This window comes from Delphinapterus leucas, chromosome 15 (genome assembly GCF_059928025.1).
Source record: "Delphinapterus leucas isolate spDelLeu-1000000601 "Yukka" chromosome 15, BTC_Dleu_Yukka2, whole genome shotgun sequence".
NCBI classification, from domain to species: Eukaryota; Metazoa; Chordata; class Mammalia; order Artiodactyla; family Monodontidae; genus Delphinapterus; species Delphinapterus leucas.
The window spans coordinates 63,261,923-63,528,218 of NC_143143.1; the positions used below are offsets into that span (position 1 = coordinate 63,261,923).

Sequence of the window (266,296 nt, forward strand, 5' to 3'; positions counted from 1 at the left end):
GGCACGTTTCCAGGTTACAGATGCTTCTGCAGCTGTGTGACCTTCATCCTGGTATTCTTGACCCCCAAAGCCTCCTCCCAGGCCCAGCCAGCCCCAAGCCAGGTAGGCTTTTGCTCAGGACCAGGTGCCCAAGGGTGGCCCAGAAAGAGCCAAGTCTGCCCCTGCCCCCCACCACGCACACACACCAAGAGGTGGCCCTGGGACATCCCCACCTCCAGGCTCCCAGCTTCTGCTCCTGTCCCCTGCCTCTTTATCACCTCCTCCTTCTGTCATCAGCTCACACTCCAGAGAGGAATGAAGGCCAGTTTATGTCTTAGAACCAGGCTTTAGGCCACCAACCATTCTTTAAAACCAGGGGAAAGAGCCCTGGGCTGGAATAATTATGAATAATTATTATTATAGTTTAAATAATTAAAATAAGGAGAGAACAACAATAATAGCTGACCTTGGAGGTTATCAGTGTGCTAAGCACACATTGTCTTATTTAATCATTTAATTCTCTCAAGAATGCTGTGAGGTAAGACTGATCTGTTTCTGCTTTGAAAAAGTGAAAACCAAGCTCAGAGAGCTAAGGGAACTTGCCGAAGGTCACATAGCTGCCAGGTGGTGAAGGCTAGAGGAAAGAGAACTGGTGACCTAAACCTTACCCTGCCTGATGCTTCCTTGGGAAAGTTAAACCCTCTCAGAGCCTCATTTTGCCCAAATGCAGAGGGGAAGAAAAGACAGAGAGGATAGAACAGGACCAAAGAAGCATGGAGCCACACAGTTTGGCAGTTTGGTGTAGAGGGAAGCAGTATGCTAAGGACTGTAAGTGGAATCTAATTAAGCCTAGAGGTAGCAACTCTTCTTCATCCCATTTCACAGATGAGGACTTAGAGGCATAGAGAGGTTAAATAAATGCCCAATGCCACATAACCACATAGCTAATGGACATAGACTTCCATCGGGATCTGTCAGACTCCAAAGCCCTCACTCTGTGACTGTTACACCAGAGGTCAGTCAGCAAGTCCCTGATCCCAAACTGAAGGCCTTGAACTGTGTGTGAGGTTTGGATTTCTTCTCTCTAGATCTGCACTCTCCAACACAGTAACTATTAGCTACATGTAGTTATGCATAATGAAATAAAATTAACAATTCAGTTCCTCTGTCGCATTAGCCACATTTCAAGTGCTCCATAGCCACATGTGGCTACTGTGCATATATAGACCATCCCATCGTCCCAGAGACTTCTATTGGCGAGCGCTGATCTAATTGTTGGGGAGGGAAGCCATCGAAGGGTAGAGCAGCAGGAATGTCACCAGGGCAGGTCTTTGTGCTGCCATCACTCAGGATTCAGGGAGGGAAAGAGGTGGGTACCCAGCAGGTTGAAGTGAACAGGTTATGGTGAAGAGGTTGAACCCAGACAGCAGTGGGGGCAGAGAGGTGGAGCCAGTAAGGGAGCAGGGAGGTATTCCAAGAGTTTGGCTTTCCTGGAATCCCCTCCCCACCACTTGCTGTGTGGCTTTAGGCAGTGTGTGCATGCCACTTCTCTGAGCCACAGTTCTTCAACTATAAAATGGAAATAATAAAAGTACCAGCTGGGAATTCCTTGGTGTCCCAGTGGTTAGGGCTCCGAGCTTCCACTGCAGGGGGCACGGGTTCGACCCCTGGTTGGGGAGCTAAGATCCCTGCAAGCTGTATGGCACAGCCAAGAAAAAAAAGTACCAGCTGCACAAGTGTGAGTTTTAAAGGGATAATGTGGGCACAGCAGAGCTTCTCCTGTCTGTGATAAGGGACCAGTTTACTGTTTCCAATCCATCCATCGACTGACATTAGGTAAAATACAATGAAAATGAATTATTCGAAAAATAAACACGTTTGGATGTCATAGCAATGTCGAATTGCCGTGTAATTTTCTAGACATTCTGGGACTTCCCTGGTAGCACAGTGGTTAAGAACCTGCCTCCCGGTCTTCCCTGGTGGCGCAGTGGTTGGGAGTCCGCCTGCCGATGCAGGGGACACGGGTTCGTGCCCCGGTCCAGGAAGATCCCACATGCCGCGGAGCGGCTGGGCCCGTGAGCCATGGCCGCTGAGCCTGCGTGTCCGGAGCCTGTGCCCTGCAATGGGAGAGGCCACAACAGTGAGAGGCCCGCGTACCGCAAGAAAAAAAAAAAAGTTTCTAGACATTCTTCATTTCTTACTTATTTTGCTGTAACTAACAGTTTAGGGACTAACACTACCCACGCTTTGAGTAACAGTGATTATAGGTCACTTGGTTTCATGCCTGGCGTGGTCAGTGGCAGCCACTGCTATTATTAATAATAATGTTGGATGGAGCAATGAATAATAAATGTGGGGGGTGCGGAGGAGAAGGAGTCTTGATACCGTATTGTGGTTAATACTCACAAGGGGGAGAGGCAGGGCCGAAGCCAGATACAGTCACTCCAGAGTCCTCTCATTCAATGCAGTAGGGAGAAGGCTACAGGCTACAGGATTGACTGGAGGTAGACCTGGAATTGGGGCCTGGCTCAGCCCAGGTGTACTTCTGGGCTTGTAATTTTTAACCAGCCTCTCTGCTGATGAAACTGGTGTTATGACTCAAAGGTGGAGAAATGGATCCTTTTGCAATAGATTGGCTTACCAATTGAATGGCTGGGTGAGGGGCAGATTCCAGATCCCAACCTCTCCACTTTCGTGCCACAGGACACTTGTACATGCTACGTGTCCCGCTCTCCTGGACATCCTTCCTCCCTTCACCTGGTTAACTCCCATTAATCACTAGGATTTTTGCCACTCCCCCTCCCCAGCTGCTTTTGCAGGAAAGTTTCCCAACCGATTAGAATTTCATGGCTTCAGAGTTCTATTAGTTAGAATTTCACGACCAGAGAATTCTATGGATTAGAATTTTATGGCACCAGAGAAGTACTGATTAGCATTCCATGGCCCCAGAATTCTATTACTTAGAATTTCATGACTTGAGAATGCCACTGATTCAAATTTCATGCTTGGTGTTCCACTAATGAATATTTCCCCCAGATACCAATACAGACTGCTCAGCCCTTTGCTCAAACTGTCACCTGCTCAGGGGGAGCCTTCCTTCACCTCCTTATTTCAAATTGTCTGTCCGCCACCTGCTCCTGTTTTGTTTTTCTCCATGGCAGTGATCACGGCTTAACAAATCAAATACATTACTTACTGCCCCCTGTAATAGAATGTAAGAAGATCCACGAGGGTGGGGATTTTTATCTGTCTGGTTCACTGTAGCATCCCCAGGGCCTAGAACAGTGCCTGACACACAGTAGATGCTCAATAATTATTTGTTGAATATTTATACGTGAATCAACTGCAGAATTAATAAATTGTTTCAATTATTACACCAAGTTATCATATAATAATTTTTAAAAGAGTGACTGCCCGTTTATCCATCTACCTCTTCCAGCATGTTGCCTCTCACTCAATGCTTCACCTCACAATGGAAAGAAGAGTGCTTCTCCTTTCTCTGTGTCTTTCTCCCTATGACAGAGGTCTCAACTGAGTCAAGATCCAGGGTCCTAGGAGAAGGAAAGGAATTGAAATGAAGGGGAGACAGGGATGAGCTTAAAAGGGGATATCTTAACATCTGGAATCTATCAATACTAATTTTCAGCCTCAGGTGTTACTGTCACCTCCTCCAGGAAGCTCCCCCTGAAGGCCAGATTAACTTGGCTCACCTGTCAAATGCTCTTCAACTTTCATGCACCCTGTCCACAGCACTCTGTACTATTTGTATTTAGAGACGAGCTGGGTGATTGACATCTGCAGATAAGGACCACATCTGCTTTGTACCTCATGCCAGGACAAGTGCCTGGCACACAGTAGGTGCTCCAGACTTACTTGTGAAATGAATGTATGAACACCATATCACACCCCTGCTGGCAGAAGTGTGGGTCAAGGGGGTGCCAGAGGGATAAAGACCCTCAGGAGACTGGAGTTCGGGTACCCAGCCTCCCTCTGGAGTCATGTCCAGGGTTAAGAGTAGGATAGGGGTGGGCAAATTTCTTGTATAAGTGGATAGATAGTAAAACATAGCTTGCCTGCTGTTGTAGCAGCCGTAAACAATGTGTTAACAATAAGCACGGATGTGTTTCCAAAAACCTTAGGGATGCTAGAATTTATAAACTTAATATGTCTCAGGTGTCACAGCAACAGTCTTACTTTGGCCTTTTCAACAGTTAAAAGGTGTAAACACTTCATAAACAGTACAAAACAGCAAGCGGTCAAGGGCTATAATGTGCAGAACTCCAAAATAAAGTTTTAAGTAGAAAGTAAGGGTGAGAGATGGAAGTGAAGAAGGGACGTCGTTTGGTTAAATCTGTGAGGTTTGGCAAGTCACTTAACCACTCTGAGCCTCCCGCTCCTCCTTTGGAAAAGGGCAATAATGAAAGTCCTTGGTTCCCAAGGCAGACTTGAGGATTAACTGAGATAATGCCTTCAACTCCAGCCAGGAGGGCTCAGCGTGAGCCAGTGGGTTGCTATTGTTAATAATAATCATTATTACTACCAAGGGGACTTTGGGAGGATCAAATGGAAGGACGTATGCTAATCCCACAGCATAAAGTCTGGCACCCAGGAGACCCCCATAGAAGCTCCTAACCTTCCCTGTCCTCCACCCCGCCTCCACCCACCCTAGGTCACTGGAGATAGACCTCCCCAGCATCCTCCACTGGCCTCCCAGGCTCTCCTGCTCCCCACAGGCCTCTTCTGAGACAGAAAATGTGCCCACTGGCAGCTGGTGGGGAGCGGGGAGGAGGGTTCTGACCAGGCCCCCTGCCCATTGTCTGAGCATGCCGGCCCGCCAGCCAGCTGATGTCCTGTGTCCCGACACCAGCTGGCCCACCCCACCCCCACCCAACACTCCCTCCTCCCAGGTCCCTCCTTGTCACTCATCCTCCCCACACCCCCACCCGCAGCCTAGAAAGAATCAGGATGTGACCAGAGAGTCTGAGCTTTTGTGCCCCAAATCGTAGGCTGATTTGCATTCCTTTAGCAATTTGCACACCCCATTCATTTGCAGAGGCTAGACGGCTGCAAGGCCAGCAGGGTTCTCGGGTTTATTTTGTTTGCGAGGGGTTTTGAAAGGTGACTTTGGGTGTTCCCTTTTAGCCTTCAGCACTTCCTCATTCTGGGACTTTGGCCACTCAGATCCTTCGTTTCCACATCTGTAAAATGGGTACAATAACATCTTTCCTACTGAGTGGTTTTGGGGAGTGAATAAGGGCACGCATGCTGTGTACCTGGCACACAGTATGTGCTCAACAGATGACAGCTTCTTATTACTTAAATAGGGTAGCATCCTCATGTCCTCCAGAGCCAACTGTTAAACCTGTGCTGTCCCATAAGGTAGCCACTAGTCGTGCGTGGCTATTTAAAATTAATTATAATTAAATTAAATGGGAACTTTAGTTCCTCAGTCTCACTAGCCACATGTTCTGGTGGCTGTTGTCCTGAGCAGCACAGATATCAAACATCCCCACTAGTGAAGGAAGTTGTATTAGACTGTGCTGATTCAAACCCTCTAATTCGCCTGAGCTTTTCTCCCTTTCCCGGGTAGGGTTCTCCCTTCTGCAGCCCTTCTCCCCTCCCCATCAAGGTAATGACCTTGGTGAATGGGTGTTCTTTTGTTCTCTGCACCTGGGCTAGAGGGTGGAGAACAGGTGTGGTGCTGTGCCCTGGAGCACCAAGAGGGTGGGCACAAATTGTCTGTGTGGTAAAGCAAACAGCTGCACCCAGCTCTGTCCCAGCCACCAGCAGGAGCGTTCATGGGCCCGGATGTGAATGAGGGAGGGGAGGCACAGGGAGTTTCTGTCCTCACCATCTCCCAGAGGCAGTTTAAGGTCACACAACACATCTGAGTCTCGGATGTGCAGTTTCCAGCACAGCTGACACCTGGGGAAGGTGCGACAGATGGGAGGCCCGGAGTGCGGGGGGAGGGGAAGATTAGCAAATTCTCAATGCCAAGGCTCAGCTGTATCAGAGACTGAATGGCATAAATAGGTCACTTTCAGACTATTTCAAACTAGGTGCATCCGCTGTGGTCCCATGTCACCCCTGGAGTTTAACTAACAACCATAGCAAGAAATGTATATCTCCATGTAACTGTCTATTGGCATCCCCAAATTAACATCCCTAAACCAGAACTCACTTTTGTCTCCAGGATGTGTCTGTTCATCCCACAGCTGTCTCCATCTTAGGGGATGGCTGCCCCATCCTTCCAGCTGTCCAACCCCCAAACCTTCAAATCAACCTTGACCCTTTTCTTTCCTGTGCCCTACAAAGGAGCTGTCAGCAAATCCTGTTGGCTCTACCTTCAAAATATACCTTGAATCCAACCCCTTCTCACCATCCCCACCGCTTGGCAGCACCCTGGTCTGAGCCACCGCTGTCTCCGTGTGGTGGCCTTCTACCTTTGCTTTCCCCAGTATACCCATCACCTCAGAGGCATGAAGATCAAATCATTTGTCTGTACAAAACTGTCTAGTGGCTCTGAAATTCACTCAAAACAAAGTCTAATTCCTTACTGTGGCCTACTGGGGGCCCATTTGTCTGGCCCTAGTCCGCTTGCCCAGCCGTATACTAATGTCTCTTCTGTGCCATGCACACTCCTCCCTCAGGGCCTTTGCTCCTGCTACCCTCCACCAGGAGCTTCTGGAAGCTCTCTTACCTTCTCAGGTCTCAGGAATATAAATGAATGTAAATACCCTATTTGAAGAACACTTTCTTTGTTACCTTCTATATAACAGCACTCACACTACCACACACCTCCCCCCGACCCCACCTTTGACTTCTTTTCTTCTTCTTAGAGTACCTATCATGGTAATTATTTATTTACTTGCTCACTGTCCAGCCATTGTCAGCATCCCCTCATAAGAATGGCAGCTTCATGGGGCAGGAATTTTGTCTGTCTTCTTCACTGCTGTATCCCCAGTGCTCAGGACAGTGCTTGGTGCATAGTAGGTGTTCAGTGAAGGAAAGAAGGGAGCAAAGGCTCTGTGCTAGGAACCATGCTAAGCACCTATAATATGGTTACCTCATCTAAGAGCCATAGCCCTTAAGGTGGATACCGTTAGCTCTGACTTTGCAGATGGGAAAATGAGGCTCAGAGGGAATGACTTGCCCCAAATCAGTAACAGTCTAAAAGTGTGTCTCTTGCACCACTCCCCAACCTACAATCAGAATTGACAGGGAGCTGTAAGAGATCAAGTTTGTTTGTTTGTTTTCCTGAACAATAGTTGAAGGAGGGACTTCCCTGGTGGTGCAATGGTTAAGAATCCGCCTGCCAATGCAGGGGACACAGGTTAGAGCCCTGGTCTGGAAAGATCCCACATGCCTCAGAGCAGCTAAGCCCAAGCGTCACAACTACTGAGCCTGCGCTCTAAAGCCCGTGAGCCACAATTACTGAAGCCTGCGAGCCTAGAGCCCATGCTCCGCAACAAGAGAAGCCACCACAATGAGAAGCCTGCACACCACAACGAAGAGTAGCCCCTGCTCGCCGCAATGAGAGAAAGCCCGTGTGCAGCAGCGAAGATCCAACACAACCAAAAAAAAGTTGAGGGGGTTTGCCTGGTGGTCTAGTGGTTAGGACTCCAGGCTTTCACTGCCATGGCCCAGGTTCAATCCCTGGTCGGGGAGCTGAGATCCTGCAAGCCATGCAGAGCGGCCAAAAAAATAAGAATAGTTGATTTACAATATTGTGTTAGTTTCAGGTGTACAGCAAAGTGATTTGGTTATACATATATATGTATATATCTATATCCTTTTTTCCAATTCTTTTCCATTGCATTTTATTACAAGATATTGAATATAGTTCCCAGTGCTATACAGTAAATCCTTTTTGTTTATCTATTTTATATGTGGTAGTGTGTATCTGTTAATCCCAAACTTCCAATTTATCTCTCCCTACCTCCCCCAACAGGATACTAAATTCTGAGTGCCCCAGGGGATTCCGGTGCCTAGGCAGGATGTCTGAGATCCTCTGCTCTGTGAGTGGGCAGCTTTCAATAGACAAACCTTTTACACATTCTCAGAGGAGGCTCTAAATCTCTAGATTTCTCTTCACTTTTAGTATGGCTAGTGGCCAATTGTTTAAAGGGGAAAAAAAAGCAAATCAGAGCCCTCTAGGGCATACTTGAAACATTTTATTTGCGTTCCCTTGCCTCAGGCTGGACATCCCTTCCCAGGGTCTCCAAGCAGCAGGCCAGCCCTCCCAACTCAGGTCACTCACCCCACCCCCAACCAGCTGAAAGAGTAGAGAAGCAGTGAGAGGGAGGGGGCCACATGATATAGGACTTTACAGGTCTGGTTGGAAGTTTGAATTTTATTTTAAGCACATCGATGAGTCTTGGAGATGTTTGTTTTAATTTTTTTTTTTTTGGCCACACTGCATGTGGCATGTGGGATCTTAGTTCCCTGACTAGACCAAGGATTGAACTCATGCCCCCTGCAGTGGAAGCGCAGAGTCTTAACCACTGGACCACCAGAGAAGTGTTTGTTTTTAATTTTTGTTTTTAATTTTTAATTGAGGAAGAACATATAGAGCACAAATAAATCATAAAGGTGAATTTTCTCAAGCTGAGCACACCCACGTGACTGTGAGCACCCAGATTGAGAATCAGAATATCACCACCCCCAGAAGCCCACCTGGAGTGCCAGCCCAGTCACTGCCCTTCCCCCACCCCATGGGTCACCACTCTCCTGACTTCTAACAGCATAGATAAGTTTTACTTATTCTTGGGATTTTATGTATAAATGGAATCACACAGTATATACTCTTTTGTGTCTGGCTTCTTTCACTCCACATTTTTTTTTTTTTTTTTTTGGCTGAGTTGGGTCTTCGTTGTGCTCAGGCTTCCTCTAGTTGCTGAGAGTGGGGACTACTCTTCATTGCGGTGCGCGGGCTCCTCATTGCAGAGCACGGGCTCTAGGCGTGTGGGTTTCAGTAGCTGTGGCACGTGGGCTCAGTAGTTGTGGCTTGTGGGCTCTAGAGCACAGGCTCAGTAGTTGTGGCACTCAGGCTTAGTCACTCTGTGGCATGTAGGATCTTCGCAGACCAAGGCTCGAACCCGTGTCTCCTGCATTGTCAGGTGGATTCTTAACCACTGCGCCACCAGGGAAGTCCCTTTCACTTAACATTAAGTGAGATTCATCTGTGTTGTCTTTATAGCAATATTTTATTCATTGTCCTTGCTATGTAGTATTCCATTGTGTGAACATATCACAACTTATCCTTCTGTTGACAGAAACTTGAGAACTTACTGGTTTGGGCTTTTGTAATAATGCTCCTATAAACAACTGTGTACATGGCTTTTCATGCGTGCACCATGCACGTTAGCATTCCTCTCCAGTATCTACCTAGGTGTGGGAGTGCTGGGTCATTGAACAGGCATACGCTTAGCTTTAGCAGGTACTATTTTCCTGAGTGGTTGTACCACTTAGACTTCCATCACTAGAATTCATGAGGGTTTTAGGTAGGCAGTGGCACAATCTGTACCCTAGTCCACCATCTATGCTATCAAATGTTTGTCGCACTACTAAGTGAGCAAGTAGACCAGCACATGCCGAAAAGGAGGACAGTTCTGTCTGGGCCTGGCTGAACTCTCCTGAGAGGCATTTTCTTATCACTCTCCTGGGGCCAAAGACCAGCCATAAACAAGAAAAGATCCCTGTCCCTAAAGAACTCACAGCCTGTATGGAGGGCTTAAAACTGTGCTCCAGGGGATCTTATGGGGGTCTGTATTCAGTACACAGACCTGTATTGTCTGGAGGGACCAGGGTACCTGGAGAAATGGAAGTAGAGAAACATGACAACAGTTAGACAGGACTTTGAGGCTTATTCATCTCTAGGCCTAAAGAAGTCCCAGGGATCAATTTGGCCAAAAGCCTGGAGGACAGAGTGTTGTCTGGAGAACACCAAGTGTGGCGACCTGAGATAAAAACAGGGGTTCTGGAATCACTGACTCCCAGGCTGTGTACAGGAACAAATCACTCAACCCTGTTGAACCTCAGTGTTCTCATCTGTTAAAAGGGATAATGTGATAGCATTCAACCTAGCAGGACTGTTAGCTATGCTTTTTAAAATAATATTTATTTATTTATTTGGTTGTACCGGGTCTTAGTTGCGGCAGGCAGGCTCCTTAGTTGCAGCATGTGGGCTCCTTAGTTGGGGCATGAGAGCTCTTAGTTGCGGCATGCATGTGGGATCTAGTTCCCTGAACTGGCATGGAACCAGGGCCCCCTGCGTTGGGAGCATGGAGTCTTATCCACTGCACCACCAGGGAAGTCCCTGGTAGTTATGCTTTGAGCTTTGCACTAGTACCTGGTACATAGGAAGCACTCAAGGCAGATCTTATAAAGTATTTCTGTGTGGCTGGAGGGGAAGGCATGGCAGGCAAGTTTAGAATGTGCACGGTCTTGAATACCATGATGAGTTTGAATAGTTTCTGTAAGGCAGTGAGGAACCAGTGAGGATATGAAGGATGTTAGAGAGTGGGCAGGGAAACTAAATAAGAGGTAACCTGTGGTCAGATCTTCTGACTCAAAGGACAGCTAGTGAAGGAAGAACTTAGAGGCAGGGAAACTAATTAGGAGAACGTAGCAATATGCACTGTGCATTTTTGCACTTATGACATATTTCATAATAAAATGTCTAAGAAGAGACCAAAATAAATAAAGAGGTGATGAGAACCTCACCTTGGACAGGGAAGTGAGTATGAGGAGGAAGGCGTGGACTCAGGGGTATTTACTAGTGAAGTCAATGGGACGGTGGTTTGTTGTGGGAGTTGAGAGCAGCAAGCCTCTGTCTCATTGCCTGCAGGGCATGAAGTGCACTGCTTTGGGGTGGCATTCACTTCTCCTGTTGGGCACTTCTGAGTCTCGTAAATTTACTTACCCATCAGGGAGGGATATTGGCCATTAGCAATCTACCGTATTTTCATCTACAAATTTGGAAATGTTGTAAAATAATTGTAATACCCATTGTTAGGAGATGAGCATGCTCAACCACTACTGGTGGAAAAAATGATTTGGTAAAACTGAAAATGTTGCTATTATTTGATCCAATAATTCCACTCTGAAAAACCTACTTTAAGAATCAGAGGGGCTTCCCTGGTGGCGCAGTGGTTGAGAGTCTGCCTGCCGATGCAGGGGACACGGGTTCGTGCCCCGGTCCGGGAAGATCCCACATGCCGTGGAGTGGCTGGGCCTGTGAGCCATGGCCACTGAGCCTGCACGTCCAGAGCCTGTGCTCCGCAACGGGAAAGGCCACAACAGTGAGAGGCGCGTACCGCAAATAAACAAACAAACAAACAAAAAAGAATCAGAAAAGAGGAAAGACTAATGCACAGTGGTGTTCAATAAGGCATAATTTGTAATAGAAAAAGTAAAAAGAAAGAAGCAGCCCTAATGACAATTCACATTAGATTCTACCAAAAGTATAATGACACCATTAAAGTGATGTTTATGAATAATTTTTAGTGACATGAAAAAATACTGATAGAAAACATAATAGTGAAAAAAGGCTGGATACAGAAATGTATTAACAGTATGGTCTCAATTATGTAAATATACCCATGAATAGAAAAAAGTTGAGAAGGATATGCAGTGAAATGGTGAGAACAATTTATTTCTCAGTGTTAAGAACTGAGTGGTGGGACTTCCCTGGTGGCACAGTGGTTAAGAATCCGCCTGCCAATGCAGAGGACACAGGTTTGAGCCCTGGTCTGGAAAGATCCCACATGCCGCTGAGCAACTAAGCCTGTGCGCTACAACTACTGAGCCTGCGCTCTAGAGCCCGTGAAGCCACAACTACTGGGCCTGTGTGCCACAACTACTGAAGCCCGCGTGCCTAGAGCCCGCGTTCCACAACAAGAGAAGCCACCGCAATGAGAAGCCCGTGCACCGAAACGAGGAGTAACCCCCGCTCACTATAACTAGAGAAAGCCCGTGCGCAGCCAAAAATATAAATAAATAAATAGTTTTTTTTTACATCTTTATTGGGGTATAATTGCTTTACAATGGTGTGTTAGTTTCTGCTTTATAACAAAGTGAATCAGTTATACATATACATATGTTCCCATATCTCTTCCCTCTTGCGTCTCCCTCCCTCCCACCCTCCCTATCCCACCCCTCCAGGCGGTCACAAAGCACCAAGCTGATCTCCCTGTGCTATGCAGCTGCTTCCCACTAGCTATCTACCTTACGTTTGGTAGTGTATATATGTCCATGCCTCTCTCTCGCTTTGTCACAGCTCACCCTTCCCCCTCCCCATATCCTCAAGTCCGTTCTCTAGTAGGTCTGTGTCTTTATTCCTGTCTTACCCCTAGGTTCTTCATGACATTTTTTTTTCTTAAATTCCATATATATGTGTTAGCATACAGTATTTGTCTTTCTCTTTCTGACTTACTTCACTCTGTATGACAGACTCTAGGTCTATCAATAAATAAATTTAAAGAAAAAAAAAAGGAACTGAGTGGTTTTCCTTTTCTTCCTGATCTTGTTATGTAGTATACAAATTCCTCACCATGAGTTTCCTCACAATCCTCTCAATCATAAACAGTAATGAATTTTAAATAATATAACTCGACTTGTTCATCTCTCCTTCTGGGAGCTCTTGGGCTCTTCAGCCTCCTATGGAGAAAAAGCCCTGCTTACTAGAAAAGTCCCAGCCATGCCAAATATTTCTCTGGTGCACAGACAGGCTTTCTAAAGTGCCATGACCATTTCAGGCTCCTGTTTACCCAACAAGGATCATATACCTTTAAATCGCTTCCCCTCACTGACTGTCATCTGGCCAGGCCTTGTGTTTATCCTACATTAGAGGAAGGGCATGGCCAGGGCAGATGGCAGGCAGCGAGCACTTCTCCCTGCCACCCATCTTCATCCTCCTTGTCACTAGTTAAAGAAAAACAACCCACTTGGTTTGGACAAGAAACAGCCAGGGCCCCCAGCAATTGCCTTAGGTCTACTGCGTCTATGAATCCTTTAGAAAGTTGTGATAAGAACACCAGAATTCAATTCAGCCACTTGAAACTAAGTTTCTGACTCAGGCAAACATTATGGTAAGTCTCTTAACGTCTCTGAGCCTCAGTTCTCTTGGCTGGAAAATGGAGCTGCTGCAAACTGAGCTCAAATTCAGTGCCTAAGGCACCTGGCCCTGTCTCCGCCTCTTAAATGTTAGTGTCCTTGACCCTGTAGGCCTTAGGTAACTGAAGGATGCTGATGCTTGGTGGCTCTGATCTTTTCCGAGAGGGCCTCTCTTCCCCACCTCAACACACATACACACTCCACCGTGAACTAAGCAAGAATGATAAAGAAATAGAAAAGGTGGTGAACTTGTGGAGACTGATTTACTATCTCTATATCTGAAAACCCAACAAACTTAAGAAATCTATATGTTTGAAGCCAGACCTGCCCAGGTCTTCAGTAAGAAAGTTTTGTTTTCAAAAACAGTAGAATGTAGTATATCTCAAACAATGGAATGCCTGGCAATAAAAAGGAAGGCAAACTACTAATAGATGCAACATAGATGAATCTTGAAATCATAATGCTGAGTGAAAGAAGCCAGGCAGGAGAGTACATACTGCATGAGTCCATTGACATGCAATTCTAGAAAATGTAAACTAATGCATGATGACAGAAAGCAGACCAACGGTTCCCTGGACCCAGGTGCAGATGGAAAGATGGATTGCAAAGGAACAGGAGGAATCATAGAGGGGTGATGTGGTTCATTGTACCTCTAGTACGACTCAGAAAGTTGATTTTTTTTTTTTTTTTTGGCTGTGCTGTGTGGCATGCGGGATCTTAGTTTCCCGACCAGGGTTTAAGCCTGTGCCTCCTGCGATGGAAGCACAGAGTCCTAACCACTGGATTGCCAGGGAATTCCCAGAAAGTTGATTTTTAAAAGAGCAATCATGAGCGCTGGAGAGTGCAGGATGGGGAGTGACTGCTATTAAGTATGGGGGGTTTTCTTTGGGATTATGAAAATGTTCTAAAGTCAGGTTCTGGTGATGGTTGCACAACTCTGTGAATATACTAAAACTACTGAACTGTACACTTCATTTCATTTATTTATTTTGAATATTTGAATTTTATTTAATTTATTATTTTATACAGCGGGTTCTTATTAGTTATCTATTTTATACATATTAGTGTATATATGTCAATCCCAATCGCCCAGTTCATCCCACACCCGCCCCCCCCCCCCCGCCACTTTCCCTCCTTGGTGTCCATACGTTTTGAACTGTACACTTTAAATGGGTGAATGTATGGTATATGAATCATACCTCAATAAAGTTGTTAAACAAAAAACAATTATAGAGCTATAGTGATAGAAGTCAGAATAGTGGTGACCTCTGGGTGGAGTATTAATTGAAAACGGACATTACAGAACCTTCTAGGGTGGTAGAAAATTGGCTTTATCTTGATATGAGTGGTAGTTACAGGGTGTTAAGCCTGAAACAAGTCATCAAGCTATATGCTTGAGATTTGTGCATTTTGCTATATATGTACCTTATGCTTCAATTTTTTCACTTAAATTCACTTTTAAAAATTACATAAAATAACTTTCATTTTTTTAAATGTGCAGTTCTGTGAGTTTTGACAAATGCATACAATCATGTAACTATCATGATAATGAAGATGTAAAACAGTTTCATCAACTCTAGAATTTCTCCCTGCTCTTTTAAATTCATCATTTACCCCACCATAAGATCTGGCAACCACTGATCTGTTTTCTGTTCCTGTAATTTGCATTAAAAAATATTCTATAAAGAAGATAAAAGAATATGTAGCCTTTTGGGTCTGGCTTCTTTGAAAATCATTTGCTTTGTTGTGCCTGTCAGAAATGTGTCCCCTTTTATTGCTGAATAATGTTTGTATGATGAATGTACCACAGTTTGTTTATCCATTCACTAGATGAGGGACATTTAGATTATTTCCAGTTTTTGGTAATTTTTTTTTTTTTGCAGTACGCGGGCCTCTCACCGCTGGGGCCCCTCCTGCCGCGGAGCACAGGCTCCGGAAGCGCAGGCTCAGCGGCCATGGCCCACGGGCCCAGCGGCTTTGCGGTATGTGGGATCCTCCTGGACCGGGGCATGAACCCGTGTCCCCTGCATATCGGCAGGCGGACTCTCAACCACTGAGTCACCAGGGAAGCCCCAGTTTTTGGTAATTTTGAATAAAGTTGCTATAAACAGCCATGTACAGGTTTTTGTGTGAACATAAGTTTTTTTTTTAATTAATAAAATTAGTTAATTTAGATGTTCATATATTAGGCTTTAAAGAAATCCCCCCCAGCCCCCCCCAAAGAAAAGGGGACTTCCCTGGCAGTCCAGTGGTTAAGACTCCATTCTTCCCCTGCAGGGGGCACGGGTTTGATCCCTGGTCAGGGAACTAAGATCCCGTAGGCCATGGCCTAATTAAGGAAGTACTTAAACATAAGGTTTTTTTTTGGCTGCGTTGAGTCTTCGTTGCTTCGCCCAGGCTTTCTCTAGTTGCAATGAGCCAGGGTTACTCTTCGTTGCAGTGCGCGGGCTTCTCATTGCGGTGGCTTCTCTTGTTGTGGAGCACAGGCTCTAGACGCGAGGGCTTCAGCAGTTGCGGCACGCAGGCTCAGTAGTTGTGGCGCACGGGCTTAGTTGCGGCATGTGGGATCTTCCCGGACCAGTGATCGAACCAGTGTCCCCTGAATTGGCAGGTGGATTCTCAACCACTGCGCCAGCAGGGAAGCCCCTGAGCATCTTTTAAAAATGTTTATTAGCTATTCAGATTTTCTGTGTATTGTCTATTCATTCTCTTTGTCCGTTTTTCTATTAAATTATCTTATTTTTCTTATTGGTTTTACAGAGTTCTTCATTTATTTTGAATACTGATTTTTTGTTAAATATGTTGCAACTATTTTATCCCACTCTTTTGCTTAGAAAAGACAAATAAAGTTGAAAAAAAAACTTTGGGGGCTTCCCTGGTGGCGCAGTAGTTGAGAGTCCGCCTGCCGATGCAGGGGACACGGGTTCGTGCCCAGGTCCGGGAAGATCCCACATGCTGCGGAGCGGCTAGGCCCGTGAGCCATGGCCGCTGAGCCTGCGCGTCCAGAGCCTGTGCTCCGCAACGGGAGAGGCCACAACAGTGAGAGGCCCGCGTACCGCAAAAACAAAAACAAAAACAAAAACAAAAAAAAACTTTGGGACTTCCCAAGTGGCGCAGTGGTTAAGAATCTGCCTGCCAATGCAGGGGACATGGGTTCAAGCTCTGGTTCCTGGTCCGGGAAGATCCCACATGCCGCGGAGCAACTAAGCCCCTGCGCCACAACTACTGAGCCTGTCCTCTAGAGTCCACAAACTACAACTACTGAGCTCGCATGCCACAACTATTGAAGCCCACGCACCTAGAGTCCATGCTCCGCAACAAGAGAAGCCACCGCAACTAGAAGCCCGCGCACCGCAATGAAGAGTAGCCCTCGCTCCATACAACTAGAGAAAGCCCCCGTGCAGCAACGAAAACCCAACGCAGCCAAAATTAATTAATTAATTAAAATATTAAAAAAACCCTACAGCTAGTGTCAATCTTATTAAAAAACCTTTATGGTATCTTTGTATATAGAAGAGTTTAGAAATTTTAAGTTCTTGTTTTAATTTTCATGCCTGTTTTTGAGACTTTGGGAGGCAGGATAGTTCAGAGTAGCTCAAAGTACTGGGTCTGAAGTCAGAAGTTCCTAGCTTCCAATCCCACCTCTGCTATTTGCTAACAGTAACCAGTGGGCAATGTGGTTGGTGGGAAAGCCCTTTCCGCATGTGTAGAAAAGGGAGAATAATATTTCTCACCCTCATTGTGAGGATTAACTGGATGGAGTGTATAAAATTAGCTCAATAATAATAATTACAGCTAACAGTTACTAATATTATGAGCATGACATTTTAGACATTTGGAAAACTGTAGGCCAGAAAGGGGAAGTGACTTGCCCGAAGACACGCGCAAAGGCGACCAGATCTTAACCTGGACGACTCCGGTAGAGCATTGTGCCCTGCCCGCTAGGCCCCGCCCCCTAGGACCTCTGGGCCCAGGCAGCTGCCCTGGCCACAGTTGGAATCCCTGTGTATGAAGAGTGGGCCGTGCACGTGATGGGTGCGCGTGACGCAGAGGAGCAGGACTGAGAAGCAGGATGCGCGGGGATAGGGGAGTAGGTTCGCGCGGAAGGGGCGGGGCAGGTCAGGGGGCGGGGTTTAGTGGGAACCGATCTTGGGGCCGGGCTTCCGCGTGCGTTTGTCTGGAGGGCGAGAGCGCGCGGCGGGGGCGTGCCCAGCGGGAGGGGCGGGGCCAACTGGGGGCGGGGCGGTGCGCGGCCTAACGGCGGCGGTGGTGACGGCGGCGGCAGCAGCGGCGGCGTTGGGGTCGGCGAGCTTGGCTGCTACAGGTTCCCGCAGCGGCGCCCGCGAGGGACCCGGGCCGCGGGTGGAGGAGGAGGTGCGGGGCGGCGGCGCTTGGCGATGGTGGGCGTCCCCGGAGCGGCCGCCTTCCAGCGTAAGCGGGGCGGGAAGGCGGGCGGCTGAGGGGGGCGTGTAAAGGCCTGCGGCTCCACAGGCGCGAGCTCCCGAGAGGCACCCGGCACGAGGCCAGGGTGGTAAACTGAGGCCCCAAGGAGGGCGGCGGATCCAAGGTCACGCGGTAGGCCGGGCCTTCCCGGGCTCCTGCGGCCGCCAGAGCTCTTCCTGCAGCGCTCGAGGGCTCGGAGCTCATGGCGTGCGCGAGTCTGTCGGGACCGCGGCCTCGGAGCCCCGGCCGGGCCGGTGTCCATCTAACTTGCCCGCGGACAAGAATTGTTTTGTTCTCCCTGTGTCGGGGCCACTAAGTCCGGCCCTGGAGAAATATTCCACACGCCCAATTTCGACGGATGTGTGGCGGATGGTGGAGGAGGCGAGGATGGCCTCTTTGAGGGGCCTGTTGAGTGCAGGCTCAGGGGTCTGACTGCCTTGGTTCACAGTCCGGCTCTTCTACTTACAGGCTGTGACCTTGGGTCTCCCCGAGCCTCAGTTACCTCTTCTGCAAAATGAGGGTGTGAAGAGCATCTCCAACCCCTCCCCACCCTGGTTCTGGGTTTTGTGAGGCCCGTTAGGAGGCTTGACACGGACTCTGGCACATACACAAGCGTGAAAACTGTCATTATTGTAGTCGCTGATAAACCTTGACCAGGGTGAACCTCACTCGAAAAAGCTCGAAATTGGGCTCTGGTTGTGTGTGTGTTCGAGATTTTAATTTTGTCTTAGATTAGTCCTGCTTTATGATCCAATTGTTTTTCTTACCCCCATTTCTCCTTTTCAGCATTTATCTACTGTTCGCCTAGAATTGTGAGATCCTTGGAGGGGGGGTGGGTCTCTTAATAATAACAATAAAATTTTAATTGTTTCTTGTTACAATAGTCATAATAACCAATATTTTTTGAGCAGCAGGCATTTTGCATTCTATTCATTTAATATTTATTAAATCATCTATTAAGTAAAAAGTACCATTTTGGCCCTGGGAATATAGCATCAAACTAGATAGACCAAACTCAAGCTTTGAGTTTAGTTGGGGGGAGGGGAGAGAGACCTTAAATGAGGAAACAGATAAAACCATTTTGCATGTTTTCTCTCATTTAACTCTGGTAATGTAATTAAGAGTTAAGTATTTGCGTATGCCCATTTTGCAGAGGATGAAACTGAGGAACAGGAGCTTCCACACATAAAGGGGAGGCTTTACACAGCCTCTCTTCTTTGTTTGATGGCCCTTAAATGTTGGATTGAAGAAATGCAAAGTAGGTGCACCCAGCTAATGCTTCTTCATGGTCAAGTTTGCAGTTGCTGTTTTTAATGGTTTGATCCATTCCTCTTGGAGCTTATAACTAAAGAGAGGCAGACAGAGGTGACCCTTAGGTCTGACAAAGGTACACTATCTGTATACTGAAAGGACCTTTTATCTGAAGTTAAATTTTTTATGCCCAAATCTCTTTTATGCAGTTTTCAGTTTAAAATAAACCCTAAAGTCCAATTTTTTGGTTCTGTTATGTAACTAAGGTTTATTTGTTTATTTATAGTGTTCCTAAGAGAATTCTTTATTATATTCCTAAGCAATGTACTTAGTATGCTTTTTCTTTTAATTTGGAAGTAATGGTAAGTTGCATTAAAATGTTGAGAGAATTTTTAAAAATGACGTTCTCATGATACAGTTAGATTCAACATTGACCATCTGCTAAGCACCAGGCCCTGTGCTGATGTAGGGCTTCCATAGATGAGTAAGAGCAGACTCTTGCCTCTAGAAGCTTACCTATAGTCTTGATTGGCTGATGTTTTTAACTGAAACTAGGTAGAGAGAATGCAGGAGCTCAGAGTCCCTTGGGGAGATAGTCTAGAGTAGGGCCTCAGATGTTTTTAGTGTTCTTTATATCAGTAAATATGGTTGAGTTTGCACACATATTTATGTGAATGTTTGTTTTAAATTACAGTGTAGACTGTATTATGTATATTTTATAACGTGCAAAAATAGACATTTTACAAAAGGATGAGCTAAAACAAATTTAAGTAGAAGTTACAGTATTGTCTTTCCACACCCAAGTGTGTGAATGGTAACAATGCCCCCTATGGTGGAGACCGTTGATCTTGTAGTCGGACCTTCCCCTCAACCCATGATGTCTGTTGAAATTCAGTTCTGGAGTTGTGCCTAGGTTGAAATCTTGGGGTCCAATCCTTACTAGCTTTGAGACCTTCAGCACTGCCTATCCTTTCTGTGCACTTTATTTTCCTCATCTGTAAAATCGAAATGATGAGAGTTCCTATCATCTCATTTGCAGTTTTATTGTGAAGACTGATAATATGTACATATTGGTATAATGTATATCTTAATATATGTAAAGTACTTACACTGGGCTTGACACACTAGTTTGGGTGCTGTTAGTGGCTGAGGATACAAAGACGACTTGGAATCTCACAATTTAGTAGGGGTCCTGCACAAGTACATGGGTAATGATAAAGTGCTTTAAGTTCTCAAAGGCTTTTGGGAATGTAGAGTAGGCACAACTAAATGTTCTTCAAGGGTCCAAGTAAGGTTCAGGTAAGGAGGTGACATTTGAACCAGGCCTAAGAAGGAGAAGGGATTTTTCCAGAAGGATGAGGCTTGAACCTTATTGGCTGAGGGTATAGAGTGGAAACTGGGAGGCTGTTGAGGGCTTGGTGGTAGTTCTCCAGATCTGGACCTGCAGGGAACCTGACTGAAGCTTGTATACCTTGTTAATAGATAAGTGATTTCGGGCTGGAGTTGTGCCTAGCGGTTGTGACGGCAAGGAAGCCTGTTCTAGAACTTTTCATTTTCAAAGCACAACAGCTCTTTCGTCTCTGGTGGCACTCATTCTGCCTTCTTAAGTTATCTAAGAATGTAAACCCCTAAATATAAGCTCCTTGAGGGTTATAATAGTATCTGCATTTTTGTGATTTTATTTTGTCTAGCAAGGTAAGTGCGACGTCCATAAATGTGGAGAAAGGTATGTAAATCCTTGAACCTACAAAGAATTCTGAACAGTTACAAGTGGAATGATAAGTGACCATACTCATTAATGAAAAGCTCACAAATATTTTACGGTGGATAAGCATCACTATTCAAAAGGGGTGAGAACTGTCATGTTCAGTAACTCTCTCTTTATCTGTCACTTACCCATTAGAATGAAAGAAGAGATGAGAAAGTGCACCAGAAAGACCTCTCTGAGGTTGAATTAGATGCCTTCTATTTGTTCCTCTAGGTCTACTCTCCGTCCTTTCCCACCCTGGGAAGCTGACTTAGACTACATCAACTAGTTTCCTTCCCACCTGAGGTTATGGAATTGAATTACCCTGCTCCCTTCCTATGGATGTTGTCTCTGACTAGCTGTGTCCCTTGATTGAAGATTGCTATTCTAAAGGTGGTTCTCTCTACATGCATGATTGCTCCTTCTAGGTTTGGAAAGTGTGTCTTTACTTTGTTCCTCAGGCTTAGAGGTACTGTCACGAGTCTCAGGGTACTTAACCGAGCCCAACTCATAGCAGATTTAAAGCAACAAACGCACTTGGAGAGGAGAGAGGCTACCCCAGGTAAGGATACTACCCCCAATGAGAGACAGGGTCTCATCCTTTCCTGTGGTCATTACCTGCTATGCCACATTGATGTATTCAGTCATTTTCCTCCCAAACTATTGGATATGAAAAAAAATGGAATAAGATTAAAAACACCCATAATCTGTGACCACACAATCAAGACTAGTTAAATTGCAGTTAGTAGCCTGTTTAAAAAGGCAGGGATGTACATGAGGTAGGTTGTTTGGCATAATGGAAAAAGCAGAATTTGGAGGCAGACTTTGAGTTTGAGGCCCCGTTCTACTGGGAAGTTATTCAACCTCTGAGACTCAGTTGTTTGTTTGTTTAATCTGTAAATGAGGATAGCTCCTGCCTAATAATAATAGTAATAATAACTAATATTGAATGTTTATTTTGGGACAGATACCATGCCAAGCTTATACTCACCTTTTGCCTTTTAATCCTTCGCTCTTTTAGTTAGATTATATATCCTTATTTTACAAATTTTATAGATTAGGAAATTGACTCAGATGTCATAGAGCTAATAAATGACCAAGCCCAGATTAAAATCTAGATCTTTTGTGACTGCAGAGCCAGAGTTCTTAACATTAAGGTAGCTGCTGAAAGCTTTTAGACAGGAAGAGTGGTTTATTTATTTATTTGTTTTTAATTATTAGGGTTTTCCTTTAAGGGACATTTATTAGTTTTTAGGATGGATTTTTATTTATTTATTTGGCTGCGTCAGGTCTTAGTTGCAGCACACAGGATCTTTCGTTGCTGCGTGCAGGCTTCTCTCTAGTTGTGGTGCACAGGCTCTAGAGTGCATGGGCTCAGTAGTTGCGGCGCGTGGGCTTAGTTGCCCCGCTGCATGTGGGATATTAGTTCCCTAACCAGGGATTGAACCCATGTCCCCTGCATTGGATGGCAGATTCTTAACCACTGGACTACCAAGGAAGTCCCAGGAAGGGTGGTTTAAATGATAGTATACTGAATGTAGCACTAGGATAAAGATGAATTAATTCACTAAGTTCATACTTCCTCCAGGGTAAGGAAAGCAGGAGGAAAGAGGTGGGGAAGTAAGATTTCTCACCTGCCAGTTTTAGCTTCAATCCTTAGGTTTTTTAAAATTAATTATTTTATTAATTAAAAAAAATTTTTTTTTTTGGCTGCGTTGGGTCTTCGTTGCTGTGCGCGCAGGCTTTCTCTAGTTGTGGCGAGTGGGGGCTACTCTTCGTTGTGGAGCACGGGCTCTAGGTGTGTGGGCTTCAGTAGTTGTGGCACGCAGGCTCTAGAGCGCAGGCTCAGTAGTTGCGGCACAGGGGCTTAGTTGCTCCGCGGCATGTGGGATCTTCCCAGACCAGGGCTCAAACCTGTGTCCCCTGCATTGGCAGGCGGATTCTTAACCACTGCGCTACCAGGGAAGCCCAATCCTTAGTTTTAGAGTATTGTTTTGAACCTCATTATAGAAAATGATCACTCAATTGTAAAGATTTACTTAAAATCGCTGTAAGTTTGAAGGCTGAGGGAGAATCTCTGCCCTAGTTATAGTTTCTGCTTGAGTAAGATTAGGGCCTACTAGCACTGTATTGACTGGCCCCATGTGCAATATGAGCTAGTACAGCCTGTCTCTGGGTTTTATTATGGCTGGTTAAGTAGCTTTTGCTTCTGTCTCTGGTTTCTCTCTCTGGCCCCTCAAAGGCCTTGAGGCTATCTGAAATTATAGGAGCTGGGGTATCATAAATTAAACTTGTAAAATGAGTCTAGCAGATATGTCAACTGAATCTGACTTTAAGTCCAGTTTAATTCTTTAAAAAAATGTTTTTGCTAGATTTTCTGCTGGGCACTTTTCATGTATGTTATCTCATGTAATTCTTAGAACATCCTTGAGAGGGAGTTAGTATCTCTGTTTTACAAACGAGGAAATAAGGCTCAGAGAAGTTAAATAAATTCCCCTAGGTCACACAGCTAACCAGCAGCAGATAACACTATTCCCACTTAGTTCAGTCCTGATATTGAATTCATTGAGATCTGAGTCCAAAACCCACTATTTTTTACTTTCTATCACGTGGCTCCTTGTTTTTACCAGGTAAGCTAGAGGTTTTTAGACATGTGTTCCCAAGGATACCAGTGCTCCCTGAATATACTTGATTTCCCATCATTTTTCTTCAACAACTTTCTTTCCCTAACATCTAAAATATTCTGTGGATGGATATGATTTAAAGATTGCAGTATTAGATCTTGGTCTTGTTTAGAGGTATCCTGAATTGGCCTTAGTGATGAATTAAAAACAAAAAACAAAAAGGCAGCAGAAACTCTCAGCATAGTTTACCAATTCATTCCATATGTTTCCTGATTTTAGCAGTGAAGCAGATGATGGCAGTGAACATCAAAAGCCCAAGAAATGTCCATGCTAATTTCACGTGGCCCTGTGAGGAGCTGTCAAATATGCATCATCAAATATAGTATATGGACTATGCAGTGAACCTTTACTTTGGAATGTGGCTCTTTAAAATATGATTCTACCCCTCTATTTTGTATTGCTGTAATTAAATGCAGAAATCAAAGTAAAATTCAGAGTAACTCAGAGCTAGGTAACCTTCTGTCTGAATTGATAGCTTTGGAGTTGGCTAGACCTTTTAATTAAATTAGCTGATGGCAACAAATATGTAATCTGACCTCTCGACCAACTCAAGTGAAATGTTAATACCAGGCATAGCACAGCTCCCTTGACACACTACTTTGACCTTTTCCTCTCCTACAGATGTTTCCCTTATTCCTTTGTTAACTTAGCCGTCTTCATGCAGAGGTCCTGCCTGCTTTTAATTTTTCAAAGCCACATGAGAACAGACATTGAAATAGCACAGATTTATTCATTTTTACCTTATATCCCTAGAGCTACACTAATCAAAATCACCATTTCCTCTAATTCACATATAGTTTTTAGCTAGTTTACTGTCTGCTTACCACTATCCAACCTCTCCCCCTCCCCAACCCCCCATAAAAGCTAAAATACTAGTGATTTTTTTCTTTTTTGGCTGCCTTGGGTCTTTGTTGCTGCGCGCAGGCTTTCTCTAGTTGCGGCGAGCGGGGGCTACTCTTGGTTGCAGTGTGCAGGCTTCTCACTGCAGTGGCTTCTCCTGTTGCGGAGCATGGGCTCTAGGCATGTGAGCTTCAGTAGTTGCAGCATGTGGGCTCAGTAGTTGTGGCTCACAGGCTCCAGAGTGCAAGGTCAGTTGTTGTGGCGCATGGGCTTAGTTGCTCCGCGGCATGTGGGATCTTCCCGGACCAGGGATCGAACCCGTGTCCCCTGCATTGGCAGGCGGATTCTTAACCACTGCGCCACCAGGGAAGTCCACTAGTGACATTTTTATCCACCAAAAATATGGCAGGATTTTTTTGTCCTTAATATTGAGAAAGTGTGACTCATTTTGTTTCCCTCTTGAGACGTGGAGTCAACTTCACAGCGAGGAGGCAGGCAGAAAGCAAGCTCTCTTTATGGCCGAGATTAAAGGTAGAGGTGGCTTAGGAGAGGCAAGTTCTGAGTGGTGAAGGAGAGGTAGGGGACGAGGTGATGATGGTCTTAGCTCCCCTGGCATTCATCCAATAGCTGCCTGGAGCTGCTAGGAACTCAGGAGCTATAGTTTTCATAAGCTCCTCCTTAATTTTCCCTTGATGGGTTGGTCTGCCTCAGTGGTTTAAACTATACTCTCATCTCTTCTTAAATATATTACACCATACTGTGTTAGAAAAACACAAACATATTCAAGGGTGGTGATCACATTTCAAAAACCACTTTTTTTTTTTTACTTCTTTTTTTTTTCAAACTTTGTATTTTGACATAATTTCAAACTTAGGAAAAAGTTGCAAGAATGTTATTAAAATTCCTGTATGCCATTCACCTTGATTCCCCAAATGTCAGCATTTTACTATATTTTCTATATTCTTTTTATACATGCATATTATTTTTTGGAACTGTATTTTAGAGTAAGTTACAAATGTGATACTTCTTTACCATAAATAAGGTAATGTATATTTCCAATAAACTAGGACATTCTCTTACGTAACCACAGCAATATACTTACCAAAATCAGGAAATACAGATTTGATACAATATTATTATCTAATATACGGACTTTATTCAAATTTTGCCATTTGTTCCAATAATGTTCTTTTTAAAAAAATTTATGTATTTATATTTTATTTTTGGCTGTGTTGGGTCTTCGTTGTGGCGAGCGGGGTCTACTCTTTGTTGCAGTGTGTGGGCTTCTCACTGCGGTGGCTTCTCTTGTTGTGGAGCACGGGCTCTAGGCGCACAGGCTTCAGTAGTTGTGGCATGCAGGCTCAGGAGTTATGGCTCACGAGCTTAGTTGCTCCGCGGCATGTGGGATCTTCCCGGACCAAGGCTCGAACCCGTGTCCGCTGCATTGGCAGGAGAATTCTTAACCTCTTAACCACTGCGTCGCCAGGGAAGTCCCTTCATCAAACTTTTATCCATTGGTGGTAGCATCTATTGATGATGTTTGCCTGAGTCAGTTATTACTCTGATAGTTGTGCTGTGATTTTCTGAGTTATTCTTTGCTTTTTAGTTAATATTCTACTGCAGAGCATTTTCTAACCCTTATTTGTATGTATTGGGTTGGCCAAAAATTGCCTTCGGTTTGTAAGTAAAAATAAAAGATACATTTTGCATTTTCACTAAGAACCTTATTTATTTATTTATTTTGCGGTACGCGGGCCTCTCACTGTTGTGGCCTCTCCTGTTGCGGAGCATAGGCTCCGGACGCGCAGGCTCAGCGGCCATGGCTCACGGGCCCAGCCGCTCCGCGGCATGTGGTATCTTCCCGGACCGGGGCACGAACCCGTGTCCCCTGCATCGGCAGGCGTACTCTCAACCACTGCGCCACCAGGGAAGCCCCCATTAAGAGAATTTTGTAAAGATCAAAAGAAATAGAAATCTGAAGGTGCAATGTCTGGTGAATGCAGCGGATGAATCAGAACTTCCGAGCCAAGCTGTAACAGTTTTTGCCTGGTCATCAAAGAAACATGCAGTCTTGCATTATCTCGATGGAAGATTATGTGTTTTCTGTTGACTCATTCTGGACGCTTGTTGTTGAGTTATGCTTTCAGTTTTTCTAATTGGGAGCAGTACTTGTTGGAATTAATCATTTGGTTTTTGGGAAGGAGCTCATAATGGAGAACTCCCTTCCAATCCCACTATATACACAACATCACCTTCTTTGGATGAAGACTGGCCTTTGGTGTGGTTGGTGGTGGTTCATTTTGCTTGCCCCACGGTCTCTTCCGTTCCACATTATTTTACTCTATCCACTTTTCATTGCCTGTCACAATTTTGTTTTAAAAACGGAACGTTTTCATTACGTTTCAGTAGAGAATCGCATGCAGAAATAAGGTCAAGGTTTTTTTCATTTAACTTATCTGGAACCCACACATCAAAGTGATGAACATAACCAAGCTGGTGGAAATGATTTTCAATGCTTGATATGGATATTTGGGTATGTCAGCTGTCTCCCGCGTCATATAACATTGATTGTTTTCAATTAATGTCTCGATTTGATCGCTATCAACTTCATCTGGCCTACCCGACCGTGGAGCATCCTCCAGCGAGAAATCTCCAGTACAAAACTTTGCAAACCACTTTTGACGCATTCGATCAGTCGCAAGCACCTTCGCCATACATTGCACAAATCATTTTTTGCATTTCGGTTGCATTTTTACCTTTCTTGAAACAATACAGCATAATATGCCAAAAATGTTGCTTTTTTCTTCCACCTTCAATATTAAAATGGCTACACAAAAATTCACCAACTTTGATAAGTTTTTTTAAAATACATACTGATATGACAGCTGTCACATACAATCTAACAAATTGTTTGGAATGAAGTTAAAGACAGCTAAGTGCTACTAGACCCATCTTACGGAAAAAACTGAATGAACCTTTTTGCCAACTCGATATGGATTCTTATTTTATGTACCAGGTTATAATCTGTTACCATCATTATTTATTGTGTTTTTCACATTGTCCCAGATTTGGCAGTGGGAACCCCTTCAAGCTAGCTTTTGACAAGTTCCCAACATTCTTGGACTACTTCCTTACTTTTTGGCGCAAAAAAGATATTCCAGGCTTATCTTCCTACCTGAGCATTGGAATCAGCCATTTCTCCAAGATATTTCTCTCCTAATTCCTGTTAGTGGAGAAAATTATTTAGAAATCGAGATGTGGTTGTATGTGCTCATTGCTATGGGATGTTATTGCTTCCAGATCCTTTTAATGGGCAGAGCTAAAAAATCTATGTATATATGTACACATACATATATATACATCCATATATCTAAATTTCTATTTTATCTACATGTAATAAAAACTGAAACTGAGCAAAGGGCTCCTATGTCCATGGTGCAGAAAGCCAAAATCTGACAGTGGTAGTTTGCAGCAAAGTAAGGATTTATTACAGGGCGCCAAGCAAGGGAGTCGGATCCAAACCCACCTGGTCTTTGAGCTCCCGTTGCGGAGCACAGGCTCTGGACACGCAGGCTCAGTGGCCATGGCTCATGGGCCCAGCTGCTCCGTGGCATGTGGGATCTTCCCGGACCGGGGCACGAACCCGTGTCCCCTGCATCGGCAGGCGGACTCTCAACCACTGCGCCACCAGCGAAGCCCTGTGACATTTCTTAATTGTAGTTTTGGGAGTCAGGACGTCTCTGGTTTACGATTCTCCAGCCAAAGTGATCCATGGCTCGGGGGTCTGTTAGCTCAACTTGTGCTGGAGGAACAACCTGAGTTTGTATGTTAATGATAATGTTTATAACAGCAGTTTTAGTTCGTTAATGCCTTTATCAACAATAGCAGTTTTACTCATCTGACTATGGTTGATTAGTGTTCAGTTAGCACAGGATTGAGGTCAGAGGGGGCAAGAAAGGGAATAAAGTTTTGGATAGATTAATCATAATCTTGATAAGGGTACTTGGTTTCAGAACTGTGTGTTCAGACTAATACCTCCAATACCACAAACTTCGTTTAGCCTTTATCCTTTCCATATTTTTAAGTCCCTTCACTTACCTGGGGATTGTAAGCCTGACTCACATAATCCACAATATATTTTACTTATTTGCCCAAACCTAGAATATAAATATAAATATGTAGCTCCAAGATTGCTAACCCATGTTACCATGAAGTTCAGTTTGTAAACCTCTTTGATTACAGGTTTTTTTGTTTGTTTTTAGTCTGAGGGTATATGGTCAATGTATTGTGTATAGAAGTTACTTTGGGGTAGCTCCTCAATGATTTAAGATGTAATTCAACCTACAGAAATTTGATGTATACTTTTTTTTTTAGGCCATGCGGTGCCTTGCGGTACTTTAGTTCCCTGACAAGGGATTGAACCTGGGCCATGGTAGTGAAAGCGCTGAGTCCTAACCACTGGACTGCCAGGGAATTGCCAATAAATCTCAGTATTTCTGTTCACCTTTTGGAAGCGCATTTGATTGACTCTCAGCCATGGAGTGTCTTCCTTACCCTGGGTGAATAGTTTTTAAATTTTATATGGTTGTAATAATTTGCAGCTGTTGGCTTGCTGGTTTTGGCACATAGTGAAAATTTTCCTTCTTTTTTTTTTCTTGTGAAAAAGGCAGAGTGATTTGCTACTGAGTGGTTTGCCTTTCAAACTCCAAAGAAGGAATTTGAGTGTTGCTTATTTCTCAGATATATTTGTAGGTGAGAACTATAGGTTTCCCTTTTGGGGGTTTTGGAACAGGGAGAACAGGAGGAATGAAGTAGGGGATGATGAATGAAAGTCAAATAATGGTGACTACCGGAGTGAGCACTGTCAAAATAATACTGATTCCTTAGAAAAGAGAAGTACCCCGTCTTTTGATGTTACCAATGAGCTTCTCCCAATACTGACTGAAAAAAAGAATGGTTTCTCTGAAAACATGGCATCCCTGTAAGACCTCCACAGAGAGTTTAACCTAGCAGTTGTTAGGTGGTTTAGATAAAATTTCTTAAGCAAATACTGAACCAAATTGAGCATAGATATTGTGATGACTAAGTATTCCTTTTTTTCCCCAGATGTGTAAATGGAGTAGTTTCTTTTTTTCTTTCTCTTTCCCAAAAGATCCCTCGTGCTCCTTTCCCCTCATTTAGCAGCCCCTGGTGACTAGTATACTGGTTTTTGTCCCTCTAGTGGTTTCTCTCTCTCTCTCTCTCTCTCTCTCTCTCTCTGTTCCATGTCATGTAAATGACACCATACAATATATGGCCTTTGTATCTGATATCTTTCACTTTCATTGTTTTGAGAATTGTCCATGTTGTATCTGTAGTAACCTTTTATTGCTGAGTAGCATTTCACTTTGTGGATGTACCATGATTTTTTTAAAAAATTAATTTTAATTTATTTTATTTTGGCTGCGTTGGGTCTTCGTTGCAGTGCACGGGCTTCTCATTGCAGTAGCTTCTCTTGTTGCGGAGCACAGGCTCTAGGCACGCGGGCTTCAGTAGTTGTGGCACATGGGCTCTAGAGCGCAGGCTCAGTAGTTGTGACGCATGGGCTTAGTTGCTCCACGGCATACGGGATCTTCCTGGACCAGGGCTCGCACCCATGTCCCCTGCATTGGCAGGTGGATTCCTAACCACTGCACCACCAGGGAAGCTCTTTACCATGATTTTTAAAAAATCTGTCTACCAGTTAGTGGACATTTGGGTTGTTTCCTTTCCTGTTTTGATGATTTTGAATGAAGCTCTAAATATTTATGCACAGGTCTTTTGTGGACATATGTCTTTATTTCTTTTGGGTAAAGAGGAGTGGGATTGCTGGGTTCTATGGTAATTTCATGTTTAAGTTTTTAAGAAACCCTCAGAGTGTTTTTCAGAGTGGCTGCACCGTACCATTTTGCATTTCTAAACAGTAATGTATGAGAGTTCCATTTGCTTGTTGGGTGTTTCATTTTGTTTTGTTTTAGAATTAGGTGTTAAGGAAACTGTGTATCTGGGTGAAATCAATTTTGGTTGTCTAGTTGCTACTTATGAAACGCATATTCTCTGTTTTATAACGTAGAGTCTCACACTGTTTGTCTTCTATTGGAGTCAGCATGTTCATTTTTTTAAAATTAATTAATTTATTTTTGGCTGCATTTGGTCTTCGTTGCTGCGGGTGGGCTTTCTCTAGTTGGCGTGAGCAGGGGCTACTCTTTGTTGCGGTGCGCGGACTTCTCATTGCAGTAGCTTCTCTTGTTGTGGAGCATGGGCTCTAGGTGCACGGGATCAGTAGTTGTGGCGCTTAGTTGTGGGCTTAGTTGCTCCGCAGCATGTGGGATCTTCCTGGACCAGGGCTCGAACCTGTGTCCCCTGCATTGGCAGCCAGATTCTTAACCACTGCACCACCAGGGAAGTCCTGGTCATTTCTTATTTATATATCATTAACAGAAGTAATATCAACCAACCATATTTCAGAACAATTTTCACACATTATCTAATTTTTACAGCAATCAAGTGAGGTAGGTAGTAGTATTCTCATCCTCTTATTTCATATAAGGTTCAGAAGTCAGGTGGTTTGCTCACTGTCACACAGCTAGAATGCAGGGGTGTGGGTTTTTGAGAGTTGGAGCTGTGAGGGGACGTTCTGTTTCTCTTTAGTTAGAAGTGTAGCAAGTGAAGACATGGGTACTTCCCAGTGTTTCCTTCTACCTTCAGCTCAGAAGCAGTGCAGCTTTGGACAATTCATATTTGGATTTTGAGTGTCTTATCATCTGTGAAATGGGGATAGCCATACCGTCTCTGTCTACCTGACAGGTAATCACCTGACAAGATGAGAATCAATTGAGGGACTGTAAAAGCATGTTCTGGACACTATTTGTTATTACATGAGTGATTTTGTAATGCATGAATATATTTTAGAAACTTAAACAATACAGATAAAGTAAAAATCCCCTTCCTAGTCTCAGTGAAGCTGTTCATTTAACAACTGTATTGTGATGCTGTTAGATGCAGGGATGGTGCTAACTGCTGTGGGGCTGCCAAGGTGGTTTAGATTCAGTCCCAGTCCTCAGATATCTTCCAGCTTGTCTTTCCTTCTTTGTCCTAACACTTTGTTGATTGCTCTTGTAATGAAAGCTTTGACAACTGGATTTTAATTAAGTTTGGACAGTGATTGTCCATCTTTTCCCCTTGTAATTGATGCTGTTGGGGAGAGTTGTACTGGGAAATAGTGAAGCAAAGATTCTGGTCCAATCGATGGAGGCAGTGAATTTCTTGGGAAGGAGATGGGATGCCAAACATGCCTCACAGCCACTGAGCACATAGCTGTAGCTGTGGACATCAACACTTGGCTTGCTGTGAGCTTTCTATAGGTCTCTAAATAGTACATGCTAATTTTGTGGCTGTTGGATACTGAGGAGTGATTTGGTAAATAAGGAGAGTTTCCATTAAAACCATAGTTTTTAAATAGTAATTTGAAATCCTAAAATCAGTTCCTGATTATTTTTACGTGAATGTTCCTTTTTTGGTGTATTGTTTTAGTTTACTTGCCATTTCCACTTGGGTCTCTTTGTTCTCTTTACTTTGGTAATTGAGTTCAATGAATCATTTTTTTGAGGGACCTAATATTTGTATTCTACTGGAAAGAAGACAAACAGCTAATTATACTAGAAGGTGGACTATTAATGAATTATCATTACAGTGACTAAAAAGTCATTGATTTTCTAAGATACTTTTGATTTCAAATACTCATTTACTTTTACAAATATTTATTGAGCCCTTAGTACTGGATTCTGGGGAATATAAAGAGAATTCTAAGGCACTGGAGAAATTTAAAAGTAGTTCAGTGGTGGAGGGAGGAGCAGATTGATGTTTTAGTACCGAATGGTAAGCAGTAATAATAGCATGATAAGAACCATCAAGGATAGGCATCTGACCTAATGCATGTGCATGTATGTATGGATGTATTTCAAAAAAGGCTTCATAAAGAAGATGATGCTTGTCTTGAACCAAGTCTGTTTTTTCTTTCCAACAACTTTATTTATTTATTTATGGCTGTGTTGGGTCTTCGTTTCTGTGCCAGGGCTTTCTCTCTAGTTGCGGCGAGTGGGGGCCACTCTTAATCGCGGTGCGCGGGCCTCTCACTGTCGCGGCCTCTCTTGTCGCGGAGCACAGACTCCAGACGCACAGGCTCAGTAGTTGTGGCTCACGAGCCCAGTTGCCCAGTTGAACAAAAGCTTGTTTCCAGTTTTTGGCTGTTAGGAATAATGCTTCAAAGAACATTCTTCTATGTCTTTGGGTATACATGTATGACTTTTTGTTGGGTATATACCTAGGAGTGTAATTGGAAGGTCATTGAGTGTGTATACTGCCAAAAGGTTTTCCAGAGATGTTGTACTATTTATACTTGTATCAGCAATCTGTGTGAATTTCATTTATTTTTACATCCTCACCAGTCTTAACATTTTGCTGAGTCCCTCTACTTTGTATAGGTATCAGAGATACAGTAGTGAACAAAAGGAAGTCTCCTCTCATAGAGTTTGAAATTTAATGTGATGAAAAATATATTTTATACACACATGTTTAATATATTCAAGTGGTGATAAAGTGTTAAGCAGGTATGTTGGACAGAGAGAGGAGGGTGGTAGGGAGTGCTGTTAGACGCAGTAGTTAAGAAAGACTTCTCTGATCAAGTGATATTTGAGCAAAGACCTGAAGAAAATAAGCTAGCCATGTGGATATCTGGGAGAGGAACAGTCCAGGCAAAGGGAATAGCAAGTGTCAGAGCCCTGAGGTGGGAGCATGCTTGATATATTCATAAAACAGCAAGGAGGCTAGTAAAACTGAAGACATTGTGAGTAAGGGCAATAATGGTAGAATCTCAGAAGGTAAACAGGGCCAGAGCATGTGGGATTTTAAGAGTCAAGGAAAGGATTTTGGATTTTCTAAATGATGTGGGAGACCATTGGAGGGTTTTGAGCAGAGGCAGTGACATTATCTCCTTTACCTTTTGTTTTGTTTTTTTATTTGGCTGTGCCAGGTCTTAGTTGTGGCACCTGGGATCTTTATTGTGGCATGCATGTGGGATCTAGTTCCCTGACCAGGGGTCGAACCCGGGCCCCCTGCATTGGGGGGAAGTCCCTATCTCCTTTACTTTTTAAAAAGGTCACTCTGCTCTTGGAGAAAACACTGGTGGGGCAAGGGTGGAAGCAGGAATGTGAATTCAGAAACTATTATAAATAAAAGTAAGAAAAAAAAGAAATTATTGGTGTGGGCCAAAGAGGGAGGTTGGTGGTTTGGATCAAATATTAATGGTGGAGGTAAGGAGGAATAGTTGGATTCAGGATGTTCTGAAGGTGCAGCAGATAGGATTTGCCCCAGTGGATTGGCTTTTGGCAGGGGGAAGGTTGTGTGTCAAGGATGACTCCAAGATTATTGACTTAAATTGCTAATTTACTGATTTGAGAAAGACTGGGGAGAGGGTAGAAGTCACCAGGTAGGTTTGGGTTGGGATGGAGAACCAAGAATTTGATATGGGACATTTTGTATATGAGATATCTATTAAATATCCAACTAGAGATGTTGAGTAGACAGTAGGATATATAAATAACATGGTGGGTGGGACATCCCTGGTGGTCTAATGGTTAAGAATCTGCCTTCCAATGCAGGGCACGCAGGTTCGATCCCTGGTTGGGGAACTAAGATCCCACATGCTGTGGGACTACTGAGCCTGCACGCCGCAACTACTGAGCCCGCACGCAGCAACTACTGAGCCTGCGTGCTGTGGAGCCTGCACGCCACAACTAGAGAGAAGGCCACATGCTGCAACTAAGACCCTGTGCAGCCAAATAAATTTAAATAAATAAATAAATAAAATAGTGGGTGAATTCCCTGGCAGTCCAGTGGTTAGAACTCTGTGCTTTCACTGCCAGGGCCCAGGTTCAATCCCTGGTTGGTGAACTAAGATCCTGCAAGTCTCATGGCATGGCCAAAAAAGTAAAAAATAAATAACTTGGTGAATGAAAATAGAGGTTGGACCTAACATGGCCTTTGGAGTGATGTAGAGGGAACATATAAATTCTCTATATCATATGAATACTTATAAGGCTCATTATTTGGAATTTAGATTATGCAGCCTTCTGTTTTTGTGAGAGCTATTTGATAAGGAAGTAAAATATTAGGAATTAAAAAAAATTTTTTTTTAAATTCATGTATTTACTTTTTGGCTGTGCTGGGTCTTCGCTACTGCTCGTGGGCTTTCTCTAGTTGCGGCGAGTGGGGGCTACTCTTCATTGCTGTGCGCGGGCTTCTCATTGCGGTGGCTTCTCTTGTTGCGGAGCACCGGCTCTAGACAGGTGGACTTCAGTAGTTGTGGTTCGCAGACTCTAGCACGCAGTCTCAGTAGTTGTGGCTCGCGGGCTCTAGAGTGCAGGCTCAGTAGTTGTGGCGCACGGGCTTAGTTGTTCTGTGCATGTGGGATCTTCCCGGACCAGGGCTCGAATCCGTGTCCCCTGCATTGGCAGGCGGATTCTTAACCACTGCGCCACCAGGGATGTCCCCAAATATTAGGAATTTATTGAGAAGTTTCTTGGCTACTTCTTTGAAGGATCTGTGACTGAAATTTAGTAGACTTTGTATAGATTTAATCTAGTCTACCATAGTTTCTATTGTCTGTTATTCTTGTGTAAAATGATCATTGCCATAGTGACCTTAGAAGCTCTATATGACTCTTAAGTACATTGTGAATTATCTGAAGAAAGAAAGCTTTAACCACAGTTGTTTCACATTATATTTTATAGCATATTTGTAATATGTACCTAATTTGAAAAATAATGGTTTACATGGGGATTTCACATAGATTATTTTATTCAGTGCTCACAATAGGCTATGAATTGTACTATTGCTATCTCCCATTTTACAGCTGAGGAAGCAGAGGCTGCATGGATAATGAATTGACACTCAGGGCATGTCTCTCTGGTTAGATAGTAGAAACAAGACCTGAACCCAAGTCCTAACTCCACAGAACCATACAGGCTAACTCTGTTAGCTACCATGTTCCATTTCTCTGCTATGCTGAATCTATGATAGTTTATTGTATAGTATTCTGCTTCAACACTATAATTTTTGAAAGATATTTTACAAAAGTAATATAAGACATTCTCATAAAAAATTTATAGCAAACTACAGTAAAAAGTAAAAATTCCGTTTCACCTCATCACTGAAAGTTTGTGTGTATTTCCAGACTTTTTGGAATACCTTTACAGACATCTGTAATACGCAAATGTATAATGTTTTTTATAAATGGAATCATAATATTTTGCAGAGGCTTTGTAATTTCCAGTCAGATGAGAAGTCCTCAAAACCATTCTGTCAGATCTTTGCTTTAAACAAGAGCAAAGACATTTATCTCTTCTGTTATTTTAAGTACCTTGGAACAGGTTTAATGAACGACTGCAACATTCAATATTGATTTGTTCAGTGTTAGTAGTGAGATGCCTTTAAAGGGATCACACATTTCTTTTCAGAGAACTTTCCAAATGCTCTTTAAAAAAGGCAGATATATGATCAGCTGCTTCATGAGGTTGCCAGGAATCATTCAAATCCTTTACCCGTTCTCAGAAAGTGCAAGGTTGTCCATTTTGGAGCAGTTGGCTTTTGCAGACGCACCTGTTACCTATAGTTGTAGGAGATAATGTCTCTCCATGTGTCTGATGGTAGAAAAAGGAATTAATGAAAAAAAGAAAAAAAGAAAAAGGAATTAATGAACCTGTAACTAGACAGAACTGTGCTGGAAGTGAAAATAGGTCCTTTCCGCTATTGATGACATAGAGAAGAAAAGCTTCAGGTGGATCAAACTCCAGGCCTAGGTCATAGAAGTCTTGCCAGTTTTCAGCTCATTAATGCCATAAGGTATTTTGGTGATTATTTCCACCAGTGTAAACTATTACATAGGACAGATTATGCATTTTGCTTTTATTTATTTATTGGTTTTTTAAAAAATTAAAGCATAGGTGATTTACAGTGTTGTGTTAGTTTCTTGTGTACAGTAAAGCGATTCAGTTATATATATATTCTTTTTCATATTCTCTTCCATTATAGTTTATTACAAGATATTGAATATAGTTCCCTGTGCTAACAGTAGGACCTTGCTTTTTATCTATTTTATGTATAGTAGTTTGTATCTGCCTATCCCAAACTCCTAATTTATCCTACTCCCACCCCCTTTCCCCTTTGGTAACCATAAGTTTGTCTTCTATGTCTGTGAGTCTGTTTCTGTTTTGTAAATAAGCTCATTTGTATCATATTTTAGATTCCGCATATAAGTGGTATCATATATTTGTCTTTCTCTGTCTGACTTACTTCACTTAGTGTGATAATCTCTAGGTCCATCCATGTTGCTGCAGCATTTTGCTTTTAATATCTAACTTTTAATGATGTACTCACTAAATTCCCACTTTGTTAATATTTGCATAAGACCTTCTCTGGGCCAGTCAGTAGACTAGGTAGACATATTGGGGAGATAATGAAGTAGGCTCTTCCTGGAGACAGGACAAACCAAACAGGAAATGAATTTGTATGTATCTCAGAATTCCAGAGTAATGAAGGTGAATTAATACCAAATAACTGGTAAACATAGGCTTATTAAGATAATGGTTAAGAAGGGAAAAATGACTATATGCCGTGTACACTTCGGTGTGCATCCAGAACATCTGGGAGGCTTGTTAAATGCAGCTTCTGGGACTTCACCTCCCAGAAACTTAAATTCTGGAGTTTGGGGTTGGGTCAGGAGTCTGCGTTTTCACCAAGCCTCCTAAGTAATTCTCTTTTAGGTGGTCTAAAGACTACTTTCAGAAACACTGCTTCCGAGTGTCTAAACCTGACAAAGATTGTCTAAATCTAAATGGAGAAAGTGTTACAGGGAGGAAAAATTATTTTGATATAGGACACTTTGTGGTAAAAGTGATAAATGATAATGTCTGAGAAAGTACTAGAAGAGAGATTAGTTATTAATTGACTAAGGTAGGGAGGAGGAGGGACTGATGTTTGACTTTACTTTTTGCTCAAGGAATACATCTTTACTTTGATTGCCTTTTATTTTCTATACCAGGTAATGCTATGTTGTCTTTGCGTAACCAAGCTCTCATATCTGTAGTTCGCTCTATTCCTGGGACATCCCTAATTTTCACTATTTCATACCATTTTGTCCATAAGTTATCAAAATATTCTAAAAAGTATAACTTGCAACATTCAGACAAACTCAGGACTGTGACATAAAATCATTTATCACCTCATGAGTGTTTTTATTTATTTGTTCAGGAAATAATCACTGTTTTTAGTTTACCAATATCAGTGAATCTTCCTTAATGGGGAGAAAATTCCTTTGGGGATTTAAGTAGAGGTTAAGTTAATTTAAGGTCCTGTGGGAAAAATAAAAAAAATCTCTAAATTGTAAAGTTTCTTAAGCATAAAACTAGGAAGAAATTCTCATTTTTCACATGCTCTTTATTTGGCATTATCCATCATTCAGTACATTTACTATTATTGACACTACCATTCTTAATATAAAGCACTGACTGCTGGGAGATGATGAATTCATTTTACTAGGATTATCTTCCTATAAATGTTCTTTCTTAAAAATTATAAATAAATAAATAAATTAAATTTTGGCTGTGTCAGGTCTTTGTTGCTGCACGCAGGCTTTCTCTAGTTGTGGTGACCAGGGGCTGCTCTTTGTTGCAGTGTGTGGGCTTGTCATTGCGGTGGCTTCTCTTGTTGCGGAGCACGGGCTCTAGGTGCGCAGGCTTCAGTAGTTGTGGCTCACGGGCTCAGTAGTGGTAGCGCGTGGGCTCTAGAGCTCAAGCTCAGTAGTTGTGGCGCATGGGCTTAATTGCTCTGCGGCAAGTGGGATCTTCCCGGACCAGGGCTCGAACCCACGTCCCCTGCATTGGCAGGCAGATTATCAACCACTGCACCACCAGGGAAGTCCCTAAATGTTCTAAATTAAGTAGTTTGGGAAGTGGTTATTGATAACCAAATTTGTAATCTAGGTTTGTCACACTTTTTTTTTTTTTTTAGAAGATGTTGGGGTAGGAGTTTATTAATTAATTTTTGCTGTGTTGGGTCTTAGTTTTGGTGTGAGGGCTTTCTCTAGTTGTGGCAAGCGGGGACCACTCTTCATCGCGGTGCTCGGGCCTCTCACTGTCGCGGCCTCTCCTGTTGCGGAGCACAGGCTCCAGATGCGCAGGCTCAGTAGTTGTGGCTCACGGGCCTAGTTGCTCCGCGGCACGTGGGATCCTCCCAGACCAGGGCTCGAACCCGTGTCCCCTGCATTAGCAGGCAGATTATCAACCACTGCGCCACCAGGGAAGCCCCTGTTACACTTTTTAACAGTTCTTTGGCATTATTATTGTAACTTCTTTAACACTGCTGTATTTGTGTTTTGGAGATGAAAGGCATATTTTAACATCCTATAGTTGAATGATAGTCTTATTTTGGGCAATTAGATGAAAATGCTGATCTGGGCTTGCCTGATCTGCAGCTAGAATTGTTCTAACCAGCTGCATGGAATAGATGTATAGAACCAGGTGTTTTACTTTAACTGCGGCTGTGCCATCTGTGGGAGCAGGTGGACAGATTCTGTGTCATCAGGGAAACACAGCTGGTGAGACTTAGGAGAAGAGCTAATTGATTGCTTTTCCTCAGCTACGGCTCTCTCCAGTCACGTACATTTAAGCACAGGTTTTACCTGTGCACAGGTGTTGCCTTTGGTCAGTACAACAGCAACAGCAAAAGTAAACAAAAGTGTACATTTGACTGCTTATATATTTTTTGGGTTGGCACTGAGAAAGATAATTTAAGGTCTTTAAAAATAAATTTATTTATTTATTTATTTATTTGGCTGCATTGGGTCTTCACTACTGCGCATGGGCCTTCTCTAGTTGCAGCAAGCGGGGGCTACTCTTCGTTGCGGTGTGTGGGCTTCTCACTGCGGTGGCTTCTCTTATTGCGGAAACACAGGCTCTAGGCACGCGGGCCTCAGTAGTTGTGGCATGCAGGCTTCAGTAGTTGTGGCTCGCGGGCTCTAGAGTGCAGGCTCAGCAGTTGTGGCGCTTGGGCTTAGTTGCTCCATGGCATGTGGGATCTTCTCAGACCAGGGCTGAAACCCGTGTCCCATGCATTGGCAGGCAGATTCTTAACCACTGCACCACCAGGGAAGCCCAACTTTATTATTTATTTATTTGTCTGCGTTGGGTCTGTTGCTGTGTGTGGGCTTTCTCTAGTTGTGGCGAGCTGGGGCTACTCTTCGTTGCAGTGCATGGACTTCTCATTGCAGTGGCTTCTCATTGCAGAGCAGGGGCTCTAGGTGCATGGTCTTCAGTAGTTGTGGCACACGGGCTCTAGAGCTCAGGCTCAGTGTTTGTGGCACACGGGCTTAGTTGCTCCGCGGTATGTGGGATCTTTCCGGACCAGGGCTTGAACCCGAGTCTCCTGCATTGGCAGGCAGATTCTCAACCACTGTGCCACTAGGGAAGCCCCTGTACAGGTATTTTTAATTTTTTTGATTCAGAGAATTATGTGTAATTCTGTGCCTGGCACATGGTTGGCATTTAATGAAAATTGGAATGTTTCCTAATAAACCTCAAGTAAGATCTTTTATTAAGAAAATCAAAACTGTCCTGCCATGAATTATGTGGGCTGAATTCTTGGTTGGGTAGGAAAGAAGGATGTGGAACCTAGGTAGGCTAGGTGACCTTTAGATGACTTTTTAAAAGTTCCTTCTTTTGTTCCCTTTTTCATACTGTGACTTTTGGATCCTTGAAAGCTTGCTGGAATTCAGAATCAGGATTTGAACAGGGAGGTGGGTTCCTCACTCTGTTGATTACGTAACCATCTACATGGGTACGGCTTTGGAATCTAAAGGGTTTTCAGACTGGGTTTTTGAGTGATTGATAACATTTCTCTCCCTTTGTTGTTGTTGTTTCTTCTGGAACTTGTTTAGATGGTTATGCTACAAACTTGCAAGTGTTCTCATTTTCAAATTAAAAAATTTTGTTGCAAATTCATTTTAAGTGGTTTTTTTTTTTTCTTATCCAAATGTTCCATTACACACTTAAAAAAATAAGGCTCTGTCTTAATAGGAGAGAAGTGTGCACTTAGAGGAGGGCTGACTTTATGCTTGCTTTGCTAGAAGTGAACTGGTTAAGTTACACCCAGGTGATAGTATGATAAGGCACAATTTTTTTTGTATTAATTTGAAAAGAAAGTCATAAGTATGGTTGCTGTGCGTAAGTCAGAAACTAATGTAGAAAATAATTTTTTTTTGTAAACAGATTTATAATAGATATAATTCAGAGATATAATTCACATACTATACTCTTTTAAAGTGTACAATTTAATGAATTTTAGTATACATACAGAGTTGTGCAACCAGTGCCACTGTATACCAGGACATTTTCATCATCCCCAGAAGAAACCCCATACCCATTAACAATCACTCTGCATTTTCCCCTTTCCCATCCCCTAATCTATTTTCTGTCACTGGATTTGCCTGTCTGGACATTTCATATAAAGTATTAGAAATATTCTTTGTTTGGCTTTCATTATAACTCTTTTCTGAATTACTTGTCAGTATTTAAAATTGGGAAAAATACAATATTTTGTGACTTTGTAATAAGCCTTTTGTGACTGACTTCTTTCACTTAGCACGATGTTTTTGAGGTTCATCCATGTTGTAGTATATATCAGCGCTTCATTCCTTTTTATGACTGAATAATATTCACTGTATGATACAGAGTCAGTCCTCATTATTCACAGATTTCTGTATGTGTGAAACTGCCTACTTGCTAAAATTTATGCATCCCCAAAACAATTCGAGGTGGTCTTTTGTGGACATGAGCAGAGTAGTGAAAATTTTGCGTTGCCCAGCACTCACATTCCCATCTGAAGTTGTACAAGGTAACTCTGCCTTCTTGCTTCAGCTGTCATACTGCAGACAGGTTCTTTTCATGGTCTGTATAGTGCCACATTTTCATATTTTTCTGCTTTCTGCTTTTTGTTCGTGATTTTACTGTTTAAAATGGCCCCCAGTGTAGCACTGAAGCGCTGTCTAGTGTTCCTAAGATAAGAAGACTGTGATGTGCCTTAAGGAGAATATATGTATGTTAAATAAGCTTTGTTCAGGCATGAATTAATATTGCTCTTGGCAATGAGTTCAGTGTTAATGAGTCAGCAGTATATATTGAATAAGATGTCTTTAAACTGAAACACGTAAAGCAAGGCTATATATTGATCCATTGATGGAAATATGACCAGAGGCTTGAAGGAACCTAACCCTGTATTTATTTCCCCTAGTAGCAATGGTTTAATATTTGCTCATTCAGTGATTGCAGCAGCTTTATGGAACACAACTACCGAGAATAACAAGTATCTGGTATGCCACATTTTTACTTAAATATTTATCAGTTGGTGGATATTTGGCATGTTTCAACTTTCTGGCTGTTAAGAGTAATGCTGCTATAAACATTGTGTATAAGTTTTTATATGGACATACATTTTCTGTTCTCTTGGGTATATACCTAGGAGTGAAATTGCTGGGTTATATGGTAATTATGTTTAACTTTTTGAGGAACTGCCAGATCACTTTGGAACAGTGGCTAATTATCTTACATGCCCATTAGCAGTAGATTTGGATTCCAGTTTCTCCACATCCTCCCCAATACTTGTTATTATCTTTTTTTTTTTTTTTTTATTATAGCCATCTAGTGGGTTGGAAGTGGTGTCACATTGTGGTTTGATTTGTATTTCCCTAATGGCTAATAATGTTGAACATCCTTTCATGTGTTTATTTATTTACTTATTTTTTAAACTTTATTTATTTATTTGGTTGCACTGGGTCTTAGTTGTGGCAGGCGGTCTCCTTAGTTGCATCACGCAGGCTAGTTGCAGCTCGAGGGCTTCTTAGTTGCAGCTCGCAACCTCTTAGTTGTGGCATGCGACCTCTTAGTTGCGGCATGCATGTGCGATCTAGTTCCCTGACCAGGGATCGAACCTGGGCTCCCTGCATTGTTGGGAGCACGGAGTCTTAACCACTGCATCACCAGGGAAGTCCCTCGTGTTTATTGTCCATTCATATATATTCTTTGGAGAATTTCTAGTCATTGCCCCAAGGATAACTTTATATATATATATGTATACATATATATTGGCTGTGCCACACAGCTTGCAGAATCTCAGTTCCCTGACCAGGGATTGAACCCAGGACATGGCAGTGACAGCGCCGAATCCTAACCACTAGGCCACCACGGAACTCCCAAAGATAGCTTTTAATGAAACCAAAACATCTATTTGATGAATAAATTTATTTTATGGCAAAGCTAAAAGTTCTAAATTGTCAACAAACCAAATTCAGAGTTATAAATTAGCTTCTTACAGGATATTGATAGATTATTGTGGATACTCCTGCCTTTTTTCTATAAGGTCAAATAAAAATTTCAAATTGAGTGTACTAAAGGAAGTATACATCTTAAAGCTATATTTCCATGTGAAGGAGGACTGTTCTCTGAATACAGTTTTGAGAAGAATTTAGCTCAGTCTGCTTCTTTGTGGTTGGAGGGCTTAGAAAGTTCTCCCATCTTACTCATCTAGCTTGCATTGCAATATTTAGGGTAAGAGTTGGGCCACAAAGCTGCATACTCAAGTGAGTGCAGGTGTGCATTTGAATGATGCACATCTCCACAATTGAATAAAGCAGATCTCCACACTTGTCATTATCTGAGTGTGTGATCATTCCAGTGTTTCCTAATTTTATAGGATCAATTGACAGTAAGCTGCTTTTTTGTTCAAGTCCTCAGCTATATTACAAGACTTGTGGGATCATGTTGAGCTAGCTTGTATGTATATTTGGTAAAGTTTGCTAAATCCAGGAGCCTTACTAAAATTGTTCTCTTTTATCGTCTAGGTACAATTATTATATATACCTCATGTAATTTGTACATGTTTTATTAGTGTGTGTTTTCTGGTCATTTCAATTTTATTCCTCTGAGTTTGGGATATTGTGATTTATCCAGATTTTAAAAACCAAACAAAATATATTTATATTTTTCATGAAAGGCAGAGAGCTAGGAGTTCTTCAGAAGACAAGTTTTTCATATCTTAAGAAGCTTGATACCTTTTGAGAGGTGTACGGCCTGTGCACTTAAGTAACTGAGACAGGTTAAGATGAAGACATATGAGGGGAATAAAAGAGATGATCAGTAGAGGTTGAATGTGGAAAATGTCATCTGAATCAGGCCTTGAAGGATAGCTTTCAAAGAGCAGATTATGAGTGGAATCCAGACTTTTTTGATTGGCTTGATTTGTTCGGCTGGCTGCTTTTCCCTCTGCTTTGAATCAAAGGCTCCCAGATGAGGACTTTATTGTCAACCTTTGACTGAAGTGTAAGTTATATTTGTGCCCCCAATTCTTGTGTGTAGAATTAGGACCTTATGACTTATAAGTAGCTTCTTAAGCAACTCTTACACCTTTTTGCCAGGTTTGTGTGTATAACTATGTTCAGTCTTCCTTAACATGTCCACTCTTGGGGAATTTGCCCAAGAACTAACTTAAGTCTGTTCCATCCAATACCAAGGTATATCCATACTTGGGCTCATGGTGCCACCAGTTGGCTGGTGGGCGGAAGTGTTTTAATCTTTTCTTTTTCCCACTGGAGTTTGCACTGCCCTCGGCCTAGTTATTTTCACATTATGACGTTTCTCTCACATTCATGTACTTTTTAGTAACCTTCCATTCCTCTTTCAACTCTAGTTTTATTACTGTAGGACATCTTCCCATTTCTCCTGTTTACTTTGTTCTCTTTGTGAGCTAAGAAAAAGTAAAAGAAGAAAACTAGGCATAAGATTACTCCCAGTATCTTTGTATCAAGAAAGAAATCATATTAAAAAAATTTTTTTAATGAAAATAGTCACATATGACCTAGGCCATAGTTCCTAGTATAGGGGAGAATGTTAGCAAAAGCTCAGAGGTGGGAAAGCGCAAGATATGTGTACAAAATGACAAATGCTCTAATTTAGGCCAAAATGTATCTCACATACTGCACATACTTTTATTGTATAACCTCCTGATCTTGTGTCTGGGGATTTTGAAAAATGCATTTTTGTTGGATTATTGCCCCACTAGGAAAAAATTTCAGTCTGTTGCAGTTCCACATTTGAACTGTTTTCATTCTGGATTCCTCATCTTTGGACCTTTCTAATAATTTCTGTGGTCACACTGGGTCTGTTCTGTTCCTGTGCTAAGTGAAAGCACACCATCACAAAACTGTGTAGGCATAAATGAGAGGCATATGCGAGTGGTGTACAAGGAACTCTAGGAGTCTTCATATGCCTGGGTGGGCAAGCTAAACTAATAGCTCCCAGCAGTTCTTCTGAATCAGACATCGTGGAGCCAAGAGTCTAGCATTTGGAATTCCACTGCCTGTGCAAAGTGTCTGTCTTTTATCCTCCAAACCACCATTTGTTAAATGGCTAATGACCCAGTGGACCTGTTGACAACAGAGGGGGGAAGCTGGCAAAGATCAAGTTTAAAGGGAAAAGGAAAGAAAAGTTCAAAGGTAGAAAAGTAAGAGCAAAAAGGGGGTTTGATCATATCTTCACCTACCCTTTATTATTATTTTTAACAATTTATTGTGCAGAATTTTGAACATACACAAAGTAGACAGAATAATATAGTAAACTTCCATTTATCTATCCCCTCAGCCCCAGTAAGCTGCAGTTAATTAAGGGAAACCAGAAAGAACTCTGGTGAGCCTTGGGTTTGGTCTCCAGGCCTCTTTAGGTCTTGTCACCTTTGGCCTTATGCCATCAGACTCCTCTTTCCCCTGTTTTAGCACCTGCTGTGTATAGAACGCTGCTGAGTAGGACAGTACTTCACCTCTAATAGCTTAAGAAACTAAGTGCTGCTGTTCAAGTATAGTTGAGGGCCGAAAAGTATAATTAATTCTATCAAGGGAGTGCAGTGGAGAGGACTTAGGAGGGTTTTATTGAGAAGGTGGCATTTGAATTTACTACAGAAGGGTGGGGCATGGAGGTGTGGACTGGAGCCCTGATCCAGATAGCAATGTAAGCAGTCTATTAGTTCTTTTCACTGGGCTATTTAGATCATGACATTTTTGTTACATTTCTAACATGAGATATATTTTAGGTGAGCTTTTCCTCCTTGCTTTAAGCAGTTTAGAAATATAAGTCAATTTCAGATATTTTTTGCTAAACTGTGTGTCTCCTTGAATGCTTATTAAGATGAATTATACAAGGTGTGTTAGATTCTTTTCAGAAATACCATTCAAAGCAAGCTGAGCCAAGTTTGATTATCTGGACAGGACCTATGAGAGGATGTGGGCTTTGTCTGGATCTCTTGTTTCAGTTGTATTTATCAGTGAAATAAGCCAGGAGAGCAGTCTGACTTTTGCATTTTGAAAAGCTAACAGGCCAAGGGGAATGCACCATAAATAGTGTGTTATAGATTAATGAGGTATTGAGGTAACCCAGCACCTTATTGTGCCTTATGCTTTGTCTTCTGTTGTTTCTCAAGGAATGATTCCTCTTTGTGTTTCAGATCCATGTTTCTCACTGCCTACAGATGATGTTTGGCTTGTTTCGCTGTCGTCTCATATCCAGCTTTTTCTAACTGCTTGGAATCATCTACTCACTCACTCCTGAACAAACAGTGCTTCTGCCTGACTCTTTCTTCTTAAACTTTTATCACTTTTTTCCTTACATATACCTTGTTTTGTTCTTTTACTTTTTAAGAAATTAAGGTATAATGGACACACAGTCAACTATACATATTTATTTTTATTTTTTATTTTTTTAAAGTTTTATTGCAATTTTTTTTACTCCTTTTTTTTATTCAAACAGAAAGTCACAAAAATTATAATCATCCTCATCAGTTCACTCAGTCCCACGTAATTAATTCTTTTTCATCTTGATCTTTTGTAAGCACTTTTATGAATTCCTCAGTTTTCCATTAGAGTTCTGAAAATGCTTATTCATTCAGTTCAGCAGTATAGTCAGTTACCAGAAACGTGTGCTTGTCAGAGTCTTTTCCATGAATTCCTTGAAGATGAAACCCTTCTATAGGAACATTTTTGCAAAAGCATCAGAGTACACCCAGAACTGTCTGTAAATGACAAAAGACTTAAAAATGACCACGGTAAAGATTTGATGAAAGTTCATAGTAATGCAATTGACAAGGAAATTTAGTTATTTCTGAGATATACATTTTAAAGTAATAACTAGAATTATGACTTATAACATTATACCAGAACATATAAGATTTATAGAAATTTCATGTAATGTCTGAAACATTTATATTAACATATTTCCATACAAATAACCCAAAGAAAGCTTAGTATTAGTTTTTTTTTTAATTTTAAAATTTTATTTTATTTTTTAATACAGCACGTTCTTATTAGTCATCAGTTTTACACACATCAGTGTATACATGTCAATCCCAATCGCCCAATTCATCACCCCCCCCCCCGCCCCCCACGGCTTTCCCTCCTTGGTGTCCATACGTTTATTCTCTACATCTGTGTCTCAACTTCTGCCCTGCAAACCAATTCATCTGTACCATTTTTCTAGGTTCCACATACATGCATTAATATACGAAATTTGTTTTTCTCTTTCTGACTTACTTCACTCTGTATGACAGTCTCCAGATCCATCCACGTCTCAACAAATGGCCCAATTTCGTTCCTTTTTATGGCTGAGTAAATATTCATTTATATATGTACCACAACTTCTTTATCCATTCATCTGTCGATGGGCATTTAGGTTGCTTCCATGACTTGGCTATTGTAAATAGTGCTGCAATGAACATTCGGGTGCATGTGTCTTTTTGAATTATGGTTTTCTCTGGGTATATGCCCAGTAGTGGGATTGCTGGGTCGAATGATAGTTCTATTTGTAGTTTTTTAAGGAACCTCCATACTGTTCTCCATAGTGGCTGTATCAATTTACCTTCCCACCAACAGTGCAAGAGGGTTCCCTTTTCTCCACACCCTCTCCAGCATTTGTTGTTTGTAGTTTGATTTGTTGTTTGATTTTCTGATGATGCCCATTCTAACTGGTGTGAGGTGATACCTCATTGTAGTTTTGATTTGCATTTCTCTGCTAATTAGTGATGTTGAGCAGCTTTTCATGTGCTTCTTGGCCATCTGTATGTCTTCCTTGGAGAAATGTCTATTTAGGTCTTCTGCCCATTTTTGGATCGGGTTTTTTGTTTTTTTAATATTGAGCTGCAGGAGCTGTTTATATATTTTGGAGATTAATCCTTTGTCCGTTGATTCATTTGCAAATATTTTCTCCCATTCTGAGGGTTGTCTTTTCGTCTTGTTTATGGTTTCCTTTGCTTTGCAAAAGCCGTGAAGTTTCATTAGGTCCCATTTGTTTATTTTTGTTTTCATTTCCATTACTCTAGGAGGTGGATCAAAAAAGATCTTGCTGTGGTTTATGTCAAAGAGTGTTCTTCCTATGTTTTCCTCTAAGACTTTTATAGTGTCTGGTCTTACATTTAGGTCTCTAATCCATTCTGAGTTTATTTTTGTGTATGGTGTTAGGGAGTGTTCTAATTTCATTCTTTTACATGTAGTTGTACAGTTTTCCCAGCACCACTTATTGAAGAGACTGTCTTTTCTCCACTGTATAGCCTTGCCTCCTTTGTCATAGATTAGTTGACCATAGGTGTGTGGGCTTATCTCTGGACTTTGTATCTTGTTCCGTTGATCTGTGTTTCTGCTTTTGTGCCAGTACCATATTGTCTTGATTACTGTAGCTTTATAGTATAGTCTGGAGTCAGGGAGTCTGATTCCTCCCTCTCCGTTTCTTTCCCTCAAGACTGCTTTGCCTATTTGGGGTCTTTTGTGTCTCCATACAAATTTTAAGATTTTTTGTTAGGGTCCATAAAAAATGCCATTGGTAAGATAGGGATTGCATTGAATCTGTAGATTGCATTGGGTAATATAGTCATTTTCACAATATTGATTCTTCGAATCCAAGAACACGATATATCTCTCCATCTGTTGGTATCATCTTTAATTTCTTTCATAAGCGTCTCATAGTTTTCTGCATACAGGTCTTTTATCTCCCTAGGTAGGTTTATTCCTAGGTATTTTATTCTTTTTGTTGCAATGGTAAATGGGAGTGTTTCCTTAATTTCTGTTTCAGATTTTTCATCATTAGTGTATAGGAATGCAAGAGATTTCTGTGCATTAATTTTGTATCCTGCAACTTTACCAAATTCATTGATTAGCTCTAGATGTTTTCTGGTGGCATTTTTAGGATTCTCTATGTATAGTATCGTGTCGTCTGCAAACAGTGACAGTTTTACTCCTTCTTTTCCAATTTGTATTCCTTTTGTTTCTTTTTCTTCTCTGATTGCCGAGGCTAGGACTTCCAAAACTATGTTGAATAATAGCGGTGAGAGTGGACATCCTTGTCTTGTTCCTGATCTTAGAGGAAATGCTTTCAGTTTTTCACCATTGAGAACGATGTTTGGTGTGGGTTTGTCATATAAGGCCTTTATTATGTTGAGGTAGATTCCCTCTCTGCCCACTTTCTGGAGAGTTTTTTTTTTGTGTGTGTGGTACGCGGGCCTCTCACTGCTGTGACCTCTCCCGTTGTGGAGCACAGGCTCCGGACGTGCAGGCTCAGTGGCCACGGCTCACGGGCCCAGCCGCTCCACGGCATGTGGGATCTTCCCGGACTGGGACACGAACCTGTGTCCCCTGCATCGGCAGGCATTCTCTCAACCACTGCGCCACCAGGGAAGCCCATGGAGAGTTTTTATCATAAATGGGTGTTGAATTTTGTCAAAAGCTTTTTCTGCATCTATTGAGATGATCATATGGTTTTTATTCTTCAGTTTGTTAATATGGTGTATCACATTGATTGATTTGCGTATATTGAAGAATCCTTGCATCCCTGGGATAATCCCACTTGATCATGGTATATGATCCTTTTAATGTGTTGCTGGATTCTGTTTGCTAGTATTTTGTTGAGGACTTTTGCATTTATATTCATCAGTGCTATTGGTCTGTAATTTTCTTTTTTCGTAGTATTATCTTTGTCTGGTTTTGGTATCAGGGTGATGGTGGCCTCATAGAATGAGTTTGGGAGTGTTCCTTCCATTGCAGTTTTTTGGAAGAGTTTGAGAAGGATGGGTGTTAGCTCTTCTCTAAATGTTTGATACAATGCACATGTGAAGCCATCTGGTCCTGGACTTTTGTTTGTTGGAAGATTTTTAATCAGTTTCAATTTCATTACTTGTGATTAGTCTGTTCATATTTTCTGTTTCTTCCAGGTTCAGTCTTGGAAGGTTATATCTTTCTAAGAATTTGTCCATTTTATTGGCATAGAGTTGCTTGTAGTAGTCTCTTAGGATGCTTTGTATTTCTGCGGTATCTGCTGTAACTGCTCCTTTTTCATTTCTAATTTTACTGATTTCAGTCCTCTCCCTCTTTTTCTTGATGAGTCAGGCTAATGGTTTATCAATTTTTTCTTCTCAAAGAACCAGCTTTTAGTTTTATTGATCTTTGCTATTGTTTTCTTTGTTTCTATTTCATTTATTTCTGCTCTGATCTTTATGATTTCTTTCCTTCTACTAACTTTGGGTTTTGTTTGTTCTTCTTCTAGTTCCTTTAGGTGTAAGGTTAGATTGTTTATTTGAGATTTTTCTTGTTTCTTGAGGTAGGCTTGTATAGCTATAAACTTCCCTCTTAGAACTGCTTTTGCTGCATCCCATAGGTTTTGGATCATCGTGTTTTCATTGTCATTTGTCTCTAGGTATTTTTTGATTTCCTCTTTGATTTCTTTAGTGATCTCTTGGGTATGTAGTAACGTTTTGTTTAGACTCCATGTGTTTGTGTTTTTCATGTTTTTTTACCTGTAATTCATTTCTAATCTCAGAGTGTTGTGGTCAGAAAAGATGCTGGATATGATTTCAATTTTCTTAAATTTACTGAGGCTTGATTTGTGACCCAAGATGTGATCTATCCTGGAGAATGTTCCGTGCACACTTGAGAAGAAAGTGTAATCTTCTGTTTTTGGATGGAATGTCCTATAAATATCAATTAAATCTACCTGGTCTGTTGTATCATTTACAGCTTCTGTTCTTTATTTTCATTTTGGATGATCTGTCCATTGGTGTAAGTGAGGTGTTAAAGTCCCCCACTATTATTGTGTTACTGTCGATTTCCTCTTTTATAGCTGTTAGCAGTTGCCTTATGTATTGAGGTGCTCCTATGTTGGGTGCATATGTATTTATATTTGCTATATCTTCTTCTTGGATTGATCCCTTGATAAATATGTAGTGTCCTTCCTTGTCTCTTGTAACATTCTTTATTTTAAAGTCTATTTTATCTGATATGAGTATTGCTACTCCAGCTTTCTTTTGATTTCCATTTGCATGGAATATCTTTTTCCATCCCCTCACTTTCAGTGTGTTTGTGTCCCTAGGTCTGAAGTGGGTCTCTTGTAGACAGCGTATATATGGGTCTTGTTTTTGTATCCTTTCAGGGAGCCTGTGTCTTTTGTTTGGAGCATTTAATCTATTCATGTTTAAGGTAATTATCGATATGTATGTTCCGATTACAGTTTTCTTAATTTTTTTGGGTTTGTTTTTGTAGGTTCTTTTCTTCTCTTGTGTTTCCCACTTAGAGAAGTTCCTTTAGCATTTGTTGTAGAGCTGGTTTGGTGGTGCTGAATCCTCTTAGCTTTTGCTTGTCTGTAGAGCTTTTGATTTCTCCATTGAATCTGAATGAGATTCTTGCTGGGTAGAGTACTCTTGGTTGTAGGTTCTTCCCTTTCATCACTTTAAGTATATCATGGCCCTCCCTTCTGGCTTGTAGAGTTTCTGCTGAGAAATCAACTGTTACCCTTATGGGAGTTTCCTTGTATGTTATTTGTTGTTTTTCCCTTGCTGCTTTCAGTAATTTTTCTTTGTCTTTAATTTTTGTCAATTTGATTACTTTGTGTCTTGGTGTGTTTCTCTTTGGGTTTATCCTGTGTGGTACTTACTTTCTGTGCTTCCTGGACTTGGGTGGCTATTTCCTTTCCCATGTTAGAGAAGTTTTGGACTATAATCTCTTCAAATATTTTCCCTGGTCCTTTCTCTCTCTCTTCTCCTTCTGGGACCCCTATAATGCGAATGTTGTTGAGTTTAATGTTGTCCCAGAGGTCTCTTAGGCTGTCTTCATTTCTTTTCATTCTGTTTTCTTTATTCTGTTCCACAGCAGTGAATTCCACCATTCTGTCTTCCAGGTCACTTATCCGTTCTTCTCCCTCAGTTATTCTGCTATTGATTCCTTCTAGTGTAGTTTTCATTTCAGTTATTGTATTGTTCATCTCTGTTTGTTTGTTCTTTAATTCTTCTAGGTCTTTGTTAAAAGTTTCTTGCATCCTCTTGATCTTTGCCTCCATTCTTTTTCGAGGTCCTGGATCATCTTCGCTATCATTCTTCTGAATTCTTTTTCTGGAACATTGCCTATCTCCACTTCATTTAGTTGTTTTTCTGGGGTGTTATCTTGTTCCTTCATCTGGTATATAGCCCTCTGCCTTTTCATCTTGTTTATCTTTCTGTGAATGTGGTTTTTGTTCCACAGGCTGCAGGATTGTAGTTCTTCTTGCTTCTGCTGTCTGCCGTCCTTATTGCAATTTTTTGACATTAAAAAATTTTATTTATGTGGTTGCACTGGGTCTTTTTTTTTTTTTAATAAATTTATTTTATTTATTTATTTTTGGCTGTGTTGGGTCTTCCTTGCTGCATGTGGGCCTTCTGTCGTTGCAGCAAGCGGGGCTACTCTTCGTTGCGGTGCACGTACTTCTCATCGCAGTGGCTTCTCTTTTTGCAGAACGTGGTCTCTAGGCGCGCAGACTCCAGTAGTTGTGGCTCGCGGACTTTAAAGTGCATGCTCAGTAGTTGTGGTGCCCGGGCTTAGTTGCTCTGCGGTGTGTGGGATCTTCCCGGACCAGAGCTGAAACCCTTGTCCCCTGCATTGGCAGGTGGATTCTTAAACACTGTGCCACTAGGGAAGACCCTGCACCGGGTCTTAGTTGCAGCAGGTGGGCTCTTTTGTTGTGGCATGCGAACTCTTAGTTGTGGCATGCATATGGGATCTAGTTCCTTGACCGGGGATCAAACCCTGGCGCCCTGCATTGGGAACGCAGTCTTAACCATTGCGCCACCAGGGAAGTCCCCCAACTATACATATTTAAAGTGTGCAGTTTGGTGAGTTTTGACATGGATATACCTGTGAAACCATCACCACAGTCAAGATAGTGAACATGTCAATCACTCCCGAAAGTTTTCTTGTGCCCCTTTAGTACCTCCCTCTCCAAGCAAATCTGCTTGTAGCAAATTTGCTTTTAGCAAATCTGCTTGTAGATTAGTTTGCATTTTCTGGGGTTTTAAATATATATTTATATTTTATATAAATGAAATCATACTGAGTATATACCCTCCCTCCCTCCCTTCCTTTCTTTCTTCGTTTGTCAGGCTTCTTTCATTCAGCATAACTATTTTAAGATATTGTTGTATGTATCAGTAGTTTATTCCTTTTTATTGTTGTAGTATTCCCTTGCATGGATATATCACATTTGTTTATTTATTCACCTCTTAATAGATGTTTGAGTTGTTTCCAGTTTTTTGCTATTATAAATAAGGCTACCTTTGTAAATATATAGGAGTGGCATGGCTGGATCAGATGATAGATGTATAACTATAAGAAATTGCCAAACTATTTTTCCAAAATATTTTCAAGTGTATTTGCCATCCACATTTCTTCTGTGGGGAAATGTCTGTTTAAATCTTTTACCCAGTTAAACAAATTGAGTTGTTTATTTTCTTATTATTGAGTTTTCAGAGTTCTTTATATTTCTGGGTGTAAGTCCTTTATCGGATGTATGGTTTGCAGATATTTTCTCCCAGTATATGGCTTGTCTTTTTATTCTATTAGTGGTGTTTTTTGAAGAGTAGAAGCTTAAGAATTTTTTTGAAGTACAATTTATTTTATTTCTTTGCTGGGCTGGGCTTTTATTGTCATATCTAAGAAATATTGGCCTAACCCAAGGTTGCAAAGATTTCCTTTTATGCTTTCTCCTAGCAGTTGTGTAGTTTTTGTTTTTACATTTAGGTCTATTATCCATTTTTAGGTCATTTGTCATGTGGTGTGAGGTATACATTCAAAGTTCAGTTTTTTTTGCAATGAATATGTAGTTGTTCCAGCAGCAGTTTATTAAAAGACTATTCTTTCTCCACTGGATTGCCCTTATATTTTTGTCAAAAATCAGTTGTCCATATTTGTGTGGGTCTATTTCTGGACTCAGTATTCTGTTGATATGCTTGTCTTTATGCCTCTTCCACATGATTTGATTTACCATAACTTAAAATCTGGTAGTGTTAGTCTTCCAACTGTACTTTTCTTTTTCAAGGTTGTTTTGGCTATTCTTGGTCCTTTGCATTTCCAGATAAATTTTAGGTTTTTTGTTTTTGGCTGCACTGTGCAGTATGTGGGATCCTAGTTCCCCAACCAGGGATTGAACCCACGTCCCCTGCATTGGAAGGTGGAGTCTTAACCACTGGACCACCAGGGAAGTCCCCTCCAAATAAATTTTAGAACCAGTGTGTCAGTTTCTACAAAAAAAAAGCAAGCTGGGATTTTGCTTGGGACTACATTGAATTATTTTGGGTGTTGGGGGAGAATTGACATCTTAACTATATTGAATCTTCCCATATGTGAACACAGTATATCTCTCTTTATTTAGGTCTTTCTTAGTTTTTCTTAGCAGTGTTTTGAAGTTTTGAAGTATAGGTCTTGTCAAATTTATCTCTTTTTTCACAATTTTTGAGAACATTGTAATTTTTTTTAAAATTTCAACTTTTGATTGCTTATTGCTACTGTGTAGAAATAATTGATTTTTATATATTTATCTTGCATCCTACAACTTTGCTAAATAAATTCACTTATCTTAATTGTAGATTTCATTGGATTGTCTATACCATCTGCAACTAAAGACAGTTTTACATCTTTCCAAGTATCACTTATTTTACTTCTTTACTTATTACCAACATTTTCTATGTTGTCACTATCTCAGAGTCTGTCCTATTCTCTCTTGTTATCTTTTTCATCCTAGCCATTATCATATATCTTTTTCTCTTTTTAAATCACTTGGACTTCCCTGGTGGCGCAGTGGTTAAGAATCTGCCTGCCAATGCAGGGGACACGGGTTCGAGCTTTGGTCCGGGAAGATCCCACATGCCGTGAAGCAACTCAGCTCATGTGCCACAAATACTGAGCCTGCGCTCTAGAGCCCACAGGCCACAACTACTGAGGCTGCATGCCACAACTACTGAAGCCTGTGCGCCTAGAGCCTGTGCTCCACAGCAAGAGAAGCCACTGCGCACCACAATGAAGAGTAGCCCCCGCTCGCCACAACTAGAGAAACCCCGCGCGCAGCAACAAACATCTAACGCAGCAAAAATAAAATATAAAATAAATAAATAATCTTAAAAAAAATCACTTAATGGCAAGTTGCCCTAATACCATACATTCTTCTCTCAACACCTATCTTGCTTGTGGCTGTGAAAACTTATCCTCAGAAAACACTGGTTTCATTCTGTTCAAGGCCATAGGTATCGCTTACATGAAGTCCTAACTTACTTATCCCTCCACACTGGGATCTTTCCCATACTGCTAATAATTGACATCTGTGTTCACCAGTCTGACTTATTCCATTCCATTTCCCACCTAAAATAATAGATGGGGGGAGTGAGCATCAGAGCTGAGACTGAGAGATTTGGTTTGAATCCCTGCATTGCCACTTAATATCCATGTAATCTTGTGCAGGGTCCTTATGTACTATGTGATTGTCTGTAGGAAGAGAATTAACACAAGGTCCTCACAGTGTGTTCGAGGATTAAAAGAGCATAGTAATCCTAGCTGTGTGCCTGGAACACAATGTGGGTAGTCAGTAAATATTTAGCCTGGCACTAATGTGAGCACTGAGTGAATGACTTCTTGCTTGCTTGTTCTCTTTCTGTACTGTTGTTGATGTTGTTTTCCCATCTTGGGGTACCCTCATTGCGTTTCAGGTCCTCTGAATCCTTCCTCATGTTTCAGGGTCAGTTAAGTCTGATTTAGTTATTCATTTCCCTCTGTTCTTTTTTTTTTTTTCTTATTTATTTATTTGGCTGCGCCAGGTCTTAGTTGCAGCACATGGGATCTTCGTTGTCACATGCAGGATCTTCATTGCGGCATACGGGATCTAGTTCCCTGACCAGGGATTGAACCCAGGCCCCCTGCATTGGGAGCGTGGAGTCTTTTTTACATCCCTGTTGAGTTGACTTCTTACTAAACTTAAGGACTGGCACTCTTTTGAGCAGCTTTGTATTCCTCAAAATGCCTTGCACAGATGTATCATAGGTGCTAAAATAATTAGTTGATTATATGGTTAATTTAAGAGCAGTGCAACAAAAATACTTTGTAAAGTTTGTTGATTTTTTGGGGGGGCGGTATGTGGTTAAAGTTTCAGGGGGAAATAAATTGAATTTTATATGATATAATGGAAATAGTAGAAATATTTTTATCTGATTAAAGGTAGCTTTAAAAGAAATAACTTTTTTCTTTTTTAATTTTGATCATCAAACAGGATCATTCATGCATCAGAATGGAAGTTTGGATAACTAAACCATTTTTCTCTTTGTGCCACTTCATAAACATTTAAAAAAATCACGTTGTTTCAGCTGAAGTAGACTGTTCCGTACTTCTTCAAGGATAACATATATGTGTATATAGATACAGGTTAAAAATGATAACTGATTAGTGTGCATGGAGAAACAGCCCCTATAACACATGCTATTTGAAAAACAGCTTAAGACTCTGCAGGTTCCATTAAGAAGTTCTGTGGTAAGATTATGCTTATCAGAAAAAGATTTCTTGGGCTATTGAACATTTTAATTTTAAAATAGATATCTTGGGCTATTGAACATTTTAATTTTAAAATAAGGGGCTTCAAAACCAGAAGATGATACAGGTTACTTTTGTCATGTTAAATATCCACAGTAGTCATTCTAAGCCGTTAGACCTTTCGGTAGTGTTTCGTGTGTTAATAAATAAAATCTTGATATGCAGAATACCTGTTGAAACACCTAACTGGTATAAGGCTGACCAGTAACTCCTGATCACCATTCACATTGTATCCTAGAGTTGTGCTCTAGGGGGTACTATTCACATAGAATATAATGTAAAAAGAAACCCCTAGAGTTGTGCAAATAGGAGGTATTAGCTTAATGCCTTTGGCTCTAATAAGTGAATAAAGCAATTTGAACACTGCTGTGAGCTAGAGCTTAAGATGCACTGTGGGACACTGGAAAGAGTAATTTGTTGGAAGCCAGGAGATCTGGGTTCTGGAACTGGTCATCGGTTGATACCTAGCCTTCCCCATGGCACCACAAAGAACTTTGATTAGGTAGCTCTTTAGTGGCAAATATTTTGGATTTAGGTGATGGGTTGAAGTCAGGAATGAGGTCCAGCACTGAGGATACTAAAGGTGGCAGAGACGTGGTTGTTGAGAGGTCAAGGGATTAGAAACAGTTTAGGGCAAAGTTAGGCTCATGATTTTGGTGTGGAATGTGAATGGAAATCCGAACACCTGCTCCATCTCCGTTGTCTGGAGACTGACTGGTCGTCATCATTCTTATATTATACTGCAGGTACATGAAAAGGACTTCACTGATAGCTGAGCAAGGAAAGAAGAGAAGCAGGGCTCAGTTACCTTAGGTCTAGGCCTTCCTAAGGCTGAAGATGAGTTCCTGCTCCTGCCCATTGCTCAAGCAGTGGCTTGACCGTGGTAGACAGTATGGCCTATACGTTCCAGTCTAGGTTTATGCCCAACCACTTTGATATATTCACTGCATGAAACCCCTTTTTTTCAGCTTGTCTTATTAGTTCTTTCCATTTCCCTCAGTTATAGGTGCATTTCTCCCTACTCATCTGAACTTAGAACCCATCTATATTCTCCATGAAGCATTTCTTGTTCTTTGTTTCGTGGGAAGAGACTTTTCTTGTCATTTTTGGTAATTTTTACATTATATCTCAGATTATTATATCTGGTGCTGTGTATATGTTTATTCCCTACTATATTGTCATATTGAAGGCAGGGACTTGGACTTAATTATCTTTGCATCTCTCAGTGCCATGATTTTCTCAAATTTAGTGTACAGAAGAATCATCTTGAGAACTTGTTAAAGTTTGGATTCCTGACCTCTTCCTTCCCATTCTGATTCATTGGATTTGGTATGGGCCAGGGAACATGCATATTAACAAGCTCCTTGGGAGAGGTTAGGCAGGTGGGCTAGGGGCCCATATGATTTACAGCATCTAGCCCAGTACATTGTCTTGCTCTTCACAGAGCATAGTATGATCAGTTGATTAAATCAGTGGTCAGTCAGAACCAGTACTCATTGGTATGTCTGCTAGAAGTGATCTTAAAACCTGTCAAGAACTAGATTTATTTTTTCCTGGCTACCTAATATTCTGTAGATTTTTGTGAGTTATATGAACTCTTTGTACCCTCAGTTTAAGCTGCCCTTTGACTTTATTTTTTAAACTTATGATTAGTCTCTCAATTATCCTATGTAAAAAACTAATTGTAGACATATATGCATTTGAGTTTTGTCTTTAATCCTATATGTTTTTTCTTTTTTCTTTTTTTTTTTTTTTTTGCGGTGCGCGGGCCTCTCACTGTTGTGGCCTCTCCCGTTGCGGAGCACAGGCTCCGGACGCGCAGGCTCAGTGGCCATGGCTCACGGGCCTAGCCACTCCACGGCATGTGGGATCTTCCCGGACCGGGGCACGAACCCGTGTCCCCTGCATTGGCAGGCGGACTCTCAACCACTGCACCACCAGGGAAGCCCTCCTATATGTCTTTAAAAAATAAACTATCTATGAGACTTCCCTGGTGGTCCAGTGGTTAAGACTCCGCGCTACCACTGCAGTGGGTGTGGGTTTGATCCCTGGTTGGGGAGCTAAGATCCCACATGCCGTGAGGTGTGGCCAACAGTAAATAAATAAATAAACTAACAATCTATAGCATGACTATCTTACAGAAAGCAATACTTTCAGTCTTTGTAGGAACTAACAGAAGAAGTTTTTCTTACTAATTCTTAATTTGCTCCATTAAATCATTAATTTCTATGGATACATTGTTGTATTAGATATTGGATGGGAAAACAAGTATATACTTAAGATAGTGTGGGTGCTTAAGGTAAACACATAAAATAGATAAGAGAACACTTAAGGCAGTATGTGATGTAGGACCAAATGAATAGTTTGTGTATAGTAAAAGTAAGTGATTACTGGAGTTCAGAGAAGAGGGAGAACCTGGGAAAGGACTAGAGAACCTAGGACGTCTCTAAGGAGAAGGTAACAGGGGCTGAACCTGAAGGTGTTTTGGAATTTGATCAGAGGAGTAGGGCACTCTTAGAGGGAAGAACATATGAAGATTCATTTTATAGATGAAAAAAATGGAGGCTTAGAAAGGGAAGTGAGTTTCAGATGAGGTACTGGTTCCTTGGACCATGGTCTTTCTCTTTGTTCAGCACTGGGAGGTTTTCACTGTTACCAAGTAAAAGACAGCTGGCATTAAGGTAACCAAATGTCAAAGCACTGATAATTCCCAGTTTTAATTGTGAGAATCTGAAACTTTAGAACCAAATTTTTTTTGTAAAAGAATTATGAATTTGACAGAGTTCATCTTCCATTAGTACATATCTAGTTTGATGCATTTTCAACAGTATATTTTCAGAAGTAAAAGAGAATTTGAAATAATGATTAAATATAATATTTTGCATTGTATATTCCTTGAAAACATATTTATTGTGATGAATACATGTCTGACTTTCCTAGGAGGTGAGGATATCCAGTAGTTAATTCTTTTTTTTTTTTCATTTTAACATCTTTATTGGAGTATAATTGCTTTACAATGGTATGTTAGTTTCAGCTTCACAACAAAATGAATCAGTTATATATATACATATGTTCCCATCTCTTCCCGCTTGCGTCTCCCTCCCTCCCACCCTCCCTATCCCACCCCTCCAGGCGGTCACAAAGCACTGAGCTGATCTCCCTGTGCTATGCGGCTGCTTCCCACTAGCTATCTACCTTACGTTTGGTAGTGTATATATGTCCATGCCTCTCTCTCACTTTGTCACAGTTTACCCTTCCCCCTCCCGATAGCCTCAAGTCCATTCTCTAGTAAGTCTGTGTCTTTATTGCTGTTTCACCCCTAGATTTTTCATGACATTTTTTTTCTTAAATTCCATGTATATGTGTTAGCATACGGTATTTGTCTTTCTCGTTCTGACTTACTTCACTCTGTATGACAGACTCTAGGTCTATCCACCTCATTACAAATAGCTCAATTTCATTTCTTTTTATGGCTGAGTAATATTCCATTGTATATATGTGCCACATCTTCTTTATCCATTCATCCGATGATGGACAGTTAGGTTGTTTCCATCTGTGGGCTATTGTAAATAGAGCTGCAATGAACATTTTGGTACATGACTCTTTTTGAATTACGGTTTTCTCAGGGTATATGCCCAGTAGTGGGATTGCTGGGTCATATGGTAGTTCTATTTGTAGTTTTTTAAGGAACCTCCATACTGTTCTCCATAGTGGCTGTATCAATTTACATTCCCACCAACAGTGTAAGAAGGTTCCCTTTTCTCCACACCCTCTCCAGCATTTATTGTTTCTAGATTTTTTGATGATGGCCATTCTGACTGGTGTGAGATGATATCTCATTGTAGTTTTGATTTGCATTTCTCTAATGATTAGTGATGTTGAGCATTCTTTCATGTGTTTGTTGGCAGTCTGTATATCTTCTTTGGAGAAATGTCTATTTAGGTCTTCTGCCCATTTTTGGATTGGGTTGTTTGTTTTTTTGTTATTGAGCTGCATGAGCTGCTTATAAATTTTGGAGATTAATCCTTTGTCAGTTGCTTCATTTGCAAATATTTTCTCCCATTCTGAGGGTTGTCTTTTGGTCTTGTTTATGCTTTCCTTTGCTGTGCAAAAGCTTTTAAGTTTCATTAGGTCCCATTTGTTTATTTTTGTTTTTATTTCCATTTCTCTAGGAGGTGGGTCAAAAAGGACCTTGCTGTGATTTATGTCATAGAGTGTCCTGCCTATGTTTTCCTCTAAGAGTTTGATAGTTTCTGGCCTTACATTTAGGTCTTTAATCCATTTTGAGCTTATTTTTGTGTATGGTGTTAGGGAGTGATCTAGTCTCATACTTTTACATGTAGCTGTCCAGTTTTCCCAGCACCACTTATTGAAGAGGCTGTCCTTTCTCCACTGTACATTCCTGCCTCCTTTATCAAAGATAAGGTGACCATATGTGCGTGGGTTTATCTCTGGGCTTTCTATCCTGTTCCATTGATCTATATTTCTGTTTTTGTGCCAGTACCATACTGTCTTGATTACTGTAGTTTTGTAGTATAGTCTGAAGTCAGGAAGCCTGATTCCTCCAGCTCCGTTTTTTGTTCTCAAGATTGCTTTGGCTATTCGGGGTCTTTTGTGTTTCCATACAAATTGTGAAATTTTTTGTTCTAGTTCTGTGAAAAATGCCAGTGGTAGTTTGATAGGGATTGCATTGAATCTGTAGATTGCTTTGGGTAGTAGAGTCATTTTCACAATGTTGATTCTTCCAATCCAAGAACATGGTATATCTCTCCATCTATTTGTATCATCTTTAATTTCTTTCATCAGTGTCGTATAATTTTCTGCATACAGGTCTTTTGTCTCCTTAGGTAGGTTTATTCCTAGATATTTTATTCTTTTTGTTGCAATGGTAAATGGGAGTGTTTTCTTGATTTCACTTTCACATTTTTCATCATTAGTGTATAGGAATGCCAGAGATTTCTGTGCATTAATTTTGTATCCTGCTACTTTACCAAATTCATTGATTAGCTCTAGTAGTTTTCTGGTAGCATCTTTAGGAGTCTCTATGTATAGTATCATGTCATCTGCAAAGAGTGACAGCTTTACTTCTTCTTTTCCGATTTGGATTCCTTTTATTTCCTTTTCTTCTCTGATTGCTGTGGCTAAAACTTCCAAAACTATGTTGAATAATAGTGGTGAGAGTGGGCAACCTTGTCTTGTTCCTGATCTTAGTGGAAATGCTTTCAGTTTTTCACCATTGAGGACGATGTTGGCTGTGGGCTTGCCATATATGGCCTTTATTATGTTGAGGAAAGTTCTCTCTATGCCTACTTTCTGCAGGGTTTTTATCATAAATGGGTGTTGAATTTTGTCAAAAGCTTTCTCTGCATCTATTGAGATGATCATATGGTTTTTATCCTTCAGTTTGTTAATATGGTGTATCACGTTGATTGATTTGCATATATTGAAGAATCCTTGCATTCCTGGAATAAACCCCACTTGATCATGGTGTATGATCCGTTTAACGTGCTGTTGGATTCTGTTTGCTAGTATTTTGTTGAGGATTTTTGCATCTATGTTCATCAGTGATATTGACCTGTAGTTTTCTTCCTTTGTGACATCCTTGTCTGGTTTTGGTATCAGGGTGATGCTGGCCTCGTAGAATGAGTTGGGGAGTGTTCCTCCCTCTGCTATATTTTGGAAGAGTTTGAGAAGGATAGGTGTTAGCTCTTCTCTAAATGTTTGATAGAATTCACCTGTGAAGCCATCTGGTCCTGGGTTTTTGCTTGTTGGAAGATTTTTAATCACAGTTTCAATTTCAGTGCTTGTGATTGGTCTGTTCATATTTTCTATTTCTTCCTGATTCAGTCTTGGCAGGTTGTGCCTTTCTAAGAATTTGTCCATTTCTTCCAGATTGTCCATTTTATTGGCATAGAGTTGCTTGTAGTAATCTCTCATGATCTTTTGTATTTCTGCAGTGTCAGTTGTTACTTCTCCTTTTCCATTTCTAATTCTATTGATTTCAGTCTTCTCCCTTTTTTTCTTGATGAGTTTGGCTAATGGTTTATCAATTTTGTTTATCCTTTCAAAGAACCAGCTTTTAGTTTCATTGATCTTTGCTATCGTTTCCTTCATTTCTTTTTCATTTATTTCTGATCTGATTTTTATGATTTCTTTCCTTCTGCTAACTTTGGGGTTTTTTTGTTCTTCTTTCTCTAATTGCTTTAGGTGCAAGGTTAGGTTGTTTATTCGAGATGTTTCCTGTTTCTTAAGGTAGGATTGTATTGCTATAAACTTCCCTCTTAGAACTGCTTTTGCTGCATCCCATAGATTTTGAGTCGTCGTGTCTCCACTGTCATTTGTTTTTAGGTATTTTTTTATTTCCTCTTTGATTTCTTCAGTGATCACTTCGTTATTAAGTAGTGTATTGTTTAGCCTCCATGTGTTTGTATTTTTTACAGATGTTTTCCTGTAATTGATATCTAGTCTCATAGCGTTGTGGTCAGAAAAGATACTTGATACAATTTCAATTTTCTTAAATTTACCAAGGCTTGATTTGTGACCTAAGATATGCTCTATCCTGGAGAATGTTCCATGAGCACTTGAGAAAAATGTGTATTCTGTTGTTTTTGGATGGAATGTCCTATAAATATCAATTAAGTCCATCTTGTTTAATGTATCATTTAAAGCTTGTGTTTCCTTATTTATTTTCATTTTGGATGATCTGTCCATTGGTGAAAGTGGGGTGTTAAAGTCCCCTACTATGAATGTGTTACTGTCGATTTCCCCTTTTATGGCTGTTAGTATTTGCCTTATGTATTGAGGTGCTCCTATGTTGGGTGCATAAATATCTACAATTGTTATATCTTCTTCTTGGATCGATCCCTTGATCATTATGTAGTGTCCTTCTTTGTCTCTTCTAATAGTCTTTATTTTAAAGTCTATTTTGTCTGATATGAGAATTGCTACTCCAGCTTTCTTTTGGTTTCCATTTGCATGAAATACCTTTTTCCATCCCCTTACTTTCAGTCTGTATGTGTCTCTAGGTCTGAAGTGGGTCTCTTGTAGACAGCAAATATATGCATCTTGTTTTTGTATCCATTCAGCCAATCTGTGTCTTTTGGTGGGAGCATTTAGACCATTTACATTTAAGGTAATTATCGATATGTATGTTCCCATTCCCATGTTTTGGGTTCGTTATTGTAGGTCTTTTCCTTCTTTTGTGTTTCTTGCCTAGAGAAGTTCCTTTAGCAGTTGTTGGAGAGCTGGTTTGGTGGTGCTGAAGTCTCTCAGCTTTTGCTTGTCTGTAAAGGTTTTAATTTCTCCATCAAATCTGAATGAGATCCTTGCTGGGTAGAGTAATCTTGGTTGCAGGTTTTTCTCCTTCAACACTTTCAATATGTCCTGCCACTCCCTTCTGGCTTGCAGAGTTTCTGCTGAAAGATCAGCTGTTAACCTTATGGGGATTCCCTTGTGTGTTATTTTTCCCTTGCTGCTTTTAATATGCTTTCTTTGTATTTAATTTTTGACAGTTTGATTAATATGTGTCTTGGCGTATTTCTCCTTGGATTTATCCTGTATGGGACTCTCTGTGCTTCCTGGACTTGATTAACTATTTCCTTTCCCATATTAGGGAAGTTTTCAACTATAATCTCTTCAAATATTTTCTCAGTCCCTTTCTTTTTCTCTTCTTCTTCTGGAACCCCTATAATTCGAATGTTGGTGCGTTTAATGTTGTCCCAGAGGTCTCTGAGACTGTCCTCAGTTCTTTTCATTCTTTTTTCTTTATTCTGCTCTGCATTAGTTATTTCCACTATTTTATCTTCCAGGTCACTTATCCGTTCTTCTGCCTCAGTTATTCTGCTATTGATCCCATCTAGAGTATTTTTCATTTCATTTATTGTATTGTTCATCATTGTTTGTTTCATCTTTAGTTCTTCTAGGTCCTTGTTAACTGTTTCTTGCATTTTGTCTATTTCCAAGATTTTGGATCATCTTTACTATCATTATTCTGAATTCTTTTTCAGGTAGACTGCCTATTTCCTCTTCATTTGTTAGGTCTGGTGGGTTTTTATCTTGCTCCTTCATCTGCTGTGTGTTTTTCTGTCTTTTCATTTTGCTTATCTTACTGTGTTTGGGGTCTCCTTTTTGCAGGCTGCAGGTTTGTAGTTTACGTTGTTTTTAGTGTCTGTCCCCAGTGGCTAAGGTTAGTTCAGTGGGTTGTGTAGGCTTGCTGGTGGAGGGTACTAGTGCCTGCGTTCTGGTGGATGAGGCTGGATCTTGTCTTTCTGGTGGGCAGGTCCACGTCTGGTGGTGTGTTTTGGGGTGTCTGTGGACTTATTATGATTTTAGGCAGCCTCTCTGCTAATGGATGGGGTTGTGTTCCTGTCTTGCTAGTTGTTTGGCATAGGATGTCCAGCACTGTAGCTTGCTGGTCGTTGAGTGAAGCTGGGTGCTGGCGTTGAGATGGAGATCTCTGGGAGATTTTCGCCGTTTGATATTATGTGCAGCTGGGAGGCCTCTTGTGGACCAGTGTCCTGAATGTGGCTCTCCCACCTCAGAGGCACAGCACTAACTCCTGGCTGCAGCACCAGGAGCCTTTCATCCACACGGCTCCTTAATTTGGTATGATTCGTTGTCTGTTCATGTATTCCACAGATGCAGGTACATCAAGTTGATTGTGGAGCTTTAATCCGTTGCTTCTGAGGCTGCTGGGAGAGATTTCCCTTTCTCTTCTTTGTTCTCACAGCTCCCAGGGGCTCAGCTTTGGATTTGGCCCCGCCTGTGCGTGTAGGTCGCGGGAGGGCGTCTGTTCTTTGCTCAGACAGGACGGGGTTAAAGGAGCCGCTGATTCGGAGGCTCTGGCTTACTCAGGCCGGGGGGGGGGGGTGGGGAGTGGGGGGTGGGGGGGGTGGGGGGTGGGGGGTAGGGAGGGTCACGGAGTGCGGGGCGGGCCTGCGGAGGCAGAGGCCGGCTTGACGTTGCCAGCCTGAGGCGCGCCGTGCGTTCTCCCGGGGGAGTTGTCCCTGGATCCCGGGACCCTGGCAGTGGCGGGCTGCACAGGCTCCCCGGAAGGGGGTGTGGATAGTGACCTGTGTTCGCACACAGGCTTCTTGGTGGCGGCAGCAGCGGCCTTAGCATCTCATGTCTGTCTCTGGGGTCTGCACTTTTAGCCGCGGCTCGCGCCCGTCTCTGGAGCTCCTTTAAGCAGGCACTCTTAATCCCCTCTCCTCGCGCACCAGGAAACAAAGAGGGAAGAAAAAGTCTCTTGCCTCTTCTGCAGGTCCAGACTTTTCCCCGGACTCCCTCCCGGCTAGCCGTGGCGCACTAACCCCCTTCAGGCTGTGTTCACGCCGCCAACCCCAGTCCTCTCCCTGCGCTCCGACAGAAGCCCAAGCCTCAGCTCCCAGCCCCGCCCGCCCCGGCAGGTGAGCAGACAAGCCTCTCGGGCTGGTGAGTGCTGGTCGGCCCTGATCCTCTGCGCTGGAATCTCGCCGCTTTGCCCTCCGCACCCCTGTTGCTGTGCTCTCCTCCGCGGCTTCGAATCTCCCCCACTCCGCCACCCGCAGTCTCCGCCCGCGAAGGGGCTTCCTAGTGTGTGGACACTTTTCCTCCTTCACAGCTCCCTCCCGCTGGTGCAGGACCCGTCCCTGTCCTTTTGTCTCTGTTTATTTTTTTCTTTTGCCCTAACCAGGTACGTGGGGGGTTTCTTGCCTTTTGGGAGGTCTGAGGTCTTCTGCCAGCGTTCAGTAGGTGCTCTGTAGGAGTTGTTCCACGTGTAGATGTATTTCTGGTGTATCTCTAGTTAATTCTTAGTTCTCATCTTACTAGAGGAATTAACCCAATTGATTACTCTTCTTGAAACACTGTTCATTTGGTTTCTGGAGTACCACCGCACTCTGTTGTTTTCCTCCTATCTCACTGGGAGGCTGTTTCTTCTCAGTTTCCTTTGGTGGCTCTTTCTTTTTTTTCCTGATCTCTTTGTGGGCTACCCAGTGCCCAGTGCTCAGACCTTGAATCTCTTGTCTTTATCTATGCTTACTCCCTTCATGAACTCATGGCTTTAAATACTATGCTGACAACTCCCAGATTTATATCTCCAGCCCAGATCCCTTCCCAGAACTCTTGATTGGTTTGTCCACTTGCCTACATGACATCTTCACTTGGATACCTAACAGATATCTCAAACTAAAAAATGTCTAAATCTGAAATTCTGATCTTCCTCCTAAAACCATGTCTTCCTTCAATCTTCCCTGGCCTTTAACCAAAAACTTTGGAGTTATTCCTGGCTTTTTGTGTGTGTGTATTAAAATACATTTAACATAAAATTTACCATCTTAACCAATTTTAAGTTCAGTGGTATTACATACATTCATATTGTTGTGCTGCCTTCACCACCATCCATCCACATAACTCTTTTCATCTTGTAAACCGAAACTCTATACCTTTTAAACAATAACCCCCAATTCTGTCTGCTCCCTAGCTCCTGGCAACCACAATTATACTTTCTGTCTCTGTGATTTTAACTACTCTAAGTTCCTCATATAAATGGAAGCATATAGTATTTGTCCTTTTGTGAGTGGCTTATTTCGTTTAGCATAATGTCCTTAAGATTCTTCCATGTAGCATATTGCATAATTTTCTTCCTTTTTAAGGCTGAATAGTATTCCATTGCATGTGTATACCACATTTTGTTTATCCATTCATCTGTCAGTGGACACTTGGGTTGCTTCCATGTTTTTTAGCTATTGTGAATAATGCTGCTATGAACATGGGATACACATATCTCTTCAAGACTCTGCTTTTAATTCTCTTGGGTATATAACCCCAAAGTAGAATTAATTGCTGGATCATATGGTAATTCTCTTTAATTTTTTGAGGAACCTTTACAGTTCTCCACAGTACCATTTTACATTCCCACCAATAGTGCACGAGAATTTTGTATATCCTCTTTGGAGAAACGTCAGTTCAAGTCCTTTGCCCTTTTTTGGATTGGGTGGTTTGTTTTGTTGTTGAGTGTTAGGAGTTCTATATATATATTCTGGATATTAATCCCGTATCACATATTTGCATTCTCCCATGCTGTGAGTTGCCTTTTTACTCTGTGGATAGTGTCTTATGATGTACAAAATCTTAAATTTTTATGAAGTCCAACTTGTCTATTTTTTCATATTGTTCCCTAGCCTTTCCTTTACCCAAAAATTTTCCTTGACTTTTTTTTTTAACATTGAATCAGTTAGGAGATAATGTTTACTTTACCTTGAGAATATATACAGAATCTAAATAACATCTTAACTTCACTCCTCCCATTCTGGTCCAGACCACCAGTACCTCTGACCTGGCTTATTGGAGTTACATGCTAGTTGTTTTCCCTGCTTCCATTCTTGCCCCTCCATCTGTTTTGAACATAGCAGCCAGAGTGATCCAATTTAGTCAGGTCTTGTAAATTCTCTGCTTAGAACCCTGTTAATGACTCCCATTTTACTCAAAATAAAACCAGAGATTTTAAAAAGGCTTTCAAGCTTTCTGTGATCTACACCCCTACCTTACTACTCCCCCTTGACCTCTGAACTCATATCCTACTACTTTCCCAGCTCCAGCCACACAGATCTTTTTGCAGTTCCTTTTGTTTTTTAAAAACTGGGTGTGAGGCCCAGCAGTCTTTTTTTATTTTTAAATTTATTTAAATCTATTTTTATTTTTTACAAAGTATTTATTTAGGGCTTCCCTGGTGGCGCAGTGGTTGAGAGTTCGCTTGCCGATGCAGGGGACACGGGTTCATGCCCCGGTCCGGGAAGATCCCACATGCCGCGGAGCAGCTGGGCCCGTGAGCCATGGCCGCTGAGCCTGCGCGCCCGGAGCCTGTGCTCCGCAACGGGAGAGGCCACAGCAGTGAGAGGCCCGCGTACCGCAAAAAAAAAAAAAAAAAAAAAAAAAAATTATTTGTTTATTTGGCTGCGCTGGGTCTTAGTTGAAGCACGTGGGATCTTTGTTGCAGCATGCTGGATCTTTAGTTGTGGCATGCAGAAACTTTAGTTGCAGCATGTGGGCTCTTAGTTGTGGCATGGGGGATCTAGTTCTCTGACCAGGGGTCGAACCTGGGCCCCCTGCATTGGGAGCACGGAGTCTAAAAAGCACTGGACCACAAGCAAAGTCCCTTGCAGTTCCTTTTGAATACTCTAATCCCCATCTTATGTCAGGACCTTTACCTAGACTGCTTTTTGTTCACCTATGGTTCATTTCTTCCCTTCTCAATGAGGCTAATCAGGCAACCCTATTTAAAACTGCATCCCCTTCCCCATTCACCATTGCCAGCTTATCACCTTCTAACATACTATATGTTTTACTTATTTTATTTATTGTCTGTTTTCTCTTCCTAGAATGTAAGTTCCAGAGGGAACAGGGATTTTTGTCTCTTGTTTATTGATGTGTTTCCATTGCCTAGAGCATTGTCAGGCACATGGTAGATGTTCAGTGAATATTTGTTGAATGAATGAATGAGTGAATGAATGAGTAAATGAATAGAATAGGAAGCAAAGTAGACATGTGGTCTCTGCTCTCATGCAGATTTCAGTTTATGGTTTGCTTTCTCCAAATGAAGTTATCCACAATTTCTATATTTTTTTTGTTCGGCTTAAATATTTGTAATTCAAAATCTTTGTGAAATTATAGGCATTTAAGCTTTGGGAAGCAGTGTTTGTTACAAAGAATGATATCTTGAGTTATGTTTTGAATGAAATGAAAACTATAAAGCAAAAAGCCACGTGCCAGAAAAGGTGATGACATGATTAATTTTCGAAAAATACTGTTAAGTCACTTTGGATCTTAATTCATTGCTGTGGAATACTTAATTACATAATGTTCCATTTCCTTGCAGTAAAAAACAAATTCTTTGGCTTATAAAGGGGACTCATAAACCAAATGATTTTTAGCTCTCGTTAGGGTTATTTCTTTATCTTTTTGTAATCTACCATTAAAAATCCTAAATTTCATTTAAACCCAAAATCCTATGGTAGAAATTAAATATGCAAGACTTTTGAACAAATATCTAGTGTTGAAGCAAACGTAAATAGTAGATATCAAATTCATGCCAACTGAGGAAATATGATTAGACTTAGTCAATAAATAAATCTGTTAACATAGTCTGCCGTGTGCCAATTTAAATAATGAAAGCATTACTGTAGGAGGATGTTTTGTTAAACGTCCTACAAAGGTCTGTGTCTTCTGTGTAAGCCTATCATGTGGTAGACACTTAATAATAATTGGGAAATAATAAGACCGAATTTTCTGTCTCTTAAATTGTTTATCTGAGGGAAGAGGTATTTACTCGTACATAAAACTTTAATGGGACAGCTAACATATTTTGTCCGTTAGTGACTTACACACTTTTTCTTTCCACACACTTTTTCTTTCCTTTGTGCTGAATGTTTGCTGTGGTTTCATAATACAACAAGCACTTCTATTTTGACGGTTTTTATACTTAAAAAATTATGAGAAATAGTGAAGGCTATAAAACCTGGCCTTAGCAGCCATACCCTAAAAACTAAAGGAAAAGGAATTTTCAGTTGATATGAATTTTGAATTTCTGTTTGTTTACTCTGAAAAACTACTTTAGCTCACCACTATCTGTTTCAGTGTATTTTCTTTGCAATTAAAAGTTTACCACAGGGCTTCCCTGGTGGCACAGTGGTTAAGAATCCGCCTGCCAATGCAGGGGACATGGGTTCGACCTCTGGTCCTGGAAGATTCCACATGCCGCGGAGCAACAAAGCCCATGCGCCACAACTACTGAGCCTGCGCTCTAGAGCCCGCGAGCCACAACTACTGAGCCCGAGTGCCACAACTACTGAAGCCCAGGCACCTAGAGCCTGTGCTCTGCAACAAGAGAAGCCACACGATGAGAAGCCCGTGCACCGCAAGGAAGAGTAGGCCCTGCTCGCCACAACTAGAGAAAATCCCACATGCAGCAACAAACACCCAACACAGCCCAAAATAAATAAATTAGTTAATGAAAAAAAAAGTTTACCACTTGTAATAGTAAAGGAAAATAAGGCTTACATTGTCTCTCTGTTTAGTTTCATTTCAGAGCCAGAATTTGTTAAAAGTGTGAAATCCCAGACCTTATTAAGTGAGTTTTCAGGGAGTGTGATAAAAGTCAAATTTTATATGAAAATGTGGAAGAATAAATGGCATGAACTGAAGAATGTGTAGGGTTTTCCAGCAGGATGTATGACTTATATATTTATCTCTATATTCTATAGTTACTTTATAAAAGTAGAAACTATTATTAACGGTAATATTTTGTGTCTCCAACTGAGGTGTTGATTGTGTGCTTGAAATACTGAATGATTCAATTTTTCTTATGTGTCATGTTTCCTCAGCTGTCAAAAGACAGGAAATATAAAAGACTACTTGGCAGAAATTTAATTTCAGTGTATGTAAAAATCTGTATGGTCACTCCCACATTTGAGTGAAGGAATTCCAACAAAACTAGTTGTAAAAAATTTCTTTGAAGTGAATATTTTCCCACTAACTTTTTTTAAAAATTAATTTATTTATTTTTGGCTGTGTTTGATCTTCGTTGCTGCAGGTGGGCTTTCTCTAGTCACGGCGAGTGAGGGCTACTCTTCATTGCGGTGTGCGAGCTTCTCATTGCGGTGGCTTCTCTGGTTGCGGAGCACAGGCTCTAGGTGCGTGTGCTTCAGTAGTTGTGGCTCACGGGCTTAGTTGCTCCACGGCATGTGGGATCTTCCTGGACCAGGGCTTGAACCCGTGTTCCCTGCATTGGCAGGCAGAGTCTTAACCACTGTGCCACCAGGGGAGTCCCCTCCCACTAACTTCTGATATAAAACCAGAAACACTTTCCTGAAGGGTAAAAAGAAGAAATAATCCCAATATATAAAGTGGGAAATTTGTAAGGAATGTAGCATCTCTGGATTATTCTGCTTGTTGTGTAAGTGCTAGACTTATTGTGAGTTTTTTTTTTTTTCTTTTTGCGGTACGCGGGCCTCTGACTGTCGTGGCCTCTCCCGTTGCGGAGCACAGGCTCTGGACGCGCAGGCTCAGAGGCCATGGCTCACCGGCCCAGCCACTCCGTGGCATGTGGGATCTTTCCGGACCGGGGCACGAACCCGTGTCCCCTGCATCGGCAGGCGGACTCTCAACCACTGCGCCACCAGGGACGCCCCGTGAGGTTTTTTTTTTGGCCCCGCTGCACTGCACGTGGGATCTTAGTTCCCCAACCAGGGATCGAACCCGTGCCGCACCCTGCAGTGGACGTGCAGAGCCCTAACCACTGCACCGCCAGGGAATCCCACCCCCACTCTCAGCCCTGTCGTGAGGTGTGTTTTTTTTGTTTCTTACCATTGTGAGTTTTAATCTTTACCTGTATGCTCGCTTATACCTTGAGAACTGGGAGTTTAGATCTCTTTAAATACTTGTATTGTCTTTGGACTTTAATTTCCTGTAGGTAATAATAGACAGGCTTCAGCAATAGGTATACTTATCTTAATAAAACTCATATTTTAGGCTTTTCAACCTTAAATTTGAATACATGAAGAATATATGGATGTATTCTTTTTAAGTCTTTCTAAACATGACATCAAAATCAGGCAAACTTCTTTAAGAGCATAATCTTCTCAAAATAATCAAGAGAAATTACCATTAAAAAAAAGAAACTTGTTTAGGGTAGAACTTCTGAATGGTGGAGTAAGGAGCTTGGCAAATCCCTTCCCTCCAAATTTTTGCAGTTAAAACTGGGCACAGGGACTTCCCTGGTGGCGCAGTGGTTAAGAATCCACCTGCCAATGCAGGCGGCATGGGTTCAAGCCCTGGTCTGGGAAGATCCCACATGCCATGGAGCAACTAAGCCCGTGTGCCACAATCACTGAGCCTGTGCTCTGGAGCCCACGTGCCACAATTACTGAGCCCGTGTGCCACAACTACTGAATCCCGAGCACCTAGAGCCCGTGCTCTGCAACAAAGAGAAGCCACCGCAATGAGAAGCCCGTGCACCGCAATGAAGAGTAGCCCCTACTCGCCACAACTGGAGAAGGTCCGCGTGCAGCAATGTAGACCCAACGCAGCCAAATAAGTAAATAAATAATTTTAAAAAAACTGGGCAGAATTGTTTAAAACAACTATTTTAAACTTGTACTTGTTCCCAGCAGCATTACTCAACCAAAAATTGGAAACAATCCAAATGTCCATCAGCTGGTAAATAAACAGAATGTGGTACATCCATCAATAGCATTAAAAAGGAATGAATATTGATACATGGATAAACCTCAGAAGCATTGTACTTGAGTTACAACAGTCAGATACAAAAGACCATATTATGATTTCCATTTATGTGAAATGTCCAGGAATGGTTAATTTATAGGGACAGGAGGAGCAGATTAGTGGTTGCCTGGGACTGTGGGTGTTAAATGGGATTTCCTGTAAAGGGACAGAAGGGATCTTTGGGGAACAATTGAAATGTTCTAAAATGGGATTGTGGTGATGGTTGTACAACTGTATAAATTTACTACAAATCATTGAATTGTATGTTTAAAGCAGGTGAATTTTATGGTATGTATACTATACCTCAATAAAACTCTTACTTTTAAATGTTGGCTTTTTCCCCCCATTCCAAAGGAGTGGCCCAAGTATAGCACATCTCTGCAGATGGCATTTACTTAGATGGTTGCTTTCAGCTTATTTAATTCAGGTGTTCTGAGAGCTTGGGGCCAGCAGGAGATAGAGCACTGGCTTTGTTAGTTAGGGTTCATATTACGATCTTAGGCACATCAAAGCCACCAACTTTGTTTTTAAATTTGTAAAATGGGATTCAATAAATATCTGACTTAAAACCTGACAAGAATTTGGACGTTCAGTTTTGTTATTCATGTAAGCCTGCTGAAAGATAGAGGTACAGACCTAGTAATTTGACAAGTGTAATGTTCCACCTTCTTGCAAATAGGTGTATACCCCTAGGATGAATGATACCTTATTTAGGACAGGGCAAGGATAGCAAAAATGGTCAAAATGTTTGGGAAAACCAGGTCTAAGCTAGTAATTTTTAATGGTTATTAACAAAGTAGTCTTGAAATTATAAAAAGTTCTTACCATTTCAAAACACAGTAGCTTTCCCATAAAAATTCTTGAAGAGAACATAATTTGATTTGACTACATCATATTTAATAGGAATTTAATCCAACTTTTCAGACCTTATCCTCCCTTTGGCCTATTTTAGTTAAATGAAGGGATTGGATTTTTTTTTTTTTTTGCTGCACCACACGGCTAACAGCATCTTAGTTCCCGGGATTGAACCGGGGCCCAAGGTGGTGAAAGCACCCAGTCCTAATTGCTGGACTGCCAGGGAACTCCCAAAAGGGTTGGATTACATTCTTTTTTTTTTTTTTTTTTTTGCTGTACACCGGCCTCTCACTGTTGTGGCCTCTCCTGTTGCAGAGCAGAGGCTGCGGACGCACAGGTTCAGTGGCCATGGCTCACGGGCCCAGCTGCTCCGCGGCATGTGGGATCTTCCCGGACCAGGGCACGAACCCGTGTCCCCTGCATCGGCAGGCGGACTCTCAACCACTGCGCCACCAGGGAAGCCCGGATTACCTTCTTTTTAAATTTAATACTCTGTGCTTCAATCCTGTTAAATTATTTTTGAAGCAAATAGGATATTTCAGTTCATCTAACAAATAAACATTATGTTGATCAAGACATACCCCTTGCCCTCAGAAAATAGTAATAGAGACTCAAGTCAACAAATCAGTGAAAATCTTAAGTACTAGTGTGGTATTAGGTACTGTCAAGCTACATAGACAGCACTACGAGGCATCCATTTTCAACTCTGCTTGCTGTGAGAATCATTTTTCCTAAAGGGAAAGCCCTTGAGATAAGTCTTCAAGGACGGATCCTTTTCTAGGTATGTATGAAGAGTTTATTTGAAGTGTTCTTAGTGAAGGGAATCGGTTGGTAGTCTGATTTGAGTAGAATACCTGGCTATCATCCCTCATGCCTTAAAATATAGGGTTATATGTTGGTTTATTCTAGCAAATGAAAATTCCTGCGTCATTTATTCTCTGTTCCTCTGATCCATGAACTTTAAAAAATCTGCTATCACAATTAAATTGAATTCTTGATTTTAAATGATGATACACAGCTGCTGCAGTCAGACTTGTGTAGCATGAGGGCTGATGACTCAAACGTCAAGTGAATTGTTTGTTTTGTTTTCAAGATCACTTGTGAATTTGAATGCTTCCCTGTTTTTTTTTTAAGTTGACACACAATTCTTCCAAGCTTTGTAATGGTAACTATGTAAAGCAAATAATCAGCAAATTATGAAGTCTTTAATAACTAGTAAAACAGGAATCTATCTATACGTAGTCACTGTAAACTGGAAAGTTAGACTATCTTGTTTCTGGAGAGCTTCCAAACCTCTCATTTTCAGGTGATTTAACTTAATGATGTTACTAGACTACATGGAAGATCAGTTTAAATAAGAAATAGAAATAAAAAGTCTAAATAAGAAACAAAGATATAAGGGACCTCATAACACCTAGTCCCATCCTCTGATTTGACAGATGGAGAGGGTTAATGATTTAGATAATATACTTAGTAGCTGAATTGGAACAGTTACTCCAGGCTTTTTCTATAGTACTGTAAGAGAAAATTAGTATCTTTTAAAATGTTTGCTGTAGATGACCTAAAAAGGAGGACACTTCATAATCTGATCAGCTGTATATTTCAAACTTTAAATATTTGTTGTCGGAACTTCCCTGGTGGTCCAGTGGTAAAGAATCTGCCTTCCAATGCAGGTTTTTTTTTTTTTAGATGATTTCATTTTTGTATGGTAGATGTTAAAGAGGTGATTTTTAAAAAGACTGGTGTTAAAATATTTTTTCATTCAAAATATAATCTTTAAGATTGTTATATTTTCTTATTATTTAAAAGTATATGTTTTTACTTTCCCCAATTTAACAGTACACTTGTACTTTTTTTGTTTTATAAATTTATTTTATTTATTTATTTTGGCTGCATTGGGTCTTTGTTGCTGTGCGTGGGCTTTCTCTAGTTGCAGCTAGCGGGGGCTACTCTTCGTTGAGGTGAGCAGGCTTCTCATTGCGGTTGCTTCTTTTGTTGCAGAGCCTGGGCTCTAGGGCACTGGGCTTCAGTAGTTGTGGCACACGGGCTCAGTAGTTGTGGCTTGCGGGCTCTTGAGTGCAGGCTCAGTAGTTGTGGCGCACGGGCTTAGTTGCTCCACGGCATGTGGTATCTTCCCGGACCAGGGCATGAACCCATGTCACCTGCATTGGCAGGCAGATTCTTAACCACTGCCACCAGGGAAACCCTGTACTTTTAATTTTACATTTCTGTTTAAGTAAAACATTATTCTTTATGTTAATTTAAAAATAAAAATATTTGGGGACTTCCCTGGCGGTCCAGTGGTTAAGAGTCCACCCTTCCACTGCAGGGGGCATGGGTCCGATCCCTGGTCGGGGAACTAAGATCCCACATGCCACGCAGCCAAAAAATAAAATAAAATGAAATGAAATAAAATAGTTTTGGTTTTTGGGTAAATTGTAGACTGAAATTTTATAATGTGTTAAATTTAAAAAGTATAACCTGATGCTTGAAATGAAATATAATATTGTTTTTGTTTTTATTTTTAAAATTAATTTATTTTTATTTTTGGCTGCATTGGGTCTTCGTTGCTGCGCATGGGCTTTCTCTAGTTGTGGTGAGCGGGGGCTACTCTTCATTGCGGTGCCCAGGCTTCTCATTGCGGTGGCTTCTCTTGTTGTGGAGCACGGGCTCTAGGTGCGTGGGCTCAGTAGTTGTGGCTTGCAGGCTCTAGAGTGCAGGCTCAGTAGTTGTGGCGCATGGGCTTAGTTGCTCCGCAGCATGTAGGGTCTTCCCAGACCAGGGCTTGAACCTGTGTCCCCTGAGTTGGCAGGTGGATTCTTAACCACTGTGCTACCAGGGAAGTCCCTGTTTTTGTTTTTAAATGAGAAGTTCAAGAAGATTCCAAATATGCAAGTAAAGACTATCCACGATGGGGAATTCCCTGGCTGTCCAGTGGTTAGGACACTGCGCTTTCACTGCTGATCCCTGGGCAGGGAACTAAAAATCCCAAACACCTCATGGCGTGGCCAAAAAAAAAGACTGTCCATGATGAAAAGCAAGTTGACTGTAAGCATCAATGCTTATTAATTTTGTTATTTTTTTGACATCATCATTTGAAGGTCTAGAGTCATCTTTATGTGCTGGATGAGAGATTTGATCTGATGAATCCAACTTAGAGGTCTGGATCTCAAGTATATTTGTAGAATCATTTATATGCTTCTCAACTTTATATTATATATTTACTTTGTATTTAGGTTTCTTATGCTTTGTCTTTTAGGAGTGGCCCATTGTAGGTATGAAATAAACATTATTACGTGACTAAAAATAACAATTTAAAATAACTTAATGTCGGGACTTCCCTGGTGGTCCAATGGTAAAGAATCCGCCTTACAATGCGGAGGATATGAGTTTGAACCCTGGTCAGGGAACTAAGATCCCACATACCAAGGGGAACTAAGCTTGAGCACCTCAACTAGAAAGCCCGCGTGCTGCAAACTACAGAGACCACACGCGCTCTGGAACCCGAGCACCACAACTGCAGAGCCCACGTGCCCTGGAGCCTGCACGCCACAACTAGAGAAGAGAGAAAATCCCACATGCCACAAGTAGAGAGAAGCCCGTGCGCCGCAACGAAAGTTCCCGCGTGCCGCAACTAAGACCCAATGCAGCCAAAAATAAAATTAAATAAATAAATTTTAAAAATCTTAAAAAAAAATAAATAAAATAACTTAATGTTCAGCACCACCATGGCAGTAGTTGTGATCATCAGAGTAAGAAACCGAAGGAGAAACTGTCATGAGCATCTTCACTAGAAGTCCACGGACTGCTATACATGTTCACCTAATACCCACAACAGAGTTTTCAAACTTTTTTGTTGTGAATAGGGACTTTTTTTCTTTTTGATAAGTGCTTATTGGGTATAATAGAAAACTTACAGTAAGTTGCAAGAATCATAAAAGGAACACTTGTTCACCAATTGTTTACATTTTGCCCCATTGTTTTATCATTGTGTGTGTATTATGTGCATATAATTTTTTTAAACCACTCTGAGAGTAAGTGGAAGAATGCCCCTTTTGCCCTTGAATACTTAAATGTATATTTCTGAAAAACATTCATTCTCTTACATAGCCACATTATCAAAATCAGGAAATTTAATATTGATGCAGTTTACAGACTATATTCAAATGTTATTGATTATCTCAGTAATGCCCTTTAAGCTCCTGTACCCCAATCCAATCCAGTCCAATCCAGGATCACACACTATACTTGTCATGTCTTGTTAATCTTTTCTTATTCTGAAACAGTTCCTCAAGGCTGCTGCCTCCCCCTCCCCACTTTTTTTTTAAACTTTCTCCCTTTTCTCACCTTCCCTCCCTCCCCCTCTCTTTCTTTCTCTCTTTCCATCTTTTCAGTCTTTCTTGACCTTGGCAGTTTTGAAGAGTACAGAATGTCCCTTAGTGGTCTGATGTTTCCTTATGATTAGATTTGGATTATGAATTTGGAGCTGGAATGCTCTAGGAGTAAATACTTCATTTAGGGAGGTGTATGTTGTCTGTTTGTCCTAATATTGGTGATTGATGTTAAATATTAACCTTGTTCATTTTGTTAAAGAGAGTGTCTGCCAGGTAGCTGTATAGTAGATTACTATTTCCTCTTTGTGATCAATAAGTAACTTGTAGGATATAACTTGAGACCATGTGTATATATCCTGTTTTTCATCAACTTTCTGTTCACTAGTCTACCATGGAGATTTTCTACTTCCATCATTCTTTCTGTATTTATAAGTTGGCATCTACTAGAAGGAATGGCTTTCTTCTTGATTGATCTTTTAAATTTAATTTTTATTTCACATATTATGCTTTTTTAAAAAAAATTATTTTATTTATTTATTTTTGGCTGCATTGGGTCTTCGTTGCTGTGCACAGGCTTTCTCTAGTTGCGATGAGCAGGCTTCTCATCGTGTGGCTTCTCTTGTTGCAGAGCACAGGCTCTAGGTGCCTGGGCTTCAGTAGTTGTGGCACTCGGGCCCAATAGTTGTGGCTCGCGGGCTCTAGAGCGCAGGCTCAGTAGTTGTGGCGCACGGGCTTAGTTGCTCCGCGGCATGTGGGATCTTCCCGGACCAGGGATCGAACCCGTGTCGCCTGCATTGGCAGGCGGATTCTTAACCATTGTGCCACCAGGGAAGTCCCCACATATTATGCTTTAATCCATTATTCCCATTTATTTTGATGCTCAAATTGTCTCACAGTTGACCATGGTAGCCCCTTCTAACTGCCATCAATATCTTTTTGACATGTCCCCATCATTTCTTTCTTTTTTTTTTTTTTCTTTTGCGGTACGCGGGCCTCTCACTGTTGTGGCCTCTCCCGTTGCAGAGCACAGGCTCCGGACGCGCAGGCTCAGCGGCCATGGCTCACGAGCCCAGCCGCTCCGCAGCATGTGGGATCCTCCTGGACCGGGGCATGAACCCGTGTCCCCTGCATCGGCAGGTGGACTGTCAACCACTGCGCCACCAGGGAAGACCTGTCCCCATCATTTCTGAGTAGGCTTTTATTTTCTTGTACAAGGTGTTGCCTGCATATCTTGTATTTTCCCTGCCCTATCCATTTCTCCAAGGAGCCCTGGTTTTAGTAGAAAATGTGGTTTAGAAATCAGGATCTGGATATAAGATGTGGTCATTGCTTCTAGACCCTCTCAGCAAACAGCCAGGAAGAATACGTATGAATTTGTTTGTGTGTGTATATCTATGTCTATATGTTTTTACTATAAAAATATATAATATAGTATAATAAAAGAAATATAATAACTATGGGTTCATTGATACCTCCAATTCTAATCTAACACCCAGGGGCATATTCTAATTTTCCTATATAGGAGGACATTAAAATAAAATAAAATTTAAAAATCAACCCCTTTATAAATTTTGTTGTAAAGCAACCAGCTGAGCATCTGTGTTCACTATTCCTGATAGATTGCACTGTCATCCTTTATTTTATTTATTTATTTATTTTTTTGCGGTACGCGGGCCTCTCACTGTTGTGGCCTCTCCCTTTGCGGAGCACAGGCTCCGGACGCGCAGGCTCAGCGGCCATGGCTCACGGGCCCAGCCGCTCCGCGGCATGTGGGATCTTCCCGGACCGGGACATGAACCCGTGTCCCCTGCATCGGCAGGCGGACTCTCAACCACTGCGCCACCAGGGAAGCCCAGTCATCCTTTATTTTTAAAAATTGATGGTGTATCAACTCATGATGTAGTCAGTGAGATAAATGAATATGTTGGTACCACATTAAACCTCGTGTCAGACTTTAATTTGTTTTGTCTGAGATACTTTAAAAAACTGTCCCAATCAATCTGCCAACTTCACCCATAATTTGGCACAGTGTTTAAAGAAATCGCTCTTTTTTTTTTTTTCACTTTGTATCATGGAAAACGTAAAACAGACCTAAAAAATGGACCCTGATGTACGTAAACACCATGCTACAATAATCACCAACTCAGCTTCTCTTGAAGGAAATCCTAGACAGCATATAAACTTAACAATAACAATTTCTATGTATCTCTTAACAGATAAGGACTTTTCTTAAAAATATAATTACAAATATTACACTTTAAAAAGTTTAAAATAATTTAATATAATTAAATATCTAGTGAGTCTTAAAGATTTCCCAGTTATTTCATAGGTTTTAAAAAATAAATTTATTTATTTATTTATTTATTTATGGCTGTGTTGGGTCTTTGGTGCTGTGCGCAGGCTTTCTCTAGTTGCAGCGAGTGGTGGCTACTCTTTGTTGCGGTGGGCGGGCTTCTCATTGTTGTGGCTTCTCTTGTTGCGGAGCACGGGCTCTAGGCACGCAGGCTTCAGTAGTTGTGGCATGTGGGCTCAGTAGTTGTGACTTGCGGGCTCTAGAGCTCAGGCTCAGTAGTTGTGGCACATGGGCTTAGTTGCTCTGCGGCATGTGGGATCTTCCCGGGCCAGGGCTCAAACCCATGTCCCTTGCATTGGCAGGCAGATTCTTAACCACTGTACCACCAGGGAAGCCCTCATAGGTTATTTTTTACAGTTGGTTTGTTCAAATCAAAATCCAAATAAAGTCCACATACGCATTTAAGTCTTTTATTTCTCTTTTAGTTTATAGGTTCTCCTCCAACTCCCTTCCTCTGTCTCACCTTTTTTCCTATAAATCTGGGTTGTTTGCACTATAGATTTCTTCTCATTCTGGACTTTGCTAATTGCACTCTCATGCTGTCATTAACATGTTCCTGTGTCCCCTCAATGTCCGATAAATCGGTTGTTAGATCTAGAGGCTTAATCGCATTCAGATTTACTTTTTTTGTCATGAATACTTTGCAGGTGGTGGTATACTTCCATTGGGAGGCACATTAATATCCATATATATCTCATCTCATACTGGTGGCAATTGATTCATTACGTAGATTAATTTTTTTTCATTAGGGATTTGCAAAATGAAGTACAAGCATACCTCATAGACAATTGCAGGTTTGGTTCCAGACCACTGCAATAAAGTGAATATCACAATAGAGCGAGTCACACAAATTTTTTGGTTTCTCACTGCATATAAATGTTAAATTTACACTATGCAGTAGTCTATTAAGTGTGCAGTAGCATTATGCCTAAAAAAATGTACATACCTTAATTTAGAAATAGCTTATTGCTAAAAAATTCTAATCATCACCTGACAGTGCAGGATTGCCACAGTCATTTAATTTGTAAAAAAGAAAAAAAAAGTATCTGCAAAGTGCAATAAAATGAGGTATGCTTGTATATATAAGTTTTTCATTTCAGTTGGATTATTTCAATAGGGATCAGTTTTCACCAAGCATTTGTTTACCTAGAGGTACAGCTCATAAGAAAGCAGGTAAAATGCTTAATACACTAATTTCAGAAAAACGAATTGGTTCCCTATGTTCTTTAAAAGGTGAACAGTTAGTTTTTTGTAAGTACCATTATGAAGTCATGAATTTAAACATTATGCCGTGTTTCAATCCATTGCAGTTATTATTTCTTACTGATGCTTAAATTATCCCATTGTAGTTAGTGCAGTCCTCTTCAAGTTGGCCCCTAAGTCCCTTGGACGCAACTCCAAAAGACTTAGATAGCTTAATTGATTTCTGATATGACAAGTTTTGTACATTTCCTGCCCTATACCTGGAATCAGCTGTTTTTCTAAAGAGCCCTGCTTCCTTTTAGTGGGAAAAAGTATTTAGGACCCATAGTCTGGGTACTAGAAGTGAAAGAACCATCTGTTTTTCCTTTTTAAAATAATAATAAAATTTTATTCTCTCCTGTAGTTCGTATAGGTCAGAATTCCGAAGTAGTTTAGCTGGATGTTATGTGAACAAGTTGATGCTGGCATTGCCAAGAGATTTCAGTTCTTCACCATATGGACATCTTGGGGCTGCTTAAGTCTTTATGGCATGGTAACTGGCTTCTCCCAGAGCCAGTGATCCAGGACAGCCAGTAGCATCTTTTGATTCATTTTTCTACTAGACAATAGAATATAGTGCTCTGGCTGTGAACCCAGAGTACCTGGTGCTGGCACTCACTAGCTATGTCCATTAAGTAACCAAGTTATATAACTCTTTGTGCCTTACTTTCCTTAGCTATAACACTGAGATAATGATGATACTTAAAGGCTGTATAATATAGGGTCTTTGTGAAGATTCAGACAATTAGAACAGTCTCTGACACTTAGCACGCATGGTAAGCACTAAGCCTGCAGCTCTTGCTACTATTAGCACTACCACTAGGATGAACTAAAGAACCGAAACCTAGTGAGTAAGTTGCCCTTGGCAAAAATAGTCTTTCTTCTTTTTTGCCAAAAATTGCCATGACAGAAAAATTGTTTACAGATTCCAGATATCCCAAGTATGATAGAAGATTAAGGCTTAGAGAATTATAGCCACACCTATTTGATTATGTGCATGGAGGATCTTTCATTCCTAATTTGTGTTCATAGAGATTTTAATGCAGATATGTATCAATATAATGTGACCAGGAAGCAGCAGCCAAACACTTCCCCTGCCCTTTAACTTTTTATTTTAAAATGTAGATTTTCAGGGAGTTGCAAAAAAAAAAAACAAAAAAACGTAAAGGCGGTCCAGTGGAATTTTCACCCAACTTACCTCAGTGGTAATATCTTGTATAACTATACTACAGTGTCAGTTTTCAATGATCAATTTTCATTTAGCAGAAATTGACTGAGCAGGTATTATCTGCTAAGTATTTGGAGGGATAAGTGATTAAACTCTGACCTTGAACAGTTTAGTCCTTCTCTCTGGGTTCTCATTGTTATAGTTCTAAGTATATATTTTGGCTCTTCATTGTTGAAACTTGAATTAGCAGCTCCTTTAATATTAAACATTATGTTATTTCTCACATTCATATTTGCCTTGTTTTAAAACAATTTTTTGCATTGTGTCTCCATCTTTCATTTATAATCTTTACAGCATCAGAACTGTGTTGCCTGCATTGTCTTAAATTTTAATCACGTGCCAGCTTTGCAGTGCTACCAAGTCTGGATCTGAGAGGCAGCTTGTGTGAATCATTTACATATATTTCTGTTAATACTCCCCAAATTAATTTGCAACTTTATATTTTTCATCCAGTTACATGTTCATTTTTAATAATTCATTTTAAGAAGGAATTTTTCATATGCAGGATTTTAAAACTGGCTCAAAGAGCAGAAGCTATTAAACAATAGCAGAGAATATGTAGGACTTTAAATAGTAATTGTTAAACATTTGAATGTTCCTAAAAATATGAGTCCGTGTGTCAGTGTGTGTCTCTACATGTTATTCCACTAGGGACTTGCACAGATAGGTTTTGCACAATATTCTTGCTGTTATTGTCAGCCATAAACAAATTACACGTATTTAACAAGTTAATGTCAGATTGGCCAGGAGCCACTAGGAGGTGTGTACTTAGTGACATCAGCTGGCAAAGAGCCCTGGTAACAGAGAGGGTTGGAAGGGTAGTGGAGGGAGAGGAAGCAGGAGGGAGGGAGAAAAGGAGAGAGACAGAGAGACTGACTGTATCTGGGGATTCTGGCAAGGTGAAGAGCTGGTCTGTTTGGCAGGACCTTCCCATCTGGGATCCATCTGTGTTTCCCTGGAATGGGACAGGCAGCTCTAGTCAGTGAGAAATCGCAGATGTGAGAGAGCTGACACATGTCCAGCTAATGAAAGAAGGAAGAAGGCTGGTCTCAGATTGGGCTTTGAAGATTAGGAGGAGAAAAAGAGGAGCTCTTATATATCTGTTTCAAATAAATTTGGTATATTTTAAGAATCTGGATTGTTATAATCTGGGCATTTGGGGTAAGTACATTTTAATTTAGTCTTGGGGGCTAAAGTGGGCAAGCCTCTGGCTTTCAAAGCTTATTTCAGATTATGATGATAAGAATGTTATTTTGATATTTGATGAGAGTTCAGTCTTTAGCTACTCATTGTTATTTTGATGCTTCATTTCATATTTCTGTATCATTTTTCATTTGCCACCTTTATATTTGAATGCCATGCTTTTTTGAATGGAAAATTTAATCAGATGTAACATATGAATTCTATGGCTAGGAAAGTAGTCCCCCAAATATTTCTTTAAGATCTTCTACAGTAAGTCTTTCTGTGATGTTTTGAGGGAAATTTTTTTCTCCTTTAGTATGCATAATACAAGTAGTGTTTAAAAAGATGGCTTATAAAATACTCTTTCTTGTCACATTTTATTTCAATGTATTCGGGCAAATTACAGCTAAAAGGTATTACACCTAAAAGATAATTTTAATGTATTTAGCTCTTTTTTTTTCTTTATTACATTTTACTGCTCACTCTTCTCTTCTGTTTACTTCCTACATGCAAAATAAATAACATCAACAAACCTGACCTGTGAGTTTGGAGTAGTTGTGTGATGCAGTAGATTCATGTGCACATAGCTACTGTGTTCTATAGTCCTTGTTAGTTTGTGATGCATAATTTAGACTTCTGCTATTTCTGTATGTTGCATTCATGTTTTCCAGACTTCCAAATCCAGACAGCTATGGGAAGAGCACGGGTTTGGGAATTATACATACTATACAGCCATTATTTGCTAGTTCTCTAATCTCAAGCAAGCTTACGTCATTATTGGCGAAGTTCGTCTGTCACATAGAAGGCATACAAGTTAGTTTCAGAACTATCTAGATGTTCATTATTTTGCTGTGATTGGCTCCTAAACCTGCATTTTTAACCTCAGACTCTTAGGCTAAGAATGGGTCTTATCTATATAGTTTTCAGGATACTTTCCTCTCATTGTACGTACCTCCTAGATCATTTATATCTGATATAAATGTTATATGCTCTCTTTATTAAGTCTCACCATGATTATAAATGATTTAGAAACAGTTCTAAGTATTGTAATGCAAATGAGCCTATCTTATTATAACAGAACAGAACTTTGTTTAAATTGTATTTTTTTCCTTTACAATTCAAATAGGAACTTTAAAAAGTACTTTTACTCCTTAAAATTCTTCAGTCTTCACTTATGTCAGTTGGGTAATTATTTTAAGAGGACAGTACAATACTATTAATTTTCTTCCTTCAGTTTTGCAGTCAGGTTTCTTGAGATGGGGGAGACTTTTTTTTTTTTTTTTGTGGTACGTGGACCCCTCACTGTTGTGGCCTCTCCCATTGCGGAGCACAGGCTCCGGACAGGCAGGCCCAGTGGCCATGGCTCACGGGCCTAGCCGCTCCGCGGCATGTGGGTTCTTCCCAGACCGGGGCATGAACCCATGTCCCCTGCATCGGCAGGCGGACTCTCAACCACTGTGCCACCAGGGAAGCCTGGGGGGAGACTTTTTAAATGAGTATTTTCTTATACCCAATTGACTAAATGATTTAGTAACAATTTCGAGTTTCTTTTTTGATAGGTGCAGTGTTCAGAACCTTTGGAGACTTGTCTGAATATTTGAGAGGATATAGGATTTATATTGAATTTACATGATACTCTTTCAATGAGCAAGCACTTTTCATTGTACTCTAGGAGACATGCTCCTAGGTTGAGTGGGGAGAAGAAGACTTAATGCTGAAGTGTCAGGTATACTGTGAAAGGATTTGCATACTGCTGCATGTCCTTACTAGGAATACTTTGCTAGAGTTTCAAGAAGCATAAGAAATGATAAATAATATGCATTTTAATATGTGGAGTTACCCTGACTGCAAATAAAGGTGGTTTATTAGAAGTCCTACTAGGACCACACAGTTCAGGAGAATAGTTGCTTATTACTAAGGCAATAATCAATATTTTTGACTTGAATACTGGAGATAATCGTAGTACTTTCTGAAGACCATTAAGCCTTCAAGAAGCTTTCCTACTGTGGGGACTTCCCTGGCGGTGCAGTGGTTAAGACTCTGTGCTTTCAGTGCAGGGGGCATGGGTTTGATCCCTGGTTTGGGAACTAAGATCCCAAATGCCAAGTGGCACGACCAAAAAAAAAAGCTTTCCTACTATGAAAAGAGGAAACCTCCTAAATTGGCTCCCAGGCATGACCCAACCATGGGTTTTTCATAGCAAGGGGCCATGTTGGATTGAAGGTATATAATACAGTAATGTCAGGAGGCTAGAGATGAAGATAATGACATTTAAATTGCATCTTTGGAACATAAAGAAAGAGTGCTTGTAAGCCCCCAGTGATAACCTATTGAAAATGTTAGGATTGAAAAGGATCTTAAGGATAATCTAGTCAATTGCATTGTTTTATAGATAAGCAAAGTTGAGGGAAGGGTAGTAGAGTGGTAAAAAGCCTGCCTGGCCCAGAGTTTATTAACCTTAGTTGGTAGCTGAGCTTGGACTGGAATTGTATCCTGAGTTTCCAGGATGTTGATTTTACAATTTTTCATTGCCCGTTATGTGTGATAAGATGGTAAGGGATAAAAAGTCTTCTACAGGAGGTAAAATGTACACGAATGCATGAATTGGATAAGTCCTGGGAATTATTGCCACTCAAGAGAACCTTTAAGAAGAGAAGACTTTAGGACAGGAAGGATTTAGACACCTTGTTTTTTGGAAGAAGCACAGTGGGTAGATGGAAAAGTTCACTTTCCATTAGATCCCAGTCCCTTAAATCAGACTTTGTCAGATGCATAGCTACATGGTGTTAATTTCTACTATGTTTTCAATTATGCCTAGCTGTTGTTGCTGCCTTTTCAAATCCAAGAGTAATTGTTTGCTTCTGAGAGAATTATTTAGATACATGATACTCCCCTACTCCTTTTTTAAACTTATGATTTATACCAGGAACTCTAATTTAAAAGGTTTCTACTAAGATGGCCTGTGTGGGTTGTTTAATTTTCCCTCCAAGTTCAAGTCAATAAATACAGGAATTAGTGGTGGCTGTGTCTTGCAGAAAAACAACCCACTATAACTGGTTTTTATATTCTCACTGGTTGATGGGGTTTCCGAACAGTGTTTAACTTTTAAGACCTGTGTGGCGTCATATTTATGCTGGGAAACGTAAAATGCATATGGATTTACTTTTCTAAAGCATGCCAAAACCTGCAAAAGCAACTCTTTGTGCTTTGTTTAAAGCAAAAGCTAGTAGAAATCCTGTTGTCATTCAATACTGAGCAGCTTGTTAGGGATGCCTGGCAAGGTGGACTGCAGTTCTGCATAGAATATGTATATGTGTGTGTGTGTGTGTGTGTGTGTGTATATATATATATATCTGCAGTTGCTTCTCATGGCTGGAGTTCTGAAGTAAATAGAATATGTATTTTCATGTGGTTATGGTAGTTAGGACAGGTGGAGGAAAGGCAGTGAAAAGATTATGTGTAGGCTTTGGCATTAGGCTGTGTAATCATGAGCTAATTTAACCTTCACTACTAATCCCCAATTTTCTCACCTGTAAAATGGGAGTAAAAATAGCAGTTATTGTGGGTTCTAAGAATTAAGTTAGAAAGTAACAAGCATGATACTCGCTGCATAAATACTCAGTAAGATTTATCTTTCCATGTGATTTTTTCAGTCCCCCTAACATCAAAGTCACAGTAACTAAAGATTTAGTTAAAATGTGACTCTTGCATTTTCAATAAGCCCCTCTTCAAACTGACAGGGAACCAACCCTGCTTCCTTAACTAATTCTTAGTCATGGGAGAAGGGTGCGTGTAGAGAATGCAGCAGCCTTAAAAACTCAAACCTGTTGCTGTGTGGCAAGCTGTTAATGTTTAGGGACCTTGTGTTACTTACCCTGCTGGAAGAGCTGGGGGATGGGCTGCTTTGAAGGGTGACAGATGTGCCCTCTGCTGCCGGCCGTCGCGTGCCGGCTCTGTCCCTCTGCTCCCAGCACCAGGTGCAGCCATTGTTCTGGCTGGTCTCTCTTCATCTGGCCTCGTCTGTTACTCTGCTCTTTCTAGCTCATTGTTTCTGTAGGAAATTAGCATTAAAAACCCATCTGAAACCTCCATGTCCCTCAACTGCAGGTGACTGTTACTGGCCCCAGCTGCCACCCTTGCGCTTGATTACTTCCATATGGGTCTGTGCAAAGAAGTAGTAGCCATTTATTGATTTCCACCACAGCCCCCACCTCTGTTACTCAAAGTGTGATACCCTGAAATCTATTAGACCCCCAGTTGGTACTGCAACTGTGATGAACGTTTTACAAGCAAAACTAATTATACCCTCTTTCTCCGCCTTTACCACCTCCTACCTAAATATTAAGTGTAAAAAACCAGAGTGTCATAAGTGGAATAGTAAATTTTTTAAATGTCTAGAGATACATCTCTTTTTGAGTAGTAAAGCTTTTAGACTTTGGATGGGCTTTTATGGAAAATTTTAGTCATTGCTTTAAATATTTCCTACCACACCCATAACATTCAAGCAAACCATGGCCCAGTAGGCCCCTAGGGTGGGGGTGGGGGGGACACAAACGTTCTGGTCATCTGCTGTTTGGTTTATTAAATTTAATCAGGGCAGGCAGTATGTTAGTAAAGGGGCCTAGTTTTAAGTGATTATATGTTTTGTGGGAAAACTGCATGCATTTAGAATTAGTTAAGTCCTCTGGTTTTGCATTATTTTGTTGTTTGCCCCTCTGTGTTTGCACAAATGGTTGTTCCAGTTTATGTACTCCAGTAAATACCACAGTGGGGGAGGTTGGTGTCCTAGACTTTTCTTCCTTCATCAGTAAACAAATTAAGTGTTCTATTTTGGTTATTGGACTAAATCAAGATTAAATCTCAAACAGGTTACCAGATATAAAACACTAAATCAAAATTGTTACCTTGACAAAGTCACTACCCCTATCAGTAAACAGAATCTGGTTCTGGTAGCCTTTACAAGTAAATAGCTCAGAAAAATCAAGGGGGAGGTAATTGACTAAGATACTTTGACTGTTGAGTATCTAGCTGTGCCAACCCAGTCTTAAAGTAAAATCTTGAATTCACAATATTTCAAATTAAGTTATTTAATAATTCTGATATATAAAGTAGCAATTTCAGTATTTCAGATTTAGCTTTGTGGTGCTTATGTCATAAATATTTCCAGAACGTAAGGCCATTTCTGTTGGAGAAATGTCCTTTTGCCTTTCTTCCTTTTCCTTTCTCTTTTGGAATTTGGAGTTTGAAAAGTTCCTAGAGCCCCTGGCAGCCAGCATTTTACCTGACAGCTCCTTTGGAGGCAAGCCTCCAGGTAAAGCTGTGTGATTACATTTAGAACGGTTTAGGATTTGTCATTTTTGAAGAGTTTGTCCCTCATTTAAGCAGTGGAGAAATGGAAGATTAGAGACTGCAGGAAAGGAGAGTTGAGATTTGAAACTAAGTCTTCTGACTGCAAATTGTGGTGCTAGTACAAGTTAGGACTGATTGTAAGCATGATACTGCTGCAGATATTATTGTCTTGAAGTGCGTGCATGTATTCTTAGTTTTTCTTCTTGGCATTCATGAAGAACAGGGTTTTCCTTCAGTGGCCTGTCTGAAGAGAAATATGATTCTTCTTTTACTCTATCATAGGAAAAGGAATTTGCAATCTAGTGTGAGACAAATTTTCTCTTCATCCCTTTTAATGATATAAGTTGTGCTATGCCATTCCCAACACCAGTACCATGATAAAGCTGACAATAGCTTTGTTTTTGAATGAGAGCTGTGATTTCAAAAGCAGTGTTCTTTGGTTGCCCCAAGTAGAGAAGCATCATGGCAAATGGCCATGTGTGCTTTTATTGCCCAAATCACATTTATGGTAGAGATCCTTTACAGGGCTCGGATTGGGGAGAGGCAACTGAGATACCTAGGTGAAAAATTTGAGGCACTCGCTCCCAGGGTTGGCCCTGCACTTAAATTTTGGGAACTGGCACCTCACTTTCTTTACTCCTGTCCTGGCCCTGCTCTTCAGTAATGTCTAAAGTAGGAAGAGGATGGCAGACTTGGTGCAATTGATCTGTTTATTTTGGAAACTGAATAGAATTAAAGTGTTTCCCTGTCTTTCCAGCCAAGGGAACAATCTCTAAAACTTAATTTTTTGAAAGTATGTCTAGGGGCTTCCGTGGTGGCACAGTGGTTGAGAATCCTCCTGCCAATGCCGGGGACATGGGTTCGATCCCTGGTCTGGGAAGATCCCACATGCTGCGGAGCAACTAAGCCCATGCGCCACAACTACTGAGCCTGCACTCCAGAGCCCGTGAGCCACAACTCCTGAAGCCCCAGCACCTAGAGCCCGTGCTCTGCAACAAGAGAAGCCACTGAAATGAGAAGCCCGCACATCACAACAGTAGCCCCACTCACCACAACTAGAGAAAGCCCTCGCACAGCAACGAAGACCCAACGCAGTCAAAAATTTAAAAAAAGTATGTCTGGAAGAGGGGCAGGAGAAGCTGTGATTTGTCTTGGGAATTTTGGTTTGGGGAGTCAGTTTTAATTACTTTAGTACACATTTCTGAAGGTCCTTTTAATGTACCATTTTGTTTCTTTTTAATGTACCATTTTATTCTGTTTTCTTACATTTTGCAAAGACAATGTATATACTTAATTGGATAAATGAAAATAGTGGGCGAGTGTGAGGATAGACGTTAGAGGATATTCCACACTCCATATTTTCTGCTCTTTTGAGGGTGATTGCTTAATATCCTTTAACTGCATTCTGCAATCTCATCTTCCTGTGGCTTTACTCATATCTATCTATATGCTGTTGACTCCCAAATTTATATCTTTAAATCATATTTGTCTTTTGAACTCCAGAATCATCTCATCTCACTGCCTAATGAACATTTCCACATATGTTAAACTTGTTGATTCTGTTGCTCAAGTATGCTCTAGCTATCGTAATTTTCCAATTTTATTACTTTTTAGGAAAGATGTATTAAAACTTTCCACTATGATTGTGTGTTTCCCATTTCTCTTTGTAATTCTGTCAGATTTTGTCTTTGAACCTGTGTTGTTGGGTACATACTTTGTCCAGGATTATTATATTTTCCTAATGAACCATCCTTTATCATTTAGATAAGGACTTTTTGGTCCTCAATAGTGCTTTTTGAATTAAAGCCTATTTTCTCTATTATGAATATTGCTAACTCATTTGCCTTTTTCATCATTTTTTCTTAACCATTCAGTATTTTTATGGTTTTTAAAATTCTTTTTTCAATATTTAAATATTTATTTATTTGGCTGCGCTGGGTCTTGATTGCAGCACGCAGGATCTTCGTTGTGGCGTGTGGGATCTTAAGTTGCAGCCTTGTGGGATCATTTTAGTTGCGGCATGCAGGATCTAGGTCCCTGACCAGGGGTCGAACCTGGGCCCCCTGCGCTGTTAGCATGGAGTCTTAACCACTGGACCACCAGGGAAGTCCCAGTATTGTTATGGTTTTAACATGAGTCTAGTGAATATCAAATATGCAGATTTTTGTTCGAATTCAATCTAAAAATATTCTTTTACTTGGTAACTTTGGTCTGTTTATATTCAATTTGGACTTATTAGTATAATTTTAGGGTTTTTTATTTTCCTTTTAGTTCTGTTCTTTCCTCTTTTCCTTGCAGACTGAAAAATGTGTTCTGTACTTTTGTTTGGATGTTACATTTCCATTATTTTGATGGTTATTCTTAAAATTTTAATATGTATACTTAAAGTCTAAAACATAATTCACAAACCCTTTTCTTTTCTTCTTTTTAAACAGAGATCTTAGAACACTTCAAATTCAAGAACTTCTCTTCTTAGTATACTACAACTGTCTAGGATTTTATTTCCACTCTGTGTTTTATACTCACCCCTAATCAAAAGAAAATTACTGTCATTATTCTTATAGCTAATATTAATTTAGGTTTGCCAACATATTTATCAAATTATCTGCTCATATTTCATCATTATTATAATTTTTCCTTCTAGGTTAATTTTCCTTCCTGCCAAAGTACCTCTGTTAATATTTTTCTTTCACCTTTACTTGAATGATGGTTAACTGAGTTTTAAATGGTAAAGGCTAATAGTTATTTTCCATCAGCACTTGGGAATGGTGATTTCTGTTTTTCTGGAGATGTGAAGTCTGCTTCCAGTTAAGTTGGTTTCTGTTCCTTTGTTGGTTCTATTTTTTTTCTCTGTTTGCTTTTAAGATTTTCTTCTTGGGCTTTGGTATTCTGCAGTTATACTATGGTGAGGTAAGTTGTGGATTTATTTGGTGCTCAGGACTTAGTGTACTCCTTTAATCTGAGGATACAGGTCTTCAGTTCTGGAAAGTTCTTGTCTATGATCTCTTTGAATAGTGTCTCCTTTCACCACTCTCATTTGCTCTTTTATCTCTTTCTAGATTTGTCCTAGATATGTGTAGGACCCTCCTACGCTATTTTGCATGTTTCCTATCCTTTCTTTTCTGTTTGTTTGTGTTTTTTTAATTTTTGGCTGCGTTGGGTCTTTGTTGTTGTGCCTGGGCTTTCTCTGTTTGCGGTGAGCGGGGGCTACTCTTTGTTGTGGTGTGTGGGCTTCTCATTGCAGTGGTTTGCGGAGCACGGGTTCTAGGCGCGTGGGCTTCAGTAGTTGTGGCATGCGAGCTCTAGAGTGCAGGCTCAGTAGTTGTGGCGCACGGGCTTAGTTGCTCCTTGGCATGTGGGATCTTCCCGGGCCAGGGATTGAGCCTGTGTCCCCTGCATTGGCAGGCGGATTCTTAACCACTGCGTCACCAAGGAAGCCCCTCTTTTCTGTTTTTTACTTTATGTCTTTGTACTGCATTCTAGGTGATTTCCTTAGCTCTATCTCCTAGTACTCCTTTTTTTTTTTTTTTTTTGAGCCACACCACGTGGCATGCAGAACTTCCCTGACCGGGGATTGAACCCGTGCCCCTGCAGTGGAAGCGTGGAGTCTTAACTACTGGGAAGTCCATCCTTCATTTTAAAATTCTGTCTGATATGCTCTTCAAAATATGCACTGGGCATTTCCCTTCTAGAAATTTTATTTAATTCTTTTACAGATATGCTTTTAAAAAGAACCTGGGTACTATTCTCTCATCATTTTCTTTTATCTCCTTAACCACCTTTTAAATATTAGATTAATTGAGGTATAATTTATGTACAGTAAAATTCACCCTTTTCGTTGTACAGTTTTACGAATTCTGACAAACACAGTCATGTAGCCACCACCACAGTCAAGGTATAGAACATTTTCATTACCCCTCTAAAGTTCCCTTGTGCTCCTTTATAGTCAATCCACCTTACCCTACCCGCCTCATCCCAGCCCCTGGCAAACAGTTAACTGTTTTCTCTCCCTATAGTTTTGCCTTTTCCATAGTGTCATATAAATGGAATCATACAGTATGTAGCCTTTCTGTCTGACTTCTTTCACTTAGCATAATACATTTGAGATTCATCCATGTTGTTGCATGTGTCAATAGTTTGTTTTTATGGCTCGGTAGTATTCCATTATGTAATAAAGTGACTAACCTCTCCAGTTCGTCTTGGTCCTAGAAGACCCCTCAGTTTTGCTATTCTGTATAAGTTTTAGAATAAGGTCTATAGTTTATATAGTGGTATTGTGTTAATGTTAATTATTTTGGCAATTGTACTGTGGTTATAGAAGTGAATATCCTAGCTCTTAGCAATTACACACTGAAATATTTAAGGGAAAGGGGATATGGTGTCTTTAGCTTACTCTCAAGTGGTTTAGACAAAAAAGTAGGTGGGTAGGTAGGTTGAGTGAGTGGTTGGGTAGGTAGATAGATAATGATAAAAATTAGTGAATCTGGGTGGTGGGTATCAAGGGAGTTCTTTATACTATTCTTGCAAGTTGTGATTATATTTTAAGAAATGTTGTTAAGTTGGGATAAAAGAAATGGAGTACTGGGCAATTGATAACAAACCAAAAAAAAGAGGGTATGATAGCGAATGGTCAGTTTAGGGCTGTCTGAAGAAGTAAACTGAGCCATTGTCTGAATTACAGTAAACAAGTAGCCTACTAGATATCACATGGAAGAATATTTCAGACAGAGAAGAGCCTTGCAAAGAAGGTCTTATGGTGGGAATACTCTTGATATGTTCAAAGAATATAAAAATGGCAGGCATGGTTATTGATGTAGTAGATGATGAGAAGAGGATAAAGAGGAAGTTAAAGAGTAGGAGACAGCTCCTGTAGAGCTTTGTAAGCCAGGGTGAGGAATTTGGATTTCATTCTTAAGAGTGAAAGCGTTATCGATGGGGTCATAATGTGATCTGATTTATATTTTATTTATTTATTTGTTTGTTTGTTTATGGCTGCGTTGGGTCTTCGTTGCTGCGCACGGGCTTTCTCTAGTTGCGGCGAGTGGGGGCTACTCTTCGTTGCAGTGTGCAGGCTCCTACTTGTGGTGTCTTCTCTTGTTGCGGAGCACAGGCTCTAAGCACGTGGGCTTCAGTAATTATGGCACGTGGGCTCAGAAGTTGTGGCTCTAGAGCACAGGCTCAGTAGTTGTGGCACAAGGGCTTAGTTGCTCTGCGGCATGTGAGATCTTCCCAGACCAGGGCTTGAACCCGTGTCCCCTGCATTGGCAGGTGGATTCTTAACCGCTGAGCCACCAGGGAAGCCCTGATTTATATTTTATAATGATCACTATTCCTATAGTCAAGAGAAGGAGTTATATGGGGGGTGACTGAAAGCAACAAAACCAGAAGTAAAAAATAAGTTTGGATTATGTTCATGGCATCAGCGATAGAGAGGAGATGATTTTGTTATGATTTGGAGGTAGGTTGAGTTTTCCAAATTTGTTGATGGATTGTATGTTGCAGGAGGAAAAGGAGTACTTTCAAATTGTCACATTTGTCCTCACTGTTATTCATCCATTCACTTAAATATTTATTAAGTGCCCATTGTGTGCCCAAGCTCTCTTTCAGGCATTGAAGTTACATCTTTGAATAAAACAAAGACCCTTCCCTCAGGGAGATTAAATTCTACTGGGAGAAACAGATAGTAAAGATGTTTAATAAGTAATATATATGTAGTCTAAAATATATGTGTTTAATATATTTAAAATGTTTGATATATATGTTACAAAAATGAGAAGTGCTGAGGAAAAAGGGAAAGACTTTAAGAAGATCCAGGTTAAGTTGAGGCAGGTATATAAAAGGATAGTTAAGGAGGGTCCTTACTGAAAAGGTGATGATTTTGAGAATGCAAGAAGGTAATGAATATAAAAGGTTCAGCACTTTTATGTCACACATTGTGCCTCTCACCTTTTGAGTACTTATTATGAAGACTGAGGATGATAGTTCTTTACAGGGTATAGTCTTGACTCTACCTGTGATATTGTGTTCATTTTTTTGAGTATAACCAAGGAATCACCAAATGAGAGGCTGAAGTATTTGGAGTAAGGCTTTCAGAACTATGGGTCTTGGTGCATGTGGAACATTCATAAATAGTAGGAGAGTAATTTAATAACAAAAATACACTCCTCTCTAAAAACAATTTGCAAGGTCCTTTTGCTTTGACATTCATCTGCATCCAAATGGGACTTGAGGTGGCATACAATGAAAGACGTTAAAAAGAAGGAGGATCAAGAGCCAAGGAATTTGGAGAAGGATCCTAAGTGGAACCAAGTTAGTTGTTGCCACTTAGTCCTGCACTAAACTTTTAGCTAAAAAAAAAAGGAAAACCCCTGGGTTTTTACCTTGTTCTCATCACCTGATTAGAGAACCCATACATAGGAGGAGAGCCTTTTATCCTGGCATAGTGAATCAGGAAAGGTGTGCCATGAAGAGATGATACTCAGATCAGTTCTTCATGCATGAATAAAAGTTAGCCTGGAAAAAGTGAAAAGAGTCCCAGTAAACTATGAGGTCAAAAGTGGAGTATAATAAGACTGGAGAGGTAGTCAATGTCTAGATTATACAACATACCCTATGCTGTAGAAAATAGGATTAAGGTTCTTAAAAAAATTTTTTTTTTTTAAAGCAGGAAAGTGTGACTTGTTTGGCATTTTTGATGATGGAGGCTTCTGGGCAAAAGGTGAATTTCAAGAGGGCAGTCTTAGAGTCAAGAAGACCATTTTGATATTTACTGTAGTCTAGGCAAGAGATGGTGAAGGTCTGAATATTGCTTGTTGTAGGTGGAGTAGAGAGGGCCAGAGGATTTGAACTTGGCAGGGAGTGGGAGGATGATGTAAAGTAATGATTGGTTTTCATGTTAACATTTAAAAAAAAATAAATTTATTTATTTATGGCTGAGTTGGGTCTTCATTGCTGCACACGGGCTTTCTCTAGTTGCGGTGACCAGGGGCTACTCTTCGTTGCGGTGTGTGGGCTTCTCATTGTGGTGGCTCCTCTTGTTGTGGAGCATGGGCTCTAGGTGCGCGAGCTTCAGTGGTTGTGGCTCGTGGGCTCTAGAGCGCAGGCTCAGTAGTTGTGGCACACGGGCTTAGTTGCTCCGTGGCATGTGGGATCTTCCCAGACCAGGGATCCAACTCGTGTCCCCTGCATTGACAGACAGATTCTTAACCACTGCGCCACCAGGGAAGTCCCCTAATGATTGGTTTTAAAATACAAATGAAAAGACTGAGCTGATCAGTTGTTTTTAATGTTGCCTATAAAGGGTTTTGTGCTTTCAAAGGGAGGTTTAAAAGGGTGAATAAGCTTGGGTACCGTATGTATTTTGTTAGATATTTAGGGGTGGTAAAATAATTTCTAAAATATTTCTAGCAACTTTATTTTCATTTTTATCTGCAGGATGAAAAAGTAAATTCTAGGGTTCTTTTTGATTAAATTAGCACACCATATGGTGTTTACACAGACTGACTGCTATCCGAGGTGGCTGTGTTATTTTTCTCTTTCAGGATATAATCCTTTACCTGATGCCAATGTGCTGAAACATTTATTTTCTAGTGAACAGTATGTGAAGCAATTATTCTAGTCATTGTATTTTTTCTTGATGCCTCAATTGATGTTACCATTTGTGAAGTGTTTAACCCTACTGGTCTATTAGTTTAATATTTTTAAAAGTGAAATCTTTTATACAGGTTTATATAGTGCTTTCTAACCTTTTCACATCATAGCACACAGAGAAATTGATAAATTCTGATTGGCCATCCCAGGCTGAGTAAATCAGTATCTCATTACACTCATAATCATTCATACCTCTCCAGTGTTTCTTGTCACCACACAGCTTGGGAAGTTCTGCCTTAGTAGAAAAGGTATAGGAACCTTTCTGTACTGCCTTTTTGTTTTGCTGCTGTGTGTGGTTTATGAGATCTCAGTTCCCCAACCAGGGTTTGAACCCGGGCCATGGCAGTAAAAGCCCAGAATCCTAACCACTAGGCCACCAGGGAACTCCCCTATATTGCATTTTAGTAAACGGAAATTAGCAAAGAGTTACAGTCTATAGTGTGTATCAGATGTGCTAGGTAGGTGCTGTGGCTATCACAATGAAGAGCTCAAGGGATGGGCTAGTGGAGAGAGACAGGCACAGAAAAAAAATTACGGGTGGTATGGTATGACAAATGACATCTTACAAGGGACGGTGTTTATAAGGGGCCATGAGAGTGCAGATACAAGAGAGTTTAATTCTGTCAAGGTGCAGTTGAGGAGTATCTGTGAGGGCTAATGAAGAGGTGAGGTTTGAGTTGGACCTTAAAGTAGGAGTTTCCAAAGTACCTGAGACAGGGAATGCAGAGCAGTTTAGGGAGAGGGGGCAGCCTGTTTTATAGGTTTTATGCCTGTTTAATTTCTATCAGAGATCTCTCTCCTCTTAATGTATAAGTAGATATTGGAACTTAGAAGTTTGCTCTAATGGCAGGCATGGTTATCTGCCCTGCCAAAATGCCCATCTATTTTCCATTTACGTTGGTTGGATTCAGCCCCACTATAATACAGACTTATATTTGCGTTGTCCTTTTAATTTTCAAAGCTTTTTATCCCTATAATGGCCCCCCAGGGGTAGGAAATAAAAAATAAGTGGTAGTATTTTTATTTTTATGGAGGAGAAAACTGAGATATCATCATCATATCAGCATTTTTGTTTTCCAGGTGTGGTCATTAAGAAGCAAGAATGTAGACTCTTTTTTTTTTTTTTTTTGCGGTATGCGGGCCTCTCACTGTTGTGGCCTCTCCCGTTGCGGAGCACAGGCTTCGGACGCGCAGGCTCAGCGGCCATGGCTCATGGGCCCAGCCACTCCGCGGCATGTGGGATCTTCCCAGACCAGGGCACGAACCCGTGTCCCCTGCATCGGCAGGCGGACTCTTAACCACTGTGCCACCAGGGAAGCCCAAGAATGTAGACTCTTGAAGAGAAATTCAGATTCCTCTATGATGCCTGTCAGTTCCCAGATATGGTCTTTTTTCTTTGCTTAATTACAGAGGGTACTGTCTAAGAGGAAGAACCTCTCTCAGTCCTCTGGGCACAGCCATAGTGCTGACTGCTAAGGCACTGGCCAGGAGGGAGCCAGCAAGGCAGACAGCATGGTTGCTGATCACAGAGCTAACAGCCCGACATCTGCAAGCTGCAGCTGTAGCCTTCTGCCACAGCATATTCATATACCTGTTTACACTTGGTGAAGAATCACCGAGTTTGGAGGAAAAATGTGACTTAAACCATTCCAAACTTATAGTTTGGCAATGAATTGCATATGAAATGCATATGATAGACACAATGTAAATATCTTTATTATACAAAGAACTGCTACAAATTAATAATTGGGGGAGGAAAGCAATAGAATGATGGACAAATATATGACAAAACAATTCAGAAAAATGAAAATCCCAAAGAGATGTATGTATAAAGATGATTTTTGCAGTGGCTAAAAGCTGGAAGCACCTTGAATCATTGGGGAACGGCCTGCTATTAAACATATAACTACTTAAAAAAAAATAAAACAATGAGTTAAAGCTAGGTGTTTTGAACTGGAAGAATGTTCACATTATACTATTAAATGACAAAAGCAATTAGAATAATGTGCTTTGGGTGATTTCAATTTTGTTTATAAGATCTCAACTCTATAAACTCAAAGATTTATGTATTATATATATATGTGTATGTGTGTGTGTGTTTGTTTATATTAGTGCAGAAGATTGCAAATTAGGCTGGTATCAGGAATTACTTGTCACTGTGGTAGGAGAAGAAGGAGGTCAGTGATTAGAAGGAGAAAGCAACATGAGAATAATTTTACTGCATGCATATTTTGTTTCACTTACTACAATGATCTTTTATTTCTAAATATACATATATTAAAGAAAAATGAAGTGAATGCCCTTATTTTAGAAGAGTTTGATTAGTGAATTGCAGATAAACTGAGTACACAATTAAGATAAATTGGAGGACTTTTTTCAGGAAAATATGCAGCTATAAAAAATGAATTATCTACACAGATGAACTAGTGAAAGCAAAGTGGAAAACCAGGGGCTTCCCTGGTGGCGCAGTGGTTGAGAGTCCGCCTGCCGATGCAGGGGACACGGGTTCGTGCCCTGGTCTGGGAAGATCCCACATGCCGCGGAGCGGCTGGGCCCGTGAGCCATGGCCACTGGGCCTGCGCGTCTGGAGCCTGTGCTCCACAGCAGGAGAGGCCCCAACAGTGAGAGGCCCATGTACTGCAAAATTAAAAAGAAATTAAAAAAAAAAAGTGGAAAACCAAACTTATAGTTTGGATATATAAGAATATATAAAACTTATAAGAATATTGCTCTAGGACTTATATTCTGTATTGGGTGGAAGCTGTCCATGAGATTCCATAGTTGGTAGTTGTCCCAGTTCATTTATTGCCATGTTTATTCCATCTTCCCTGTACCAAATTTAGTTTAATGCCAAAATAAGATTGAGCTGTCTTAACAGATGAATTGAGTAGGTGCTGATTGCGTCACTGAAATGTTTGCCAAAGAGATTTTATTTTCTAGTTGGTTTTGATCTGTTCTGTCCTTCATCCTCTCTTGGAAAACACAGTAGAATACCTGGTTATGTTTTTAGGGTGTCATTGTGAAAACAGTCATTTCAATGAGCAGTGATGGCTGTTGACCCTTTATATTTGTGCCTATACAATGTAGTTGTCCATTTTTCTAGAGGCACCTGAATTTTTGGAAAATAGTGAAGGAAAGAACTTATTGGATTGTTAACTTTGAGGAGCTGTATTGGGAGGAAAAAGATGATCTTGCTGTGGAGCCAACAGTTTCAAAATCATGAAAAGTCCATTCTTTTGACAGAGTGAGCCTGCTTCATCAGAAGTCTCTTGATTGTCAGTTGAGAACATAAGTGGGTGCCTACATAATAGCTTTTACTTTTCAGTCTTCTAACTTCCCCAGGATCCACTTCTGCTATAGATTCTCTACAATTACCTTCATATATTTGTGAAGAAAGCAAGAACTGTAGAAGAAAATGAAGTCTTTGTGCTATCATCAATGTTCATTTCTTTTATCTTATTAAATTCTTTGTCGCAGTGTGCAAACCTCATTGAGTCTTTTAATAATTCATTCTTTCAGCATCATTCAATTTAGATTTTTTTTTGCTATAGTTATGGGCTCTGGAGTCCAGCAGAGCTGTCACTTATTCTTTTTTGTGGTGGGCGGGGGGCGGGGGACCTCGCCACGTGGCTTACAGGACCTTAGTTCCCTGCCCAAGGATTGAACCCAGGCCATGACAGTGAAAGCCCAGAATCCTAACCACTAGGCTACCAGGGAACTCCTGAGTGGTTACTTCTTAACTATATGGCATTGGGCATAATGTAACTTCCTTACAGCCTTAGTTTCTGGTTGAGAAAAGTGGTAATCATGATGGTATTTCCTATCGTTTTGGTGTTGTGTAAATAAAATATTTATAGAGGTGTTTAGTACCATTCTTTGCACATGTTATCATTTACAAATGAATAAATGAAAAGAGAGGGTAATGGGAGATATTTGTTATTGTAGTTGCTTCCTGACTTGTATTATCCTTCCCGGCAAGAAAGTCTTGCTGAACTCAAATATTGGGGAAATTGTAAACCTGATTCCTTACCAGTATGGATTTAGAAAAGTGTTTAGTGTTCATGGGCATCTGAAGAAAGGCTTTTAAGTTGGTTTTCCTTTGTTATCAATTGGTCACTTTTTAGTCATTGCTAAAGTAGATGGCTGCATGATACAAATAACTTGAAAATTTCACAAGTTAATATAAGAATAATACAAGCAGTTGCAGAAACAGCAACATAAGACCAAAAGTAAATGGCCTCTCCCCCGCCCCACTTTTTTACTTTATAGCTGACTATTTAGGTGTTTGTACATCTAATTCAAATTTTTCCACATCTCTAAAATTTTGTTATGTTTTCAAGGCAATTTATGTGATTGAATTTACTTAGAGTATTAGTTTCCTTGGAGGTATTAGTTCTTTAAAAATAGATCCCAGGGGCTTCCCTGGTGGCGCAGTGGTTGGGAGTCTGCCTGCCGATGCAGGGGACATTGGTTCGTGCTCTGGTCTGGGAGGATCCCATATGCCGTGGAGCGGCTGGGCCCGTGAGCCATGGCCGCTGGGCCTGCGTGTCCGGAGCCTGTGCTCCGCGACGGGAGAGGCCACAGCGGTGAGGGGCCTGCATACTGCCAAAAAAAAAAAAAAAAGAAAGAAAATAGATCACAGGGACTTCCCTGGTGGTCCAGTGGTAAAGAATCCACCTTCCAATGCAGGGGATGTGGGTTTGACCCCTCATCGGGGAACTAAGATCCCACATGCCGTGGGACAGCTAAGCCCACACTCCACAACTACTGAGCTCACATGTGTCAGCTAGAGAGCCTGCGTGCCACAAACTACAGAGCCCACACGCCCTGGAGCACATGTGCAGCAACGAAGAGCCTGAGCGCCACAGCGGAAGATCCTGCATGCCCCAACAAAGATCCCACGTGCTGCAACTGAGACCAGACGCAGCCAAAGAAATAAAGAGAAGTAAATAAAATTTTAAATAAATAAATAAGAATAGGTCCCAGAAAAGTGGTAAAGAATTGAGAAGTCAGGTCTAAGAATAGAGAACTGGGGCCTAAGTTGAATATGGAAACAAGATAAACAACTCTTATTTTTACTTATTTGTTTGTTTTTGGCTGCATTGGGTCTTCGTTGCTGTGTATGTGTTTTTCTCTAGTTGCAGCGAGTGGGGGCTGCTCCTCATTGCGTTGCACGTGCTTCTCACTGCAGTGGCTTCTCTTGTTGCGGAGCATGGGCTCTAAGTGCACGAGTTTCAGTAGTTGTGGCATGCAGGCTCTGTAGTTGTGGCTCACGGGCTCTAGAGCGCAGACTCAGTAGTTGTGGCGCTCAGGCTTAGTTGCTCTGCGGCATGTGAGATCTTCCTGGACCAGGGCTTGAACCCGTGTCCCCTGCATTGGCAGGCGGATTCTTAACCACTGCGCCACCAGGGAAGCCCAAACAACTCTTATTTATCTGTAAAAAGAACCATAATCAGTGGGATTTTATTAAATGGACTTCTGTGCACCCATTTGCACTTCCTTCCCTTCGAGCTTTCAGCACTCTCTCCATATTGCAAGGTTGTCGAGTTGCTGTTCTCTGTAGCATCCCAAAAGGCTGGCACAGCAACTCTCTGCTTGTATTGCCTACAGCTGTCATCCAGAGGGGCCAAACACATGGCACTGTAGTGTATTTACAGATGTCATTCGCTCTGTTTGGATGACTTGAAGCTTAAAGAAGGGTATTTGCTCTTGAATAGGAGAAAAATTGTTACTTTGGCATAAGGCCCACCTTGGCACCATTCCCACATCTGTTATTGATTAGAATTGAATGCTGGTCAGTCAGAATGCAAGAGTGCTGGTCTGATTATCAAGCTCACTCTTCAGGGTGAAATACTGCAGGAAATCTCAAGGATGGCATAAACTGACTGAGCAGAAGATCTGAAAGACGACCCTTTTATAGCTGTTGTACAGAGACTTGTTGTACAGAGATACCGTGGGTGATTTCCACATGCCAAGAGGATATCATAACATCTGCATGCAGAAACTGTCCTTAGAGGGGGCAGTGGAATAGGGAGTGGAATCCTTTCTTGCTGATTCTTTTAAAAAATATAATTAATGTAAAATAAAACGTGCAGATACTGTGTTCAGTCCATTGAAATTTTTTTTAATTAATTAATTTATTTTTGGCTGCGTTGGGTCTTCTTTGCTGCATGTGGGCTTTCTCTAGTTGCAGCGAGTGGGGACTACTCTTCTTTGCGGTGCACGGGTTTCTCACTGCGGTGGTTTCTCTTGTTGTGGAGCATGGGCTCTAGGCTTGCATGGTCAGTAGCTATGGTTCATGGGCTCTAGAGCGCAGGCTCAGTAGTTGTGGCGCACGGGCTTAGTTGCTTCGCGGCATTTGAGATCTTCCTGGAACAGGGATCGAACCCATGTCCCCTGCATTGGCAGGTGGATCCTTAACTGGGCCACCAGGGAAGTCCCTTTTTTAAAAAAATTTATTTATTTTATTTATTATTTTTGGCTGCGTTGGGTTTTCATTGCTGCATGCGCACTTTCTCTAGTTGTGGTGAGCGGAGGCTACTCTTCATCGCGGTGCGCGGGCTTCTCATTGCAGTGGCTTCTCTTGTTGCAGAGCACGAGCTCTAGATGCATGGGCTTCAGTAGTTGCAGCACTCAGGCTCAGTAGTTTTGGCTCACGGGCTTAGTTGCTCCGCGGCATGTGGGATCTTCCCTGACCAGGGCTCGAACCCATGTCCCCTGCATCAGCAGGCGGATTCTTAATGACTGTGCCACCAGGGAAGCCCCTCCATTGAGTTTTTAATAGTTGTCTACTCTTGTGTAAACGTAGTCTTAAAGTTTACAACATTTTAATTTACCGGAAAATTACTACTTATCTCCTGTAACCAATATCTCATTTCTCCTTCTGTATTACCATTTCATGTAAATGGAGTCATAACAGTGTGTATTCTTCTGTGTTTGGTTTTTCTGGTTTTGAGTTTCATACATGTATCAATAATTGCATGAGTCAATGGATCATTCGTTTTTAATGTTGCAGTATTCCATTGTTTGGATGTACCTCAGTTTATACAGTCACCTGTTGATGGACATTTGGGTTGTTTCCAGTTTTTGGCTGCTATAAACATTCATGTAATTTTTGTGAATATATGTTTTAATTCCTCTTGGGAGGAATTAAAAATTCCACCCTCTTGGGGTGGAATTTTTCAGTCATTGAGTAGATTTATGTTTAACTTCATAGGAAACTGCTAAATAGTTCTCCAGTAGTCCAAAGTAGTTGTACCATTTACACTCCTACCAGCAATTTATGAGTTTCGTATGCTCCATATCCTTAACATTTAACCTTTTTTATTTTAATGATTTTAGTGAGTTTGTGTTGGTAGCTCACTGTGATTTTTTAAAAAATTATTTATTTATTTTTGGCTGTGTTTGGTCTTCGTTGCTGTCCGTGGGCTTTCTCTAGTTGCGGCAAGTAGGGGCTGTTTCATTGCAGTGTCCAGGCTTCTCATTGCGGTGGCTTCTCTTGTTGCAGAGCACCGGCTCTAGGCGTGCAGGTTTCAGCAGTTGTGGTACATGGGCTCAGTAGTTGTGGCTCATGGGCTCTAGAGTGCAGGCTTAGTAGTTGTGGCTCACGGTCTTAGTTGCTCTGCGGCATGTGGGATCTTCCTGGACCAGGGCTCGGACCTGTGTCCCCTGCATTGGCAGGCGGATTCTTAACAACTGCGCCCCCAGGGAAGGCCACTCATTGTGATTTTAATGTGCCTTTCCTTGATTAATGATATTGGGCACATGTTTGTATTGGACATTGCAGTGTCTCCCTTTGTGAAGATATGTTAATCTATTCCTTTTGCACAATATGTGTTCAAATCTCATTGTCAAAAGGTAGGTTATTTGTGTTTTTATTGTTGATTTGTCGGTATTCTGCATTCATTCTAGATGTGAGTCCCTTGTTAGATACATAAGCGTTGAATAATTTTTCTTATGTGTGGCCCGTCTATTATCTTAATGGTGTCTTTTGATGAACAGAAAACCTTGATTTCATAAAGTCTAATTTATCAATTTAAAATTTTTTTCTACTTTTTTTGTGACCTGCCCAAGGATTCTTTGCTTACCATAAAAATATGAAGTTATTCTCCCATTCATTTTCTAGGAACTTTGTGATCCTGGGTGTTAGTCTATGATCTGTTTTGAGCTCATGGTTTTTGGTGGACTGACATAGGATTGAGATTGGTTTTTTTCTACTCAGGTATCAAGTTCCAGTGATATTTCTTAAAACGGTTTTTCTTTCCCCACTGAATTGATTTGGCACCTTTACTAATGACCACTTGCCTTTGAGTAGTTTGTCCTTTAACCTCGTTCTTTTTTGAGGTGTTTTTGACTATTCTGTATCCTTAACATATCATGTAAATAACTTTTTAGTGACTGTCCCTTTTGTCTTTTTTAATGCAGAGATATTCTTGAATTTCTAAAACTTTTACAAAATTGAGAATATACTTTTTATGTAGTTGCAACAAAAAGTTGCAGAGTAATGAATGCTATTGCACAGTATAATCTCTTCTGTGTTTAAAATATAAAGACATGGAACAAATTATTTTAAAATAGAAGAGTGCTTTGGGTTATCTCCCATTAACAAGCAAAGCTAACATTTACTTTGTTTTTATTTGAATTTAGTTATTATTTTTAATTTTTTTAACATCTTTATTGGAGTATAATTGCTTTACAATGGTGTGTTAGTTTCTGCTTTATAACAAAGTGAATCAGCTATACATATACATATGTTCCCATCTCTCTTCCCTCTCCTTATCCCACCCCTCTAGATGGTCACAAAGCACTGAGCTGATCTCCCTGTGCTATCGGTGGCTTCCCACTAGCTATCTATCTTACATTTGGTAGTTTTATTTGGATTTAAATCAGAGTTGAAAAGTTCTGGTTCTAATTTCCCATCCAGATTGTTTTTTAACTTAATAGTCGCATTATTAGGAAAATTCGATCATTCTGTATAACCCACTAAGAAATGCCTAAGAGTTGACTTAAACAAATTTTAAAAAATTAAATAAGAAGCAAGTGTGTACTGGACTTGGCACTGGGAATATAGCAGTTATTGAGACAGTCACGGGCCCCAACTTTCAAGGGGCTTACTGTACAAGAGGCAGAGGCTGGCCTCTTCTGAAAAAGTAAACAAATTATGCATTTGGGGCCTTGTGATGTGAACACAACAGAAGTTTTGTTGATGTTCTTTATTATGCAGCAGCTGATAGAAGCATCAAAAATACCACCCAAGGAGTGATATTTTTTGCCATTTGTGTGGAACTTATCTCCAGCGTACACATAACATTGCAGTTTTGGGGGTTTATTTATTCATTAATAAAGTTATTTATTTTATTTTTGGCTGCGTTGGGTCTTCATTGCTGCACGTGGGCTTTTCTCTGGTTGCGGTGAGCGGGGGCTACTCTTTGTTGTGGTGTGCAGGCTTCTCGTTGCGGCGGCCCCTCTTGTTGGGAGCGTGGGCTCTAGGTGCGTGGGCTTCAGTAGTTGTGGCACACGGGCTCAGTAGTTGTGGCTCGTGGGCTCTAGAGTACAGGCTCAGTAGTTGTGGCGCAGGGCTTAGTTGCTCTGCAGCATGTGGGATCTTCCCGGACCAGGAACCGGGGCTTGAACCCATGTCCCTTGCATTGACAGGTGGATTCTTAACCACTGCGCCACCAGGGAAGCCCTGGTTTTATTTTTTAATGAAAATATGTCCTGAAGCCAAGGTATACAGCATGAACATTGGAATGAGTGGGTATCTTGTCTATGGTTTTCTTTGTCCATTATGTAGTTTCTTAGTATTATTCACCTTCTAAATTCTTTTTTACAAAGACTTGTTTTATACTAACTATGATTGGTATTGTATCTCAGGTTCTTTGTTTTTTTAATTTTGGTTTTTGTTTTGTTTTAATCCAGAGGAACCAGAGGTGTTAGCCTATGTTTTAAAACTCACATTTGGTAGTGGTACAAACAGCTGTCACACTGAGTAATTGTCAAGTCACTGTGAGGGTTTCTTTTGCTTACTAATCTGTAGGTATAAATCTGGGTTTTAACCACATGTGATTGGTAAAAATTAGTTCTTGGGAGAGTTTATGCTGTGTGGGCCATCTGTTCCCTGTTCTCAAACACAGAAGGAAAAGTTAGCCTTTAAATTTTCAAGCCATTGAACTAAGATGTATGTTAGGCAGGTAGGCTGAATGAAGTCTCTAGAGGAGACACTTATAATTTGTGATCTGTGTGGACATCCCTGGATTTGGTTGCAGAAGCATTAGTGTATGTGGATATACTCTTCATCTGGTGGACAGGAGTCTTCATTTTTAGCTGATTGTTAATGGTAACTGTGAGCCAAAACAGGATCTTAAGCTGATAGTACAATATGATTTGATTGTTTTTATAAGATTCAGCTAAATCTTCAGTTTTGTGTGTGTCCCCATGGCGTCTCTACTTGAGGTTCCCTCCTTTAACTCTTATCACCCAGCTACACCATGGACTCCTTGAGGGTTAGAATTGCAGCTTTATTTTTTTTTTAATATCTTTATTGGAGTGTAATTGCTTTACAATGTTGTGTTAGTTTCTGCTGTATAACAAAGTGAATCAGCTATATGTGTACATATATCCCCGTAACCCCTCCCTCTTGAACCTCCCTCCCATCCTCCCTATCGCACCCCTCTAGGTCGTCACAAAGCACCGAGCTGATCTCCCTATGCTATGCAGCACCTTCCCAGTAGCTATCCATTTTACATTTGGTAGTGTATATATGTCAGTGCTGCTCTCTCACTTCGTCCCAGCTTACCCTTCCCCCTCCCGGTGTCCTCAAGTCCATTCTCCACATCTGTGTCTTTATTCCTGCCCCACCACTAGACAGCTTTATTTTTGTATTCTAAGCACTTAGTCCAGTGCTTGGGTCATGCTAGCCTTTTAGCGATGATTGGTAAGATGAATCATCATGGTAACTGCTTGCTTTACGAATGGCAGCACTATCTTTTACTAAAAACAACTTCGGTTTTTTCCACATTTTCTTCCAGTTTTTGCCTACAATTGTGTATACCTTTTAAAAACTTTAATTTATTTATTTTTGGCTGTGTTGGGGCTGTGTTGGGTCTTTGTTGCTGGGCATGAGCTTTCTCTAGTTGCGGCGAGCAGGGGCTACTCTTTATTGAGGTGCTCAGCCTTCTCATTGCAGTGGCTTCTGTTGTTGAGGAGCATGGGCTCTAGACGCACGGGCTTCAGTAGTTGTGGCACGTGGGCTTCAGTAGTTGTGGCTCATGGGCTTAGTTGCTCTGTGGCATGTGGGATCTTCCCGGACCAGGGCTCGAACCCGTGCCCCCTGCATTGACAGGCGGATTCTTAACCACTGCGCCACCAGGGAAGCCCCTGTGTATGCTTTTTGTTTGTTTGTTTGTTTGCGGTACGCGGGCCTCTCACTGTTGTGGCCTCTCCCGTTGCAGAGGCTCCGGATGCGCAGGCTCAGCGGCCATGGCTCACGGGCCTAGCCGCTCCGCAGCATGTGGGATATTCCTGGACCGGGGCACGAACCCGTGTCCCCTGCATCGGCAGGCGGACTCTCAACCACTGCGCTACCAGGGAAGCCCTGGGTATACTTTTTATATATTACTTCCATGAATATATATCCTGCTTTTTTCCTTTACCTTATATCAAGGCCTTTTCTGTGTGTTATTTTCAGTAGAGAAGTATACTCAGAATGTGTATTGTTTTCATCACATATCAATAGTTCCATTAAACTGTGTTGCCATTTACCAGTCTTTTATACAAGAACACTATTGTACTAATTTGAGAAATCAGTTGTTTCAGTTTAGTTACTACGGTAAAGTTGTTGTAGCCACATGGTATTGGGCTTTTCCCAGGGTTGGAGTCCCACAGTCTTGTCTGGGTCTCTTCCCAAGTCCCACAGTCTTGTCTGGGTCTCATTTTCTTTGGACAGACTGCCTATATGGCTTTTCTAGTTTAAGTTCTTCAGCTAATTTTGTAAACCTTATTTGGGGAGAGGTAACTATTTTTATGAACCAATATTTTGAATATAATGTTTGGTTTTAGGAGGTTTTAGGGTGTTTCTTCTTTCTTTTTGAGTTGAGTATGATGTCTTCGTATTTTATGTTTAGTAAATCATAGTAAATTTTTAAAAATCACCTTGTTTCTTTTTTTTTTTTTCGGCTGTGCTGGGTCTTCATTGTGGCGCACAGGTTCTTCTTTGTTGCGGCGTGCAGGCTTCTCTAGTTGTGGCATGCTTCTCCAGAGCTTGCGGGCTCAGATCCCCGTGGCATGTGGGATCTTAGTTCCCTGACCAGGGATCGAACCCGCATCCCCTTCATTGGACCCTGGACCACCGTGGAAGTCCCACCTTGTTTCTAAAAAGGATAAAATTATATACAGTTGAGAATGAATTATTTGTTGAATTTAAATAATAAGTCATAGAGTGATGTTGGTTGGATATATTTAAGCCCTAAGTTACCTTGTTTGGATTTAGGTGGTGACCAAGTCTCTATCAGCAATGCATTTTGAAACCATTTCATCAGATGTATTCTTTCTGCAGGGAGTTCTGCTGTAGCATGCATTCATTTCCACCCCCAGAGGACAACTGTCTCAAAATGCTGTAAACACTTTCCTGTACCCCCTCTTATCCCAACTGTACCATGCATTTAGTTATGGACTCGCTCTCTATTTTCTCTTCTTGATTGTATACTCTAGTCTTTGTCATTGTTTTTTTTTGGTGGGGGAGGTCGGCATCACTGGGGTTTAAGTGTTGTTTTTGCATTAGAAGATTTCTCCTCAGCCCATTAGGTAAACTGTAGCCAGCTTCTTCAGCTGGCTTCTTGGTAGGAGTAGTAGCGTTAGTAACAATAGTGGATGATATTGATGATGGTGATGTTGGTATGTTTTGTAAAATGGTTTGTAGTTTAGCACAGGATTATTAACTTCATTTCCTGATGACAGAACAGGTTGGAAAGAGGGGCAGACTTAATTGCCTATTTTACATAGACAGTGAACCACTGTTTTATGTGTGTTTATTTGTTTAAGCATTTACTGTATACCAAAAAATGATATCCTGTAAACTCACAATGCGGTTTTGACAGGTTAACTGACATGCTTTTGGTCATACAACCAAATTACTGGAATTATAACCTAGGGCAGTCAGTCTAAATTAAGAACTATTTTTTTTTTCTGTAGCCGCAACCCTCGGCATGCAGAATCTTAGTTCCCTGACCAAGGATCGAATCCCCGCCCCCTGCAGTGGAAACATGGAGTCTTAACCACTGGATCGCCAGGGAAGTCCCTAAGAACATATTTTTACCCATCTATGCTGCTCAGGTGTAGAAGGACTGGGATCCAGGGCTTCTGACTTTCCAATCTTGGTTTTTCTGTCATGCTTTCTATTTCAAATAATCTGCCCCATTGTTCCCTGACCCTGTTTGTCAAAATTTTGGTTTCAAAAATGAGGTCACTGTAACTAGATCATACTGCTTGTGTGTAAAGGAAGACTTAACATGTTAGGAATGCTTGGCAGCCCAGTGGGTGTCTTATAATTCTTCTGTAGAAAAGAAGATCTAGTGAGAGAGCAAATGAAAATATTTTATAAGCAATGTTCCAAAAGAATTCAAGGAAATTGGCATTTACCTGCTAGCTCCACCATATCTTCTGTTTCATTTTTATGTTCCTTTACATACTGTGACCATGTGTATCAATTTTTTAATAAATAATTGTAATCATACTGCATATATAATTTTTGTAGGAGGCTCTCCCCCCCAACAGTTTTGTATTGTATGCGTTTCCCAAGTGTTGAATGATCTTCATAATTATCATTTTTAATGCCTTCACAGTTCACATTGACATGCAGTTCCACCATTTAATTAACCATTCCTCTGTGGCATAAATTTCTTTTTCCCTTGAGTTATTTTCTTAAGAACAAATTCCCAGGAGTGAGGTCACACAGTCAAACGGTATAACGTTTTTCTGGCAGAGAAATCATTTTTTAACCCCACTAACTGAATGTTGGTACTTTGAAATATGTTTATTTCTGTACTTTTTCTTCCCGGTACATTAATAATCAGATACTGGAACTAATGGAAGGTAACAAGCATATAGATAGTCCAGATAGCCTTACAGTTTGAACTGGAAATGCATCAATATTTTCTCCCAAAATTCACTATCCCATTTTATTATGCTTTTGTCAGAGTGATGGGGGACTGGCTGAGGAAATGTGGAGAAATTGATATTAAAACCTTGGCTGTGGCAAATTGAAAGTTAACTTTAGAAGAAAAGCTTAACAGTAGAAGAAAAGCATGATTACTCTTCATGGTTAATTATTGAAATATAGATTTAATTCTTTTGTCCTTCTTTGCATATCAGTCTCTATTGGATTATTTGCTCCACTTCCCTAAAAAGGTAGCTACTAATTAATGGGATGGCACTTTACATTGTACAAAAGGACTGCCAGTATATGCTCATGTAATCCTATCAATATTGCAATTAATTATTATTATTTTTATCCCTTATTTTAAAGATGAGTAAACTGAGGTTCCTAATGATGTTGGTTCTTTGTCAAGTAATGGAACCTACCCATCATATCTTTCTCTGAAGGTTTTAAGAAGAGACTGGATTCATGAAAGTCATTCATATCTTATAGCAGATTTTTACATTGGGCATGAATTCAAAATAGATAAAATCTTAAGATCCTTCGTGGTCAAGAGTTTCTAAAATCAAAAGTACTTTGACATAGGGACTCACATAGAGAGGGAAAAATAGAAAAGCAGCTCTGAATCAGGAAAGAGTCCCCACAGAGGTATGTATTTTGACTCTTAATTTTTCTTTTCCTTAGAAGGTTCATAATTAGGACACAGAAATTCAGGATTATCTTAGTTTGGAAGCTATGTACTTGATTGCTTGCTTCCTAAAAGTATATAGTAGAGTCTCCTAGAATTGTCTGTACCTAAATCTAAACTTCACTACTAAACTGTAATTAATACTCCTTGCCTTTGTTGATTGAAATTAGTTTTAATTACATTCTCTTAAGTGGACCTGTATAGAAAACATCTTACATGTTTCCAAGACCAAAAGTTGAATTATTTTACATGTATTTCATTTTAACTTGTCATGTCTTGGCTGTTTTGGCATTTAAAGCCATTAATCTTAAGTCAACATTTCTGTCCCAAGGCAAATGAGAGGCAGATGCTCACATCTGGACTATTTGTTCCAAACATTGTTTCATTCACATAGTTTAAATTACATTAGAAATTTTGATAGTGATGAAGTTAGGAATTTAGAGTGAATGATTCAGTCTTGCCATTGAAAGGGAAGATTGAAACTTATAATTCAGTGTAGACATATAGACACAACTCTTTTTGTTGTTGTTGGTATTTTAATGTAAAATATGCATTTTTGGTCTGTGTTTTAGCTTTGCCTATGTTAATTAAAATGATGAAGTTATAGAAGAGAAAATGAACATTTTGAAGTATTGTCAGTAATTTCAATTGAAATTTAGTTGTGAATAAACAAATATACATATATTTTTAAAAATTACCATTGCCATTCAGTTCATATTTCTTTCTTGCTCCTTTATTTCTGGCCTCTTTGAAGGACTTATAGTGCATTATCTTTTTCTTTATTCCTTGGTTTATTATAAAGAATAAAACTGTATTTAAGAGTAATACAGTACACCCTAATCAAGCAAGTGATTCCATAATGCAGGTATGGTTCAACATTAAGGCACTTAAAGGAGGGAAAAAAAAACCCATTTCTATAAATAGGTCCCTTCCCCTCATAAAAAAGTGTTTGATTAAACTGAAGGCCTATTTCTAATAAAAACAAATAAGAGGGCTTCCCTGGTGATGCAGTGGTTGAGAGTCCGCCTGCTGATGCAGGGGACACGGGTTCGTGCCCCGGTCTGGGAAGATCCCACATGCCGCGGAGCGGCTGGGCCCGTGAGCCATGGCCACTGAGCCTGCGCGTCCGGAGCCTGTGCTCCGCAACGGGAGAGGCCACAACAGTGAGAGGCCCGCGTACCGCGGAAAAAAAAAACACAAAAAAACAAATAAGAAGCAAGTTTGTGGTTGATAAAAACTTCAAGAGTGTAAATACTAAATGTATGGCTTTAATTAGAGCTGAAACCTTAAAGATAGCGAAGAAGAACAGAGGACAGTTTGGGGCTGTGAGAGATGCACAAATGAATGAATCTAATATAGAGTCAGGGTTGGAAGTCGAATGACCAGGCACAAAGAGCACAAGGAGGCTGAAGAAACACCTCATTTAGTCTTTATCTGTTGTGGGGCTATTAGTCTGATACCATTTCTGCCAAATGCATCATAATGAAGCATCTTGTTTACATATGCATCTTATTACAGTTTTCAAAGATGTAAGCCCGGAAAATGATCACTTACATGAATTCTCTTTATTTTGAACTTACCTTCTGAAAGGGAACAATAAACCAAAACTATCCTACCATTGTTTTTGTTTTTTTTTTTTTTGTGGCTGCACCACTGCATGGCGTGTGAGATCCTAGTCCCCACACCAGGGATCAAACCAGGGAATTCCCAACACTGTCCTACCCTTAATTGGTCAGCCGAAACACTGTGAGGTCATTGTTGTCCAGATTTCTCTTGAAATAAATTTGTCTCTGTGGCATGGGGTTTATGCTAGATTTTTCTTTTTGTTTTTAGTTACTTCTGAGATATACATTTTAAAGTAATAACTAGAATTATGACTTATAACATTATACCAGAACATATAAGATTTTTAGAAATTTCATGTAATGTCTGAAACATTTGTATTAACATATTTCAATACAAATAACCCAAAGAAAGTTAATCAATAGTTGTTTTTGTTTGTTTGTTTTTTTATACTGCAGGTTCTTATTAGTCATCAGTTTTATACACATCAGTGTATACATGTCAATCCTAGTCACCCAATTCAGCACACCACCATCCCCACCCCACCACGGTTATCCCCGCTTGGTGCCCATATGTTTGTTCTCTACATCTGTGTCTCAACTTCTGCCCTGCAAACCAGTTCATCTGTACCATTTTTCTAGGTTCCACATACATGCGTTAATATACGATATTTGTTTTTCTCTTTCTGACTTACTTCACTCTGTATGAGTCTCTAGATCCATCCACATCTCAACAAATGACTCAATTTCGTTCCTTTTTATGGCTGAGGAATATACCATTGTATACATGTACCACAACTTTATCCATTCATCTGTCGATGGGCATTTTAGGTTGCTTCCATGACCTGGCTATTGTAAATAGTGCTGCAGTGAACATTGGGGTGCATGTGTCTTTTTGAATTATGGTTTTCTCTGGGTATATGCCCAGTAGTGGGATTGCTGGGTCATATGGTAATTCTATTTTTACTTTTTTTAGGAACCTCCATACTGTTCTCCATAGTGGCTGTATCAATTTACATTCCCACCAACAGTGCAAGAGGGTTCCCTTTTCTCCACACCCTCTCCAGCATTTGTTGTTTGTAGATTTTCTGATGATGCCCATTCTAACTGGTGTGAGGTGATACCTCACTGTAGTTTTGATTTGCATTTCTCTACTAATTAGTGATGTTGAGCAGCTTTTCATGTGCTTCTTGGCCATCTGTATGTTTTCTTTGGAGAAATGGCTATTTAGGTCTTCTGCCCATTATTGGATCGGGTTGTTTGTTTCTTTAATATTGAGCTGCATGAGCTGTTTATATATTTTGGAGATTAATCCTTTGTTGATTCGTTTGCAAATATTTTCTCCCATTCTGCGGGTTGTCGTTTCATCTTGTTTATGGTTTCCTTTGCTGTGCAAAAGCTTTGAAGTTTCATTAGGTCCCATTTGTTTATTTTTGTTTTCATTTCCATTACTCTAGGAGGTGGATCAAAAGGATCTTGCTGTGATTTATGTCAAAGAGTGTTCTTCCTATGTTTTCCTCTAAGAGTTTTATAGTGTCCGGTCTTACATTTAGGTCTCTAATCCATTTTGAGTTTATTTTTGTGTATGGTGTTAGGGAGTGTTCTAATTCCATTCTTTTACATGTAGCTGTCCAGTTTTCCCAGCACCACTTATTGAAGAGACTATCTTTTCTCCATTGTATATCCTTACCTCCTTTGTCATAGATTAGTTGACCAAAGATGCGTGGATTTACCTCTGGGCTTTTATCTTGTTCCATTGATGTGTTTCTGTTTTTGTGCCAGTACCATATTGTCTTCATTACTGTAGCTTTGTACTATAGTCTGAAGTCAGGGAGTCTGACTCCTCCAGCTCCGTTTTTTTCCCTCAAGACTGCTTTGGCTATTTGGGGTCTTTTATATCTCCATACAAATTTTAAGATGATTTGTTCTAGTTCCATAAAAAAATGCCATTGGTAATTTGATAGGGATTGCATTGAATCTGTAGATTGCTTTGAGTAGTATAGTCATTTTCACAATATTGATTCTTCCAATCCAAGAGCATGACATATCTCTCCATGTGTTGATATCATCTTTAATTTCTTTCATAAGTGTCTTATAGTTTTCTGCATACAGGTCTTTTCTCTCCCTAGGTAGGTTAATTCCTAGGTATTTTATTCTTTTTGTTGCAATGGTAAATGGGAGTGTTTCCATAATTTCTCTTTCAGATTTTTCATCATTAGTGTATAGGAATGCAAGAGATTTCTGTGCATTAATTTTGTATCCTGCAACTTCACCAAATTCATTGATTAGCTCTAGTAGTTTTCTGGTGGCATCTTTAGGATTCTCTATGTATAGTATCATGTCATCTGCAAAGAGTGACAGTTTTACTTCTTCTTTTCCAATTTGTATTCCTTTTATTTCTTTTCCTTCTCTGATCGCTGTGGCTACAACTTGCAAAACTATTTTGAATAATAGTGGTGAGAGTGGACATTGTTGTCTTGTTCCTGATCTTAGAGGAAATGCTTTCAGTTTTTCACAATTGAGAATGATGTTTGCTGTGGGTTTCCTGTATATGGCCTTTATTATGTTGAGGTAGGTTCCCTCTATGCCCACTTTCTGGAGAATTTTTATCTTAAATGGGTGTTGAATTTTGTCAAAAGCTTCTTCTGCATCTATTGAGATGATCATATGGTTTTTATTCTTCAGTTTGTTAATATGGTATATCACATTGATTGATTTGTGTATATTGAAGAATCCTGGCATCCCTGGGATAAATTCCACTTGATCGTGGTGTATGATCCTTTTAATGTGTTGTTGGATTCTGTTTGCTAGTATTTTGTTGAGGATATTTGCATCTATATTCATCAGTGATATTGGTCTGTAATTTTCATTTTTTTGTAGTATCTTTGTCTGGTTTTAGTATCAGGGTGATGGTGGCCTCATACAATGAGTTTGGGAGTGTTCCTTCCTCTGCAAGTTTGAGGAAGAGTTTGAGAAGGATGAGTGTTAGCTCTTCTCTAAATGTTTGATACAATTCACCTGTGAAGCCATCTGGTCCTGGACTTTTGTTTGTTGGAAGATTTTTAATCACAGTTTCAATTTCATTACTTGTGATTGGTCTGTTCATATTTTGTTTCTTCCTGGTTCAGTCTTTTTTTAATTTTTATTTATTTTTATTTATTTATGGCTGTGTTGGGTCTTCGTTTCTGTGCGAGGGCGTTCTCTAGTTGCGGCAAGCGGGGGCCACTCCTCATCGTGGTGCGCAGGCCTCCCACTATCGCGGCCTCTCGTTGCGGAGCACAGGCTCCAGATGCGCAGGCTCCGTAATTGTGGCTCACAGGCCTAGTTGCTCCGTGGCACGTGGGATCCTCCCAGACCAGGGCTTGAACCCGTGTCCCCTGCATTCGCAGCCTGACTCTTAACCACTGTGCCGCCAGGGAAGCCCCCCTGGTTCAGTCTTGAAAGGTTATACCTTTCTAAGAATTTGTCCATTTCTTCCAGGTTGTCCATTTTATTGGCATAGAGTTGCTTGTAGTAGTCTCTTAGGATGCTTTGTATTTCTGCAGTGTCTGTTGTAACTGCTCCTTTTTCATTTCTAATTTTATTGATTTCAGTCCTCTCCCTTTTTCTTGATGAGTCAGGCTAATGGTTTATCAATTTTGTTTTTCTTCTCAAAGAAACAGCTTTTAGTTTTATTGATCTTTGCTATTGTTTTCTTTGTTTCTATTTCATTTATTTTCTGCTCTGATCTTTATGATTTCTTTCCTTCTGCTAACTTTGGGTTTTGTTTGTTCTCTCTCTAGTTCCTTTAGGTGTAAGGTTAGATTGTTTATTTGAGATTTTTCTTGTTTCTTGAGGTAGGCTTGTGTAGCTGTAAACTTCCCTCTTAGAACTACTTTTGCTGCATCCCATAGGTTTTGGATCGTCGTGTTTTCATTGTCATTTGTCTCTAGGTATTTTTTGATTTCCTCTTTGATTTATTCAGTGATCTCTTGGGTATTTAGTAACGTATCATTTAGCCTCCGTTTGTTTGTGTTTTTTACGTTTTTTCTCTTTAATTCATTTCTAATCTCATAGCATTGTGGTCAGAAAAGATGCTGGATATGATTTCAATTTTCTTAAATTTACTGAGTCTATATTTGTGACCCAAGATGTGATCTATCCTGGAGAATGTTCCGTGCACACTTGAGAAGAAAGTGTAATCTGCTGTTTTTGGATGGAATGTCCTGTAAATATCAATTAAATCTATCTGTTCTATTGTGTTATTTAAAGCTTCTGTTTCCTTACTTATTTTCATTTTGGATGATCTGTCCATTGGTGTAAGTGAGGTGTTAAAGTCCCCCACTATTATTGTGTTACTGTGAATTTCCTCTTTTATAGCTGTTAGCAGTTGCCTTATGTATTGAGGTGCTCTTATGTTGGTGCATATATATTTATAATTGTTATATCTTCTTCTTGGATTGGTCCCTTGATCATTATGTGGTGGCCTTCCTTGTCTCTTGTAACATTGTTTATTTTAATGTGTGTTTTATTAATATGAATATTGCTACTCCAGCTTTCTTTTGATTTCCATTTGCATGGAATGCCTTTTTCCATCCCTTCACTCTCAGTCTGTATGTGTCCCTAGGTCTCAGGTGGGTCTCTTGTAGAGAGCATATGTATGGGTCTTGTTTTTTATCCATTCAACAAGCCTGTGTCTTTTGGTTGGAGCATTTAATTTATTCACGTTTGAGGTAATTGTCAATATGTATGTTCCTGTGACCATTTTCTTAATTGTTTTGGGTTTTTTTTGTAGGTCCTTTTCTTCTCTTGTTTTTCCCACTTAGAGAAGTTCCTTTACCATTTGTTGTGGAGCTGGTTTGGTGGTGCTGAGTTCTCTTAGCTTATGCTTGTCTGTAAAGCTTTTGATTTATCCATCGAATCTGAATGAGATCCTTGCCGGTAGAGTACTCTTCGTTGTAGGTTCTTCCCTTTCATCACTTTAAGTATATCATGCCACTCCCTTCTGGCTTGCAGAGTTTCTGCTGAGAAATCAGCTGTTACCCTTATGGGAGTTTCCTTGTATGTTATTTGTTGTTTTTCCCTTGCTGCTTTCAGTAATTTTTCTTTGTCTTTAATTTTTGTCAATTTGATTACTGTGTTTCTTGGTGTGTTTCTCCTTGGGTTTATCCTGTATGGTACTCTCTGCGCTTCCTGGACTCGGGTGGCTATTTCCTTTCCCATGTTAGGGAAGTTTTGGACTATAATCTCTTCAGATATTTTCTCTGGTCCTTTCTCTCTCTCTTCTCCTTCTGGGACCCCTATAATGCGAATGTTGTTGCATTTAATGTTGTCCCAGAGGTCTCTTAGGCTGTCTTCATTTCTTTTCATTCTGTTTTCTTTATTCTGTTCCACAGCAGTGAATTCCACCATTCTGTCTTCCAGGTCACTTATCCGTTCTTCTGCCTCAGTTATTCTGCTATTGATTCCTTCTAGTGTAGTTTTCATTTCAATTATTGTATTATTCATCTCTGTTTGTTTGTTCTTTATTTCTTCTAGGTCTTTGTTAAACATTTCTTGCATTTTCTCGATCTTTGCCTTCATTCTTTTTCCGAGGTCCTGGATCATCTTCACTATCATTCTTCTGAATTCTTTTTCTGGAACATTGCCTATCTCCACTTCATTTAGTTGTTTTTCTGGGGTGTTATCTTGTTCCTTCATCTGGTATATAGCCCTCTGCCTTTTCATCTTGTTTATCTTTCTGTGAATGTGGTTTTTGTTCCACAGGCTGCAGGATTGTAGTTCTTCTTGCTTCTGCTGTCTGCCCTCTGATGGATGAGGCTGTCTAAGAGGCTTGTGCAAGTTTCCTGATGGGAGAGAATGGTGGTGGGTAGAGCTGGGTGTTGCTCTGGTGGGCAGAGCTCAGTAAAACTTTAATCCACTTGGCTGTTGATGGGTGGGGCTGGGTTCCTTCCCTGTTGGTTGTTTGGTTCGAGGCAACCCAACACTGGAGCCTACCTGGGCTCTTTGGTGGGGCAAATGACAGACTCTGGGAGGGCTCACGCCAAGGAGTACTTCCCAGGACTTTTGCTGCCATTGTCCTTGTCCCCATGGTGAAACAGAGCCACACCCTGCCTCTGCAGGAGACCCTTCAACACTAGCAGGTAGGTCTGGTTCAGTCTCCCCCAGGGTCACTGCTCCTTCCCCTGGGTCCCGATGTGCACACTACTTTGTGTGTGCCCTCCAAGAGTGGAGTCTCTGTTTCCCCCAGTCCTGTCAAAGTCCTGCAATCAAATCCCACTAGCCTGCAAAGTCTGATTCTCTAGGAATTCCTCCTCCCGTTGCCGGACCCCCAGGTTGGGAAGCCTGACGTGGGGCTCAGAACCTTCACTCCAGTGGGTGGACTTCTGTGGTATAAGTGTTCTCCAGTCTGTGAGTCACCCACCCAGCAGTTATGAGATTTGGTTTTAATGTGATTGCGCCCCCCCTACCATCTCATTGTGGCTTCTCCTTTGTCTTTGGATGTGGGGTGTCTTCTTTGGTGAGTGCCAGTGCCTCCCTGTCGATGATTGTCCAGCAGCTAGTTGTGATTCTGGTGTTCTCGCGAGAGGGAGTGAGCACATGTCCTTCTACTCCGCCATCTTGGTTCCTCCTCGATTTTTCTGTTTTTATTTCATTTGCTTGTCAACAGCAACCCTAGCGGCTGGACAGTATTGACTGCAGTTTATAAACAAGGAAACAAACTTTTCAGGAGGAAGTATTACTATTATTAAAGAGTTAGAAAAGTAGCAGAGCCTCAGTTTGAATACAGGTCTGTCTGAAGCCAGACACCATGTTTTTTCTATTACTGTGTCATATTTCTACATCAGAGCTGTCCAAATGAAATATAATGCAAGCCACCTAGGCTTATAATAGGGGGCATGTATGTAAAATTTTCTTGTGGCTTTATTAAAAAAAAAGAAACATGAAATTACTTTTAATGATATATTAAGTTAATATACTATGTCTAAAAGATCATTTTAACATACAGTCATTATAAAAACTCTTGAGATATTTTACATTTGCTTTTAATTTTTAATTTATTTATTTTTGCCACACCACATGGCTTGTGGGATCTTAGTCCCCCAACCAGGGATTGAACACAGGCCCTCGGCGGTGAAAGCATGGAGTCTAACCACTGGACCGCCAGGGAATTCCCTACAATCGCTTTTTTAGTACTAAATCTTCCAAAGCATTGTTTTACTTACAGCCCATCTTAGTCTAGATCAGCCACATTTCTAGCGCTCATTAGCTACATGTGGCTAATGGCCACCACATTGGTCAGTACAGCTGTATATTATGAAATCCTATGCAAAAATCTACACTTAGAAAACATGTGAATTTGTGCTAAGTTGTATAATGTTTAGAAGGAATCGTTGCCTTACACATGGATTCACCAGTGGCTTTCTCTAATAATTAAAATTTAGTGCATATTTTGACATGACTCAGGAGCACATCTGCTCATAAACTCAAAAATGTCTGTAATCCTATTGTCTTGCCCACAGACAGCTTCCAGAAAGTAGTTAAAAGAAATCATCAAACTCTCAGCTAGTTTTTTTTTGTTATTGTTTTAAAGTCCTTGTTTCCTCAGAAAGAGGGTTTAATGAGTGAACTGTTAGAAACCAGATTGAATCAAACACATAGAGCTCCATTCTTTCTTGGCTTCTCTGTGTGCAGCAGGAGTATAAGGTTTAGTGGGTTTGCACAAGCACTAGTCTTTTTATTAGTCACGATGAGATAGTTTTCTTCAAATATTTAGCAGTGGTAAGACTCCAGAAGACAGAACTATTACCAGTTAGTGACCATTGCCAAGAACTACTTCTTAGTTATCCAGCAATGGCAGGTGCTATACTTGCTGATGTAGGAATATGATAGTGATAGAAAAAACAAGGTCTCTGGATTCATACAGATCAGGATTCAAACTGAGGCTCTGCTACTTTTCTAGCTCTTTGATAGAATAGTTCCTCTCGAAAAGTCTGTTTCCTTGTTTATAAAGCGCTCAAAGTTCCCTCACACAAGCTTGGTGTCAGCCAGTCAGGGAGGTTGTCCAGGGGCTTCTCATCTTGGAAGAGAGCTTGATCTTTGATCCCTGGTACTCCTAGGTCTGCAGTTTTTGTGGTTGTCTACCCCAAGGCAGAAACTGATGTCTTTAGACAGGGGGAACATGAATCAATTTTTCAAAAATTAAGAGACATGGAACCAAGTGGAGCCCTCGCATTGGAAAGTGCTTTTTAAAGTTTGTAGAATAAATATGTACAGCAAAGAAAAATATTTGTACATCCAAGTTAACTGATCATGGTAATGTGATTTAGAAAAAAACTTTTAAAGTTACAGTTAACTTGGTGGTTACCTAACTATTTGAAAGATGGGACTGGGCACATATGTCTTTGCCTTGGACACGTATTATTACTTAATAAAATATAATTAAAGTAGCAAAAGTTGACAGCTTTTAAAATTTAATATTTTTCATTCTGAAAGAGTAACAGCTGTGTATATTTTGGGGAGGATGAATCTGGAGAAACATAGCATCTTTGGGATGGAAAGGCCTATGGAGAAGAGAGTTATATGAATGAAAGATTTGTTGTCTGCATTAGTCTGTGATATTTCCCAGCAAATTAAAAACATAGACATTCAGCTTCTTTATAGTTAACACAATTAATGTTTTCATGACTTAATATAACATTACACTGTCTTCACTATGTGTGATGTTACACTAATAGTACTTGTATTTTTGAGGAGTGATTTTTTTTTTTTTAAGTGATACTGATGGGTTATATAGCTCTATCTTCATACTTGCTTTGTCTCCCTCGTGTCAAGTAAACTGGTATGAATTTTCAAGATTAATAGGACAGTCTCTGGCCTAGAATTAGAGTAAGCATAACTTGCTTATACTTGTGCTAGTAACACAACAAAACTAAATAGCATAATTACCTTTTATGTCCCCCACCCTTCATCAACTAACAGTTATTATGAAACCACTCCTCTTGCTTGGTACTGCCCTAGGCATGGTGACAGATGATGAAAACAGGACCAACAGATGGGAACAAAAGCATTGGGGAAGATTTTAATGTATCTAGAGAAGGAGGAAGGAGTTTCAGGAAATGGAGACAGAATGACCATGACTTACAGGAGAACCTCCTAATTGGGATAGGGATATAGAACTGTTCATGAGAATGAATGCTGGTGAGTATCAGAGTTTAGTGACTGAGAACCATGAAGGCCAATCTGAGGAACAAAATACAACGGAGAATGGGGATTCTTAATGAAATGGGTACCTGGTAGGAAAGTGGAGAATAGGTTGAATCCCAGAGAGAGTCCAGTTAGAGAAATGAGAGACTAATCTAAGGCAGTGGCTCTTGATGGTAGAGAGAGGGTTGAAGATGGGTATGAAGAGGTAGAAGTCACAAGGTTGTGGCTGACTCGCTGGAAATGGGGAGGTGTGAGAGGACAAGATAATTCAAGTCCAGCCAAGCTTGGGGGCTGTGTCACTTTTGATTATTGTGATTTGGTGTTGCCTACTCTAGTTACTGGAGATATGGTAAAGAAATAGAAAAGGCCTTTATTTCCCCAAAGATGGAATCAATCAAGCAGACTAAATACTTGCTTGATTGGTGCAATGGTAATAAGTGCAATGAAGAAAATAATGGTCATGGGATGATCTGGTAGGGAGAGTAAATAGTAACTTAGGGAAGCTCCCTCTTAGGACATCTGTGCTGACATCTGAATGATAAGGAGTAAGCCATTCAACAACTTGGGGGAAACCATTCTAGGCCAAAGGAATAGCCTGAGTTAAGGCACTGAAGTGGAAGTTCTCAGGACACTTGAGAAGTAGAAAGAAGGTCACCTTAGCTAATGCATAGCAAGGGCAGGACAGGAGGACATGAAATTGGACAAACAGGCATGGGGTTGCTCAGCAGTTCTCAAATTCTTTGGTTTCAGGATCTCTTTCCACTCTAAAAATTGTTAAGGATCCCCAAAGAACATTTTTTTTTTTATGGAAGATACACACTCCCATCAGAAATTAGAATAGATTTTTAAAATATTCCCTTAAAATAATCCCATTACATGTTAATATAAACAAGATTTTTATGAAAAATATCTTTCAAAGCAATAGAAGAGTGGCTCTGTTCAATAGTTTTGCAAGCTTCTTTAATGACCGGCTTAATGGAAGATAACTGGATTCTCATGTCTGCTTCTGCGTCAGGTCTCTTATAGTATCGTTGATCAAGTAGTTACTGGAAAAAGCCACTGTGTACTCATAAAGGAGTAAGAATAAAAAAGGCAGATAACCTGTGATGATGATGATAATGACGATAATGGTGATAATGGCTTTGACCCTCTAGAACCTCCAAGGGTTTCCAGAACATGCTTTGAGAACTTCTGGGTAGATCATTGCGTTTAAGCCAAGGTAGAGTTTGTATTTTATTGTAAGAACAGTGGGAAGCCATTAGAAGAGTTTAAATAGATCTGTGACAAGATCTAAAAAAATCAGCACTTTGCTGTTACATGGAGAATGGATTGGAAGGGACAAAAGCAGAAGGAAAAAGAATAGTTAGGAGGCAGTTGCAGTAGTAGAGGTGAGAGATGACGTGGCTTGAGCTAAAGTAGAACAGTGGAGATGGGATGAGTAATATATTGTGATATATTTTAGAGTTGACCGGTCAGGATTTACTGGTATATTGTTCTAGAACATTCTGTGTCCCAGAGAAATTGTAGCACAGATGCATCAGCAGGTGGAACCAGAGACACCTGGGTTTGAATCTTGGAAAAGCCATTAATTAGCTGCGTGAGAAATTCATTATTTCTTCCTGTCTCCAGAAAAAAACATGTAAGAAGAATTTTATGTGACTGAGAAGACTGGAGTTGGCTTGTTCTCTGACAGTCTCAGTTCTCCGAGTTACCTGACTTTGGCTGCATGTGTTTGGGCAGGGCAGTAATTGACACACAATGTTAAGAGGTTGAGATTTAGATTGTAGTAGGGGTAACATTCACCTCAAGGCAAGATGCTAATCAAATGTAATTTTTTTTTTTTTTTTGCGATACGTGGGCCTCTCACTGTTGTGGCCTCTCCCGTTGCGGAGCACAGGCTCCGGACGCGCAGGCTCAGTGGCCATAGCTCACGGGCCCACCCGCTCGGCGGCATGTGGGATCTTCCCGGACCAGGGCACAACCCGTGTCCCCTGCATTGACAGGCAGACTCTCAACCACTGCGCCACCAGGGAAGCCCTAATCAAATGTAATTTTAAGTCATTCTGTTCATGTGAGAAATATTAACTTGGTGGAGACTTGAAACAGATGGTGTGCAGTTAGAATAGATAACTATATTATTCCAAATAAACATTTGTTGGAGCTGGGAAGCAACAATCCATTTTTCACTTTTCCCTATTTACATTATCAAGTCAGCTGTGTTGCTGCTGCTTTTAACTTGCATTAAGGTTATCAACACAGTTTTGAAGTTGGCAGGCAATTACAACATATCTTTAAATATTAAAATCATTAGCATTGGAAGAGACCCTTTACTTACTTTCAACATATAGTGGTATAATGATTGTTAATACATTCCTGATAGATAGATTTCTAATAATATCTGATACTTGAATAGTGTAACAGCACTTTCTTAGCTGTTACTTTATTGGCCGTTCAACACCTCCCTTCCTCCCATGTTACAGATGAGGAAAACAGGACTCTGGAGTGACTTGTGCAAGGTCCTAAAGCTGATAAATTGGCAGAACAATCAAGATTCAAAGTCAAATCATCTAGTTTCATGCCCACTTCTTTCTTCTACAATAGTCTGCCTTCGACTCTTCAAGGACTTAAATCTCCAGCTGGTTTGGAATTTGGTCCATTTGTCAGACTGCCCTTTTCTTCTTATCTTTTGCTGCAAACTAGCCTTTTCATCTTTACTATATATTCTGTTTCAACTAAGAGATAGTCTTAAATTGGGAGAGGAAGCAAGATTATATATTAACTGTTTTATCTGTCCTAAAGCCTTTAGCCATTGTGCTTGACTTGTCCCATTTAAGTTCTGGAGCGAGAGTTGTGTGCAGTCTCTTAAATGCTTTTGTATCCTTTGCCACAAATAATATATTTGTTCTAACCTTCTTTGTAATTATATTCTTGCTTGTTGATGCTTTGACAAAGCCAAAGTTTTAAAATATTTGGTTTTGCAATATATTTTCTTTTTTTAAATTTATTTTGTTATTGAAGTATAGTTGAATTACAGTGTTGTGGTAATTACTGCTGTACAGCAAAGTGACTCAGTTATACATATATATATACATTCTTTTTCTTATTCTTTTCCATTATGGTTTATCACAGGATATTGACTGTAGTTTCCTGTGCTATACAATAGGACCTTATTGTTTATCCATTCAATACAAGTTTGCATCTGCTAATCTCAAATTCCCAATCCAACCCTCTTCCAACCCCTTCCCCCTTGGCACCACCAGTCTTATTCTCTATGTCCCTGATTCTGTTTCTGTTTCATAGATAGGTTCATTTGTGTCATATTTCAGATTCCACATGTAAGTGATATCATATGGTATTTGTCTTTCTCTTTCTGACTTTCTTCACTTAGCATGATAATCTCTAGTTGCATCCATGTTGCAGCAAATGGCGTTATTTGGTTCTTTTTTATGGCCGAGTAGTATTCCATTGTATATATGTACCACATCTTCTTTATCCATTCATTTGTCAGTGGACATTTAGGTTGTTTCCATGTCTTGGCTATTGTGAATAGTGCTGCTATGGGCATAGGGGTGCATGTATCTTTTTGAATTATAGTTTTGTCTGGATATATGCCCAGGAGTGGGATTGCTGGGTTATTTGGTAATTCTATTTTTAGTTTTCTGAGGAACCTCCATACTGTTCTCCACAGTGACTGCACCAACTTACATTCCCACCAACAGTGTGCAAGGGTCCCCTTTTCTCCACACCCTCTCCAGCATTTGTTATTTGTAGACTTCTTAATGATGGCCATTCTGACTGGTGTGAGGTGATACCTCATCGTAGTTTTGATTTGCATTTCTCTAATAATTAGCAATGTTGAGCATCTTTTCATGTGCCTATTGGCCATCTGTATTTCTTCTTTGGAGAATGTCTCTTTAGGTCTTCTGCCCATTTTTCTGTTGGGTTTGTTTTTTGTTGTCAAGTTGTATGAGCTGTTTGTATATTTTGGAAATTAATCCCTTGTCGGTCACATTGTTTGCAAATATTTTTCCCATTCTGTAGGTTGTCTTTTTGTTTTGTTTATGGTTTCTTTTGCTGTGGAAAAGCTTGTAAGTTTGATAAGGTTCCACTTGTTTATTGAGAGGTATTTTCTTAATCATAGGTCTAATCTCTATAACAACCGAAACAGCTAGAATGTATTCCTATATGAATAATTGTATTTAATTTTGAAATTCACAGTGCCTACAGTTCGGAAGATTATACTCTTTACTTGGATTCTGGTTGTTTCCAATTTCCCTGGCTGCTCATTTTCTTTCTTTTTTTCTTTCTTTTCTTCTCTTTTAAAAAATTATTTATTTATTTATTTTTAGCTGTGTTGGGTCTTTGTTGCTGCACGCAGGCTTTGTCTAGTTGCGGCGAGCGGGACTATTCTTCGTTGCGGTGCACGGGCTTCTCATTGCAGTGGCTTCTCTTGTTGTGGAGCATGGGCTCTAGGTGCGTGGGCTTCAGTAGTTGTGGCTCTCAGGCTCAGTAGTTGTGGCTCATGGGCTCTAGAGTGCATGCTCAGTAGTTGTGGGGCACGGGCTTAGTTGCTCCGTGGCATGTGGGATCTTCCCGGTCCAGGGCTTGAACCTGTGTCCCCTGCATTGGCAGGCAGATTCTTAACCACTGCACCACCAGGGAAGTCCCTCCTTTCATTTTTATTGAAATATAGTCAACATACAGCTCTGTATAAGTTTAAGGTATAACGCATAATGTAATGACTTGACATAGTGCTGCTGGTTTTCAGTCTCCTCTTTTAGTTTCTTTTTATCTTGTGTGATCCCCCAAATTAGAGTACTTAAAGATCACTCCTTGAACCTCTACTCTATACTCACTTACTCTAATATATCCAGTTTCAGGCTTTAAATAGCATCTATGTATCATCAATTGACAACTTTCCTACCACAGACCTCATTTCAGACTTTTATATCCAGCTGCCTATGCAGCATCCCCATTTGAATATCTACTAGGCATTTCAAACTTAGTCCTGATCTCAAACTATACCCGCCACCCCCCATCTTTCTTTCACATTTTCCCCCATCTCAGTAAATAGCAACGCCATCCTTCCAGTTGCTCAGGCTAAAAACCTCAGAATTATTCCTTGAGCTCTATCCTCAGCAGTAGAATACCTTGTAGATATTCAACTATTTTCAAATGAATGAATGAGAGAATACTAAAATTCGGTTCAGGAAAAGCTGCTCAGCCTCCTTAACCTAAGTATTTTTTTTCATCCCTTCCCACCTTCACTATTATAGGACTGCATTATGTCCCCTAAAAATGTATATGTTGAAGTCCTACCCCTCAGTACTTCAGAATGTGAATGAATTTGGAGGTAGAGTCTTGAAGGAGGTAATCAAGTTCAAATGAGGTCATTAGGGTTGGCCCTAATCCAATATGACTGATGTTCTTATACAAAGAGAATTCGGACACAGATATCTTCAGAGGGGAAGACCATGTGAAGACACAGGGAGAAGAAAGCTACTTACAATTCAACAAGAAAGGCTCCAGAAGAAACCAACCCTGACAACACCTCAGACTTCTAGCTTCCAAAATTGTGAGAAAATAAATCTCTGTTATTTAAGCCACCTAGTCTATGATACTTCGTTAGGACAGCCAAACTAGTATACCAAAAAGAACAGTTCCATAAAAATCAGCTATACTCTTTTTCATATTCCAATGTAGGAAAATAACACCTTTTATTGCCATGTTCTTTTTTCTTTCCTCCTTTGTTGTCTTACTCATATTTTCCCTGTGAATGGTATTGTCCTAAAAAGGCTTTGATAGATAGAAGGTGGACATGGGTAACTGAGCCTGGCTCTCCAGAACTGGGAGCTGAAAACATCAGCAGAGAAATGCAAAGCAGAATATTCTGTGAAAACAGTATGGACAAATTGCAGAATGTGGGAAATAGTGAGAGTGAGGAGCTTGTAAACATGTTACAAATCTTTGACTTTATGACTAATCCGAAGAAACTGATTAGTAGCTTGAAGAAGAGGATCTGAATAAACTATCAAAGTATGAACAAATATTTAGTGTATAAATAGTCACTATCCTTTTTTTTTAAAGAAATATGTATTGAGTTCAGTTGTTCAGTTGTTTTTTTTAAAGAAATATGTATTGAGTTCAGTTCAGAAATATGTATTGAGTTCAGTTGTTCTTTCTTCATTTAAATATTTATTTATTTATTTGGCTGCCTCAGGTCTTAGTAGTGACATGCTGGCTCTTCATTGCGGCGCGCAGGCTTCTCTCTAGTTGTGGCACGCAGGCGTCTCTCTAGTTGTGGCATGTGGGCGCGGGCTCAGTAGTTGCGGCATGTGGGCTAAGTTGCCCTGTGGAGTGTGGGATCATAGTTCCCCGACCAGGGATTGAACCCGTGTCCCCTGCATTGGAAGGCAGATTCTTAACCAGTGGACCACCAGGGAAGTCCCGTCACTGTCCTTTTTTAAATTTATTTTTTATTGAAGTATAGTTGAGATACAGTGTGTTAGTTTCTGGTGTACAGAAAAGTGATTCAGTTATACATATATTTTTTTTCATATTCTTTTCCATTATGGTTTATTACAGGATACTGAATATAGTTCCCTGTGTTGTACAGTAGGACCTTGTTGTTTATCCGTTCTCTATATAATAGTTTGCACCTGCTAATCCCAAACTCCCAATCCATCCCTCCCCCTCATCCCTTCCCCCTTGGCAACCACAAGTCTGTTCTTTATGTCTGTGAGTCTGTTGCTGTTTTGTAAATAAGTTCATTTGTGTCATATTTTAGATTCCACATATAAGTGCTATCATATGATATTTGTCTAATCAATCAACAAGTCCTATTTATTGTAACTCTAATTATTTTTGAAATTTATCCCTATTTTTCCATTCCTATTGCTACTCTTATCCCAGGCCACAATCATCTCCCACTATAATAACCTGTAAGTAGTCTCTTCCTGCATTATGATCTCACCACTTTCCCCATCGCAGCTAGTGATCTTTATTTTCTTAGGAAATATTTCAAGTTTACAAAGTAAGAAAAAAGCACAATATAACACACTCATGTACCCACCCTTAGCTTTGTCAAATTTTAATGTTTTGTCTTATAATTTGCTTCAGATCTCTTAACGAAGTGAAATGTTAGAACTACAATTTGTGACTCTGCCTGATTCCATTCCTTTCCTTCCCTTTGCATTAGTCAGTATCCTGAATTTGATGTTTATTATTCCCTTGCTTTTGAAAAATATTTTACTACATGTATGTATGTAAATGTATCGTATGTAAATCAATCCCTTATCATATATAAATTTTAAAATGGTTTTTATGGAAGTATCATACTATCCATATTTTTCCGGCAGCATACTCTTTTTACCAAATATTTTTACATTGTTTTGAGATTTATCTTTTCGATACATAGAGCTCTGGTTCTCTTATTTTAACAGTATTGACTGTTTCATTTCTGAATTAGCCACAGTTGTCTATTCTCTATTGCTGGACATTTAACATGTTTCTCTTATATGTAAATTTTAGTAATTGCTCATCAGGTTACACCAAAAGTCTTGCTGGCATGTAATAAGAATTGCATTGAATTTATACATTAAAACGAAGAGAAAATATTAGTGATAGTAAGTCTTCCCATCCATAAGCACAATAGATCTTTCCAACTATTTGTCTCCTTTTATGTCTTTCTGTCTACTTATGTTCTTTATAAAGGTTTTATATATCTTGTGTTAGGTTTTTTCCTAGGTGGTTTATACTTTTTGTTGTATATTCGTATCTTTTTGAAATTACTGTTTATTTGCTGGTGTATAGGAATGTAATTAATTTTTAAAATATTGGACTTTTATCTAGCAACCCTGCTGAACCTGCATGTTAATTCTAATATTGGGTGGTAGAGTCTCTTGGTTCCATATAGAAAGTCATCTTGTGTGTACAAAAGGATAATTTTATTTCTTTCTTTCCAATCCTTGCACCCATTACGGTTGGTTAACTGTCCTGCTGCTATGGCTTGACTCTTGAGTAAATATTGAATAGAAGCATAGATACTAGACATCTTTATCTTTTGGAGTTGAAAGGCATTGCTTACAATATTTCACCAATAGGTATATGGGTTTTTAGAGGAGACCCTGTATCAAGTTAAGGAATTGATCTTCTATTTCTAGTTTTATTCATGCTCATGAGTGGAATTGGGTTTTAGTGAATGCTTTTCTGTAATTATAGAGGTGATTTTAAGGTAGGTTTTGGGGGGGGAGGATTTTTAAAAATTAATTTTTATTGGAGTATAGTTGATTTACAATATTATGTTAGTTTCTGCTGTACAGCAAAGTAAATCTGTTACACATATATATCCACTCTTTTTTAGCTTCTTTTCCCATACAGGTAATTACAGAGTATTAAGTAGAGTCCCCTGTGCTATACAGTAGGTTCTTATTAGTTATCTGTTTTATATATAGTAGTGTGTATACATCAATCCCAGTCTCCCAATTTATCCCTCCCCCCACCCCATAACCTTACGTTTGTTTTCTACATGTGTGACTGTATTTCTGTTTTATAAATAAGATCATTTGTACCATTTTTTTAGATTCCACATATAAACAATATCATATGATATTTGTCTTTCTTTGTCTGGCTTACTTCACTTAGTATGACAATCTCCAGATCCATCCATGTTGCTGTAAATGGCATTATTTCATTCTTTTCAAGGTGTTTTTAAAAAATCTGTTAATGTGGTGAATAATTGGATTTTCTAATAGTATATTATCCTTACATTCTTAAATAAACTCAGCTTGATTGTGGCTTTTTTAAAAAAAATACATTGATGGATTTGGTTTGCTAATTTTCTCAGCTTTATTGTGATATAATTTATATATAATAAAATTCACGCATGTAATATATACAGTTTAAGTTTTAGCTATTGTATGTAGTTGTGTTAGCACCATTATAATCAAGATATGGAATATTTCCATCACCATAAAAGGATTTATCATGCCCCCTAATGTGCCCCTTTGTAGTCAGTTTCTCCCCATCAGTACCAGGGACTGATCTGCTTTTTGTCACTAATTTTGTCTTGTCTAAAGTTTCTTGTAAATAGGATAATACAGTATGTAGTTTTGTTGTGTGCCTGGCATCTTTCACTTAGCCTAATGCTTCTGGTATTCACCCATGTTGTTGGATGGTAGTGTGTTCTTTTTTTTTTTTTAAGATTTATTTATTTTGGCGGTGCTGGATCTTAGTTGCAGCATGTGGGATCTTTTAGTTGCAGCATGCAGGCTTCTTAGTTGTGGCATGCGAACTCTTAATTGCGGCATGCATGTGGGATCTAGTTCTGATCCGGGATAGATCCCGGGCCCCCTGCATTGGGAGCGCAGATTCTTACCCACTGGACCACCAGGGAAGTCCTGGTATTGTGTTCCTTTTTGTTGATGTGTTACAATTTGTGTTTCTTTGATGACTAGCATGTTGAGCATCTTTTTAGGTCCTTATCAGTCATTTGTATATCTTTTGGGAATTGTCCCTTTAAATCTTTCTGTGCATTCTTAAAATTGGGTTGTTTGTTATTATCAAGTTGTTAGAGTTACTTATATATTCTGGGTTATCTCTGTGTATGGTGTCAGATGGCACCGGTAGAAGATACAGAAAAGAGATGACTAAGGAGGAGATAAGCATAATCATGAAGCCAGTGATCCTTCACAGGTATGCTGGTCATCTTTGAGGTTCTCCTTTTAGGTCTGTCTGATTTTTGGAAGAACATCAGGTAACTAGCCTCCTATTTGCAACTCCTTAGCTCTGACTTCATGTTGTTAGTGTTCTGTCTTTAAATAATTTTTTTCTGTTTTAAAGTAATTTCCATATGTTATTTTCTTTCAAGGTCAATAAGTAGAAGTCTCTTTATAACCAGTCTTAAGAAAACAAAAACATTATTCAGATGAACCACTTCAGTGGATGTGGGTTAAAAAAAAAAGTTTTATAGGCATAGAAAAAAAAGTAAACTAAGAATTAGATGGTTGAATTTTTGCAATTTTTTAATCAACCATAGCAGAGGTTGATTAACTATGGCCCACTGCCAGTTTTTGCATATAAAGTTTTATTGGAACACAGCCCAGTTCTTTGTGAATTGTCTACTGTACCACCACAGCAGAGTGAAATAGTTGTGACAGAGACCATATGGCCCAAAATGCCAAAAATATTTACTATCTTGCCCTTTGCAGAAAAAGTTTGCTGATCCCTGAGCTGTAGGAATGTATTAAATTAATTTTCCAGTGTAGCGGCCTGAACCAAGATGGTGGAGTAGAAGCACGTGCTCTCACTCCCTCTCGCGAGAACACCAGAATCACAACTAGCTGCTGGACAGTCATCAACAGGAAGACACTGGCACTCACCAAAAAAGATACCCCACATCCAAAGACAAAGGAGAAGCCACAATGAGATGGTAGGAGGGGCGCAATCACAGTAAAATCAAATCCCATAACTGCTGGGTGGGTGACTCACAGACTGGAGAACACTTATACCACAGAAGTCCACCCACTGGAGTGAAGGTTCTGAGCCCCACATCAGGCTTCCCAATCTGGGGGTCTGGCAACGGGAGGAGGAATTCCTAGAGAATCAGACTTTGCAGGCTAGTGGGATTTGATTGCAGGACTTTGACAGGACTGGGGGAAACAGAGACTCCACTCTTGGAGGGCACACACAAAGTAGTGTGCACATCGGGACCCAGGGGAAGGAGCTGTGACCCCGGGGGAGACTGAATCAGACCTACCTGCTAGTGTTAGAGGGTCTCCTGCAGAGGCGGGGGGTGGCTGTGGCTCACGGTGGGGACAAGGACACTGGCAGCAGAAGTTCTGGGAAGTACTCCTTGGTGTGAGCCCTCCCAGAGTCTGCCATTAACCTCACCAAAGAGCCCAGGTAGGGCTTCCATGGTGGCGCAGTGGTTGAGGGTCTGCCTGCCAATGCAGGGGACACGGGTTTGAGCCCTGGTCTGGGAAGATCCCACATGCCATGGAGCAGGTGGGCCTGTGGACCACAACTACTGAGCCTACGCGTCTGCAGCCTGTGCTCCACAACAAGAGAGTCCGCGATAGTGAGAGGCCTGCGCACCACGATGAAGAGTGGGACCCGCTTGCCTCAAGTAGAGAAAGCCCTCACACAGAAACAAAGACACAACACAGCCAAAAATTAAATAAATAAATAAACAATAAAATTAAAAAAAAAAAAAGAGCCCAGGTAGGCTCCAGTGTTGAGTTGCCTCAGGCCAAACAACCAACAGGAAGGTAACCCAACCCCATCCATCAGCAGTCAAGAGGATTAAACTTTTACTGAGCTCTGCCCACCAGAGCAACACCCAACTCTACCCACCACCATTCCCTCCCATCAGGAAACTTGTACAAGCCTCTTAGATAGCCTCATCCATCAGAGGGCAGACAGCAGAAGCAAGAAGAACTACAATCCTACAACCTGTGGAACAAAAACCACATTCACAGAAAGATAGACAAGATGAAAAGGCAGAGGGCTATGTACCAGATGAAGGAACAAGATAACACCCCAGAAAAACAACTAAATGAAGTGGAGATAGGCAACGTTCCAGAAAAAGAATTCAGAAGAATGATAGTGAAGATGATCCAGGACCTTGGAAAAACAATGAAGGCAAAGATCGAGAAGATGCAAGAAATGTTTAACAAAGTCCTAGAAGAAATAAAGAACAAACAAACAGAGATGAACAATACAATAACTAAAATGAAAACTACACTAGAAGGAATCAATAGCAGAATAACTGGGGCAGAAGAACAGATAAGTGACCTGGAAGACAGAATGGTGGAATTCACTGCTGTGGAACAGAATAAAGAAAACAGAATGAAAAGAAATGAAGACAGCCTAAGAGACCTCTGGGACAACATTAAATGCAACAACATTCGCATTATAGGGGCCCCAGAAGGAGAAGAGAGAGAGAAAGGACCAGAGAAAATATTTGAAGAGATTATAGTCCAAAACTTCCCTAATATGGGAAAGGAAATAGCTACCCAAGTCCAGGAAGCGCAGAGAGTACCATACAGGATAAACCCAAGGAGAAACACGCCGAGACACATAGTAATCAAATTGACAAAAATTAAAGACAAAGAAAAATTACTGAAAAACGACAAGGGAAAAATGACAAATAACAAATACAAGGGAACTCCCATAAGGGTAACAGCTGATTTCTCAGCAGAAACTCTACAAGCCAGAAGGGAGTGGCATGATATACTTAAAGTGATGAAAGGGAAGAACCTACAACGAAGAGTACTCTACCGGCAAGGATCTCATTCAGATTCGATGGATAAATCAAAAGCTTTACAGACAAGCATAAGCTAAGAGAATTCAGCACCACCAAACCAACTCTACAACAAATGCTAAAGGAACTTCTCTAAGTGGGAAACACAAGAGAAGAAAAGAACCTACAAAAACAAACCCAAAAAAATTAAGAAAACTGTAATCGGAACATACATATCGATAATTACCTTAAACGTGAATAGATTAAATGCTCCAAATAAAAGACACAGGCTTGCTGAATGGACACAAAAACAAGACCCATATATACGCTGTCTACAAGAGACCCACTTCAGACCTAGGGACACTTACAGACTGAAAGTGAGGGGATGGAAAAAGATATTCCATGCAAATGGAAATCAAAAGAAAGCTGGAGTAGCAATACTCATATCAGATAAAATAGACTTTAAAATAAAGAATGTTACAAGGGACAAGGAAGGCCACTACATAATGATCAAGGGACCAATCCAAGAAGAAGATACAACAATTATAAATATATATGCACCCACATAGGAGCACCTCAATACATAAGGCAACTGCTAACAGCTATAAAAGAGGAAATCGACAGTAACACAATAATAGTGGGGGACTTTAACACCTCACTTACACCAATGGACAGATCATCCAAAATGAAAATAAATAAGAAAACAGAAGCTTTAAATGACACAAAAGACCAGATAGATTTAATTGATATTTATAGGACATTCCATCCAAAAACAGCAGATTACACTTTCTTCTCAAGTGCGCATGGAACGTTCTCCAGGATACATCACATATTGGGTCACAAATCAAGCCTCAGTAAATTTAAGAAAATTGAAATCATATCCAGCATCTTTTCTGACCACAATGCTATGAGATTAGAAATGAATTACAAGTAAAAAAATGTAAAAAACACAAACACACAGGGGCTAAACAATCCGTTCTAAATACCCAAGAGATCACTGAATAAATCAAAGAGGAAATCAAAAAATACCTAGAGACAAATGACAATGAAAACACGATGATCCAAAACCTATGGGATGCAGCAAAAGCAGTTCTAAGAGGGAAGTTTATAGCTATACAAGCCTACCTCAAGAAACAAGAAAAATCTCAAATAAACAATCTAACCTTACACCTAAAGGAACTAGAGAGAGAAGAACAAACAAAACCCAAAGTTAGTAGAAGGAAAGAAATCATAAAGATCAGAGCAGAAATAAATGAAATAGAAACAAAGAAAACAATAGCAAAGATCAATAAAACTAAAATCTGGTTCTTTCAGAAGATAAATTGATAAACCGTTAGCCTGACTCATCAAGAAAAAGGGGGAGAGGACTCTAATCAATAAAATTAGAAATGAAAAAGGAGCAGTTACAACAGACACCACAGGAATATAAAGCATCCTAAGAGACTACTACAAGCAACTCTATGCCAATAAAATGGACAACCTGGAAGAAATGGACAAATTCTTAGAAAGGTATAACCTTCCAAGACTGAACCAGGAAGAAAGAAAATATGAACAGACCAATCACAAGTCGTGAAATTGAAACTGTGATTAAAAATCTTCCAAGAAACAAAAGTCCAGGACCAGATGGCTTCGCATGTGCATTGTATCAAACATTTAGAGAAGAGCTAACACCCATCCTTCTCAAACTCCTCCAAAAAATTGCAGAGGAAGGAACACTCCCAAACTCATTGAGGCCACCATCACCCTGATACCAAAATCAGACAAAGATACTACAAAAAAAGAAAATTACAGACCAATATCACTGATAAATATAGATGCAAAAATTCTCAACAAAATACTAGCAAACAGAATCCAACAACACATTAAAAGGATCATACACCACGATCAAGTGGGATTTATCCCAGGGATGCCAGGATTCTTCAATATATGCAAATCAATCAATGTGATACACCATATTAACAAATTGAAGAATAAAAACCATATGATCATCTCAATAGATGCAGAAAATTCTTTTGACAAAATTCAACACCCATTTATGATAAAAATTCTCCAGAAAGTGGGCATAGAGGGAACCTACCTCAACATCATAAAGGCCATATACAGGAAACCCACAGCAAACATCATTCTCAATTGTGAAAAACTGAAAGCATTTCCTCTAAGATCAGGATCAAGACAACAATGTCCACTCTCACCACTATTATTCAACATAGTATTGGAAGTACTAGCCACGGCAATCAGAGAAGGAAAAAAAATAAAAGGAATACAAATTGGAAAAGAAGGAGTAAAACTGTCACTGTTTGCAGATGACATGATACTATACATAGAGAATCCTAAAGATGCCACCAGAAAACTACTAGAGCTAATCAATGAGTTTGGTGAAGTTGCAGGATAGAAAATTAATTCACAGAAATCTCTTGCATTCCTATACACTAATGATGAAAAATCTGAAAGAGAAATTAAGGAAACACTCCCATTTACTACTGCAACAAAAAGAATAAAATACCTAGGAATAAACCTACCTAGGGAGAGAGAAGACCTGTATGCAGAAAACTATAAGACACTGATGAAAGAAATTAAAGATGATACCAACAGATGGAGAGATATACCATGTTCTTGGATTAGAAGTATCAATACTGTGAAAATGACTATACTACATAAAGCAATCTACAGATTCAGTGTAATCCCTATCAAACTACCAATGGCTTTTTTTATGGGACTAGAACAAAAAATCTTAAAATTTGTATGGAGACACAAAAGTCCCTGAATAGCCAAAGCACTCTTGAGGGAAAAAAACGGAGGTGGTGGAATCAGACTCCCTGGCTTCAGACTGTACTACAGTGATACAGTAGTCAAGACAATATGGTACTGGCACAGAAACATAGATCAGTGGAACAAGATAGAAAGCCCAGAGATAAACCCACACACCTATGGTCAACTGATCTATAATAAAGGAGGTAAGGATATACAATGGAGAAAAGATAGTCTCTTCAATAAGTGGTGCTGGGATAACTGGACAGCTACCTGTAAAAGAGTGAAATTAGAACACTCCCTAACACCATACCCAAAAATAAACTCAAAATGGATTAGAGACCTAAATGTAAGACCAGACACTATAAAAGTCTTAGAGGAAAACGTAGGAAGAACACTCTTTGACATAAATCACAGGAAGATCTTTTTTGATCCACCTCCTAGAGTAATGGAAATAAAAACAAAATTAAACAAATGGGACCTAATGAAACTTCAAAGCTTTTGCACAGCAAAGGAAACCATAAACAAGATGAAACGACAACCCGCAGAATGGGAGAAAATATTTGCAAACGAATGAATGGACAAAGGATTAATCTCCAAAATATATAAATAGCTCTTGCGGCTCAGTATTAAAAAAACAAAGAACCCAATCCAAAAATGGGCAGAAGACCTCAGCCTCAATAGGCATTTCTCCAAAGAAGACATACAGATGGCCAAGAAGCACATGAAAAGCTGCTCAACATCACTAATTAGTAGAGAAATGCAAATCAAAACTACAGTGAGGTATCACCTCACACCAGTTAGAATGGGCATCATCAGAATATCTACAAACAACAAATGCTGGAGAGGGTGTGGAGAAAAGGGAACCCTCTTTTACTGTTGGTGGGAATGTAAATTGATACAGCCACTATGGAGAACAGTATGGAGGTTCCTGAAAAAACTAAAAATAGAATTACCATATGATCCAGCAATCCCAGCACTGGGCATATACCCAGAGAAAACCATAATTCAAAAAGACACATGCACCCGAATGTTCATTGCAGCACTATCTACAATAGCCAGGTCATGGAAACAACCTAAATGCCCATCGACAGATGAATGGATAAAGAAGTCGTGGTACATGTATACAATGGAATATTACTCAGCCATAAAAAGGAACGAAATTGGGCCATTTGTTGAAACGTGGATGGATCTGGAGACTGTCATACAGAGTGAAGTAAGTCAGAAAGAGAAAAACAAATATCGTATATTATCGCATATATGTGGAACCTAGAAAAATGGTACAGATGAACTGGTTTGCAGGACAGAAATTGAGACACAGATGTAGAGAATAAACGTATGGGCACCAAAGGGAGAATGCTACGGCGGGGAGAATGCTACGGCGGGGTGATGGTGGTGGTGTGATCAACTGGGCGACTGGGATTGACATGTACACACTGGTGTGTATAAAATTGCTGACTAATAAGAACCTGCTGTATATAAAAAAATTCCAATGTATTTATCAATGTGGAATGGAAAAATTTGTTTTTTCAATCCCTATTGTAATATATGGTAAAACATTATTTTTGTTTTAGTTGGGCTATGTCTTCAAGGTCCCTTGTGAAATATTTTCTGTTGGTATCTTTTCTTGAGTCCTTATGCCTCAGTTTTTGTTGAATAATAAATTATCTGCCATTGTAAACAATTATTCCTGGCCATCTCCGCATATGAAGCCTGGATGTTGTTAGAAAGTTGGATGCATTGTCAGGTTTGTGGCAGAGCTACAAGGATGGGAAATGCTCATCCTTAAGTATGTCCTATGTCCATAATTAGTTTAACCAGCCTTGTAAGCCTATAAGTGCAACAGTAATTTTGATGTGCTTTCCACTATCTTTAACAGATTAAAATAGTCATTTTTGGAAATGCTTCTTATATGACAGTTACACATTTAGAACATTTACCTATTCTTGGCAGTGGTTAAAGAGAAATTGTGGTCAAGAAAATCTTTTTCCTGATTTTTCCCTTGGTTCTGATCCCAACTTTAGGGGCACCATTCAAACTATACCCTTCATGCTTTTTGTCCTTATGTGCTGCCTGGAAAGCCCATGTAGCCTTCCCAGTAAACCACTTAATGGTCTGTAGAGACATCCCTGGCCTTCATGAGTAAGTCATGCTTCTACTTCTTTATTTTCTTAGTATTTTGTACACATTTAAATGTATCTGTCTTTCCTGTAACTCAGGGCCCTGTCTTCTTTATCTCTTTGCCAAAGTCTGGCACAGGTCAGTCAGTAGCATGGCATCTAGAGCACCTCAAAATTCAGCTACAAATGATTGGAAACAATCCAGTTCCTCAGTAGAGAATTGTTTAAATAAACTGTGGTACATCCCCACAATGGACTATCATGCATTTTTTTATTAGTTTTTATTGGAGTATAGTTGATTTACAATGTTGTGTTAGTTTCTGCTGTACGGCAAAGTGAATCAGTTATACATATATCTACTCTTTTTTAGATTCTGTTCCCATATAGGTCATTACAGAGTACTGAGTAGAGTTCCCTGTGCTATACAGTAAGTTCTTATTAGTTCTCTATTTTATATATCGTACTGTGTATATGTCAATCCCAGTTTCCCAATTTATCCCTTACCTCCATCATGCATTTGTTAAAAAGAAAAAAAAGGTTGTGGAATTAAGAATTTCAGGACATACTGTAAAATTATAAAACAAAAGAAACAAAAAAACCAAGGAGTAGTATAGTTTGTGTGTGGTATGGATCAGTTGCCTATTGGTCTATTGCTATAAGAAACCATGCTAGAACTTAGTGGCCTAAAACAATAATTTTGGGGGTTTTTTGGGTTATGAATCTATGAGTCGGGAAGTTCTCCTGCTCTTACTTTTGCTCATTGATTCATATGTCTGCAAGCAGTTAACTACAGATCAGACTCATTAGGTTAGGATCTTACATGTTTGGGGATCAGCTGGCCTTAGCTGGTATAACTCATCTCTGCTCCATGTGGTCTCATCCTCCAGCAGACTAGTCTGGATTTGCTTTCATGGCAGGGTTAGCATTCCGAGACAGGTGTAGAACCAGCACTGTTACACTTCCATCACATTATATGGGCCAGAGCAAGTCAGGGGGCCTGGCCAGATTCAGGGGAATAAGGGAATAGATCCCATTTCCTGAGGCATTGCAAAAGGCACGGTGCCATTCTTAGGGATGCTTAGTTTAATGTAATTATGCTGTCTTTGTATAGATGGGGGTGGGATAAGAATTTATTTTTGCATTTGCTCATTTGTACAGAGAAAGAATGGATGGATACACAAGAAACAGATTAAAATGGTTACATATGAGGTGGGGTATGTAGGTATAGAAGCAGGGAGTATTTCTTTTTATCTCATATATTGATTTTTGAACCATATAAATGTATACTTATAATACATACAAAAAAGAGAGTTATCTACTTAGTTAGCCTCTGCCCCCCAAAATAGTTCTCTTTAAACCATCACGATTATTTCTTAGTTAGGAATATGATTTGTTTTAAAGAAATGGTAATGGCTTTCTTGGACACCCTGTTTGGAATGATCAGTATTTCTGTACTGTGCATCTGAAAGGTCTATGCTCAGCTTATTTTCCTCAGAGATGATAATCAGGAGCACTTGACCATATCTTCTTCTACCCAGAGTTTAGCATAGATAAACATCTCAATGGCCAAATAAAATGATTCCTTCTAGTAGATTGTTCATCTGATTCAAGTAAACATGTAAGAGTGTCTACTGCGTTGTACCAGCCATTATTACGTATATTACATACATTTCCCTTCCCAATAACCCTGTGTTGTAAATATTACCCTCAGAGACAGATGAAGAAAACCATAGTCACACAAGTAAGTGATAGAGCATCCTTCACATCAAGCTTACCTTCTTTCACCTAAACATCCTTCGCACTTGCAGCCCTGGGAGTTCCCCTTCTTTACAGTTGTTTGTGGGTAGCCCTTCCCCTGACATAATTGCATTTTTCTTCTCTCATTTTTATACTTCTTCTATTTATTGTTCCTTTGTCAACCTCAAAGTAATTTTTAAAAAACTGTAGTGGAAAAGCAGTTCATAATGATTTGTAAATGCCCTAATTTGTGGGCAATTTATCATACAAGGTTCTTCTCAAGTAGCACTTACCTAGGATGTTTATGTTTGTGTTTACTATTACTTTCTCTTAAAGCTACAGAATAATTCTTCTCTTTTGCTTCATGTTTGATTCTTCAGATTCCTGTGTGGGAAGAAAAATCACACTGCCCTCACACAGAAAACTGTTTATTATTTTGTTCTCTCTTTCATCAGTTTTCTATTTTTATGACATCCATAGCATCTTGCACCATGAAGGGATAAAATAATTATCCAGACATATTTTTCCATGTTTGTCCCTCTTCTTTAGCTTACGTTGTTTGGCTTTACATTATTAGGTGTTGAATCATGTGGTCAGTCATATTTCCGTATATATCCAAATATTTAAAATAACCAAAGCACAGTTATAGAGTGACTAAATTATCAGTTACTTTGAACCTTAGAATCTATGTTTAGGATCAAGTTGAACCTTTCTGATAAAACTAAGGGTTAATTTTCTAGGACTGAATACTTTGTCTCTTTGATTGAAGCAGTGGTGTTTATGGGCTGAAGTCACACTTAAGAAAAAAAAATTTCTTCTCTTTGAACTTTAAGTTTCTCTGGAATTGAAAAGAGCTCAAAATTTCATTGGTTCTTTCAAGGGATCCAGGTAGATGTTTTATAAAACCTAAGTTTTATAAAAATTCAGAAATGAAGTCACTTTAAACGTGATGGCATAAAGGAATGTATTGGCCACCAAGCAGAGGGTTAAAATGCCTGCTTTGGAGTGTACTCCTTATTTACCATCTGAGCAACTGCTGGATTTGTCAGTTTATAAACCAGGATAGAGCTCTCACATCATGAAGTGCATTCTTGCCACCCAGCTTCCAACAAAAATATCATCTTACATTGTATTTGGTACTTTTGCAACTGTTGATTCTTGGATCATTCCATACAGTATCTCTGAGGTCACATGGATTGTTGATAGTATACACATTTTCTTTGGGGAACAAATGTTAATGTTAACTTGCACATAGTCATAAGGCTAGTTAAGTGATAAAATCGGGACTTGACCCTAGTCTTCATGTTTTCTAATCATCATTATTCTTTATTGAGCACCTTCTTTATAACTATCACTAGCCTAGGCATTATCTCTAATACTTACATCAAAATGAGGCCTGGAAAGGTGAAGCGATTAGATAAAATTCATACCGATTTTATCATTCAGTGATAAAATTGTCATTAGAATGACGATTCACACCAAACCTCTCAGTCTCTGTACCCATACTTTTCCTACTAGACAACGGTTGTTGCTTTAAACGTGAGGAATGATACTAGTGTTGAAGGTTTGTGAGTAGTGACGTGAATAAGAGATAGGTAGTTTTAACCTAATATAAACCGTACTCTGGAGTCTGGGTTTTCCCCAGTTTCTGAGCTTTCAGTTGGTATATAATTCAGTGTTCTGCAGTTGGGCTGCTCTTGACTTTTTCATTCTGCCAAGTGCTGACTGCTAAAGCACATCTCACTGATAAGCCCTCCTCGGGCCTTTGGCATCCTTGCTGTAAAGGCAGGTGGTCTGAAGAAGGGCTCCCCCTAGGTTGTTGCACACTATACACAACACATAACAGGGCGAGACAACTGTTAGTTCCTTCCTTCTTTTCTCCCCCCACCCTCCAGAAAGCTGGGCCCCAGATGGAAGAGCTGGAAACGTGTCAACTGTTCTCTGAAGGGCATTGAGAAAACACTGTCAAGAAGAAAAAGGCAAACGCAATAGCTAATTAGTTCACTAATCAGACAGGATGACCGTTCATTTTACAAAGAAAATGTCCTGGACAGAGATGGGAAGGGCTGGCAGAGGGTGCTCACATGGCTCTCAAAGACCTACACACTTTTGTCAGGGGATTTGTAACTTGGGGGCATTGCTACCCTGATTGACTTTATATATTCATTATATCTCTTCCCAAAATGTGACCACTGCAAACTAAGGCATAAAAATAATATTTGGGGATGTTTTCCTCTTGAGAAAGTGCCCTTGAATGTGCCAAGATGCGCCTTGTTGCCAGTGTCATGAATCCTTTTATATGTATTGTGTTTATAACTATGATCTCAGTGACGGAAAACTTTGATTTAACATTTTCATTTGAACCTTTGGTCTCCATTTCTTGTACTTTACATTGAATTCAGCAGTTATTGGAGAATAAACACAGGGTACTTAAAGGAAAAGTTTGGAATTACTGAGAGGAACATAGCTCAATTTAAAGGTGATTTTGGTAGCCATGGCCCTATTATTAACGAAGTAGGTAACAAGTTCCCTTTAATGGGAAAAGATAAGTTTTTGAAGATATTAGAACATTACTCTTCATTATCAAGTCTTCTTCATATTAGCTCAGACCTAATTCTAACATCAAGTTTAATCTACCTAATCTGACTTTCTGGGATTTGTTGCCATCGAGTGTTATCAAACAGCTGCTTATTATGAATTGTCCTCATAGATGAAGTAGCCTGTGCTTAGCTTAGGGTCAGCTCTACTTTTCTTTTTTTTGGACAATATACATCGTAAATCACATGCCTGGTATCAGAGATGTTGACTCCACTTCATTTTTCTTACTTAGAATAGTTGATATGTATAAACATGTATTTCATCATTCATAGTAATTTATATACAACTGACTGATTCTATTTCCATGGCATGCAGTCGATGCTTACTTGTCTGGACAGTCCCACATTAGCTTTTTTTTACCACTACTACTTCAGTTAATTTGTAAGAAGTCAAGAAAGAATGCCGTTGAGATAAGCTGAATTTATAACCTGGTTTCTTCCTTTCTCAGCCACTATCCTCACTGTTAACTCTAATGTCACATCATCCCTTGACCTTGCTGCCTTGTCTTAGATTCCTAGGATTGCTGTAAAAGTACTATATACTGGGTGGCTTAAAACAACACTATTCTCTCACAGTTCAAGAGGTCAGAAATCCAAAATCAAGGTATCAGCAGGGTTGATTCCTTCTTGGCCTCAGAGGAAGAATCTATTCTATACCTGTCTCCTAGCTTCAGGTGTTTGCTGATAATCCTTGGCATTCCTTGGCTTGTAGATGGCAACATTCCAATCTCTGCCTCCATTGTCACATGCGTTCTCTCTGTGGGACTATGTCTGTCTTCACGTAGTAGACTTCCCTCTGTGTGTGTGTCTGTCTTTTCTCCTCTTCTTATAAGGACATCATTCATACTGGATTTAGGAACTACCCAGATAATCCAGGGTGATCTCCTCCCCTCAAGATCCTTAACTTAATTATATCTGCAAGGACATTTTTTCCAAATAAGGAAACATTCACAGTTCAAGGAATTAAGAGGTAGACATATTTGGGGGGGCCATCATTCAGCCTATTGTACTAAGAAAGCATCTTCTTCACTTCTCAGTCCTCTAGGTAAATATGTTGGTATTTCAGATTGTTGTGACTATTTTTCTTTTATAGAAATTTCTGATTTCCATTCCTTTTATTCTCTACAGTTGGTGCTGACAAAAGGGTGCCAGCAATGCCTGGATCGCCTGTGGAAGTGAAGATACAGTCAAGATCCTCACCTCCCACTATGCCACCCCTCCCACCAATAAATCCCGGAGGACCTAGGCCAGTGTCATTCACTCCTACAGCATGTGAGACCTCTTAATTACTTGGGTTTGTGGTTCACAGTGACATTTGGATCTAAATGAATGTCATTAAGCCTTCTATATATACTACTCAACATTTTTAAAATGGCTATTAACACACACACATGTGTCTTGGTTGTTTCTTTTCTAAGTTGCTTTTTCCCTCTGAGAATAGTACATAGCTGATTTAGGTATTTGGAAATCTAGTAGTCTAAATATTTTGTTTTCATACTTTTTGGCTTGTAAGTATCTATTTTAATTTCTTTGGCTCTAAAATAATGAATTTAAATTATTATATTGATTAATAGGATTCAAAGTAAGTTTCATAAGATGAATGAACTATACTCCAGGACTGTCATGGTAAGGCTTTTTACAAAAAAAATTGATTATTTTATTAGTTTACTAGGGCTGCTGTAACAAAATACCAAAGACTAGGTGGCTTAAACAACAGGAATTAATTTTTTCACAGTTCTGGAGGTTAGAAGTCCAAGATCAAGATGTCAGCAGGTTTGGTTTCTTTGGAAGCCTCTTTCCTTGTCTTGCAGATAGCTGCCTTCTTGCTCTGTCCTCTCATAGCCTTTCCTTGTGCATGTGCATCCTTGGTGCTTCCTCCTCTTCTTATAAGTACAACAGTCATATTGGATTAGGACTTAGGCAGATGACCTCATTTAACCCTTAAGGGCCCTATCTCCAAATATAGTCACATTCTGAGGTATGGGGGGTCACAACTTCAACACAGGAGTTTGGGAGGGGGATACAATTTAGTCCATAACGAATATATTAGACAATAAATAAAAGTTGTTCAGCCTTGCTAGTCACCAAGGAAATGCAAACTAAAACCCAGTGTAGTACTACATACACCCACAAGAATGTTCAGAACAAAAAAGAATATCAAGTTTTGGAGTATGTGTGGAGCAACTTGAACAATCGTACATTGTTTATGAGAAAAATTTTTGGTAGTATCTACTAAAGCTGAATTTCCCCAAACCCTGTGACTCTGCAAATTTAGTCCTAAAACCTCAATTTAAAAAAGAAGGTTTAATTATTTATTGCCCCAAAACATTTGAAATTGAGTAACTGGCAGCTGTAACAATTTGAGCCAAAGTTTATGAAATGAAGTTTGATACCCTTTTTTCTTAAATTGTATTTTTTATCTCAAAGTTAAACAGCCTTAGATAAAGATACTATCTTGAAGTGAAACAGATTTAAACCCAGGCCGTCATTCAGATTTCAAGATACAGACAGTCGGGGTGTGTGTGTGTGTGTGTGTGTGTGTGTGTGTGTGTGTGTGTGTGTGTGTAGTCAACCCTTTTGACCCCCATATTTGACTATTTAGGGATGAATATGTTTTATTTCAGAAAATGTGATCATACACTTTCACTGAAGAAATTGTAAAACAGCCCCTGTAAGTGTCAGGGTGGCGAAAAGCATAGTAATGTATTATTTTTACAGGTTGCTTCAAAAGAGGGCAGCTCTCCAATGGCAATGGACCTTTCTGTGAACACAAAGAAATGGTACACCATTGCAGCTGACTTTCTGTATTGCTGAGGTTGAGTGTTGAGCCTTCCTTTCCAGTAGCTCTAGCATCCTTCACTGGGAGACACCCTCTTTTTCTCGGCCTGTTAACCTTTTATGCAGTGAGCCATACACATACAGCATACACAGTTCATAACAGCTTAGCTAATTATGATATACACAGATATGTGTTTAATCAAGAAGTAGACAGTCTTTCAAGGCAGTATAATACAGAAAGAAATAAGTATAATTTGGTAAGCAAAATAATGGAAGCATGTACATGGGCAGCACAGAGCAAAGTTATTAAATCTAGTAGGAGCAGTGGAGTCTGTCAAATAATGCTTCTTAATACAGGTGATATGTTTTTAGGCTTAGTTTTACTTTCTTAAATTTTCAAGCCTGGATATGATTAAATGAAAAATCTGTTGACACTTAGGCACTAGGTAATTTTATTTCATTCATCAGGGAAGAAGGAGCTTTGCCTCCAAGAACATAGCTCTAGAGTTGTGTTCCAAATTAAAACTACAAGAAATGACTGTTAAGAACAATGGGCAGGGACTTCCCTGGTGCTGTAGTGGTTAACAATCCACCTGCCAATGCAGGGGACACAGGTTCGATCCCTGGTCCTGGAAGATCCCACATGCCACGGAGCAACTAAGCCCATGCGCCACAGCTACTGAGCCCGTGCGCTTAGAGCCCGTGCCCTGCAACAAGAGAAGCCACCTCAGTGAGAAGCCTGCACACCACAACAAAGAGTAGCCCCAGCTTGCTGCAGCTAGAGAAAGCCCCACATGCAGCAACAAAGACCCAAGGCAGACAAAAATAAAAATAAATACATAAATTTATTAAAAAAAGAAAAAAGAACAGGCAGATAGGAAAACCGTAATTTATCACATGTATTATAATTTGAGCAGAAATATAGAATGGAAGTGTCCCATATGGTATCTAGAAAATGCTATACTGAATGACCAAGAATTTGGCACTGTCAAGGCAGAGAAAAACTGATTTTAATGGACATGAATATTCTGAGTGGTCAAAGAGATATATATCTCATTGCAGGAACAGGTCATTAAACCTATAGCCTAGAAAAAAACATTTCTCACATTAACACAACTCTCTACTTTCTGATTATCTTGTTTAAATGCTATATATATATTTTTTTAATATAAATTTATTTATTTAATTTATTTTTGGCCGCATTGGGGTTTTGTTGCTGCGTGTGGGCTTTCTCTAGTTGTGGCGGGCAGGGGCTACTCTTAATTGCAGTGCGTGGGCTTCTCATTGCAGTGGCTTCTCTTATTGTGGAGCATGGGCTCTAGGTGCACGGGCTTCAGTAGCTGTGGCCTGCAGGCTCAGTAGTTGTGGCTCGTGGGCTCTAGAGCACAGGCTCAGTAGTTGTGGTGTACAGGCTTAGTTGCTCTGTAGCATGTGGGATCTTCCCAGACCAGGGCTTAAACCCATGTCCCCCGCATTGGCAGGTGGATTCTTAACCACTGTGCCACCAGAGAAGCCTCCAGATGCTATATTTAAATTGACTGCTTAAATTCTTTGGGAACCTGAGGTTGGGAAGGAGGTGTCACATAAAAGATGGGCATGAGTGTCCAGTCATTGGAAATACATATTCTACCAGACTTTTCTCATGCAGCCTATTGCAAGAAGTCTTAAAAACTACCCATCCCTCCCCTTGGCACCTGTAGAATGTAGATGTCCCTTCTCTTTGCTCTTGTAGCACTCATACTCTTCTAACACTTTATGTTATTCTGTTACCATTTTTTACCTGGCAACCTGTCTCACTATAAAGCAACATTGCTGAGGGCTGAAAACATGTCTTGTGTACTCTTTTAACATGTGATTTACAAAATTCAAATGAATAAATGAAGGCAAATGCAAAAAAAGAAGAAATTAGCAGAGATCCTTATGTTTTGCACTTAAACCAAGTCTTTCTTTTAGTGAGCAACGGCATCAACCATTCTCCTCCCACCCTGAATGGTGCCCCATCACCACCACAGAGATTCAGCAATGGTCCTGCCTCTTCCACATCATCTGCGCTAACAAATCAACAGTTGCCAGCCACTTGTGGTGCCCGGCAGCTCAGCAAGTTGAAACGTTTCCTCACCACTCTGCAACAGTTTGGCAATGACATCTCACCTGAGATTGGGGAGAAGGTGCGGACTCTTGTTCTAGCACTGGTGGTAAGTACATCACTGTCGACAGCTGCTTGAGTATATGGCTCAGAACTGAAGCCAGCAGAGAGGTTGTACATACTTCTCCTCATTCCCTAACTTGTAGCAGTGTGGCAGATTCTACAGTCTAGATTAGTTTAACTTGTATAATAATGTTGAATCATGGATTTCAGTTGTGGATAATGTTTATCAAAGAAACAAAAGCAAAATCTATAAGGTTTACTGTATTGTTTCTTTTTTTTGTTTGTTTTTTTTTGTTTTTGCGGTACGCGGGCCTCTCACTGTTGTGGCCTCTCCCGTTGTGGAGCACAGGTTCCGGACGTGCAGGCTCAGCGGCCATGGCTCACGGACCCAGCCGCTCTGTGGCATGTGGGATCCTCCCGGACCAGGGCACGAACCCGTGTCCCCTGCATCGGCAGGTGGACTCTCAACCACTGCGCCACCAGGGAAGCCCTACCGTATTGTTTCTTATGGTATCAATTTAATTCCGATAAACAACTTTGAATTTCTCTTAAAAGTGAGTTTCAACAGGCCCACTGAGGTTCAACTAAGTTTTGTTCCTTAATATATTCAGTGCCTGGTGCATTGTTTCCAAACCAGAGAAAAAAGACAAATGGTTTAATTTTCAAGATAATAATTTGTGAAATTACAAGTTTTGTGGTCTAAATAAATAGTATCAAATGGATTACATTCTTCAGCTCCTCGTGCAAATACAATTTCTTTAGGATTTTCAAGGAACAAATTTTTTTTCCATACTGAGTGGCGAATCCATGATATAAGGTAGTGATCTTCTTACATTGACAGCTGGGAGAGGTTTGACTCTTAGTGTATATAAGGGACAAGCTTCCAGTTCTTAATGTTTGTAAATTGAATTCCTCAAGATTTACCTCAACTAAAAGCACACTGTGCTCCTGCATATTACCCTCTGTATGTGATAAAGATGAATCACAGTACTAAACTTTTACCAGGCAGTTCTCAAAGCGTAATTAGGGACCCCTAGGATTTCTTGAGACCCTTTTTGGAAGTCCAGGAGGTCAAAAACATTTTCATAATAATACTAAAATGTTACTTGCCTTTTGACTCTTATTCTCTCATGACTGTATTGTGGAATTTTCTAGAGGCTGCATGACATAGGATGTTGAAACAGGTTAAATGCAGAAGCAAATTAGGAGAATCCAGCTCTCTTTTATTAAGCTAGATAGCAGAGAGATTTGCAAAACTGTACAAACAGTGCCATTCTCCTTACTACAGTTTTTAACCATTTTTTAAAATTGAAGAATAGTTAATTTACAACGTTGTGTTAGTTTCAGGTGTACAGCAAAGTGATTCAGTTATATTCTTTTTCAGATTCTTTTCCATTATAGGTTATTACAAGGTATTGAATATGGTTCCCTGTGCTATACAGCAGGTCCTTGTTATATATCTATTTTATACATAGTAGTGTGTATCTGTTAATCCCAAATTCCTAATTTATTCCTTCCCCACTTTCCCTTTTGGTAAACATAGTTTGTTTTCTATGCCCGTGAGTCTATTTCTGTTTTGTAAACAAATTCATTTATATCATTTTTTTAGAGTCAACATTTAAGTGATAATTGGAATTCCCTGGCAGTCCAGTGGTTAGGACTCTGTGCTTTCACTGCTGTGGGCCATGGTTCAATCCCTGGTTGGGGAACTAAGATTCTGCAAGCTGCGCCACACAGCTAAAAAAAAAAAATTTCAGTGTTATTGTATGCTATTTGTCTTTCTCTGCCTGACTTACTTCACTTAGTATGATAATCTCTTTCTAGATCCATCCATGTTGTTGCAAATGGCATTATTTCATTCTTTTTTATGACTTAGTAATATTCCATTGTGTGTATATGCTGCATCTTCTTTATCCATTTATCTGTTGATGGACATTTAGGTTGTTTCCATGTCTTGGCTATTGTAAATACTGCTGCTGTGAACATAGGGGTGCATGTATCTTTTCAAAATATAGCTTTGTCCAGATATATGCTCAGGAGCATATGACAACTCTATTCCCACCAACAGTGGGAATGTAAAAGAAAAAGAAGGTTTCCTTTTTCTCCATACCCTCTCCAGCATTTATTATTTGGAGACTTCTTAATGATGGCCATTCTGACAAGCATGAGATGGCACCTCATTGTAATTTTGATTTGCATTTCTCTAGTAATTAGCAGTGTTGAGCATCTTTCCATGTGCCTGTTGGCCATCTGTATATCTTCTTTGGAGAAACGTCTATTTTGGTCTTCTGCCTATTTTTTTTTAATTGGGTTGTTTTTTTGATATTAAGCTATATGAGCTGTTTGTATATTTTGGAGATTAATCTCTTGTCAGTTGCATTGTTTGCAAGTATTTTCTCCCAGCCTGTAGATTGTCTTTTCATTTCGTATATGGATTCCTTTGCTGGGCAAAAGCTTTTAAGATTAATTAGATCCCATTTGTTTATTTATTTTTTTATTTCCTTACTCTAGGAGATGGATCCAAAAATATATTGCTGTGATTTATGTCAAAGAGTGCTCTGCCTATGTTTTCCTCTAGGAGTTTTACAGTATGTAGTCTTATATTTAGGTCTTTAATCCATTTTGGGTTTATTTTTCTATATGGTGTTAGAGAATGTTCTAGTTTCATTCTTTTACATGTAGTTGTCCAGTTTTCCCAGCACCACTTATTGAAGAGACTGTCTTTTCTGTGTTGTATATTCTTGCCTCCTTTGTTGTAAATTAATTGACCATAAGTGCATGGGTTTATTTCTGGGCTTTCTGTCCTTTTCCATTGATCTGTGTGTCTGTTTTTGTGCCAGTACCATACTTTTTTGATTACTGTAGCTTTGTGGTATAGTCAAGTTAGGGAGTGTGATTCCTCCAGCAGTGTTTTTTCTCAAGATTGTTTTGGCTATTTGGGATCTTTAGTGTTTCCACACAAATTAAAAATTTTTTTGTTCCAGTTCTGTGAAAAATGCCATTGGTGATTTGATAGGGATTGCATTGAATCTGTAGATTTCCTTGGGTAGTATGGTCATTTTAACAATATTCATTCTTCTAATCCAAAAACAAGGTATATCTTTGCATCAGTTTGTCATCTTCAGTTTCTATCATCTGTGTCTTGTAGTTTTGGGGTACAGGTATTTTCCCTCCTCAGGTACATTTATTCCTAGGTATTTTATTCTTTTTGATGTAGTGTTAAATGGGATTGTTCGCTTAATTTCTCTTTCTGATATTTTGTTGTTAGTGTATAGAAATGCAACAGATTTCTGTATATTAATTTTGTATCCTGCAACTTTATTGAATTCATTGATGAGCTCTAGTATTTTTCTGGTAGCATCCTTAGGATTTTCTGTATATAGCATCATGTCGTCTGCAAACAGTGACAGTTTTACTTTTACTTTTCCAGATTGGATTCCTTTTATTTTTTTTTCTTCTCTGATTGCTGTGGCTGGGACTTCCAAAACTATGTTGAATAAAAATGGCAAGAGTGGAAATCCTTTTCTTGTTCCTGATCTTAGAGGAAATGCTTTCAGCTTTTCACCCTTGAGTATGCTGTTAGGTGTCGGTTTGTCATATATGGTCTTTATTATGCTAAGTATGTTCTCTCTGTGCCCACTTTCTGAAGAGTTTTTATCATAAATGGGTGTTGAATTTTATCAGAAGCTTTTTCTGCATCTGTTGAGATGATCATATGGTTTTTATTCTTCAGTTTGTTAATGGGTGTATAACATTGATTAATTTGTGGTGACCATGGTGTATAATCCTTTTAATGTATTGTTGGATTCCGTTTGCTGGTATTTTGTTGAGGATTTTTGCATCTGTGTTCATCAGTGGTATTGGCCTGTAATTTTCTTTTTTTTTGTAATATCTTTATCAGGGTGATTGTGACCTCATAGAATGAGTTTGGAAGTGTTCCTCCCTCTGCCATTTTTTGGAATAGTTTCAGAAGGATAGGTATTAACGCTTCTTTAAATGTTTGGTATAATTCACCTGTGAAGCTATCTGGTCTTGGACTTTTGTTTGTTGGGAGTTTTTAAGTTGCTTATTTAATTTCTTTTTTTTTAAAATTTTATTTATTTTTGGCTGTGTTGGGTCTTTGTTGCTGCTTGCGGGCTTTCTCTAGTTGTGGCAAGCGGGGGCTACTCTTTGTTGTGGCGCACGGGCTTTTCATTGCGGTGGCTTCCCTTGTTGCGGAGCACGATCCCTAGAGCATGCGGGCTTCAGTAGTTGTGGCTCACAGGCTCTAGAGCACATACTCTGTGGTTGTGGCTCACTGGCTTAGTTGCTCTGCGGCATGTGGGATCTTCCCGGACCAGGGGTCGAGCCCATGTCCCCTGCACTGGCAGGCAGATTTTTAACCACTGTGCCACCGGGGAAACCCCAGGTTGCATATTTAATTTCATTACTGGTAATTGGCTGGTTCATATTTTCTGTTTCTTCCTGGTTCAGTCTTGGCAGGTTGTACATTTCTAAGAATTTGTCCATTTCTTCTAGGTTGTCCATTTTATTGGTATATAGCTGCTCCTAGTAGTCTCTTAAGATCCTTTGTGTTTCAGTGGTGTCAGTTGTAACTTCTCCTTTTCTGATTTTATTAATTTGGGCCCTCTCCCTTTTTTTTCTTGATGAGGCTGGCTAAAGGTTTATCAATTTTGTTTATCTTTTCAGAGAACCAGTTTTTAGTTTCATTGATGTTTTCTGTTTTGTTTTTCTTTTAGTCTCTACTTCATTTATTTCTGCTGTGATCTTTATGATTTCTTTCCTTCTACTAACTTTGGGTTTTGTTTGTTCTTCTCTAGTTGCTTTAGGTGTAAGTTTAGGTTGTTCATTTGAGATTTTTCATGTTTCCTGAGGTAAGCTAGTCAGAACTGCTTTTGCTGCGTCCCATGGGTTTTGGATTGTTGTGTTTTCATTTTCATTTGTCTCTAGGTATTTTTTGATTTCCTCTTTGATTTCTTCAGTGATCCATTGGTTGTTCAGTAGCATGTTGTTTAGCCTCCATGTGTTTGTGTTTTAAAAGATGCTTGATATGATTTCAGGTGTCTTAAATTTACCAAGTCTTGCTTTCTTGCCCATCATGTGATCTGTCCTGGAGAATGTTCCATTTACACGTGAAAAAAATTTGTATCCTGCTGCTTTCAGATGGAATGCCCTGTAAATATCAATTAAGTCCATCTGGTCTAATGTGTCATTTAAGACCTGTGTTTCCTTACTGATTTTCTGTCTGGATGATCTGTCCATTGATGTAAGTGGGGTATTAAAGTTCCCCACTATTATTATGTTACCATCAGTTTCTCCTTTTATGTCTGTTAACATTTGCCATATAAATTGAGGTGCTCCTATGTTGTGTGCATATGTATTTACAATTAATTGTTCTATCTTCTTCTTGGATTGATCCTTTGATAATCATGTTTGTTTGTTTGGGTTTTTTTGGCCACACTCCTTAGCTTGTGGGATCTTAGTTCCTTGACCAAGGATTGAACCCAGGCCCTCGGCAGTGAGAGCACAGAGTCCTAATTACTGGACCACTAGGGAATTCCCAGTCATAGCCTTTTTCTTTCTTTCTTTTTTTAAAAAATATTTATTTGTTTATTTTATTTATTTGGTTGCACTGGGTCTTAGTTGCAGCAGGCATGTTCCTTAGTTGCGGCTTGGTGGCTTCTTAGTTATGGCACGCAAACTCTTCATTGTGGCATGCATGTGGGATCTAGTTCCCTGACCAGGGATCGAACCCAGGCCTCCTGCATTGTGAGCGCGGAGTCTTCCGCTGCAACACCAAGGAAGTCCCCACATTCTTTATTTTAAAGTCTCTTTTGTCTGATATGAGTATTGCTACTCCAACTTTCTTTTGATTTCCATTTGCATGGAATACCTCTTCCCATCTCCTCACTTTCAGTATGTATTTGTCTCGAAATCTGAAGTGAGTCTCTTGTAGGCAGCATATATATGGGTCCTGTTTTTGTATCCATTCAGCAGTCTGTCTTTTGGTTGGAGCATTTAGTCCATTTATATTTAGAGTAATTATTGATATGCGTGTACCTATTGCCATTTTGTTAATTGTTTTGGATTTGTTTTTGTAGGTCTTTTTTTCACCTTCTTTTGTTCTCTTCTGTGATTTGATGACTATCTTTAGTGTTGTGTTTGCATTCCTGTTTCTTTTTTGTATGTATATTTATTATAGATTTTGTATAGCAGCCTGTATATATAGGTTTTTGTATAGCAGGTTTTTGTATAGCAGCATATATATATATATATATACATGCTTGTTTTAAGTTGCTGATCTCTTACTTTCAAATGGGTTTTAGATGCCCTGCATTTGTACTCTGCTCCCCTCATGATTATTGTTTTTGATATTATATTTTACATCTAATTGTTCTGTGTGTTTCTTTTGTTTTTAAAAACTTATTTATTTTATTTATTTATTTTTGGCTGCGTTGGGTCTTTGTTACTGCGCGTGGGCTTTCTCTAGTTGTGGTGAGCAGGGCTTACTCTTAGTTACAGTGCGCAGTCTCCTCATTGTGGTGGCTTCTCTTGTTGCAGAGCACAGGCTCTAGGCGTGCGGCTTCATTAGTTGTGGCACACAGGCTCCGTAGTTGTCGCTTGCAGGCTCTAGAGCGCAGGCTCAGTAGTTGTGGCGCGTGGGTTTAGTTGCTCTGCGGCATGTGGGATCTTCCGGACCAGGGCTTGAACCCATGTTCCGTGCATTGGCAGGCAGATTCTTAACTACTGTGCCACCAGGGAAGTCCGTTTTGTGTGTTTCTGTTTTTCTTTTTTTTTTTTTTTTGGTACACGTGCCTCTCACTGTTGTGGCCTCTCCCGCTGTGAAGCACAGGCTCCGGACGCACAGGCCCAGTGGCCATGGCTCACGGGCCCAGCCGCTCTGCGGCATGTGGGATCTTCCTGGACCGGGGCACGAACCCGTGTCCCCTGCATCGGCAGGTGGACTCTCAACCACTGCGCCACCAGGGAAGCCCCTTCTTTTGTCTTTTAACTACCTCCCCAGTAGCTTTGTATATGGATGATTCCCTACGTTTTTTGTATTTTTGCCTTTACCAGTAAGCTTTTCCATTTCATAATTTTCTTGTTTCTAATTGTGGCCTTTTCTTTTCTGCCTAGGGAAGTTCCCTTAGCATTTGTCATAAAGCTGGTTTAGGGTGCTGAATTCTTTTAGCTTTTGCTTGTCTGTTAAGCTTTTGATTTCTCCACCAAATCTGAATGAGAGCCTTGCTGGGTAGAGTATTCTTGGTTGTAGGTTTTTCTCTTTCATCACTTTAAGTGTATTGTGCCACTCCCTTCTGGTCTGCAGAGCTTCTGCTGAAAAAAATCAGCTGATAGCCTTATTAGGAGTTCCTTTGTGTGTTGTTGCTTTTCCCTTATTGCTTTTAATATTCTCTCTTTATCTTTAATTTTTGTCATTTCGATTACAGTGTGTTTTGGTGTGTTTCTCTGCAGGTTAGTCTTGTATGGCAGGGGTCCCCAACCCCTGGGCCATGGACCAGTAGCAGTCCGTGGCCTGTTAGGAGCTGGACCGCACAGCAGGATGTGAGTGGCAGGAGAGTGAGCTAAGCTTCATCTGCCACGCCCCATCGCTCGCATTAATGCCTGAACCATCCCATCCCCCACCCCGCCCCCTGTGGAAAAATTGTCTTCCATGAAACCAGTCCATGGTGCCAAAAAGGTTGGAGACTGCTGCTGTATGGGACTCTGTACCTCCTGGACTTGGGTGACTATTTCCTTTCCCAGGTTAGGGAAGTTTTCAGCTATTATCTCTTCACACATTTTCTCAGGCCCTTTCTCTCTTTTTCTACTCCTTCTGGGTCCCCTATAATGCAAACATTAGTGCGCTTGATGTTGTTCCAGAGGTCTCTTACACTGTCTTCATTTCTTTTCATTCTTTTTTCTTTTTGACGGCAGTGATTTCCACTACTCTGTGTTTCAGCTCACTGATCCATAATTCTGCCTCGTTTAGTCTACTGTTGATTCCTTCTAGTGTGTTTTTCATTTCCGTCATTATATTCTTCTGTTTGGTTGCTCTTTATATTTTCTAATTCTTTGTTAAAAACTGCTAGCTTATTGCTCTCTGCATACATTTTCCTCCCAAGTTCTGTGATCATCTTTATGATCATTACTCAGCTCTTTCTTGGGTAGATTGCCTATCTCCACATCACTGGTTCTTCTTCTGGGGTTTTATCTTGTTCCTTTGTCTGAAACATTCCTCTGTCACCTCATTTTTTTAATGTTTATTTATTTGTCTGCACCAGGTCTTAGTTGCAACACATGGGATCTTCAATGCCATGTGCGGGATCTTTTACTTGCAGCAAGCATGCAGGATCTTTTTTTTTTAGTTGCAGCATGCAGGGTCTTTAGTTGTGGCATGCAAACTCTCAGTTGCAGCATGTGGGATCTAATTCTGTGACCAGGGATCGAACCCTGGCCCCCTGCATCCAGAGCGCAGAGTCTTAGCCACTGGACCACCATGGAAGTCCCCGCCTCATTTTGTCTAAATTGCTATTTGTATTTTTATGTATGTGATAGGTTAGTTATGTTTCTCAGCTTTAGAGAAGTGGTCCTCTGTAGGAGATGTCCTATGTGTCCCAGCAATGCACTCCCCTCTCATCACCCAAGGGCCACAGGCCAGCTGGTCCCAGGGTAGTGTCTCGCCTGCGTTTGCAGAGTTGCAGCAAAAATCTGTATCCACCAGAAGTGCTTGAAGTTATTGCCTTTTTGAAGAAAAACATACTTCTGGCAGCAAATTGCATCTCTTGTGGAATCTTGCTTAACTTCAATACCACAGCCAACGCCATGCTGCACCAAATCTGTATACTACATTTTTGAGATAAGTACAGTTATTTTGAAATGAGTTAATAATAAATAGTTTAAATTCTCAGTTTTAATTTCAGACATAATGATTATCAATAGATGTAACCCATATTAATTAGAGGGATTATGAGACTAAAATGTTTATGAACTAAAATGTTTATGATTCAGTATTGTACAGAGGAAACCACTTTCATACAAGGCAAAATGCAATAAATGACTTTTTCCTCATTTGAGGTTCTATCCCTGTTGTTTTGTATAACTGTAGGTGGTTCATTGTCATTGCTGTATAATGTTTCATTGTAGGAATATACAGTTTATACTTTTTGATGGACATTTGAGTTGTTTATATTTTGAGGCAGCATCAGGGGTCCCCCAGTACCACCCCCATGTCTTGAGATTTGCTAGAATTGTCCGGACTTGGCATATAGTTGTGCTCACAGCTAAGTTTTTTTTTTTTTTGGGCTGCATCAGGTCTTAGTTGCAGCCCACAGGATCTTTGTTGAGGCATGCGGGATCTTTCGTTACAGCATGCAGGCTCTTCATTGTGGTGCACAGGCTTCTCTTTAGTTGTGTCATGCAGGTTTTCTCTTCTCTAGTTGTGGCGCGCAGCTTCCAGAGCACGTGAGCTCTGTAGTTTGTGGCACATGGGCTCTAGATGAGGCGCAAGAGCTCAGTAGTTGTGGCACGCGGGCTTAGTTATCCTGCAGCATGTGGGATCTTAGTTCCCTGATGAGAGATCAAACCTGCATCCCCTGTATTGCAAGGCAGATTCTTTACCACTGTACCACCAGGGAAGTCCCTAAGATTTAATACAGAGGCATAATAAAGGTACACAGCTGGGGCTTCCCTGGTGGCGCAGTGGTTGGGAGTCTGCCTGCCGATGCAGGGGACACGGGTTCGTGCCCCGATCCGGGAAGATCCCACATGCTGCGGAGCGGCTGGGCCCGTGAGCCATGGCCACTGAGCCTGCGCATCCGGAGCCTGTGCTCCGCAGTGGGAGAGGCCACAACAGTGAGAGGCCCGCGTACCGCAGGGAAAAAAAAAAAAAGATACACAACTGGATCAAAAAGGTGAGAAACACAGTTGGGATCCGGAGGAATCCATATATAGACTTCCTTTATCTCCTCTATGAACAGTCACACAGAGTTCACTCTTCCCCCAGCAGTGAAGATACAGCAACTTATGTGTGATGTTTCTGCCCAAGGAACCCCATTAAACCCTCAATGCCCAAGGTTTTTCCTGGGGTCTGGGCACATAGGCACTCTTGGTGTAGCACCTATGAAACTCCAGACACATAGAAGGAAAAGTGGTGTTTAGCATCAATCAGAGTTTGTAAAAACAGTACCCCCATCCATTAGGGAAACTTTTTGTTTGTTTGGGGTGGGAGTGGGGTCCCTTTATTGGTCAAATTTTAGAGTATTATGGAAAAGTGTTTCTGGCTCTAGACTAATAAAATTGGCCTTAAATGTCGAAATGAGTTTGAGCATAATTGGAAGCAAAGTAGCCATCAGAATGTTATGCCAATTCCAGCAGCAAATTGAGTCTGCTTAATTTCAAGAGTAGAAGAAAAAAATGACAGCTCATTTGCATGCGTGCATGCGCGCACGCACGCACGCGCGCACACACACACAAAGAAAGTGAATTTTTTTCTAGCTATGAAGGAATATGTAGATGTAGCCAATCATCTCTTTTAAATGGCTGTGCTTGGGTTAATGTTTCTTTTTTTTTTTTCCAAATTTTTGAAATTGTGTCATCATAAGGAGGTGGTAAAACACATATAGCACAAAATTTACCATCGTAACCCTTTTTAAGTGTACAATTCAGTGGTATTAAGTATATTCATTGTTGTGCAACTATCACCACCGTCTACCTTCAGAACACTTTTTATCTTTCAAAACTGTAACTCTGTGCCATTAAACAATAATTCCCCATTTCCTTCTTTCCCCAGCTTCTGTCAGCCACCATTCTACTTGACTACTCCAGGTACCTCCTATTAGTGAAATCACATAGTATTTGTCTTTTTGTAGCTAGCTCATTTCACTTAGTGTAATGTTGTCAAGGTTTATCCGTGTTGTAGCATGTGTTAGAGTTTTTTACCTTGCAAGCAGGCTTTCCTAAGGTTAGCAGTTGTAGACCAGCTATATTAACTCTTTTCTGTACAGGGGCCATTACAAATAATGAACATTTTTATTTATGGTACATGTGTGCAAGCACTGCACTGAACAATGGAATTGTGATTTCATAGGGTATACATGTATATAAATTTAGTATATAAGGTCAAATGGTTTTCCCAAGTTTTATACCAATTTATAACCTCACATACTGAGATTTTCATTCAGATCAGCGTCTTAGTCCTTTTAGGCTCTTAGAATAGAATACCATAGACTAGGTAGTTTATAAACAACCAATATTCATCTCTCATAGTTCTGAAGGTTGCTAAGTCCAAGATCAAGGTGTCAGCAGATTCGGTGTCTCATGAGAACCCACTTCCTGGTTCATAGATGGCCATCTTCTCACTGTTTCCTCACAGGGCGGAATGGGCAAGAGAGCTCCCTGGTGTCTTTTTTATAAGGGCACTAATGCCATTCACTAGGGCTGTGTCCTCATGACCTAGCCAACTCCAAAAGGCCTCACTTCCAAATATCAACACATTGGAAATGAGATTTCAACATAGGAATTTTGAGGGCTTACAAAAACATATAGTCTATAGCAATTGATATTGAAACTATAAATATATTTGGAGACAATACAAGGTGAGAAATGTTTGTTAAATTTGATATCCATTCATTGTTAAAAAACAAACAGCAAACCAATTATAGCAGGAACTTCCTTAATCTGATGACAGTTGTATGTATAAAACACACTTTAGCAAGCCTATGCTAAGTGGTGAAATTTCAAAAGCTTTCCCTCTGATATTAGGAACCAGATAGGATCTCTTTTCTCTTCACTGTAATCCTGAACATCATAGCCTAGCAAATAAGATATAAGGATTGGGGCTTCCCTGGTGGCGCAGTGGTTGAGAGTCTGCCTGCCGCTGCAGGGGACACGGGTTCGTGCCCCGGTCCGGGAAGAACCCACATGCTGCGGAGCGGCTAGGCCCGTGAGCCATGGCCGCTGGGCCTGTGCGTCCAGAGCCTGTGCTCCGCAACGGGAGAGGCCACAACAGTGAGATGCCCGCGTACCGCAAAAAAAAAAAAAAAAAAAAAAAAGATATAAGGATTGGAGGGACTTCCCTGGTGGTCCAGTGGATAAGACTCCATGCTTCCAATGCAGGGGGCCCAGGTTCAATCCCTCGTCAGGGAGCTAGATTCTGCGTGCATGCAGCAACTAAGAATTCACATTCTGCAACTAAGAGTCCACATGCTGCAACTAAGAACTCGCATGCCCAACTAAGAAGCCTGCGTGCTGCAACGAAGATCCCACGTGCCCCAGCTAAGACCCAGCACAGCCAAAATAAATAAATAATACATAAATAAATAAAATATTTTTTAAAATATATAAGGATTGGAGAAACATAAATAAAACTGCTATGGGCTTCCCTGGTGGCTCAGTGGTTGAGGGTCCGCCTGCTGATGCAGGGGACGCGGGTTCGTGCCCCAGTCCGGGAAGATCCCACGTGCCGTGGAGTGGCTGGGCCCGTGAGCCATGGCCACTGAGCCTGCGCGTCCGGAGCCTGTGCTCCGCAACGAGAGAGGCCACAAAGGTGAGAGGCCCGCGTACCACAAAAAAAACTGCCATTATTCATAGATACAATGATTGCCTTATTTGTATTGCATTTGAGCTTACCAATCCGTTATTTTTCCTTTCCTTTCCTTTCTTTTTCTTTTTTCTTTTCTTTCCTTTTTCCTTTTCCTTTTTCTTTTTTTCTACCATCTTGTTGAAAACGTTGTCTAATTTGGAGGAGAGTTAACACCTTTAGATTATTATATTTCTGTATCCGTGAAAGCCTTATTTGGTCTTTTTTGTTTTATAGATTTATTTTTATTTATTTATTTTGGCTGCTTTGGGTCTTCGTTGCTGTGCACGGGCTTTCTCTAGTCGTGGCTAGTGGGGGCTACTCTTCGTTTTGGTGCAAGGGCTTCTCATTGTGATGGCTTCTCTTGTTTGGAGCACAGGCAATAGGTGCTCAGGCTTCAGTAGTTGTGGCATGCGGGCTTTAGTAGTTGTGGCTCACGGACTCTAGAGTGCAGGCTCAGTAGTCTTGGTGCACGGGCTTAGTTGCTTCGCAGCATGTGGGATCTTCCTGGACCAGGGCTCGAACCCGTGTGCCCTGTGTTGGCAGGCGGATTCTTAACCACTGTGCCACCAGGGAAGCCCTTATTTGGTCTTGTATTTATGAAAGGAATCATTAAGATTTTGGCAGGCATATGTAAATGGAACAGTAATTCCATGTGGAGGAGACTTCGTTAGCAAAGTCAGAAATGGCCACACAGGTAGCAAGAGTTTAGTTCACCTGTGTGCATTTGGTATTTCTGGTGTGTAAGAGAAGAGGTAAGGTGCTGGTGGTCCGTAACTGTACCAGGAAGCAAGCGTGGCAGTTTCCACTGCAAGGTAAAGGTAAATGTTTTGTACTCTGGCTACTTATTTGGAGAATACACATTCTGGAAGGTAGTTTTATACCTTAAACTAGACAGTTCCTTTGACCTACCAGTATCTCTCCTTGACATTCATCTTAAGATAAGAAAATAATAAACAATGTGCACTAACATTATTTATAATGTCAAAAAAATTGAACCACTTAAATGTTCTATAAAAGCCTGAGTAAATGACAGTACCTCAGTTTAATGGAATATGATGTAGTCATATCAAGTCTGGTTCAGAGGTATAACAGAAAGGTATACTTCTTCCTATTCCTCCTGACAAATACAGCAAAAAAACAATGGACGTTATGTATAAAACAAAAGTAAGAAGACTCTGAAAGATGGAGAGAAGAAGGCAGATTGGCTAGTGACCTTGAGACTCAAGTACACAGCAGTGAGTTCCCTTGGCTTTGTGCTGTCATCATATATCCTGGACTGTGGTCTGGAGAAGCCAGTATTATGGAAATACTAATGAGCACAGACCAAAAGCAAACAAACCAAAACCCACAAAAAAAAAACCCACCTCCTTCTAGCCAAAGGACTAGGAAAGGAGCAACCAAACAAGATACAAAACTTTTGGACAAAAATCACTCTGGGGCAGTCAAACACCTCAGGAAAAAAACCACAATAATATACACCCTTCCCCCTCCCCTACAAGGCCTATTGGGGAGCCTGAGCTCCCACCCCTGCCCAGCAGTAGGGAACCCCTCTTTCCTTCTACAAAACAACAGAGGTTGAGTGGGGAGCCTGGGATTATACCCCACCTGAGAGCATCAAAGATTCTTCTCTTCCCAATGGCACACTATCCGAGGATGCCTCGAAAATAGAAGACGTAGATAAGATCTGGAGTCTTACAACATAGAACCCAAAACATCCGGGATACAGCAGAAAATCGCTTGTCATACCAAGAACTGACCATCTCAAGTGGAATGAGAAAAGGTAACCAACAAACATCAGTTAAGATGACCCAGATGTTTGAAATATGTGACGAGTTTTGAAGCAGCCATCATAAAAATGCTTCAGTGAGCAGTTATCAGCACAAATGAAGAAATACAAAGCCTCAGCAAGGAAATAGAAGATATAAAGAAGAACTAAATGGAAAGTTGAGAACTGACAAATATAATAATGAAATTAAAAACTTAGTGATGGGGACTTCCCTGGTGGCACAGTGGATAAGAATCTGCCTGAGAATGCAGGGGACACGGGCTCGAGCCCTGGTCCTGGAAGATCCCACATGCCACGGAGCAACGAAGCCTGTGAGCCACACCTACTGAGCCTGTGCTCTAGAGCCGGTGTGCCACAACCACTGAGCCCGCATGCCGCAACTGCTGAGCCTGTGTGCCTGAAGCCCATGCTCTGCAACAAGAGAAGCCACCGCAAGGAGAAGCCCGCGTGCCACAACAAAGAGTGACCCCCACTCACAATGACTAGAGAAAGCCTGCGCAGCAACAAAGACCCAATGCAGCCAAATAAATAAATAAAAATTTTTAAAAACAACTCAGTGATGGACTCAACAATAGACTGTAGAGAACAGAGGAAAGAATCAGTGAACTTGAAGCTGGAACAATAGAAAACTACCCAGTCTATTTATTGGGAAGTCCACTACCCAATCTAAATAACATACAGAAAATAAGTAAAAAAACATGAACAGAACCTCAGGGATTTAAAAGAGTATGACAAAAGATCTGAGTCACAGTAGGAGGAGAGAAAGAATGTGGGGCTGAAATAATGCCTGAGAAGTTCCCAAATTTAACAAAAGATCCAAGCCTACAGATTCAAAAAGGCTGAGCAGACCTCAAAGAAGACATCCCATCCCAGGAATTCCCTTGTTGTCTAGTGGTTAGGACTCCGAGTTCTCACTGCTGAGGGCCCAGGTTCAATTCCTGGTCAGGGAACTGGAACCCCACAAGCCCTGTGGTGTGGCCAAAAAAAAGACAACAACAAAAAGACATCCCATCCCATCCCCCCAAAATCTTGAAAGCAACAGAGAAAGCATCAGTAACCATGGATGCCAGAAGGAAGTGGCATATTTGTCAAGTGCTGGGAGAAAAGATTGTCAACCCAGAATCTTGTATCTATCAAAACATATCCTTCTTGAATGAAGGGTAGAAGGATCAAAATATTTTCACATGAAGTAAAGCTGAGAGAATTTTTCTTCAGCAGTCCTACACTAAAATAATGGCTAGGGAATTCCCTGGCGGTCCAGTGCCACGCTGTCACTGCCAAGGGCCCGGGTTCAATCCCCGGTTGGGAAACTAAGATCTCACAAGCCACAGGGCGTGGCCAGAAAAAAAAAAAAAAGCTAAAAGAGCTTCTTGGAACAGAAAGGAACGATAAAAGAAGGAATCTTAAAATATCAGGATAGGTGAAAGAAAAATGGAAAGAGTAAAAATATAGGTAAATACAATAGACTTTACTTCTCTTGGGTTGTCTAAATTATGTTTGATGGTTGAAGCAAAAATACAGGTAAATACAATGGACTTTACTTCTCTTGGGTTGTCTAAATTATGTTTGATGGTTGAAGCAAAAATTATAACCTTGTCTGTTATGGTTGTCAGTATATATAAAGGAAATATTTAAGACAATTATTATTATAAACCGGGGAGGATAAAGGTAGATAGGGTTTCTATACTTCTTGGTCTTGATTTCAGTGGTGATAACGTTAATGTACACATGCCATGAAATGGCATAGAACTATACACACATATTACCATGTTAGTTTCCTAGTTTTGATATTGCACTATAATTACATAAAATATAAACATTGGGGGAACCTTGGTGCAGGATACAGAGGAACCTATCTGCTATTTTTTGCAACTTCCTGTGATTATCATTATTTCAAAATCTTAAAAGAGCCACCACCCGGGCTGCTCCTGTAGCGATGGCTCCCTTTGTGACCTTGGTCCTGCTCGGGCTGCTCTCGCTGTCTGGCCTGAACGCTGTCCATCGTCCTCCGAAGGTTCAGGTTTACTCACGACACCCCGCAGAGAATGGAAAACCAAATTACCTGAACTGCTATGTGTCTGGGTTCCATCCACCCCAGATTGAGATTGATTTGCTGAAGAATGGGGAGAAGATGGAAGTGGAGCAATCAGACCTGTCTTTCAGCAAGGACTGGTCTTTCTACCTTCTGGTCCACACTGCGTTCACTCCCAACGGAGTGGATCAGTATAGCTGCTGCATGAAACACGTTACTCTCAGAGAGCCCAAGATAGTTAAGTGGGATCGAGACCACTAACCAGCATCATGGAGGTTTGAAGATGCCTCATTTGGATTGGACTAATTCCAAATTCTGTTGTCTTGCTTTTTATTTTTTAATTTTTTTTTTAAATTTATTTTGTTGAAGTGTAGTTGATTTATAATGTTGTGTTAACTTCTGCTGTGTAGCAAAGTGATTCAGTTATTCTTGTCTTGCTTTTTAGTGCTTATATGTTTTTATGCTTTATGCATATAAATCAGAAGTTGTATTGATGTTACCGCAAATATCATCTTCTTTATAATTCTACCTAGGGCACTACGTCTCCACGTTTGACCTGTCTTGACAGGTAGCTGTAGTGGGGGCTCTGGCAACCTAGAGGTGGGGAAGACAGAATTTCAGGTTTAACATCAGCATCTCGGTCAAATCTGAATTCTTCAGTCTCTTCTGCATACAAAACTGGATAATAAGATAGTATGCATGTTTAGAGTAAACCTCCAATTTGTAATTTTTCTTAGAATTTTGGAAAATTTTTGAAAGATAATTTTCAGAATTATGGAAATTTATTACAGTGGATAAAACATTTTGCCATATAAAATCCATATTTACCTCTTACATCTGTTAGAGAGAGACTTGGTTGTGCCTATTTTGTTTGTTTCACTAATTAAAACAATGGTAAAACATTGTGTTCAGCTTCTCAAAGGAACAACAGCTGACTTCTCAATGTCAGTGGGATCCAGAACATAGCAGAAAATAATCATGAATGTAGTAAAACAACTGCCTACCTAGAATTCCATACACAACAAAAATATCTTTTAAAAAAATTACAGCAAAGTAAACATCATTAGATAAAAAGTCAGATTTCAGTTCCTTTTAGATCCTTACTAAAGGAGATTCTAAATGATGCACTTCAGGCAGAGAGAAGGCCTAAAACGTGAGAAGAAAGGAAGAGCAAAGGAAATGTATCAGTTCTGTGTAAAAAGAAATCAACCTAAATAAGCACATAAACTGAATATTTAATATCTAACTAGTAGAGGGCACAGAAGCTTATGGAGTGCTAGTGATGTTTTATTTCTTGACATGGATGGTGGTTACAAGAGATTTTGCTTTGTAATTTTTTGTTAAATGTACATATATTCTGCACATTTTAAAGGAATGTTATATTTCACATTAAAAATCATAAAATTAAAAAAAATCTTAAAAGATAAAAAAATTTTAGTCTGGTGGCTTATCTATACCCATTGTCTTGTAAGATCTCTGTAAGTGTTGCCCTTAGGATCCAGTGGACTAGATTCCCCTCATACTTTGCATTCTTACATTCTGTCTTCCTCAGAAGCATCTTTCTCAAGGCTGCACTTTCACTTCTTCAGTTGGCCCTTCTGTGAAGCCTTCCTTGTCCCCCTAAGTCTGCATGCCAGTAGTGTCCTGCACACATGTACTGTGATCATACTGTGATGAATGGCTTACTTTTCAGTTTTCCCACTAGACTATGAGGAAACAACTGGGCTCTTATTTATTAAGTAACTGAATGAGAGGGAAGGATAACAGAACAATGGCCTATCTTCCCTCTCGGATAGAGGATTGCCTGGCATCTATAGTATATATAGCCTTGAGTCCGTTTCTCTAACTTAAGTTAATCTTTTCCCTCCTTTGTCCATCCATAAGAAAACTTAGTCATTTCCTTCAGTCTTTCCATAGATTTAATCTACTTGTGTTTACTGTTTGAGGCTTGATTGCATTATTTGTAGTAGGGAGTGAATAGCATTCTCTGACACTTAATTTTTATTCCCGATTGCCGGTAGAGTTGGTTGCATTGTATACCTGTCATTTACTTAAAATAAGCACTCAGCTAAGGTTTAAAAGAACATTTTTGGTATGAAATGGGGTAAACTGTACAAACATTTTCATTTAACATGGTTAAATTTGATACACTCTTCTTTCCCAAAGGGAAATATTTTAGTTTTTTCTCAATATTGTATGATACATTTGGAAAATCCAACATAATTTCACATCCAGAAATAACTACTGTTGTAATTGTCCTTCCAGATACTTAAAATACTATATAAATGTATGTGTGTTATTTTCAAAAATAGATTGTTGGAATATACTGCCATGTTTCTGGTTTTTTACTTAGTATATTATAGACACCTTTCTTCAATGCATACAAATCTGCCCCCTACCTTAAGCATTCTGATGTGTGATGGTATTACAATTTTTAGTACAGTTTTGTGTTGAGGACCTATATGTTTTCCATTTCTTCTTGTTAAGAAACAGTATTTTGCTGATGAATAATTTGTGTGGTACATGTTACATCTTTGAACACTTGATGATTTTATAAAAATAAATCCTAGAAGTCATCATTGTCCTTTCAGGCAAGCAAGAATTCAGATTGATGTTTTATTTTGTTTTGTTTTGAACTTATTATTTTGCTGGGTTTTAGGGAATTGAAGTAAAAATAAAAATATTTTGTGAACTTTGAAGAAAATATTTGTATTGGTACATTCCTCTTAGCAAAGGAGCTGAGAATCTTAGTTTAAAGAAAGACCTGAAAAAATACAGGGGAAGTGCTAATAACTTTCATGGGAATACTAAAATCTAACCAGTGGAAGTCTGCGCATTTGGAGGTGCTCTGATTTGCAAACAGACCACTGGAAGGTAGAAGGCATCTTTTTTTGTTGTTAACTTCCTTCCGATTTAGAGATTTAGGGAACTGATGGTTAGGAGGTAGGCAGAACCGATGAAGAAATGAACTTCTGAAGACGTGGGGCTCTGAGTCATTAAGTTGATATCCTGGACTGATTTGGGAACTGTTCAGCTGGAAACACTGTAAGCTTGGTTACCTGTACCTGAGGTGACTTGTGATGAACCCCTCAATACAAGGAACCTGAGTGCCTCTCTTCACGAGAGGAAGGCAATGCCCTATTCTGTCCAGGCTGCTGAGCATAGAAGGGAATTGGTTAGATATGGAGTAGTAGAAAAGAAAATCAAGGAGGCTGAATTTCTTTTATAAAGGAAACAATTTGGTTAACCTTTGAGAGGGATTTGAGTTCATAATAGTGCTCTTGGAGTTATTCTTTTCCTTATTATTTCAAAGGGTTCAGCACTATCAGATTTATGTTAGATCACTGTCCAGTTTTAGAAGTTGAACAGTGCTATTTATCTTTTCAGAACTCAACAGTAACAATTGAAGAATTCCATTGCAAGCTCCAAGAGGCTACAAACTTTCCTCTTCGTCCTTTTGTTATTCCATTCCTCAAGGTAATTTTTATGAGATAACTACTGGAATGTAATTTATCTTCAACATTTCCTCAAGATCTGTTACTGATCCCTGTTCTATGATCTACATCAGGGCAGCTTGCCACATTTTATATCTGTATTTTATTTGGGGCTGCTACAGAAGTGTGAGTGGTTTGCGAATAAGCTTTATGCTTGATGAGATGAGAGTTGCAAAAGCCTTGAGTCGTGGTCTGTATGCAGACACTGTTGGTGACACACAGAAGGAGCAGGTGGGGAGGCAGGGAACAGGAGTAGAGTGGGATGGAGGTGCGCATGGCATGGAGGTTGGGCTCTTAGCAAAGGAAGTAACTGGACACAGTCTTTTGGTTGTGGCCAGGGGGGGAAGAGTGTGTGTTACGGGAGGAGGCTCTCAAAACAGAGGCCTTTGTAAGTTAGGACTAACCCTTAGGACAGGAGCATGTGGGAAGGCAGTGTTTACTTCTCTCCTCCCCCCAGTTAGTCTAGTTCTAATTACATCCTCTGGAATTAATGTCCCCTGGAACATAACTTTTGGGGACACTGTTTAAAATTATTATGCGTACCTGATAGGTGAGCCTGTGTTAAATTTATATATAATATGCTCCTTTTAAAAAAAAACTTTTTATTTTGAAATAATTTCATGCTCACAAAAAAGTTTCAAGATGGTACAATAAAATTCAGATTCTCCAAATGTTGATATTTTATCACATCTGCATTATTATTCTCTTTTCTTTCCATTTATTTTTTCCTCAGAAATGTTTCAGGGTAAGCTGCAGACATGATACATCTAAATACTGATACTTTAGTATAATTATCAAATCAAGAAATTAACATTGATATTTATAACACTATTATCTATAGACCTTATTCATATTTCACCAGATGTCCCACAAATGTCCTTTTTAACAAAATGTCTTTTTTTTTGGTCCTGTATCTAATTCAGGATCACATGTTGGATTACATTGTCATATCTCTTCAGTCCATTTTAATCTGGAACAGCTTCTCAGTCTTTTATGATTTGGACAGTTTTGAAGAGTACAGAATAGTTATTTTATATCATATGTTTCAATTTGGATTTTTCTGATACTTCTTCATGATGAGAATGAGGTTATGCATTTTAGGCAGAAATAGCAGGTAGGTGGTATTACTGCATGCTATCAGGAGACATAGATGTTAATTTGTCTCATAAATTGGTGATGTGGACTTTGATCAGTTGGTAAAGGTGGTGTCCACCATGCTTTCCCACTGTAAAGTTACTATTTTTCCCATTAAACAATTTTTAAAAACAGGTAACATTATGACTCATACAGATTTTAAAAAGTGAACCTGTGTCGTAGATTTTATTTAATTCATTATTAATGAGGGAATCTGTAAGGTGTTATAACCTGTTCAGGGGAGAAGCCAAAGAACAGACATTATAGGTCAGGATTATTGATAAGAATATGCAAACAAAAGTAAAATTGGCTTCTTCCGCAGTGGGCAAGGGAAGTCTCTAGAACCTCTATGCATGTAATTTTATGCATGTTCATAGACAACAAGTTTTTTGCTTTGCAACCGGTTATGTGTAAGTTGCAGTCCTATAAAATAGGTCAAAGGCAATGAATGACTAGAGTCAGATAACAGTGTATTCTAGACCAGGCATAGTCTGGAAACTTATGACCGGTATCCAGCCCACCACATTGTTTTGCAAAGCCCTGGAGATTAACATTTGTAATCGATTTGGTAATATGGAGCACTAACTTTGAACCCTAAAAAAGCTAAAAATGTTATCCTCAATCCCTCCCTATCAAATGAATTCTATTCTTTTTATTAGTAGTAGACTATACAAAAAAAACTGAGCTCAATTTTTTTGTATTTTGACTTTTTAAAAAAATTTATTATTTATTTTTGGCTGCGTTGGATCTTTGTTGCCACTCGTGGGCTTTCTCTGGTTTCAGCGAGCGGGGGCTACTCTTCGTTGTGGTGCAGGGGCTTCTCTTTGCGGTGGCTTCTCTTGTTGCGGGGCACGGGCTCTAGGTGCGCGGGCTTCAATAGTTGTGGCATGCGGGCTCAGTAGTTGTAGTTTGTGGGCTCTAGAGTACAGGCTCAGTAGTTGTGGCGCACGGGCTTAGTTGCTCCGCGGCATGTGGGATCTTCCCAGCCCAGGTCTTGAACCCGTGACCCCTGTGTTGGCAGGTGGATTCTTAACCACTGTGCCACCAGGGAAGTCCCTGTATTTTGACTTTTGTCAGTACAGTATTTGTAGAAATTTGTTTTCTCTCTTTTATATGAGTACTCACATAATATCTTCAGTTTTGTCTTGACAAAATAAATATGCCCCTTTTACCTTCTTTTACTTTACCTTTATTTCCTAAGAAAATGTAATGCATCAAAAAGGTGGGTCATCTTAGCTGAAGTACTGATTCTGGTTTTTTAAAACTTTTAAAATTAGAGCGTTATAGACATGCAGGAAATGCATAGGTCTCAGTGCACAGCCTGTGTTGGGCTCTGTTCTGATGGCATTAACACCTTGGCCTCTCAGAGCAGTCTGTGGTGCCTTTTTCAGCCTTGAAACAGCTGTGTGTTCTATCTTGGTCTCTTTTCTGTGTATCGGAGCCAGTAGATAATTATTTCCCCCAAGACTCCAGAATCAGAGAGATTTGGGAAATTTGTGTTAATAGGAAATGATTAGCATATTTAAAAATTCATCAGAGGGCACATGTCACAAATGTAAAGATCTGACGTGATTTTTTTTTCAATTAAGTTTTTACAGTTGCTACAAGATTGAGGTTATAGAACAGACTTAAAAGTGTTTTATATCATCAAGTTCTCTATTCTTAACTCTTGTTATTTTGGAAAACAGCATGAGGTAGGTTGTTCTGGCAGCTTTTTGGCTAGCATTTGGGTTTTTGTCAATTTATTTCTGCTTTAAAACAGTCACTAATTGTGGTGCCTGCTAAATTAACTGTTGGTAAAGGGATAACTACTTGCATGTATTAAACTCTCCTTTTACTTTTCTCATCTGTTTCCCTTGGGATAAAGACTTATTATGGGCTCAGTCTGAGTTGTTTTCAAATTTGGGGGGAAATATAATAATTTTTTAAATAAAATAAATATGGGGAAAGTATATTTTAAATATGAAGGACTTAACAATTAAGTTTAAAGATGCACAGGGTTTTTTGTATGATTTGTCCTGTTAGAGGTTTAAGTTTGAGGAGAAAGAAAAATAATCAGTACATAAATAATTATCCTTTTACAAAATAAGGAAACATGCTCAATGGAGCACCACAATAAGAAATATTAGATTCTGCCCACGGGTTACCTGTGTATACTCAGATCCTAGACTAGTCTAAGGTTTGTTGCCTTCATTTCCATCACTCCTGTTACTTTTTTCAAAACCCCATGTTCCAGCTAAGCCAGAATAGTCACTGTTTCCGGAATTCCGTGGCAGCTGTAATAGAGAACAGGAAGGCAAGGTTGAGTAGTGCTATCAGAAATGGCTTAGATTCACAAGAGAGAAACCTGGACTTAAAATGATAAAGGAAAGACTGAATTCCTCCTACTCCCATGTAGGCATTACTAATTCGCTAACTGAAGTCTTCAAAAATGTTTAAGTTTTTAAATAATTATGTTCAACAAAGCTTTATTGAGCTTTGACTCAGTACTAGTCCTCAAAGGTAATAAAGCACAGTTTCTTCCTTAAGGGGATTTACATCTTGTGGGGACAAGAGACAAGTTAACAGTAATTCAAGTTCAGTAATGGATGTCACTTTATTCAGAGGGGGGCATATGAAAATTAGAATGACAAAGAGTGAAGGGCTTTTGTTTTGTGTCATCTTGTTTGTGAAAGCCTTTTGAGGTGCTGAGCCCTGTGTAAAGGGCCCAACACTGGGAAAAACTGCCTTCCAGCCCCTGCCTCTTCTTTTCAAGGCGAACCTGCCTCTGCTGCAGCGAGAACTGCTGCACTGTGCTCGGGCTGCCAAGCAGACACCATCCCAGTACCTGGCTCAGCATGAACACCTTCTGCTCAACACAAGTATTGCATCCCCTGCTGACTCTTCTGAGCTGCTCATGGAGGTGCATGGAAATGGAAAGAGGCCCAGTCCAGAGAGGTGAGCAGAGAAGAGCTTTGTCGTCCTTGCTTTTCTGGAACCACTCTGAGCTTTCCCTTTACTTGTGAAAGAAAAAGAACTTGCTTACTGCGGTGATATGTAGGGATGGACTCTTAGTTTTGCTTTGTCCCAACATCAGGCAGCAATATGCTTCTCAACTCTTTAGGTGACTCTGTATACCCCCGCTGATAAATTCTACTTTTGAGCATTCTGTGGGTCCACTGCTCCAGAACCATGAGAAATATAATCTGTTCAAGACATTTTTTTTCTGATACGTGAAGTCTTGTAAAAGTATAACAGTTAGTGAATCAGCTTTACTTTGAAGATTGAAATTATATTAATATAATTTATCCTCGAAATTTATGTATGAGTATACTGCTATTTTCTATGGTTTGTGAAGGAAGCAACATTTTAATAACAGTGGAAAATTTGTTACAATTGAAGCAAATGACTAAAAATCCTACCAATTCACAAACATATTAATTATGTGAGCCTTTTTTCTCCCGTGTAGAGAATTGTTTCTTTCCAGTACTGACTTCCACAGTAGCAAATTTGACCTTGAAACATTTCTAAATATAGTTGAACCCATAATCCTCCATAGTCCTATCACATAAGAAAATGCTGTCATCTTACTTTCTCCTTTGCTTCGTGAGGCTGAGATGTTTCTGCTTGGTTATGGATAGATTTGACCTCTCTTTTCATGCTGGGATAAATCAGTAATTTCCATTATCTGCCTGCCCCCTGAAGACATTTCGGTTCATGCCTCATCTCAAACCTTTTCTTATCATCTTCCTGTTTGTGAAAGTGCATAGCACAATACATAGCACAAAGTAGGTGCTCGGGCAATGTTTGCATGAACACTTGTTGACAGGCTCAGACATGTACTTCCCATTCTTCTACAGGCGGGAAGAGAGCAGTTTTGAAAGAGATACAGTTCCTCCTGAGCCTCCTGCCAAGAGAGTGTGTACCATTAGCCCTGCTCCCCGGCACAGTCCTGCCCTTACTGTGCCCCTCATGAATCCTGGGGGCCAGTTCCATCCTACTCCTCCACCTCTTCAGCACTATACCTTAGAAGATATGGCAACTTCCCACCTATATCGTGAACCCAACAAGATGCTAGAACATCGAGAAGTTCGTGATAGACACCACAGTCTTAGTAAGTGGCATAGCAGCATGGTAATGATTTAAATTCAAATTGAATCCATGGGTTTCTTTCCTACTCAGTGATAAAGCAAAATACTATCATCATTGCTTTTTTCCACTGATAAGTTAAAACAGTATTATACATAAAAAAGAATGTTAGAGTTATAGTATTCTTATTTGAAATTGATCTCAACTCATACCTTGTTGCTATTATCATTATATGATAGAAGTAGGCTAAACATATTTTTGGAAATAAACAATGAAGCATTTAAGAATAAAGGGATAATACTTATTCTGATATGGTTCAGAAGAAAAATAGAGAATGACAAAGCGAAAGAGGTAAAAATATTCACGTTTAGGAAATCTGGGTGAAGGTTGTGTGAGAATTCTTTATTCTTGCAACATTTCTGTAAGTCTGAGTTTATTTCAGAATAAAATGTTTTTAAAATTAAACGAGAGATGTAAAACATGTGGTCTTAAGAGGTGAAAGTGCAGAGACATTTAGGTCAGAGGTAAGGCATACCTAAATTTAAATCTTGGCTCTGCATTCTAACTAGCTGTGTGATCTTATGCAAGTTGCTTAGGCTCTCTGTGCCTCAGATTACACATATCTAAAACGGAGAAGGACTTCCCTGGTGGCACAGTGGTTGAGAATCCACCTGCCAATGCAGGGGACACGGGTTCGATCCCTGGGCCGGGAAGATCCCACATGCCGCGGAGCAACTAAGCCATGTGCCACAACTACTGAGCCTGCGCCTCAGAGCCCGTGAGCCACAACTACTGAGCCTGCATGCCACAGCTACTGAGCCCATGCACCGCAAGTACTGAAGCCTGTGCACCTAGAGCCCATGCTCCACAACAAGAGAAGGCACTGCGATGAGAAGTGTGTGTGCCACAACAAAGAGTAGCCTCTGCTCACCACAACTAGAGAAAGTCAGCACACAGAAATGAAGACCCAATGCAGCCGAAAAAACCCAAAAAATTTATAAAAAATAAATAAAATGGAGAGAACACCACCTCCTGTGCTGGGTAATTGTCACATTTGGACTGCCTGGCATATGCATCCTCAGCAACCATTAAATTTAACGAAAAACAAAAAGGCCCCTAGCAGACCTCGCCCGAGATCAGTTTTGAACAAAGCTCCTTGTCAAAACTCAAATAAGTTTACTGTAGAAGGTTCTTTGTAGTTTAACTGCTGAGATATGTCCAAGCAGAGAACCAAAGGGCTGCTAGTTTCCAGTATTGGCCCTGCATTTCCATTTTTGGGTTGCCCTGTGGAGTTGAAAGTTGCAAAACATTTGCCTGTCCCCCCTTCTGACTTAGACTCACTAGCATCTTTCAGAGGCTCGGACCACAGTAGGGCCCTGGCTTCATGCAGTAGTAGCTGAATGGTGTGGGCCACGACAGCAGTGGTGCTCTCAGCTGCCAGCGTTTACTGAGTCTTAAGTACTTAGATTGTGGTATATGTACATTATCTCTTTTAATCCTCACACATAGGATTCCATGGAGTTTATGCCTTTTTATACATGATGACAGAACTATGGCCAGAATCACATAGCTAGAAAGTGGCAGAGACAAGATTCTGACCCCAGTTTTCTGATGCCGAGAGCTTGGGTACATTCCCAGTATGCTATGATGGCTCCCTTAGCAGCTGTTCTGTATGGTTCTTATGTTAAAAATTCACCTTCCTATTGATTTCTTCTATATTCATACACATTTTTTGCCAGTTGAATTCGTTACCTTCTAAGAGAGAAGTATGCTAAAAACTAGCTAGAACTGCATTTTGGTCAGATTTTCCTTGTATTTCTAACAATTTTAGAAAAAGGTTTTTTCATCTTGAAGTGTTCTACTTGAAAGACGTTTAATCCTCTACCTTGAAGGTTTATTTTACAGTCAATCATTTGTTTTCCAGGCTGGTTATAGATTCCTTAATTCTCCCCAGTCCTCTTTTGAAAATGTATGTCCTAGTACAGTAGTTCCTACCAAATCATTTCCCACCCCCAACTTTTAAACAAATAAACTATAACACTCCCCCAATTTACTCTCCTAAAATGAAATTTATGGATACTATAGCCTACCTTAGTCCCATAATTTTAGGATCAATATTCTAAAGTATAATACATAAGAAAGTATTTTACAATATATTAGTGCTCAGGCATGACTACACAGGAAGATATGATGAAATAAGCAGATGGTTGCACAAATACAGAATCACTATGAATACAACAGCTATAAATTCAGACTGATAACAGGTGTGTTACATTGGCAGTTCAGATACTATGAGCAGTGTTGCCATGTGTGACAAGATTTTCAAAGTAGTGGATAATTCAGTATATCCTTGATTCACACAGTCATTGCATTCATGCAAATTTCAGTAATGTATATCAAAAAACATGCAAAAAATTATACTTTGGTTAATACTAAGTTGTTTCCAAGTGCTTGTACAGCACCAGCTCTGTTTGTGGTGGGTGGTTACGCACTTGCATTGTGCCACAACCTTGCCAACATTTAGTATGATTGACAATTTAATATTTTCCAATATATAGATGTGGAACCATCTTAGTGAAGATTTATTTACCCTGACTACGTATAAGTTTGAATGTCTTTTTATATGTTTATGGATCATCTGTACTTTTTTGTCTGGGGCATACCTATTTATTTATTTCTCTTCCCTGTTTTTCTTTTGGGCTATTTGTCTTTCATAATTGGTTTGTAGGAGTTTTTTAATACATTATGAGTAGTGATTTCTTGTTGGTTTTATGTCATTTTGTGGTTTTATATCATTGTGAGTCATTGGCCTTAATAGTGTGCTCATAGTTGGTATGAATGTATGTGTATTTACTTGGTAGAATTCTGTTTACTTTATTCTTCCCTCTATCTTCAAATTTAATCTAATTTCTAATAGGTCTAAATGGAGGCTATCAAGATGAGTTGGTAGACCACCGTTTGACAGAAAGGGAATGGGCGGATGAATGGAAACATCTTGATCATGTAAGAATCTTACAGTGTATAGTTTTCCTAACTACTTGTTACTTTTAATTCTTAATGTTACTGAGAGTAAGAGTGTATATGCTTGAAGTGAACTAACCAGAGCTACAATGTCTTTGCAATAAAAGCTGATTTATCTACTACTGCCGCAGCTAGAGAGCTAAGAGTAACTCCCAAATCTTTGTAGTGGGGTGATCACTTGAGGTCATAACCAAGTGAAGCCATGTAGTATAATGGTTAAAAACATAGGCTTATGAGTTTTAGGTCCCAGCTTTGCGACTTCTACCTCTGTGATGGGCAGGTTCTTTCACCATTTTTAGCCTTAACTTTTATATCTTAAAAAAAAAATAATGCTATATTATTTGAATTCTTGGGGGGTTGTAATGATATGCAAGGTGCTTATCACAAGGCCTGGTATAATAAATGGAGTGTTAAATAAATGGAGCTTCTCCAAATACAAATGAGAATTAGTATACTGGCACAGAATGTAGACTCTGCCCCATTGGAAAAGAGAGTTTTCCCTCTCACTAAAAAAGGAAGAGAAGATGTAATACCTGCTTGAAATATACATAGAGTAGCTTTTCCTTCCTGAGTGATGTTGTCTCTGAATGTAATTCTCTGATTGCATTCTTCTATAAATCTTCTGCTTTAGGCAGAGATATAATGTGTTTTCACCACACTCTTTAAAGAACCATATTGTGATGAAACTGGCTGCTTCAACCATGAAGAATCCAAAAAGTATTATTTTGAAATCTTAAAAATTGTGTGTATATATTTAAAGAGAAATAATAAGAAAGCTTTTCAAATATAAACTTGATATTGCTAAATCTGTAAGCTTCTTAAACCTTTATTCTTTATATTTTGTTTACCTGTCCTTGATTTTCAATGTTGATTGTATGAATGTCCTCACCCCATGACTCTGCCTGACTTCTTGCCTGGCTCAGGCCCTGAACTGCATTATGGAAATGGTAGAGAAAACAAGGCGCTCCATGGCAGTCCTGAGGCGCTGTCAGGAATCAGATCGTGAAGAACTCAACTACTGGAAAAGACGATACAATGAAAACACAGAGATGAGGAAAACAGGGAGTGAGTTGGTCTCCAGGCAGCACAGTCCCGGGAGTGCAGATTCTCTCAGCAATGGTAAGGGGAGAATCACTTCAGTTGACAAGGGAGGCTTTTTTTTTTTTTTTTTGCGGTACGCAGGCCTCTCACGTTGCGGAGCGCTCCGGACGCGCAGGCTCAGCGGCCCTGGCTCACGGGCCCAGCTGCTCCGCAGCATGTGGGATCTTCCCGGACCAGGGCACGAACCCGTGTCCCCTGCATCGGCAGGCAGACTCAACCACTGCGCCACCAGGGAAGCCCAAGGGAGGCTTTTTATATATCTTTTTTGTTGTTGTTATTTTTTATTTTTGAGACCTTTAATATTTTACTTTAAAAGGAAGATGGTACTATATTGTGGAATTAGAAAGACCTTGGTAATTATAAAAAATATGTCAAGGACTCAGTATTTAGCATGTTCAAGAAATACTGTCTTCCCCACATAGAATGAGAATGTTTGTCATTTTGTTCTGTTTTCAACTCTATATATAAGTGCTGAGTGATTATCAAAGAATGTTTGGATGTTAAATTCAGCCTGGCTGAATGTACTTGGGGCTCTCATGTACATCACATTCATTCCTCACAGTAGCCCTAAAAAGCTTCACCTCAGCTTCCATCCCCTTTTCCCCATTCCCTATCTAGAAGATTACCATTTATTAACCTCTGTCTGGACAAAAAAATGAAAAGTTTTACTGTACCAACCTGGATTGTGCCTTCCTGCCTTTTCCCACCCTGAAGCAGCAGAGATATGAACAATTGTTGAGCTCTCAATCCAGGATACATCCAGGACACCACAGCTATTCCCCCAAAAATGTTCCCTCACATTGACCTAGTAACTGAAAAGGCACCCTATCCAAAGGCATGGCTAAATGAGGGGCCATCTGTGATCAGATTCTTTCCCCACCCACCCACTTCAAGCTCCCAGTTTTCCCCAGGGAGAATGACTCCTCTTATGGCAAACCTAGCATGTTCCACAGAAGACAGCCATTAGTCTCAAAAAGACTACCAAAAAAATTGAGGCAAAGACATTGGTAACTAAGGGATTCCTCTCCCCCACCCTACCCACAGAGGTGACTCTTGAGCCAACCATAGATTTAGCAACATTGTGTGGAATATTCAGCACAGCAGGACATCAAATACTTACAGTACAATTCTTTTAAAAGGAATCTCAAGCTAATTCTCAGGTATCTCTCACCATCTGAACCTTCACAAATACTCCCTGTCACAGCTCACAGAAACTTACCCGAAGTTCACCACCCAAATCACAAACCTTGGCATCGAAGCTCTGCAAGTGAGAGGGTGTAGAGTGCAGAGTGAGCGTGGTCCTGAATCGTCTCTTCTCCAGCCAGGACTACAGGTCTTGCTGGTGTTGTTTAGAAACATTGCTTTGCATTGAGGGTTTAGCTAGGGTGACTATGGCTATCGTTCTGTCATAACTATTACCAGCACCTCTCTTACTCTCGAAAATGAGGACAATTGGGATGATAAATTACATTGTCACTACAGGTTTACCTCTTCATGGATCCTAGGGTTTCCTCCTCTCAGGTTTCTCAGGACACTGTCAATCTGTCTGACTTAAACAGTATCTTTCAGTATCTTTATTTATGCATATTATACATATTTAGTATTTTTATTTCGTTGTTTATTTCTTTTAGTACATTTGTTGCATGCATTGTAGAAGGAAATCATAATATCCTAAACAAGTGAGCTACTCAGTGTGGACCAAAACCACTCCAAAAACTACTTGTTTTTTTGTTTGTTTTTTCTTGCATTACGCGGGCCTCTCACTGTTGTGGCCTCTCCCGTTGCGGAGCACAGGCTCCGGACACGCAGGCTCAGCGGCCATGGCTCACGGGCCCAGCCGCTCCGCGGCATGTGGGATCTTCCCGGACCGGGGCATGAATCCGTGTCCCCTGCATCGGCAGGCGGACTCTCAACCACTGCACCACCAGGGAAGCCCTCCATTTATAGTTATTATAAAATAGTGGCTGTATTCCCTGTGTTGGATAATACATCCTTGTAGTTTATTTACTTTATACATAATAGTTTGTACTTTTTAATCCCCTACTCCTGTTTTGCCCCTCCCCGCCTTCCCTATCCCTACTGGTAATCATTAGTTTGTTCTTTATATCTGTGAGTCTGTTTCTTTTTGGTTATATTGACTAGTTTGTTTTATTTTTTAGATTCCACATATAAGTGATAACATACAGCATTTGCCTTTCTTTGTCTGACTTGTTTCACTAAGCACAGTACCATCCAGGTCCGTCCACATTGTTGCAAATGGCAAAATTTCATCCTTTTTTATGGTTGAGTAGTATTCCTGTGTGTGTATGTACCACATCTTTATCCATTTATATGTTGATGGACACTTAGTTTACTTCCATATCTTGGCTATTGTAAATACTGCTGCTGTGAACATTGGGGTGCATGTATCTTTTCAATTTAGAGTATTCGTTTTCTTCAGATATATACCCAGGTGTAGAATAGCTGGATCATATGGTAGTTCTGTTTTTAGTTTATTGAGGAACTGCCATACTGTTTCCTACAATGTCTGCACCAATTTACATTCCTTCCAACAGTGTACGAGGGCTTCCTTTTCTCCACACCCTCACCAATGTTTGTTATTTGTAGTCTTTTTGATGACAGCCATTCTGACAGGTTTGAGGTGATATTCTGGTTTTGGTTTGCATTTCTCTGATGATTAGCAATGTTGAGCATCTAAAAGTTAAGTGTACTGTTTATAATCTGATTTTATGCCTTGTCAGAACATTTTTTCCAGTAAATGAATGTATATGTTTGAATCTTTCTACATGGTGAATGAGAGATCTGATAAGTTTTTCACAACAGTAAAACATGTCAATTATAGACAGCTTCTGACCCTATGTTGTTTCTCTCTCTTCTGTAGATTCTCAGCGGGAATTCAACAGTAGGCCAGGAACAGGATATGTACCTGTGGAGTTTTGGAAAAAAACTGGTATGTCTGTCTGCTTATAGGTCACATGTACTCACTAATTTATATGAGTGTAGAGCACATATTTGGGGGAAAGGTGGTTTTGTCACAACTTCCTCTTCAAAGAGCTCTAGGCTCCTGCCTCTGCCCCTTCAGCTTGTCCCACCTTCTGGACTGCCTGTCATGTTACTTGCTGATTAAGAATTTGGAATGACTCCCTACAATCCATCCAAGTCCTTATCACCCCCTTCTACTGGGAGGTGTTAAGTAACCGACTCTTCCTTCCCTATTTATATGCCCTGTTTCTGGGTGTATAGCTTAATTCGTTTCTGCCTGTTCCTGTCACTGTGTTCTCACGCTCCCACATTTGATTTATTCTGCTCTTCCTTTCATCTTCACTGTCTCTAGCTGCATCACGACTGTTCTTGGTAGGTGTCATTTTCTTCAAGAATAAGGGAGGGTAGGAACTGCTTGTTAAGACAGGGGATTACACTAACCTCATATCCCTAATATTACCTTATCCAATACTAGCCTTCTTTTGCTTCTTGCCTCCCTTTCTCAGTGAAATTTTTGTAGTCCAATATACAGTTTTTGGTTTTCTTCCTAAGATAAAATTTATTTCTACAAAAAAGTTAATACCAGTTGATATCAAGACCATAATATAAACAGATGGACAAAAGATAGGAACACACACCTCATGAGAAAAACAAATTAACCATATTGCAAAATGTTTATTCTCACTGACAATCAGGAAAGTACAAGGTAATGCAACCCTGACCAATTATCCCCCAAAGTCTTTAACACCTAATTACTGACAGAATTTTAGAGGACCCTGTTAATGACACTAAATAATTCATCAGAGATTTATATATGAAATTATTAAGTGTTACCAACCATGAACACATGGAAATTTTGAAATCATTTCTCACTAGCATGCTTTTGAATCTTAAAAGGGAATGATCCAGGGACTTCCTTGGTGGTCCAGTGGTTAAGTTAAACTTCTACTGCAGCAGGGGCACGGGTTTGATCCTGGGTTGGGGAACTAAGATCCTGCATGCCACACGGCACGGCCAAAAAAATAAAAATAAATTAAAAAAATAATAATAAAAGGGAATGATCCAGATTTAGGCATGCAAATTGTTAAAAAGGCAGCAGTATGTAAAAAGACACTGTTATTAGTGTATTCTTGGAGCAAGGGAGAGGCAACCCAGGAAATGCCCACATATCCATGAATGGTTATATGAATTTTATAGTGTGGCACCACAACAGAATATTATCTTACCATTAAAAATAATTTGGAAAACTACATAGCGCCTCGGAAAAATCTCTGCAGTTGGAAATGGGGATGTGTATATTATACTACCAAGAAGTAGAATTGTGGGAAATGAAGTTAGTAATTGTAAAGGTAGAGTGAAAAATTACCATGCGCAAGATCTCTTTGATAACTAGTGATTTTCTACTTGAGAGGTAACCTTTGGTTAACTATGGTTAAGAGCCTAACTTTGGCGTGGGCCAGCTAAATTTGAGTGCTTGTTCTGTGACAGTGCCATCTGTGACCTTAGATGACCTTCAGCAAGGTAGATTTCCAAACTATGATTCTTACTGATTCATCTTTAAACTGAGGAGGTAAAATACACTTAGGAGCATTTTTATGTTGGCTCAATAAGAGACACTCAACATCTACCTGGTAAATTAAAAGAGGTCTATGAAAGGTAGCTGTGGTGGGCCACAGTGGACCTGCATGGACACCAAGAGTAAAGTAGTGGAGTCAGTGTCTGATCAGCTCAGCATCATCCTTGACCTTTAGGGTGAAAACTTGCTTTTCTTGGCTGGAGCGATATGATGGAAAGTTCTAGGATGGCAACACTGTGTCTAGACCTCTTTTGAGCCTAGGCCATGTGCAAGAGCCAAGCAATACGGGAGTTTCCTTAGGCTTCTGAGTTGTCCAGTTTTGTGGACTCAGAAGGGAGGTCATTCACACTGGGACTTAGGACTGAAGCTCAAATGCATAGCATATGTCATTTGGAGTGTACATCCTATGAAACCAAGCAGGGCAGTGGTGCTGGGAGGAACTGATCAGGAATCAAGTGGGGTGATGGCAATTGGACAGGGCTTTGGAGGCCCAGGGCACCTAGCAGGCCAGAACTGTATCTTCAGGCAACATTTCTCTACTGAGTTCAGTCTCACATACCTAACTGCCTCCTGGTCATTTGTACCTGGATGCACCTCAACCTTCTCACTTGCCTTCACATCAGCATTTTGCTTACTGTCTGTTTCATTGCGTAGCAGTTCCATTCTTCGCCTTTACCTCCACCTCCAGACCCTTAGATGTACCAGCTCATTCTATCTCATCCCCTTTTCTGTGCCACTTGCTTCTGCCTAAATTCAGAGTCTCTTTTTATCAGCCGGATTATTGCCCCAACCTCTCAGTTGGTATCTCTGTCTTCAGTCTTTTCTCCGTGCATAGAACCCTTTAGGGTTTCACATTTGCTTTAGAAGAAGGGCCAAATTCCTTAGCGGGGAATGCAAGACTTTCTAAAAGTTCATTTCCACCTACCATCTCAACCAAGACATGTTTTCCTGATCCTCCTCTGCCACTTACAGAGCTGTGACCACTTTTCCCCTTGGAACTGTTGTCTCTTATGCTGACATGTATCTTGGCACCTCAGCCGCCTTTATACTTGATCACAGTTGTGAGAATATAGATACATCTTAGTCACTGAGGTCTCCCCAGCCCCTAGCATGAATGGACAAGTGAGGATAAGAATAAAAGTGAATGCTATGTCATAAGTTCAACCCTGTGTATTTTTAGAAAAGTCGTCAGGTTTCACCTCTGTCCCTTCTTAGAAATGATGTGGAGTGGGAGGGGAAAGATTTCTCGGCCAGTTGATTTTACTGTCACTTTCTTCTAGAAGAAGCTGTGAATAAGGTGAAAATTCAGGCCATGTCAGAAGTACAGAAAGCCGTTGCTGAAGCAGAGCAAAAAGCCTTTGAAGTGATTGCTACCGAGAGAGCTCGGATGGAGCAGACAATAGCGGATGTCAAACGGCAGGCCGCAGAGGACGCCTTTCTCGTCATAAACGAGCAAGAAGAGTCGACGGAGGTCAGAGCACTATTGGGCTGCGGGCTGGGGCTGGGGCGGCTGGAGTGACCAAGCCCACTGCTTCCCTCTCAAGTGCTGGGTAGTAAGGGCCAGCAGTCCGCTCTTGAGCTAGATGATTATGATTTTTATTCAGTACCAGAGAGGTTTGTTTCTCAATTATTATATTCTTGTATATTGGCTCATTATATTGGTTTAAGTTTTGAAAACTCACCCTAAAGACAGTTTGCGGACTTGCGTGACCACGAGGACCACCACTGCCTGAGTGGGCCTGCTGTGTGCCAGGTACAGAGCGAAGTGTGTATGTGGTCTTTGTGGTCCTCACAGTGACCCTGTGAGGTGTGGGTGTTGTTGGAGTCCAGTTTTACAAATGAGGAGACTGGGGCTCAGGGAATTTGATGTAATCCCACATCGCTGAAGCCAGAGTAGAAAGGAGATGCAGGGTCCTGTAGCATCAGATCTGTTTACAGAAAGGATAGTCCTTTCATGGATTGAAGTGACAGATCGGGCAGGCCTGCCTGACTGCCTACGGCCCCAGGATGTGGTGATGCTTCTATACAGGACACTCTTGTACCATAATTAGGACAGCAAACTGAAAAGAAAAGGCATGTGACAAAAACATCATAACAGTCCTTTCGAATGTAATGAGCTTTTTCTGTAACTTTCATTTTAGTCACTTTTCAGCTTTAAGACAAACTTTAAGTCCTGAAACAAGCCTGTTTCTGTAAGTAGGTAGAGCCCATCTAGTCTTTGGGATATTCTCTTGAAGTTATAAAGAACTGAGATTTTTTTGTTGGTTTGTTTGTTTTGTTCTGTTTTGTTTTTTTTGTGGTACGTGGGCCTCTCACTGTTGTGGCCTCTCCTGTTGCGGAGCACAGGCTCCTGACGCGCAGGCTCAGCGGCCATGGCTCACGGGTGCAGCTGCTCCGCGGCATGTGGGATCTTCCTGGACCGGGGCACGAACCCGTGTCCCCTGCATTGGCAGGCGGACTCTCAACCACTGCGCCACCAGGGAAGCCCGGTTTGTTTTTTAAATGACAGAAATTTTATTTTCTCATCCTCTTTAAACGATCTTTTTCAGTATTACAGTGTTAAGCATGGCAATGTGAAGATGAAAATGCCTAAATATCATGTTGCCATTCACAGAGGATGTGGAAAAAGTCCTTATTGTAGCACTCGCAACTGAATTGTGAGAAAATATTTCCTTTAACTCTCCCCTTTTCCTTCTCCCCTCCTACTTTTTTCTGTTGTGTATTTAATTCCTTATCTATAGCCATCTATATCAATACCTATATTTGTCCATATTTATCTACTTTTATATCTATGTTTATCTTTAACTGTGTGTTTCTCCGAAGAAAGAATGTAACATTTTGGCTAAGAGTATGAGTTCTGGATCTGGATTGCATGGTTTGAATCCCAGCTCTCCATTTATAGCATTGTGCTTTAAAGGAGCTAGAATTTTAAGCAATGCACAAAGAGGCTTACAGGTGAGGCACACACCAGCATCCATCCCAGCAAACTTCCTTCCAAAACAGGGGCAGGATAGCAGGGCCTAAGCTCTGAGTAATTTTGTGTTGGACCAGGAGAGCTGATTTCCTTCCATTTCATTCAGAAAGTTCTACTTGACATCTAGAGGTATCCCTGGAGCTTTTCATCCATCCTGTGAGAGGTGGTTTGGTATAGCGGAAGGAGCCCAGGAGCCCTAAGTGCTAGTCCCAGTTCCCCTCACACTGGCAGCATACCCTTCAGGAGTCAGTCTCCTTCTCTGTATAGTGGGTGTGTAGCAGCCCCTGTCCTGCTGGTCTTACACTTTTTAGGAAGATATAATTAGATCGTGGTTGTGGAAGTGGTTTTGTTTTTTTTTTTAATCAATTTATTTATTTTATTTATTTATTTTTGGCTGTGTTGGGTCTTCATTGCTGTGTGCGCTTGCTCTAGTTGCGGCGAGCGGGGGCTACTCTTTGTTGCAGTGCATGGGCTTCCCATTGCGGTGGCTTCTCTCGTTGCGGAGCACGGGCTGTAGGCACGTAGGCTACAGTAGTTGCGGCACGCGGGCTCAGTAGTTGTGGCTCGTGGGCTCCAGAGCACAGGCTTAGTAGTTGTGGTGCACGGGCCTAGTTGCTCTGCGACATGTGGGATCTTCCTGGTCCAGGGATCGAACCTGTGTCCCCTGCACTGGCAGGCGGATTCTCAACCACTGCGCCACCAGGGAAGCCCCTGTGGAAGTGTTTTTAAACTGCAATGCGCTGTTTAGACAGAAGGGATTTTGTTATGTTGTTTATGACATAGGTGTGTAAGCTGTGGCAGCTCTTGCTCTTGCAGAACAGCTGCCTCCTTTGAGGCCAGACTGAAGCATCTCCCCTGGAATGCCTCAGGTAGAGGGATGAAGTGAGAGGTCCCCTTCTGTCCCCAGCCTGGATTTCCTGGCAAACATAATGGGCTAGCAGTTGACCATAAGATAGGAATCATTTCTCCTTTAGACCAGGTTTGAAATAAGGTCAGGGAGCTCTGGGATGGGTCCCAAGGATTTTGACGAGCCCCGGGTCATTCTGATACAGGTGTTCCCTGGGCCACTTTGAGTAATAACTGGCATAGACTGATGGCCCATGCTTGACAAAGGAAATTCTGGAATCCCATCTCTGACTTCCTTGGCCAGTAACTCAGAAGGTTCATAGCCTTACCCATTAATTACAAAGCCCTTTTTGGCCACATGCATTGCTCCAGCTTTGACAAATGCTGATTTGAAGGGTGACTACCACAATAAACCTTTTGTCATGTTTCTTGGCAAAAAGGCTTTTGGTGAAATCAGGGAAAAGCCACAGAGACAGGGAATGTAAAGTGTCCTTTTCACCCTGGCTTCTCTGACCCTAACCACATTGTTCCTGCATTTCTATGATCCCACCTCTGTGGGAGGCTGTTAATCTTGTTTTATTGCATCCCATCAATCATGTAATAAATATTTTAAATGTGACAGTGGCCAAGGTGAAAGCACCATTGGTTTAATACTGTGCCCCAGGTTGAGATGTTCTTGCAGGCTTGGACAGAGGGAGTAGAGGCCAGTGTTTCCACAGCAGCCCCATGAAGGCAGCTGAGTTCTTCCCACAAGCAATAATGTTCTACCAAAGCGTTGTTTGGAGTCAGCCTATCAGGCTCCAAAGTATGAAATTCTCTGGAATGCAGTTTGCTTGGGGATCTTTAATGATCCTCAGAATTACTTCTGTCCCGTCTTGGTCCTCCAGTGTTGGTGTTGGCAAGGTTGGGGCGGTCCTTAGAGTGTATTTCCTGAGAAGCCTGTTGTGTTAGAAGGGAATCTGCAGTCCTTTCTAAGGCTTTTTGAAACTAAACTTGTACATTGGGTATAATGGAGGCAGGCGGTCCGGGTTCCAGGCTTTGCATAACCACGTGATCATTTTATAACCTCAGACAAGTCCCTGCCTGCTGGCCCTCAGTGTCCCACCTGTACAATGCAAGAGGCGGGCAAGGTGGCCTCAGGTCCTTCTTGGCCCTTATCAGTTGTTTTGCACTTGCGCAAGTGTTCTGATTTCATTGGGAACAGTATCTGTCTTCTCTGAGTGTCAGGCCAGGCCTCGTGATTGGCTTCTGCCATTCTGGAGAACTTGCAGGGGAGAGGGCAGCTGGCTGACTGATCAAGTCCTTCCTGACACCTAAGAAGAAAGCCTTGTTTTCCTGATAGCTTCACCTGACCAATGCCATAAGGCTTTTCTCTTATAAGTGGGTCATGGAGACCTCAAGTGCAGAACACTCATGTGTCACTAGTGAAGTCCTCACAGGAGCCTACAGGGAGGAGAGTACGAAGGGGCAGGTGCTGGGAGCTTTCCTCTAGGAAAGTGCAAAGAATAGTAGGAAAACTCCCTGATGTAGACCTCAGGGCCTTAGGTTCTAAGGTATTGCAGGGGGCTCCTACAAACAAGCCAGAAATATTCCCATGATCCTCAGCCCACCTCTGATGAGATACATCACTGAAAGGAGAATGAGCACAGAGAGAGTAGCACAGCTTCCCACCCTCCTGGTCACTCACCCAGGTCCTCTGGCAGGTGACTTTTTTAAAGATCAGGTGTTGTCAGTGAACACAACAACAAAGGTCATTTCTCCATTGGGAAGGGCAAGGAAGAAAACTGTCTAAGCACCTGTGTGGTCTTGGAATAGATAGCTATGATGGGGGAACCCTGGGACAGAATTTGGTTTGGCTGTTGAGGATTAAAATGTGAGTCAAAACAATGAGTTGATGCCTTTAGCAGGACTTCCAGCTGCCCTACAATGTCTTCACATACCCCTCATCTCACTGTCCCATCAGCCCAGGATAGGTAGTTTTCCTGTTGTAGAGATGAAGGAAACGCAGATAACAGTAGAGGCAGGGCAAGCACAGGTGTGCGCGGCTCCAAAGTCCACTCTCTCCCCGTACAGCCCCACCTGCTGTTTTACAGTGCAGGTGACAAGTTATGACAAGCCTGCCCCCCAGGACCCTAGCAGCTAACGGATGCCTGTGTCTTGCAGAACTGCTGGAACTGTGGCCGCAAAGCCAGTGAGACCTGCAGCGGCTGCAATATCGCACGATACTGCGGCTCTTTCTGCCAGCATAAGGATTGGGAGCGCCACCACCGCCTCTGTGGCCAGAACCTGCATGGCCAGAGTCCCCACAGCCAGAGCCGGCCACTGCTTCCTGGAGGGAGGGGCTCCTCAGCCCGGTCCGCCGACTGCAGTGTGCCAAGTCCAGCCCTGGACAAGACCTCGGCAACCACCTCGCGCTCCTCAACACCTGCCTCTGTGACAGCCATTGACACCAGCGGGCTCTGAGCCCCAGACTCGCTTCCCCCGATGACCTCACAGCACGACAGACTCTGCACAGGAGGTTGGCTGCTTGAACCAGTGCAAGTAGCTGTCGGGGCATCATCAAGAGAAGTGGAGGCAGGAAGACTTCAAGCCCCGGCAAACACTGCTCCCCGGCCTCTCCACACACTTGCCCCAGTTTCCCGTCTGTGTCCTTGGGGGAAGTCATGTGCACACAGGCAGCTGGCTGGAGCTGCCTCCTCCGTGGCTTCCTGGTTTGTTCCTCTCCCAGCTGAAGCTGGGATGGCCGGCCACTTTTCTGTGTAGCCCGCCAGCTCCCCTCCCTGCCTCGTGAGGCAGCAGACTGTCGAATGAACCCTGCCAGGCTGGAGGCAGCTCACCCCATGTGCTGTCCCCTACTCCATCGTCCTCCCATGGCAGAGGCCTGGAGACTGATAGCAAGCCGGGAGGAGGCCTCTCTCCCAAAGGGAGTTCCCCTTGCCCCTAACAGCTCCTGGAGCCCACCCTCAGCAGGTGCCACTGATTGGTCCCGTGGGGACTTGGGCCGGCCAAAAGCAGCACTCAGGACTCCCTCCTCGACCCTGCTGTTCAGACTTAAGATTCTCAGAAACCACAGGAAAGAAGTCACCATTTCAGTCAAAGCACCCATAATAAAAAATAAAACTCCAGCAAGCGTCACAGATGATTCTGGACAGGATTTTCTAACCTGGCTGTGGCTGTTGTAGTTTGGGACCCATTTTTTTCCTCTTATTTGATTTTGCTTATGCAGAAAATAGTTTTCAGCGCATGGATTTGGTCTGAGGGAGAATGAGACTCAATTGTGGACGGTCTGTTCCCTCTGAGCATGCTTGCCGGACTAATATCACATTATTGAATGGATCATCTATTGGAAATGCAGAACCTTTTGTCACCACTTGGCTCTTTGCACAGCTGTCTTGTTCTGTGTCCTTTTATCTCAGACCACACATGTCCAGATCACTGCGTGGATCTTCTTCCCGTGGTCTCTATTTGGCACCTCTGAAGCCGTAGTTGACCCACAGGATGCGATGTGGTGTGGTTACGACTTGCCTCACCAGTCAAGGCCTGGTCACTTCTGAGCAACCCTTTTGGACCTGAAGGAATTCTTCAAACCTTGTCATTGTGTCCTATATCAATTTATTATTGGGCATACAATCTGTTTCCCTTCTCTTGTTTTGTTGGTACCTGCCCTCTTTGAGCTAAGAAAAGTTCTGTGAAATGTGACAACCATTTGAGAGAGCCCGACCAATTTTTCTTCCTGTCTTCAGGGAGTTTTCCAGCTGCTTACCTAGCTCTCCGAACATGACATCACCTATAGTCCCTTTAAAACGTTAGGAACTGCCACACACGTTCTTCCCTGTCATTCAAGTTTTATTGGGAGCCCAAGGACTCTGACCCTCCCCGACTCCACCTCCAAGCCTTCAGCGCCCTCTTGCGGCAAGGTCCCGCTGGCCCTGGAAAGCTCAGCTTTCGATGGCCAATTTCTGTGCATTGGCCAGAGTGAATTGAAAGCTCTCAGCATAGGTAACATTGTCCTTACATATAGGTGTATCTTACTTTAAGAACTTTAAGTCCCTAATTTACCTTACCCAAGGATTTTCTGTCTTAAAAGAAACTCAGAACAAGGCACCTTTAAAATACCTGGATTTCCGCTACATAAAGTAAGACATCCCCAGAGAAAGAATAACAGAATAGTTACTTTACTGTGGAACTCCTTAAGCTGTAGCAGTTGGGGTGTCCTGACTAACAGAGATGAAATCAGAACCCCAGACAGGAGTTGCCTACATTTCCCTGAGACATAGGATGTCCCCTGAGAGGAGGTCACTGAGCCTATAAACCTGTTGCAGCAAGAGGGTGTCTCGTGGTGCCCACTGGGTCTGTCCTCAGCTCCCTTTTTCATTGGCAAGTTGGATGAACACCTAGGCATGTTCTTTAAGTCTTCAGTGGCCAGAGGACTAGCCAGGGTAGCTCAGGTTTTTTCGGGTTGGAATAAAGAGCCAAAACCAACCGAATACTGTTCGTCGGGGCTCGATGTCAAGCTCCACAGGTAAGGGTTAGGGTTAGTGTGCAGGTAGGTCCTAGCTGACTTTTGTGGAGTGTGGTTCCAATGACAGCTTACTTTTCAGAATTTTTGTAATGCTATTCTAAACGGCTTTGCTCATGTGCTACCCAGAGGCCAAGCTGAAAACTTAGGCAGTGTTCCACACTACAGTTCAGATCTCAGGCCTTTTGCTGTATTAATTTTGGTCAGTTTCACACATAGGTTGCTAGGGCATCTGTCCAAGACTTCCTATTTAAATGTAAACAATCCCTTTCTCCACCTCCCGCTCTTCTGAAATTCTCCAGCTCTCTGGTTAGGAGGAGAAGGGACCCTGTCTTGGGATGGAGTGAGGGGACTGGAGGGCAGGGGTGAGTCCGGGTTCCCACTTGGTTTCCGTGTCTGCTGATAACCACTCCAGCTGCCAGGTTGAGGGTGCAGATTCAGGCTTCCCCCTTTCATTTAATTAGATTTAAAATACTAGACTGCTTAGAGGATCAACCTTTATAGTTTGAGGGGACAAAAAAAGACTTAGCGGTGGTACTGAAGGTATTGCCAGGGTAGTCATAGGCTCTTCAGTATTATCCTAGAAACCAAAAGCAGATGTGACACGTGATGGGACATCATTATCCTCTCCCCGGTGAGGAGAGGTTGCAGGAGCCAGAGAAGACCAGAAGTGGCCAACATGGGAGCTGTCTTTAAATGTTCTGAGGGAAGCTTGAGGGCTGGATCCTCAGAATTTCAATCATCCTTTGGGGCCACACTGCCTGCACCAGGCCTGACTCCATCCAGTGGTGAAAACAGACTCAGGTTAGTTCTACCTGCTCAGGAATAGGCAGCCCTCCTCCTGAGCTGTGAGCACTCCACTTGGGAGCATCCTTGCAGCCCCCGGGATGGGGCTCAAGCAGATCTGCTCAGACACAGTCATGCGACCCTGAGGTCACAGCAAGTGCATCTTCTCTTAGACAGTGCTGAGTCATGTATGTCTCTCAGTGGATCTAAGACTGGAAACAAGACCCATCTCCCCAGCATGGGTCCATGCCTGGCATCGGTTGCAGTGGGCCCTCTGCAGTGTGGATGACCTTTGTACATCTGGGCCAGTTGGTCCACCAGGAGCTCCTCACTTCTTGGTGTCAACATGAGCATCCTCAGCTTCTAGACAGAAAATCTACACTTTACTTTGTACAGCCTTGTCCCAAAGTCAAATTGATCCCCAGTGCTGTCACCTGCTTGCAAAGGGTAGACCTTGTTATGGGTAGTTCCAGAAGATATCTCAGCAAGTGGGCTTGAAATTTCAACAATACAATTGGAATTGTGTGGTCGTGAGTTCTTCAGGATGAAAGCATAAATAATGACCAGGTGGCTGTTTGTCTTGGAAATTGTAGATGGGATTATGGATTGAGTAAATCATTTAAAAAAGAACTCATCTTGGAGGCTCTCCTCAGCACTGGTTTCCAGGCTCCCAGGTCAATAGACCAAGCCAAGTTTCTTAGATTTTTTTTTTTTTTAAAGCTATTTACAGAGAACTAGGTGGTGGCAGGTTTGAACCAAATGTAAGAAAAGCTAGAGAGACCTGGACTGTTCCAGCGTGGGCCAGCCGGCCAGCTGTCAGGAAGGAGTCCTGCCTGGGGCGGAGTGGGGTGTTGTACAGGGTGAGCTGTTGAATAGGGCCCTTCCAACTCTGTAGTTATTGTGAAACCAAAATGTTGACTACCTGCCTCTTTGCCCACGTGCATTGACATGCTCAATTCCAAAGATGATGGTGCAGGCGACCTTTTCCATCATGAGCCAGGAGAAGGTTGAGGCCTGAGGGCGGACCTTGCATCCACCCTTTGCCTCCACAGCCCCAGAGATGGAGCTTCCCCTGCTACCCCATCTGGTTAGACCCACAGCTGCCCAGTGTGCACTCATTGATCCTTATACCAAATAGGACATGCGCAGCTGGCAGCTGGCAGGGACAGCGCCGTCCCGACATTGGAGTTGGCAAGAGAGAAGCAGCAATAAGCATTAGGCGAATGGCTGAAAGTGCCGTTTGGCTAAGAGGCTTTCGAAGTTCCTGACGAGGCTACAAAAGCTCCGTCCATAAAAGAAAGCCAATAATGTAAATAAATCAAAAACTAAGCTTCCAAGCGTGGTTTTTGAAGGGGGACGATGAATGTGATACCACCCACGGGATGCGGTAGATTTGGTTTTTCTGTGCTTTTGTCACTCTACTCTGATAGGAATTTTTGTTACTTAACTCTGTGCATAACTTATTTAATGTACTGTATAAATGAACCAAAACTGTTAAATATGTATTTACTTTGTTCTACTTAAAGTAGTCAATAAAAAGGCTATATTCCTTTTCTGACTCAAGCTGGAATGGGACTAGGAGGGAAGGTGGTGCATGTAGTTCTGTAAGACGTCCTGCCGGCAGGCTTCTGCATCCCCTCTGCCTTGTTCCTCGATCTTCAGAGATGGGGTGGGGCTCCACTGGTTATTGCTATGGCTTGAGAGCACCCAGCGGAATGAACGCAGGAGGTACTGCTAAGAAGGCGGTTCCAGCTTCTGGACCTCTGGGAAGCCAAGTGCCAACAACAGCTACAGATAACTCCCAACTCCTTGTTAGCTCTTCACCATTAAGTGATCTTTTAATGAGGAAAATACAACCACAGAAAGTTTGAAAAGTAGAGTAGTGGATCTGTAGGTACTTCTTTCTAATAACTCTTATGTTATTTGCTTAAACGTTTTTAACATACCTGGACTTGGGATATTCATTCATTTCCTTTTTATACTGAGGCTAAACCATAAGCTCACTGTCGCCTTCTCATTTATTTGCTTAATGGTTGTGTGATTTAATCAAGGCCATAATTTTCTGTTGTTTTGCTGTGCCATGCAGCTTGTGGGATCTTAGTTCCCCAACCAGGGATTGAACCCGGCCCTCAGCAGTGAAATCCCGGAGTCCTAACCACTGGACGGCCAGGGAATTCCCTCAAGGCCATAATTTAACTCTTCACCTCCTGTTGGGCAGTTGGATTGCTTTCAAATTTTCCCTAACATACTGAAGTGAACATCTTCCTTAGCATGATTTATTTCTTTGGGATAATTTTCCAAAGTGGGATTTCTAGAACTGAACATTTCTTGGGTCCTTGAAACCTGTGTTCAAACTGCTTTCCTTGAAAGCCCACCAGCTTGCTGTTCCTCCGACAGGACCTAAGTAGTACTTGCATGGCTCTGAGGTGGTCTGACCAGCTGTGACATAACACAGGTTGCTGCAGGCACACCTGTGTGTACCTGTACGTATGAAGTCTTGGGTTATCAGTCCAGTTTCCTAACCAGTGACCTGAGGCCTCACTTCCCAAGGACCTGGCCCCAGCCTCACTCCTGTCACCCGAATGCCCATCTCTGGCCTCAGCCCTAGAACTACTTCTGAGCAGCCTTGTGCCAGAGGCTTGTTGGCACCATCTGCTTCACAGGCCCCCAAAATGCAAAGGGAAGGGTTGGTTACTAGATCTTAGGGTAGGGAGGAGGATGACCTTGGCCTTGGCCCTAGAAGGCAAGGTGTGGGTTTAGCTGTTTCGTGCAGATGGTGCCAACTGCCAGTTTTTCTCAACAGCTGCCCGGCGCTGCAGTCCACCACTCAGCAATTACAGGACCTCAAGCCTCGTGACTGTCAGTCTAGCACAAAAGCATATTTGGTAGACAAGTCAACAATCCACAGTCTGCCTTAGCCCTGGAAAAATGATCCCAGGGACTTGGGATAATATAGTAAAATACCATGTTAAATTTGCTATATAAATAGGCTGAAAATTGCCATTATCATAAAACACCTGGATTCCAGATAAATTCTAATGAATTGACTTTTTTTGCTGAGGTCACAGATGAGAAAGTTTAGGAAATCCCCAAGGGACAAAAAAAGAGTAAGCCGAAACCACAAAGGTAGTTGGGTACAGTAGAGGAAAACTGCTGTTTGGGGGCAAAAGAAATTCCAAGAAGTCAAGAGTTGGAGAGGTTAACTGCCTCTAGGGGGACTGTGGCACTAAGCTTTGAGCCTGTACAAAATAGAGAAACAAAACGGGGACCTCTCCATAAAACCAGGGCACTGGCTTTGGCCTCAGTGAAAAGGCAAGCAGGGAAAATTGACCTGTCTGCAAAGGGAACTGAGCAGAGAACATCTCTCTGGCCCTGCTGGAAGAAAGAGAAAACCTGACCAGAGACTACTTTATGTCTGCTGTCTCCTGGAGCTGAGGTTCAGATTCTCATTACTCCAGAGGTCAAAGAATCCCTGGACTGAGAAATTAAGATGATTCCAGGCTTGTATCTCCTGGTATCTGGGAGAAGCAAAAATGCAAATCCTCCAGAGAAAAATATTATAATCATATTATTACATATCAACCAAGTATAAATTGTCCAAGATAGTTACTAAAGTTCACGTCCAAGCAAATGAGCCACTATGAGCAACAGTCAGCGGGAACAAAATATTAGCTCTCATCAACTCAGGTTTGACCCACAGCCCCAGCTGTGCCCAGGCTCTCTCGGCAGGTGCGATGCTTCAGTAGATCTGTGCTCAGGCCATTCATCAAGCCTGTGAGGCCACCATCAAACCTGTGTTCAGATATATGGTATCAAAGGTCGCTATGCCACAGCTCTTTATTCTGCTGCATCTAAACAGAATAAACTGGAGCAAGTAGCAAAAGAATTGTTGAGAGTAGCACAAATCTTGAAGGAACCTGAAATGGCTGCTTCCATTATGAATCCCTATGTAAAGTGTTACATTGAGGTGAAAAGCCTAAATGACATGACAGCAAAAGAGAGGTTTTCTCAGGACTTCCCTGGCGGTTCAGTGGTTAGAACTCCACGCTTTCACTGCCAAGGAACTGGGTTCGATCCCTGGTCACGGCACAGCCAAAAAAAAAAAAAAAAAAAAGGTTTTCTCCCCTCACATCCGGTTGGATCAATTTGCTTGCTGAAAATGGTCGCTTGAACAATACCCCTGGAGCCATAGTTCTGACTTTTCTACTATGATGAGTGTCCAGAGTGGAGAAATACCTTGCAGTTACCACTGTACCTCCTTTAGATGAAGCCACTCTTGCTGAATTAAAAACGGCCCTGAAGAGCTTTCTAAGTAAAGGCCAAGTGTTGAAACTGGAAGTTAAGATTGAGCCATCAATCACGGGTGGAATGATTGTCCGTACTGGAAAGAAATATGTCTTCAAAAACCAAGATTCAGAAGCTGAGCAAAGCAATGAAGATTTTCTAAGTGTTGATTTTGTCAGTGAAAATTCTTAAACTTGGAACAATAATAAAATGCTTCCCGAACAGGAAAAAAAAATTGATTTAGACCCCTGGGACTTCAATACTGTTATTATCAGACACAGAATATAAAATAACTATGAAACCTCTAAAAGTGCTGGAAAAAAATTAGCAAAGAGTAAGAGACTAAGGCAGAGTTGAAGATAGAATTCTGGAAATTACTATCATTGAAATAAATAGTGCACTATTGAATGGCAGATTAGATGAATCAAAATGAGTGAAGCATTACTGTATGAGAAGGAGATGGAAAAAAAGGAAAGAGTTGTTCCTTTTGGAAGGCAGTTTTCAAGGGAAGAGGCCTTTCAAATTTTACCAAGGAGGCAGTCAAAGAACTTACTGACTCAGTATAAAGGGAAATAATTGGCCTGAGATGATGCAGCCCCAGAATGAGCAAACATGCATCGATCTGAACTCATCCTGCCCGTCTGTGCTTGTTTCTGGTACTGGAATTTCAAGGTAGTGAGTTGGATGTATCCCCTCCTCCACATCCTCTCTCCCAAGACCATCGGGGAACCAGCAACAAACCACCCCCCATTCTCCAGGGCGGCTTCATTGCCTGGTGCCAGGCGCCCTCTTGTGGACAGAATCAGACCTGCTACCTCTGCTGCCTCCATCCACAAGCCAGATTCCCATCCAGAGTGCACACCCCAGCACCTTTTGCCTTCCCCTTTGCACCAGCCTTTTCTGAGGCTGCCTGTCTGCCCCATGAATTCAACTGACTTTCTCTGGGTGCCTCCTAGGGAGTTGCAGAAATGATGAGTACTCAGCACCCGCACCACCTACCTTCCAAGGGCTGAGCTCTGAAAAGCCCACATCAGATCCACCCTCCACCTCGTGCTGTGCTTCCATTGGCTCTTCTTGCTGCCCCGTCTGCCATCCTGCAGCCCCAGGGCTTGGCCTCACTCCCTCCTTTGTTAAAGCTGCCACCGTCCTCCAGCGTTTCCATTACCAGAGGATGCCTGAAATTTTGCTCAGCGATGTTCACGTTTGACGGCAAGTAGCTCTTGGTACCAGACAGTAGATCCAGTTGTGTGATTCAGAGCAAGCACTTGCTTGCTGAGCTTCTGGTTCTTCATGTGTAAATTGGGGATGCTAATGGTGCCTACACCACTGGGCTGTTCTGAGGTGAAATGTGATCATATGGGAGTCACCCTTAGCATAGGGCTTAGCACCCAGGAAGCCCCTGTAAACAGAGGCTGCCATCACAACCTGCTTTTCTTTCTCTCTGCCAATATGTGATGTCCTTGAGGACTCACCTTTGTCCCAGCATCCCGCTGGGAACCTGATGCCTTCCTCAAGTAGTATTTGTGTTGAGAATAACTTTTTTTTTTTTTTTTTTGGCCACACGGCGTGGTATGAGGGACCTTAGCTCCCCGACCAGGGACCGAACCCATGCCCCCTGCAGTGGGAGCGCAGAGTCCTAACCACCAGACCGCCAGGGAATTCCTGAGAATAACTTCTTGAAGGCCTTTTGTTTCGACCCATCAGGGTCTGTGTTAAGGGGATTTGGTGTGCATATTTCTCTCTGAGAGCTGGAGGGCAGTGGCAGCCACCTAGACTGTTGCTGTCTCTCCAGCACCTGGCCTGGCACTGACCCAGTCCCTAGGACAGGTTTTGATGTATGCAGGTGAGTCACGAGCACAGGTGGGAGGAAGGTGAGGAGGCAGGTGCGGGGAGTGGGTGAAGGGGTAGAGGTGGCAGCTGGCAGAAGGAGTCAGGATCTCCCAGCTTCAGTACTCTGCCTGTCCTTGACCTGGGTGCTGTCACCAGCCCTGGACATTTTGCCATCCCCAGTACCTGGCACAAAGCAGGTGCCCAGTGGTTGTTTTCTTGTTTGTTTGTTTTTTTGGATTTATTTATTTTTGGCTGCGTCGGATCTTCGTTGCTGCATGCGGGCTTCCTCTAGTTGTGGCGAGCGGGGGCTACTCTTCGTTGCAGTGCGCAGGCTTCTCATTGCGGTGGCTTCTCTTGTTGCGGAGCATGGGCTCTAGGCACATGGTCAGTAGTTGTGGCTCGCAGGTTCTAGAGTGCAGGCTCAGTAGTTATGGCACATGGGCTTAGTTGCCCCGCGGCATGTGGGATCTTCCCTGACCAGGGCTCGAACCCATGTCCCCAGCATTGGCAGGCAGATTCTTAACCACTGTGCCACCAGGGAAGTCCTAAGGAGGCAATTCTAGAGTGGATGGGGTAGAGGATGCGAGGGAACAAAGTTCTAAAGGGGAGTTGCAAACCTAGGGACTGAGGTTGCAAATAGCCCAGCTCAGCTGGATTGTTTTAGGGGGGTGAGGCTGCACATAATACGAGTGGGTATTGATTGCTAAGGGCCTTGAATGCCAAGTCAAGAAATCAAACGTGATCTTGGTGCTAAAGGTAGGGGGGTGCCATTGAAGGGTCTTAGCCAGAGGAGTATGGTCACTACGTGATGTTTTGAAAACCCCTTCTTTCTGTTCCTTTATGGGGAATGGACTGTTGCGGAGTGGAGTACAGAAGGGAAGCCCAGTGAAGAAGCTGCCATAGTCTTTCAGGCCAGAGATGATGGTGGCCAAGACCTGGGAGCCTGGGGGGATGGCAGCATGGAAATGAATGTGGGCTTGCGAGAGATAGGTAGACACACCTAAAGACCTGGGGCCCTCAGTACCCCATAGCCCCAGCTTAGAACTTTGTTCTCCCTGTAGCTGTAACTCCAGGCTCCTGTCTGCAGTCCAGCTCCACACCTGCCCACAGCACTCCCCTGTCTGGCAACCCCCCATCTCCCTGTTACCTGCAAGACATCATTCAAACGCCCTCTGGCCTGGCCTCCCCACTCACCTCCAATCCCTCACACTCTGCAGTTCCTCCTTCTGCTCCCTTTGTCTGCAACATTCTCCCTGCTTGTCTGCCCCTCACATCTGTCTGGAGACTGCTACACTATTCTTTCACAGCTCAAACCCAACATCACCATCTCCAAGAGGCCTTCCCCAACCCTGTAGGACTGACACTCTCCCCTCCACGTGCAGGACCCTCCCTGGCACCTCCAAGCCTTCAGCAAGGAAGGGAAGATGCAGCCCATCTTTAAAAAAAAAAACAAAAAACTGTTAACTTTCAGAACACCATTGCAGGGTGAGATGAGACAGGCAAAGGGTGGCACCCACTTAAGAGGTGTCAGCTTGGGCTTCCCTGGTGGCGGCAGTGGTTGAGAGTCCGCCTGCCGATGCAGGGGACATGGGTCCGTGCCCCGGTCTGGGAAGATCCCACATGCCGCAGAGCGGCTGGGCCCGTGAGCCATGGCCGCTGAACCTGCACGTCCGGAGCCTGTGCTCCGCAACGGGAGAGGCCACAACAGTGACAGGCCCGCGTACCGCAAAAAAAAAAAAGATGTGTCAGCTTGAGCTTAAGAATTTCAGCATCTTTGTTCAAAGAAGGCAATGGGAAGGTTTTTTAGTTTTGAGGGTTTGCTGTTGGTACTGTTTTCATAAAGGAAACAGAACGGAAGGAATTAGAACACAGGACAGAAAGCAGGATTATTTCCTCCAGGATGGCCTTCTTCTCTAGCAAAGACACACTGACACCTCCTCCAGCCACCCAGACCTGAGAGACTCAGGTGCCAGCAGCACTTTCTAGAAACTGCCGAGAGTCTAGGAAGTGGGGTGCAGCCTGGTGCAGTGCTGGCTGAGGAGCCCCCAGGGACCCCCGTGCTGGTTCTCTGGCATGGGTGGCTAGGCCAGTGGGAGCAGCTCTGTCGGTCCCTGCCAAGTCTGAACTCCTACAGGGGTCACTGGGGAGAAACCTCCCAAACTAGGACATCTACCCTGAGCTGCCTTCCTGGCCAAGCCTCAGGGCCCAGCCACGACCTGGCGCCACCAGGGCAGTCAAGCACATTGGGGAAATGTCACTCAGCCCACGGGCCAGTCACCCCTTAAAACCTACCACAGCTTCCTCAAGACCAAGTGCCTTTGAGGCCCTGCTGCCTCCCTGCCTTGGCCTCAGCCCGCCTCTGGGCTTCCTTCAGTTCTAAGGCAAGCTCTCCTCCCGCTCAGAGCCTGAACCTGTGCATTTCTTCTGCCTAAAAACTCCTGACCCCAACACCCTCCAGACGAGGTCAGAGGCCAGCCTCTGCTCTTGTGGTGCCACGTGCCTCCCCTTTAGAGCCCACATCCTGTGTAGCCACCTCTCACCTCCCTCCGTGTTGGTCACCTCCCTCCATGCCCCAAGTCCCTTCCCCCAGAATGGCTCACAGGAGGCTCCACCAATAGCTGGCAGGACCGACTCAGCCATTGTTCTCCTGGAACTGCCCTATGGCTCTGTCAGGTGGTAGGGGTGGTGACAAATCCAGCCTGGAAGGGCGGGGGAGTTTCTGTCTGGGGACAGGTCTTCTCACAGGGATCGGCCATGCTATTTGGGACCCTGAGAGGGCTCTGTGGCCTGTCCCCAGCTCCATGCCACACCCTGTTGGCAAACGAAGGGGGGGTGAAGCTAGAACCCCCAGGATTTGGGGTGGATTAAGGCAGAGCCCATGTCCATTCTCCTTTCCCAGGAACGACCCTAGAACCAGGGTTTGTGGGGTGAGAGGGTCCTGAATTGAGGAAACCTGGATTGGCCCTGATTAAGTTCCCGCTATCAGCAGGAATGGGGGCCTGGCCTTCTTGCCAAGGGCGAGAGAGGACACGATGCCAGAGGTGACTACTGCCTTTATTGCCTCTGGGCTGGGGTCCTGGGCTGGGGTTCAGAGGTATCTGGGGGCAGCAGGTGACTCTGGAGCCAAATTATTGCTACTTAGCAAGGTCACCTTGGGGCTTCCCATAGTGCCCTTAGTATGGGTGGGCATGAGCATGCAAATGATATGCAAATGACATGCAAACCAACCCAGGATCCTGCAGAGGGCTCTGGTGCAGCCGCAGGTGCTGAAAGAGTCTGGAGCCTGCCAGCCCAGGAGGGTGATGGGGACACCCAGGTCCTTGCAGACTGCAGACTGATCCAGCCCAGCCTCGGGGGTCGAGGTTCGGGGGTATGGACAGTCCCTGAGCATCAGCCCTGGTTCTGCTGCTGGTTGGGGAAGAGCAGAAGCCTGGCCCCAAGATAGCAAGAAGAAAGCAGGCACCCACTAGGTAGCCAGACAGCCCAAGGCCCACTCAGAGAGGGAAGGGACCTGCCCTGGGTCACACAGCAAGGCAGGGGCAGAGGGGACCAGAATCCAGGCCTCCTGGGCTAGACAGATGCCAGAGTGCCTCAGAGGCCAAAGCTGTGAGCAATAAAATACACTGTTAAAGAAAGAAATACAAAGCAAGCAGCCCAGTCTCTGATCCCCGGGCTGAGAGATTCTCCACCAGCTGGCTCTGGGAGGGGAGGCCTCTGAGAGCCAGGCCCCAGGTATAGGAGGTGGCAGCGTTCTTGGTCTTGAGCTGAGCTGACCGGTCCAGAAGCTCCAGAAGGAGGCAGGCAGGGCTCCAGGGTCCTTGGCTTATGCAGGTCAGGCTCAGTTATTATTCATAATCCACCAGGATGCTGAGGGTCAGAGGTGGGGAGTCAGAGGCCATCAGGTGCCCGCTGCCCTTCCCCCCAGTTCCCAAGGCTGTGGAGAGGGTTGGGAGCTGAAGCCCACCTGGGAAGAACACAGTGGTGAGGGTGTCTGGAGCCTGCAGGTGGTCAATGAGGATGCGCTGGAAGGCCTTACTGCAGGCGGACTGCTGGTGCCTGGGGAGGGCCGCAGGTGGACCAAGGCTGGAGCTGGTCCCCAAGGATCAGGACCACATGGTTAAAAGCTCCCCACTCCCACCCAGTCCTGCTGCCTGGTTTCAGATCTGAGTCCTTCCTCGTAGTGGCTCTGAGCCTCAGTTTTCTCCTCTGTGAAATGGGGACAACAGTGTCCACTTCACTGGGATACTGGGAGGATTACATGAAATAACACACAAGGCATGTGGCATAGGCCCTATGCCATAGGGTGTGGCACAGTGGTAAGGTGTGTATTCATTGTGCACCTACCCTGTACCTGGCACTGTGTTCAGTTCTTTACATGTCATCTCATTTAGGTGATAAGAGGATGGAACTATGATCACTCCCATTTTGAAAAGGAGGCCACTGGGGCTCAGAGGGATAACTCTCCTGAGGTCACACAGCCAGTGAATAGGAGAGGATGATTTGAACCCAGGCTTGACTCACTCCAGGGCACATACTCTATAAACATTAGCTGTTAGACCACCACTCATACCTTCTCCAGGAGGCCTCATCCTGCCAGAACTCGTACAGGGTGAAGGAGGCATTGTCCAGCATCTTCTGGGCAGACACACTGCAGGGCCAAAGAGACGGCCAGGCCAGGCCTGGGCTGCCACCACCTCTGCCCACCTAGCCAGGGGTGTCTAACGAGAGCCCTGGCCCGGGACGCTCAGTCCCAGCATTCCTCGTGCTCACCCCCCACCCCGACCTTGGCCGGCCCACCACCCAGCTGAGGACTCACTGCAGGCAATGGCTCTGGGCCCCTGTGAAGTCCACGTAGCAGCACAGGGCATGGTGGAAGTCCTGCAGGGCTTCCTCTGCCACCTGCACCTGCCTTTGGGCCACGAGGATGTGCTGGCAAGAGAGGCAGCCTGGTCAGCTGGGGTGCGGTAGGGCAGGGCATGGGGTGAGGGACTGCTGTGGCCTCCAGGACGACCCCGCCCTTCTTGTCCTGCACCAGACCCAGCCAACCCTGAGGTCGGGCTCCTGCCCCAGCCTGGCCCCCAGCTTCCCTGACTCCATCCTCCTCTTCCCATCACCAAGGTTGCTGCCTCGATCCAGCCACTGTCCCACTCTCCTGCAGTATGGCACCACTTCCTCCTGCCCCCTTTAGCCTCTGTCCACACTGCTCCAGACCCAGCTTTCAGAACTGTAGACAAGGGACACTGACGCCCATGGAAGGACAGAGTTCTGCAGGGTCACAGAGCAAAGGGCCAGAACCCAGCACCTGCCTGCCAGGCCCAGGGGACAAGGGCTGGGTCAAGCCTGGAGAAGGGGGCATATGTACAAGACAGAGGCTGGGGGCAGCTGGCCGTGAACCTCCTCACTTCATGATCTCCTCCCGAACTCCCACACCCAGCTGCCTGCCCCTCTCACACACTCACCGAGTTGGGCCCCTGGGTAAACTCCTCTTCATGCAGGGGTTCCAGCCGGGGGGCCTGTGAGGGACGCAGAGCATGGCCAGGTCCCTGGCGTGTGCCTGGCTTGGGTGGATTCCCAAAAGGTCCACAGGCACGGGGCACTGGCCACACGGCCACTCACCTTGCACTCCAGCTGGTCGATGAGCTCCTGGAGACGGTTGATCTGGAGCCGCCAGTGCATCTCAGCCTCTGAGCTCTGCCCTGGGGGTCAGGCACGGGCCCCCTCAGGCTGGGGGCTTCTTGGGATGAATTGAGGGAAAGTGGAGGAGCAAACACTGGGGCCCTGGGGGATGCCGTGCCCTCCCATCCCACCGCAGGCACACCCACCTGTGTCAGAGGAGCCAGGAGACCAGGTGGGTGACCGACTGACACTCCGCAGGGCCCTGCGCCCTGCCCGCCGGCTGCCTCGGGGCCTGCTCTGCACCTCCACCCTCTCTTCATCTGACCTGAGGGGAGTGGAGGGTCAGCCCACTGCTCCCAGACTCACGGGGCCAAGCTCTGGGGCCCCAGCACGGGCCTGGGTGGGTAAGACAGGCTTCCCGGGACACTGAGGCCCAGCCTCAAAGCCAGCCACCCCTGCTCACCCCTCTTGGCCTCCCTAAGAACAAGAATTTGGGCTCCAGGATGCTAGAACATGGAACATGATAAAAGCTGAGGGCCTTGACACATGGAGATATGGGGCATTCATGAACCGGACCCACAGGTGGGCAGAGCTCCTCACACACCGTGGGCCATGGGCCTGGGCCTCCAGGGTATCTGACGCCCCCTCCAGCGAGCTCTGCAGGGCTTGGAGCTGGCTCACCGTCTCCCGCAATAGGAAGCGTGTCACAAACTGGTCCACCTTGGAGGCCCGCTCATACTCCTGGGGGCAGAGGGGGCATGGTCAGCATCTCCTGGCTCCAAGCATGTATTTCTGAATGGGGAGCTGCCCCCTGCGCCCCACCCCCTGCTCATCAGAGCAACAGTGGCAGCCTAAAGAGCAGAGGACATGCAGACCTGGCATAAGCAGAAAGGCACTGGGACTCGGTGGGGAGCAGACGCCGGACCCCCTCCTTGTCTGGGCCTGGCCTCTCTTACTGGGAGGTATGAGGCCAGCTCACAGAGAAGCATCTGCCATTCTCTGGCCCTCAAGGCCCTTTCCCTGTTGGGGCTCCCACCTTCAGCCATTGAGGCCGCAGGCACAGCTAGACTGGGCTGGGTCGGGTGGGGCAGGGCAATTTTGACCCACAAGGCAAAATGACAGTGTGATATGGTGCAATACTCACCAGCTGGCCCCAAACTCACAGGCTTAGTATTCATTCATTCATCCATTCATTCATTCACTCATCCATGCAACAAACCTTTACTGAGCACCTCTTACTAGGAGCTGCAGATACAAGACAGCAGGTCGCTGGCCTCACACACACACACCAGCACTGATCCCCGTCTACACTGCCATTTCCCCCCAGCCCTTGCCAAGGCAGGCAGAAACAGGGAGGACCACCATGTGCCAGGCCCTGTGCTGCCCACCTGGAACGCTCAGAGACTCCCCAGCTACCTTCATCTCCTTGTGCCTCAGTTTCCTCACCTATAAAACAGGGATGGTAATAGCCATCTCGCTGAGCTGTTGAGAGGCTCCAGTGAGTTATCTCCTACCTAGGGCTCAGCCTAGTACCTGGCACATAAGTTCTCAATAAAGAACTGCCATTGTTTTCATTGTCAAACATAATTCTAACAAGAAACCTGCCCACTCCACCTGTACACAGTACAGGGTGGGAGTCCTGGGGAGCTGTGGTGCCCCCCTCCACAAGGTGCTCCAGAGGCACCCTACATCAAGGGCTTCGTCTTCTGCCCATAGCCTGCCTCAATTCAGCCATCAGATGGGCAGGGACAGAGGTGGGGCTGGGACCTCTCATTCTCAGACAGGCCAGTGGTTTCTCCAAGCCTGATCTCTAGACTTCCTGGCCGTTCTTTGAGCTTCCCGAAATCCTTCCAATAAATTCCCTTGCTGGTGCTTAAGATGACTGATCCGTTTCTGTTGTTTACAACCAAAGAACCTGGCTGACACAAGCACCCATTCTGCGTCAGGCCCTGTTTCTAAGCAGAGTTTCATTTAACCCTCGTAATAATTTACAGGAAACATAATTGACCCCATTTTGCATATGAAAAGACTGAAGCCTACAGAAGTTGATTACCTTGGCCAAGGTCACACAACTAGTTAGCGGCAGAGTCAGAATTCAAACCCAGGTCACAGAAATTCCTCTCCTCACCACTAAGCACCTTACAAGCATCGCCTCACTTACGGTCATTAGCCCAGTTTTACAGCTGAGAAACCAAGGCCAGAAGTCACAGACAGAGTAAATGGAGCCGAGCTTGGCCCGTGTGTTCTGGGAGGAGCAGCTCGGAGCCGGGAGCTGGTAAGGTCGACCTATGAGGTCACAATGTGGCCTCTCTGGGACAGAGCCTGGGCAGGGACCCCCAGCCAGAGAGAGGGCAGGGCAGAGGCAGCATGGGCCGGGCCCCCCCAGTGGTGACCAGCCCTGCCATGGGAAACAACAGTTCCCACAAGAGGACCAAAGTGCCCAAGCAGGCCCGCAAGGAGAGGCCACCTGACATGGACAAGGCCTGGCGGAAACAGCAGTTCTTCAACCACCTCAAGTGGAAGAAGCCGAGTGTGAGTCCCAGGAGGGCAAGGGGCAGATGGAGTTCAGGGGACCTGGACAGGTGGACAGGAGGGGATGCTGAGACTCTAGGCCTTGTGGGGCATGGAAGGGGTTAGAGAACCCCTTCTGAGGATGAGGATCCCAGGAACCCACGTGGGTGTGGATGGGGTCCTAATAACCCAGAAGGGAGAGCAGGTATTGCAGAAACCAGGAGGTGGATGAGACTTGGGAGCCTAGGAGGGGGAGCAGGAGGGGATTCTCCCAACGGTGGACAGACGGGTGGAGGTCCTGGCATGGCGAATCAGCCCTAGCTGGTGCCACTGGGGCTATGGGCACAGGGAGTTCCCTTATGCCCCCTTTCCATTCCCCCTCCTCAAGTGGGCAGAGGCCCTGGACAGGGTCCGGGGTGGGTGAGGGTCTCAGCATCGAGGCTGGGAGGGCAGGCAGCGTATTTCATAAACGTGACCGGAGTGAGGTCTCAGGAGGTCAGCCTGGCGGGGGCGGGGGTGAGGGTTTCCAGAGGGGAGGCAGGATCCCGGGCAAGGGGGGCAGGGTGCCTGCCTCCCCCACCTCCCCCTGCCCGGGCTGGGAGGATGGCAGGAGTCCCGGGTGGGTGAGGGTCCCCGATAGGAAGGTGGGGGGTGCTCTTTCCCCTCACGCCCCTGCCTCACCCCCAGACCAAGATCGTGCTGCTTTTCCCCCTGGACAAGCGGCAGCAGCTAGCCGAGCCGACGGCGGGCCCCGGCGCGCGGCCCGGGCGGCCGGGTGAGGACGCGGCGGGCACCCCCTTGGGCTCCCAGGCGGCGGCGCCCACGTTGCAAGGTGCGGGCGACGGCGCTGAGCGGCGCGAGAGCGCGCGTGGGCGCGAAACGAAGACGATTCTAGTCAAGCTGCTGCTGCTGGAGGCACAGCTGCAGCAGGAGGAGCGCCGCGTGGCGGGTGGGCCCGGGGACGGGCCCGGCGCGGGGGGCGGGGCCAAGGCCGCGCATGGCTGGCGGTGGCTCATCGCCGGTCTGCTGACCAAGAGCAAGGCTGGCCGCTACGCCTACCCTGCCTAGGAGCAGCCGAGCAAGCGGCGCCGCTGCCCTCGCCCGCGGCACTGAGTGCCTGGCCCGGACCTCCGGACCCCAGTCCATACCGATAAAGAGCGCATAGCAACCCTGGCGCCTGTAGCCCTCCCTGTCTGAGGCATCGGGGCGTAGAGCTGGGGTGGGGGAAACTGAGGCCCTGAGCGAGACAGGGGAGAACAGGCGTATTGAAGGCAGAGCCACAGCCATGGCCTGGAGCCAAGGCGGTTTTTGCTTCCTCCTTTCTTGTGACCCAAGAGTCAGAACCCCAATTCCAGGCTGGCGGGGCGGGGTGGGGTGGGGTCACCGTGCCACAGTGGAGGGAGGCTGCTCCTCTCCCCTCCAGCTCCAGGCCCGGGTCAGATCCTGACGGCTCTGCAGGCCCAATGGAAGAGAGCTTGGGCAAACCCAGGCTTGGCCACGCTAGGAGGAGGGGCCTGCTTCCAGCAGAGGCCAGGCAGCTCCAAGAGTCTCCAGCACTCACAGGTCCTTCTTAAGCTGAGGGAAGGTCCCAGGCAAAAAGCCACCACCTTGGGGAAGAACTGTGAAGGTCTCATGGTCAGCATAGTTTGAGGCTTAGACTCAACGTTCTGCCTGTGAGAGCACCCAGGAGGAGAGGCTGGGGTCCCTGGTCCTCTGACCCCTCACTCCTAACCCACTCTGCTTGGTAACCCTCAAGGCACCTCAGTGACTTGTCTCCCAAATTACCCTGTCCCATCCTCTTCCCCACATTGCAACCAAAGCCTTCTTCCAAACCACTGATCTGTAGGGCAGTTCACGCTCCCGCTCATAAGCTCACACTGGTTCTCCACTGTGCCCAAACTCATTACTGGGATGCACAGGTCCAGACCCCCAGCCTTGGTCTTCGCCTCTAGGGCTTCTTAGTGACTTCCACCCTCACCCCTGCTCTGGCCATATTGCCACTTGTGGTCTTCAATTCGAGGTTCACCTCCCTAATTCACTCACAGAGGCCCTGCATGCTTTCTGTGGGCGGGACCCAGCTGCTTCTCTCTCTCCTGTGTCCCAAACCCAGCTCCGGACCCTAACCCCTCCAGCCCTGCCAAACCTGCAGCCTGCATTCCACTGGAGACCAACATCAGAATGCCCCCTTTGGGGGCAGATGCATCAGGGGTGAAGGTCCCAGTTCACTAAAACCACAGGCACAGCCTCTGCTGCAGATACACTTTTGTCAGTGTCAACACCACATCACCTGCATCAGGCTGGAGGCTGTACTACCCATAGCATCTCCCCTGGTGCTTTGTGAGAACTGACCCTTTCCTACCATCCACATGGTTACAATCAGGGTAACCACGTTCCTCGATGTGGCCACACCTCCTGGCATAAGCAATTGGCCCAAGCTGGTCCTATCAGCCCCTTCCCTAGGTCTGTAATTTAGGAGCTGTAGGAGACTATGTTTTCTACAGGAACGTGCACAGGCTGAAGCCAGTCTCGAGAAGAATATAACCAGAACGCAGAGCCAGTGCACATCTTGGGTCCCCCACAGGCCGACAGTCAGGCCCTGATTCCAGTCTTTTCCTAAAACCTGATTTCACCCTTGCCTTGGTATCCATAAGACATACAAGACCCTTGTGATAAAAGTCCGTATTTTAGCTTAAGCTCACCGGAATGGGTCTTCAACTTGCATCCAGAATGGTCCTAAAGAGAATAAAGAGACTCTGCAGAGACAAGACGTGGACTATTTCCTGTGTGTGAGGACGACCGCCTTTCGGAGGAAGTAACTGAGCCCAGAGAGAGATTAGGACTTGCTCAGTGCACAATGAGTCAGCCTCAGAACTGAGTCTCAAACTCAGGTCCATGTTTGTAAGCCCCTGAAGGTAGGATCCCTTTGTGGGCTACCTGGGCCCTTGAAGGCTAAGCACACAGAGACCTTCAGGGTGGCTGGAGATCCATAATTAAGAGCTTTCTCTTCAGCGTTGAGAGGGAAGGGGCCGCACATTTGGCCAGAGCACATCAGATAATCCGAAGTGGTTTGGGGAAGGAATCAAATTGGTTGGGCTGGGCGGCTGAGGCCAGACCCCTGGATGTCAAAATCACTGCCCTTGACCCTGTCCCAGGAGAGAGGATGGGTCTGAGGTGTTTTCATCAGGGTAGAGGCTGCGAAAGCACGGCAGGTGCTGAGAACTGAGGTCACAATGAGTCCAAGTTCTTTTCCTTCCTTCTCTGACCACCCCCTCCAAACTCCACGACCAGGAGCTACAATACTTGGGTCAAACCCAGTTGAGAAGTGCCAGGAGACCGCCAGGGTCTCAAGGGCTGGGCTGGACTCCTGGGTCCCCAAGGGGGATATATGTCTGGAAAACATTGCCACAAGACCCCTTCATTCTCAGAGCTGCTCCTGGAGGCTTCTCAATCTCTTAAAGCGGCCCTCTCATCGTCCACCTCAGCAAGGGCTTACTTAGGGGGCGGAGCCGCACCACCCAGGCGAGTCCTCAGAGAGGGGGTGGGGCCTTGAGCCAGAGGAGGACCAAGAGGGACTGAGCCAGAACCCACTTAGGGCGGAGACTGACACTTGAACCAAAGGTTGGGCCTCAGGCCCGGGGGCGGAGCCAAGACCTGAAAAGAGACCTCCACTCCGGCCAGAAGAGCGGGACTTCAGGACCAGAGGGCGGAGCCCAAGGAATGAGAGCGATAGTTCTCTAGCGCAGAAAGGCGGGGATGTAGGCCCACGAAGCAGAGCCAAGAGCTGAAAGGCGGGCCACCATCAAGTCCAGCTGAGGCGGGGTTCTCACGCCGGGGGCGGAGCTTTGGGCTGAAGGGCGTGGCCGGCCCGAAGGTGGCGTCGCTGTCCGGGAGCCGCCGGGTCCGCCGGCTGCCCTCGCTGGGCCGCGTAGCGGTGGTGGTGGACCAGGGCTCGGGCTTCACCAAGGCGGGCTTCGCGGGCAAGGAGCAGCCGCGCCTGGTACTGAAGAGCTCCAGCCTGGTGCCCAGCTGGGACCGGCCCGTGCTGCCCGGGGCGCCCGGCTATGAGCTGGCGGGCGGCGTGGCGCGGGCGCACCCCATCAAGCACGGCGTGGTGGTGGACTGGGAGGCGCTGGAGGGGCTGTGGGAGCGCCTGCTGGTGGGCGGCCTGCGGGTGTGCCCAGAGCAGTGGCCGGTGCTGGTGAGCGACTCGCCGTCGGCTCCGCCCGCGGGCCGCGAGAGGTTGGCCGAGCTGCTGCTGTTCGAGGCCCTGGCAGTGCCCGCGTGCCACATAGCCAGCACCGCGTTGCTGGCGCTCTACTCTGTCGGCGCGTTCAGCGGGCTGGCCTTGGAGGCGGGCGCTGGCGTGTGCCACGCCACACCCATCTATGCGGGCCACTCGTGGCACGAGACCACCTTCCGGCTGGACGTGGCAGGCAGTACTCTGTCGCGCTACCTGCGGGACCTGCTGGTGGCAGCCTGCCCCGATCAACGACTGCATGCCCTGCCCCGCAAGGTCATCACACAGCTCAAGAAGCGCTGCTGCTATGTGTCGCTGGACTTCGAGGGTGACCTCCGTAACCCTGCCCGCCACCATCCTGTCAGTTTCTACTTAGGCAATGGGTGCTCTGTCTGCCTCAGCAGTGAGCGCTTCCGCTGCCCGGAACCTATCTTCCAGCCGGGTCTGCTAGGCCAGGCTGAGCCGGGACTGCCCACCCTGGCCTTCCGGGCACTGCGGAGGACGCCCGCAACACTACGGACACGGCTGGCCAACACCGTGGTGCTGGCCGGTGGCTCCACGCTTTTCCCTGGCTTCACTGAGCGCCTGGAGATGGAGCTGGAAGCCCAGTGCCGGCGGCATGGTTATGGGGCACTGCAGCCTCGCCTGGTGGCCAAACCCGGGCGTGGCCCAGCAGTGTGGACAGGCAGCTCCATGGTGGCCTCACTGCGTTCCTTCCAATGCCACTGGATGACCCGGGCCATGTACCAGGAATGTGGCTCCAGGCTGGTGCATGAAGTGTTCAACTGACTCATGTTGGACTGGGGGTGGGGTGCAGAGGCAGACACCTGGCAGGCTGAGCTGCAGCTCTATCAGAGGCATTGAGTGCCAGATAAAAGGCTCAGTGATCGGAGCTGGCAGAGTCGTGTGGTGATGGGTCACGCTCTACCCCTTTCTGGGCCAGGAGGAGGTGGTCAGGACCCCTGGGGCCCTTACTTTGACCTGCAGTTTGAATCCCCACTAACCAGTGCCAGTTCAGAGAATGCCGGTCTAGGGGCCCACCCCCAGGGCCCTGTTTCCATGGCAACAAGGAAAGCGATGCCCCCACCCGTGTCCAGGCCACAGATATGGAAGTCATCATAACATACCAACCCCTCATCATATACCATTTGGATTCCCATCCCATGCCAGGCCCCAAGGGGTGACCGTTTGAAAAACTACTAAATCCCATGTGAAAGCAACCAGAAGGGGAAGCCCTGTCCTCAGATGATCATCAACTTGCTGAGAGCCTCAAAGTGAGGTCAGGCACAATCCCAGGCCTGCTCACTGTTCCCTCCTCACCCCCTTAGGTGGAGACATTTCTTAAAAAGAACACAGAGGGAGGGGTGCCTTTTGGTGTTTTTAAAATACCATCCAAGGGCCTGGAGCCCGGGCCATGAGCACTGTTTATGCTTGTGCGCACGTGTCCATACACAGACACCAACACATGGGTGCACACATGCCTGCCTACTCATGCATGTCCTTAGGCTGCCCCCCAACCAAGCTCCACACACCAGTACGAGCGTCTGGATGTGTGTGAGCGTGCCCTCCCCCACAGCCCATCCCTGCTGGGAGCTGGCCTTCATACCCCACAACAGTTAGGTCTGGTCAATAATAAAAGCAGTAGCAGCAGCAGCTCCAGGTGTGACGTGGCTACTGCGTGCCAGGCAGAGGTCTCGGTGCTGGGAATAGAGTAGAGAACAAGACAGACAAAAATCCCTGCCTTCATTCTCGTTTAATTGTCACAACAAATGTCTGGAGGTAGGTTCTATTATAATGCCCAGTTTACAGATGAGGAAACTGAGGCCCAGAGAGGTAAAGATGCACAGCCAGAAAGTGGGAGCCGGGATCAGAACCCAGGCCTCTAGCTCCACAGCCCTGAGCCCAGTGGTGGAGGCTGCCATAGCACAGCAGACACCCCGTGCCCTCATTTTGGGCCACCCACCATCAGCCCCTCCACTCACCAGCTTGGTGGTGTCCATGGCAGTGAGCACTGCACAGTTCAGCGACTCCAGTGCAGCCAGCACAGGCCGATAGACGCCCAGGTGTTCAGAGAAGTAGTCTGAGGGCAGAGGAGGTGCTCAAAGGTTCCCGGACCCCCACGCCCCCACTTACAAGCTGGAATTCCCCAGCAGCCAACCAGGCCTCATACCCTGAGCCCAGCCGATCCTGTTCCATGGGACACCAGCAACAGCCTCTCATCACACCCACCTGCCCAGGGGTCCCGGGAGACAAGAGCTCCCATGGGCCTACTCACCACACAGTTTCTCCGTTTCCAAATTGCTACAGGGAAAAGAGAAGGCGCCCTTCAGACCCGCTGACTTGGGCCTGGTAAACTGGGACTTTGAAGCCAATGTTCCTCTCCTCTTCCTGCCCAGCTCACGCTGACAAGGAGGCAACTTCTGACTCCACCCCAGGTTAAGTTGCTCAGTGGACAGAGAGGGGGAGCACGGGTACTATCAGCCCGCCAAACACTCCCTGAGGGCAAAATTTCAGTCCCACTCTCTGCCTCCAAAGGGGTTTCAGGCCGGGGAGGCAGATATGAACACAGGCCAGAGAGGAGTGGTTAGAGCTGGGAAGGGGGAGCCAGGCCCCAGGTCTGTGGAAATGCAGAGAAGGCATGGAGTATTACTTGGTAGGTCAGGGAGGGCTTCCTGGAGGAGGGGCTGCCTAAGTTAGGCCTTGAAGGAGAAGAAATCTGACTGGAGTATCTGGTGGTGGTTAGGTGGTAGCACTGCAGACAAAGGGTCCAGCCCAAGCCTGAGGACATGGGAGGACATGGGAGCCTAGGATTTATTCTAAGGAGATGGGGGGAAGGGGAGTAAGAGGGAGGGATAGCTGTGCATGTGTGTGCACCCATGTGAGGAAGCAGGAGAGAAGGCAAGCAAACTCGCACTAAGGCCTGTAGATGTGGAAGCACCTGCATCCATGGGTGGAAGCAGGCGGGGGCCAGCTGTCCCCAGGCATCCTCTGGTCCCTGCAGGAAGCAGGAGTTGGAAGAGGGGACACCTGTGGGCTGAACCATAGGTGGTGACTCAGGCCTGGCTATTTTGGGGGTCCCAGCTGGAAGCAGTGTGATGAGCAAGGCTGGAGCCAGGGAGGGGGTAGGTGGGTGGGTAAAGTTGGCACTGAGCCCTGGCACCCCTCTCCCTCTGCCCCCCTCATCCTCCATAAGGAACCAAAGCAGCAGGAGACACAGTGGGGTTGGGACAGCCTGGCCTCACATCTACATGCGGTGCACACATCCCCCTTGAGTACTCACTCAGCGGGATGCCCATCAATACTGCTGAACAGCTCTCGCAGCTCCCCGGGGCTGAGAACCCCATCGGCAAAGTAATTCTGGAATTCTTCAAATGAGAGCTTACCATCATCTGGGCGGGGTGGGTGGACAGAGAGCCGAGTCAGTATCCCTGACCCTGGCTGAACCCCTGCCACAAGATCCAGGCCCACTGAAGGCTTTGCAGCATCTCACAAACACCCAGCCAAGTGGAATGGGATTCTGAGCTTATGGGAGGCCTGGCCATTGGGGACAAAAGGGCTGGGGCCCCCAGAGGTGCCCATTTAAGGCAACAGGGCCCACTTTGCAGGCACCCAAGGGACAGGGCAGTACACATGTGGCACTGGGTACGGACTCAATGTTTGCCAAATGAAGAAACAAATGAACAACAGCCTGGGTCACAGTCAGATCATGGCAGGGCCAGATGTCACTTGGAGGACTCGGGGCTGGGTCTCTGCCCCACATGCTGGCCAGTGTGGCTCCAGGGTGGAGGGGACCTCCGTGCTCTGGACCCAGGCCGTTCACAGAGAAGCCACAGGGAGTCAGATAAGATCTTCCTAAGAGTGGAGCCCCTGTAAGTAGCAGCAGGCTGGCTCAGGAGGGAAAGGCCTCCCCATCCACAGGGCACATGTAGCAGAGGCCGAGTGTTACCTGTGAGGTCTCTAAGCAGATGGGGTGGGGAGAGTGGAGCTGGGGGAGGGTCAGAACTTCCCCAGACAAGATGCTGTGATCCAAATGAGACCATGTGCCCTGATGAACCGGTTGGAACAAATGGTCTCCACCAATTTGAAGAGACCCAGGGAGAAGGGGCAAGGGGTGGGGACACAATCCTCTCTCAAGGAGGCTGAAACATAAACAGGTCTGAAGCCCCCAGCTGAAAGTGAGGTCAAGGCTGACGGGCTGTCTCAGCTCAGACCCTCCACTGGCCAATCAAGGCACCGTGGGCTGCTCTGAGTCATCTATGCACAGCAACCTGCCTGCAGGGTCTCCTAATGGCTCCTGCTTTAGCTTTCAAGGTTTTGCCAGACAAGAGTCTGAGACTGCCCAGGACCCAGGGCAGGAGGAGCTGATTCCCTGGACCTAGCTTTATCCTGCCCAAGCCCTCCCTGTGTCCAGATGGTTGGTAATGTGGAAAGTTACTGAGCACTCTAAAAATCTAAGATAAAACCCCCCACAGGGCCTCATCTCCATGACCACACCCTTCCAAGCCCCTCACACAGGGAGCCTGGGACCAAGCATCACATTAGACCTGGGTTCAAGGCCCACCACCTCAGGCAGCCTGCTTTACCCCTCTGGGCCCCTGCTCCTTTGTCTGTGAAATGGGGTGAAGAATTCTCACCTAACTTGCAGTTGTGAGGACAACATAAGGTCATATACGAGAAGTACCCCCCAGTGTGCCAGGGCACTGCATGAAAATAAGCCCCCACCTCCAGCCTCTGGCTAGGTTACACTTCCTCCACTCTCCATCCTGCCAAACTTGATTCAAAACAACACTTCTTCCGAGAAGGACACCTGGGTTCATTCTCCTGATTTGGGTCCTCTCAAGATTTTTCTCCATTCTAGACTGTGCCCCCAAACCCCCAACCCTCCCCTGAGCCTCCCTGATGTCCGTCACCCATGCCCCCACTGTGGGACCCAGGGGAAACCACACTCACCATTCTTGTCTGCTCTGCGGAAAACCTAAAGGACAAAAGGGCATGGATGGGAGCTGTGAGCTGGGAGGCAAGAGGCTCCCACCCAACTCAACAGAGCCCCAGGTGGCTGGCCTGCCCCCTGTGTCTCCCTTCCTCCTGCCCAGCTCGGCCCTGCAGGAGCTTTTCCAGCAAGGTGAGCACAGGAAGAGCACACAGCGGGCCCCACTGCTTGCTCACTTCTGCGGGCCTGGCCTCATGGGGGGTGCTCCAAGCCAGCTCTCTGCACCTTCACCTCCCACACCCAGAGTCAGTCCCAAGTTCTGTCTGATGCATCAGCCCTCGAACGGTCCCAGCTTGAGGAAGGTGGGGAGATGGGCCAAGATGCGGCCTGAGTATCCTGGGCACCCATCCCAGACCTGAACCCCAACTCTGCTGTGTGGCTATGGGCTGTCCCAGACTCTGCCCACTCCGCGCTGTGTCTCTGTGAGCTTGTTGAAGACCCTGACATGCAGGTAGTGGCTAGTCCTTTCTTTGTGGGTGACTGTTTTCCCACTAGCACACAGGGGAGCAGCCCAGGGTTAACCCTTCCAGGGCTGGGGCTTCCTATGAGGCCAACTCAGTATGAGGGTCTTGGGCAGGCCTGTGTGCGTGCGTGTGTGTGTGTGTGTGTACGTGCAAGGGTGGACAGACTGTATTCATGGAGAAGCAGACAGGAAGGGCAACAGAGGCAGCAAGAGCGGAGCAGAGTCAAGACTTGGTCCCTGTCTCCCCTAGGGACCAGAGACTCCCAGGTCACCCAAAGCAGCCCATCCAATAGGACACCAGCAGGCCTGGCAAGGAGGGGCAGGCCAAAGCCTGGACATAGAGCCCCTGTCAGCTCCAGGTCCTGAATACCTCTTCCCTCTGGCTGTTTTCTTGGGTCAGTGAGGCTCAGGGATGAATGTAATCCCTAGCCAGAAGCCTGACTCAGAGAAGGTCTGCCACTGGCTCGGGGTCCACACAGCAGCCCAGCAGCCTGGAGATACACGGGGGTAAGAGTGGGGGAGGGGTACTAAGCTGAGAATGAGGATGCCTAGGGCCACACCCTAGTGTGCCCCTGCCTCCATGTGTGATCTCGGACATATCCCTAACCCTCCAGGCCTTGGTTTCTCCATCTGGGAAGTGGGAGGGTCAGGTCCCTTCCAGCTGGGAGGACTGTGGTCAAGTGCTGAGTCACTAGGGACAGTGGGGAGGGGGCAGGAGTACAGCCTTTCCCACTGGCAGGGACCTCTGGGAGTGGGGGCATGAGAGGCACAGGACGGACTGAGGGCTGGGGTGAAAGGTGGGGAAGGGGCTCAGGGCAATGACCGAGGTTGGGCCAGGCTGCTCCACGCTGGTGTCCATAGGGGCTGCAGGGCCACCTGCCAGTCAGGAGAGGGTGTACAGACCACAGAGAGTGACTGTGGGCAGCCCCGACCAACTGTGGGATCCTTGGGTTGGATCTAAGGGACTCTGGGTCAGCACCAGGTCAGGAGTCAGGGGACTGCTTCCTCTTCCAGGCCCCCCTGCCTGGGTCAACCTGGACCCGGGCTGCCATAGAGGGGCACTGTGACTGCTCCTGTGATCAAGGGTTGACGGCCCCCCCGCCCCCGCGGCCAGACACATACATGGGGTTGTTCCGGGTTGGGGGGCAGGAGGGACAGTAACACTGAACCAGAGACAAGGAGAGATAAAGAGAGAAAGAATGAGGGACAGAATGGGACACAAAGGCTGAGAGAGAAAGATAAGGGAGACACACGGAAACAGAGACAGCAGGGTCAGAGAGAGATAGTGAGAGAGGCAGAGACCTAGAGGCAGAGGCAGAGACCCAGAGGCAGCGGCAGGGTCCCCAACAGACCTGGAGGAAGAGAGACGGGCATAGAGACAGGGAAAAGCAGAGTGAGAGAGCCGCAGAGACGGGGGCAGTGAGAGACAGAGTCCAGGGAGACACAGGGAGAGATACGACAGAGACCTGGAGAGACACCGCGAGAGACACCACCCCCAGGGCCACAGCGCCGGCGCCCCCGGCCCGCTCCCCACTCACGTCTTGGAAGAGCGCGTGTCCTGCGGGTCCGGCTGCCGGCGCGGACGCGGGGGGTCGCGGGGGCTCCGGCGCAGGCGGCCGGATCAGGCACACAGTGAGCAGCCCCGCGCACGCCATGGCGCCGCCACCCGTTCGGCTCCGGCTCTATGCGGCTGCGGTCTCTGGACGCCACCGCCGCGGACTTCGGGGCACAGGAAGGGGGGGCGCCCGCCGATCGGCGCCGGCGCGGAGGCTGAGGGCCCCGCCCCCCGAGGCTCCGCCCCCGCCCCCGCCCGGAGGGCCGCCGAGGCCCCCTCCCAGCCCGGCCCCTGCACTGGCCAGTCCGAGAGCTTGGCCCTACGCCAGCCCCTCTCCAGGCCCTCAGCTTCCCCGTCTGGAAAAGGGGAGCAAACTCCAGCCTTTAGGGCGGCAAGAGCCGCGCAATGAATTCCAACAACACCGCTCACCTCTGCGACTCCCCACCTCCCGGGGAGAGGCGGCCACTACGGAGTAAGGAGCCACCCAAGGGGTCATTTGCACCGGGTAAAGGCTGAGCGAATGACGGCCAGCGTGGAGTACTACACAGCCAGGAACAGAACGGGAGGGGCTGCGCTCGCCCACCGAGGGCAGGTCCCGCACCGTTATAGGGTCAACAAAGCAAACGGAAGGAGCACAAGCGCGCCACCTGGTGGACAAAACCCGCAAGTGGCTTCGCCTGTGCGCGTCTGTATCTTCTGCAAAATGGGAGTAAGGGTAGACACATCGTACGACTGTTTTGGGGGCTGACTGACAGTGAAGGGCTTAAAATAGGGACTGGCTCAGGGAAAGCCCACCTAAGGGTTTGCTAAATAGGTCCGTGTGGACCGTCTCCCTCCCTTCCACTCTGAAGCTCTACTCGGGCTTCTCTTCCCCCTGGCTCTTCTGTTCCGGCCCCCTCTTCAACCCATCCTCCACACAGCAGCCAGAGGGAGCTTTTAAAATATAAAACAGGGTGTGTCACTCCTCTCTCAGACTCACCAGGGTCCTTGTCCCCTGAATAAAGCCCAAGACTGAACGTCTCTACGCCTTGGCCCTCACCTCAGGATTCCAGCCACACTGGTTTCTCTCAGGTCCTAAGGGCCCTTTGCCCACGTGGCCCTCTCCTGCTTGGTGTGTTCTTCCTCTTCCTCCTCAGTTAATTTCTTCTATCCTACAGCTTTAGGTCAAGCACCACCTTTTCCAGGAAGCCCTCCCTGATCCTCTCATTTGTTTGAGTCTCCTCCAGCAGGTCCTGAGAGCTCCATGAGGGGAGGGAACGTGTGTCCCCAGAACCTGACACGTAATCAGCCTGTTGTAATTATCTGTTGCATGTTTACAAATGTCCAGAAACATCTGGAAGGAGCATAGCAAACTGATCAGAGTGGCTCCTCTGGGGCTGGAAAAAGGAAGGGAGTTCATTTACTACTTTATCGGACCAGTTTTTAAATTAGGGTAAAAAAGGTGATGAAGCCTACCTTTCTTGGGGTGGTGAGGCTCAAATAAAATGAAGCCAGGCAGGGACAGGGAGAGGGAAGTAGAGAATGGGCATTTTCCCACCAACCTTGACCTCTCCCACCCTCACATTTGCTCCCAGTACATAGTCCCCAAACCGGGCCCAGACATCGTCAAAATATTTATTAAAACCAAAGCAGAGGGAACAGAGCTGTTAGGAAGGCAAATCAAAGTGCAGATTGGAGGGTGGGGCAGAGCAAGAAGTGGGGTGGAAGGGGCACTTCAAATGCCACAGGAGGGGCCCCTGTGGTCTGGGCTGGGGGGGAGGCCCTTCACCCCACCCCTCCCGCCCACCCTGTCAGTGAAGATCCCCCACTCACCTCTCCCATCTCACATCCATCCTGGGGGCAGCTGGGGCCCTGCAGTGACCCCGTGGGAAGAGACCACCCCCTCGATCCACCCATGGCTGTCAGTCAGTCAGTCTGTCTCCCTCCCTCACTTTCCCAATAAATAAACCATTCAGGCCTCAGCTCCTTCAGAGTGGGGCAAAGAACAGCTCAGGGACCCCTGCCCTCGCTCAGGGGTAAGGGAGTTGCGGCATCAGCCCCGCATCCCTCCTACCCTTTGCTGATGCCCCAAGCTTGCCAAAAAGGCCTTGATAAATAAATAACGCTCCATTAAAGCTTCGATCAGAAAAACCTTTAAGACGACAGAAGTGCTCTCGCGGTCCTGCAAACGAGCAGGCCAAGGCCTCGCCACCCGGCCTGGTCAGCACACAGGATTCTGGGGGCAGGTGGCCACCCTGGGCCTCGCGGGGCCCCTGGAGCAAGGAGACCAAAAGTGCAGTTAGAGCCCCCGCCATGCGCACACATGGGCTCATGCACACACACGTGGACACACTGGGGCGTGTTTTCAGTGCACACACAGATGTGTTCACCTTCATTCCCCGGTACATGCACACACACATGCTCACACACCACTCACCCCGTGTACACACGTGTCGGGTGTTGGGTGCATGCACATACACACCACAAACAGAATCCTTCCCTTCCTGGCTTGCTCAGCCTCCTGGCAGTAGCCAGACTCCAGAGCTAGAAGCTTCTGGAGGTAGGGGAGAGGGGTATAAATTAAACGTTTCCAATTGGACTAGGAGGACGGCCAGGGGCAGGGGGCTCCAGGGCTACAGAGACAGGGTGGGCATCCCAGGAGGCCCTGGTCCCCCTAAGCCCCGTCAGAAATCCAGGGGAGTGAGGTCCCCAAAGTCACAGTCGAAGAGGTCTCTGATGCCCTCGCCCTCCTCAAGGCCGAAGTGGTAGTCGAGGGCCTCGTGCGGGGGGGACAGGCTGATGAACTCCTCGGGGAGGAGGCTGGCGAAGTCCTCCCGCACGTGCTCCAGGAGCGAGTCAGCCGCCACCAGTGGGGACAGGCGGTCCTCTTCCATGGGGGCCCGCAGGCTGCCCATCCGGGAAAGCAGAGGTTCTGGGGAGACGGGGGAGCATCACAGGCCGGGGACACCCCGGCGGGGAGGGCAGAGGGGCTGTCACACCTGCCCACCCACCCGGGAGAGGGGGGCCCCCGTCCCGCCCTGCCCACCCACCCTTCACCCACCTTGCTCCAGGCTTAGCAGGGACTGACTGGGATCCGTGGCAGGGGATGAGGGGGGAGATGATGGCGGTGGTGGCACTGTGGTGGCAGGGTCAGCTGCCCTGTCCTCCTCCCCAGAAGCTGCACCCTGGGACGAGGTCTTCCCGGGGCTGATCCCGCCCGCACTCTCCTCAGGGCACAGGAAAACATCGATGGGGCCTTGTTTGCTCTTAAGGGAGATCTGAAAGGTCTGGGTAAAGGTAGCAGCAGAGTAAACTGAGGCTCAGCTAACTACCAGCCCAGCCCAGCCTGTCCTGTTCCAGTCTAGACTCCCAGGTCTCACCTCTGAGGAGTCCACGGCTTGAAGCTGGGTCTCGGGAGGGGCCTTGATCACCATAACCATCTGTTCTGCAGGGTCCGCAATGCTACGAAGGTCCTGGCAGGTCACGTAGGCCAGGGTTGGTGGAGTCAAGGACCACATGACCTTTGGCCTTTGGGGGCCACCCACTCAGACAGCTCATAAGGCAGAGCCCATACCCGCTGAGTCACTCCTGTCCTCTGCATCTCCCACTCCAGGGCCTGGCACATAGCTGGCACTCAATCCTGTCTCATGCCCCTGAGCCTCAGTTCCCACATCTGTACGAGACCACTCTCTACCCATCAGATCTTAAGGTAATAATGGCTGCCTGCAATAATTTCATATAAATTACACAAATACAGGCTTGGTACTGAGAATTTACTCTGACCCATGACCTTGGTGTCAATTAGTAGTTATCTCCAAAATGTATAAACGTAATTTGGGTATTCACTTAAAAAAAAAAAAAAAGCTTATTTTAAAATAAAGTTTCTATTTTTGTAAATAAAAGACAAAAACTTATATCTCTAACCTTGAAGCTACAACCAGGGACCGAATCACTGTATTGAATAAATGTTTGTTATTGGTACCCTAGCTTTTCTTGTTTCATTCTGTGCAACTTTGGAATAGGATTATTTTCCCCTTTTACAGATGAAGCTGAGACTCAGAGAGTAACTTGTCCAGTGTCACACAGTGACTAAATGCTGCGCCAGGACTGGTATCCAAAGCCAGAACCCTCTCCTGAATCCAGGGCCCAGGGTAGCCTCTCTATTCCCACTTGGATGGGGCCACGGTCACCCTCCAGGCAGTTCAAGGATATCGCTGGCTGTCAGCATCCTCGGAAAGCAGACGCAGCTGCGTGGTACACATGTGGATCAGGTGGTCCAGCTGCCGCTCGCTTTCCTGCAGTTGCTGGAGGTCCTGGGTCAATCCTTCAAGCCGCCCACCGATCCCCACTGCTGCATGGCTGCCTCTGCCGGGAGGCAAAGGGAGGGTTAGCAGCTCCCGGCCCCTCTTCCCAGGAGGCGTGACCCTCAGCAGAACAGTCTGCTGCTGCCTCTGTTCTGTAAGACCCAGGCGAGCCCTTGCTCCTCTTGGCCTGGCTCCTCAGCTGGGAAACAGCAGAGGGCTGAAGCTGGGCTGCAAGGCAGACTGGCCGGGTTCAACGTCGGGCCTGAATCTCTGTGAACACCCATGTGTCCCTCATAGGGGGCTGGATAAGTGAATGAGGGCAGACATACTGTGGAATACTATGCAGTTGTGTAAAAGGACAAGAATGCATTAGATGCAGACATGGAAGCATTTCTAAGACATATTAAGTGAAAAGAAAAAAAAATGATGTAGAGTGGACTATCTACCGAAAACTGAGAACACAGATGTGTCAGAGAGGGGAGTAGGATGACCGGGGAAAGAGGCGAAAAGGGAGAAATAAAATAAGAATTAACAAGAATAAAACAGCTGTGCTAAACACTCTCATCAAGGGCAACAGAAGCCAGAAGAGCGGCCACCTGGGGGTATGAGGCATGGACTGTCTGGGGGGCACAAGGGAACTTTCTGGGGTGCTGGAAATGTTCCTTATTCTTATCGGGATGGTGGTCACCCAGGTGAAGAAATATGTAAAGTTGCACTGAGCTACATAGGTAAGATCTGTGTTCCTGCCTGCATCTATCACCTCAGGGAAGCCAACTTTCCTCTCTAAACCTCGGTTTGCCCAGCAGTAAGATGGTGATCCGGGCAGCCACAGTGGGTATCGCTATCAGCTCCTCCGGGCTGGCCTGGCCCCAGGCCTCCACCCACCCTCCTGTTTGGCTGGTACCTACAGCCACTGGATGTGGTTCTTGGACTTCTTGGCGATGAGCTGGATGCCCTCAAGGACGTTGGTGATGTCATAGATGCGCCGTTTCTGCACCTTCAGCACCTCAGCTGCCCAGTTCAGGTCGACGACACCATCGGCCGAGCGGCTCAGCAACTCCAGGAAGCGCTTGGTAGTCAGATTCAGCGATGTTTCATAGCGTGACTTCTCCCCTGGGGATTTCACACCTGGGGGCCAGGCAGGGTAGGGTCCCTCAGCACCACCCCCACCCCTCAGCCCCAGCCAGGCTCTGGGGGATGGGGCTGGGGGGCAGATGGCTCCTTCCCCTTGGTGAGGCCAAGCAGGGAGGCCCTGTGGCAGCCTGCCAACCACAGTATTCCTCTTCCGGCTGGGGAACTCCCCACCCCCCAGGGCTTGGGGAAGCCATGCCAGGTGGCCACTCCAGCTGCCCCTTGGGGCTCCCAGAGGCCTGGCTCAGGCCCAGGCCTAACAGACCAGAGCTTAGTCTGCAAGCATGTTTGTCTGCCCACACCCCCCCAACCTGGGTCCAACCAGGAGGTCTGCCCTAGCCCAAGCTCGGGGGGTACCTTTTCCTGGGTGGCGGCCTCTGCCCCGAGCTGGCCCACTGCTCTCGGCCAGGTACTGATGGTCAGTTTCCAAGTCCAGCCTCCGCTTCACCTACGGCAAAAACAACGGGAGGATGCCCAGTAACCAGGAGAGTGGGGCCACAAGAGACCTGGCTGAGGGCCTGGTGCTCCCAAGCCGCCCCCTGCCTCAGTCTCTCTCCCAGGATGCCCAAGTGTGTGAGTGAGGGGGAGGTCCCAGGGGACACAATCCTACCCCATAGGACAGAACACTCAACTGGAAGGCAGAAGTCCAAGCCTCAGTTCCACCACCACCTTCTTGGGGGCATGTGGTAGTTTGCAAATTTTTTGATACTCCTCCTTTCAAAAGATGGAGCCTAATTCTCCTCCCCTTAAATATGGGCCAGATCTGGTAACTTGTTTCGAATGAACAGAATATGGTGGACGTGTGTCACTTCTGAGACTGGATCGTACAGGCACTGGAGCTTCCTCCTTGCTCTCTTTATTGGATCATTCACTCTCGGTGGGAGCCAGCTGCCATGTCATGCAGGCACTCAAGCAGCCCTAAGGACAGGCCCAAGTGGCAAGGAACTGAAGTCTCCCCCCCAACAGCAACACAGGTAAGCTCAGAAGCAAATCCTCCAACCCTAGTCATGCCTTCCAACGACTGCAGCCGGGCCAACATTTTGGCAGCAAGCTCAGAAGAGGCCCTGAGCCAGAAGCACCCAGCTGAGTAACCCCTGAATTCCTCACCCCCAGAAACTGTGTGATAATAAATGTTTGTCGTTTTAAGCCACTAGGAAACAGGTCCTCTGAGTAAATCACTGCCTCTCTCTGGTTTCTGACTGTCTGTGAATATGGCAGCACAGTAATGGCCCCATTTTACAGATGAAACAACTGAAACCCAGAGAAGCTCACGGTCATACAGGCAGGAGTGGCAGAGCCAGATGCCCTCTGATTTAGTTACACCACTCGAGGATGGAGATTGCCCTGGAGGTCTCACAGGCATCTCCACTGCATCCTGATGTACCCTCCCCTCCCCTCCCCACAGGGTTTCCTGAGCTAGAACCTGGTTCAGCCCCACCTGCTGCCCTCATCACAACTAGCTGCCAAGAAATCCTGTCACCACAGCCACCAGCACCTCCCACCTGGACCAGCTGTCTTCCCATTGGTCTCCCTGCCTCCATCTGTCCCCCTCCACCTTAGTAACCTCACCTGCCGCCAATTCTCCACAAGAACTTCTGCTGAGACATCTTTCTTCACAAACCTGTGTCTCCAAGCCTTAGCTCATGCTGGTCCCCTCCCTGGTTTGCCCTTGCCTCCCTCCCTCCTAATTCACACCAACGCTTCCCCCTCTGTGGGCAGGCACCTTACCCATAACCTAAGCCTTTCCGATCCCACAAGAGAAACTGAGGCTCTTCTCCCTCAGAACTGCCTCAAACCCAACCTTTCCCCACATGGTCTCTCGCTACAAATTTCTGCAGATGCGTTTGTCTCACCCAGAAGCCAGGGAGCCCCTCAGAGGCGGGCACTGGGTCTAATAGTCTCTGTACACAGGGTCTGGGCATCAACAAACGTTTGCTGAATGAACCACCCCACATGCTGACACTCTCTCTCACGCACACACTCATGGATTCCCTCAGGGATCCGCGGCTAGAAGAGCTAACACGCGCTGAGTGCTTCCTGTGTACCGAGCACCACTAGGTAACTGCTTTACCTGCGTGCGATCATCAAACCCTCCAACCATCTCGCAGCAGGTGCTCTGAGGACTTCCACTTCCTGAGGAGCCTGCACCTCGGAGAGGTCACATAGTGAGAGGTGGAGTCAGGATCTAAACCTTAGTGGGCTGGGCAGAGGCTAGTCCGGAAGCCAGGCTCCCTAAAGCCGAACCAGAATGTACCCCCTCTCCAGCCTTGCCCCTAGGGCCTGAACCCTAGTATGCTCCAGCCAACGGCACCCCTTGCCTCCTTCCTGCTCCCCAAAGGGGTGCCCACCCTGAAGGCAGATCAATGCCACACTCTAAAACAAGGGCTCAAGCAGATGGACGCCCATTTCTGCTGCTGCTCTCTAGAGATGCAGGCACAGGGGCCCAAAAGGCAGGGGTGAAGACAAACAAAACACTGGTGAAAAAATCTGGATGACTCAAACACCTACCCATGGGAGGGGACACAAAAACTGGTTCATCCAGCCTCTGGAATACCACGCTGCTGTCAAGACGGACTGAGGCAGGCTGATACAGAAGCCTCCCAAAGACATATTGACAGCTCATGAAACCATTTTCTCTGGTTCAGTTTCTATTACTACAGAATCCATTTCAGGGGTGACCTCTGTATGGGAGGGAGGAACACGAGGGCCATGTTGCCTTATCTCTAAAGTGTGGATGATGTGCTGCTGGAACACGGACATAAAGGAAAAACGTCAATTTCTAAAACTTTAGAAAGTTGTCATAACAGCCTTAAAAACAAAAGCAGGCTCAGGAGGAGAAAAAAGGAAAAATGGATGGGGCTGGGATCTTGTCCCCCTCAACTTTCTAGCCTTTTAACTCTTTTTCTATAGTAAATGTGTATTATATTTAGTTTGTTTTTTAACAGCCATGACAACAGGGTAGAGGTGGACAGGAAGGGCCAGGAGGAATGGCTGAATTGCACAGAGACTTGTATGCAGGAGGTACTCAATGAATGCTCACTCGTGCAGAAGCTGAGCCTGTCACTTGTTTCAAGGACTGCCCCAAACAAATGCTAGAGCAGGGGGTCAGTGGAGGCCACAGCTCAGATGGCCAGTGGCTACCCACAGGTACAATGTTAGGGGGTGTTGGATGGCAAAAGCTGGGCCTATGTTTCTGGACTTCAGCTCCAAGACCGCACCAGCCCTCACCCCTGCCCACGGCAGAAAACATCTACTGGCTCTTAAGTACTGTGAGGGCAGAGGCTCCTTACTTGCCTGTGCCTAGAACCTCATAGGTGCTCACTAACAACTGCTGAATGAATGGAATGCTCAGGCCCAATGAGGCTGCCCCTGACACCACTGGGGGTGGAGGAGAGGGCATACGTCCTCAGCCCAGTCCCTGGCTGTCCCTCTGAGCCTGAAGCTCAGTTCCCCAAGGGCAGGACCCACAGCCCTGGGCCTGCTAGGTACCTGTCAATCAGCTAAACTGGAGGCTACTTGTCCAGGCTCCAAGTCGGTACCCACAGGGACAGGTTGCTGGGGTACAGGAGACGAGCCAGGTGGCCCACCCCTGGTACAACTTCCCTCCGTCTCACTCATTAGGAGGAAGGGACCCTGGGCTTCCTTCAACCTCTATTAGCATCTCCAGTATGCAAGGCATCCCAGCAGTTAACCACTCAGGAAATCTGGATGGGTCCCAGCACTCACTAGCTGACTTACTAGGGAATGTTCTAACATCTCTATGCCTCAGCTTCCCTATCTGTAAAAGGGGAAGGTTGTTGAAAGGGTGAAATGAGTTAATTGGGTAAAGTGCTTGGCACAGCGCCTAATACACAATACAGTCTCAAAACAATGGTGCCTGCTATTGTTATTATTAGCATCTCGGTGATTCCGGAAGGAAGGCCACACTGGGCAAGGGGCCAAGGGGGTTGGGGGAACCTTGCCGGGATGCCTCAGGGACCAGCTGCCACCCAGGCCATGAGCAGTTGGGCGGCTTCCACCACCTTGCCCTGGGCCCTGCCTCCTCCCACAACTTGCTCCAAGCCCTATGCGGAGACCCCATCCTGCCCATCCATGCCTCACCTTCACCCACAGGTTGTGCCAGTCAAACTGGTCTCCACACCCTGTCCTGGAGCCCACAGGGCCAAGCTCCAGGGCTCCACTCCCTTCTCCCCCTGTAATTCAGCCGCTTCTTTTGGGCCCCCTAGTCTGAACTGTCTTGAGCCTCTTGCTGCTCAGGGAGCACTTTATCAAGGCATCTCCCTGGGGCATTTACTCTCTCCTGGCACCGGGGGCCTCCTCTCCAGCTCCCAGAGGCCCAACCCACCCAGTACTTCCACTGGGGCCCAGGGGTCTGCCTGCCTGATTAATGAGGTTCCATGGCAACCAGGGTCTGGGAGGGTGGAGGATGGCAGATGGAAGGACAGGCAAAGGGAGGGGATCAGCAGCTGGCCCAGCCACTCCGCCCCTGCAGAGAAGGCCTCCCAGCCAGGCGGCCTGTCCCCAGAGGCCCGGAGGGCCAGGCCTGCACCTGGCAGTCCCAGCATCGAGGCAGGAAGGAGGGTCTCCTCAGTGGCTCTTCCATGGTCTGGACCCAGGACGCCCCCCTTGACCTCCCTAAGCAGCCATGCCCACCACCCAGCCACACATTTTGGTCTGAAGCCAGCAGGCCTCAGTTCAAATCTCACTTGCAGCCTTGTGACCAGGGGGCAAGTCACTTCCCCTCTCTGGACACAGTTCAGATGGGCACAGTGACAACACCGAGCTCACAGCATGGATATGAGTTTTAGCTGCCTTGAAGTCTGCCAGAGACCTGGCATGCAGTCAGCGATAGCTGAATACACGTGGGGCAATTATTATCACTGAGTCTGACCCTTGAGCGTCTCTGGCGAGGAAGCTGAGGCCCAGAGCACAGAGCAGCAAACAAGGACTGGCCCGAGGTCACCCTGCACCCCGGGGCGGGGCCCGGAGGACCAACCCAGGCTCGGCACCGCCCAGCCCGGGCGCGTCAGCCCACCCTCCCCCGTCCCAGCTGCCGCCGGGCCAAACAACGCGCCCCGCCAGGGTCTGCGCGGGGGTCCAGGTAGCGCAGTCGGCCCAGTGTCCCTGGTGTCCGTACCGGCGGGCGGCCGAGCGCGGGGCGCGGCGCGCTGGGTGTGGGCCGGGGCGCCTGCGGCGTGGCGAAGAGCAGCAGGTCGGGGTCGCGGGGCCCGGCGGCGGGCGCGGCGGGGCCGGCGGGGGCCGGCGGGGCGCTGGCGTCCTGCGCCGTGGAGATGATGACGATCTGCGAGGAGTCGAGCAGCCGCAGCGCGCCGGCCCCGAGGAGGGCCTCCAGCGCCGGCGCGCAAGGGCCGCCCGTGGGGGCCCCGGCCACGGCCATGGCGCTCACGGCCCGCGCGGCCCGGGTGGCAGTCGGCGGCGGCGGCGCGGGCCCATGGCGGCAGGCCGAGGCGAGGACTCGATCCCGCTCCGGATCCCGCTCCGCCCCCGGCAGCCGCTGCCTGCAAAGTCCCGGCCACTTTTACGCGCCAAATCCTTTTTGCCGCGAAAGAGCCACGAGCCGCCGAGCGCTGCCACCATTGGCTGTCCGGACTGTGACGCAGGCGACGGCGACGGCGCCTATTGGCTGCAGCGCGCCGGACCTGCGGCGGAGGGCGGGACGGGGCGGCGGCGCGAGGCGGTCCGGCCAATCGCAGGACGGGGCGCGCGCAGGCTTTGTCGGGGCGGTGCCAGGCGCGTTCGCACTCCCCGCCCCCAGAGGGGATGACCCCTGTCCGAGGAGGGGGGCAGCCAACCGCTCCCCGACGTACCCCATCCTGCTGATGCCTCTAAGTGGAGACAGAATGTCCGTTCTGCATATGTCACCGTCAGCTGACCCCACATGACCCCCAGAACCCCCCACCTGTGGCCCCAACACACTCAGGTCAGATCTCTAGAAACTGCCCCTCCTCTTTTCTGGGTTCTCACCTCCAAAACCCCAGCCATATCTCCCTTCCTCAACTTGCCCCACCAATGCCATTCACTTTAAAATTCTGCACCCACCCTATCCCTCTCACCCAGAGTCCAAGCAGAAGATGGGGAGGGATGTCTGACTCAGTGCAGCTTGGGGCCTTTCTACAAGCCCTCCTGTAGCTGGAATCTCTTCAACACCCTATGCACAGCTTCTGCTTAAACTGATTCATTCACTCATTCATTCAACAAACGTTTTGAGAGCCTGCTCTGTGCCCCATTCTTGACTCCTGGCCCTAAGGAACTCACAGTTTAGTGAAAAGGGGAGGAGGGAAATAGAGAGGTAACAAATGTTTACAATATGATGTGGAATTTCCACTATTAAAGTAATTCCAGGGGGCTTCCCTGGTGGCGCAGTGTTAAGAATCCGCCTGCCAATGCAGGGCACACGGGTTTGAGCCCTGGTCCGGGAAGATCCCACATGCCGTGGAGCAGCTAAGCCCGTGGGCCACAACGACTGAGTCTGTGCTCTAGAGCCCACGAGCCACAACAACTGAGCCCTCCAGCCACAGCTACTGAGCCTGCGCGCCTAGAGCCCATGCTCCACAACAGGAGAAGCCACCGCCATGAGAAGCCCGCGCACCGCAATGAAGAGTAGCCCCTGATCGGGCAACTAGAGAAAGCACGCGCGCAGCAATGAAGACCCAATGCAGCCAAAAATTAAAAAAAAAAAATAATTAAAATAAATAAATAAATAAAGTAATTCCATGTTAGATCTAACAAAGGGAGAAGGTGAGTGTGCTGAGCATGAAAATGCATCTAATCCAGAGGCCCTGGGACCTCTCCATCAGCCGTTTCTCATTGCTCAGGTCAGCTGATTTGACCAATATTGTCCTCTCCTCTGTGCCAGGCTTTGTGCCAGCACTGAGGGCAGAGATGTGAAAGGTTTGATGATTTCTATGAACTTGCCTGCCATCTGGTGGGGATGACCCATCAAAAGAAAAAAAAAGTAGCTAAGACGCAATCAAGAATGAGATCCCTAGGCCCGGCATAAAGATCCCTTCTTCCAGGGAGCCCTCCGCAGTTGGAGCTAGCTCACTTCCTCCATTGCCCAGCCTAGCCTCTGTTCTAGCACTGAGTGCACAATGCATTTCTCTCTCTGCCTCCCCTATCAGACTGGGAGCTGCATTAGGGCCTCTTCCCAGCACTGGCCTGGTCCAGAGCAGGTGCTGAGAAGGGTTATTAAAGAAATAGAGACTGATGCTAGAGGCTACCTGGAATGCAATGAGAAGGCCCTGGTTCTCCAAGAGTAGCCCTTAGGCCCCCGGTTTCAGAATCACCTGGGTGCTTGTTAACTATGGGCCCACCCCAGCCCTGCCAACTTAGAATCTAAGTGCCTAGGAATCCTCATTTTCACATGCAAACCCCCACCCCAGCCCTGCCAACTTAGAATCTAAGTGCCTAGGAATCCTCATTTTCACATGCAACCCCCCACCCTCATTCCAGGTAATTTTTATGCATGTTCATATTTGACAACAAATTGGTATTCCTGTATAACCAAAATGTATGGGGCAGCCTCGAATTACAGCCCCTATGGACACTTCTTAGCCTCAGTTTCCTCATCTGTAAAATGGGCTTATTGGGCTTCCCTGGTGGCGCAGTGGTTAAGAATCTGCCTGCCAATGCAGGGGACACGGGTTCGAGCCCTGGTCTGGGAAGATCCCACATGCTGTGGAGCAATGAAGCCCGTGTGCCACAACTACTGATCCTGTGCTCTAGAGCCCGCGAGCCAGAACTACTGAACCCACGTGCCACAACTACTGAAGCCCGTGCACCTACAGCCTGTGCTCCGCAACAAGGGAAGCCACCACAATGAGAAGCCCGTGCACGGCAACAAAGAGTAGCCCCCACTGGCCGCAACTAGAGAAAGCCTGTGCACAGCAACGAAGACCCAACACAGCCAAAAATAAATAAATTTATTTTTAAAAAAAGGGGGGGGGGCGCTTATTGCCCTGGCGCCTTCCAGGGTTGCCATGTGGATGAAAAGTATAGGTGTTTCATAAACTATGAGGTGGCTTAGGAACGCAGCAGGAATTTCCTAAGCAGTTTGTGAAATTACTCATCGCAAATCCCAGACTATGTCAGCACTAGAGGGGACCAGAGAGACTAAATAAGCCTCTCACTTATGGTACAGAAGGGAAAACTGAGGCCCATTCAGAAGTGAAGCCAGCCAGTGATAGAATCTGGCCAACATGGATTCCCAGCCCTGGGCCTGGCCTGTCCCCCTCCTTTCTCCCTAGTTAGAGAAGCTCCCATAAGAATGGTAGGTCTCATTCTAAATAGCCAAGCCAGATCCTGACGAGAGGGTGAGAGAAGCCAGCAACATTCCCACTCCAAAGGGAATTTCCTTCCTTCACACATTCCCAAAGGGTCTCAACAACAGTAACATTCACTCTGTAAAGCCCTCTCATGCCCAATAGTCATTCAACAAACATTTCTCGGGCACCTGTTATGTACCAAGCACTGTACTGGTTGCTGGAGAAGGAAGACAGATACTACTGCCCCATTTTATGATGAGCAAACTTGAGACCTAAAAGGCATGAGCTTACCTAGCGGATGAGAGAGCTATTATTCAGGCTCCGTGAGGCAAAAGCCAGGGGTTTTTCAAAGCCCTGCCCTGCCCAAAGTATTCAAGTACACAACCTCCCAGGTAGAAGCAGGTGCCCTCCTTCCCACAATCCCTCCTGTCCTGCTGCAGCAGAAAGGAGTGAAGAGCAGAATTCCCAATGTGAAATCCAGGAAGAGATACGGGCCTTCTGTATCTATTAATACCCACTTGAAAACAGCAAAGGCCTGATAGATAGAGCCTCTTGGCCCCAAGCCCGACAGATCCTGATAAGGCTGTTCTCAACAGTTCTCAGGCTGGTAGGCTTCCAAAAAATCCATAATTACTGGGCAGCCACTTCCACTGATGATCTCCTTTCAACCTGATACTCTCATAAGTGAAGCTTGTTTATCCACATGGTGCAGGATGGAGGCTCAGAGAGGGGCACTTGCAACACAAGGTCACACAGCAGAATTGAACAGTCTCCCACTGTAAAACCCAGGGCCTGCCCTTCATACTCACCACCCTCTGTAAATACCCCAGAACCAGGCTCAGGGCTGTCAAGATTATTATGTGTGGTTTCCAAAACATATTATGGTGGATAGTGGCTTAATTAATAGGTGCTCACCTCCATCACCAACTCCTTACTCCAGAGGAGTCCAAAGGAGTGGAAGCTCCTGGGCCCACAATCCTCCACCTGAACACATCTTTCCAAGAGGCAGGATGGTAGAGGAGTGATAGCATGGGCTTCTAAATCAGGTGGATGTAAACCGGAATCCGAGTCTGTGTGACCTTGGGCAAGTCAATTCACTTCCTTTGAGCCTCACTCATTCAATCCACAGATATTTACTGAGCACTTACTATGTGTCAGATATTGTGCCAGGTGCTAGGGAGACAGTTGGAAGCAAAACACTCATCTCTGACACCTGGAGCTCACAGTCCAGTGGGAGAGTCAGAATTATTTCTCTGTATCTGCACAATATGCTCATTAAGAAGTTTGACAAGCGACACGAATAGTTCAAAGCTATTTATTCCACACACACCACCTCCCCTAAACGTACATTCATAGCGTAAAAAAAAATCTCCAAACATGAACATCCCATTAGGATAAGGAGAAATGATTCTGTCGTGACTTAATTTTATTAAGGGGCACAGAGGCATCCATTGTTGAGTTCTGGCAGAAGGAGGTGGGGAGTTTTATGTCTGCAACGTTACATTCATCTTGAATGATCCCTTGTCACTACACTGAATTGTTTGACTGACGGTTTACTGTCCCTGGAGTAAACTGTCACTGTGCCAGTTCTGGCTGTGTCTGTCACTGTGCCAGTTCTGGCTGTGTCTGAACACAGGCCTCTTACCCATTCGGGAGGCCGTCTAACATGGGAGCAAGCCTTGGGAGTCAGGCAGACCCCAACCGTGTGGCTTGGCCAGATGGGTAAGTGATTTACCCCACTGAAGACCTTTGCTTGCCTCATCCATAGAACAAGGGGCAAAGGCTCCTTGACAGAATGGGTGTCAGGGTTAAATGAGAAAACAAGACAAGCAGGGTTTGCAAACTGGCCCACAGGTATGATTTAATTTACCCAGATTATGTTTTTCCTGAATTATGAATTAGTTTAAAAAATTTTTAATTGGGAAATGCTATATAAAAATTCAAATATCTGGCTTTAACAAAACCCCAGTAATATCTGGCAATACCAGGCAGGCCATCAGGGTGCTGAGCAGTTGCTGTCCCCCATTTAGCCAGAGCCTTGACCCTCCAGGCCACGAGCGTCCCTGCCTGGCTTGCCTCACTCGGTGTGACCTTACTTGCCCTGCCATTGTGGGTACCTGGGTTTGCAATCCCTGGTGCCTGTGCCTGGAACAGAGTAAGCGGCCAGTAAATGTTAACTACTATTAGTGACATCATTACAGCAGGAGCACAGCTCCTCTGCTTTGTGGGTAGCTAAAGAGAAGATATGGACGTGGCAGAGTAGGGAAACTGGGTGTTCACAGGGCTTAGTGCCAGCCAGCAGCTGTGTGGCTGTGTGGCCTTGGCCAAGTCCTCAGCCATTAGCTGGTCCATATGTTCAGTGGGGGTAGGCCAGAAGGTCCAAGGTCAGTGGAAGTGGATAGGCCTCTGGTTGATAGGCGAGCCTCCTTTCCCTCGAGCCCCCATTATTCCATGAGCTCACACTCTGGGGACCCCTCTCCTCTCCAAGGCTCGCCCAGTGCCTCTTCCCTTCTCTCCATCACTCCAGCCTCTGCGGAGAGACTGTGCTTTTCCAAGGAGAGGGGAGAAAACCAGACACAGTGGCTATGCCTGCCCTGACCAGCATGGAAGTGAGGGGGTGGGGAGCCCTTAGAGCACAGGGGCTCTGTTTTTTCATCTGTAAAATGGGGATGGTAATAATAATGATAACAGTGTTTACCTGATAGGGCTGTTGGGACATTAACTGAGTTATTACAGTGCTTAGGGCAGTAGCTGGCACACAGAGAGCCCTCAATAAATGTCAGCTGTTACTAAGAATGAAAGATGAATCACTGGAGCAGCTTGCCTACATCTCCTCCTGATCCTTCCAAAAGAGAAAAGAAAAAAATTCTTGTTAGGCTGCAGGAGAGTTTTCAAGCAGCGATCCCTGCACTGCCTCCCAAACTCTATTAGGTTCAAAGACAAGAAGAAAAATACATTTGGAGGGCAATGAAGTGGGTAGATGAGACAATCCCTTATTCCACTGATCCTCAGACTTTTTTTTTTTTAGTTAGTTAATTTTTTTGGCTGCACCATGCAGCATTCAGGAATCTTAGTTCCCCGACCAGGGATCGAACCCGTGCCCCCTGCAATGGAAGCACAGAGTCTTAACCACTGGACCGCCAGGGAAGTCCTCTCTCAGACTTTTTTTTTCATATTTAACATCTCTGAAATTGAAGGGCATCACACAATCAGTGTCATGTCTGTTTTTAGTCGGCAGCTCTTTTCTTTCTTAGGGGCTCAAGATAACGCTGTGCCTCATCTTGGATGGCGTCTTAGAAGTCAGGAGATAAGGTGAATGAAGAGCGCAGGGCCGGGGCCTCCCCGTCAGAGGCCCTCATTGTTCTCACCTCCAGCCTCACCAGCACGTTTGAGGCTGGCCATGGTGGAGCGAGCCCCTTTTCTTTCTTTTTCTTGTTTTCTTTCTGACACCTGCTGACCTGCATTTGGCCTCCGGGTTGACAGGCACATGGCAAATGCGGTCAGGGAGGGGAGTACGGAGAGCTCAGGATGAGAAGAGAAAGGCTCTTTATCATATATTAAGATATTCAGAGAGCAGGAGCCAGAGATATTCTCTCTCCCCCCCACTTTTTTTTTTTAAACAACAACAAAAAAAATCCCTGCTGGAAGCCGGAGTTATGTATGTGCCAAACAGGCCAGGGAACCCAGCAGGCCTCCTGGAGCTGGCAATGAACCGAAACAGGGGCATTGTGTCCAGGCCACTGGCTGGCTGAGAGGCATTGTTAGGGCCTGGCCCTGTCTGGGAAGGGGGGGGCGGAGGAGGCAGGGGGAGTGTGTTCCCATGACTCCCTGGGGAGTAACAACAATCGGGACCAGCTGGGAAGCTCGCATGCCAGGGGCCCGGTGGGCGGGTGGCCGCCCCCAGAGGGGCAGTGGAGGGCCGCAGGGGGTTGCGGAGGCGAGGGGGGGCAAGGTCGGGGCCTGTTTCTCAGCTGGGGGGGGTCATTTGCTACACCCCTCTCTCTCACCACCCCCCTCCCAAAAGCCCTGGGCCACTGAAGTGCTCTCCAAATGACACCCCAGATCTGCCCACTTCTCTCCACCCCGCGGCCCCCACCCCCGGTCCAGGCTGCCATGGTCTCTCACCAGGACCACTGCCTGGCTTCCTCACTGGATCCTCGCTGGCAGCCTGGGCCCCTACATTCTGTTCTCCACACACAGCTCGAAGGATCTTTCCAAAATGTAAATCATATCACATCACTCTCCTGCTTAAACCTGCCAAAGGCTGCCTGTCACACTTAGAAGAAAACCCAAAGCCCTCACTCTGACCCACGAAGCCTGCCTGATGGGCCCAACCAGCCTCCAGGACTCCATCTCCAACACTCCAGTGAGCCCCCGCCGGGCACTCTGTCCCAGCCACGCAAACCTCCCGCCAGGCCCTGGGATGCTGTCAGCTGTTCCCCCCTCAGGGCCTGTGCACTTGGCAGATCCTCTGCGGGGTACACCTTTCCTCTACATCTTTGCATGCCTCGCTCATCATTTGGGTCTCAGAGCAAACAGCACCTCCTCAGAGAAAAGGAGGGAAAAACAGACCCTGCCGTTCTCCCTGGAAAACAGACCCTGCCGTTCTCCTCCCAAGTCACTCTATTACAGTGCCTGTACTACTGACTTCCTGGCATCTACCACTCTGAAATGACCACATCTGTATATTCATTTGTCAGTTTTCCCTCCCTGGACGGCAAGCCCCAGGTAAGCAGGAACTGGCTTCTTTCATTGCTAAATCCTAGCCTCCCTGGACTTCTGGTGGCGCAGTGGTTAAGAATCCACCTGCCAACACAGGGGACACGGGCTTGATCCCTGGTCCAGGAAAATCCCACGTGCTGCGGAGTAACTAAGCCTGTGCACCTCAACTACTGAGCCCGCATGCTACAACTACTAAAGTTTGTGTGCCTAGAGCCCGTGCTCCGCAACAGGAGAAGCCACCGTAATGAGAAGCTTGTGCACCATAACAAAGAGTAGCCCCCACTCGCCACAACTAGGGAAAGCCCGCGTGCAGCCAAAAATCAATCAATCCATCCTAGCCTCCAATATCACCAGGTACCTAGTACCTAGCAAGAACTCAGTCAATATTAGCCATTATTTTTACTATTCCTGTGCTCAGGGCTTGGTAAACAATGTCAGCTGCCACAGGGGCAGGCTGGGAGGGTCACTCTCAAGCAGGAGTTCTGAATCTGTGATCCATGAACCCAAGTTCCATGAACTTGGACAGGAAAAGAAATTACACCTATATTTTCACTAGTCTCTAACTGAAGTGTAACATTTCCTTCAATTTTAAATGTAGGCAACAAACCAGAGGCCAATTAGCAGCAACCTGGGACTTTATCTCCAAGAGAAATCACAGCTATTTCCATATCACAGCTGCCGCAGGGATCTTGAGATACTATTTATGCTTATTGCACCTGTGAAATCATGGTAGTTTTGGACCTGCCACTAGATCTTGTTATCTAACGTGTTAAAAAAGAACACACATTACAAGGGACTTCCCTGGTGGTCCAGTAGGTAAGACTCCGTGCTCCCAGTTCCGGGGGCCCAGGTTCGATCCCTGGTCTGGGAACTAGATCCCGCATGCCACAACTAAGAGTCCACATGGTGCAACTAAAGACCCTGCATGCTGCAACTAAGACCTGGTGCAGCCAAAATAAGTAATAAATACATATTTAAAAATTTTTAGAAAAAGAACATACATTATTAAATCACAAATTTTAAAATATTTTGATAATTATTTCAATATTCAATATAATTGTTGTCTTTTGTAATCCTATTTTATTTTATGGGTTTAAAAAACCCCATTCTTGAGAAGGGTCCATAGGCTTCACCAGATGCCAAAAGGGTTCATGACCCACATAAAAAAGACACCCTAAAAAGGAGTGTCTTAAAAGAGCTGATGTGGGGAATTTCCTGGTGGTCCAGTGGTTAGGACTCCTCGCTTCCACTGCCAGGGGCCCAGGTTCAATCCCTGGTCAGGGAACTAAGATCCTGCAAGCCGCGCAGCGTGGCCAAAAAAAAGAGCTGACGTGGTCTGACCTTGATCCCTCTCTTAGCTGATGTCCAGCCCACGAGGAGAGGCTGAAAGGGGAGCCCAGAAAAGCAGGGGGAGCAAGGTTTCTGACAGAGACCCCACGACCTGCATTTCAGTGCTGCCTGGTCCCGTCTTATTTATGAAATCATGAGCACACAGGCCTGTAACAGAAAGCAGGGAGCCCTCTAAAAGCAGCAAGAAGACAGCCCAGCTTTCCCTCTGTCCTCTAGCTGGACCCCTGCGGCCTCCAGCTCCCAAGAGTGAGTCCTGTAGGAGGCCTCTGGTTAAAATTAACACCCTCTCACCCAAAATGCTTTTCATTTCAGTTAGAGACACCCCCCCCATCCCTATGAATCTGGAACAAGGGGAGGAAAAAACGTAACATTTCTTTTTATAAATGCCCTCTAACTTGTCACAGAAAGCAACCCATCTGCAGTCACAGACTGTTGGCTCCAGGAGGTGGGGCACTGGTTTAGGAGGGTGTCAGGTTTAAAGCCTGATTCTCATAAACACAAAACACACTCACGGGAGTGGGAGAAGCGAACAACGTGGACAGAAACGCCATCTCCAGGATCCTTTCTGGAGCCTGCGAAGTGGAAGGCAGGAGCCGCGAGCATCACAGGAGGCGGCTTCTTGGCGCCTCGGCCTGTGAATCATCACTCTCACATGGGTTCCCTGAATGACCTCTGATTTGGGAGTGGAGCAGCAGAAGGGCCCCAAATTCACTTCGATTTTGTGCTTCCCCTTTCACTTGGAGCTCTGTGGACCTGAGTGTTGGGCGTCATCTACGACAAGGCTCGGGACACCTAGGGTGGTTCATGATGATCTGCCCAAGATATTGGGGGACTGGAGGGTGGAGCTGTGGGGGGGTGGGAATTGGCTCAAAGAAAGGACTCACTTTTTTTTTTTTTAATGATACTAACATTGACTTGTGTTTTTTTTGGCCGCACGGCTTGCAGGATCTTAGTTCCCTGACCAGGGATTGAACCCATGCCCTTGGCAGTGAAAGCACAGAGTCCTAACCACTGGACCACCAGGGAAGTCCAGGACTCACTTTCATGTCAGATTATTGATCAAAAAGAAACCAAACATGCAGAGGACAAGGAGGAAATGTCAGAGTTCTTGAGATGACAGTGCAATATACAAGTTTCTTAGAAGACAGAGATGGGTGGTCATGCAGAGAATGTCTCAGGAAGGCTGTACTAGAAAGTGCTGATAGGTGGCACCCCTGGCTGGGGTAGAGGCAGGTAGGTGGAGCTGGGGTGCAGGGGGAACTTGATTCTTCCCTGTTACACACTTTTTGTACCACTTAAGTTTTGCACTATTGTGTATGCATTATTGAATAAAAAATTTTTATAGCTTTGCATTGTCAAGAGACCTCATAGGAATGTAGCAGGTGCTTAATAAATACACGTTAAAACACTGTGCTGTTTCAGGAGCTAGCATTTATGGAGCACCTACTGTGTGCCAGAAGCTCTCCAGCAATCCCCATTTTCCAGGTCTTGCAGAAATGGAGGCTTGGCTAGGAGGGAGCTGAGTGGGGACTCCTCCTAGGAGCCAGGGCTCTGCGCCTGCACAAGGACCACACCGCCTTCCCCCTGGAGTGAGCAGTTGGAGGCACCAGATGCTTTGGCAGGATCCAGAGAGATGCCATCTGTGAGGGGAACCTATTCTTACAGAGCAGAGACAGTGGGTAGTGGAGCTGGCCAACCCCCAGCGGCAGTGGGGGGACGTCAGGAGGGCAGGCAGCCAAGGCTTTTACCTTCAGCTGAGGGTGGGGTAGGACAGGCTAAAAAAGCAGGGTGTCTGCAGTCCTCAGGGCCATGCTTTCTTTTACATTTGGTTGATATGTCGGAAATAAAAGCAAACCTTTATCGAGTGCTTACTTCATACGCTATCACATCATTTAATCCTCCAGACCACCCTATGAGGTGTGCGCTATTAGAATGCCTATTTTACAGATGACAAAACGGAGGCCCAGAATGGTTAAGACACTTGCAAGGGACCAGCGAGGCTGGAACTGAGCCCAGACACTCTGGCTCCAAAGCTTATGTCCTTAACCACCACTTGTGCTGCCTCTCAACTCGTTGCACCAGAGGCCAGTTTTAGTTTGGGTTCCCCTAATCGCAGACCCCAAGACAAGGATTTGAGTGCAAGTGGTTTCTGTGGGAAGTGGTTCCAAGCGCTGGTAGGGGCATGAGGGAGGGAGACAAGGAGGAGGTGTCATCACACAAGTGACCACTGTGGGCAGCCAGAGCTCAGTCTTGCTGGGGTATTCTGGGAGCCAGTGTGGAGCAGGCACCTCAGAGTTATCCCACCCAGTGACAACTGGGTGAGGGGTGCAGGAGTGGGGGTAGTCATCAGTTACTTGTTGAGGGCTGCTCCCAGGATGTGTTAATCCTCTAGCACTGCAGGTCTGCTGCAGGCTGGCAAAGCTGGTGCCAAGAGCAAGTGAGGGGCCCTCGGGCAGAAAGACTCAGGGTGGCAGTTGGGTGGCTGGTGTGCACTGAAGTGGTAAGTTAGACGGGATATGGGTGGGCACCGCAGCATCTGCAACAAAGCCCACTTGCTGACAGCCACCCTCCCCTCCCCATAACCCTGGGATCTCATTCGGCCTCCACGGAGTGAACTAGGGAAACTTCAAGATCCCCTCCTCCGGGCCTGCAGTACAACACTGTGCTTGAGAGCACGCAGTTAGAATCAGACCAAATCCCACCTCGATGACCTAACAGCTCTGTGACTTAGTTTCTTCCTTTGTCACATGGGCTACTTGTTGGCCCCACATCATTCCCTACCACCTTGTTACTCAAGGCGTAGCTCAGAACAGCAGCAGCAGCAATCATCCAGGAGCCTGTGAGAAATACAGAAATCTCAGGCCCCACCCCGACCCCACTGAATCAGAATCTGCATTTTAATAAGGTCAGTGACTCATGTGGATATTTCTACTAGTAATTTCCTTTTTTTTAAATTAATTAACTAATTAATTTTTGGCTGCGTTGGGTCTTCATTGCTGCACGAGGGCTTTCTCTAGTTGCGGTGCGCGGGCTTCTCATGGCGGTGGTTTCTCTTGTGGAGCACGAGCTCTAGGCATGCGGGTTTCAGTAGTTGTGGCGCCCGGTCTCGGTAGCTGTGGCTCACGGGCTCTAGAGCACAGGCTCAGTAGTTGTGGCACACGGGCTTAGCTGCTCTGCTGCATGTGGGATCTTCCTGGACCAGGGCTCGAACCCGTGTCCCCTGCATTGGCAGGCGGATTCTTAACCACTGTGCCACCAGGGAAGTCCGTAATTTTCAAAATATAAAAAGAGATTGAAGTATGCCTATTCAAATTGGTGGTCCATGGACCAAGTCCCCTGGGGACCTGTTTGATCTGTCCAGCTTGGTGGTTTTCAAAACTCAGTCTGGCACACGAGTCTCCAGTTCCCCACATCCCTGTCATTCCCAACTGCATAGCATCCAGAACATTATCATTTATACCACTTGCCAGGCCCCTATAGGCATGTGAGTTTGCACCCCTATAACTAGCTAACATTTGCATAGCATAGTTTAGGTTTCTAAATTTAAAGTAAGGCACTGAAAAAAACATGAGCTTTGAAATCGCATAGATCTGGGTTCAAACCCTGGTTTGGCTGTCATACTATTAGTTGTATTACCTTGGGCAAGTTACTTCTCTTCTCTGATCCTCAGTTTCCACATCTGTGAAATGGAGATCCAAATACATACCTGCAAGGTCTTTGAATGGGTTAAAAATAATTAGTGCAAAGCACCCAAGAGGAAGTAGGAGCTCACTACATGGGTGTAATTAGTAGAAGCAGCCGCTGTAGCCACACAAGTCCAATGTGGACACCAGGTATTACTACGATTATCCTCACTTTACTAGAAACTGAGCCTCTGAGAAGTTAAGAACCTTCCCCAAGGTTACACAGTGGTGGAGTGGGGACTCAAACCCATGTCTTCTGGCTCTATATCTGCACTGTCCACTAGAATTTTCTGCGAGGGTAGAGCATACTACATCTGCGCTATCCAAAACAGGAGCCACTAGCCACATGTGGCTACTAATAAGCACCTGAAATGCGGCTGGTTGAAATTGAGAAATGCTGTAAGTGTAAAACACACACCTGATTTTGATGACTTACTACAAGAAAAAAGAATGTAAAATATCTCATAACTTTTACATTTATTACATGTTAAAATGATAATATTTTAGAAATACTGGGTTAAAAGATATGATTAAGGTTAATCTCACCTGCTTCTTGCCTCCCCACTTTTTTTTTGGCCACACCCCACGACTTGTGGGATCTTAGTTCCCCAACCAGGGATTGAACCCGTGCCCTCGGCAGTGAAAGCTCGGAGTCCTAACCACTGGAATGTGGCTACTAAAAAAATTTCAATCACGTATATGACTCACATCGTGTTTCTATTGGACAGTGGAAACGCTAGAGCTTCTCCAGTAGAACACCTAAGATGAGGAACTGCATATTTTCTAAAAACGCATTGGCAACCCACTGCCCACCAGCCAGGAGCCCTCTGTTCCAGAAGAACGGTCGGAAAACATACCCACCAGAAAGAGACTTCAGTGCCCTCCTCTGAGTGCGATGACCCCTGAGGCCCAGGGTGGGGTGTGACCTTCCCTGGTCTCACAGAGTCAGCAGCACAGCTGTCACCGCGCCCAAGGCTCCTCAGCCTGCTCTGGCGGCTCGTTCCACCATTCAAGAGTACCTAATGGGGTCTGAAAATCAGTGCTTTCGCTTAGGCAAACGGAACCCCGGGCTAATAAAAGTTAGAGTCTGAGACCCCGGGTCTTGAAAAGGCCAGATCCCCTGGGATGATTCGCTGATGGAGCCAACCTCGAGCTGAGCCCGCTGATGGTGACTTGGGTGCGGGAGCCTTCATGAGCACCTTGGGGCCAAGTTACTCGGAGGGGCGCCTCTTGCTGTAGATGAGGAAGTCCGAGAGGTCGTGCCACACGTTGCTGTCCTCGTACAGGTAGGTCATGGAGGACTGCAGAGAGGGCTGCAGCGTGGGCCGGTGGTACTCGAAGAGCCACAGCACCAGCCCCCACAGTAGCCCGGTGAACAACGGGAACGGGTCCCACCTGGGCTCAGGGATGTAGCCCTTCCCCACGCCCAGGCGGCACAGGGCAAACAGGAGGCGTGACATCAGGTACATGTTGATCTGAGGGAGCGAATGACAGGGAGGTGGGGGTTACAGGTGGGCCCAGCCACCGGGAACCTTCTGCCACCCTGGGGCGCCGCCTGCGCGCCGGGGTGACTTGAAACGGTTACGTAGCGGGCATTTAAATGTGACTGTTTATGGCTTTATTACTCTTTTTCATTAAAAAATCTGAAAAATGAATATATTTACATGGCTCGAAACTAAAAGGTAGCTCAACAACAACAAAAGCAATCCATAAAAGAAAAAAATTAATAAACTGGATTTCATCAAAACTCAGAATTTTTCCACTGTGAAAGCCCATGTGAAGAGGTAGAAAAGAAAAGCTAGACTGGGAGAAAATATTTACAAACACATATCTGACAAAAACTAGCACCTGGAATATATTTTTAGAAACTCTCAAAACTCAACAGTGAAAAAAGAAACAATCCAGTTAGAAAATGGGCAAAAGACACAGTTATTTCACTGAAGAGGTTACACAGAAGGAAAACAGGCACATGTAAAAAGATTCAATTTCACTAGGCATCAGGGACATGCAAATTAAAACCACAGTGAGATAGCACTATACACCTATTAAAATGTCTAAAATTTAAAATGTAATAAACCACATGCCAGCTAGGATGTGAAGAAACTGGATCACGCATATATTCCTGATAGGAATGTAAAACAGTACAATCACTCTGGAAATGCTTCAGCAGTTTCTTATGAAACTAAGTATTTATGGACCATATGACCCAGCAATTGCACTCCTGGGTATTTACCCCAGAAGTGAAAACTTACGTTCACCAAAAACACGTACAAGAATGTTCTGAGTAGCTGCATGCTTAATAGCCAAAGACTGGAAACAACCCAGATGTCCTTCAACAGGTATACCCATAACATGGATAACATAACCACTCAGCAATGAAAAGGAATGAACAGCTAATACGTACAATAACTTGGATGAATTGCCAGGAAATGATGCTGAGTGAAAAAAGCCAATCCTCAAAGGTTACATACTACAATGACTCCATTTATATAACATCTTTGTAAATTGAAGTATGGTTGATTTACAATGTTGTGTTTGTTTCAGGTGTACAGCAAAGTGATTCGGCTATACACACACATATACATATATATGTATATATATTCTTTTTCAGATTCTTTTCCATTAAAGGTCATTACAAGATATTGAATATAGTTCCCTGTGCTATACAGTAGGTCCTTGTTGTTTATCTATTTTATACACAGTAATGTGTATCTGTTAATCCCAAACTCCTAATTTATGCCTCCCCCACCCCTTCCCCTTTGGCAACCATAAGTTTGTTTTCTATGTCTCTGAGTCTGTTTCTCTTTTGTAAATAAGTTCATTTGTATCATTTTTTTAGATTCCACATATAAGCGACATCATATGGTATTTGCCTTTCTCTGTCTGACTTATTTCACTTAGTATGATACCCTCTGGGTCCATCCATTTTGCTGCAAATGGCATTATTTCATTCTTTTTTATAGCTGAGTAATATTCCATTGTATATATATACACCACATCTTCTTTATCCATTCATCTGTTGACAGACATTTAGGTTGCTTCCATGTCTTACAAATAGTGCTGCTATGAACACTGGGGTGAATGTATCTTTTCTAATTAGAGTTTTCGTCTTTTCCAGATATATACCCGGGAGTGGGATTGCTGGATCATATGGTAACTCTATTTTTAGTTTTTTAAGGAAACTCCATACTGACCTCCATAGTGGCTGCACCAATTTACTTTCCCACCAACAGTGTAGGAAGGTTCCCTTTTCTCCACACCCTCTCCAGCATCTGTTATTTGTAGCCTTTTTGATGATGGCCATTCTGACTGGTGTGAAGTGATACCTCACTATAGTTTTGATTTGCATTTCTCTAATAATTAGTGAGCTTGAGCAGCTTTTCATGTGCCTGTTGACCATCTGTATGTCTTCTTTGGAGAAATGTCTATCATATAACAGTTTTGAAATGACAACATTTTTGAAATGGAGGTCAGAGAAGCTGTTGCCAGGGGTCAGGGAAAGGAGGGGAGAGGGAAGGAGATGGGTGTGTCCAGGATTCCTAGATTTTGGAAGTTCACAGACAAGTGAAATTTCTATCAAAGAAACAAAATTGGGGAAACTTTCCCAAAATACAAAATGCTCATATCTTTAGATTCCACAATTCCATGTCTAGGAACTTATGGACAGACTAACATAAGTACAGGAAGATGTCTGAACAAAGATGTAGACTGCAGTGTGTGTGTGTGATGGCCAAAGGCTAAAGAGCCCCTAAATGTCCATCCAGAGGAGACTGTGAAATCAAGGCTGGTCCATCCCATCAGCAGAGGGCTCTACTGATGTTATAAAGGATAAGGGACTGACAAGAGAGGCCTCCAAGGTACACTGTTACATGAAAAAAAACATAGTATGATCTCATTGGTGAAGAACTCCTACTATGTACACTGACACAAGCACAGACAAGTTCTGAAAGGCTATACAATACACAGTTAAAGTGACTGTCTATATGTATATCTATAACTGACTCACTTTGCTGTGCAGCAGAAACTAACACAACATTGTAAATCAACTATACTCCAATAAAAATTAATTTTAAAAAAGTGACTACCTCTGGACAGTGGCTGGACAGTTGGTGGGGGACAGGAACTTTCTTTCCAGTTTATTTTCTAATTTTATCATGATGTGTCCTAAGCACCCAGAAGTGTGCCAGGCACATAGGGGGTGCTTAGTTTGCATTATTTAAAATGTGAAAATAAAATATTATTTTTATAATTTAAGAATATTTAAGGGCTTCCCTGGTGGCGCAGTAGTTGAGAGTCCGCCTGCCGATGCAGGGGACACGGGTTCATGACCCAGTCTGGGAAGATCCCACATGCCGCGGAGTGGCTGGGCCTGTGAGCCACGGCCGCTGAGCCTGCGCGTCCGGAGCCTGTGCTCCACAACGGGAGAGGCCCCAACAGTGAGAGGTCCGCGTACCGCAAAAAAAAAAAAAAAAAAAAAAAAAAAGAATATTTAAGAAATTTGAGGAAGGCAAATTGGAAAGACTGCCAACTTTCATATTGCCCAAGAAGGATGCTAAAACAGGAGCAGCAGCAACGATTAGCATTTAGTTTCATCACCTCATTAAAAAACAGAACTTTAACCCAGAAAAAAGGTCAAGTTACAGAATAAGAAGCAATTCTTTGAATGTAGTAAGTTTTGTTTTATGAAAATCTTACTCCAGGGTCATGTTTTTTTCTCATGTCACTGCAGAGTGGTGTTTTGTGTTTTTGTTTTGTTTTGTTTTTTTAAATCTTTGCCCCAGAGAGCTGCACACACACTGATTTTGGGAATCATGGAATTCCAACAAGGCACCTGGTTAACAGAGTGGGAAACTGAGGGGGAAGTGACCTTCCCAAGGTCACACAGGGACTGGTGAACCACAGACCCTCGTACATGGAAGGGAACCAAGAGCTTGTCTTCTTTGACTCCCATCCCCAACTCTATACCTGAATCCTGTCCCACGCTTCACCTCCACCCCTCTCCCCAACCCACATCCAGGAGAGGGCTTTTACCTGGCTGTTGATGTTATTGTTGTTTCCAAACACCAGGATGCCCCCAAGAAAGGCAGCCACGAATGAGTGCACCTGGTAGGTCTCGCCCTGGAGGTGGGACTGCAGGGCGCAGAGTCCCTTGTAAGTGAACACAAAGCTGGCCAGGTTCCAGGAGTGAGTGTACGTGGCCTGCAGGACAGCCCACAGCTTCTCCCGGAGGCTGCACAAACACAGGGAGCCACCGTGAGTGCAAGCCCAGCCGCCCCCAGGGTATTCACCCACCTGGCATGCAAAACTGACCCAGGCAAGGAGCTCACGGGCCGATGCTCATTCAACCCCGGGCCTCTACGCTCCATGTCCTTGGGGCTGCTCCCTCACTGGATTCCAGCCTTGACTCCACGCCACCTCCTCTGAAAGGTCTTCCCTGACCACTCTACATAAAAGAATGCCCATCGTATTTTGTTCCCTTACCCAACTTTTCTTTTCTTTCATAGCTCTTATCACCACCTGACATTTATATACTTGCTTATTATCTCCCCCCACTCCCACCCCATCCCAGTGGAAGCTACCAGAGAGTGGTGTCTACATCTGGCTTGTTCATCCTCAGCCCCCAGTACAAGGCCTGGCACATAGTAGGTGCTCAGTAAATATATTTTTTTTGGAGTGAAGATGTGAAGAAATGAATGAGCGAGTGAGTATGTACCATGTGCTGGATCTGGGGATACAAGTCTGAGAAAAAAGAGATCTGCTTGCTGCCCTCATGAGGTTTATGATCTAATGGGAGAGGGAATTATGAAATGAATAATTACAACACAAAGGTCAAACTTTGACCTTGACAAGACATGATCCTGGGGTGTGAAGAATGAGGAGTCAGTGAGGTCAGGAAGGGAGAGGAGTTGCATCCCAGGCAGTGGATCAGCACATGCAAAGGTCCTGAGGAGGGACAGAGAATGGGGAGTAAAGGAACAGAGAGAAACCATTAAGGCCTGAGCAGAAAATGTGTGGTGCAAAGGCTGTGGGGGGAGGGGCGGGGCCATGCTAAGTTTTGTCTTTATCCTGAGAGAAGCCAACATTTAAGTAGGACAGATGATTTGATTTATCTTTAAAAAATCACTAGGGGGCAGTGAGGAGAACCAGGGAGAGGAGCAGAGTGTATTCTGGGAGATCAGTTCAGGGCCGGCAAACGCAAGGACCCTCAAGGCTGGAGAAGGACCTTGAAGTGTGTCTTCTGGGACCTGTGGAAGTCTGCCAGGTGAGTGGGGAGAGCCAGGAGTCAGGTGGTTCTCACCCCATAGGAACATGGGCCCAGCACTGACAGTCCTAAGGCAAGCTGGATTTCCCACTTGTCAAGTGTTGGCACTAATCCTCCCTTCAAAATGTTTCTAGAATCTGAACACCCCTCACCTCCACTGCCACCATCAAGGTCTGGGCCACCACAGTTACTCAACTGGATTATTGCCACAGCCTCCTACTTTACACCTACTTCTGCCCTTGACCCCTAGCAGCAAACTCTTCACTCTCTCACTATTAAAAGATAAGTCAAAGAGTGGCATTTCCCTATACAAATTCTTGCAACAATTTCCTGTCTCACTTAAAGGAAAAGCCAAACTCCTCTCTATGACCTAAAGCTGGACAGGATGGGCCTAAGTTACCCCTGTGACCTTCCTTTCTTTGTTTTCTCCCCTGCAATCCCTCTGCTGCAGCCTCCTCAAACTCACCAGGCATGATCCCACATCAGGACCCTTGCACTGGCTGTTCCCTTGGCCTGAAACACTCTTTCCCTTGATACCTACTTGGCCAACTCTTCCATCTCCTTCAAGTCTTTACTCGAATGTCATTTACTCACTGAGGCCTTCCCTATTTAGTTCTGCAGCCTGCCCCTCCTCCAGCTCTCTGGATCCCCTTTCCCTCTTTCCCTGCTCTAATATTTCTTTCCCACAGCCCATACAATCTTCTAACATACCATATACTTTCCTTATTATGTTTATTTTCTGCTACTCCTTGCTAGAATGCAAGCTTTACAAGGGAAGTGATCATTCTCTGTTTTTTTTTCACTGCTGTATCCCCAGCACCTAAAAACAGTGTCTGGGGGCTTCTCTGGTGGCACAGTGGTTGAGAATCTGCCTGCCAATGCAGGGGACATGGGTTCCAGCCCTGGTCCAGGAAGATCCCACATGCTGCGGAGCAACTAAGCCCATATGCCACAACTACCAAATCTGCGCTCTAGAGACCGCGAGCCACAACTACTGAGCCAGCATGCCAAAACTACTGAAGCCTGGGCGCCCTAGAGCCCGCGCTCCACCACAAGAGAAGCCACCGCAATGAGAAGTCTGTGCACCGCAACGAAGAGTAGCCCCTGCTTGCCGTAGCTAGAGAAAGCCCACACGCAGTGGGGCCAAAAATAAATAAATAAAAATAAATACATTTATTAAAAGAATAATAATAATCTTTGAGTGTCTGGCACATGGTCAATAAATATTTACTGAATGAATGAGTTCAATTAAAAAAATGATTCAAAAAAATGATTCAGAGGGCAAAAACTAAAACAAAAATAAATTTAAAAAAGGAAAAATACAGGGCTTCCCTGGTGGTGCAGTGGTTGAGAGTCCGCCTGCCAATGCAGAGGACACGGGTTCGTGCCCCAGTCCGGGAAGATCCCACATGCTGCAGAGCGGCTGGGCCCGTGAGCCATGGCCGCTGAGCCTGTGCGTCCGGAGCCTGTGCTCTGTGGTGGGAGAGGCCACAACGGTGAGAGGACCGTGTACCGCAAAAAAAAAAAAAAAAAAAAAAAAAGGAAAAATACAGGGCTTCCCTGGTGACGCAGTGGTTAAGAATCAGCCTGTCAATGCAGGGGACACAGGTTCGAGCCCTGGTCGGGGAAGATCCCACATGCCGTGGAGCAACTAAGCCTGTGCGCCACAACTACTAAGCCTGTGCTCTAGAGCCCACGAGCCACAGCTACTGAGCCCACGTGCTGCATCTACTGAAGCCTGCCCGCTCTACAGCCTGTACCCTGCAACAAGAAAAGCCACTGGATGAGAAGCGCGCACGTTGCAACGAAGAGTAGCTCCCACTCGCCGCAACTAGAGAAAGCCCGTGTGCAGCAACGAAGACCCAACACAGCCAAAAATTATAGATAAATATAAATAAATAAATAAATAGGAAAAATACATAAAGAAAGTCCCTTACAGGGACTTCCCTGGTGGTCCAGTGGTTAAGACTCCATGCTTCCACTGCAGGGGATGCAGGTTTGATCCCTGGTGGGGGAACTAAAATCCTGCATGCTGTGCAGCATGGCAAAAAAAAAAAAAAAAAAAAAGTAGAAAAAATCTTGCAAGCTGGATTTGAGTAGTAGGGTGTCCACATGTGATTCTTTTTTTTTTTTTTTTTTTCTGGTTGTGCCAGGTCTTAGCTGTGGCAGGCGGGCTCCTTAGTTGCAGCATGTGTGCTCCTCAGTTGTGGTTCATGGGCTCCTTAGTTGTGGCCCACAGGCTCCTTAGTTGCGGCTCACTGGCTCCTTAGTTGCGGCAGTGTGCTCCTTAGTTGCAGCCTGCAGCCTCCTTAGTTGTGGCATGCAAACTCTTAGTTGCGGCATGCACGTGGGATCTAGTTCTCTGACCAGAGACTGAACCTGCATCCTCTACATTGGAAGGCGGATTCTTAACCACTGAGCCACTAGGGAAGTCCCCCATGTGTGATTCTTATAAGCTCCAGATGAGGCTACATACATTAAAAACTAGACCACAAAGTGATTTCTGGGAAGTTTCTTGAGGGAAGTTATAGGAGATCAGAGGAAGGCCAGGAAGTCTGAACAAGGGCAGGAAGTAGGTCATGAACAGTTTTCCTGAAAAAGTCATCCTCAGAGAACTGGTATGGGTTACTAGGAAGGAAATAAAGGTGGGGTGGAAGAGGAAAGGGCATTCCTGGCGGGGGGTACTGCATGAGAAACGTAAGGAGGTAGAACCACATGCGGCATATGAATGAATGGCAGTGAGTCTTGGTGCCAAGGGCACCCCAGGGTGGACGTGGGGGAGTAGGGGGGATGTCCCTGAGGTCAGGCTGCAGAGGTCCTTGAAGCCCACACCTGGAAGCTGGGCTTCTCTGGAGGACAGCGAGGAGCCAGGGGAATTTTCGAGATGGGATAATAGAATCAGACTTGTGCTTTAGGAGGTGGTGGTGCAGACAGGTTAGACCCAGCTAGGAAGCTACTGCAACAGTCCTGGCACTGAGGGGTGACCACATTCTCTCCCAGTTTGAAGGTTGTGCAGAAGTGATGGGTACCTGCCACTCCGGAAGAGAAAGGTCATGACCAGTGCGTGAGGGGCCCGGACTTTGGCTCCATAGCTGTAGAAACAAAAGAAAACAGTTACTACAGCACCACTGAATCACAGTTTCTTTCTGACTCCCTGTGCCCCCTCCCCATCCCTAATCCTGACATCATTTCAAGAGGGAAAAAATAACGCTGGCTTTCAAGTTAGATCTGGGTTCAAAGTGGATAGTACAGGGACTTCCCTGGCAGTCCAGTGGTTAAGACTCCGCACTTCCAATGCAGGCAGTGCGGGTTCGATCCCTGGTGGGGGAACTAAGATCCCGCATGCCATGCGGTGTGGCCAAAAAAAAAAAAAAAAACCAAAGTGGGTAGTGCAAAGGAAATAATATTTGGTGCCAAAGCCCTGCCCTGTTGTGCTGTATACACTTGGATAAATCATTTAACATCTCTGAGCCTCCCTTCTCCCATCAGTTAAAAGTATTCTCCATTTCAGAGTTGCTTCTGGCAGTTAAGGACATAGCACATGTAAAAGTTCCTAATTCAACCAATATTAGTGTCTCTGCCTTTCTTTTTCTTCTTTATTGGACTTCCCCTCACCCCAGCAAGTTCTCCTGCTGTCTGGCCCCAATCTTACCAGGCTAACAAGGTCTAAAAATCTTTGGCAGCCTCCTTGAGACAACTGTCATGAGTCCCATATTGTTTTCATATGAGTATCTGTGAGGCTTGCTTGAAACAGCAGAAGACTGGGAGCAAACATGTGTCCATCCACAGGGGGCTACTGGGTAAACAAATAATGGACCCAGCCGTCAGTGGAATGAATACCACACAGCTGTACAAGAACGAGGTGGCGCTATATGTGCTCTATGCTTGGTTAGAGCAAGGTGTGTAAACTTCTAAGAAGTTCTAACTTTTTATGCCTTTTGTGAATATGCTACCTAATTTTCAAAAAATAAGTCAAATAAAAAATGTGATCAAGTGACAGCAGTGTTACTGTAGTGGTGGCCACACTGAATGGCTTATTTTCACAATGCCTAGCTGTGGGCAGGGCCCTCATCCTGGCCCCAGCAAGCTCTCTGCCCCACCTCCTCCAAAGTCATGTCTCTTTCCCTTGAATAAAGAGACCCTCGGCCTCCTCCAGCTGGCCAGGGCTAGAAGGGTCCTTCCTTATACCACAGACACAAGCAGAACAATGCCCCCAACTCCCTACATCTGCTTGGCCCCCTACCCAAACTCCTCAAACTCAGGTGGGAGCCACTTAGTACCACTCACAGGATCACTCTGCATCTTGAAAAATGGGATGCCCCAGATTAAAAAGGATTTAAAGGATATGCAGGTACAGTGCAATATCCTGGAAGATCCTGGTCTAGACAAACTTGCTATAGAGGACACCTGGGGGACAACTGGAACAATTTGTCTATCAACTGGACAGCAGTCAACGTTATAGCATTATGATTAATTTATTAAATGTAATCATGATAATCTAGCCGTAGAGGAAAATGCTCTTATTTGCAGAGATGCACATTGATATATTTAGGAGTGGAGCATCAAAATGAGTTACATTTCACACAGTTCATACGTCTCAGTTCTCAGTCATCCAAGACAAACAGCACATTCTTTTCCACCTCCAGGCCTTTGTTCAAACCATTCCCTCTGCCTGAGATGCCCTTACCACCCCCAGCAGATTCCAGCTCAGCCTTCAAAATGGCACCATCACCTCCTCTGTAAAGCATTCCTGATCATCTGGTATTGCCGTGGTAATTTGATCATCAGTCTCCCCACTTTGACTCCAGGTCCTTACAGATGGGCCTGGGCCCACTGCTGTCATCTCAGGGCCCACCCCACCCTGGTCTCACCAAAGCACCCCCTGGCCAGACCCAGGGGGAACCACCTTCTTCCTGACTCTGGGCGCCCATGGAAGCCAAGAGCCTGGCACTGAGATCAGGTATCCTTGGGTCTGAATCCTGGCTCCGACCCTGACTAAGTGACTTGACCGTAAGCAATGAATCTTCCTCTCTGAGCCACAGTCTTCTCATCCAGAAAATGGGGACAATGGCAATTCCCACCTTGCACATTCATTCATTCAGTAAATATTTGAGAGCCTACTATGTACCAGGTACTAGGAATATAGCAAGGAACAAAATAGATTAAACTTTCTGTCCCCATTGTTGCAGCAAAAATAGAAATTAGACTTTTCTTTTCTGATAGACAAGGAAAATAAAGTAACAATGAACAGCCTGGGGAAACAGCATAAACAGGCCTGAAAGAGTTAATCAATCCTAGTTTTATTTTAACTGCTACTAATCTGTAATGTCTGTAACTAGATTTGTCCTTCACAAAGCTAACCTCTAACATTCTCTGACACTATGTGAATCACATCCTGTACCTATCACTCCCTTACTCTGTGTGAATTACACCCTGCCCCTAACACTCTCTGATCCCGTGTGAATTACATTATCCACCTGGTATTTATACTCCCTGCACTCCCTTGTAGCAAATCAACCCTTGTAATGTGGGCATTTCAGAAAGAAGGTTGCAGGCCAACAACCCAGAGGCCAACAGACCCAATTACCAAACAGACCCAATTACCAGGCTGCCTGAGGCCAGCTGTGACTGTTTGGAAATAATGCAAGAAGAAGATAACTGCAAGACCTTAATTACTTTGAGCCTTATCACCTACCAGACCACCAGTCCCGGCTATATAACCTTGCCCTATTCCCCAGAGACGGGGAGCACAGTTCTTGAGGTGCTAGCCGGCTGTGTTTCCCATTTGCCTGGCAAACAATAAAGCTTCTTCTTTTCCTCCAAATCTCTGTCTCTGTTTCTGTTTGGCATTGGTGCACAGAGAGCCAAGATTTTTGACATCACCATGAAGCTCACTTTCCAGTGAGAAAGACAGTAGAAAAACAGGATACATAAGTGAACTACTTAGTGTCAGATGGTGGTAAGTATTATGGAGAAAAATTCAGTAGGGAAGGAGGTGGGAAGTTCAGGGATGGCTTCATTGAGGAGGTGACAATCAGAGGCCTGAACAAGGTGAAGGAGTGAGCCAGTCAGACATCCATGTGAATAGAACAATAATTACAGCAGCCAACAGTTATATACATACCAGGCACTGCGCTACGCATTTCACACACACTGACTCAAGCCTCCGACAGTGTAAGTACTATCATCAGCCCCATTTTATAGAACTTGAGGCTTAGAGAGGCTAAAAGGCTTGCTCAAGATCACGCAGGTAAGGGGCACCAGGATTCAAACCAAGGTGGTCACATCCACACAACCATGCCATGCTGCCACTAAAATGCCAGCTTCAAGAGCACGCAGATCTTCCGTTTGTTCTCTGATGCGTCCCCAGTTCTGGCACAGTAGGCTCTCAATAAATGAAAGCTGTTATGCATGAAGTTTAAAGGAAGCTAGCTGAGCTCCCATCCTGGCACCAGCCAGGGGAAATGACCCCAAGACCTCTTCTGCAGGTCTTCAATTTGCTCAGCAAATATTTGCAGCTTCATTTACATCACGACTGAGGCTTATCAGGAGTCCCCTGTGCCAGAAAGGACTTACAAAAGAGAACTGAGAAGCGGGATGAAAGCCCACGCGCAGCTTAATGGAGGGAGCACAGAGAGGCAGGGCCGCCGGCTGGCTAGAGGCCAGAGTCCAGCTTCCCATTAGACCCAAGGGAACAACAGCGGCGGGAGAGGGGAAACTGGGCCCAAATGAAGGGAGACGGGCTGCATGGGAGGCAGTCAAGGCAAGAGGTCCAGGTTGCAAAGCACGGAAGACCCAGAAACAGCGTAGTGGGAGCCCCGGCTCAGAAGGCGCTCGGAACCCAAAATCCAGCGCCCACTGCGCCGATACTGGACACCGAGAGACCTAGGGACACACTAAGACTGCTCAGGGGCGCACAGCGCGGCGGCGCCGGCCCTGGAACCCGCTTCTCCGACCCCATCAGATCGATCCCTCAGCCCCTGCCCCGCCCCACCGTCCGACTTACACAGCCCCGTTCCGGAAGCCCTTAAGCATAGACAACGCTGCGTGGTAGCGGCGCTTGCGCAACAGTGCGTTGATCGCAAGGAGCAGAGCCCGCAGCTGCGGCGGGGCGGCCATAGCGCGGGCGGCGCGCGGGGTGGCGGGCACCGAGCAGGACGCCCGCCCTGACAGCTCCGGGTTCCTCCTGCACAACCCTCAAGCGCCGGACAGTGCCGGGCAGCGCAGCCGAGTCTTTGCGCCCATAAGATGCGTCTGCTGTCACTCATACAAGGAGAGCCAATCACAGGACTCACTCATCTCACAAGGGGAATGGGACGCAAGCACACTCCCGAATAGCGGTCTGATTGGAAGAGAGGGAGAGCTTGTAATCAGCGGGCTCCGCCCGATTCGACCTAAAGAAGGTTAGAAACATGCTCCTGGATTTGTCCAATCAGAAAGTATGTTTCTTTCGGGCTTGGAGAGAGGTGTGTCACCTGTGAGCTTGGAAGGAAGTTTCCTGAAAGAGGAGCCGCCCTCCCTAGAGCTGGGATGGTGGCACTGCGGGGAGCCAGGCCTTATCTTTACACATGACAGTTCTGATTGGTTAACAGTGATCATAGCGATCTTCTCAGACCATAAATGACTTGGCACCCTTTGGGTTTACATTTATTCTTAAAAATCAAACTCCTTCCCACGGCCCGCCAAGAGAAGACTCTGTATGATCTGGCTCCTGCTTCCCTCTCTAACCTCACTCCCCCACTCTCCCCTCCTCCCATCACTTGCCTCCTAGGTCACTCCTCTCCAGCAAAACTAGCCTCCTTGCTGTTCCTCGAGCGTGACGCTCCTGCCTCAGCGCCTTTGCACTTCTAGTTCCCTGCCTAGTACGCGTCACCCCAAGTTCTTCCGATAGCTGGCTCCTTCTCAACCTTCAGGTTTCAGCTGAAATGCCAGCTCCTCAGAGAGGTCTTCCCAGATACCCCATCTAAAGTAGTACTGTCCACTCTGACTCATTACCCTCTTTTATTTTCTTCATAGAACTTTACACTCTTTGAAATTATTTATTTGCTACATGTTCATTGTCCACTGCCCCTACCAGATGGTAAATTCCATGAGGGCAGAAACCTTGTCTTATTTTCTGCTGTAACTCCAGTACTTAGCACATGGCAGGTGCCCAACATAGGCTTGTTGAGCAATATAGTTCTGGGTTATCTCCCAGAACACTGAGGGGTGACATTTATGTATGATGTCACTGTGTGGAGTTGTTACTGGATAACAGTTACACACTGAGTGGTGGCTGTGATTTGTGAGGGTGTCCCCTGGTACACGGGCCATCTGGTATTTATGTGTGACATTATTGCCTGGGTCAGTGTCAGAGGATGTGGTCAGAGGTCAGTGAGGAGGAATTATGCTGGGCCTATTTTATCATTACAACTGGATTTTCTTTTTGGGGGGGGTAATGGTGGACTAATTTATTCAGTTAATCTTCCCTTTGAAAATAGCAACATTAGGTAAAATATAAGAATATCCTCTGAAAAACACTGAAATGCTTAAAAGCCTGGGGAATGCTCAGGCCAATTATTAGGTGAAAGCTGGTAACCAGATATTTAACAAGAAGATTGGAGCACCAAAGCTACTTATGACATGAGGGCTTTTGCTAATATTGAACCTGTGGGTTTCAGTTCATCAACCACATAGGGCAAGAGGGAGAGAAGTGAAAGTCCAGGGCCTGTCCAAGGTGGGGAGTCTAATAGAAGAATCTCCTCACATTAGGCTGAGAGCCCAAGGGTCTCACCCTTGAGTTTAATGTGATATGAAGCTGCACACTCCACACCACGAGCCCCAGGGGAGTTCAGAAAAGGTTGCCTTGATACTGAGCATAACAGTTGAAGGAAAAGGAAAGGGGAATATTTTAAAGCCCTTTCTTAGGGGGTTGTGACCACTGATGAGTCCTTTTGTGCTCTAGGGAGTAGAGCCCAGTAGTCCAAGAATTCTCAAGCCAGAAACTGGGAACCTAGTTTGAAGTAACAACTGGATTGCCCCTAGTTATCATTGGAAGTGCCCCTAAACCTTTGACAAAAGGAAATGCAAAGTCTCTCTGAAGAGGGCACATTTATCAATATCTTTGCCTTCAGGGAACCACCACAAATAATTTTTCAAGGTGAAACCAGCACACAGTCAGAGATAATGAGGAACCCAAGAAGGGTTCCTTCATGAAGAAAAAATAGATACAACAGATGGAAGAAACAGATAAACACAGACTTCAGGTACTGTAATTCACAGCCACAGGTTTTAAAAAATTGTGCATACAAGATTTAAAGTTAGGGCTTCCCTGGTGGCGCAGTGGTTGAGAGTCCGCCTGCCGATGCAGGGAACACGGGTTCGTGTCCCGGTCCGGGAAGATCCCACATGCCGCGGAGCGGCTGGGCCCGTGAGCCATGGCCGCTGAGCCTGCGCGTCCGGAGCCTGTGCTCCGCAACGGGAGAGGCCACAGCAGTGAGAGGCCCGCGTACCAAAAAAAAAAAAAAAGATTTAAAGTTAGAAAATAGCTACAGAATACAGAAAATTATTTTTTTTAAAACATGGAAAATTTGAAAAGGAACCAAACAGAACTTCTTAGGAACATCACCTGATACTCCCATGAAGAATTAGTTACCAATCCCTGATACATGGCCCAGCATTAGGAAAGGGTGTTTGGAAACTATTTGGTTCAGCAAGTACTTCCTGAGTGCGCTCTTTTGCTAAGCCCTTTCTCACAGATATTAAGAAATTTCTGCCCTCAGGGAGCCCGGGGTAAAGAGTCACCATATAGGAACACTTACCATTGCCTGGTGCACCCTCCCCACTTTTTAAAAATACTTTTTCGGCTGCACCTCACGGCATGTGGGATCTTAGTTCCCTGACCAGGGATTGAACCCGCACCCCTGGCATTGGAAGCGTGGAGTCTTAACCACTGGACCGCCAGGGAAGTCCCCTGGTGACCCTTTTTAATGGTACATAACTCTGAGTTCCTCAGGGTTTGGCCTATTTCTTCACCTTTGCCCAGTGAAATTGAATTTATTTATTTAATGAGCACCTACAGATTATTAATTGTATGTCAGGAGTTGTTTCCTGAGTGCTTTATTAACCATTTCATTCTCATAGCAACCGTATGCGGTAGGTACTATAATTATGCCCACTTAACTGATGGGAACCAAGGCAGAGAAACAAAGTAACTTGCTTAAGATGATTTTGCTAATGAGTGATGGATCCCGGATTGGAATTCAGCCCCTTGCTCCAGAATCTTTGATCTTATCCACTGTATTCATTTGCTAGGGCCTCCATAACAAAATACCATGAACTGGGTGGCTTAAACGACAGACATTTATTTTCTCACAATTCTGGAGGCTAGAAGTCCAAGATCAAGGTGTCTGTAGGTTTGGTTTCTTTTGAGGCGTCTCTCCTTGGTTTGCAGATGGCTGCCTTCTCACTGTTTCCTCACATGGTCACCCCTCAGTCTCTGTGTATATCCAAATCCCCTCTTCTTTTAAGAACACCTGTCATATTGGATTAAGGCCCACCTATGTGCCCTCACTTAACCTTAATTACCTCTTTAAAGGCCCTATCTCCAAACACAGTCTGAGTAGTAGGGATTAAGATATCAACATATGAATGGTGGGGAGCACAATTCATCCCATAACAACCACCACACTTTGCTGCCTCCTACCTATACCAATGAAGCTAACAAGATGTCAGGGTCCAGCGTTGCTTTGTGTGCCCTTAGTTTCTTCCCCTTAAGGCTAGGGGTCTAGTTGAAGCTGCTCATGATTTCTCCTCTCACCATGGAGAAGCTAACTTTTCTGGGGTGGCTGGTGCACTCACTGTGAATGGGAACACTTGGCGTTTCCCAGCTTTCCCTCTTCCCTGCTTGGCTCCACCCCTGGAATTGCCACATGACTTACCGCAGGAGTCTCTAAACTATGATTGGATTCGGTTCAGTGCCAAGGTGCTGGCCCTAAGAGAATGTGACATAGGACTGATAGATTTTAGTGGTGGAAGAGATGGAGGTGAGTGGAAAGTTTGGAGCAGGGGGCAGCCTGACTGGAGAGCCTGCTGGAGGTAGGGTCTCTGTCCCTGAAAGCTCATTCAGCTGTTCCATCCGTCAAGTAGTCAGTCAACAAGCATTTCCCAGGTTGCCTCTGTGCCAAGCTCTGATGGTGGCCTCCATCCAACCAGAATGGATGAAGCACTTCTGCTTAGAGGGCTCCCTATTGAGGGGATAGAGAAAAGGGGAACTTCCAATGGCTGAAGAGTATCACATGATAGGGGTAGGGGTGGGAGAAGAGCATTTTAGTAAGAGAGAACAGCATGTGCAAAGGCCTGAAGAGCAGATAAAAATCAACATGTGTATATCACCTGCATGTATCAAAATACAGCCCTGCGCTTCCTTGGACTTATGATGCGGTTACACCTGGATAAACCCATCGATGGCTGAAAATATCATTAAGTCGAAACACCTAACCTAATGAATATCATAGCTAAGCGTAGCCTACCTTAAACGTGCTCAGAACACTTATGTTAGTTTACAGTTGGGCAAAATCATCTAACACCAAGCCTATTTTATAATAACGTGTTGGATGTCTCATGTAATCTATTGAATACTGCACTGAAAGTGAAAAGCAGAATGGTTGTCTGGGAGCAGAATGGTTGTCTGGGAGCAGAATGGCTGTAAGTGTATTGGTTGTTCAGCCTTGTGACTGCACGGTTGACTGGGAGCTGTGGCTCGCTGCCGCTGCCCAGCATCATTACAAATAGTTAGGCTGGGAAAAGATCAAACTTCAAAGTTTTTCTACTGAATGCATATCACTGTCAAACCACTGTAAAGTTAAAAAATCATAAGTTGAACCATTGCAGGTCAAGAACTGTCTGTACATGGAAAGCTTCCAAGGTCTGGATTAGTGGAATCTTTTAATCCATCACCCTCAGAATAAAACCCACACCCTCTGATACAGTGTCTAGTCCAGAGTAAGGGATGAATAAATACATAATAATAGACAACATATTGAAAGGGAGGGGAATAATGATTAGAGAATTTCTTGGAGGACATTTGATGCAGAACAGCTCGGGTATCCTATATGAAGACCAGGCCTCTTCACGGTTATATTTCTGCAAGACCAGTCATGTACTATGTAAAGTAAAAGCAGTAACCAATGTCAAAAAAAGGATCATAAATTATTTTCTCTTTCTACTCAAGAAACTTTAATCAAAGCCCACATCTCTATACTTAATGTGAATATATCTGGACGTCAGCCCTTTAGTGGTTACAAAGTTTTCACAAGTAACCTAATGTAATTCTAAAAGACACATCATTTTGACTCATACTTAAATTTGTGAGAGTATTACAGCCAGAGAAATAAATTATACTTTAACCCTTAAAAAAAAAACCAAAACCCACACCCTCACAGCGGCTTGTCTATCTCTCCAACCTCATCCTCCTCTACCCATACATGGCTTATTATCCTCAGTTGCCCCTTTACAGTCCTTGGCTTCCTTTCATTTTGGCCTCAGAGCCTTTGCACTTGCCCAAGATAATAAAGCTAATAAGCTCTGTCTTTTTGTTCCCTTTTGTCCATCTGATTCCATCTCATTTTTCAGGTCCGCCTCAGAGAAGCCTTCCCTGGCCTGCCTAAAGTAGCTTCCCCTCCTCCCAGAAAAAAATACTTAAAGTCATAGAACATGTCTCCTTTTTTTCCTTGCTTATAGCCCATCTCACTTGCTGGACTATGATTCCATGAAGGCAAGGATTTTTGTCTTTTCATTCATGGCTGCATCCCTAGCATCTAGAAGAGTGCCTAGCCTACAATAGGTCCTCAATACCTATTTTTAAGTTAATTAAATGAATGTGAATGTATTAATATATTACTTGAATAATTTGAAAAACATAAGAAAGTTATATTGAGAAACTCTTGCCGAGAAGACATGATGAGAATCTGTGGCCATTGGATCAATGGGGACGTTAAAAGAAGACAGGGAGGAGGGAACCCTGACCTTACTCTTGCCAGAGGGGCAATGGGAAGGGGGGCTCGAAGTGGGCCCTGGGTCTCAAAGGTTCCCAGGAAAAGAGGTGGGACATCGAGTCTGGGAGAGGGGGTGGGTTCTCCTTGGGGGACATTTGCTCAGAGCTAGCTGTGCAAGGTGGGGGGGGAATAGGAAAGGGAAGGGTGCTGGTGGCGGCAGGGAGTGGTGTTCAGAACAGGATGGGGGGTTCATGGTAGAAATGCACCTTTAGGCAGAGGGTCTTTGAGGCAATTTATCAGGAACAGTGGCTAGCAGTGTCCTACAATGACAGTGGAGCTTATTGGAACAGGTATACATTTTTTAATTTTAGGAGTTATATATGTAGTGAATATAAAAGAAAATGAAAACTGTGATTTTTGTGATGGTTGCTTTGGATGAGGCTAAAATAATTATTAAATAAAAAAACAACGAGAATGTTTAGAGTCAATGTGGTAGTCCAGTTGTAGGAGGATATGCCTATGCTCGTGGGAGAGATCATGATTGTTGGCACCTCCATGGTTCCCCTCTCCTTCCCGTGCACACCCCAACTCTTCCTTGTGGCCCAAATGTACTTCTTTGAAACTACATCACACCTTGAAATTACACAATTTTTTTTTTTTTTTTTTTTTTTTTTTTTGCGGTATGTGGGCCTCTCACCGTTGTGGCCTCTCCCATTGCGGAGCACAGGCTCCGGACACGCAGGCCCAACGGCCATGGCTCACGGGCCCAGCCGCTCCGCGGCATGTGGGATACTCCCGGACCAGGGCACGAACCCGCGTCCCCTGCATCGGCAGGCGGACTCCCAACCACTGCGCCACCAGGGAAGCCCGAAATTACACAGTTTTTAAGATTTAATGTCTGTTTGCTCCCCCTCACCCCTAACTCCATGAGAAAGGACCACTGTATTCCTGGAGCTATTATAGGACTTGGTACATAATAAGTCCTCAATGAGTGGCTGATGGAGCATAAAGGAAGATGGCAGAGGGGTCTGTGTGTGATGCAGGATCCAAATGAGGGGCAGGAGGACCCCTGAGAGACCTGAAAAGGCTTTCAGTGAGTCTGGGCTGGGGGTTGCTGAAGTGGGTATTGGGGATTTATGTAACAGAAATGGGGTCCCCGAGAGGCAGGGATGAAGGTCTGTGGGAAGAGGAAATGGAGGCTCCTAAAGGGTGGAAATGGGGGGTTACATAACAGCCAAGAGGAATCTCTGAGATGATGGGGGATTAAGACCAGGCAGAGATGGGAGTCATGTGAGGAGAGGCTGGTGGCTCCCAATAGGTAGAGATGGTGGTCACTGTGGGCGGGGGAATGAGAAGTTTATGACAAGGGATGGGAATCCATGCTGCACAGTTGAGGCAGGAGTCCTGTATCTGCTGGAGATGGGGGTCCTTGCGAACGAGTTGGGTGGTCCAGGTGAGATGGGAATGGGGGTTGGTGTTGGAAAGGCGGGGGTACTGTTGTTACCGAATCCAAGCTCGGTCTGCTCGCCGCACAACAGGCCAATGATCGGGAGACGAGGTGTTGAGGCAAGGAATAGCAACTTTATTCAGAAAGCTGGGTATCCAAGAAGATGGAGGACTAACTGTAGTGTGCTCCAAGGACAAAGAACAAGATAAATTAAAAGGGCCAATATTGCCAGAACGGAGAGTTACAGGACTCCTATCACTCTGTCACAATGTGACCATTGCAATGTCCCAGAGCTCACCCAAGCCGCATGCCCTGTCCCTTTCCCATCCCATATAAGGAAAGAGATTTGCCCCGTTTTTCTCCCGCTCAGCACACTGAAAGTATACATACTCTGTCCAGTCAGCAGATGACTTGCAGGTTCCCTGGCTATAAAAACAGACAGGCAACCCATGCTCATTGTCGACTTTCCCTGGCTACCAGGAAGTCAGCCCGCTGTTCTTGCAGCGACCCTTCTCTTTAAGAAACTCTACCTTTGGGGGATTCCCTGGTGGCGCAGTGGTTGAGAGTCCGCCTGCCGATGCAGGGGACGCAGGTTCGTGCTCCGGTCCGGGAGGATCCCACGTGCCGCGGAGCGGCTGGGTCCGTGAGCCATGGCCGCTGAGCCTGCGCGTCCGGAGCCTGTGCTCCACAACGGGAGAGGCCACTACAGTGAGGCCCTCGTACCACAAAAAAAAAAAAAAAAAAAAAAAAGAAACTCTACCTTCCTCACATTCTGCCTTGGGTCTGGAAATTCTTTTCCAACCTGCGCTCGGACCATGACATTTTGGTGGCCCATACGGGGATATCTCTTGGGGGGATCTCCTCCTCCACCTCCTCTCCATTTCTTGGGACCCTCTGTGAACAGGCAAGTTGCCAGGGAAGCAACAGAGGAACTCTGGCCAGGGCTACACTCTGGTGTGTTCTGAAGACTCACTTCACCCCAATAACTGCCGCCCAGAACGGGTGAGGGTCCCTCTGTCTTCCTTCTGGCTGAGGACTAGGCCAATTGATATTATGCGGGCGCAGATCAGGCATTTAAAAGCCATTAGGGCGCCTGCCACCTGAAGACTCCCGTGAAAGGATAAGGGGGTCACGGAGCAGATCAGGCTGTTAGAGCATCTGCTCCCAGCAAGACAACTTATGTGCACCGTGAGGCACATACTGGTTCAAGCAAAACACTGAGCTCCCTCCCCTTGGTCGCCACCTTCCCGGCAGAATTCCTCAGACTGTCTTCTCTGTTACTTTCACTTTTTTCTCAGTCCAGGTTGACTTAAAGGAGCCTAGGTGTTGCCTCCAAGGAGTGTCTCTTCACATTTCAGGGAATCGCCAAACAGTGAGTCACCCGGTGGGTCCCGGGAATCTCTCTCTCTCTCTCTTTCTTCCCCTGCCCGAGTCACATGGTGCCTCACTCACACGGGTTTGTGCCTTAGTCGCATGCTCAGGGGTCACCTCTCACGGTCGGACGCGATTGTTCGGACAGTCGGTCCATTTTGTGCATTAGTCGCATGGAGAGATCACTGGGACAAAGGGGACGCCTTTCTGTCAGCCGGTGACTCTCAGTATCCCCTTTCTACGGCATATAGGCTAAGAATGGGTTCTGGTACGTCTTGGGAGCCTCCCTCAGACTCATCCCTCGACTGTATCCTCAGGAACTGGAAAAAATTTGACCCTGAAAATCTCAAAAAGAAGAGGCTTATTTTCTTTTGTAACATGGCTTGGCCCCAGTATAAACTGGGGGACCAAGAACAATGGCCCCTTGATGGCACACTAAATTATAACATGATCCTCCAACTTGATCTCTTTTGCCGGAAACAAGGAAAGGACTCAGAGGTTCCTTATGTCCAGACCTTTATGGCCCTTAGTCAGAATCCAGATCTGAGGGACTCATGCCGCATGTGTCTTTCTGTTGCCGCCTTATCCCCCTGACCCCCTCTGTCTCCCTCTCCAGCAGATCTCCTAGACGACCCTCTACTCGACCTTTCCTGTCCCCCACCCCATCAACCCCCTTTGCTTCAGCCCCCGACCCCACCTCAACCCACAGTTTCCCGACAGCCACCCCTTTATAAGGGCAAAAGCCCCCTCCCCCCTCCCCACACAAGATCAAGGACTGCCCAACGCCAGGAAATAGATTCTGATATGCTTCCCTTGAGGGAAGTAGCAAATGGAGACGTGGGCACTATTAGAGTCCATGTTCCCTTTCCCATGTCTGACATTTCCCAAATTCAAAACAAGTTAGGTTCCTTCAGTCAGGATCCCACCACTTTTATTAAGGAATTTCAGGCTCTCACTATAGCCTTTGACCTGACCTGGCAAGACATTCATGTAATTCTGGCCGCTTGTTGTACTCATGAAGAGAAAAGCAGGATATGGACATTAGCCCAAGCTTGGGCAGACAGACGAGGCAGAATTCTGTTTCCAAAGCCTGGACGGATGGTGACCCATTTTGGGCTGGCTAAATGACTCTCTTTGTAACTACACCCTCAATTTCAATCAGACTAGCCTGGAGTGGAATCCCTGGTCAGACGAAAATAAATATGATGTACATGAAGGTAGTTTCACCTTGTGCTGGGGAAATTCAAGGAAAAATGCGACTAAGAAATATATTTATGAAGACCATATCTCCATAAACAGCTCAGCCCTGGGAACTAAATATGTGGGGATCGGTGTGATCACCAGACACTTACTTAGTTTAACCTCCCAGCAAGATCCCCCTCCAAAATATAACATAATTCAGCTAACATTCAGAAATTTGTTATACCGATCCCCCCGTCACACTGATAATCAGTCAGAGCCCGGATTCTCCCCTTTATGTATAGATGATTACTTCCTCGGAGTTTGGCCTTCCCAATATAATCCTAGGCCATGGACCCCAGTCTATTTCTAGAGGAAAACTCCCAAAGGGTCTGGCTCTGGGGACCCACAATGGGGGTATCCTTGAAGGGCACCAGATTTTCATTTCTGTGAGGTAACAGGGTCTATCTGGATCTTCCCACACTTTGAAGGGGCTCCTGCACAATTATTGCTGTGGTCCCAGAGATGACCATTATGACAATAAAGGATTTAGCTTCCTCAGGAGGTATTCCCAACCTTGGGTACTTCCTCGAGGAGGCCTTAAGACCTGTCCGGGAGAGACAAAAATGAACCACTGATTGGGGGCAACAAGCTTATGATAACCCAATTCTTTTTTTTTTTTTTTTAATTTTATTTTTTTTTGGCTGCGTTGGGTCTTTGTTGCTGTGCACGGCCTTTCTCTAGTTGCGGTGAGCAGGGGTTACTCTTTGTGGTGGTGCGCGGGCTTCTCATTGCAGTGGCTTCTCTTGTTGTGGAGCACGGGCTCGAGGCATGTGGGCTTCAGTAGTTGTGGCATGTGGGCTCAGTAGTTGTGGCTCGTGGGCTCTAGAGCACAGGCTCAGTAGCTGTGGTGCACAGGCTTAGTTGCTCTGTGGCATGTGGGATCTTCCTGGACCAGGGCTTGAACCCGTGTCCCCTGCATTGGCAGGTGGATTCTTAACCACTGTGTCACCAGGGAAGTCCCTTTTTTTTTTTTTTTTTTTTTTTAGATAACCCAATTCTTGATTGGCCCAAAATAATACATTGTGTCTTTAGAAGTCTCTTTGGGTTTGCAGGCATACCCCTCTTAGAGAGGAGTGTTCTCAATCCCACCATCATGGTCCAGGAATCTTGGAAGGCTACAGTAGCAGCCATTGAGGAAGAGCAGTCAGCCCTAGGCTCTTTGGTTGAGGTGGTTTTACAAAATAGGAGGGCCCTTAATGTTATAACAGCTGAGGCAGGGGGTGTCTGTGCCCTATTAAATGAGACATGCTGCTTCTATATTAATACCTCTGTCCAGGTTGAAGAAGACCTTCAGATTCTAAAGAAAAACATCAAATTCATTGAAGGTTTAAAACAGAGAGCAGGACAGGGCCCCAGCTGGCTTTCCAGCCTTCTCTCCTCTATGGGGATCCAGATATGGACATTGTTGCCCTTGTTGGGACCATTAATCTTGAAGCCTTTGTTTCGTTGCTTGGCCCCTGCATTATTAACACATTATCTAAGTTCATCTCCTGACAGGTTCAAAAGATTCAATTCCAGATGGTGCTACAACAAGCGTACCAGCCAACTGGCACACGGACTACATTGGAACAAGCCGCCTTATCATTCCGTGGGCTCTCATCTCCCTCCGTAAATATACCCTGACAGAGAGCAGGCATCGGGAACCCAGGGCCCCTACAAAGCCCCCACCCAGCAGGAAGTAGCCAGAGAGATCGTCGCCCCTTCTCCTTACTAAAAGGGTTCCCGATCGCCTGAGAAGGAGCTAGGCAGGTAGGTAGACATGAGCAGGATATCCAATAGGGCCAAAAAATTGGTCCTATAAATAAAGAGAGGGGGGAATGTGGTGTGCTCCAAGGACAAAGAACAAGATAAACTCAAAGGGCCAATATTGCCAGAACAAAGAATTACAGGACTCCTATCACTGTGTCACAATGTGACCATTGCACTGTCCCAGAGCCCTCCCAAACAGCATGTCCCTTTCCCATCCCGTATAAGGAAAGACATTTGCCCCATTTTTCTCCCGCTCAGCACACTGAAGGTACACATACTCTGTCCAGTCAGCAGATGACTTGCAGGTTCCCTGGCTATAAAAACAGACAGGCAACCCATGCTCATTGTCGACTTTCCCTGGCTACCAGGAAGTCAGCCTGCTGTTCTTGTAGCAACGCTTCTCTTTAAGAAACTCTACCTTCCTTACATTCTGCCTTGTGTCTGGAAATTGTTTTCCAACCCACACTGGGACCACCACACTAACGTCCCAGAATAGCATCTTATCAGGGTCTGTATGCCAGTTTCATTTATAGAACAGAGAGGGGGAGGAGGTGAGGAAGTAAGGTAAAAAGGCCATAAGTCTTGCAAACTATCTCATGGCTTGGCCAGAACTGGAGAGGGGATGTGTTAATTTCTTCTTTTCTGCAGCCATTCACAGATGGGTAGGGTCTGAATGTCTTCCTGTGAGCTGAACAAAGGCACTTTAACATTCAGGCAGAGGGTCAGGGTTCCCTGAGGTAAGCCATTATGTATGCTTACAGCTATAGACAGCATCCTCTTAGTGATGATAGTAACACAAGCATCCAAAAGCAAAGGTTAAAGTAAAAGAAACAGATCCAACATGGAGTCAGATTTTGCTCTTCCCTGTTACTCTGCGTACAGTGGAAATATTCAGTCCCTGTTGCAGAGTTGGGG

The 266,296-nt window shown here is 43.8% G+C and overlaps 7 protein-coding genes across 17 annotated transcripts; 4 read left to right on the forward strand and 3 right to left on the reverse strand.

The window, feature by feature from the left end:
- Positions 1–17,133: 17,133 nt before the first annotated feature.
- On the forward strand, positions 17,134–192,115 carry CBFA2T2 (CBFA2/RUNX1 partner transcriptional co-repressor 2). 2 transcript variants are annotated; one of them, XM_022592671.2, is made up of 11 exons: positions 17,134–17,526; positions 144,699–144,842; positions 148,302–148,543; positions 168,283–168,372; positions 172,279–172,460; positions 173,363–173,616; positions 176,509–176,594; positions 177,536–177,731; positions 180,595–180,663; positions 183,555–183,742; positions 188,255–192,115. In XM_022592671.2, exons 1-11 carry the CDS (start codon positions 17,493–17,495, stop codon positions 188,552–188,554), a joined length of 1,785 nt encoding a protein of 594 aa, XP_022448379.1. In that variant the 5' UTR covers positions 17,134–17,492; the 3' UTR covers positions 188,555–192,115. The 2 variants fall into 2 exon arrangements, with proteins under 2 accessions (XP_022448379.1, XP_022448378.1); XM_022592670.2 differs by having other exon boundaries at positions 17,135–17,526; positions 183,552–183,742.
- LOC111184277 (beta-2-microglobulin) lies at positions 164,785–165,251 on the forward strand. The gene has a single exon (XM_022592672.2). It carries the CDS (start codon positions 164,800–164,802, stop codon positions 165,154–165,156), a length of 357 nt encoding a protein of 118 aa, XP_022448380.1. The 5' UTR covers positions 164,785–164,799; the 3' UTR covers positions 165,157–165,251.
- A 2,899-nt stretch (positions 192,116–195,014) lies between the features above and the next one.
- On the reverse strand, positions 195,015–217,088 carry NECAB3 (N-terminal EF-hand calcium binding protein 3). The gene is made up of 13 exons (XM_022592667.2): positions 216,866–217,088; positions 214,825–214,849; positions 213,155–213,263; positions 212,150–212,175; positions 211,857–211,954; positions 203,731–203,867; positions 203,333–203,451; positions 203,127–203,206; positions 202,970–203,023; positions 202,327–202,439; positions 202,081–202,158; positions 201,475–201,566; positions 195,015–201,377 (listed from the first exon to the last, which is right to left on the reverse strand). The coding sequence occupies exons 1-13, from the start codon at positions 216,980–216,982 to the stop codon at positions 201,349–201,351; spliced, it is 1,077 nt and encodes a 358-aa protein (XP_022448375.1). The 5' UTR covers positions 216,983–217,088; the 3' UTR covers positions 195,015–201,348.
- C15H20orf144 (chromosome 15 C20orf144 homolog) lies at positions 204,400–206,845 on the forward strand. The gene is given in 2 exon segments (XM_022592629.3): positions 204,400–205,658; positions 206,325–206,845. Coding segments are annotated over 2 exon segments (591 nt in total). The 5' UTR covers positions 204,400–205,493; the 3' UTR covers positions 206,751–206,845.
- Positions 208,004–211,486, forward strand: ACTL10 (actin like 10). The gene is made up of 3 exons (XM_089895460.1): positions 208,004–208,018; positions 208,364–208,449; positions 209,376–211,486. The coding sequence occupies exons 1-3, from the start codon at positions 208,004–208,006 to the stop codon at positions 210,661–210,663; spliced, it is 1,389 nt and encodes a 462-aa protein (XP_089751586.1). The 3' UTR covers positions 210,664–211,486.
- A 1,394-nt stretch (positions 217,089–218,482) lies between the features above and the next one.
- Positions 218,483–227,824, reverse strand: E2F1 (E2F transcription factor 1). Of its 9 annotated transcripts, none has more exons than XM_089896714.1 (8): positions 227,434–227,812; positions 222,654–222,744; positions 222,074–222,293; positions 221,074–221,226; positions 220,242–220,356; positions 219,923–220,148; positions 219,608–219,793; positions 218,483–219,134 (listed from the first exon to the last, which is right to left on the reverse strand). In XM_089896714.1, exons 1-8 carry the CDS (start codon positions 227,692–227,694, stop codon positions 219,016–219,018), a joined length of 1,371 nt encoding a protein of 456 aa, XP_089752840.1. In that variant the 5' UTR covers positions 227,695–227,812; the 3' UTR covers positions 218,483–219,015. The 9 variants fall into 9 exon arrangements, with proteins under 9 accessions (XP_089752840.1, XP_089752834.1, XP_089752839.1 ...); XM_089896710.1 differs by lacking the exon at positions 218,483–219,134 and adding an exon at positions 224,805–225,038 and having other exon boundaries at positions 219,186–219,793; positions 227,434–227,448; XM_089896708.1 differs by lacking the exon at positions 219,608–219,793.
- A 12,970-nt stretch (positions 227,825–240,794) lies between these two features.
- On the reverse strand, positions 240,795–253,810 carry PXMP4 (peroxisomal membrane protein 4). 2 transcript variants are annotated; one of them, XM_022592661.2, is made up of 4 exons: positions 253,605–253,809; positions 249,628–249,690; positions 245,368–245,566; positions 240,795–241,811 (listed from the first exon to the last, which is right to left on the reverse strand). In XM_022592661.2, exons 1-4 carry the CDS (start codon positions 253,715–253,717, stop codon positions 241,548–241,550), a joined length of 639 nt encoding a protein of 212 aa, XP_022448369.1. In that variant the 5' UTR covers positions 253,718–253,809; the 3' UTR covers positions 240,795–241,547. The 2 variants fall into 2 exon arrangements, with proteins under 2 accessions (XP_022448369.1, XP_089752841.1); XM_089896715.1 differs by lacking the exon at positions 249,628–249,690 and having other exon boundaries at positions 253,605–253,810.
- Between the last annotated feature and the right edge of the window lie 12,486 nt (positions 253,811–266,296).

Bases quoted from the DNA above. Each gene is read 5' to 3' on its own strand.
- CBFA2T2 (XM_022592670.2), top strand. From the start codon at position 17,493: ATGGTGGGCGTCCCCGGAGCGGCCGCCTTCCAGC. The intron at 148,544-168,282 runs GTAAGTACATCA...TTATCTTTTCAG, and splicing joins CTCTTGTTCTAGCACTGGTG to AACTCAACAGTAACAATTGA. The intron at 180,664-183,551 runs GTATGTCTGTCT...ACTTTCTTCTAG, and splicing joins GGAGTTTTGGAAAAAAACTG to AAGAAGCTGTGAATAAGGTG.
- LOC111184277 (XM_022592672.2), top strand. From the start codon at position 164,800: ATGGCTCCCTTTGTGACCTTGGTCCTGCTCGGGCTGCTCTCGCTGTCT.
- ACTL10 (XM_089895460.1), top strand. The intron at 208,450-209,375 runs GTAACTGAGCCC...ATAGTTCTCTAG, and splicing joins ACGACCGCCTTTCGGAGGAA to CGCAGAAAGGCGGGGATGTA.
- NECAB3 (XM_022592667.2), bottom strand. From the start codon at position 216,982: ATGGCGTGCGCGGGGCTGCTCACTGTGTGCCTGATCCGGCCGCCTGCG. The intron at 213,264-214,824 runs GTGAGTGTGGTT...CACCCCGCCCAG, and splicing joins CCGCAGAGCAGACAAGAATG to ATGATGGTAAGCTCTCATTT. The intron at 203,024-203,126 runs GTGAGTGGCCGT...CGTCCCTCACAG, and splicing joins TCGACCAGCTGGAGTGCAAG to GCCCCCCGGCTGGAACCCCT.
- E2F1 (XM_089896714.1), bottom strand. From the start codon at position 227,694: ATGGCCGTGGCCGGGGCCCCCACGGGCGGCCCTTGCGCGCCGGCGCTG. The intron at 222,745-227,433 runs GTACGGACACCA...TTTTTGCCGTAG, and splicing joins CCGCGCTCGGCCGCCCGCCG to GTGAAGCGGAGGCTGGACTT. The intron at 219,135-219,607 runs GCGAGGGCATCA...TCCTTGCTCCAG, and splicing joins CCACTTCGGCCTTGAGGAGG to GGGCCCCGCGAGGCCCAGGG.
- PXMP4 (XM_022592661.2), bottom strand. From the start codon at position 253,717: ATGGCCGCCCCGCCGCAGCTGCGGGCTCTGCTCCTTGCGATCAACGCA. The intron at 249,691-253,604 runs GTAAGTCGGACG...TTGTTTCTACAG, and splicing joins GGCTTCCGGAACGGGGCTGT to CTATGGAGCCAAAGTCCGGG. The intron at 241,812-245,367 runs GTAAAAGCCCTC...TCGCTCCCTCAG, and splicing joins ACAATAACATCAACAGCCAG to ATCAACATGTACCTGATGTC.